Below are 273,416 nucleotides of genomic sequence, written 5' to 3' on the forward strand. Positions count from 1 at the left end.
AACATTACCGTCTGGAAACCTTCTTAATAAATAAACAGTCTTTATTTTAAAGTCATCCTTTTTACGATTACTTAATTTGATACATACTAGTTTTAGGGGCATGCAGGCCCCCTTTGAGTAATGTAAGTCGAGTGAAGGTGACTCCCTCTCGCCCTACTAGTATGATAAAATAGCCTGTTCCAGACTGCCTCTCTCCGCTTTCGACCATATCCACGGACCGGACAAAGAAGAATGTGAGTATGAATTCAATGTAGACGAATGGATATGACCGAACTACATGTAATTAAAAGGTAAAAGTAGGTAAGTGCAGCAAGGTGATACTTGCTAGAATATGTCCTCTCAATTGTATGCTTTTAATGCTGGTTACTTGTAACAGGAAGATTGGTCACAAAAGATTGAGTCACTTGTAATCGGAACCCAATAAAATCGTTACGTAATAATAATATGTATGTAAATATTAAATTTTAAAATAGGAAGTTAAAATATTATAAAGCTTAAGGGCGGACGTGCTCAGCGTGGGTCAAAATGGAGCTTTTTTTTCTATTTTCAAAACAAGATCCTGGACATACCTTAAACGTTATAGATAATCTATTTATATAATTCTGAAGCCTTATTATCCGTTATATTTATTTTAAACATATATGTGTTTCTGGTTAGAAGTCCGACTGAAGAGTGTTTTATATACTGGATGACTACTAGGTACAATATTGATGATGCAATAAACTTAAGAAATGAAACAAGATGTAACATGAAAAATAATGAACTCATTGTTCCAGTCAGTCGAATCTACTGGAATGCTGACTCACCAACAGTTACAAATTCGAATGGCACATAACAACTATTAAAAAATCCAAAATCGACGATAAAAATTTGGCGAAAAGAACGACTACACCCACCACGATGGTCCATGACTGACAGGGCTACAGCCTGGGGGCCCGGGCTCAAGAGGGTCCAACGTGGCGGCTCGCCCAATTGTGAGATAAACACACACCAGAAATTTGTTATATTATAAAAAAATCGCATGTGGCGCTATACTACTTCATCAAAATTAACATAAAAAAATATGTTGTATGATGAAAATATAATATACGTAACTACATGATAATTCACGTGTACCATTTTATAGTACAATTATTTTTAGTGTTTCTAGAAAAATAAAAATGATTATTTTATCCAATATCGAAGGGTCGAATGCTACTTGGCTACCACAAGAGGGGGTCGCGACCAGTGTTTCATAGTATGATAACGATCGATAATATAATATGAGGTCGGACAAATCAATAATTCAAGGGGATTATTTAAAAATGTAGATAAATCCACGGAATACCATTTGGGAACACTACTGTAGAACATCACATTGCCCTTAACCCTGGTGATAGGTAAGGGGGCCCACCAAACATCATGGTCTAAGGACCCAATTCATGGTGTGGGGGGCATGCCCACCACAGTCGGTGGTGGTGTAAATTAAAAAAACATTTTTTTCGGTGGAATTTGGCATAAATATTTTAGCTCTAGAGCAGGGGCGGGCAAACTTTTTGGATGGAGGGCCAAATTCAAGAATTCAAAATGAGCGGCGGGCCGCAAGTAAAATACCATTTTCAGATATACACTATTTATTATCACGAAAAATAAACATTACAAAAAAATTAATGGGATGAATGAAACTGTTGTACATTTTTTAACATTTTTTTTAAATTCAGGTGTTAATTTTATAGTTGATATTCTCAAAACTGCTTGTAAATTGGCATCGGAGATATTTCATCGCAAAGAATTTTTATTGAGGTTCATGATCGAAAATGTTTGTTCACATGTATAGGTTGATCCAAAAATAACGAACTTTTTTCTTGCATAGTCTTTAAGGTCGAATTTGTCTGAATTAAGGGCATTGTAAAATTTGGAGATTTCTTCACGACGATGCAATTCTCTTAAATCAGTGTCACACTGCAGATCAATAATCTCAAGTTGTAGCTCTGTTGGTACACTATCAATATCTAGTGAAAATGAATCGCGTACTATTGCTAAACAAAATTTAATCTATGTCAATATATTTTTTTTAATTATAAAAAAGTTATTCGTTATCAGAAGTACAATTAATGATGGCGGGCCGCAAAAAAATACCTGGCGGGCCACATGCGGCCCGCGGGCCGCAGTTTGCCCCCCTCTGCTCTAGAGCAATGATACTCAACCTTTTTTTTCTTCGGGCCAAATACATATATTTGTAAAGTAACGCGGGCCGCATCACTACTGGTGTGACGAAAAAAATCATGAAACCCCCTTTTTTACAAAATATTTTTGAGATCTTAAAAATGATGCGTGTTCTTTAAATTAATCGTGTGCAATAGCAACACTCTTATACCAGATCTGCTGTGGACCATAATGACAATCCTCTTCGGGTGTCACTATCTGTGCGTCAAAGTCGAAACGAATCTCAAGATATACGAAATTCCTGATAATAAATGTGTTTCGGGCCGCACATAAAAGCTTAAAGGGCCGCAGGTTGAGTATCGCTGCTCTAGAGTCTAGACCAGTGGTTCTTAACCAGTGCACCGCTGGCTTGTTACAAGTGCACCGCGAAAATAATGATAAAAGCAGAAAAAATCGCGAAATAGTGAAAACTGAAAAAGTCCTTCGTGAAATTATGAAAGCCGATGAAAGATCTAATGTGATTTCGATGTTGCCGAATCGATCGCACGCATTTTCCGTTGGCCTCACAGGTTTTCGTTTCATAAATGAAAACAAAATGAAAAACGAATGGAACTCACGATACATAAACTCATCGACAGGGGAGTTGACCCGAAAGTTTTTACCTTCGATTTCAGCAGCACGAGACATCAGGGTGCACACAGGGCTGTGTTTTGAGATGACTCAGATTCTTACAGGTCACGGAGTCATGCGAGCATACCTGGAACGGGTATAAAATAACATATGATGGAAAGTGTCCATGCGACGACGGAAGCGACCAGGACGTCCTACATTTACTCCTAGATTGTCAAATCTTCAGCAAGGAGCGGCACAACCTGAACTTTTTATTACAGATGGCAGATGCGGACATTCGAGACCTTCCGGGGACCATGGCAAACGAGGCCGGAAGAGATGCACTTTTTAATTTCTGTATTGATGTAATAAAAAGAATAAAAATAATAAATGGTGACATGTAATGATGATTCATGCCTTTCAGATCCAGTGACTGCAATCATATAAGATAGGATAAGTATATGCTCAGAATATCAGTCCTATGCGACATTTCTTTTACCACGGAAAAAAACTCGACTACAAATCGCAGTCCTCAGTTCCCAATAAATACGACAAAATATTCATCAGAATCATCACCGCCTTGCGCTACAAAGAATTTTCCAGGGTTTTTGCAAGGCGGTTTCATAGGTCCTGGCCGAATTCAAATTAGCAATACCCGATGCGAGTAGAAGAATAGTTTTCAATAAGGCATATTCTCTCAGCCGGCACAATTTTCATTTGACTAGCATCAAGTACAGTAGTTTGCGTGCCAAAGTCGTTAAGAAACCTCAATAGTAAATGCGAGGTATCCATAAAGGCATATAGAAAAGAAAAAAAAATGAAAACAAAATAGTGAATCAATACATCTATGCTGCAAAGAACTCACCGAGCGTACGACATGACAAGATGTTTTTGATTCTATTTCTTCATATTTAGAACAATTTAAAATATCATGGAGGAATTTGTATGGATGGTGCTCCGTCAATGGTAGGCTCATTTAAAGGATTTTTTACCCTCGCAAAGACAAGACACCCTAATATTATATCTACGCACTGTTTTTTTACACAGGGAATCTATAGTTTCGAAAACATTACCGCAGCACTAAAACCTGTACTAGACCAAGTTGTAAATATGGTAAATTTCATCAAATCCAGACCTTTAAAAACAGGTGTTTAAAAAAAAATGCATTTCTGTGGAAGCTAAGTACGAATTTTTGCTTTTTCACACTGAAGTGAGATGGTTATCTAGGGGTTAAATTTTATGCCAATTCATAGAACTTTAGAATGAATTGTTAATCTTTTTTCCAAAATTAAAGATGGATAACAAAGTATGGATGATTTTGTAAAACGTCCTCAGAATGATGATGATTGGTGTGCTAACATAGCATATTTAGCAGATACTTTTAATTAAGTATCTGCAAATTGATAGGATTTCGAAAAAAATAGCTCTTTGGAAAAATAAAGTAGATACGTTTCCTTCACTGAACAAAAACATTTCCGTGGGAATTATTCCTGCTATAACAGAACATTTCAGTTTATTGAAAGAAAAGATTTCATATTATTTTCCTTCCTTTAATATAGAAAATTATGACTGAATACGAAATCCATTTGCTACGATTGACACATCGAGTTTTGAATTTTCGTACCAAGGAAGATGAAGAATTGGTCACCTTGTCAACGGATCGTACTCGAATCAATCGATCGAAAATATTTTTTGTGAAATAACTATGGAGCATGGCCTGAACAAAAACGATGCATGAGTGCGAGTGAGAAAGTATTCGGCACCCTTATAATCTCTGCGATACGCGCTAGAGTAAGATAAAAAGTCTACATATGTGTGAGTTAGTTTCCAAAAGTATCGCCGGCAAATCGTGGTGAGTCGCTTCACGTAGCGTCGATAACCTGCGAGCTCGTGTTGCTAAAATTGCTATTTTTTGTGTTAAACATAAAGTCAGTGGTAAATATTTTTAGTTAATTAAGTAGGAAAGATGGTTCTGTGTGTTGTATTAAAATATGGTAGCCATACTGATAAGCAAGAAGATGGTATTACGTTTCATAGGTAAGTTGATACATGTTCGTGATAATTTATTTGTATATTATTATATATTTTAATATCAGTGACCTAGTGTTTCTTTAAAATAACTTAAATTATGGATATCTTTACGTAATGGTTGCATTTTGACCGCTTAAAAATACTATATAACGTAAAATAATAGAAAATTATATTTTAATTCTGAGCGTCTAGTGCGAGCACTTTGGGTGAGCACTAGCGAAATGGTCTATGGTCTCGAACATTTGTAGACAAATGCGTTCGCTCGCCCACAAACCAAACGCATGGCACGCAGCTTCATTTAGCAATGCAACGGGTGGCGTCTAGATGTATCTATAGTCTATGCTATGGAGGAACTTTGGATTTCTGCCCAAGATGTATATCCAGGTCTCTACAAGAGGGCACTGAAAATCTTGCTACAGTTTTCAACATCTTATTTGTGATCGGTTTCTCAACAATAACTAATATAAAAACTAAAAAACGAGAAAGTCTTAAAATTGAAGGCTTAATCATTCTGAAATCTGTAAAATCCGACAAGCTCAGGTATCACATTCATTGTATTGACTTTCACATCAAATAAATTCCATTTTGTTAAGGGTAATTTTAGTTACAGTTTTTCACAGTGACAACATACGTCAGTGAAAGATCATTTTTAGCCTTACGCATTTTAAAAACCTAAATAAAATATACATAAAAATATACATAAAACAAACATTATAAGGTGTATATGGTGACATACCATGACGTAGTCAAGATTAAATGGACTGGCCTTATTTTACATACACAGAGAGATTAAAACACATTGACTGCTGACTAGATAAATACTTTTTAATTACCACATGCTAACTATATCGAATGACCACTTTATTCGTTACGCGCTGGGCGCGTCTTTGGCGTCCAATGTATTTAAGTAACCACGGCCGAACTAATTCAAGAGCTTTGTAAAAAGAAAAGAAAACTTGATTTTGTTCTGTAAATAATTTTTTTTTCATTTGCATGAAAACTATATTTAACCCTCCTACTTGCCCCCCCCCCAATAATAAATCCTAGGTGCGCCACTGTTATAAGCTATATCTTTGACCATTCAAATATGATAAACATCCTACGAATAATGATTGCTTTATAATAATTATTGATCTAAGAATAAGGTAGTGTTTTTTTGAAATACGCCATTTCTTTTGGCATTCCACAGTGATTAAGCTACAACATACGGCCGTAGCCATAAATTGACAAACTAAAACTAGTAGTAGGGTAAACTAAAAGTAGGGAGTTAGAACATGTTAACGCGCGTGTTTGAACATGTACCTAACCGAAAAAAAAAATTCAAATAGCCTCTCCCAGGATATGGAGACGGAATTCCCGGAACTTCAGATTCCCAAATTTCCTTTTAAATGGCAGAGAGTAGAGGTGAGTTGGAAATACTGTCACAAGTTTGTGAACTTAAGTTTCGGATGAAAATACCCATACTAAGTATTTGTTGCCCAATAAACTTGTTTCAAGAAACTTGAAACGTATTAGATGTTCGAATTCGAACGCATTCGATAATATATGCGCCGTGACTCGCTATTCAGCGCTATTGATATTAAATGCGCGCGAGCGAGATATCATGATACACGTATGTCTAGCCGTGATATTATACTCAACTGTCATTGTTCTCCCTTTCTCCTCTGTTGTAAAATTGGTATAGTGAAGGACAGAAATGGTCACGTGTTCGTTTTATAGGATACTTTTGAGTTCGCCTTAGGGTTTTAGGTTTAAGAGTTTTTGGTTTTTGGTTTTAGTTGAGTATGAAACTTTATCGAGTCCAGGAGTTCGACACATGGTATGAGATCTCGCCGACCGCTAGCTAGTTCGTAGTCTTGCCACGTATGAAATCATCGCTTCGGCGTCGCGACTCGCGTATGTTTAGTATGCGACGGGTTTTAATTTTAGTTTTAGTTGAGTAAGACATTTACATCGAATTGACGTCAGTCGCAAGCCGGAATAATGGAGTTCTGATAACGTTAACTGACTACGCGTTTATCTGGTTTCGTCACGTCAAGTTTCTCGATTTTTTAGTGTTATAATTGTAATTTGTAAACATAAACTGAATTCAAATTATATGCGTGATTGTATAAATGGATAACTACTGAAACATGAGTGACTAGCGCCACAGTTCTAGCTGTACCTGTCTCGAAAATGGGACATTTCAAAAAGCCGACGTATTTTTAACGATTCTATTAAAGCTGATATTTCAAATACTAGTAAGTATTTTGGAACAAGTTTAGATACCAAGTATTTTTTTATACTGGTAGTAAGTATACTTAGTCTTCAAAATCGACCAGTTTTCCCACCTCTAGCAGAGAGTCACTGCAAAGGCCCCAAAACGGCCGCTCTCGATTTCCCCAACATTTGTGCCAACAGCGAACAAATTTATGGCATTAAACCCAGAGGAAATACTCCCAACTGCCCCACCAAAACTCCCCCCCTCTTCTGCAAATCCTCTCAAGGTTCGCAAAACCCGAGTTCCTCCTGCCATTCTCTCAGTAATGGGAGAAAACCATAAGACGGTATTAGATCGTCTCAATAGATTCCTGGGTGAAAATAAATGCTCCATCCAAATTAGAGGACCAAACTACTCCGTGCAAACGGAATCAGTAGTTGCGCACAAACTGCTTGTAAACGGTCTACAAGATTCTGGAGCCGTTTTTCATACATTCACCCTTGCCAGTGGCGCACCCAGGGGGGGGGGGCAGGGGTCCTTGCCCCCCTCTCAAAATATGAAAATCATCAGAATGATTTTACACATTGAAATCGAAAGCCAATAAACTACACCTTGGGCTTAGACAAACAACACGGCAAAACATGATTTGTAATTCTCCAGCACCCTTTTTAGTAAAATTTCTTAGATTTCAATTTCTAACACAAAAATTTCGAAACACTGATGTCAGGTTTTTTTAGAAACCCGTTCCCTAATGAAATTCTCGGTGTCCACCCGAATTCTGGAGTGGTATAGGTGATGGCTGGGAAGGGTTGACAGGGCTCTAGCCTGGGGGGCCGGCGTGTCAGGTTGACCAGATAAGTGAGATAAACACACATCATAAATTATCTTTAATAGTAAAAAAAGTCGCCTGCGGCGCTATTACACTTCATGACTATGAACATTTTAAATTATATAATTGTCCAATATATTTTCAGATTAATATGTGTCGATACTCGACAGCTCCATTATTAAAGTAGATGTATTGAAAATCGCCAATAATTCACTGTATAAGTACCCTCAATTTGAAGTAAAACACAATTTAAAAAACGTTAATGTAGTGTTTCACACTGTCTTTAATCTAAGCGGTGGATAGGGGGCCCGTCAAATACCCTATCCCAGTGGTCGGCAAACTCATTAGTCAATAGAGTCAAATATCAACAGTACAACGATTGAGATTTCTTTTGAGAGCCAAATTTCTTAAACTGAAATTATATGCGTAGGTAGTAAGTAGGTACACTGCTAATTTACTTAATAAACTTTAGTTAAAGTTTTAAGTCCTAATTAAATTATAGGTAGTATCACTTCCCTCCATTTTGCGTGTGGATTTCTCAACTGTCACTTTGTGTTTTGTTTTCTTTTTTATCGTCTGTATTTGGGATGAAGGTGGATAATTAAGACACCGGAATCGTGATGGAAAACGGCGAATTTATTTACGTTAATATTATACTATATGGTTACATTTTTTAATAATTTAATTCTACGGAGGGCGAAATGTACGCGTTCGCGATTTTGCTGCTTGTCGCGATCTGCGCGCCATCTTGTGATTTTTTCCAACGAAACCGTCGTCGAAAAGAAAGCGACGTTGCAAATCTCTAACGGTTAACAAAATTTACGGCATTGCCGGCTGGGCTCTTTTATTATTATTTATTTTCGTAATCAGCGCTTTATTATTTGTTGGCTTTGATACCGATTCGGGCGTCTCCAGATACATAAAGACATCCCCAAATGGGGACCATACGGGGGTGTCACAGTAGGTACACTGAATAAAACTGAATATCATACGTAATAATGATCTTATTTATTAATAAAAATTAAATTGTAAGTCAGGTATCCATAAAATTGAATCATGACAATGACTGACAAACTCAATGTGAATAATGGCATTGCATCTCCTTGTAAAGTTTGGGTAAGTCAGGTTCGTATGTTGTTGATTTAATTTTAAGCACGATTCCAGGTTCTCATCAATAAATCGATTTCTCAATTTACTCTTGATTTCCTCTCTTGGAAATCTTTTTACTAATCACAAAACTTGCAATATTAACATTGTTGAAAGATTTTATTCAGTACCTAATTAAATACAGAACTTTATTTTTCTTGACTCTTCTCCTCTGCTGCTTTCTTCCTTGCATCATCGACAGAATATTTAGCGCAAAATTACGAGTTTTTAGTTGTAGTATCTCTCTAAATTTGAATGCGCTAATTTTTCCCGACACATAAATAAAGGTCGGTAAGCCATTTAAGTTTTGAATAAACGCGAAGTCTCGGTCTATTCAACATTACATTTACGGTTATCCCCTTCTATTTTCTTTGCTTCTTCTTTGTAGCCATATCAAATATGGCAGAGAGCATCTGTGGCAGAGCTGCGCTCAAGGGCCCAAAGAGCCGCAGTTTGCCGACCACTGCCCTAGCCTGAGGGCCCGTTTCAGGATGTGGGGGCCATGGTGTAGGTACACCGAGTGTAATAGACAAAAGACCGATAAACGAGATATTAGGCTGTGTTGTATTGAGTAGGTTGTGTATAATTTAAAAGCAATAATACTTTTTTGTCCATTTTCAATTAATATGTTGAAACCTCAATATTAAAAAACCAAAAATCTGCGATAAACATTCGGCGAAAAGAACGACTACACCCACTACGGTGGTGGTGTAAATCAAAAGAACATTTTTTTCGGTGGAATTCGGCATAAATATTGTAGCTCTCTAGACCAGTGTTCCCCAAACTTTCGACATCTGTGTACCCCTTCTATAATTTTCGTAACACTGAGTACTCCTCGTCAAAGAAAAATGCATATAAGTACTTTAATAACAATCAAAATATATTCCTTTTGTAGTACATAAACAAAATAATAATAAACGAAAAATAAAATTCATTCATAATAAAATATAAATAAAAGTTATATTATAAAAAAATACATTCATTATAAACCATGAGAAGGATGAAATTATTTATGTTGAAACGACAGATCATCATAATTTGGTTCCCTGGTTATTAATTTTAATCTGAGATGCGGCTCCACACCCAAAGGCTGTTCCTTTTTTTGACTTAATGTCTACAATTAATGCTGAAAAGGCAACTTCACATAGATATGAAGTTGAAAAAGGCAATGTATTTCAGGAATTTCTCTGTTAAAACTGGATACACATGTTGCATTTGCAAACTAAATGATGTTTAAGTACACTCCTTATATTTATTTTGCAAGAATCCGTCTGAAGCTAATAATTCCAACAATTGCTCTTCTTCCGCATGCGATAAACCTTCTAGCATGGATGTTGTATTAATGCTTGTTGCACCAGGCGTAGCCATAACCCGGTGCAGCACGTACCCCTACCAAACTCTTCCCGTACCCCAGGGGGTATGCGTACCACACTTTGGGAAACACTGCTCTAGACCAAGCGGGTAGCACAGCCGATATTATTTAAGTAATGTTTCAGCATATTAGGTACACATGTCCAGCATGGTCGCTGTTCACTTCCAATCCGCCAGTCGCTAATGACACGCTCAATGGTTACCGCCACTATGCCTCCAATTTAATAAAAACTAGTAAACTGTACAAATATATCGCCGTGTATTGTGAAATTATGTAAAAATATTTATATGAAGAAGAAAAAGAGCCTATGGGACTAATTTCCATTCTCCTCCTTCGGCCCCCCCCCCCCCCAATAATAAATCCCGGGTGCGCCACTGACCCTTGCAGAGAATAGAACCTGCAAGGTAGTTATAAAGGGACTTCCCAGCATAGAACCAAAATAAATCTCGGAGGACCTCAGAGCGAAAGACTTTGAGGTAATATCAGTCTCTTTAATGAGATCCAGAAATCCGACCTCCACCAGAAATCCCCTCTTCCTGGTGCAAATGCCCCCTGGCTCCGACATGCAGTATATGTCAAACAAGGTTAGAGAAATTTTTCATGTTAAGGTGTCCCTGGAGAAATTCAGGGCAAGTCAAACAATGGAGGCACTCAGTGCTATAGATGCCAACAGTTCGGTCATTCGGCTCACAACTGCAATAGAGACGCAAGGTGCGTCAAATGTATGGATGCACATGCATCCAAGGAATGACCCCGCCCTAAAGGTAGTGCCATAGGTTCCCTAGGAGTCAGGTGCTGCAACTGCGGCGGGGACCACCCAGGCAATTTCAGGCAATGCCCTAAGCGTATTGCCTACGCTAAGGCAATAGCAGCTCGCAGAGCAGCCTCAGCGACTCTTAAGACCAAAGCCATGCCGCACAAATCAGTCTCCCGGGCTGCAGATCCCCAAACACTATCATACACGGCAGCTCTCACGGGACCGCAAACATCTGCTTTCGCAGCAGCCAATCAGTCAAGCCCCCACAATAGGACCATTCCTTCAACTCTGGTGGAAGCACTGAATTCACTCCTTCATGGAGAGAATGGTGTCATCATAGATGACATTCCAGCCATACTGGAATGTATCAAAATGACTCGCTCCATTCGAGCAGAGCCTACCCTGTCCATGGAGGAAAGGCTTGACAGAGCCGAATCTCTGCTTAATAAATGCGACATGTTGCCCTAAATGGCTAACACGCGCCCACTAAAAATAATCTCCTGGAACGCCCGCAGCATTTCTCAGCGCGATAAGCGACCGGAGTTGACTGACCTACTCCGGGTGCTAGACGTGGACATTGCTTTAATTAAGGAGACATTCCTTAAACCAAAAGACCGTTTCTCCATTCCCGGTTTTGACTGCTATCGTGAAAACCGCCCTCTCCCAGCGAAGGGTGGGGGGGAGGGTATCATGATACTAGTCAATCAAGACTTAAAATATGCTCACATCCCAATTAAGCCTCTCATTGGATTTGAAGCCACGGCAGTTGAAGTAAACGTAAATGGACGCCTACATGCCATACTTTCGGTATATGGGCATGCCAAAGAAAAAGTGAGCGAGGCAGAGGTGGTCCACCTTGCCAACCTCAGAGGCTCAGTCATCCTAGCAGGTGATTTTAATGCACATAATAAGATTTGGAACTGCCATTCCAACAACGCCCGTGGCAATGCCCTCTTAAAAGATTACAGAGAAATACGATTTCTCAAACTCACATCCTGACGAGCCAACTCGTGTCCAGGCTCGTTGCAACCCAGCAGTTTTAGATTTTGTGATAGCTAACAACCCCCAGAAACCGGTGTCCCGAGAGTTATTAATGCTCTGAAGTCGGATCACCTGCCAATTTATTTCGAAGTTGGAGGCGAATATGATAAAGAGAGTAAAATCCAATTTGACTACTCTAAATCCAAATGGCATCTATTCTAGAGGCATATTAATCGATGCATTGATCTCACGCCTAGAACCTTTCAAGCGGAGGTAGAGATAGAGACAGCGGCCGTTGAACTCACTGACACTATTCTCACAGCGAGACGTCGCTATATTCCGAAAATCAAGAAAAATCCCAGCAGGGTGGATCTTAATGATGAGGCCAGAGAGCTCATCAATACTAGAAACCAGCTACGCAAGGACTGGAACAAAACTAGACGTACAAATCACTTCATCAAACGTGAGATCCATACTTTGCAAGGTAAAATTAAAAAGATAGTATCAGAACTACAAGCCGAGCATTGGGACAATAAACTCAAGGACTGCAGAATTTATACAGACGACCCGCGGAACTCACTCTGGGCACTATCCAGGGCGATTAAAACGGGCCCGTCTGTTATAAAGCCCCTCAGAGAGAATGCGACTAGTCGAAATTTCGTGTACTCAGATCTCGAAAAAGCAGACGCACTTGCCGATGCGTTCGTCAATAATACTAAAATCCAGTCGGACACCGATTCAGCTACTAAAGCCTTGGTGAACAACTCAATTCTTGCACTTGCGAAAGAAGACATCGATCCCGATGATGTTAAAATTGTTGAACCGCGCGAGATCTCTAGATCTATCAATAACATGTTGAAACGACTTCCCGAGAAGGCGCGGATACATATTGCTAAGATATTCAAAGCATGCCTGCTGCGCGGATACTTTCCAAAGACCTGGAAAACGGCTCACGTTGTCGCTATAGCAAAACCTAAGAAAGACCACTCTTTGGCTGTAAACTACAGACCTATAAGTCTACTAGATGGCATAAGCAAACTTTTCGAGAAAGTGATCCTTCGACGCTTTCTCCCATCCCACAATCAAGTCCTCCCGGACACCCAATATGGTTTCAGGAAGGGTCTATCAACGACCCTACAACTCTCCAGAATTACCGGGATTGTGATGGCCGATATGAGGCAGCGCAAGACCACTGGTATGGTTCTGTTGGACCTCGAAAAGGCATTTGATACGGTCTGGCATGACGGTCTAATCCACAAACCTTTTACCACGAACATGCCCGTGTACATCACAAAAATCATCCAGAACTACCTGAGCGGTCGAGCGCTTTTTGCAGTGGTCAAACGGGAGAATTCATCTCACCGCACTATCGATGCAGGGGTACCACAGGGCAGTTTGATGGGGCCTAGGCTCTTCAATCATTTCATAAGTGATATGCCAAGCCCCGCCAACTGCACACTGGCGCTATACGCAGATGACACAGCCATCCTTTCCACCAGCCGCCAGACTGGCACGGCGATTATGAACTTAGAAAAGGGCACTCGACAGCTAACTGATTATTTCAGTCGCTGGAGACTTAAAGTTAACGCGGAGAAGGCGGAGGCGATTCTCTTCTCAGCCAAAAATCCTATAAAGGAAAAATCACTGTTTGTGACATCCCCTGTTCATTCAGCAACACTGTGAAATACCTCGGGGTATACCTTCACCATAGATTGAACTGGACACCTCACCTATTAGAAGCCAGGCGAAAAGCCTTTATGGCGATGGGGGTTCTTAGACCCATCTTCAACCGTAGAAGTTGTCTCTCAGAAGAAAACAAAAAGGCACTATATAGCATGGTTATTAAACCAACCATGCTGTATGCATCCCCAATTTGGACTACTGACATCACCAAATCCAATTTAAAGATGCTGCAAACAATAGAGAACAGATGCCTTCGAATCGTCTACGAACTCAAGCCTCACCATAGCATCAAACACATCGATGCAAAACACGATGGAATCGACATTGCCGAAACCATAACTAAATACAGAGAGACCTTCTTGAATAGACTGACAGAAGGGCCTCATAAGAATCCTACACTATTTGCCAACAAAATTCAAAATTTTAAGCACAAGCGCAAGGAAACTAGGCTCCGTCATAAGATGATGCCCCCTGACTCTCCAAATCCTGATGATCCACCCCCTCCTCACTCAATTACAGGTACCTCTTCCATAGCGGATGTGGCCGGCAGTACTCTGACCCCGCCGGTGTCTAGCGGTAGAGGTAAAAGAATGTTTGGAAGCCCTAAGAGTTAAACTAGGTAGCTTTAGAATGTACATCAGAATGAGACTCGGGCTCAAAGCCCAGGTGAGAGCTAAACTTGTGGAAAACAGAAAACGGGGTATACCCCCTAGGGACTGGACGAACATCTTTAATGTTATAAAATGATCCACACAAGATCATAATTTCAACCCGAACATCCCGCTAAAGGATGAACTTTTTGTTTGTTGGACCCATAAGGACAATATTCGGAAGAGGGTTTTTCTTAACTGTTTTCCCTCGAAAGACTTGTTTGAAAAGCGAAGGTAAATAATGTAAATTCAACAGCTCAATACTTAGCCAGATTACATGCGGGAAAGGGCATTAATGTACTTACAAGACCCAGTGGCGCACCCAGGATTTAATATTGGGGGGCCCAAGGAGGAGAATGTAAATTAGTCCTATAGGCTCTTTTTTTTCTTCACAGCCTAATTTCTCGTTTATCGGTCTTTTGTCTATTGCACTCGGTGTACCTACACCATGGTCCCCACATCCTGAAGCGGGCCCTCAGGCTAGGATATTTGGGGCCCCCCTACCTACCGCTAAGATTAAAGGCAGTGTGAAACACTACATTAACGTTTTTCAAATTGTGTTTTAGTTCAAATTAAGGGTACTTATACAGTGAATTATTGGCGATTTTTAATACATCTACTTTAATAATGGAGCTGTCGAGTATTGACACATAATAATCAAAAAATATATTGCACAATTATATAAGTAATTGAAAATGTTCATGGCCATGAAGCATAATAGCGCCGCAGGCGACTTTTTTTACTATTAAAGCTAATTTATGATGTGTGTTTATCTCACTTATCTGGTCAACCCGACACGCCGGGCCCCCCACAGCCCGGGCCCTCAGGCTAGAGCCCTGTCAGCCCTCCCCAGCCATGACCTACACCACTCCGGAATTCGGGTGGACACCGAGAATTTTTTGACAGTTCCATTAGGGATTGGGTTTCTAAAAAAACCTGACATTAGTGTTTCGAAATTTTTGTGTTAGAAATTAAAATCTAAGAAATTGTTCTAAAAAGGGTGCTGGCTTTGAATTTCAATGTTTTTGGGGGGGGCCAAGGCCCCTTGCCCCCCCCCCCCTGGGTGCGCCACTGATCAAGACCCAACCCTAGAAATAATAGTCAGGAAACCGAGGTCTGCCTCTCAGACCTCGCAAGGTCTCAGTTAAAAGAAAAGAGAGGGGAAAAAAAATCTGAATTCAGCAGTCATCCAGTCATCGATACAGTCGGATTCCGCGGTTTTAAGAAGACGTCTCGCCGTGACTCTTCGAAAAGTTTCTTAGTATAGGAGTTGTGTTGAGTTAATCTCCACACTCCGACCGCGATCAAAATACCTACCGACGCGCGCGACGCTTGTGTCTGCGTAAATACCTATCGACGATCGAACCAGTGGTCCGCAATCTTTTCCTGTTTTGGCTGGCGCCTTACCGGACACCGAATCAGAAAATAATCTCGTATTGACTTAAACGTCAGCGAATAAAATACAGTGCAGGGCCGGACTCTGAATTAAAAATATTTTTTTTTCTAAATTTTTAAATTTACTTTTCAAGTGCGACATCTCCGCTACTGTCTACCTGGTAGTACATCTACTTAGGTAGAACGCGATTTCGTTACGGACAATTGTTTTCTATTTTCAACACACAGACTTTGAACAAATGTGCCACCACAGTTGAAGTGATTCCGCGAGTTCGGAACATTTCGTCGTCGGTAATTTAGTGACAAACTTTAATGTGAAATCTCACTAGTCGCCATAACTAGTTTAATACTCTACGACTTTTGCATCGAGTCGGGTGACCAGACTTTCGACCGAAATTAATTATTTTTGATTTCATTTATAATTTCAATTAAATTTTTCTACCACCTTATTATAACGTGTGACTTGAACTATACAGGACCTCACTAGTAGTGACCCTGCTCATAGATATCTGTGTCTTTAACATTACCTGATCTTCAAGTGTATACTGATAATTGTGAACTTGTGGTGTTTTATAATTAATAAATGGAACTTTTGTGTCCTCACCGAGTGTTTCAATACTAATCATCATCATCATCATTAACCACAACTGCCATCGACCTCACTGTACTGTCGAGTAATCCCACTGACATGCTCTACCAAACCCCAAAACCCAGCTTCCTTTGACGACCCTCAAAGTTAACATCTATTGAGCTAGACCCGAGGGTGGAAGTTGGTCGCGTACAACAACATCCGTTACGTGCCTAGACCGCCAGCGCACCAACATCAGTGCTGAATACTATCAAGTCTACCGGAGTCCTGTGTGTGGTGATTGTTTGGCGTCATCTTCGCTAGACATTCCCCATACCCAGAGACGAAGGAGGTGTCAACATGATAGACCATTTCAAACATTTTAACAACTTCAAAGTCAAATTACTCAAAACTAGTATTCTCCAGTTAGTGTGTTCTGCCAGAACAGAGACGATATAACGTAGAAAAATAGAAAATTATATTTTAATTCTGAGCGTCTAGTGCGAACACTAGCGAAATGGTCTATGGTCTCAAACATTTGTGTACGAATGCGTTCGCTCGCCCACAAACTAAATGCACGCCACGCAGCTTCATTTAGCAATGCAATGGGTGGTGTCTAGATGTACGAGGGTGGGTCAATAATTCCTTAGAAAAAAGCATTAAAACAGTTTTTATTTTTGTATTTTTTTTTTATTTCTCAACATAATCTCCTTGGAGCTCAATACACTTGATTAGACGTTTCTCAATTTTTTTTAAACCGTCAGAAAGATAAGTTTTCGGAAGGTCCTCAAAATAAGCATTTGTCCGATCGACGACTTCTTCATTTGAAAAAAAACGTTGTCCACTTAGCCATTTTTTTAAGTTTGGGAAAAGGAAAAAGTCACTGGGGGCTAAATCTGGCGAATACGGTGGGTGGTCGACCAATTCGAACTTCAATTCTTCAATTTTAGCCCTTGATCGTAAACATGTGTGAACACGGGCATTGTCCTGATGAAAGAGGATTTTTTTCCTGTTTAAATGAGGCCGTTTTTTTCAATTTCGTTTTTTAGCTGGTCCAATAAAAATGCATAATAATCCCCTGTTATTGTTTTTCCTTTTTCCAAATAGTCAACGAAAATAATTCCACGTGCATCCCAAAATACAGTAGCCATAACCTTACCAGCTGATTTTACGGTTTTCGCCTTCTTTGGACATGGTTCGCCTTTCGCAATCCACTGCTTTGACTGTTCTTTCGTCTCGGGAGTATAGTGGTGTATCCATGTTTCATCTACAGTCACAAAGCGACGAAAAAATTCATCCGGATTGCGTTGCATGAGCGACAACAGGGCTTTAGAGGCCACCACCCTATTGCGTTTATTGTCGACTGTGAGCAAACGCGGCACCCATCTTGCAGAAACTTTTTTCATGCCCAATTGGTCATGTAAAATAGAAATGACGCTACCTTTTGAGATCCCTGTAACCTCAATTATCTCACTCAACTTTAATCTTCGGTCACTTAACACCATATCGTGGATTTTATTGATCATTTCTGGTGTAGTCACCTCTACAGGACGTCCTGAGCGTGGTTCATCCTTTGTTGATGTACGACCACGTTTAAATTCATTTAACCAGTTATAAATAGTTGCAAGTGAAGGAGCAGATATGCCGTGAACTAAATCCAACTCATTTTTTATTTCCTTTGCTGTTAACCCTTTTATATTAAAATGTTTAATAACAGCTCTAAACTCAATTTTCTCCATTTTTGTAAACAAGCAAATTTTTTTTTTAAATGTACGAAAATAAAAAACAACAACCCGACCAATCTGATTGAAACTTCGCAGCATACTGAATCGGTAGTGCCGCTGCATGAAAACAAACCGCTTACAGTACTAGTCGCGCCACCTGTCGGCTTTTCTAAGGACTTATTGACCCACCCTCGTATCTATAGCCTAAGGCCATAGTAATATCGTGAGGCATAGGAAAGGTTAAAAAAAATAATTTTTAATTGCACATGAACATATTTAAATATTAACTTGATTATCTTATATTCTACAAAAATTAATTAATTAATTAACAAATATATAGAGATTAAAAAAAATACGCCAAAGTGCCGTTTCTCTTCAAGTATTTTATGTGCCGGAATATTGTATGGTAAATGGATTTTTTTTGTATGGACTTTACCCCATGTGAACTCAGAACGTCTACAATACACTAGGCTTTAAAAGCAAAACCTAATACCTTTGAGCATAATAGTATTGTATATGACTGCAGCGCAGCTTTGACCAATAATAATTAATATGATTTTAATAAATAATTTCTACGGCATTCAATCACAAATAAACATTGATTGTTTTCAAAAATAATAGTTATCTAATGATTCGCTCAATTTTATATCGTCAATGAGCAATTGAAATGTCATCAAGTTATTGTGTCATTGTCATTCCTGTCCCTATCCAGTGTGGCCGCTTTCCAATTAGGGTGTCATTGTCATTAGTGTAATTATTCATCAGTAGTAATATTGTTTCATCTTATTTCCCATAAGTATGCCTGACAACTAGTGTGCTCTTTTTCTCTGATCTTCATAGCCTACTTCTGTCCAAAAGTCACCCTTGGCCACCGGAAGATTGTGCCGAATTTCAGAGCTTCCCCAATTTGGGACTAAACAGAACACAATATTATAATCATGACTTTCCATCTTTTGCATGGTTTTGGATAAATAAAACTTACTTATATATTAAGAACATCACTTTATTTACACAAAACATTTATACACAATTTTCTCATTAAAAAAATAAATTCCCCTAACTTCCTATAACAATATTGTGGAATTAAGGTAATTAAGATAATCTTACGTATAGCTGCAGATTAACAAAAACTTACACTGAGCGATTCCACATTCTGTAAGCTCCATAGTCTGAAGGAAAGATTTGCGTAATGCCCTCTTTTATAATCATCAATAATTAAACAACGAAATGAGAAATAATATAATTAATTATATTTATCGAATCCCAGCAAAAACTATTTGAAAGTTTGGAGATTTTTCCAACCAGGGGGATGTATCTGCCATGCAGCGATCGTGAATACATCAGAAATACTCACTCCAATAGGCACTACGATCACACAAAGTCGCAATGACACAAGGCCAGTTCAATGACCAATCAACACTCAAGCTGCGAGACTATTTGTCACTGATATCATGTCATTCTTTTCAAATTTCATATCAATTCTTCATTATATTATCTTCAAAACAAAAGCAATCATACAATTCGAATTGAAATTAGTGTCAATAAAATAAAATATTATTACAACGTTTTTATTAGCTAGTATTCTTGTTTGTCCAGTACAAATCTTGCAATCGATTTTTAACTAACTTCCAACTAGCTAGACATTTGAAACTTTTAGAATATATCAGAACACGATGCCAATGCATTTTTTTGATACTTTTAGCCATCTTTAAGCAGAATTGAATTCATTTTCAGTTAATTCTGTTTTATATGGAGAGTTATTTCAGAAAAATCCGTAAAAAGTAAAAGACTATTATTGGTTGCTAAGGCGGTGATCTTAGCAACTAAATTATTAATATATACGTGCGTTACTATGGAAATCAAAATGACATTTCAGTATATTCTGTATTTGTTTGTGTTTGTTTTTTATTTACTTCATATCAAGTACAAGTTTGAGCATAATAATTCAACAGAAAATTTAAAAACGTATATAAAAAGTTCTTTTTATTTTGTAATATAGTCAATAACATTGATGTTCGGCATTTTTAAACCATATTGATAAAAAGGTTTTGCAATTCGACTGAATGGATCGTCGATGTTTTGTAAAAAGGGCGAATTAACCAAAATGCTATTTTACAGGAGGATTTTTAACGTTTGACATTTATTTGTTAATTACCCGTGGATGATTATAAATGTTTATAATAAAGCTTAGAAAAAATACTGTCCTTATAATATAATATTTTAAAAGGCCTGATATGTCACATTCACTTTTTATTAGCAATACTAAATGGATATTCGCCCTTACGATTATCGTTTTTAAGTACTTCCCTGTGGTGATACAAATTCGCCGTTTTTACACAACAAAGCTAGTGAGTACACATATTGTTTTTTCATTAAAATCTCAATTTCACCAAAATGGTTGATTCGCCCTTTTTATAAAACACCGACGACACCGACACTGCCAAAACCTGGTAAGTCAACTCACAGATTATGTCTATATATTATTCAAAAAAAAATTCAAGGTTATCCGATATAATAATATGGAACATGCACATAAAGCACAAAGAAATTATAATTATGCCTGATTTTACAGGGCATGTCAAACTATCAAATTGCAACTACTCCATAACATGATTTTGAGACTTATCAACTGTTGTCAATAATGTACTTCTAACTGAACCAAAAGATAATCAGAAAATGGCAATTGGCATACATTTATTTATTACCCGTAGAGTTGGCATACATATAATGTAAATCAACAAATCGTTTAGAATATTAGTTATATTAATTAATTTATATACATAGTACGTATGCGGATATAACTAAAGCCGAGAAACAGGCTAAGTTATTCTTAAAATGCAGTTTTGTTTAGTATGGTATCAGTGGCGAAGGATGGAGGTAGGCTGTTAACATCTGACATAAATATTTCACACTAAACTTTGTCGGTCATATGTATTTGTTTTCATTGAACTAAGACTACAATTTACCGATAGTGTTAGTTTTTAAAATTTAATTAAACCCTGCGTAAACCAAGCCATTATAGATAATAATCAAAAAATAGTCGGCTACTTATAATACTTAAAATTATGCCATTGGATCATACATAATTTTAAATATTATATTGATAGAAGAATATTTTTTTTCTATTATGGTTTGATTAGACAGGGCTTAATAAATTTTAAAAAACTAACTAACATATATCGTCACTGTTCTGGCAGAAGATACTAATTCGAAAAAATTACATATTGAGTTAGTTATATGAAAATATTCCTTATTTCAAACATTACCGTCTGGAAACCTTCTTAATAAATAAACAGTCTTTATTTTAAAGTCATCCTTTTTACGATTACTTAATTAACTCACATGATAGACCATTACAAACATTTTAACAACTTCAAAGTCAAATTACTCAAAACTAGTATTCTCCTGTTAGTGTGTTCTGTCAGAACAGACAATATGTATTCGTAATACAACTAAAAATAAGTGTGCACTATTTTTGTCAGATCGCCCATAACATACCTAAGCTACTATAGCTCAATGAAAACAAATATGAATGATTGACAAAGTTTAGTATGCATTATTTATGTCGGATCTTAAAAACCTACCTCCACTTCTCGCCACTGATGTGTATATATTCTTTGAATAAAAAAAAAAAAATTTATCATTACATCCAATATATTCATCTTAATATTAAAATCTGTCCAACGTAAATCTTTTCACATTCACTGCAAAGTAACCCAGACGAATAGAAACAAGCTTAAATGGCTGTTGGCACAATGGCTGTATATGTGTATTTCTAATACAAACTAAAACGTTATGATTATTACTAATTTGTGCAGTATTTAAAATCATTTCTAATAACAATATTGTATGTGTATAATAATTATTAAGAAACTTGTCTATATTACGGAATACTGAGGAGCATTATGCTTCAAATACATTATTATCACGTTATATGCTGTCACGGCGACAAATTTAGTCTATGGTTTCATCATTCCGCAGAATATTTTGAATGATCACCATCTCTATAAATTCAATGATGGAGAGTGCTAACTCTAATGTATTAGTATTTTGAATTATTATTCATTATTTATGCTAATTTAAATTAATTTTTACAGTTTCTACATGTGCATGCATTAAAATTACTTGCAATGTTGCATCCATAGATAATATTTTGAACAGAACCCAACCTGCAGACCGTAGATAATAGATAATAATTTAATTGAAAATCCATAGAAAAAAACACTAAAAACAAAGAACACGCGATTTTGACATGAGTCGAAAATGTGTAGGCATGTAGAAAACGATAAAAAATGTTCATCGAGTCACGCATGTGTCAATGCAGCGCGGTACGCGTGAGGTGGCCTCATTGTTGTTCTGGCGATTTCGGCAGATTTTGCTAACTGACAATGTTCATTTAAAGGTCCAACATGTGATACGGGATGGAAAATACCACGAAAAACGATATTATACGTAGCGGCAGTTTACCGTGATAGCACATAACGTGATCATAATATATTTGAACCTTTATTGTACAACGCAATTAAGTGCCCTGCTGTACAAAAGAAATGGTTCATAATTGAATACGTGTATTAAATAAGGCTCTAAGTACCAAAAAGTAGTATTACCTGTAGTTACAAAATACCGAGTGATTGCAGTAGAATTTCATGAAGCAGACCTTTTGAAAAATGTAGTTTTACAGTGTGAAGCAATCACGGCAGCTTCTATAATTTTAGGTATTAAGAACTCGCAAGTGTCAACACACCATCGTCAGCTATTTTATATTGAATGCCGTTGATCACTGCAGTGCTACTTACACCATTATAAATAAAACACGCCAACGGACTTACAACGTCGTCAGGTTTAATTATTTTGCTCTGTTTTTTTGACTTACTTGAGGCACTTAGACTATAGTTGAAGTTATTGGCGTTGGTATGTAGAATATTTTGTAGAATACTTAGCGCCTTAATTAATACACGTATTGAATTGTTAACAGTACAGTGTGCCGTACAATTTATTAATACTGGCCGTTTCCAATATTGAATATTCATAATATTATTATCATTATTAATTATATTGGGTGATAGAGAAAAAATATATATATAATATCAAAACATCTTTACTCTTTAGGAACATACAAAGTAGAAATTAAAATAAAATTTATTTAATTACAATACAATTGAAGTGCATACTCTGATCGAACAGTATAACAAAACATGTCAGATAGTCACGCTCACATTGTAGGCAAATTTAGCCTCCGAGGATTTCGAAGAATGTATCTTAAAATCATCAAAGCGTCTCCCTCTTGGAGACAGTCTTGTGTACCGAGACAATAGCACGGAAAGCTATTAAATGCAATTACACCACGATTCTCCAACCTGTGGAAAATTATGTTGCCTTTGCTAACTTTTACAATCACACCATGTAGCCATTGAAGGCTCTGAGACATGACAGTAAAAAAGAATTGTATCTGTGGACAGTGCATATTTGCTAACGATTAATTATTCACAAGATTTAAGAATGCAACATTCTTTATTGAACATACATAATTCGCAAGCACCTCAGAAACATACCCATTGGAATTTTTTTTAAACTTACGTTTGGAGAGATCCAGGTGTCAAGGTTGATACAAACCACAAAAGCCGTTCGCTGATATTATCAAAATCTGAGAAACGCTTCAGTCGCGTGACTATTAGTTAATTTTATCGTAATTAGGTAGATTGCACATGGCTAAATTGGTAAAACACATAGACCAGAATCCGATGGATGCGGATTTGAATCCCGGCCCCACACTAAATATCTCTTTGAGAATTTTGTATTAGGTATGTTTCTGAGGTGGGCAAAGGCTGACTATGGCCTCAATGATGTATACCGATGCCAATAGGTATACTTCTAAAAAATGTTGAGACGCCACTGTCCAAGAAAGTCAGCAAATCCTATCTCTAGCCTCCGCGTGGCGTCCCCCGGGCAATGCAGATAATGTGCTGTATAACGCAACATACTATCTGTAGCTAATAGAGAAGGGTGCAAGGCGAAACTCTGGCGCCTTAAAACGAGAGACCTTTGGCTACGGGAAGGATCACCCAGACAGAAAAACCACACACCAACCCGTCTGGACAGCGTGGTGTGTTATGTCCAAAACCTTCATATGAAAACAAAAACTTCTAGAACCCGGCCCTCATTCTCCGGAGGCCAACCTGATACTGATCACGGCAGCGATCAGCGAAGGAAGGCAGAGGGTGCTAAAAATCCCCGGAGACCCGGAAAAGGCTGCCAACAGATGACCATTGCTACATATAACGCAAGAACATTGTCCAGCGATGCCAAACTTGTAGAGTTTCAAGAAGAGCTCCGGAATATCCACTGGGATGTTGTCGGACTCAGCGAAGTAAGGCGTAAAGGTGAGAGTATTATTACTTTACAAAGCGGACATGTGCTGTACTCCAAAGGAACCGATGAAGGACGCACGAGCGGTGTTGGATTTGTTGTCAACAAAGCCTGGAGGGACCGCATAGTCGAGTTCAACTGCATTTCTGACAGGGTCGCAAGCGTGATACTTAAAATCAATGCTAGGTACCGCATTCAGATTTTGCAAGTATATGCTCCGACACAGAGTTATCCTGATGAAAAAGTGGAAGAGTTTTACGAGGAAATAACATCCTTGAAAAATAAAAGTAAATGCCACTTCAACATCATAATGGGAGATTTCAATGCACGTATTGGATCATACCAAAGAGATGACGTAGCGGTCGGACATTTCGGACATGGCTCAAGGGATGGTAGAGGGGACATGCTTGTGGAGTTTGCTGAAACCAACAATCTTCACATCATGAATTCCTTTTTTCAACATAAACCTACACGTAAATGGACATGGAGAAGCCCGACAGGAAGGACCAGCGAAATCGATTACATCCTCACTGACAGAAAATATACATTTTTAAACTGTAAAGTGATCAATCAGTTTAACACCGGCAGTGATCACCGGATGGTGAGATGTAAGATAAGATTGAACGTCAAATCAGAAAGATCCAAACTGCAGAAGAAGTCAAATGCTCGCGTATACCTGCAGAACAATACTGAATTCCAAAATGAACTCAAAAATGCACTATCGGCTTTCTTAGATGAGAACGAAACCGTTTCCCTATCCAACGCGGAGGATATAACGAATATTATTCTACAATGTGCAGAAAAAATAGGCGTAAAAAACTCAGAAGTTACACTTTCCACCAAGCTTTCGAAGGCAACATTGAATCTTATGGAGCAGAGAAGGAAAACCAAGAGCGATAGACAGGCACAAAACGATATGGAGTTTTCATCACTTTGCAAAACCCTCCGAAGGAAGATTAGAGAAGACCTTCGTAAATTCAATGTAAACCTCATACAAGCAATTGTGAAAGCAGGCAGAAGTCTAAACAAAAACAAGCAATGCTTGTCGATAGGAAAACGTCAAATCACAGCACTAAAAGCAAAAGATGGTTCTATCGTCAGAAATTGGGAACACTTGTTAAGCCGAGTTGAAGAGTTCTACAGCGATCTCTACAGTGATGACACTGACAATACGACTATAGACTTAGATCTTCAGAGAAATGGAAATTCGGAAGACCATACTCCCGAAATTACATCCTGGGAAGTAACCCATGCTTTAAATTACATGAAAAGTGGGAAAGCCCCCGGGGAAGACGGTTTAACGATAGATATCCTCAAAAAAGCAGGAAAGGATGCAAATGAAGTACTTGCACAATTGTTCACAGCCTGCATATGCAAAGAGGATGTCCCAGAGGTATGGAAAAATGCCAGCATTGTCATTCTTCACAAAAAAGGTGACAGAGAAGACCTAGCAAATTATCGTCCAATAAGTCTACTCCCTATTCTCTACAAGACGTTCACAAAAATTCTCTCAAACCGTCTGCAAAATGTACTAGACGAGAACCAACCGAGAGAACAAGCCGGATTTAGAGGAGGATACAGCACTATGGACCATATCCAAGTCGTCAGAGAAATCATAGAGCGGTACCAGGAATACAAACTGCCACTATGCATGGGTTTTATAGACTATGAGAAGGCGTTTGATTCGATAAAGAAATGTTCAATACTCGACGCACTCAGAAAACAAGGAATCCCTGGACGCTATATAAATATTTTCAATAATATATACAGTAGCGCAACAGCATCTGTAAATCTCCATAAACCATCGCGCAGATTTCCTATCAGCAAAGGAGTCCGACAAGGTGATACAATCTCACCTAAACTATTTACAGCTACCCTTGAAGACTTATTCAGGCAACTTGACTGGAATGACAAAGGGATCCCATAAATGGAGAATACCTGAGTCATCTGCGCTTTGCCGATGACATAGTAATTTTCTCGCAAGACTCAGAAGACCTCCAAAGCAGAATGCAGGAACTCGCTGAAGTAAGCAACAAAGTAGGTTTGAAAATAAATGTAACAAAGACGAAAGTCATGTTCAACTGCTTTGCAGGCCAAAAAGAGATCCTCATCAATGGCACTCAGCTCGAACAGGTGAAAAGCTACATCTATCTGGGACAACAAGTATCTATAGATGGATGTATATTTGATGAAATTGTTCGCAGAGTAAAGCTAGGCTGGAGTGCTTTTGGCCGCCTGAATAATGTCTTCAAAAGTGACCTTCCACTGTGCCTAAAGCGCAAAGTGTTCAACCAGTGTGTGCTTCCCGTGATGACATATGCGTGTGAAACATGGGCCCTAAGTAAAAGAGAGATCCAGAAACTTAGAGTAGCACAACGTGGTATGGAGAGGTGCATGCTGGGCATAACGCGAAAGGACAAAAAGAGGAATGAGTGGATAAGGAAGCAGACAAGGGTTTGCGATGTAATAAAGTTTATTAAAAGCCTTAAATGGAGATGGGCTGGACACATAGCTCGAAGAAGAGACAATCGTTGGACAAATCTAGTCATCCAGTGGTATCCAAGAAGTACAAAACGTCCACAAGGTAGACCTAGAGGCCGCTGGATCGATGAAATGATAAAGTTCTGCGGAAGTACGTGGCAACGCAATGCACAGGACCGAGAGAAGTGGAAGCAACTTGAAGAGGCCTTCATCCAGCAGTGGATGGATTCAGGCTGATGATGATGATTTAATTCCAAATTTCAAAACAACACCTGGCATATATGGCTATACTGGTTGATCTGAAAAATTTTATCCGGAGAGAATCATCATACAAACTCAAAGATAAAATTTCTCATTACGTAGGTCGTAGACCTTGCCAGCAATATAAAGTTTTATTTTTGAGATAATTTTTCCCGTACAGTATTTTTTAAGGAGATGGTCATTTAACTTGAAAAAATTCAACTCAAAATGTGCAAAATCGGTATCACAAAGTAGACAATTGCATAGCAATGGTATGAAGCCAACAAAGTAGACCATAGCGCGAAATCAAAGTCAACGATAATAATTATTATGCATCTCTTGAATCACAGTTCTGGAACGTAATTGTTTAATTGTAATTGTCATTTCACAGCCAGCGGTCACTTGCACCTATGCTTGCGGATTCTTCTTCATAAGGGCGATGTCGGAGTCCATCATGTCCTTCACTAGTTCGTCGAAGGTCACCTTGGGACTCCAGCCAAGGTCCTTTTTCGCTTTTGTCGCGTCTCCGTGTAATAGATCCTGAAATGATTGCCATCGAACAATTACAAAAAAGTAACATCACCGTAATGCAAATAGGGAATGAAGAGATTTGTGGACACCATCTGGACAATAGCCATCTTGGCGCAGTAAAATAAGTATATATAATTAGCAAGTGTTATATGTGAGGCGCCGAGTCGCTAAACTGGCTCCTGGGGGTTTTTTGAGTTTTGAGTAAATCACGAAAAACTGTTATGGGCAGTGTGATAACTTTAAGTGTAATTTAAGTTATTTTCTAGTTTCCGGTTTATATGGAATAGTAAATTAAAACGTCAAATTCAATTTATATGCGCCAATATTCCAAATAAATGCATTTTAATTGTCCGGAGAGCACACTTGCACCACTCGCTGTCACAAGGAGCCAAATTTGTGACTCACACTTTGACGTTACATGTCAATAGAGTCGAGTTTGGCACTTATGGAATAAGGTCGGCCGGAAATGACTGTTCAGTAGCGGGCCGTATTTATTTCAATTAATATAGATATTTTAGAATTTATTTTGCCAAACAAATATTTTCTCACCATACTTACCTACTACACGGTAAATCCTTTTTTACATTGCATCTTTTTAGCATTTATAGCGGTAGGTATGTATGTATGTACATAGAAAAAAAAACATTTTTTCAAAATAAAGAATCGTGTTTATTAATGAGAAGCGAGCAAGAAATAACGCAAGTATAACAAATATGTGAATAAGTGATGGTCCCAATAACACATACATATAAAGCATAATCATTGATGATCTAGTTGTTCCAAGGTGGAGAGAGGAATTAAAAGTAGGTAGGTCACTATAAAATTAAAAAGATTTTTTTCTTTCAGCCCCACTGTGTGACATCACTGAAACTCCTTTACAATACTTCACTATAAATGTATCTTGAGCAAGTTTCACTGCCTTTCCATAAAATGCAGTATGGAAATGTCTAATATCAGTTCCATTTAATGAACTGCCCTTGAAGTTCTTAGTGTCATGATTACACTGAGGATACTGGGGCAATTTTTTAGATGAATATCTGCAACAAATTATGAAAAATACAATAATTAATAACTTTGAAAATAAAAAGTAAAGATAGAGGTTAATAAAATATATATACAAAAGTATAAAATAATGACTATACTTAGATATTATGTAAATATATATAATGAGATTTATGGCGGTTATCTTAAATCAATTTATTATAAGTCATCAAGTGATTAAAAAATAATGTCCAATTATTAAAGGTCCCAATATTATTTTTTGAAACAAGCAAAATATGTTATATATATAATGAAATTTATGGCGGTTATCTTAAATCAATTTATTATAAGTCATCAAGTGATTAAAAAATAATGTCCAATTATTAAAGGTCCCAATACTATTTTTTGAAACAAGCAAAATATGTTAAAAATCTGTACTTATAGATCTCATAATAATTACATCACGCTAAATATACAATATTATGTATCTACGGCATAATTAAAAAAAAGCGTACGAAACAAAAAATAATATTATGAAACACCACTGGATTATTGAAACATCTATAGCAAAAATTAATGTTAGGAATGTCAATTTTTAAATACCTTTCTTGGCGTAACACGTTACATTTCCAGCCAGCTGGATTTCTTAAACGCTTCCTTGATTCTCCTGGTAGAGATTCCGTTTCACTTACTAATGAAACATCCATTATTAATTAGTAAAAACAATCAAATAGACGAAGCAAAATCAAGGCTTTCTCACTGCACAGACGCGAACGGTTTGACGCGGTTGTATAGAGATTTTACCGTACGTTTGAAATCAGTATTTGAATGGCGGCGTCTGATTGGTCGGTTAAGAAGAGACAATTTAGCGACTCCATATTTTTTCAAAGAGCGCGCTTGGCGACTCACGTCAATATTCATTTTGATTTTTTGATGAAATTGGGAGTAATTTGAAACTCTCAATTGAAAAAGTCGATAGATCTATCGATAGAGCATCTAAGTACATTCAAAACTCATTTTATCGAAAAATCGCCAGGAGCCAGTTTAGCGACTCGGCGCCTCATGTATTATATTCAACTAACCACTAAAACTACACCCATCAATATTTTTTAGTTTAGGTATGTACTCTATGTAGCAAACATACCATTCAGCATTACATGGGTGACAATGTATGTTTTGTTAAAACAAAACAATAGAGCGAAAACAATAATCAGCATTTCCTCAATGTTAACTAGATCAGTTGGGTCTATCATGATTTGTTAATTGCGACAATGTCTCTTGTAATATATGCACTGCATTTCTATAAATAGGAAGGACAATCCATAAATCCTCACTATCACTACCACTCTCACATTGAGTCAAGTCACTCGACATAGTCAACCGTCATTTCACTCGAGTCCAGTCTCTCAGTTCATTATTATAATCAACCTCTCGATCACACCGATCTCATCAGTACATCCGTACCCGCGATTATAACCTCACGCTGTCGTCTTTATTTTGTATTTATTTATTCTTGTAACAATTAATAATTTCTCCCCTCACAGCATCCAAACGACTTTATCTTCACACACCTCATCTACCGCCAAATCTATATTAGACTTATGTTGACTACATGCTATTTAAGTCCTATGTACATGTACTAATATGCATTTCATTAATTTTCACAGGCGGTGAGATGGTAACTGTCCAGCTGTCCCTAATGCACAAATATTGGTGCCAAATCGTCTATAGTATTAGAGTGTATTGTGAAAGATCTTTGGCTCCGAAGATGCCATATGGCAATACTGCTAAAATCATGACCATTCTACCTGACGTCATCGGTGCTTCATGCCTAAAAATCAATCAAACTAATATAAAACACTCACGACTTCCGTGGGTCTGAAGTACTTGGGGTTGACTTTGATGAGCAGCTGGCCAGTGCTGGCGTCACGCCCCACCTCGTCCTCTCCTTTCCCCTCCCAGCGCACTTTCCTGCCGACGTGTTTGAAAGCCGCCTCCACAAACTCTCGCACCGAGCGTGTCTCGCCAGTCGCCACCACGTAGTCGCCGGGCTTCTCCTGCTGCATCATTGTCCACATGGCCTGTGCATAATATAAGTTACATTAAATCGAGGGCTTGGTGTCAAACAACACTATCTACAAAAGTGCAACTTTACAGGAGAGCCAAAAAACGTTATTTTAGATTCTTGTAACTTAACAAGGGAAATGTTTATTTAAAACCTAATGTTAATATTTTATAATTTATTGTGTATTGTACATTTATCTTGCTTATGATGACGTTAAAATTTATAGGGATAGCTTTAAAAAAATATGAAAACAAGGGTAACTTATGTAGTTAGCGTTAAACTTTACTGACGATTTAATAAGAAATTAGAAAAGATTGACATAACGTTGTTTGACTATCATGTAGCCATAAATGTAAAATAACGTTATCTAAAAAAAAAAAAAAAAAAACACTTTTTTGTAGATAACGTTGTCTGACTTTAAGCACTCGAAATGCCTTCCTACATTGAATGCATCATTAACTCAAAACCTTGCAATTTTGAGTCAAAGAACTGTCACTTGATATTCTCTAGCAGTAAGCCGACAATGCTTGTTTGGCAAATCACAGAATGACAATCACATCTTCCGGGAATGTCTCCGATATGTCAGTCGAAAGGAAGATGATCTCAAGTCTGTCCCACAATCAGATAAAATGATTGGATGTTATGGACCAACGTTACCTCTAATTTTTCGATTGAGTGTGCGGGTCATCAACGCATCTGAGCAGTGGCGTAACTAGGGTTGCTGTATTGTAAGAACTGTAATGTTTTCACAATAAGGACTACATGAGACTGTACTGACAATGTTTCTTGCAAGTTGAAACATGTCAAAGACTAAGAAATGTAGAGGACCCGGCATATAGGTGGTCATTGATAAACACTAAAATATGTATCTTCTTTTCGTATACTTTGGCACGCGATAGAACAGGACAGATATAGTGATCCCGCTTGTCGTAAAATTTCACTTACGTGCTCGCGTTAGTCGCACTTGACCTTCGCCTTCCGAGAAATGAGTCGAAGAATTGTGCATGTGATGGTTTTGTGCATTTGAGCAAAACTAAAATCTGGCAAAGGAAACTTTCTTCTACAATATTTTTGTGTGAGGACTGTGCGGGGGATGAAAACATGTGTGCGGACACTTTTTGGTAGGTGTCACCTTTCAGGGAACATTAGTTACGACCTGGTTGCTATAATGGGAAATTATTCAGTGTTCAGTAGTTATAAATTTAGGGTGAAAGACTTCTCATCATCAAGACTTGATGGAAATCAAACTAAAAATCAAACTAAAAATCCTGCGCCGATTGCATACATAATTATTAGAGAAAAGACAAAAAGCTGAGGATTAAAAAAATCCAAGTGTGTATTAAAACGTTAACATTCGTATGAAAATAATATGTAACAGCATTTTATACACAAGTTCATGGAATATAATCCAATGGTAGAAATAAAATGCCTATTACTTCGCATACAAATACGTAACACGGTTGAAACTTTTTTCCTTGAAAATGCATACCTCAACATAGTCCTTGGCATGTCCCCAATCCCGCCGGCTGTCCAGGTTTCCGAGTTCCAGACACTCGAGCAGACCGAGACTGATCTTTGCGACGCCTCGGGTGATCTTGCGAGTCACGAAACTCTCCCCCCGTCTCGGCGACTCGTGGTTGAAGAGGATGCCGTTGGAAGCGAACATGCCGTATGCCTCCCGGTAGTTCACCACTATCCAGTAGCTGAACATCTTCGCGCACGCTGATTGAAATAAAATTTAAAGGATCACATGAGAGTTTTAGAAATACGAAGATTAAATTTCCGCTTATAGAATCGTTACTGTTTATGCAAAAGTTATATTATATACAAAATTGAAGCTAAATACATAACCAACATAATAATCATTACTGAGAAAAAGAAAAAAGTTGGGGTAGGGGCCACAGATATGTACATGAAAGAGCAGGGGGTTATAGTTCGGCTAATCACATCTAAGACCTCTGCCATGTGAAAATAACATTCAACGATATTTTTGTCCATTAACTCTACAATCTGATGTGGATCAAGGTCGCCTCATGAGAACAGTTATTAACAACTTTCTCAGTTTATTGGGTTCCTGCTGTGGGTCCAAACACGCATTGGAAACGACATATGAATTTGCAAAACCCAAGAAGAAGTCCATAAATTTGTAAACGTACACATTACCACTTGGCAATCGCGAGAGCTTGATATACAATTGCAATACACAAATTAAAAATTTACCGTATGGAGATCTAGGATAGAAGGGAGTAGTCTCAGACTGTGGTGCGGGCGCAGATCCGTACAGCTCTGAAGTGGACGCTTGATAGAACTTTGTGCTGGACATTCCGGTGGCACGCAACGCATCCAAGAGACGCAGGGTCCCCAGGGCGTCCACCTGTGCCGTGTACTCACTAAGCTCGAAGGAAACTTTTACGTGGCTCTGGGCGGCTAAGTTGTACACCTCCGTGGGTCGGACCTGTGAATAAAAATATGATCGTACAGCCACAATCAGAGGAACAATGCGTGCGGAGCAAGCTATGAATCGGTGATCTTCGTGAGTATTTTGTAATCATTAATTTCATATAAATTATCTTATGAAAAAGACAATGCCAGTCTGAATATTAACAAAATTTGAGTAATTAAAGTATGTGAAATTAATACTTAGTGATTACTTATATTTTGTCGTTAAGAATATTTTTGTGTAAAAGAATTTAGAGTCTCCACGGAATCTACTTTCACAAGTTGTATTAATAAAAAGCATTCAATTCTTAATTTTCCTCCATTTTACAATGTGAACTCCTGAGCGACACATGACTTGCCTACCCACACGGGATGTCTGGTAAATATTAAATTAAAAGAAATAGTTTATTAAATTATTAGCAAGTCTAAGTACGTTATAAAAACTAAATAGTGGAGTGATCCGCGACGTCGGTTAGTGATTAAGGAATCAATTGATACCTACCTTAATTTAATATACTAAAACCGATAGCCAACATTATAATGCAATTCGATAATCATTTCATGTAACAACTACTAGTTAAAATCGTCGTAGTTCCGTAAGATGTCCGTAGCTTAATTGGAAAAGCATACTGGCACGAATCTACCAGAGTCGTTCGAGTCGTCGTATTGTTTTTTCTTCTACAAAATGACTTTTTAGTGCATGCATATCGTCTCTGTTCTGGCAGAACACACTAACTGGAGAATACTAGTTTTGAGTAATTTGACTTTGAAGTTGTTTAAATGTTTGAAATGGTCTATCATGTGAGTTTATTAAGTAATCGCAAAAAGGATGACTTTAAAATAAAGACTGTTTATTTATTAAGAAGGTTTCCAGACGGTAATGTTTGAAATTAGGAACATTTTGGTATAACTATCTCAATATGTAATTTTTTCGAATTAGTGTCTTCTGCCAGAACAGTGACAATATTAAAAAATATTTTTTACTGCCTATACTTTCGATACAAGAGTTATCTTATCATATTTTCACATTAACGTAAACTAATAGGTACGATAATAAAACACTTTAAAATAAATGGTATGGCAATAAATTTGACGTGCGTAACTGTAACGTTTGTTTGGAAATATTAAACGCTTTGGAGACTGGCGAGAGATTAGGCGGCGACGTTCACTACTTAACTGACAACTGAATACATTAATTTACATTATTTAATTCCTTGATACCACAAAAATTCCCCGACAGAGTAAAACTCTTGTTACTTCATCAATAACCTAGTTAAAAATTCATTATGGTTAATTGTTTAACAATACGACTACTTAATCTGCAAACCAGCTAACTCCATTTGGGCAAATTGTTCAGGAAGGATTAAACATTATAATTTAACAATCCCAAAAATACACTTTGAATTTCTTTTTTACAAATAAGCTTCACTATGAATTAATATACTATTTTAGCTTCCCTTATATAAAGGGCGGAGTTGTTCCATTTATGATATTGGAAATTTGACATCTGCAATTGGGTGTTGTGTGTGAAGAACGACAACGCATTTAATTATAGGTTTAGGATTTTTAAATTTTGTGTGAGCATAGAAAACATACTTTATAACAAAATGCCATCAAAATCTCATTTTTGGTCAAAAGTGCAGTTAGCTGGTTTGCAGATTAAACAGTCGAATAGGTTTTGCAAGTCTGCAAATTGAACGGAACCCAGACTACGCAGATGTACCGTAATAAAACATGTGATTATATAGTGCCATGTAACCGATTTGTATGAAAAGTCAAAAGCATTTTAAATTCTAATTGATTTGGGTATACATTTGGATCATTTTTAGCGATCCAGGTTTCGCCAGGCACTATAAATATACAACTGACAGGGAATACAGTTACTTTCAAGTCGTTGTACATTAAATTAACGTATTAAAAGATAGTAGGAAAGGTATTCTTGAATTCCCCAAGCATTTGAGAAATTTAAGTGAACACTTGCATTTTTATCCCGGATCGCTAAAAACGATTCAAATGGAATTAGTAGTAAAATCCTCAAATCCATCATAATTTAAATTGAAATTCCATCAGTCGATAGCATTAATCTTTTATATGCATTTGATTCCAAAATTAGACTACATTACATGACTCCTATGGGTTTAAGACAATTCGGCGCCGGGACAACTGGGCGCCACACAATCGAATGAAATTCGACAATAGACATTCGTGAATTATAGGTACTTTAAAAATATACTTATATATTATTACTTAAGAGTGTATTTCAGTGAAACAGCAAATAATTTTCAACAGTAGATGCGACGAAATTTCTCACTCGTCGTCAATCGGAGACTGATAGTCGAAGTGTGCGTACGTCGATTTGTTTTGTCATGGCGTCGGATGAAAATATTCTTAAATCGTGTAAAGATGACTAAAAAACTTTACGTATGTACTTAAAAAAGAAAACATGTCAATGAATATACTATTATTATTAGTAATATAACATTAAATGGACGCATGTTGGATTTTTATGACAAATTACATTTCGTTCGGCACGCGTCATTTGCACAATCCGCGCATTGCCTAGCTACGATCTTTTTAGACCATGCCTCAACTGAAGAATAGCCTTAATAGTTAGTGAGAATTAAGATATGCACACGTACATAATGATTTAATTGTGCATATGTTTAAGTTCCAATGAGAAGAGAATTCTTTTATTTTTATATGAAGCATCGGGCATAATAATTCTCAATCCGCAATAAAAAACATTATGTTAAGAGCAAAGTGAATTAAAATTACTAAGTAGTAGATAGAACCTTATTAAAATTCCTCGTCTTTTCTCTATGTACCAAATCGTAATGAATGTCTATTTATTTCATTCGACAGTGCGGCGCCCACTTATCCTTGCGCTCAGTTGTCCCAGTACCACTTTTATAAATGTAAAGTATTGTTATATATTATTTTCATATGACTTCCATCACTAAACACAAATTCATTATGCTTACTTGTATAGTAATAATGAACCATTTGAAAACATGACTTCGTATACAAACTTGAAGGTTAATTTAATCTCCACTTGAATTCTTTTAATACTTAACTTCTCAATTATTAAAGTGATTGAAAGGGAACCTTTGCTATGATTGAAGTGAGACAACCTCCATCTGTCATGTCTCCGTAGTGCAGCTGCATGCGGCCCTCTCGATGGCTAGCCGGGTCCTCGTACAAGTGTTGAATGCGGCCTGTGTTGAACGAACTCGACCTTCTGATGACTCCGTGCACCGTGTAGCCCTTGTCAAGCAGCAGCTCCGCAAGGTAAGATCCATCCTGATGATGCAAAAATGCACAATTTTTATTATTTGAAACAGAGGAAGAACAAGACAGAAGACTTGTTTTAATTGTTTTAAACACACCCAGCCTCAAATTATAATCTGGTTTCATGGTTTTTGCTGCATAGAAGTTAACTGAGACATTCATAATGTTACAATCCGTTTAAAATTGCAAGTCCTGAAGATGACAATGATAAAGACCGTTTCGCATGGCACCTACCTCAAATGATTCCTAAATATATTTAATCAAATCTAATTATTTTAATCAGGGGAAAACAATGTTAACAGTTACAAAAAAAATGATGTAAAAGGTTACCAACATAATTTTTCAAAATGAAAATAATTTACGTATCCCCAATTAAAAAAATAATAAAATCATCTATTTTACGCCATGTAAGTAAATATTTAATTCAAGTTAAAAATATGAATTTTACAAAAAAAAAAAATAGCTGCCATCGGTATTTCGATGTACTTTATATTAGAACAGGTGGTCAGCCGTTTATTTAAATGAAATTCTTTACGAAAATATTGCAAGTTTGAGTAAAAAATGTAGCAAGGTATTCATTAATACAACAAAAATAATTTTAACACATTTTTCTGGTATCATTTCAAAGCTATGCCGGGAGGTATTAGTATGGCGGTACCCATATTATGTATGAAGTAATTATATTATAAAGACATATTTCGGTTAAGTATTTCTCCATGATTCTAAGAGCTTTCTTAAGAGATTCTAACAGTGTGTGAATAATATAAAGTTTAGAGCATAATGCAGATTTTCTAATAAGAATAATATATGTTTTTCTCATTGAACTTAGGTCGTCGAAATCGGCCTCTTAAAGTTAGGCGAGTATCTTAGTGACTTACGCGCCTAAGTATGGTTCTGCATTGTGCTCGAAGACTTTCACTTGTACAATAATATTATATTAAATTATTTAAAACAATCGATTGGAGCTAGTGTGCATGTACATACTCAATATCTATGGCCGGCCTTGTGAACACGGAATTGTAGAACGCGTAAACGCGGTTGTGGCATACATCCAGTTAAGACAGATTTAACGTAGCACCATATAATGAATCTTTTGAAAGATATATAAAATTTCTGTTGGTTTTCAGAGGTTTTTTAAAATCCATATCAAGACAAAATATCAAAAAACCTTTTTGAAAATGTTCGAATAATTTCGCAGTCACAGGGAGTCCAAAATTTTTCATAACGATGATCAAAAAATTTATAGTAAAATTCAAAATCAATTAATAAACAACTCTATGTTTGCACTCAAAAAAGTAATTATTTCTTACAACAAAAACAAGTATTTCTAACATCATAATGATTGCCTAAATTCTTTCATTCCTGCATTTTGGTTTATTTTAATTTTTTATTTATTTAGAAAAAGAGTACTACAGCATTACAGCGATTGGCCAATGCGCCATAATACATAATGAATACAAATTATAAAAATATCTTAATTACAAATAACAAGAAAGTAGAAAAGACAGCATGTGTATATGTAAATATCAGGGAACTCAGAAATAATGGGAACTGAAATACACAACGGGTAAGGCGATAGCAGGTAACCGACTCGAGTAAGGAAGAATCCGGGTTAAACTTACACACGTGTCTAGAATACGTTTAACGTTGAATACTGAAAACTGCTCTCGGTTTATGCATTTACGCTCATTTAATGTTGGTGTATTATACACACTATTGCACGTGCATAATGCGTGCTTCATTTTCGTAGGACACTCACACATTCAAACGCCTGCTTCACCATGCGGCGTATTGAATATAGCCTATTGGTATTCTATTTATTATCTGTTCTGTGGTAAATATTAAAGAAACATGATAATATATACAATTATAAATTTAACCTATTTAACACGTCCACAAACATTATATAGTTAATAAAAAATAAATCAACCTTTATGGTGCCATCAAATAAGTTAATTGACGATACACAGCATCATGAAACATAACATCTGTCCTGCGACGAGGTATCTTGAAGACTGTAGAGTTACGAGTGATGTTGTTGGGAAAATGAAAATTAATATTTGCCAGTATATACAGATTGTAAATGAACCCACGAAGAAGTAAAAAGAAATGCTTTAAAAGAGCAATCACTCTTCGGGTGGACAGGTATTGCATTGATAGCATACCCAGAAGAAAACGAGTTGGGAAATACATTTTATTATCATTATCACGTATTATGTATCATTTCACAATTGGTCAGCCTAGAAAATAGACATTCTCACATGACAATAATTTTAAAATTATCATATTATTATGGTCCTCCATAGAGTGGATTTTTTATGAAGAATTACTGTCAGCAATTTGCCCAATCTTCATTGGATACTTCCTCTGAATCAAACACATAGTTTCAGATAAGGACACAGCGAATACTCCACCATGGGTGCAGTAGATGGTAGGAGTATAACCTAATGATAGCTTCAGTCTCCCTTTACTTTCAAGCCCAAATTTGCAGATAAAAGAAGACGACATTGTGGAATTGTCTGTGGTAAAATTTACCATAGTTCAGAAGACGTTTACAATTAATTCCAAATTTAAATTATTGTACTTTATTTTTTATTTTTTTCGACCATGTCCGATCCTAATAGGATCATATGGGCCTCCACAGAGTAGAGGTTTGTATTAACAGTTTTTTTTTTTTACGAGAAATGGATGTCAGCCACTTGCTCAACCTATTAGGTCCATACCCTGGCTCACACACATATTGAAAAACAATATGTGTACTTGCCAGACCCAGGATTCGAACCTGGGACCCACGGCATGATAGTCCAACGCTTATGCCGCGAGGCCACCGTGGGTACTTGTACTTTATAATCAAGGACAATTCGCGCCGGAACACAATTCTCTGGAATCTGTTGTAAATCCATAAATAAGACAGCATAATTAAATTAATCCTATAATAAACGATGTAATGTATTATCGTACCTGGCCAGTGATTCCTGTTATAAGTGCAATTTTTGCCTCCGAAGGCTCTCCACTTTGTGATGACATTTTGTCGTATAATCGTGTCTAACTTGCCACACGACTGGCGTTATATAGCCGCGCCGGGGACGGGCCGCTTATCAACACTGGTAATCGTGCAACAATCCGATACAGCAACGTGTAAAGTAAACATAAAACAAAGGAGTTGACGCCTCCAACACAGCTTAACTCGTATACATCGCGCTCAACTATGTAAATAAGCGATTGTTTTATTTAATTTCAGCCTTTTACGGTCAATTAGCCTATACTGTTATCACGAAGACGCATCAAACTCGTCAAGTGGTTTTGACAAGTCAGTTTATATTTTTTCATATTTTTATAAACGTCATTCTGCCGGCTGAGGGCTGCCAGATAATGATTCAAATTTTCCATTTAATAATATATGAAAATATTAAACAGTAGTTCTTTAATTTATTATTTTTAATATATAGATTATTTTAGTACAAATTTTATTTAAATAAAATTGCTTATAAAATATGAAAATAGTTACTTAATAATCTCAGAAAATAAAAAGATGGACAGCCATATTTTAATAGGGTTGCCATATTTATGCAAACGTCAAACGAGATTTAAAGCGCGCGAAATTCAAAAGCAATGAAGTCTACGAACGGTAGAACTAATAACAATATTTTTGCATTTTTTTGTATATTTCTTTACCTGTGCATAAAACATTATATGTGTTGCAATGAGCAATCAAACTTTCAGTTTTGACGTCCTTGCACTTGTCAATCATTTTTAATTAAATTTAATTAAGCAACTAGTTACGGCATTACACCATTATGTAAATCAAATTTAATGTAGGTAGCAATTTCTTGACAGTATTTGAAATACATCCGATAACTTAGTTATTGTGACTAGATCAAGGACACTTGACTCGGTGCTTCATTGGTTAAGTTAAGAGCATTAACCCGACAAGTAAAAGATGTGTGAAGTGTATGAAATTTTGGACTCACTTTTTAAATGATATGTTTATGCTTATAAAAATTGTATATTTTCAATAAAAAGTGCATATTGTCCATAATGTTTAATATAATATAAAGTCGTGGTTCTGCTGTGTTATTTATTTTCGATAATAAGGCTGTATTGAGAACTAATAATTCGCAATACACCGACAAAACTCACATCACGACACTGGCGCCAAGGCTCATGTTAGGCCCGTTTCAGACGGTACACCGGTGACGCGCTCGATATAATATAGGAGGCCTTTGTATTCGGTTAAAGGAGTCTTTGTATTATGTTTAGGAATGCTCCATAATTTTACGTTATAAATTAGAACATAAAACTGACTGCGGTAATAAAAACAAGTGTATCGGCGGCTTGAGATTGTAGCGGCCGACGGAAAAGTGTACTGGGCACGGGTTGACTTATTAGCTCTGGGGCGTTCATATACATACAAAGGCCTCCTATATTAGATCGAGCGCGATACCAGCGTCCCGTCTGAAACGGGCCTTATAAGTATCGATCTACATTCTACACGATTAATTACAATATTATATGTATGAATAATTAATACAATTCACCATAATATTCTCTTTATTTTTATTCATTTCACAATTCTTAAATTCGTATATATACCAACATACAAGCTTCTATTGACAATAATTAATAATGGCATTTTATTTACATAAACTATACTTAAATAAGTACTATATAGGTAGCAAAATAACACTAATATCTCCTTAAATAGATTCACAATAATAATGTTTTATATTTCAGCACAAAATAACACTCACGTTTCATAGACAATATTGGAATAATAATTTACCTATTTTATTTTCATTATTCACCAATAAATTATGATGATATTTAGATGATGATGTCGATCTTCTTTCGAAATAAACAATTATGCAAGCTTTTCATGTTCACACATAATACTATAATTTAATTATTTAGAAACCGTGTCCGTAATTTTCAAGAGCTAGGTAATTTATATTTCTTGCTCACGTATGCATTTCAAGCTTGGTCTCTTAATAAAGTTCAAGTTACAACGGCAGACTCTCAAGCCGATCGTCTGCCCCGATTGCCCACGATCGTGAAATGTCATTTTGAATCGTCTTCCTAGAGTCGTGGCCAAAATAGAATAGTTGCTATTATGCGCGTATAACTCAATAGATGATCAGTGTCAGTTGGGTCAACGATTACCGAGAACATTTTGTCAACTGTCTTCAGTCAACGATCCTTGACTGAGTCGTGAGCGAAAAATATGAATTATTCTATTTTGGTCACGACTCCAGTTAACGGTTCAAAGTGACAATACTTGGCAGACGATTTGCGTGAGAATAGGATAATTCGGCCTTTACGAGGAATTCAAAAATTAAGAGTTGCATAAGATGGCATGGATTGTTGTAGGTATGTTAAAACTATAGAGTATGTCAAAAAGAGATGGGCCGCCACATAGCTACCCTAAGGATATAAAACGACCGAACGGCCGCCCTAAGTTTCGTCGGTTTGAAACTAAGTGGTCGCGAAGAACAAAGAACCGAGAGAAGTGGAGAAAGCTTGAGAAAGCATTTATCTAGCCGTGGATTGAAACAGGCTGAACGATGATGATGATGATGAAACTGTGTATGCACCAATAAAAGTATATTATATAGGTACAATTATTAATAAATTACAGTCAATGTAACGTGCTCTGTTAAAAGTTAATTATTTTCCTTCCAAAACGTTCATTTATGATAAGTAGGAATTTTAATAACGAAAGACCTTGCATTAATTAACTAGAACCAGTTCTGGTTTTACGGTACCGACACTGAAATAAACCTCTGCGGATCTCCCAATTTCGGATCGAATCTGATGTTAACTTTCGTATCACCGTCCCCTACTTCCAAGAAAGAGTTCCAATCCAGCATGTAATAGAATCCGTTCTTCCTGGGAGGAGGCAGCTCAGCCTCCGAAGGATCGTCATCGGCGGGACTTGCCCCGAAAGAACTCTCCAGGTCCGCAATGCTGGGTCCCTCTTTTAGTTCTTCGACAGTCGTTGTTTCTATTTTCGGTGCTGCAGTCGTGACCTCTGTTACTTCTGTCGTTATATTGAAGGATTGTTGTCTTTTTGATATATCGTTTTGGATTTGATCGTTGACTGCTCCTAACTCATCAATTGACAGTGGATCCGGTCCAGGACTTAGAAAAACGGATTGCTGTGATGATTCAGCATCTATATCTTTAAAATCTTCTTCGTTTACTGATGTTGTTAATTTTCTGCCTTTCTTTGAAGATAACCCTAAATCTGTGAGCATGCTAGCCATTCCTGCAGGAAACATGTCAGCGTCTATGAAGTCAGATTGCTGCGTTTCGATTTTGACTGGAGCTTCTGGTATCTGACCCTCTGCACTTAGATTTATATTTCTCACGTCTGAATCTAAAATGCCGAATTCGGCCAATAGTTCACTGAGATCTTTTGGGTCCATATCATTTTGTGACACTTTACCAGTGGGTAGAGGTTTGAACGCAGCATACGGAGATGTTTCTAATGATAGTTGATCGTTGACAGGACTGGATCCTGATAATCCATACGATTCAATTATTTCCTGTACATCTGGAGTAGGTGATTTGCTATTATACACAGGATACATTTGTTCGGGTGCATCTTTATACTGCGTCATGGAATTGATCAATTCTTCAAGACCCTCAATAGATGCTGGCTCCATTTTAATTTTATCACTTTCTAGAAGTGACGGTACAATAATTCCAGATTCACTTTGCTGAGTGTCGTCTACTGCATCTTTCTTAACCACGATGATTTCTGGGTTTTCCAGTTGAGGATTTAATACGGTCTGAAAACTTGAAGGCAGAGATGGCAGTTTTTTAAATGGCTTTTCTTGTGGGGTAAATTTTTCTAACTCTGGCTTAGAAGTTGAAGTAATCTTATGGTTTTGTTTATTAAGACTATTCATAACCTTTTGAGATTGACTATGCCAGAATTGAGCATTAGGAGCTTCAGTGGTAGACCCACTTTTCAATGTGTCAGTTTTAGTTTTCTGCAGATACTTGTGGTTCTGGTATTTGCCTTCTGAGTCTTTGGTAAATCGAGGCAGAGTTTCAGTTGTTAGCATTTTTACAATTGGAGGTCTTGTGTATAACTCTTCCATGTCTCCATCTTCAGGTTTATATGGAAGTACGACCATTATCGCCCTGGCACCTTTCTTCTGCGCATATTCCGTTGTTGATTCTTCAGTAACAGCGTCTTCCTCAGTAGTATTAAGCTTGTCTTCTGTCGTGATGTTAGTGAGGAGAAGTAATATGTCTTCTTTGGATAGCCTGGGTAGATCTGGATTGGCTTTGAGAATCTCTTCGACTCTCTTGATGGTCTCGTCGACGTCAGCGACCTGGTCCTCTGGGCCTCCGGTATCGATGGAATTTTCGGAGATTAGTGGTGCGGCAGACACAGCGAAACAGCACCAGCAGCCGAAGATCGCCAGGGCGAGCCTCACGCGAAGTGACATCCTGTAAGATAAAGAAAACTGTAAAGACATCCATTATATTATGCAAAATGAAAAACCTATTTAATTTAAATTTTGAAGCTGGTAAGGCTCCCACATCAGTTGATGTACGACCACATGATGGAAGAAAGAGACTCCTTTACGTTTGGCTGCATGGATTCTATCCGTGGTTTCATCAGACTGATTTTTTCTTAGGTACGCTTAGGTAAGATAATTATCTATATTTTGCGCACGTATTTTACCCGATTTATACGTTGTGTAAATGAGAACTTCTGCAATTATTGGTAGTATTGACCCGTGTGTCCCTGATTGATCCTTAGCAATCAGAAGCATTAATAATTGATGTTCTGACAGGGTGCGGAACTAACCTGTCACTGGTAATGCCAGGTGGACGGGCAATACGTATGTTCAACTTGTATACTTACATATTTCATTTGCATGAAGATCAGTTTAGATATAAGTAATTTATTGTTATTATAATGTAGGTATTAAAATGGTCTACTTTTTTACTCTTCTTACAGAATGTCTTTTGTTTAAATATACGTACTTATAAAAAAACTAGTTGTCTCAAAGAGATTGATTCTTTCTAACCCTGAATCCTAATAAAGTTTGTATTGCGGGAACTTTTTATAATGAAAATACGTTTATCATAAATTGGTTGTAAGCTGAAGTGTTGATAAAAAAAAAATACTCAGTGGGGCGCTTTTTTATGTCCGAGTATGGCCCATTTGCAGCAAAGTGTACATAATTTCAGAGAGATAAAACTTTTTCTCACAAAACGAGTACGCACTGACATTATTTGTGTGCTACCTCTGTGGGAGGAGTCCAATCTCTTTGAGTTGTCTATATTTTTATGTCACGTCGTGAACGCCTTAAATATGTAATTTGTTATGTTTACCATTATGTAAAATAAATAAATTTTGAATTTTAAATATGATTTATTATCTAGTACCTACCTGCATGCCTAATCATTCTGTTTAATTATTATTCTGGGTAATCTGGAATAAACCACCAAATCGTGAAATTGATAATAATTTATAAGAATTCAACGTAAAGATCTAATTTCTATTGTATTATTTTCTGTCTGGTTGATTGGACATATGGTAGACGGAGTAATTTCTTGTTTAAAAGCACATGCAGGCTGAAAATTATGAAAAATATACCAGGTCAGTTAGTGCATATATTCAAGGAGAAACCGGCGGTAATTCAGGTTGAAAATAACTGTATTTCGTATTACTGCAAGCGAAATTGCACAGGTGATGGCTGACAGCCGACACTCGACACATTATTCAAAATATTTCAGTGGCGTGGATAATTGAGAGGCCTAATCAAATTAAATTCAGAATACATATTCGTAATTCATAATCGTATTTCTTCTACTGCTGAAAGCTATGTAAATTATGGGAAAATGGGCCAAAGTATGTGGATAGATAGATTTCCACCATAGGGCATCATTATAAAAGGGGAAATGGAGTAAGTCTATTCTACCATCACCACGAGAGGTGCTCTGGTTTGTAGAGTCTCCTTTGACGAGGAATGAGCTTAAGTTAATACTGAGGCTAAGAACAGGGCACACAATGGGCAAAAGATTTGATGTCCTCATGGGAAGAAGCGAATCGCAACTCTGCGATGAATGTCATGTTTTAGAGGACATTGTACATATTATAGCACTACAATGCCCTCAATATGAACTTCACAGAGTACAGCTGCGAATTGCGGATATCTATGAGAATGTCGACGAATTGAAGGGTGTCCTGGCGGTGGGTAAGACGGAAGAGCTAGGCAAAATTGTAAAGTTATTTAACAGAATAGGAGTGAAGACCTGATCGACGGATCCCCTTCTAGAAGAGAAGAGGCGATATGACAGCGAGTCGCAGTCAAAGCCTCGGTAAAATCACAAAAAAAATATATACCTATACAACAGAAGCGTACGTATATCGCATACATATTTATAATACATGATTTATGTGTCCCTGATAACTATCTTAGAAATCGGGAGCATCAATTGTTTGTTCTCCCGAGGAGCAGAACTAACCTGCCATTTGTGATGCTAATTGGGAGGGCAATAACTTTGTTCAATAAAATCGCTTCGGTTGTTGATATATTCCACCTACGTGAGCATGAGTATAGGTGGACGTTGTTTTATAAATTCTTAAAATAGGGTCCACTTAGCTCATTCGGTGTGCTTCCGTGCTTTATAATTTATATTTTTTATAATTTTTGTACTTTTTACTTTACTGTTCATACTGTTTTTATGATAGGTACTGCATATACTTATTTCTTCTTTACACTGTTTATTTTGTTTTTAAATGTCATGTTGTGAACGTCTGAAATTAATAATTTGTAATGTTCACGGTAAGTATAAAAAAAAATGAATTTGAATTTGAATAACATTTTACTCATTCTAAGTGTTTCACCGGTTTCGACAATTTACGTCCTTAAGACTCAGCACAAATTACGACGGTTAGATGCAACTACAAATCGCAGGAAGTAGCAGTATATGTATACATTTCAACCAGTAACGGATTTAGAGACTCGGAGGCCCGAGGTACTGACTGATTTTAAGGCCCCCGCGATAAAACATAAAATAAATACCCACCATAAATTCTAGCTAGTAGAAAAAACAGTGTGTCTATTCCCTTGTTTTTGTGGATGTTTTATAGGCTATTTTGATGTTAGATAAATGCTTCTACACTTCATTTGTGATTTAACAAATTGTGTGACTGGTTTTCGAGACCCCTTTTAAATCGTATAGTGAATTGATTCCGTCATTTGCGTCAAAGAAAATCACAATTGATTTTAAGCAATAGTTCGAATATTACGTGGGTGGATGGAGGTTGTCGCACGCTCATTAGAAGCACCGTTGCCAATTTAGCATTTCTCTTACCAGATCTAGCATTTTTCGATACAAAAAATGCAAATGGCTTGTGGCGTTTTTGCTAGCATTTTTTGATCCCTCCAACAGCTTTAAATGTGCTGAAAATACGCTAGATATTTAGTTATGACTATCACATACATACTTAATGCAGATAGGTCGGTAGGTACCTGTTTTAGTAGCGTGAGAAATAAAACAACATACACATTAAAACAATAGGAGCATTCATAGTGAAATGGTATCATATAATTTAATGTGTGCTTAGGTATGTGACATCAATTTGACTGAAGGAAATGTGTTGACTTCGTTCTTGGTAGAATAAGTAAATTTACTTGCAATTTTATTTTCAGAACATCTAGCGTTTTTTCCTGCCAAACAGTTTGTTTTCGTACCCCGTCTGGTATGTTTTTGTCAACGACAGTTGGCAACACTGATTAGAAGGGGCACATCGAGAGCGAAAAAAAGCTTTCCATTGAAAAAAATTATCATCATTAGCTCGTATTGTTTTCTTTTTCTTTTCGAAAAACGCTTATAATGATAATCTAATTAAATAAAGCCTTGAGCTTTTAACCGTAATATGGTAAACCTAGAAATGATTGGATACAATTCCGCAAACGCCACTGAAGGAAAGTATGTCACCATATTTTTTTATACCCACAAGTGATATTTTTATGGCGAATTTATCATCACGTTTATGGTTAGTTGAAGCGCAAACTTTGATGTAGGTAGTGTGTACTATAATAAATTAATATGGCCGACATTCAATCATCCGCTCCAGTAGGCTGGATGGAATCAAACCAGGACACGGTAGTTCAATAAGTACACTATTGACTTATGATTAATTATTATCGCATGCCATTGATAGCAGTAAAAAATGATCCGTTGTCCATATCGTGATTGGCACACATTATAATATAAGTATATACATTTTGCAAAATATGTACCTACATACCTACTTTATAACAATAATTCATGGCGTGATTGACCTATTACAATTTGAGAACGTACTGCACTCATAAAAAAGTGAGTTCAAATAGTACTCTCATGATTATGTGTTGTACTAAAGTTGGGTATTTCCCGAGATAATCTCAATCTCGACATTCGGGATTTCCAGAAAAGAATTCTCGGGAATTCTCGAGATTTTAAAAAAACCTGTAAAAATCCTAAAATCAGTGTAAAAACAGACAAATTCCAAAAAAAATTGTTTTTTTTTATTTATGTAAGAAGACAAACACAATAGAAGTAAGAAAACAAAAACAATTAAAAACATTACTTATTAAAATGGGATTTTAAAAAACACACTGTCAACCGCTGCGTCTGACAGTAGGCTTTTGAGACACAAAATTCCCTGATGTTGCAAGAATTGCGCTCATTTTGAGTCGACGTTGGCTTAATTGTGATCAGTCTTTTAAACGTCAACGTTTCAGTCCACTTTTTTCATACAGAAAATCATTTTTTCAATTAATATTAATTGATAATAAAGAAATCCCGAATCCCGAGAAAAGATTCTCGGGATCTGGGATTTCCCGAAATGTTAAGAATTTCAATTCTCGAGATTCGGGATGGAAAATCTCGAAAATTTCTCGAGAATTCCCGTCGGGAAATTCTCGAAACCCAACTATATGTGTAACATCTCGCGTGTGTGTAAATTGTATTCCGGGATTATTCGGGTATTTAATATAATGTTTAAGATTTTTACGGTTGTCTTTGTATCGTAATACATTCTCAAGTTTCCACCGAGTGTCGGTACTTCTTCGTTCTTTCCTCGACGTTTCGGGCTTGTTGCAGAGGCCATTATCAAGAGATATGTGTTATGATGAAGATGAAGTAGTGTAGTGTAGGTGTATGAATGCAAACCATGCTATGGAATGGATTCCTTTTGTCATTCTTAGAGCAACGTTTGCATCCATATACCTCCACTAATCATAACACATATATCTTAAACTCACATAACTTGAAAACATCTCAGATATATTATTACCAACTAGAAAAAATGGTGGTTTAGGTTAACCTAACAAATAATCCAGTTTATCGGCTATTTTCAAAATGCGTTTTCCGCTGTATTCCGTATAACCGAACAGTACCGAAAAAATCATATTTGAAAAAAATAATATGCTCGTCGGGATTTCAATCCGTTTAACCATGGGTATCGCGCCACTGTGCATTAACCAATTATGATACGAACCTCCTATCTAATTGCGACATTTGAACTAGTATTACTTGACAGCGTGACAGTAGGCGACATGCACCTCAATTTGATTCGCGCTTTACTCCCTGGAGCAACTCCTCATCAAAAACATTTAACTCCCACGATTCCATACCGTTTTAGCCCGGGGTCACGAGATCTGTTTGTTAATAATTATTGGTAAGTTTTTATTATGCCTTGAAAAGTCTTATAATATTATAATATATCCGGTAATCATTCATCCAACCAAATGAACTGCAATGCATTTTGATAATATCTAACTGCAATGCGATCGCGTTACTGACTTCACTTCACTGTCGATTTCTGTAAAATTAGTGTAAACATTAAACCGGTACCGGCTTCGAGATAATAAGTGAAATTAAAATAAAGCCACATAAACAGGTACCTAAGTGAGTGGGTTTATACCTGTGACAGGTTTTCGTGCAACGAAAGTGATATTAAATTTTACCGGTAGTGTTTTGTAATCAAAAGATAGTAAACAGTGGGTGTACGGTATAAAGCTGTTATTCAACTAATTGTTGTGTAAATATGCACGAAAGACTTTTACACAGATGCGGAAATATAATATTACTCAACTGTTATATTTACTAATCGAGCATTTTCTTATTTATTAGACAGGTACAGTTTGCGTTCTTCCTAACACGATTTATATCATTGTTTTGTGTTCGTTGCAGTTTGGAGATAGGGTATTCTATTCTTGGACGGACACTGATTTGAGTTGCCCCATCACCACAAGCCATGTATATATACGTGTCGCTAGATTTCAAAATCAGCCAAGTCCATAATAGATGAATATGAGAAAAACAGCTTTTTGTTTTCTCAAATACACAGTCACAGAGGTGAAAGTTTATATTATTTGGAGTATAGAATATTTAAAATTAATGCATTCCACATTTTGATAATGCAGAAATGTTAGAAAGCAGTAGTTCTTCACAAAATTCAGCAATTCACAAAAAAGTAAAAAATACCTAAAGGTGGACTTGGCTGATTTTGAAATGTAGCGACACATACAGCCGCGGTTTGTGCACGGCCGCTTTCTTTGGCGCTATAAACGTGTCAGAATGAAAAGATTTTAGTGCCACACTTCATTGTCCCAAAGCGATGCTGCACGAGACTGATGTGTCAACCTTAGTTAGAAAATAAAAAGAATCTTGACTTGCTCTGCCGTCATTTATCTTTAATGACAAGTGTCCTCTGTACTCGTGTACTGAAACTTTACCAAAACAGAGGAGTCAGGAGTTGAAAGTGATGAATCTAAGGAGGGATCGGAATTATTCCGTCCTCTATATTATGACGCAGTCAATTTTTCAAATGCCTCAAAATTGGCCTTGGTTGATATCAAGTCGGCGTGGCCAATCGGGCCCGTGTGTGGACGGACCCTGGCGAACAGATCCGCTCGGTCGGATCCCATCGACGGACAGTCCCAGAGGACGTGTTCAGCGTCTTGATGGTTGTGCCCGCATGTGCATTCTGGCCCAGGACAATCACTCTCAACAGTCTCAACATTACTCCCCGTTGTATAATGACGGTTTATTGTACAGAAAATATCTTCACAAAGAGTACCTCCAAACCTGTCAGCACCAGAGACCTTCACATAACTAAAATCACCGCTTTTTGAGAATAAGTTTTGTGAAAATGTCGATTGTCCGCTTAATGGAGTACCATCACTGCTTTCAAAAGTTGTAATGATAGGTATTAAGTATTCATTCCTTAACTTACCGCCCCTAAGCAACACGTGGTCTGTATAGGCTTCGTGACATCAGGCAAAAATGTCACAAGAGCAGAAGTGACCTACGATATGCAAGAGAGTGAGAAACGAGCATGCCTTGAAGAAAGGCAGTCGGAAAATAATCGTTTGACGAATTATAAAAAGGAAAATATAATATTATGTCTTCAAATAAAGACGCGAAAGATTTAACCCTTAAATTAATAATAAACTACTCTGTATGTATACTATACGATATGGATTAAATGAGTACACTTGAGTGATTTGGTGCGATTTTCATTGAGTCGTATCGTATCAGAAGTAGATCTGTGCGTTATTCATCATTTCGAGAAAATGACGAAAAACGGTTTGTTGGGTTTTTTAGTGTTATAATAGTATGAAATATGTTTCTACATTTAGAAATTAGAAATTCAATTCAAATTCAAAACAGTTCTACTTTTGTTTCCAAAGTATTGAACAGTTCAAATTCTGATACCAAGCCCTATGTTCCATCACAATTTTATACCACACAGATATGATTTTGATTCGAATATTATATTGCTAGTCCTACATTATGGTCAGAAGAATAATTTGGCATACTTACTTAGTTAAATTTCAATATATTTACGACAGTTCTACTTTTGATACTATACGACTCCTATAATAAATAATTTGTAGTTTTATAATCATTATACATCATTAAGCAACACTTGTTTTATAATGTGTGGTTTTGGATATTATATGACTTTGTATTATTATAATAGGTAATTGATAATAATGTTAAGTGATAAAAAATTCGTTTTATTGTCGCAATTAATATAAAGTAAATTATTTGAAAAAGTCGACGCAAAATGGCTGACACGTTGGTATGTTAGCAGAATAAATTAATACACTTCATAAAAAAATGTATCATTTTTTTTAAGTTAGCCTTACAAAAAATCATGATAACCTTGACATCATACCTATATTAAACCGATTCGGTGAGTAGATACTAGACAATATTATTATGTATTACTAGGCGAAGAGTTGGGTCTAAAAAAGACATAATACAGTACTTCATAAGGCAGCTGGTTATGCGTTGCATAGGTCAAACGAAGCAACGAATAAAGATATTACAACTTCTAAGAGCAGTGGCGGGTTTCAATAAAGCTGCCTTTTTATTGGTTTCATTATAAACTATAAAGTAACGTCATAATATATAAAAAAATCGAAACCTAAGCCCAATCGCACAAAAAAATCTGACTGGGATAATAGTCATAAATCAAAACCAGTGCTCGAAATAGAAAATCTTACGAACCGGAGCGCTGAATTCAAAAATATCAAATTATGTTAAATATTTTTCGGATATCATAAGGGCGATATGCCTAATAATCAGGGTTTCATTTATACTTGAAGGGGTTCTGCGCTAATAGACATAACCCCCCCCCCTTCCCCCTTTCTTAGAATTGGGCTTTTATCTTCAAAATTGTAGAAGCTCGTACATTTGTGTATTCCTTTGCTGCAAGGTTCTGGACCTGTAGCTCCTTTAGCCCTTTTTGTAAACACATCTAAAGTCCGAACAGCCTATATTATAGTATAGACCATGTAGGACTAATCATTAATAAATAATATACGTAATTTGTCAGCGCCGCAGGCGAAATTTTTTTCCCACGAATCAGTTCTTACAACTTTAAAAACTACATGCAATATTATCTCAATAACATGAAACGGAACGCAATTTTCAAAAAATCCACGAGCCGGAACGGTATCTTTTAGAATTTCACGAACAGGAACAGCGCTCCGGTGCGTTTCCTGATCAAAACTGAGCGCAACATGCAGCTTTCTTATGTGCGTATAGCAAGGCCGTGCGAGGACAGTGACGTCATTCTGCAAGCCAAAATTAATGACGAAGTGCGACATTTCAGGATTATACCTGCGCTGCATTTTGGGTGAAAATAGTTGCATGTGCGTCCAGATGCTTTTTTTCAAACTAAAATGTTTTATTCCAGCAGTGTGCGAAGGTTAGTTAAAGTTCCCACCACCACCCGTCATATATGCACTGCCGTGGATATGCACGGCCGCTTTCTATGACGCTTTAAACGTGTCAGAAAGAAGTGATTTTAAATGCTCATTCCGTCCCGAGACGGAGCCGCACGGGACTGATGCTGCAACCATGCACCGTAGTGCTTAAAGAAGAAAGTTGAGAAAGAATTTCCATAAGATCCATAAGGTCCATAAGATAACATGTGTTTTGTGAATAACGATGACGTCACATCGACGTATTCGACACGTTGTAGACGGACGAGTTTAGATGTGAGAGCCGGCAAAAAAATCATGACAACATTCTCGTAATTATTGTTGTATTCAGCGCTCGAAATGGAAAATTTCACCCACCGGAGTGCTCGATAATGTTCTGAAAATATTAACATACTTACCTAGTTATCTAATTTTATATACATTTTATAAAAACAAGTGTGTTCGATTTTTTGTTTTATGGCCCATCTAGTTCAGATGGCCAAATTAATTTTTCTAGCTAACTAATTATCTATTATGAGTTGGTTTAATTGGATTTTAAAAACTAACCATCACCATCTGTAAAATAGTAGTCTTAATTCAATGAAAAGAAATAAGCGTGACTGACAAAGCTTAGTGTGTGCATTATTTATGTAGAATCCTAACAGCCTACCTCCACCCCTCGCCACTGGTACCTAATAATCTTAACATAATATGAACAATACTATTAAGTATATATATCTCATGTTAAAATATTATTTTAATTAAATTAACCGTAAAAAAGAGCAAAAAATATTTTCTCACATTATCAGAGGACAAAATTACAGCATTCCCCAACTTGTCATTCAAGGAAAGATCAACGGTAAGCGCCGCATTTCGTGGCTTAAGAACCTTCGTGATTGGTACGAGTGCAGCTCCACTGAACTGTTCCGGGTAGTAGACGACGAATCTAAGATCGCCTCGATGGTGGCCGACCCTCCGCTAGGGGATGGCACAATAAGAAGAAGATATATTATATTGCCCTAAAACTATTTATTTAATTTCATTGTGTATATGGAATACTGGTTTCAATAACACGCGCGTGTGTGTAGTAAAGTGTAGTAACATAATTGCCATACATTGCCATAATCGATTGCCTACTTGTTGATATCTCGCGACGCTTGATAATAATATGTGTTACCGATGTTTCGAGATGGCGACCATGCAGATTGCAGAATAAATACATTGGTACGTGTATATCAGGGATGGCGAACCTATGGCACGCGAGATGATTTTGGATGGCACACGAATGTTTCATTTTGAAGAGAAAAGAAACATTAGTATTATATACTTAGATTATAGAAAAATATAGATAGATCTATTCCATGTGTTTGTCCTTCAAAACATGACGAACTTTTTCACGCACTGGCGTCGCCCCTTTCACGCTTCCACCGCGACCCTTTCCAGGGTTATTCGAAAATATGTGTGACAGTGTGCGTGTCGTAGTGTTGCCAGATATCGAATATTTCTTCCAATGTTATAATTTTACAAGCGATGTTTTTATAAATTATATTATGGCAACACTGGCGTGTTGGCTATGCACTTGGTAAAACATTACTCACTAAAATCGGCTCATGCGGAGGGCTTGATTATTTACTTACATATTTTAAAAATGTTTTTTTATAAAAAAGTTTTACAAATAAATATATACTTATATATAATAATAAAAAATAATGACGACATAGCCATGCGTATTTTCTTCGGTTTTTCATATTATGTTTAGGTACCTACCAATCGATGCGGAAACGGAAACGACGAAATTCATCCATACATAATGACAAATTGTATAAAAAATTGCAGGCAAATAAATCATTTTAAAGAATAATCATTACGTTTAATGTAAATATACGATTGCATAGGTCGGTCCTTAGGATCAGGGAATTAAAAATTAAAATATACAATCAACAAACCTTATGAAATTAATTATCGCCAGTCATTCAAATATAATAACTGCTTTTTATTTTACCTCTAACATAATCTCTAAATAATTACAAGATAAAAAGAACTTTTTATATACCACGTTTTTAAATTTTCTGTTAAATCATATAAACATGACAATTCTATGTATTAATAATTTAGGACAAATAAGGCAATTGTCAACAAATCATTTTTTTGCTATTTTGCTTAAACAAACAAATATAGAATACTGAAATGTAATTTTGATGTCCATAGTAACGCACGTGAACATTAATAATTAAGTTACTAGGACCACCCCCTTAGCAACCAATAATAGTGGATTGGATTACGGATTCATTCCGAAATAACTTTTCATACAAAACAGAATTAACTGAAAATGAATTAAATTCTACTTAAAGATGATTAAAAGTATTAAGAATGCATTGGAGAATCGATTGCAAGATTTGTACTGGATAAACAACCACCGGACAAACAAGAATACGAGCTAAGAAAAACGTGGTAAAATGGAAAACCGCTCAGTGATGGAAAATATAATATGAAAGCATAGTTGTTTAAATGCTTCCACGATCTCTCTGAGTAATTTGAAAACAAGGGAAAAAATATTCAATGAATAAAAGAAATGCCTTCGGCTAGAAATACGGTAAAAGATAGAATATCAATAACTCAATTGTATTTTTTTAAAACCTTTTTAATAGAATTCTTAAAAAGTATTTTTTTAGAAAACAAAAAAAAAATCGCCATAAAAAACCTGCTTGGCACGACACAGTTGAAAAATATTATTTGGGAAATTTCGGCACGCGTACGTAAAAGGTTCGCTATCCTTGTTGTATATTATTATATTATTATAGACGTAAGCATCTCGGCGAGCCGATAAAAACTTTCCACCAACCGATGCTGAAAGTGAAAGACCTGTCGAGAATGACAGTGAAAGTAATTATTTTATTTTTGTCTCAATATCGTTCTGGCGAATCTTTACTAATCTCGATATGGGATGAATGGCTATTGTTTAACAAGTGACAGGTTTCGGGCATGGTCGAATCTGATTGTTTTGGTACGTCTTCTATCGGAGGTTGTCGACCAATTGAAATTGTACAAGTTGGTTCACAGGAAGCCAGGCGGGAATCGCGCCAATTTTCGCGCCAATTCGAATGAAAACTTAACCCATCGATGACCACGTAACCACATTTCGTAGACATCGAGTACAGTGGAGAGATTTTCCAATATGCTGTCTTCAAATATAATACAATTCGTTTAAAAAAAAAGAAAAAAAAGGTCACTCGGGTGACCAAAGAAAAATATGAGACAACCATTTTTTTAAATTATTTTTCTATTGGAAGTGTAACTTTTTTTTTTTAGAGTTATTACGCCATCTTTAGGTACCTATAATTAGTTGGATTGCAATAACTTGCGATGCTATCTTTTATATTATATTATGACGATGCTATTATTTATACATCACCAATTATTTCGATAAGCTTACTACACAACTAAGTACACAACTTAGCTTGACCGTTGAACGGACCTAATGGGATGGGTGAATGGCTAGCTACCATTCCTCTTAAAAAGTCTGTTAATATAATTTCATCTCTGTGGTGGGCGTTGGGGTGAAAATCCAGTAACGTCCCTAGACAAAATGTCGCCCCTAGGCAGTGCCAAAATGCCGCCACTTTTTTTTATACAGTACTTTTTATCATCCTTTCATGAATCCAATATCTAAGTAATGTGTTGTATGGATACATTACTAACAAGATATATCACTAAATCTAATTTAAATGCCATCTCTGCTTCAATAGGCAATATTGTGAGTATAAAGGTTCAGATAGGTACATTTAAAAAATTCACAACTTCCAAAACTCGCAAATTGTTAAACTGTCAAACATATTTTTGAATACATTTTAAATTATGTACATACAGCGCTCGGAATGGAGCGGAACGCCCCGGAGCGCCGTTCCTGTTCGTGGGATTCTTAAGGATGGCGTTCCTGTTCGTTAAAACCTCGAAAATGGCGTACCGGTTCGTTAAATATCCGACGGACAGCGAGTCGTCTAGTAAAATCCTCAAGCGTCATACTTAATATTATTACGTTCCGGGTTAGATTTAAAATTTACGAAAATGAATTGATATGTACAAAGGTACAAAAACATAAATATTTTTTTTATTAAAAAATAGTTTTACTGGTTTAGAACCACTGGATTTTCTATGACCCGTACATAATTTACTTAAGTTTTTTTGAAATAGTGATAGAGTAAGTGTAAGACAGCGTATTTGAGAAATAACCTTTTTTCAAGACAATACTTTTTTCAACGAATTTGGCCTTGAATGCACCAATAGACATATTACTCTTTTGCGTCAATGGTGATAAAACAATAAAATTGTACACAAAGAAATGCACTGGGGTAAGTAAGATTTATTGCATTGTCGTATGGAACAATAATGTATTTTGAAAAAAAAGGTTTTTATGATTGTAAGGAAATGTTGGAAGCTATTTTACATTGGAATGTAGATTTACTGTATTATTAATTTATAAAACGAGACACTTACTTTTTTGCAAGTTCAAACATATTATTTTAATACAGTTAAGGTTAAGTTACATGCCTAAATATAGTGAGTTAATAACGTAATAGTTATAATGCACACTGGAACTTTTAAATTTTTAAATGAAACACATTCAATACATATATTATCTTTACTGCAGTGGTAGGCAATTGTTTTTTGTAATGAAACTTTAAATTTTGTATCGAGACAACCATAATTGGCCGAATTGTCCATTTATCATATTTTTATGTTAGCGAAATTTACATGGGTTTGACGCGTTCATAGTTTTTGTATTTCATAATGCAATCGAGGTCGTTCATTGGTCGTTTATCAATATTAAGTTGTATGCAGCCAATGATAAGCGTTTTCATCAGAGGAAGCGACAAAATTAGACTCCTTATTTTTCCAAATTTAATAATTTTAAGTTGTGTTTTTTATCTTCTATCATATATTTTTATTGTTTTAATTTTATACTTATGGATATTTTTCGGGTTGAATGAACTGTGTTTTTGATGGTTAAACTAATATTATAATAGATTTAACAACTTAAATCAAATAATTCCATAATTAATATAGATACATATTCGTGAACATCGTATGCATGTTAAAAAAAATGTATTGTTTAAGGTACAATACGAAATAAAAATATTAAAATAAATCAATCAGAATCCAATAGGATAAATATATGAAAAATTTCCCTGTATATAACAATTTCTATAACATTGGAAACCTATTAGAAAAAATTATCCTACATGTCCACATGATGTAAATATTTTTTTTCTAATAATATGTACCTACACTTCTGAGGTTGTTTAAAATGATTCATTTTTAATAAATAATGCTACATTTGTAAATCTTGCGTATTACATACTTTTTTAATTAATTTATTAAAAACCATGCCCTTGCTTTTTCGTATACGATGGATTTTGATTTGATTAAAAAATAGTTTACCATAATCAAAATATTTCGAATTTACGAAAAATCAGAGCTTTGAAAAAAGCGGCATGTATTTTGTTTAAACCGAAGTATCTTCACTCATATTTCTATCCACTCTTAGTTGCATATTTTTATTCAAACTACTAACGAAACCAATGGGAAATTGTAATTAGTTTGTCTATTGTTTCGTGTTTTTTAATAATGTTTCCCACTCCAATTAGATTCATATACGTTTAGTTATTTATATTTGTATAATTATTAATGTATTTTTTAGAAAACGATTTCGTAAACTAAAATGACTCTATATTTGTATGTTACCACTAATTGTTATAGCCGATAGCGTATTGGGCGAAGATGATGATAAAAAAAGTACATCATGTAAAAGTAAAAGATATTTTTATATTACAGATATTATTATATCTAATATCACACATTTTTGGAAAATTGTCGAGCGTTCCTGTTCGTGAAATTTTCCATTTCGAGCACTGTGTACATATGCACGTGTCATTGCTGTTCACCAAAAACGTAATGTCTAAGAATAACGGAAGTAAACTAGACATCGCGAGCCCGACAAAAAATCCTGTTAAAACTTTTATAGTACCTAATTAATACATTTTGTTTCCAACCAGTGAGCTGATTTTTTTAATGGAAAGATATTTCCGTCATTACTAAGTTTAGGTAGTTATTTCTATATATACCTAGTGATTCTCTTCGATTTGCCGCCCTTTGGATAACTGCCGCCCCAAACGATGCTCAATCTGCCTACCCCCTCGGGACGTCACTGTAAAAATCTCATACGGTCCATTTACTAGCAAAAATTATACTTTACTTTTTCTTAAATAAAATTTTGTATTAATTTTGTTTTCTTTCTTGTGCGGTTTTTTTTTTAAATTTACTTTTACCTACTGATGTAATTTCATTTGAAATAAGAATATTGTATACGTTAAATCAATTCGTCTAACGTGAAATTAAAATTGTTGATCAGATATTTCTGTCTATTAATTGTTCTGTAAACACACTTTGTTTACAATAAATAAGCAGACCTATCAAATAATCCAGTATATCGGGTATTTTCAGAATGTGTTTGCCACTGGCTTCCTGTAAGCCGACAAGAACCATTGAAATATATCTACCAGTGGCGTGCGGACCATAGATGCTGTAGATGCGAAGCATTCTCATAAAAATAATCGATACAGTTCTATGTAATAACAATATGTAATTATTTATTGTATAATATTATATACCACGTAAAAATATCTTAAGCTATCACACCACAAGACCACACATCATAAGTACTGCGTCATCTGCCAAAAATTAATTAGTTAAAAAACTTCATGTAGCAAATAGTATGTGTATATTATGATTTTATTTAACAGAATCCTTACGAGCAAAAGACTCTGCAAACTATCCTGGGCTAGTCGGTTATATGTACATTGTATGTAGGTATGCCGTATTATAGTTCACCGTGAGATGTTGTATCAAAAAAATGACGCGTTGATTTTAGAGCATTTTACGAGCACATACTTTTGAAGCATACAGAAATCTATATAAATATACAATAAGATTGTAGGTATTTCTAATTTACCTCCCTACCTATTTACTTCTGTCTTATTTTTATTTAGATATCTCAATGCTATACAGCCATCTGTTTCACGCGTACAATTTTCCGGACTGGCGGCTAGTCGTATCAAATTACCACATATCCCTAAAGGATTAAATCATACATACAAAATATGACCTAAGTATGCAACCTTTCTACGCTTGATGCTAGTACGTTCTCTTCGCTAATTATTGGTTCGTCCTGTTTGACTTTAATAGGGACAGGCAGGGGCGGCTCAACCTTGGGGGTTTGTAGGGTTCATCCCCACATCACTATTATGTTATGTAAAAAAATACATATATTGTATCATCCCGTCTCCGCGGTAAATATCTCATTCTACAAAGGATTCAAATGCATAAGAGTTAGTACGCGCCGACTGGAGAGCAATTCGAATAACCCCGAAGCAATGACATATTAAATGGACAACTCACTTCATATCGGCGCGCACAAGAAATCGTGCATGAAAGTCATTCACAGATGTATAGGTAGACGTCACGTGACCATATGACGTATCCATTTCCATTATGCGATACAAGCTTCGAGAATTTATAGTAATATAACCTTTATTGTAATGGCGTATTAGTGTCATTACTCATTACGTTAGAAACAGATTCTAGGTTACTTACGACTTCTCGGAGATTAGACGCATGTGAGCCCAGCGCATCGCAGGCGTCTGTCCAATGGTTTCTGTCATTCAATTGCATTGAATAAACATTCATCAATATCTTAAAATGGCATTTTATCAATAATAAATAATACTAACACATGAAAAGTGATATCCCATCTTTCTTGGAGTGCTTGGTAAATTTTTTTTTACAATTTTTAACTAGGCACATTGGCATTTTGTAACAGAACAATAACGGCAGAGTCGAAACCTGACAGTCAGAAATTTTGTATGGGCAGACCCAGCGGTGTCGCCAGACCGCTTGCAAGCAGAATGTTCATTTGAGCGTAGGATGCCGATATTAAAATATGAATTTCGCCATCCGGCAGACCCGACACAAAGTGAGTGTTATTTTATTTTCCAGATGCTTCGTCCATATTAATGTCATTGCCCCGAAGTGACTAAACACGGCATGCTAGGTGTGATTGAGTAACGACTTAGATAATGATATTATTTATTCTAAAAAGAATATTTAACATATAAAATTACCCATCACTATAATAAATCATATTATTACCTATATTAAATAGCTTGGTATATAATGGATAATATGAGAAAGTAGGGAGGAATATTAAATAATTAATGGATATACCCCGCCATCTATAAAGTCGTATAGCCGCCACTGGGGACACGTAGTCCTGGGTGGTACTCTCTTGATATATCCTGAGCCAGAGCCAGCTTCGCGTCTTCACCTTAAATGTAATGTGAGCTGCAAGCTACGTGTCATTTCTATCTACCCGTTACTTTTAAAGTTATATCACCCCACCGCACACTCAGTATCTTCTCCAAGTTTCTGTTTTAGAAACTGAGTATGAGTTTGCTCAACTCTGTGTATAAAATAATCTAATATTTTAATCACTTAGATTTGAGATGATAGAAAGCAAATTAACCATGAGATAATAAAATAATAAAGAAAAGCGAAAATTTCACCCAAATATTGCTTAACCCATTGTGTTATGACAGATAATACGTTATTTTGATGAATTTGGGGAAAGGGTCAAGACAATTCTCACTAAGAGATACAAGAGATAGATGCTCGCCAAGCGAATACAATGATGCGAAAATGTATGATTTCTACGCAATGGGAATAGAAAGATTGTTATGAAATTGTTAACAATATAACTAATAATTTGGTGTTTATAAGTCTGACATTTTATTATATTCATTTATTAATGAGCGAAAATTGCGTTCATAGTATGACATAAAAAACTACAAATATATTACAGTAGAACCTCGACATAACTCTCAACACCTGTCCACACTCAGTCCCTAGAAGAAATGCCGCCCCTGGGCAGCGCCAAAATGCCGCTCCATTTTTTTATCATCCATGCACGTGTCGTTTCTAGTCACCATCGACGTCGAAGGGCAACGAAAATAAACGAGCCATCGCGAACTCGACAAAAAAAATACAGTCCTGTTAAACATTTTATGACAATTAATGCATTTTGTTTCCAGCCAGTGAGCTGTTTTTTTTTAATGGAAAGATATTTTCATTATTACTAAGTTTAGGTAGCTATTTCTATATATACACCAAATTATTCTCCTCGATTTGCCGCCCTTCGAATAACTGCCGCCCCAAAGCGACGCTCAATCTGCCTACCCCCACGGGACGTCACTGCTGTTATGCATTGGGATACACCCGATTAAGACTGGGTGTGGTACGGGACGGGTTCGGCAGGTCGGTGTTAGTTAATTGGTCCAAGGTAGGAAGAGATACCTACTGTAATTTCGTCAACTGCCTTATTAGATAGAAGATGGCATCATAACAATTAATAGTAATTTTGGCTGCAATTTTTGAAGTAAGTTTGTATTAATTAATATACGATTTCGAAAAGTTGTTTAAATCTCATCTGTCAGATTTTAATTCAATGTATGTATTTCTAAGTATCGGTATAAACCCACTAGTTTTAATGTTGACTTGTAAAATATTGTTTTAGCAAGTAATAATAATATAAAAAATCAATCCTAATAATCACTATTTATATTACGTGGTGTCGACAGATAAACCATTATTATTTTTGACAGATTGACAAGTTAGGAAACAACTTTCAATGAAGTGCATTGGGAGTAGAGTTTCCGTCTTATGCCGGGTACTCATTAGCGAGCCAAATAATGAGTTCGCGAGCCTAATAAATAATTATTTCGCACCTCGAGTTGGTTAGAGAATATGCGCATCTATTCTTTATACACAAGACTGCTATCGGCCGCTATTGGCAGCTATCGAGGGTAGCTTTTCACATTTTTGTATCGAAGTATTAGCACTTATTGCAGGGATGTCGAACCTTTTTACGTACGCGTGCCAAAATTTTCCAAATAATATTTTCGACTGTCTGGCGTGCCAAGCAGTTTTTTTATGGCGAAAAAAATGTTTTTAAGAATTCTACTTGTTTTCAAATTAGTCAAAAAGATCGTGGAAGCATTAAAACCACTCTTCTTTCATATTATTATACCTATTCTCTATCACTGAACGGTTTTCCACTTTTAGAGATTATGTTTGAGGCAAAATAACAATTATATTTGAATGACTGCCGATAATTAATTTCATAAGGTTTTATGATTGAATATTTTTATTTTTAATTCCACGATCCTAAGGACCGACCTATGCAATCGTATATTTACATTAAACGTAATGATTATTCTTAAAGTAAGTACTTAAGTATATATTTATTTGTAATTTTTTTTTATAAAAAAACTTTTTTTTAATATAGGATAAAATAGTCATTTCTTTTCTCTTCAAAATGAAACATTCGCGTGCCATGCAAAATCATCTCGCGTGCCACTGGTGGCACACATGCCATAGGTTCGCCATCCCTGACTTATTGCAACAATTACAATAAGTTATTTGTAATTGTTACAATAAGTACTATGTTTTAACAGCACCTCTCTTGGCTGTGCTAAATTTTGGAGCGAGATAGACAGTTTTGACTGTTTAGACGGCTAACTTATTGTAACAATTATAATACTTACTTCAATACAAACATAATAATATGATCTTCGTTAACCGCCGATAACGGCCGATAGTAGTCTTGTGTACAGAATAGATGCGCTGGATCGGTTACAGTTACGACTCGCTAATGAGTATCCGGCTTTACATAATATTATAATCTATGTTACCCAGTACCAGTCTAAAATAATGATATTTAATGAAAACCTACACGGGAAAGCACAGAAAAAAAAACTACATAACCATACGGATTTGCATATTTAAATTATTGCCAGTTTTAAGTAGTGGATATTGTTTATTACTTACGTATCAATAGAGTCATTTTTCCTTGACCTAAAATACGATGTTTGTCGTTAAAAATTAGGAGATGAGACATAATATTTTGATTTGCATAATACTAAGCAATATGTATGATGATGCAAACACCAATTATGAAGTAACATTATTTTCCGTGTAGTTTTCCTGGCTGTGGCCTTTCCAATAAGACTAATATCAATTTATTTATTTTTAACATATTGTGGACATTACAAATTATAAGTTTAAGACGTTCACAACATGACATTTAGAAACAAAGATATATAAAACAGTATTACATAAAAACAGAGATAGATCAGTAAAGAGATAGTTAAACAGTAGAAATGTGTACATACAAAAAATAGGTACAAGGAAGTACACCGGATGAGTTAAGCAGAGCCTATTTTAAGAATTTATAACACTACTTCCACCTATACTCATCCTCACGTAGGTGGAATATATCAACACCCGAAGCAATTTCGTTGAACATAGTTATCGCCCTCCCAATTGGCATTACCAGTGGCAGGTTGGTTCTGCACCTTGGGAGAATAAACAACTAATGTCCTCTATTTCTAAGATAGTTATCAGGGACACACAGGTCAACACTGCCCAGAATGGCAGAGTTCTCATTTATACCTCGTATAAGTCGAAAAAAATACGTAGCTAAATAAAGATTTCTTCTAAATTGCAGACTGCAGTATGTAAGCATGCCTAAGAGAAGTCAGTTGGATAAAGCCACGGGTAGTATCCATTACAACCTCAAGTAAAGGAGTCTCAATAATTTCTTCTGAACCCTCTCCACCATAAGGCCATACTTCAACTGATGCGGTGCCCAAACAATAGACCCACTCACAAGTCTGCTTCCAACTAAAGAATTAAATAAAAGTTTTAATACCGTAACATCCGAAAAGACCATAAATAATATGATATATAATGTCATAATAAAATCTCCTCTATTTTCTTTCGTAATGTTTGCTTCACTGATGATAGTTACAAGTTACAATAATTTATAATCCATGCGAATTTTCGTATGTGATTTATTGAGGTGTATTTTGAGTCGTTTTTTTGCGACCCGGATTTCGTCTTTCGGCGTCTTCAGGTACTATGTTTACCTTTTGGTGAGTGCCCTATATGAAGATGTCGAAAGGCGAAACCTGGGTCGCAAAAAACTACTCAAATGGAATAGTAAAAACTTCAATCCATTAGAATTCAAAGTCAATTAAAACTACTAAGTAGTAGATAGAAACTTATTAAACTCTTCGTCTACTTTCTGTATCAAATCGTAACGAACGTCTATTGATTTCATTAATGGACGTTATTTCATTCGACAGTGCGGCGTCCACTTGTACTGGTGTCCAGTTGTCCCAGTGCCCATAAACTGTATAAATCGAAATATCGAAGGAGTACAAAATAGATTTCGAAATCACGTCAATTTTATATCTTACAAATTCTATTTTGAACAATGTGTCTTACGTGGTACCTACCATCTTTGAAAAGTCGACGTTGTTATCAGACCAGTATTTTCTTTTCAACATTATCAATGGGTTTGTTGGCACTCCAAACGTACTCCAAAGGCTGGGTTTCCTTTGTCCATCAAGACTTACGCGAATCCAAGATTTTCACCATGTTATTCGGCGCTCTTGTTTAAATTATGATAATTATTTCTCTACAGCTGCTCCATTTAATAATTATTTACCTGTTTCATTTAAACGCGCTATCTCCAAAATTTTGTATGATTGACACTTATCGAATTTCAAATGTATGCCTTTTCTCATTCCTTATTATTCTATTTATCTGTCTCTCTCTTACGTTACTCATTTATGTATAAATTTCAATAATATTTAACACATATACAATAATTTATATAATATATTATATTATTAAAATGTTACCTTTCCATTTATATTTATTCAATATTATTTTTCAATTTTTATTCTCTAATTCTTTCGCTGTCTTGTAAGGCTTTTACAATATTATAATTTATATATAGAAACTTTACTGGTTGCAATATCTTCTCTCTAATATATTGTTATACCTACACATTTATAATCAATGTGACTGTTCGTTTTCCTTTAAAAACATACGTTTAGGATACATCTTTATAGCAGAAGGTTGTTTCAACATCTTTAATAAAATTGACAGTATTTCTTATAATTTCATAAATATTTTATAACCTAAAGATTAGCTGCGTTCAATTTATTATACTGCAGAGTTCGGTAAATGTACACAATAATCCAAGATTAAAATGTTAACCCCTTGTCGACTGACGGTACGAAAACCGGCATCTTAAAAAGCATATAATATTCTTATGTATCACAGATTTTTTTTTCTAATCTTTACAATAAAGAACATTTTTTTCAACCATAAACTAATATTATTTTGTAGACTGGCAAGATTGGTTTAGCAAAAAAAGGAAGTTGGCGGTGTTTTTCGACGATTGAAAATATATCTGGGAATGTATGTTATATAATATTTATAAATTTAGCATGGTTTTATACAAATAGCGAACCAAAATATCGGTGGTACTTTTTAGTACCGTCACGCATTTTTGCCACCATTACTTATTATTTTTTTTTTCAAATCTAGTTTTACAAATACAATTTTTGTTTGATGTTATTTGGATAAATGTGACATTATTTTGGTCTACAAAATCATAGTATCCTCTCCCGTTATTCAAAAATTCTAATATAAAATACTTGAATCCGAACAATACCCAGTGCTCGAAATGGACCGGACCGCGCCGGAGCACAATTCCGGTTCGTAAAATTGGTAAAATTATATTTAAATACACATACAATTTGGTAACATGTAATCATCTTAAGAAAATTGTCGAGCGCTCCGGTTCGTAAATTTTTCCGTTTCGAGCGCTGGTAATACTGATCTACGGCTCGGAGTTTTCAAAGGCACAAGGTCGATGAGCGTGCGCTCGATGTAGGTACTCGAGACAAATCATACTACATACATACATGATACCATGTATATATGGGTTCATACTAAGTTCTCTAGTTCTTTACTAACACGTCCATCACGTGCATGTACATGGCAGCAAGGAACTAGAGACCGAGAAGAGTGGAGGGAGCTAGGGGAGGCCCTTATCCAGTAGTTGTTCAAGTGGTTATGAATAAACTAATATGTATTATCATTTTGCCTTCAACTTATATCTAAAAATATTATGCTTACAGGAAAAAGAGTGTTGTTGTTTGATTTAATAAAACGCAATTTTTTTTGTAGTACTTATTCCACTTTTAATCAATAAATTAGGACCGGTTTCGTCCACCTCAGAGGGACATTTTCAACTGAATTGAAAGTTGAAAATCTCCCTCTGAGGCGGACGAAACCGGTCCTAATTTATTGATTAAAAGTGCAATAAGTACTACAAAAAAAATGCGTTTTATTAAATCAAACAACAATACAATGCAGTTCCACCATGAATTGAAGGTTAACAAAATAAAAGAAAAAAAGGGAAAAAGAGTGGTCCAAATTGCCTGTCGATACTAGAAAGTACCACCCATTTTTTACATAAACGGTTGTAAGTATTAAAAAAAAATTGGTACTGTTCGGTTAAAGCGGATACAGCGGAAAACGCATTTTGAAAATAGCCAAAAAACTGGATTATTTGTTAGTTTGGGTTAGGTTAGGTTAGGTTGGGTTAGGTTAGGTTAGGTTAGGTTAGGTTTGGTTAGGTTAACCTAACAAATAATCCAGTTTATCGGCTATTTTCAAAATACGTTTTCCGCTGTATCCGCTTTAACCGAACAGTACCAAAAGATTTTTTTGTGAGCTCTAGTTTAAGCCATACTGACTGAAACAAAACAGTAATTTTTCAATAAATTTTTCATTTTATCTTATATATCAGGCAACAAAGGGTTTTAAATAACACGAATCTTAAGACCACAATAGTAATTTAATTTAAATAACAAATTAACGCTGGTTCAGTGAATATCTGGGACGGGGTTATTGGCATTCTGAATATAAATAAATTTAATAAACATCTCTATTGTAGTGATTTAAGAATACATAAATATAACCTTTGCACCAAAAAGTTCGATGTTTCTCGCGACTTTGTAAAAAACTTGCATTTTTAATTATTGTGTAATTTTATTGTAAATGATAATATTTCGATATCGCGATGAGATGGCACTATAGATGAGTTCAAAATACAATTATTATATTAGTGATAGTCAGTTTATTCTTTCGGTTACGTGTAAATGTACGTATTACATTTCACCGTAGCACAGTTCGCCGTGAGCCTTCTTCTCCTTCATAAAATGTTATTAATATATATGTAAAATAGCTTTTTCAGTTAAATATTTTTTTACTATTAGAGCATTTTTGTGATGCTTCACTTATATGGTTGACCCGTCACGCTGGGACCCTCTAAGTGTGGGCCCCCAGGCCAGAGCCCTGTCAGCCCCCTACTTGTGGGAGCCATGACTGAAACACCCCACTATTTATAATAGTATAAAAGAAATCCTACCATTATCATGTATTATTAACCGGAGAAAAAAAACAAAATAAACATAAATGTAGTTAACTATTTCATTTGTATGACACAAACATTAAAGTTAAATTGTCTTGAAACTAGAATTTTTGACTTATCGCATTGTTGCTTTCAGACCTTTCAGTATAGCTATTCGGGAGTGGCGAAGATTGGAGGTAGGCAGTTAAAATCCAACATAAAAAGTGCACACACACTAAAGTCAGATATTAAACTAAAACTTCAATGAGAGTGTTTATTAGTTTTTAAAATTCAATTAAACCTTGCCTAATACAAGCCATAGTAGACAATAGTCAATAAATATTCGATTATCTAAAATTATGCCATTAAATCATACATAATTTTATATATTTTATAGACAGAATAATATTTTGTATCGATTATGGTTTGGTTAAGCAGCCGTTAATGAATTAAAAAAAACTAATGAACAACATCATTGTACTCTTAATTCAACGAAAACAAATAAGTATGTGTGAAAAAGTGTGCATTATTTTTGTTGGATGGCCCATAGTATACCAAAACTATCATGGTTTGGTTAGACAGGGCTTAATTTAATTTGAAAAACTTATCACTTTATCATGTTTATGTATTAAGGCGGTTAATTGTTACGAAAAGATAAAACTGTCTATCTCGCTCTAAAAGTTAACACAGCCAAGAGAGGGGCTGTTAACACATAGCACTTTTTGACTAGAGTAGCTTTGTTGTGTAAAAACGTCGAATTTGTATCTCCACAGGAAAGTACTTAAAAACAATAATCGTATGGGTGAATATCCACTTAATTTTACGAATAAAAAGCGAATGTGACAATATTTATGCCTTTTAAAATATTATATTATAAAGCCTATGTATTATAAAGACACTATTCTTTTTTCTAAGCTTTATTATAAACGTGTCAGACATTTGAGTGTTTCACAAGCATATTGAACCAAGTCCATTCTGATTATTTTTGAGTAAGCTATGTTCAAACATAATATTGGAATATTTCTAATTCAAGCAATTCTGAAGTGTTATTTTGAATACAACTTATTATGTAAGGGAAATTATACCCTTACAGAATAAGAAGTACTCAACGATTATGTTTGAACCCAGTTTACTCAAAAATAACCATAATGGACTTGGTTCACTATGCTTGTGAAACACTCATTTATAACCAACCACAGGTAATTAATAAATAAATGTCAAAAGTTAAAAATCCTCCTCCTCTATGTATAATAGCATTTTGGTTAATTCACCCTTTTTACAAAACATCGACGATATGATGAACTACCGTCGATAGCTGCCTTGTGAATAGAATAGCTCAGATAGCGATATTGTATTATAATTGATAGATTGAGTTTTTATTTAATAGATTTGAATATTGTACTAGCTGATGGTAATAGCGCCAGCTGCTGTCGTGTTTTGTGAATATGACAGCATTCAAACAGACACGACGCGGTGAATGTAATTTGTTAGCAAAAACAACCCGTTCTATTTTATTGTTAAATACTTTTCGTTTATTATTATTTATTAAACGTGCCGGCGACAGCTGAGCAGAAACAAAACAACTCGGTATATATTTTACAAAAAATCGTTTGATTGAGAAAATTAATGTCCAACGAAATCATTACAAAGCAACTTAAAATAGTTTACGTAGATTTACGTCATCATTATTAGTTCCTTATATTTCATCAGCCATTTTTAAGTCATAACATTTTATTGAATTCATTCTTCTTCTTCATATATCCCCCCGACCATGTCCGATTCATATAAGATCATAATTATTATGGGCCTCCACAGAATGGAGGTTTGTATTAACAGCATGGCCCCCACAAGGGGGGGCTGACAGGGCTCTAGCCTAGGGTCCCGGCGTGGCGAGACGAGCAGATGAGAGAGATAAACACATATCACAAACTTCCTTTAATAGCAAAAAAGTCGCCTGCGCTATTTTACGGTATCAATTTAAAATTGTGTGTCAATAACTCCATAATTCAAGTTGATGTATTAAAAACACAAAAAAATCGCTAAAAATACACGGAAATACCCTTAATTTTACCTCAATCACCATTTGGAAAATGATACTCTAATGATAGAAGGTATTATTGGACGGATAATTATTTATGTACCTATTGTTATATTATTTCTGTCGCTTTGGATTTTGTTTGATAAATATTGTTTTAAAAAAATGTATTCAGTTGAAAATGTCCTCTGAGGCAGACGAAACCGGTCCTAATATATTGATTAAAAGTGGAATAAGTAACTTTAAAAAAATGCGTTTTATTAAATAAAAACAACAATACAATGCAGTTCCACCATGAATTGACAGTTAACAAAATAAAAGAAAAATGATACTCTAGAGCAGTATTTCTCAAAGTGGGCGATAACGCCCCCTTGTGGGCGCTGGAGGCTTTCAGGGGGGCAGTAGAAGGCTCAAATATAATTAGGGGGCGTTAAGGAAATCTAGAGGGGCGACGGCAGACAAATACTCATTCATGCTCTTATCAGATTCATACTTTACATCAGATAAGTTTTAAATTCAAAGCCTTCTCTTAATGTTAATAAAAAATACTTCTAAATATGATTGAAAAAGAGTTTTATTTCCACTCACTGAAACATTCTTTGATCTCAGAAATAGGATATGGGTCACACCCTATCTATCATATCCATATAATAATGCATGTTTAAAAATTATATTTGCAATAACTGTTTTTAAGATACGCAACAGATGGTAACCAATGTAAATGGGGTAAGTTAAAAAATATGGGGGGGCACTAGATTTTTTTTTTAATCTCAAAGTGGGCGATGGTCGAAATAAGTTTGAGAACCTGTGCTCTAGAGTCTATATTCTAGAACGTCACATCGCCTTTATGATTAGTGATAGATAGAGGACCTGCCAGGATGTGGGGGCCATGATTAATAGGTATTATAACATTATATGTATTCAGATGTTGTGAAGATAGCTCCAGTTATTCTTCCTTCTTTTGGGAGTCATGCTTCACGAAAAATTATTGGTCGACAGTAAAAAAACATAGCTACAGACCTACAAACTGTCGAAAACTACCCAATCAAGACTCGCAACATTCAAATGGCGTTTTCAAAATGGCGTCCATATGGTAGTTCATAGTTCCAAAAATGTGACTTGTCCAAGTTACGATCGGCGCAAACGATTCATGAGACCACTAATTTGGACACAACGATTGCAATATCATTGATATTTTAAAATAAAATTTTCACAATGAACTAAAATTCATTCATAAATTATTCACCCATTAATCACCGATTATAAATATTTAGGAATATGGATCATTAGAAAATGGGATCAGTCTCAGGAGATAAAAAATTGAATTAATATCGCAAGGAGTGCCTTTCTCAAAATGAGACGACTCCATAGCAATCGTGACCTTAACCTAGGTCCGAGACTGCGTATGGTACATTGGTCCAAGAGATGTCACGTAGAGTTGAAGCTTTCGAGGTGTGGCTGTAAAGACGCAGACCGGGTGACAAATGTTGAAGTTATCAATCAAATGGGAATGGACCGAGAAGTTCTGCGGAGTTTCAAAATCAGAAAAATACAGTACCTCGGCCCCATAATGAGAGGACAAAAGTACCAGATTTTCCAACTTGTCATCCAAGGAAAAATCGACGGTAAGCGTAGCAGAGGACAATACTGCATTTCGTGGCTTAAAAACCTCCGTGATGTGTGCAGCTCTACTGCAGATGACAACAGCTAAGATCGTCCTGATGGATGGTACAATAAGAATAAGGTTTTCGTCAGATATATTTTTAATCTTTATTTTTGTGAAAGATATAATAACACAACTTTGAGTTACCCTATCTCTAATCGTTGTGTGTATTATGGAGTTTCGATTTTTTCGCCGGCGCCTTCCGTGGCGCATTAAACATACAATTACCATATATGTACCGAGAATTGAGCATAGTTATACACAAAGTAGCCAGGCTACAATTTTGAAAAAAATGAGTTATTTGATTTCCATAATCTCACACGTTTGTTTTTCATTCTGCACAAATCAGCCAAGCTGCTGTCATATAAAAATCTCATATAAATGCGTTTTAATGATTTTACAAATCGCAGAATATGACATTTTCGATTTGCATAAAGCAACCAAGCTACTGTCTTACAAAAATGACATATAAATGCGTTCTAAAATTATGCCATTTTCGTTCTGCAAAAAGCAGCCACATAATAATATTATGTACTTACCTAATTATTAAAATCCTGACTGTAAGGTGTGTTTTTCTACATTCAATTAATAAACATTATTTTCTCAATTACATTATAATATGTTTTTTCATTTTATTATATATAATTTATAATATAAGTACAGTTTTTTCATATAAAAATTAGTGCCAGGCAGCTAAATATTAATGTATAATTTACAAGTTTTTCGAATTATTTTCAGAACTTTGAAATTCCCATAATACTTGAATAACTTAGAAGGTTTTTTTAAAGAAAATAGATGCAAAAATAACGCTTTTTCTTACAAAAATAAGAGTTGGCTGCATTCAAGAATAAACATTCTAAAAAACCGTTTTGCACAAAACAGCCTGGACTGCTAAAACACCAAAAGTTCATAGATTTAATGTTTTTATCTCTTTATAAGTTACACAAAATCATATATATATATATATATATGTATGTATATATAATATCTATCATTCAAAAGGTATACACAGTATACAGAGGCTTTGTGGATTTAAAGAAACACATTTTAGATAAAAGTGCTTCTATCTCTGTTTGAGGTTTGTGTGGACTGGCTGCTTTGCGTATAACTACGCTCAATTAATAAGTGTGAACTACTCTAATTGTAAAATTATTTTGAATTATGTGTGAATTACATACCTAGTAATACGAAAGCTAGTGTAGCATACGGACAGCATATTACTTAGGTAGGTACCTACTACACAAAGTAATTTAAAAAGTATAACAATGACATTCAAAAAATCAACCTCAATGCAATTTAAACATGTGTAACTAACTAATAAGTAGGTTTAAATACTGAAATCTAGAACACATTTGTGAACGTGCTGTGGACAAAAAAACAAAAATATAATAATTTAACTGCACGCGACTGTTTATAAAGGATTTATGACATGCGACATACGACATGCAAAATTACCAATAAGTATATAGTAGACATATTCAAAATATCTATTAGATTAATCGGTAAGTTTCAATAATGCCTATGGATATTCTATGGATATTGCAGCCATTGCAAGAATTTATAAGTACAAACTTTCAGGAATAGTGTTTGAAATTCGGTTACCGGAATCCCCGTGTCCGAAAACTTGTACGTTTGCAGTTCCCCGTATCACACTTCACCGTGAAATGTTGTATCGGAAATATGTGTCGCTAGATTTCAAAATCAGCCAAGTCCACTTTTAGGTATTTTTGAAATTTTTGTGAATTGCTGAAAAACTTCTACTTTCTAGCATTTCTGCGTTTTCGGAATGTGGAACTTATTAATTTTAAATATTCTATACTCGAAATATTATAAACTTTCACCCTTGTGACTGTGTACTTGAGAAAACAAAAAGCTATTTTTCTCTTATTCATCCATTATGGGCTGATTTTGACATCTAGCGACACATATAAATGGCCGTATATTAATTAAAGACGTGCGTACCTATGTTATAGTATTAACATAAAATTCATGTCTAAATAAAACACGGTTCTTGTCAGTTTACACTTTACATTAAGCCAGCAGCAAACAAATTTTGAAAATAGCCGATACGCTTACTGGATTATTTGTTAGGTTAGGTTTTAATTCTTGAATTCAAGAATTTTGCAGAAATCATCTATGAAAATTGAATTAATGTTCATATTAATTAATCTAATAAAATTGGAGACCGTATAGTATACGGTCATCTCTTTCCGATAGAAAGCTCACGGCGAACTGTACCATGGTGAAATGTTTTACGTACAATTTACATGTAACCAGGAGAAACACAACAAAAATAGGAAAGTCCACACATCTTTGGTTCACAAATCTGGATTTGGTTGAAAATTGTGTAAAAAATAGTCTCTAAATCCCAGGAGTGTGTATTGCGAGCTCTAAATGTGATATATTTGGTATCCCTGGTCTTCGCAACATACACAGTACACTATCACCCCCCTTTTACTCTTAGTAACGTTTGCTCTCAGCCAAACGTTCCCCTTTTCGACACACTTAGAGCGGCGTTCGCATTCATACACTTCATTACATTATCTCCTTAATTAATTTGTAGAGAATGGCCTCTGCAACGGGCCGAAACGTCGAGGAAAGAATTAGGAAAAACACGCTATGACAATTAGGGGCGATTTTCTTCGATGCAGATGACGCAATGTGATTCAAAGGGGGACCTCAAAACAGTTGAAACCAGTCATATAATTTTAAGTTATACACAAATCTTAATGTCATCAGTCGACTAAAGTCACTAAACGCGGATTACAACCCAAAAATCCTATTGAGATTAAACAATTATTAATGAGAACAAGCTTGTATTAAATCTACAATTTATATTTAATGTTGTTGACAGTTATATTGGCATATGTATGTCCCTAAAACATTCAATCAGTCATGTCAGTTTATTTGAACAATGATTACAAATAATTAATACAATACTATCCGTTATCCGATAGCAGTGGCAAAGAGTGGAAGTAGGCTGTGGAAATCCGACAAAAATAGTACACACTAAACTTTTTCAGTCATACTTATTTGTTTTCATTGAACTAAGAATACAAATTGCAGATTGTATTTGTTAGTCTATTAAACCCTGCCTTGACTAAACCATAATAGTAGAGGTAGGCTATGGACATCCGAAAAAAATAAATCGCACTTTGTCACTTCAGTCATCCGTATTTGTTTTCATTGAACTAAGAATAAAGAATATTATTTAACTAATAATATATATTATGGTTTGCTTTAGGCAGGGTTTAATTATTTTTTTAAAACTAACAAATCAGTATGACTGACAAAGTTTAGTGTGCACTATTTATGTGGAATCTTCACAGCGTTCCTCTACCTTTCGATACTGTCCAATAGCAGTAGCGAAGGGTGGAAATAATCTGTTAAAATCCACCATAAATTATGCACGCTAAACTTTGTCAGTCATACCTATTTGTTTCTATTGAAATAAAACTACAATTTACAGATGGTGTTGTTTAGTTTTTTTAAATTTAATTAAACCGTGCGAAAACCAAGCCATAATAGATAAGAGTCAAAAATACTCGTCTTTCTATAAAATATCTAAAATTATGCAATTAAATCATACACAACTTTGGTTATTTTGTAGATAGAATAATATTTTTTATCTATTATAATTAATTTATTTTAGGCAGGGCTTTAATGAATTTAACAAAATGAACCAACAAAAATATGTCTTCTTAATCCAACGAAAACAAATAAGTATGAATGAAATAGTGTGCACAATTTTGTCAAATCGCCCAAAGTATACTAATATACTAATATTGTTTGGTTTAGGCAGGGTTTAATTGATTTTTTTTTAACTTACGAATAAGTATGACTGACAAAGTTTAGTGTGCACTATTTAAGTGGAATCTCCGCAGCGTTCCTCCACCTTTCGACACTGTCCAATAGCAGTAGCGAAGGGTGGAAATAGGCTGTTAAGATCCGACATACATAGTGCACATTAAACTTTGTTAGTCATACGTATTTGTTTTTATTGAACTAATACTATAATTTACAGATATGGTGTTGGTAAGTTTTTAAAAATCAATTAAACCCTGCCTAAACTAAACCATAATAGTTTTGGTATGTTTTTGGCAATCTGACAAAATTTTGCACAATTTTTCATTCATACTTATTTGTTTTTGTTGGATTAAGAATACATATTACACAAATTGTTGGTTAATTTTTATTTATATATATAACATATCCAAAGTTATGTATGATTTAATTGTAAAATTTTAGATATTTTATAGATATACGAGTATTTTTGACTATTATCTATTATGGCTTGGTTTTCGCAGGGTTTAATTGAAACTTAAAAACGTATCACCACCATCTGTAAATTATTGTAGTCTTATTTCAATGAAAACAAATACGTATGATTGACAAAGTTTAGTGTGCACTATTTAAGTGGAATCTCCACAGCGTTCCTCCACCCTTCGACACTGTCCAACAGTGGTAATTCACGACACACAACAAAAAAAATAATCACATAAAAAGGAAATCTGTATATATCCAGTGAAATTATTTAAATTTACGGAAGTTATACAATGTATGCATTGAAGGCAAACGGAACTAAAACTGCGTCACTAAATACACAATGTTGTTGGCGTTTTTCGCCTGTCACAAAATTACAAACAACTCACGTCGAAAGTGAAAGCGCCTTACCTCGAGTCGCGTGCGGATGTGTTATGGAACGTGAGGAATGTCTTGAGGCCGAAGACTTGGTTTTTAGCACTCGCAATCCGCGGAGGACCAGACTGTACTGTCGAATGTTGACCGGCTGCGCCTCTATCATGTCGAGGTTTCCACCTCCATCACTGTTGACGTGACCACCACCCTTCGAGTTAGACCACATGAGGTACTATTATAGTGCGTTGCATTGCACCTGATTGCGGGTCACTAGTATTCGATACACAAGCCGGTAATTTGGACCAGAGGCTCTCAAGTCTATTACAAGCTTAGACTATAGATACATCATTACAAGAGATTTATTTAAGAAAACAAAACATTGTGGACATAACATATCTAAATTCATCAGAATTACATTATAACAAATATTACCCTCACAAGAGAGAAGAAAAGAATACAGTTGAGCTCGGTTATTACGATCACCGATATAGCGAGATCTCGAGAGTAACGAGGAAGCATTCGTTGACATTTTTAGTTTATGATTTTCTCCGTACATTTATTCACTTTTATAACGAGCTCCTTATCGGATATACCGAGCTAAAACATCGTCAAAAATTTTCTTAAAATTGTTAATGTGTAGATCTTAGACTATAGATAAACATTTCGACCATAAGCAATGAAATCCGACGGACAGCGTGCCGCCGGGTTCGGATTACGTTTATGACACTAGTTAAGTGTCTAAGTACCTACCTAATTGGTGATTTCGCCGACAAGATTGAAAAAGCATCCATGCATATGGTTGAAAAAAAAATCCAAGGTTTGTGAAGTAAGCAGGTACCTACCAGCGTTCATTGCAATAAACAACTTCTTTTGTAGTTTATGTATGCCATGCTTGTTTCGGGAAAAAATTCTAATTGTGTATTTTTGTTTGAATTGCGACTTTTTGTGTTATGTGACCGCTCATTTAAAAATACCTATTATCTGATATAACGAATAATGCTTATAACGAGCAAATTCAGTCGGTCCCATCTTCTTCGTAATAACCAAGTTCGACTGTATATAAAATAATAATAATAATAAAATATAAATAAAAACATACTAAGTACAATTTTTTTCAGTCAAACAAAATATTTTTTTTAATACAAAATGCATAGCACGTTACCGAAAATATCTACTTGTTTGGGGAGCGCATTGACTAGTCTTGCACCCCTCGCAAATGGTGCCTGACAGGCTTGACACGAGGAAACGGTTCTGATCCGGAATAAATCATGGCTGCGACCACGTAGGTAATTGACAGGCGCATGTAAATTCAAATTCATTAGGACACCAGGATTGGAAACCATCCCTCGCGATAACAGGCAAAAGTGCTACAAGAGCAGAAGAGACCTACGAGATTCAAGAGAGTAAAAAGTAAGCATGCCTTGTAGAAAGGCAGTCGGAAATAATCTTTTCACAAATATAGGTAAGTACTTACTTACTTCCATATAAAGAAGCCATTTGATGAGCATGTTTAACTACTGTATTTGGCAGTGGCGAAGACTACATACTAGGCGATTATTTGAAGCCTGCCTTCATAGGATTTTTTTTTAAATTGCATATTGACTCATTTATATAATCACTTGACTATAATATATTCTATAAAATAATTTATTTTGCCAACGAGAGATGCCGTATGTGTACGCGGGACACACTTTATGAACCCCTGCACTAGAGCAAGCCTTTTCGGTAGTTTCAGTTTGCGATTATCCCCCTCCCCTGAATGTTCTCAAACAGTGACGCACCCAGGGGGGGGCGAGGGGCCCTGGCACCCCAAACATGAAAATTATCAAAATGATTTTAAACATTGAAATTGAAAGCCAATAAACTATGGCTTAGACAAATAAAAACACTACAAAAAAATGATTTGTAATTCTCCAGCATCCTTTTTAGAAAAATTTCTTAGATTTTAATTTCTAACACAAAAATTTCGAAACACTAATGTCGGGTTTTTTTAGAAACCCAATCCTTAATGGAACTGTCAAAAAAATCTCGGTGTCCACCCGAATTACGGAGTGGTGTAGGTCATAGCTGGGGAGGCTAACATGGCTCTAGCCTGAGTGCCCGGGCTGTAGGGGGCCCGGCGTGTCAGGTTGACCAGATAAGTGAGATAAACACACATAATAAATTAGCTTTAATAGTTAAAAAAGTCGCTATTATACTTCATGGCCATGAACATTTTAAATTATATAATTGTGCAATATATTTTCTGTGATTATTATGTGTCGATACTTGACAGCTCCATTATTAAAGTAGATGTATTAAAAATCGCCAATAATTCACTGTATAAGTACCCTTAATTTGAACTAGTCAATAACACAATTTGATAAACGTTAATGTAGTGTTTCACACTACCTTCAATCTTAGCGGTAGGTAGGGGGCCCGTCAAATATCCTAGCCTGATGATCCGTTTCAGGATGTATGGGCCATGGTGTAGGTACACCGAGTGCAATAGACAAAAGACCGATAAACGAGAAATTAGCCTGTGTTGTGTTGAGTAGGTTTGTGTATAAGTTAAATGCACTAATACTTTTTTGTCCATTTTCAATGAATATTAATTTGGAACCTCAATATTAAAAAACCAAAAATCGATGATAAACATTCGGCGAAAAGAACGACTACACCCACTTCAGTCGGTGGTGGTCGGTCGACACAGATCAGTCAGCGGTGGTGTAAATCAAAAGAACATTTTTTTTCAGTGGAATTCGGCATATATATTGTAGCTCTCTAGACCAGTGCTCCGCAACCGGTGTGCCGTGAGACGATGCTAGGTGTGCCGCGGTACATTGCTCCCAAAAAAAACACAAATAATTTTAAGGCAAGGATCTCTACAAAATGTACCAAAGGACCTACCAGAACACCGTTGAAAACAAACAATTAATTTTGGATCCGTTTCAAAAACATTTAGCTTTGCTGCAAAAGAAATTTTATTTCATCATTACTTTCATACAATCAATACGACTGGATTCGAAACCCTTTTGCAAATAATGCTGAAAATTCTAGAGAAGCGCTTTCCCTATAAATTCGAGAGGAATTGGTTGAATTGAGAAACGACGGGACCCTAAAACTGAACTTCGCCGATGTTCCATTGGCTATTTTCAGGATTTCGGTTAATAAAGAATATCCTCGGATTTCCGACAAAGCTATCGCAGTTCAGCTCCCATTTTATACGACATATCTAGGTTTTTCAACTCAAGTTATAATTAAAAATAATAAGCAGTCTTGCTTGAACGGTTTTGATCGACGGCTTCGGGTTATTCTTTCAAATATCAAGTCAAAATATATAAAACTTTTACTTTCATTGAAAAAAGCTAAGTTTTCACATTAATTAATTATTGATAATACAAATACATGGCAATCTGTACATTTAGTTCTTCGTCATGTGTTATGTTGTTTGTATATTTAATTATTTATCAAATAAAAAAACATAAACTAATGTAATTATGGTGCATGCCCTCTACAAGGGGGAGCTGGCAGGGCTGTCTGGGGGCCCAGGCTCAGGGGAGGCCGGCGTGGCAGGTCAACCAGATAAGTGAGATAAAATAATAATAAGAAATTATAATTTTGCTCGAAAAGTAAAAAAAGTCGCCTGCGACACTATTTTCCTACGCTAGTATTAATATTTTAAAACATGCGATTGTAAGACACAATTTATTATTATGTCAATACTCGACAAATAATAAAAATTGTTCTCAACCCGACAGCCCTAACCTAACCATAATTCAAGTGCAATTAATAAATACAAAAAATCGCTAAACATACAATCAATACCAATATTTTTCCTTGAACACCATTTGAAAAACGCTATTTTAGAGTATCACTCTGTCTTTAACCTTAGCGATAGGTAGGGGGCCTGCCGAATATCTTGGCCTGGGGTCCCTCTTGAGGATGTGGGGTCCATGTTTTGGTGTATAAATTGTTTTACGTGTGGTGTGCCGTGGAATTCTCGGAAGACCTTTGGTGTGCCGTGGGTGAGAAAAGGTTGCGGAGCACTGCTCTAGACCAAGTGGGTAGCACAGCAGATAATATTTGAGTAATGTTTTAGCATACTAGGCGCACATGTCCAGCATGGTCGCTGTCAGTCACTTCCAAACCGCCAGTCGTTGATGACACGCTCAACGGTTACCGCCGTTATGCCTCCAATTTAATAAAAACTAGGAGAAACTGTACAAATATACCGCCGTGTATTGTAAAAATATGTAAAAATAATTATATAAAGAAGAAAAAGAGCATATGGGACTAATTTACTTTCTCCTCCTAGCCCCCCCCCCCCCTCAATATTAAATTCTGAGTGCGCCACTGTTCTCAAATATTACGAATATTGAATACGCGTCGTATTTACGTGACAAACTTTACGCATATTAGTGCAGATTTGAAAATAAAATATATCCACAATAAGAAGAAAACGCATTTTCTATTATTCTTGTGTTTCTTGGTTACGCCAGTGAATTTTTTATCCATCTCTGAATAACGCGGAAACGATAAAGTACATAATCAAAGAAATTTTATTATATTTTAATGTGTGTGTTAATTTCTGTACATTGAAGTTAATCCCTTCAAACCAAAACCCGCCCCGCACAACACTCGGTCTTAATCGAGCGTATCACGGGACCCTACAGTGGCGATGTGAAGCATCTATTTCAATTTTGCCTGGGAATGCCCTGGGAGAAAATACCCAAGACTGAGGTTGCTACGCTCAAAGTGAGCTCTGACTGAGTTTAAAGAATTCACTCTAATGCATGGGTGGCCAACCCACGTCGGCCCACTAGGTGTCAACTTCTCCGTAGACGTGAATTTATTACCGGGAAATTTACAAATGGAATATTGTGAAATATGTTGCGACGAACTCACTCGATATCGATATAGCACTTAGTTCTAACACACAAAATCAAACTTCCCACTAAAATTTATTATTTTTATATTATTTTGTTTATTTTTTATTATTTAAAAAATGTCTAAATCTAATAAATTTGTTTGATTCTCGTTTTTGTTTTATTTTATTAATATATATACCTACTTAATATATATATATTTCTTTTTTGTTTTGTATAATAAAATAAATCAGTTGTGCGGCCCGGTAGGAAATCTCATTTTTAGAATCTGGCCCGGCTGCTGAAAAGGTTGGCCACCCATGTTCTAATGCAAGGCGCCAGGAAGAGAATAGCACATGGAAATTACGAAAAAGAAAATGAATTTAAGATATGTAACGAAGAAAACGAAGCTAATCATACGGACGGCAAAGTTTGACAAGCACTAGACTATTATAGACACAGCCTTAGGCTAGTGATTGCCTTACATGTCGTGTAATGGCACAGGTTCGGCCGTCAAAGTACTGCACGGTCACTCGCCTCGGTCCTCGGCAGTCTCGACGTCATTTCACATTGCACAAGGGGGGCTTACAATAATTACGCTGCACGACAAAGATTGACAGTGTTGCCAATTAATAATACATTACGGATGCTAATCTAAACTTATTATTATGTTTACGTGCCAACAGTAGCGGTTTTGGTAACGTAGAGCAGTGCTTCTCAAACTTTTTCATACCATGGCCCCCGAAATCAGAAAAAAAGTCCAAGGCTCCCCTCCCCAAAAAATTTAGTTTTTAGTGACCAACAGTAGGTACTTTATTTAACATTAATTGTTATTATAGGTACATTTTTATTAAAAATAATAGAACATTATTCATTTACTTGCTTGTAAACCAAAAATTAAAAAAAAATTAACTTCAAATTTATTACAGCTACAGCCTATAAAACAATTTAATGAGAGGGGTGTGATTGCATATTTTTACATAATAAATCAATATCCAGTACATGTTTGAAATGATAATTCGCAGGGTTTACTCCAAAGTCTTCTTTGAAAGACACGGCCTGTGTTTATTTTTTATTACCAGTAAAAATTAACTAAAAATTCTAAATCTTATATATAAAAATTAATATTTGTTTGTTTGTTCATGTTTTATGCGCTGCCATACCGTTCATCCGATTGCGATAAAACTTTGTCAACTTATTGCTTGCACTTGCGCGAAGAGTAGGTATAGGCTATATCTTATATATAAATATGAATGAATGTCTGTCTGTGTCTGTCTGTCTGTCCCGTATGCGTTCCTGTACCATTCATCCGATTGCAATGAAATTTTGGTAAGTGGTTGTATGCACACCCGCGAAGGTTTCTGAATTAGAAAAATCATCACCTTCTTCTTCATTCTATTTTCTTTTATTCGTATGGTTCCTATACCATTCATACGATTGCGACGAAACTTTCGTCAGTTATTGTACGCACACCCGCAAAGGTTTCTAAATTAGAAAAACTATCTTCTTCTTCTTCATTATATCTTCTTTTATTCGTATGGTTCCTATACCATTCATCCGATTGCGATGAAACCTTCGTCAGTTGTTGTGGTAACACCCGCAAAGGTTTCTGAATTAGTACAACCATCTTCTTCTTCATTCTATCTTCTTTTATTCGTATGGTTCCTATACCATTTATCCGATTGCGATAAAACCTTCGTCAGTTGTTGTGGTAACACCCGTAAAGGTTTCTGATTTAGTGCATTCATCTTCTTCTTCATTCTATCTTCATTTATTCATATAGTACCTATACCATTCATTCGATTGCAATGAAACTTTCGTCAGTTGTTGTGCCAACACCCGCGAAGGTTTCTGAATTAGTAAAACCATCTTCTTCTTCGTCTTCATTATATCTTCTTTTATTTGTATGGTTCCTATACCATTCGTCCGATTACAATGAAATTTTGATCAAGTGTTGTGCTCACGCCCGCAAAGGTTTCTGAATTGGTACAACTATTATCTTCATCTTATTCTTCTATTCTATCTTCTTCTTTTCGTATGTGTTCTTATACCATTCATCCGATTGCGATGAAATTTTGATCAGTTGTTGTGCGCATGCCCGCAAAGGTTTCTGAATTAGAAAAACCATCTTGTTCTTCATTCTATCTTCATTTATTCATATAGTACCTATACCATTCATTCGATTGCCATGAAACTTTCGTCAGTTGTTGTGCCAACACCCGCGAAGGTTTCTGAATTAGTACAACCAACTTCTTATTCTTCATTTTTTTGGTATACGTTACTATTCCATTTATCCGATTGCAATGAAACTTTCGTCAGTTGTTGTGCCAATACCCGCGATGGTTTCTGAATTAGTACAACCATATTCTTCTTTTTAATCTGCGTTATATCTCCTTTTATTCGTATGATTCCTCATTCATCCGATTGCAATGAAACTTTCTTCAGTTGTTATGCCCACACCCGCGAAGGTTTCTGAATTAGTACAACCATCTTCTTCTTCGTCTTCATTATATCTTCTTTTATTTGTATGGTTCCTATACCATTCGTCCGATTACAATGAAATTTTGATCAAGCGTTGTGCTCACGGCCGCAAAGGTTTCTAAATTGGTACAACTATTATCTTCATCTTTTTCTTCTATTCTATCTTCTTCTTTTCGTATGTGTTCTTATACCATTCATCCGATTGCGATGAAATTTTGATCAGTTGTTGTGCGCATGCCCGCAAAGGTTTCTGAATTAGTATAACCATCTTCTTCTTCATTATATCTTCTTTTATTCGTATGGTTCCTATACCATTCATCCGATTAGGATAAAACCTTCGTCAGTTGTTATAGTAACACCCGCGAAGGCTTCTGAATTAGTACAACCATCTTCTTCTTCTATTCGTATGCGTTCATATTCCATTCATCCGATTGCAATAAAACTTTCGTCAGTAATTGTGCCAACACCCGCGAAAGTTTCTGAATTAGTACAACCATCTTATGCTTCTTCTATTCCATCTTCTTCTATTTGTATGCGTTTCTATACCATTCATCCGATTGCAATGAAAGTTTGATCAACTGTTGTTCTCACGCCCGCAAAGGTTTCTGAATTGGTACAACCATTTTCATCTTCTTTTTCTTCTATTCTATTCGTATGCGTTCTTATACCATTCATCCGATTGCGATGAAATTTTGATCAGTTGTTGTGCGCACGCCCGCAAAGGTTTCTGAATTAGTACAACCATCTTCTTCTCTTCTATTCGTATGCGTTCCTATACCATTCATCCGATTGCAATGACACTTTGGTGAGTTGTCGTGCGCACGCCCGCGAAGATTTCTGAATTAGAAAACAATCTTCTTTTTCTATTCGTATGCGTTCCTATACCATTAATCCGATGAAACTTTTGTCAGTTGTGCGCACACCTGCGAAGGTTTCTAAATTAGTATTAAATAATATACAAAGTTTCTTGTTTGTTTGTTCCATCCAATTTTGGATTTTTTACTACATGTTAATAACGTTTGCATATTTTGGATTCGTTTTATTTAGTGTTCTTTTGTTTGACCTTTACTCCTATTAGAATTATTTTCATATTGCCATATTGAATTATACAGATATTTTAATATTAAAAAGATAATTACTTTTTATTATTTTTTAAATATCTAAAATAAATGTATCCACGAAGCGACCCTGAGCGAAGCCGGGTACTTCAGCTTGTAATTTATAAATATTAGTAGATTATTTATCCATATCGGACAAAGTAAATTGTGATCATGTGAAAATTCAACCTCGAGATTTTTACTGACATGCATTTTCTTGTTGTAACAAGTAAATCCATGCACGTGTAAACAAAGTATAATACCCCATTTACATGTCCATGGATTTGCTGCTGACAGTATGTATTACCGCGGCAATAACAAAAAATGCACGTGCAAAATCGTGCAAATTGCATGCATGAATCAAAAAAGTTCAGAAGCTTCTAAATTTTCACGTGACAATTGGACCGTGCAATATCTACGCCTGCACAGTAGAACGATAGTAACGAACCTGCCGTTAAAAAAACCAACTACACCGTGCAGACTCATTCCGAGGTTAACCGATTTTCACGACCTGTCGAATAGTCAAACAATAACATCGCGTACCACTTACTTTTGAAGAATGAGACTGGCGAGATAGTCAGCACTTTTACTTGTAAACAGTTATTATCGCGATAGTTTAAAATACTCACTTTTTTTTTTTTTTTTTTACCATGTCCGATCCTAATAGGATCATATGGACCTCCACAGAGTAGAGGTTTGTATTAACAGATTTTGTTTTTTACGATAAATGGATGTCAGCCATTTGCTCAACCTATTAGGTCCATACCCTGACTCACACACAAACTGAAAAACAATGTGTACTTGCCAGACCCAGGATTCGAACCAGAGACCCACAGCGTGATAGTCCAACGCTTATGCCGCGCGGCCACCGTGGGTGTTGGTGGAAGGTAATCCATGCAAATGTACAGGCGCTATAAGAATGTCTTCATGAATGCAGCGAAAAAGTTAAACCTCTGATTTAGCTTCACCGAATGAGCGATAAGTTTTTGTTGTATTGAAGGATGAAGCGACCACGGTGGCCGCGCGGCTTAAGCGTTGGACAATCACACAGTGGGTCCCAGGTTCGAATTCTGGGTCTGGCAAGTACACATATTGTTTTTTAATTTGTGTATGAGTCAGGGTATGGACCTAATAGGTTGAGCAAGTGGCTGACATCCATTTCTCGTAAAAAAAAAAAAACAAAATCTGTTAATACAAACCTCTACTCTGTGGAGGCCCATATGATACTATTAGGATCGGACATGGTCGGAAGGATGAAGGGTGGATCGGAAGTGACTAGAATATATAGGGGTGTGTGGATTTATAGAAACAACTCTTTTATAAATTTGTATTTTATTTTTTTTTCACATTTCACCTTCGGACGAAACTTACAAAAAAATACAATAATAAAATTTCTACAAAAGTTAGTCTTTTAAATAATTAATTATAATTTTATTTTTGAACACAGCCTAAACATTTTTTCTTAATTAAACACATTGTAGTAATATTAATATTTTTTTGCCATTCATAAAATATAAATTCATCATTCATAAACGTCTCCATACATACAACTACTAATACAGTTGAAATTCAACTATATTACATGCACTTTCGTAATTGCCTATATGTGTTATTTATTGAACTGTACCTAATTGCATGGTACTATTCAAAATCGGCTGGTAATACTTGAACATACGATACAGTGAGTAAATGTATCACTCAAAAAGGGAATTAAGTCAAAGTCTACAGGCCCAATGCATAGATGATAATTTAGCTAAACAACTACTAACATACGAGGGTGGGTCAATAAGTCCTTAGAAAAGCCGACAGGTGGCGCGACTAGTACTGCAAGCGGTTTGTTTTCATGCAGCGGCACTACCGATTCAGTATGCTGCGAAGTTTCAATCAGATTGGTCGGGTTGTTGTGTGTTTCTCTTACATTTAAAAAAAAAATTTGCTTGTGGAAAATGGAAAAATGGAAAATGGAGAAAATTGAGTTTAGAGTTGTTATTAAACATTTTAATATAAAAGGGTTAACAGCAAAGGAAATAAAAAATCAGTTGGATTTAGTTCACGGCATATCTGCTCCTTCACTTGCAACTATTTATAACTGGTTAAATGAATTTAAACGTGGTCATACATCAACAAAGGATGAACCACTCTCAGGACGTCCTGTAGAGGTGACTACACCAGAAATGATCAATAAAATCCACGATATGGTGTTAAGTGACCGAAGATTAAAGTTGAGTGAGATAATTGAGGTTACAGGGATCTCAAAAGGTAGCGTCATTTCTATTTTACATGACAAATTGGGCATGAAAAATATTTTTGCAAGATGGGTGCCGCGTTTGCTCACAGTCGACAATAAACGCAGTAGGGTGGTGGCCTCTAAAGCCCTGTTGTCGCTCATGCAACGCAATCCGGATGAATTTTTTCTTCGCTTTGTGACTGTAGATGAAACATGGATACACCACTATACTCCCGAGACGAAAGAACAGTCAAAGCAGTGGATTGCGAAGGCAAACCATGTCCAAAGAAGGCGAAAACCGTAAAATCAGCTGGCAAGGTTATGGCTACTGTATTTTGGGATGCACGTGAAATTATTTTCGTTGACTATTTGGAAAAAGGAAAAACAATAACAGGGGATTATTATGCATCTTTATTGGACCAGCTAAAAAACAAAATTGAAGAAAAACGGCCTCATTTAAACAGGAAAAAAATCCTCTTTCATCAGGACAATGCCCGTGTTCACACATGTTTACGATCAATGGCTAAAATTGAAGAATTGAAGTTCGAATTGGTCGACCACCCACCGTATTCGCCAGATTTAGCCCCCAGTGACTTTTTCCTTTTCCCAAACTTAAAAAAATGGCTAAGTGGACAACGTTTTTTTTCAAATGAAGAAGTCATCGATCGGACAAATGCTTATTTTGAGGACCTTCCGAAAACTTATTTTTCTGACGGTTTAAAAAAAATTGAGAAACGTCTAACCAAGTGTATTGAGCTCCAAGGAAATTATGTTGAGAAATAAAAAAAAAATACAAAAATAAAACCTGTTTTAATGCTTTTTTCTAAGGAATTATTGACCCACCCTCGTATTATCAAATCACTTTAGTTGTTAAAGTTATTGTCATTTTTACAATTACAATATTCCGTAAATTATTAAAATATTTTTTTAATTTTCATATGAGCATGTCATTGATATACTACTGGATGAATCATATGCTTCTTAAAATGACGCCCGATTTTCAGCGAGTCGGCCTTTGTTAAAACTTACTGAGTAAGCCCGGTCTAGCTTGCATCTTACTCTAACTAATAGTCAACGCATGACGACTTGCTCTGTCTGTTTTGCATTGCAGCACCCTTAGGTTCACTATTCCAAGAACGCAAATTTAGTTTTACAGCCAGGGCAATATGGGTGAAATTCGGGAATCTATGTTAACGGTCTTAACGCATTATACCTACAAGGAAATATTATAAGACGATATTCGTTAGATCTTATGTGGTACATTTTTAAAATGACACTTGTATGGGAACTGCTCATCTAGTAGTATATCAATGGAGCATGTATTACTGATTTTTGGTAAACCAGTTTACTGGTAAATGTAGATAGACTTTATTACCGCATATTAAGGTAGTTATAACATCATCATGTAATTATATTGACAGTGAAAGACGTGAGTTTAGATCTTACTCGGTCCAACTTTTATTTAGGATTCATCTAATAGATATGTTTTTGAGGTTTTTCAAAATTATTTTTTTAATATATGAATGCCATAAACGCGTAACTATAATGGAACAACATAACTTTACATTACATAAAGTAAATTTAATTATTATTACCGTTAAAAGTCTATTACATCGTTTTCTGTCGCTCGATGTCATATTTAGTCAAAACCATTGAACTTCAAGCTCATGTGTTATGTTTTTAACCCACTTATATATCGTCGCCGTAGATGTCAAGGAAGCCAAGCCACAAATTTGGCGAAAATGAGTAAAGTACACAAAAACATTTTAAAATCATCAAAGATGGCAGTGGTCAATGGATTTAAGCCACAAAACTCTTTTGACTACATTTTTTACATTTAGTTATTTGTATAAAATAATAAAAAGATCACACCACAAAGTATATTCTATGTTGAAAGTTTCACCGTTATAGGTATCTTTAAAAACAAAAAAGTTCAATAAAAAAATGTTACTTTTTTTGTCACACAAAATCTTTGAGTGCCTGTTTCTCAATATTATGATTTTGTGGACTGGCTCCCTTGACATCTACAGCGACGATATTACTATGCATTTGGCCATAAGAAATTTTAGCTTGAGGGAGGGGGTGTATAAGATACTAGAGACATCTAGTGACAGCACTACGAGACATACAATTAAATATTATTTACATACTGAAAAATTACATTAATTTAAAAAAAAAAAGCCATTGCTCCTTTTATGATAAAATTTAGTTATTTTTTTATGATCATTTATATCAATGGATGCATAGCAACCTTTTCAAAATTAATTGTATTATTAATGTATTTAATTCATTACAAAAACATTAAATATTTCCAGTAGAAACTAAAAAATATGTTTTATTTATATTGACTTTGTAGTACATATTGTGATGATATTTTCAAGTCAATTTTGGGATGGTTTTATAAACAATATTATTGAAGTTTCAAGTTTATGTAGTACCTAATTTCATTTGAAATTGTCCGGTATAATTAATAATACCCCATCTGCAATAAAGAACAGATTAATAAATAGAATTCAGATGGACTATAAGTACCCCATACACTACATTTTGATGCAGGGTGTTGAATGTGTAAGTGTCCTATGAAAATGAAACACACATTATAGATGTGTTGCAACCTTAAAATACAGAAATATTAAATGAGCGTCAGAGCATAAGCCGAGAGCAGTTGTCAGAACGAAGGACAAGCTTAGAATGACGTATTCTTGTGTTTGACATGTTTTAAACTTATCCCATATTCTTACACTTGAGATCGGTTGCCTGTTACACACCTGTTGGGTATTGTTCCCATTAATTCTAATATGTATGCTGTGTCAAAGGTAAATTTAACTGCAAGTCTCATTATTCTGTCACTATATGTCTCCGATAACCCCCTCGAACCACACGTAAAGATTCTATTGTATAATTATAATACTCATTGTTGAATTAATTACTTAACATCAACGGTTAATCCTTTCTATGCCGCAATTAGTTAATTGATAGTAATTAACATAAGAATTGGTGTAATTAGGGCGTCCAAAGACGCTTTGGGCACTTAACCGGTTAAATAAAATAGAAGAAAACCAACAACATTAGTAACTATGGTTACATATGTAATTAGTTTGTTAATCCAGCTCTAAAATATGTGGAATAAAATTGGCAATCATAAGTTTGATAAAACTCTCAAGAGGTTACAAGACAGGTTTTAAAAAGTCTAATTATAATTATTTTATTACCTATCATGGTAGCCATTTTGACAGTCAAGTGTGAAATTTTTTATAAGACTAATTCTTTAAATTATCCTCTGTATTTTTGTGATTTATAAACAAAAAACTGGCAAGTAAATTGGCTTATTTTTTATTATTAGACTTATTAATTAATATACAATAAATTCGATTAGGAAACATCCATGTCTTGTCATAATAATGAAATTGTTGATTTTTTTTTTAATATGGCAACTCGTGATGCAGAATGAATATTATGCTAGAAATCAAGTTCTTTTTTCAAAAAAGAAACTTGAATATTAACAAAACTGCAATCAATTCATTTGATTAATTTTATTCTTATTATGTAGATGTATTATGGCAATATTATGAATTTAGTACATTTTGACCCAACACAAACACAATCAGCATCTTAACTGAGAACTCAGCTATTGCCCACAGTACGTAACACGGGTTCAACATAGTAACGTTGTGTGTGGCTGTGATTACCGGTTATGTCTGCGTGCGTTCAGCCATATTTAGTATTTTTCTATTATGCTTGACCATGTGAAAAATATTTTGCACTGATCACAATAAACTGATAATTTTTACCATGGCAACAAGTAATAAAAAACGATAAAAATTATGCATTGTATAAAAAATAACAATTATTGATTTGTTTGTTGCATAGTATAACAGAATAAAAATTACATTAAAAAAATATTATGTCAATGCATTTAAAATTACAACAGGAATTCGGACAGTCAATTTGTAATAATTTTAGTTTCACATTATAATGGGCTTTACGACGATTAAAGATAGTTGGAGATCTTCCGTTCTTGAGGAGTTATGTCCTGTCAAACTAATGGCAACCAATTAAGACCACAAGCAAATATATCATTCTAAACAATGTCATCTTGTAGAATGTGCAGACTTGCCTAATTAAATTGAGAGTGAAAAAGCGACATTGGACGTGGGTCCGCCTTGTAATAAAGATGACTTAACAGAGTTTTAAACTGGCCTAACCGTTCTTCAATATGACTGAATTCTAGCATTTCGGAAGGCCGCTAAATACAATTTACTGGCGAGCGACAAGGATTCTTCGCGCCGCTGCGTGTTGTGACTAAAATTTAGATTCACTCAAAATGTCAATATCGTGATTCTTTGCATGTCGACTGTAGAAAGGAAAAGGGGCGTAACTCTCAGTTGGTTCAAAATATGTTTTATTGCATAATAATGTATATGACTAAATACACATTGTGTCCGAAGAATGTAAGCTGCAAATGCCGACTTATTATCTAAATTTAACGAGCAATTAAAAAAAAAGTAGGAAGTAACGTGGGAAAAACGACTTAACCATCATTTTTGTTGGTTTTTTTTAATTAAGTAACTCAATAATATCGGATTAATGATATAAAAACCAAATTATCATGCATTTTAAGGTTATGTCTATATTGTATTTTAACTTTGGCTGAAAACCATAACAAAAACTTGTTATGTAAAATTTGTTTTGTGTGAATTACGCCCTTTTTCCTTTCCGCAGTCGATGTGGTCTTTAATTATTGTTAAATTGAATTTTAATCTTTTCTAACTACAAAAAAATCAAAATTTCAGTTGGTTTATGATGACGACGACGACGACGGTTTATGATAACGTTTATGATGATGTAGATTATTTTAAATTGTTTCATTTTTCATTCATATTTATAATTTGATTCATACTTATTTTATATTACATTTTGTTATAATTATTAAGTACATTCATTGGTTATAAAAAGAGCAAGTAAAATTAACATTTCAATAACTGAGTCGATTTGTTTTTACCGAGCAAGTCGATTCATATTATGCAATACAAAACACTTCAGTCGTTTTACAATTCATCAGTCCTAAGTCAACTAAATTTCCTACTAGTGTACAATCGTGCTTAGTGAACTAATCATAATTATTATTTTTAGAGGACGGAAAACAATATTCGAGCTCCACTTAAACATCATTGGCAATCGTAATTTTTTTGACAAAGTAAATTCATCATAGACAATACACTATAGACAAGGTTGAAATATATTATGATACAATTATGTACGCATGCACGGATTCACTGGCACCAATATGTAGGGTGTAAATTAAACTATCATGATAATACAGTAGAACCTCGTTAATACGAATTCCATGGGACCAAAAATCGAAAAAAAATTACGAATTATGGAATTAAATTTTTTGGATTTTCATTAATTTCGTTTCGGATCATAGATGTGCCTACCAAATTTCCGATACAATTGTTTCAAATTAAAATCTATGTAAATACCATGTGTCATTAATCCATAAATTGAAGTTACCAAGTACCTACTTAGCAATGACATTAATATGGACGAAGTATCTGGGGAAAAAAATGACACTCACTTTTTTGTCGGGTCTGCCGAATGGCATAATCTGTTCTAACGCCATTACAATAAAGGTGATATTGCTATAAATTCCCAATGCTTTTTGTCGGGTCTGCCGAATGGTTCGGTTCGAACGGGTTCGCTCAAATGAACATTGACACTAGAAACACTATTCTAACGCTATTACAATAAAGGTGATATTGCTATAAATTCCCGATGCGTGATATCGCATAATGGAAATTGCGCGACGTCTACCAATCCTTGTGCGAATGTTGCTATGGGCGAATTTACTTGCTAGCTACTGTATTGAGTGCGTTGTCCATTAATAATGTCATTGCTACTTAGCTAGAATTATAGAAAAATACGAAATATTTTTTATTTTTCCAATTATTTGTCAACACAATTGTTTGGCATTGGTTCTCAGTAAAACTATATGATCAATAATTAAATACCTACAGCCCTGAAACATGTGAGTTATTGTTTTTCCTTTGAGTGGAGTGCAGTTGTGCCTCTAAAGTCTGTCACAATTTTCAATGACTGGCTCATGAAATAGTGTACTTTATTACGATTTATTGAATATTTTTATATGCCAGGACTCTGAAATCATTCCGAATTACGAAATTCGAATTAAAGGTATGGTTTTATATGAAAATAATGTTCAAGGGACTTTTTTTTTACAAAAATTTCGAATTACAGCGAATTTCGAATTATCAGTGTTCTTATTAACGAGGTTTTACTGTAACTGTTTACATGTAAAAGTGCTGACTGTTCTGCCAATCTCATTCTTCAAACGTAAGCGAGACGTGTCATTGTGATCGTAAGGTGCTATCTGATTAGTATACGTCAAAATGTTCTGTGCAGTGTAGTTTGTGTTTATCCCAGCAGGTTCGCCAGATATCGCGTAAAAATTCAGAAGCTGCTGAAGTTTTTTGATCCATGCAAAGCAATCTTCCAACTTACGATAATAATATGTGTTAACTCGTGCATTTTATTGTTATGGCCGCGATAATACGTACTGTCAGCAGTAAATTCATGCACGTGTAAATGGGCTATTTATTTTATGAAACAAAAGTTACACACAATTCTTAATTCGAATTTATTTAGAAATTTTGGCTTCTTGAATTTTGAATTAACATGGTTATCTGTCATGATATATATTGTTGTAAAAAACTGAGAAACGTTTGATCAGAACTGCAAAATGGTAACTTTTCAGTAAATTTTAATGACACCACAACGTTAAGTTAAATTCTGGAATCGTAATAAAGTCAATTAAAACAAAATAGCCAAAAAGTTCCGACCTTTTACGTAGGTGTCGATATATTTTCTTAATGTCAGAAGTTGTTTGAAAACTTTTTTATCACAAGCTCTACAGAAAACTTCATTTAAAACCTTATTTAGGACATTAGAATTGTTAGTTTTTTGTCATAATTACTTTGTCAGAAATATTACAACCCACATTCATTACAATTCTTCAAAACTGTTCATATTCACATGAATACGATTTAGACCCAAGATCTACAGTATTGATTTATTTACACAACGCATACTTTAAAATAGTTGACAATCGCTCGCCGTTTCAAACACAGTTAATTAAATTCCGAACCGTATTCAATTAATTAAATAAAAATAATAATCTAATAGTAATATGCATTAGCACAGTAACGACATTTTATTAATAATTGTTTGTAAAATAAATAAAAGAGATAGTTTCCTTTTGAGATACACTAATTTGTAATATTATGTTATCGTCGATTTAATTTAGGCACTTTTGTCACAGAACTCACAGTCATTTATTATTAATTTATGAATACATCGTCACTTTTGGTCCATTACACTTTTAATAGTCCGTTCAATAAAACAAATCTTTATCCATCTTTTATATAAACGGTTATTGTATTATGTATTCTTATTACATATGCTTATAGCTGCCATTATAATATATCCGTGTTAATATTTTATAAATATTATTACAATCTTCCGAACAAAATTATTGTCATGCGTAACAAGACTTCATCCACTCCCCTCAGTCCTCTGGTGTTTTCATCATTCAGAGGTTCCTGCGCATCTATTCTATACACAAGACTGCTATCGGCAGCTATCGAGGGTAGCTTTTCATATTTTTGTATCGAAGTATTAGCACTTATTGTAACAATTACAATAAGTTAGTTGTAATTGTGACAATACGTGCTATGTTTTAACAGCACCTCTCTTGTGTGTGCTAAATTTTAGAGCGAGACAGACAGTTTTGACGGCTAAGTTTTTGTAAGAATTATAATACTTCGATACAAACATATGAAAAATTACCCTCGATAGCTGCGGATAGCAGTCTTGTGCATAGAATAGATGCGCTGGATCTTTAAACAATCCACAATCTCCGCATACCAATATTTATAAACAGAAAATCTGTTTAAATTCAACTCCCATTAAACTCTGCATCACTAATTTGCCCATAAACACAGTGAAGAAGTTTTTTTAAAAAAATCTTCAAGGCTTGTTCATTTTGCAGGTTTTCAACATGTAAGCAAGTATAGGCTTTACAAGTAACTCTTGTAAAGCGTGTTTGTAGTTTGGCAGGATAGACATTGGGACATAAAATGCCTTAATAGATCGAAGAAGCGATTGTTCACCAACAGTATCTATCTTGTTTATGCTCTCTGTGATTTCAATATGGCGATAGATTAAAATGTTGACTGAATCAGACTTGTACGCGACGATATCCAATTTAAGTTTGGTTTCTCGTGGCGTAGAGACTGGCATATACTTTGTTTTTGCCTCGTTTATCTATAGGCACACTCGTTTGGCTGAGGTTTCAATGCCGATTCTGACATGGCAATTAAAGAAATGCATCCTTGCAGTGCAATGGAGTGATAGAATGACGGGATTGTACTTTGACATGTCGCTCTGCTGAAAATATTCCACTTTTCATAATCACAGCGAATGTTTATTGTTGTTCAGACGTAGTTCTCTCTTACTGAGAGGCGTGGGGGCAGTGGGTTCTGCTTGAGAGGATTTTGCTTGCGGAACTGCTGCTGGCAGGAAAGAGGGTCGGCAGAGGTGCGCGGAGATGGGGTGGCGGACGGCGAGGGCGACGGAGATGAGCAGTTGTTGTTCTGCGCCGACATGTACGACAGTTCCATGTCTACATTCTCATCCTGCGGACAGAAATTAAGCAGTGTTAGAATTATTATTATGATTGCATAGTTACTAGACAGTAACATATGCTTTGTAATAAAACTAAATTTATTCTAACTGAGTTAGTTGAGGGCCCTTTTTTTCCAACAAAATCTTTTTTGTGTACAAAGGCCTTTACACATTTTAAAATAATTACACAAAGTACCTTTTTCTAATACTATTTTTGTAACCACTGCATATAGACTGGCAAAATCGTGTACGTCGAACTCAGTTATTACGATCACAGAAATAGCAAGATCTCGGATGTAATGAGGAAACATTTTAGGGCATTTTAGTTTATGATTTTCTCCATACATTTATTCACTTTTATAACGAGCTACTTCTCGGGTATACCGAGCAAAACTGTTAATGTGTCGATCGTTTAAAAACAACATTTTCGACCCTAAGCAATAAAATCCAACCGGGCAGTTAACTAGACCGATGCCGCCGGGATCGGATTAAGTTTATGACACTAATTAAGTGTCTAAGTACCCAATTGGTGTTTTCGCCGACAACATTGAAAAAGTATCCACGCATATGGTTGAAATTGCATTGTAAAAAATTTTAATTGTAAAGTCAGTAGGTACCTACTAGCGCCGGCGGCTCAGAACTTCATTACAATAATTACTTCTTTTGTAGTTTATGAGTGCAATGCTTGTTTCGGGGATTTTTACGATGGTTTTCAGATTTTTTATGTTCTAGAACAGCGATACTCAACTTGCGGCCCTTTAAGCTTTTATGTGCGGCCCGAAACACATCTATTATCAGGAATTTCGTATATCTTGAGATTCGTTTCGACTTTGACGCACAGATAGTGACACCCGAAGAGGATTGTCATTATGGTCCACATCAGATCTGGTATAAGAGTGTAGCTATTGTACACGATTAATTTAAAAAACAAGCATAATTTTTAAAATCTCAAAAATGTTTTGTAAAAAAGGGGGGGTTTCATGATTTTTTTCGTCACACCAGTAGTGATGCGGCCCGCGTTACTTTACAAATATATGTATTTGGCCCGAAGAAAAAAAAGGTTGAGTATCATTGTTCTAGAACGTGGCGTGAAAAATGTTATATAACGGTATAACGAGTAATTCTTATAACGAGCAAATTCAGTCGGTTCCATCTTCCTCGTAATAACCAAGTTCGACTGTAGTTTACTTAAAACATAAATAATAAATGGACAAATTCAATACCAATTTGAATTAAAATTAGTTATATAAATAAAAATTTGTCTGTCAATGGGTTAAATAATCATTATGATAAAAACTCAACTTTGATAAGTATCATTAGTAACGGATAAGTTACGCAAAATAAAACGAGACGGACCTAACCTCTGGATGCAGTGGATTTGCCGTGATGGTTATGGGCGGCTTGGCAGGGGAAGGGGACGGAGCTAGCAGCTGGTGCGAGTGCGTGTGCGAGTGAGGGGGAAGGGAGACAGCCATGGATGGGAGGCCACCGTTTGACATCTCCTCGCCTCCCCCTCTCTCACCTCTGCCTGACCCCGCATTTCCGCCGCCCCCCGCAGCACTACTGCCGTCAGGTTTCCCTGGGGCACAATCTGTAAACAGAATTATTAAAATTGTGAAAGTTTTGATTTGATAGTGAAGGTGATTTCTGATTATCATTATGTGGCCTGTACAGGTGCATGGATTTACAGGCACCAATAGTATGTATTTTAAGCTATCGCGATGATAACTGTTTACATATAAAAGTGCTGACTGTCTCGACAATCTCATTCATCAAGCGTAAGCGAGACGCGATGTCATTGTACGGTGCTATTTGACAGGTTGTGAAATTTGTGAATTTTGCATATTATAATTCGTTTTTTTCCTGGCAGGTTCGCCACTATCATTCTACTGCAGAGGTTCTGATAACACACAAATTAAATTGTCAACTTTTTTGATTCATGCATGCAATCTTGCAACTTATAACGTAACTTAAATACGTGTTTACACTTGTATTTTTCTTGTTATGTCTGCGATTATACATACTGTTAGCAGTTAATCCATGCACATATAAACGGGTCCACCCATAGTGGCCGCGTGGCTTAAGCGCTGGACTATCACGCCGTGGGTCTCAGGTTCGAATCCTGCGTCTGGCAAGTACACATATTGTTTTTCAATTTGTGTGTGAGTCAGGGTATGGACCTAATAGGTTGAGCAAGTGGCTGACATCCATTTCTCGTAAAAAACAAAATCTGTTAATACAACCCTCTACTCTGTGGCGGCCCATATGATCCTATTAGGACCGGACATGGTCGAAAAAAAAAAAAAAAAAAAAAACGGGGTACTACGATATGATTTTTTGGTACTGTTCGGTTAAAGTGGATACAGCGGAAAACGCATTTTGAAAATAGCCGATAAACTAGTTCATTTGTTAGGTTAACCTAACCAAACCTAACCTAACCTAACCCAAACTAACAAATAATCCAGTTTATCGGCTATTTTCAAAATGCGTTTTCCGCTGTATCCGCTTTAACCGAACAGTACCGTTTTTTTTTAAATATTGACACTGCTTCGGTTACAATGATTACCATGCTTCAGTAGCGAAGGTAGGCTGAGGAGATCCGACATAAGTAGTGGACACCAAACATTGTCAGACAAACTTATTTGTTTTCATTGAACTAAGAATACAAATTGCATATAATAAACTATTTCTTTTATTCAACGAATAATTCACAAAATTTATCTTGTGAATTATTATTCTATTATTTATGTTGGATCTTAAATATTCTTCAATTCGTTTGACCTATTCTGCTTGTGTCCACATCAATATTGATATTTTTAGGTGATTATCCAGATTTATCAAAGTAATAAATCCACACGACGGTGGTAGACACTTGCAGTGACGTCCCTCGACAAAATGCCGCCCCTAGGCAACGCTAAAATGCCACTCCATTTGTTATACAATATTTTTTGTCATCCTTTCATGACTCCAATATCTAAGAAATATGTTGTATGGATACATTACTAACAAAAAATATAAGTAGGTACCACTAAAACATACAAAATTAAATTTAACCAAAAAAGTTAGACATTTACCCAAATCACCAGAGCTGAGGTCTTATTTGGTTGATATTTCTGACACATTTGGTTTGGACCATTCAGCAATATACTTACAGATTTATTATTTTCACAGCATTTTTACTATGCTATTATGTACCTACCAGTGGCGAAGGGTGGAGGTAAGCTGTTAAGATCCGCCATAAACAGTGCACATTAAACTTTTTCAGACATACATATTTGTTTTCATTGAAATAAGACTACAATTTACATATAGTGTTGGTTAGTTTTTAAAATTCAATTAAACCCTGAGAAACCAAGCCATAATAGATAATAGTCAAAAAATACATGTCTATCTATAAAATATCTAAAATTATGCAATTAAATCATACATAACTTTGAATATTTTATAAATAGAATAATATTTTTTATTTATTATAGTTTGGTTTAGGCAGGGCTTAATGAATTAAAAAAAATAACCAACAATATGTGTAATATGTATTTTTAATCCAATCAAAAAAAAAAAATAAGAATGAAAAAGTGTGCACAATTTTGTCGTTTTGCCCAAATTAGACCAAAACTATTATGGTTTCGTTTAGGCAGGGTTTAATTGATTTTTAAAAATTAACTAACACCATCTGTAAATTGTAGTCTTAGTTCAATAAAAACAAATACATATGACTAAAAAAGTTTAGTGTGCACTATTTATAGCGAATCTTAACAGCCTACCTCCACCCTTCGCCACTGGTACCTACAACGCGTAAAAAAATAATTTTAGCTATTTCTATATACACTAAAATTTCTCCTCGATTTGCCGCCCCCAAGCGACGCTCAATCTGCCTACCCCCATGGGACGCCACTGGACATTTGTTATCAATAAAGTGCTGTACAAACCTTTCCGTCTCTTGAGATAGAACAGCACAAGGCCGACGGCGACCAGCAGCACAGCTCCTCCAACTGCCGCCCCCGCAATTGTGATGATCTGATTGTTGTCGGTGCTCGCCCCGTTGTCCAAGCCTCCGCTCCCACTCGTGCTGCTTCCAAAGGAGGGGCCCGATCCGTCGGATTCTTTCGATTGACCCCCACCCGATTTGACCTCTGGGGGCTTCTCCACAGTCGGCGCTTCTATAATTAAAATTTAGTTTAAGTTAACTGCTGAATGATTTAACGCGCCGACACACATAATGTGGTTTTTTTCCAACTTTAGTACTGTGAATTAATAAAGAACGGTGAAAATTTTTATTAGTAAGATGTTAAAATACAAATTAATAAAGTAATAATAAACAAGCAGTAACTGCAATAAATAGGTGCAATTACTGGCTTTTTGCTAAGAAATTTGTATTATTTTAGCAGATGTCCTTTTTTTCACTAAGGATTTTAACGGTATTTTAGTGATAATTCTGATTTTAAAGTGAACAGAATATATAGCTTTCAAAATTACCTAACGGATGGCATTCATAGCTCAATTTCACAAATTTTGCGAGATACTGCCTTCTTCAAGGGCAGCATACATAATGATAAGAGTTGCATGTTTCGATGACTACTTTCTTCAGCCAAAAATAAAATTTTAATCGCTGTTCTTGCTCCTATAGCTACGATAATAAAATAATTAGTCCTCTATTTAAGAGGACAGTTGAGGCGTCAATTACAAAAAGCGACAAGTCCACAATTCAATATTTTCGGGAAACAACGTTTTAATGTTTCTAGCTTCAGTTATTTGTTTTAACGTGAGATTATTTTTTCCGTTGTATTCCATGTCGAAATTAGAACCAAATGGCAATTTGTTTCAGCCGATAAACTCTTAAATGTAATAAATATAGGAAAAATAAAATTCGACTTAGCGCTACTTGTACTTCACTTTTTAATTTATCCCGCATAAGGCACATATTTCCGTGTAGCACTGTCATAAGTTTACCAGATGCTACAGCATGGGAGACGCCCTTTTCAATATTGAACGTTCCCTTATTGGTTGACTTAAACACGCGCGAAATCAACCAAGCTTTAAATAATATGAATAACGGACTTGGCGCTTTTTGTAATAAATCGAGACTTAAAATATGTTTTTTCGTAGGGTTATGTCGCGTTATGGAATTCATAGATCAATACATATTGTGTAAAATTATACAAAGAATACGTGCGTATTTTTTTCTGGGTTTTAACCAAATGTGGACTTATCGCTTTTTGGAATTAGATGCCTCAGTTCTTTATTTTAATCATTTTATTGTTTATATTCTTTTAGATCAAAAAAAACCACATAGCAGTGGCGAAGGGTGGAGGTAGATCCGACATAGTGCACATTAAACTTTGTTAGTCATACGTATTTGTTTTCATTGAACTAAGACTACAATGAGTAGATAGTGTTCATTAGTTTTTAAAATTCAATTAAACACTGCCTAATCCAAACCATAGTGGATAATAATTCATTTACCTATAAAACATCTAAAATTATGCCATGATTAAAATAATTTTAGAAATTTCATGGATGGAAGAATATTTTTTTATCGATTAAGGTTAAGGTTTGGTATAGACATGGCTAAATGAATTTTAAAAAACTAACCAATTACATCTGTAATATGTATTCTTAATTCAAAGAAAACAAATAAGTATGACTGAAAAACTGTGCACTATTTCGTCGAAACACTCATAAAATACCTAAACTATTATGTTTCGGTTTAGGCAGGGTTTAATTGAATTTGAAAAATTAACCAGCACCATCTGCATATTGTATTCTTAGTTCAATTAAAACAAATAAGTATGACCGACAAAGTTGAGTGTGCACTATTTATGTTGAATCTTAACAGCCTACCTCTACCCCTTGCCACTGGCCACATAGTGATAAAAAAATAGTGAACATATAGAAAATAGTCCATAGCACTTGAGAAAGGCTATAAAAATAGGTATAAAATCCGATTGTCATGAAAATTTTCAATTGGCTACATGGAAAAGCCACAACAAAACGTCTCGAATCTACTTATAGGGCACCCTGAAAGTAACTTCATACTTACACTAAGGGCGCTGTGAATAAAAAGGGTTTAAAATCCACTGCATAACAATTTCCACATCATCGCCACGTCACCTTACATTCTCAATTCTAGTGAACAGATTATGTACAGCGGAACCCTGATGCAGTCGTGGTTTAATTATAAACACATTTAATACCCAGTTTAACATTTTTATTTTCTTCAATTTAAATTTTCGTCTGAAATTATGTAATAGAATTTTGAACAATTCATAGTTTTAATAGTTTTCATATTTATTCAATCATGACAGCCAAACAGCTAATGCGTCAGCTTATAATGTCATACGTCCCTGATTCGAATCCGGTGTCTGGCAAATACACAATATATTGTTTTTCATTGTATGACCTCATAGGTTGAGCAAGTGGCTAACATCCATTTCTCGTAAAAAAAACTCCGTTAATACAAAACTCCACTCTGCGGAAGCCCATAATATGATTTTCTTAGGATCACACATAATCATGGTTGGTTATGGTTATATTTATTTTAAAAAACATTTGATTATTGAAATCCTTTTTATTTATATTGAATCAGTGTAGAATATTTTACTTTTCTACACTATACAACCAAACAAAAAGAAGATCTGGAATCATATATATATGTTCAAAGATCATAATATAAATCGATCTAGTTAAAAGTCCAAATGCTTCAAGGGTCAGAACTTACTGAGAGTCATAGCGGTGACGATAGCAGAGAAATTGCTGGCAATAGCCGGCGCAAAGCTTTGAAGTTTCAGTTCATAGAGTGAGCCGGGCATCAGATGCGCGACCAGGAGACTGCGGGCATCACCCCCTTCCACTGCGGCCTTGGCGTAATCTCCCGCACTCGAGGCGGGTCGGTAGTACACGTAGAAGCCTTCCACCGGTGTCTCTTCACCTGTTGTCGGAGGTAGCTAAAAGAAATAATGAAATAGTTAGATTATAGTCTCCGACGAACAGCCGTGGTGGCCATCGTGTCCGGAAATCTGTATGTATGCAGTTCGCTGTATCACACTTCACCGTGAAATGTTGTATCGGAAATATACGGTCGTACAGTCAAACTTGATTATTACGAGGAAGATGTGACCGATTGAATTTGCTCATTATAAGCATTACACGTTATATCGGTATAGAACAGTAAAAATCTGAAAACCATCGTAAAAATCCCCGAAACAAGCATGGTATTCATAAACTACCAAAGAGATTGTTTATTGTAATGAAGTGCTGAGCCGCCGGCACTGGTATCTACCTACTGACTTCACAAAGCTTGGATTTTTTACATGCAATTTCAACCATATGCGTGGATACTTTTTCAATGTTGTCGGCGAAAACACCAATTAGGTACTTAGACACTTAACTAGTATCATAAACGTAACCCATCCCGTCGGTCTAGTTAACGGCCCAGTCGGATTTTATTGCTTAGGGTCGAAAATGTTGTTTTTAAACAATCGACACATTAACAGTTTTGCTCGGTATGCCCGAGAAGTAGCTCGTTATAAAAGTGAATAAATGTATGGAGAAAATCGTAAACTAAAATGTCAACGAATGTTTCCTCATTACATCCGAGATCTCGCTATTTCCGTGATCGTAATAACCAAGTTCGACTGTATATTAAAGACCGTCCAACCTTTTTGGGTTGTATAGTACTAAGATAAAATTCGTGTGTAAATAAAACACAATTCTTGTCAGTTTATAGGAAGCCAGCGGCAAAATTTTTGAAAATAGCTGATATACTGGATTATTTGTTAGGTTAGGTTAATGTCATCTCCCGTCAAAATGCGTAAGTGGAAAGATGCCGTCACTTTGTTTCTTCGTATGATTTTTCGTCTGGATTCAGGACTTGGAGGTGAACAAATAACACACCGGAATTGTGGTCAGAAACAACGAGTTTTAATTGCGTTAATATCTACTAGGTAACTACATTTTATATAATCTTTTTTACGGAGGACGAAATGTAATATGTTTACGATTTGGCTGTCTGCCGCGTTCTGCCTGCCATTTTATGTTTTGCTCCCAGCGAGAAGCGTTGTCGAAAAGGCGACGTTGCAGATATTTTTAAACGGCCGGGATTTACAGCATTGCCGGCTTTATTATTATTTATTTTCGTGATCAACCCTTACTATTTGTTAGTTTGATACCGATTTGGGCCTCTCCAGATTCACAGAGACATACTCAAATGGGGACCATTTGGGAATGTAACATTAAGTTAGGTTAGGTTTTCATTCTTGAATTCATGCCAATGCCAATAAGAAAACTCACGGCGAACTGTGCTACGGTGAAATGTAATACGTACAATTTACATGTAACCGGTGACCATATGCCCGAAATCATTTTCAAATATTAATGCCATGATTAATGCAATCAAATCTTTCGAATAAAAAAAATTGATTGAAAGTTAATTTTTGTGTTATTTTTTACCAATGAGTAAAAATAGGGTTGCCATTACGCAAATTACCTCCCAGTGAAGTCTGATGTCGGTGGTGGAGACGGCCTCTGCGTGTGGAAGTTGGGGGGCGGGCGGAGCCTGGGGCAAGGCGCTCCCTCGCTGCAGCAGGAACTTGTCGGAGTTACGACTGAAGTTGTTGTCGTTGTTACTGTAAACGGCAGCGATTCGGAACCTAATGCAAAATTAAAACAATATAATTATTACAGGTATTGTAGTATCTCGTGCAATAGTTCAGTCAAACAGTTTAACAAACAAAGGGGAACCTTATGAAATTTTTATATTTATGACATTTCAAGAATATTTTAAAGCCAGAACCAATTTAATAATATGTTGGAAGATGGAAGATTGGAGTGGTAACTTGTAAATGGCTCTTCAATGCGCGTTTGACATATTTGTGATTGATCATTAAAATATGTGCTGAATCCGTGAATAATAAAGTGAGTAATAAAGAAAACAAATATACGTACTTGTAATAATGACCAGGCTGTAGTCCATCCACCTCGTATGATCTGACATGCGGAGGAATGTCTTGGTTTGCAGTCATCCATCGGGTGCGTGCGCCTCCTTTGCCCTTTAAAATTCAATTGACAGTTAATTAAATACACAATTCCGTTGAATATTTCATGAACAAACTGACTAACCGACTGAAAAACAATAACAAGTTGACAACACCACTCTTTTGGAACACTGCTGAAACGAGCCGTGTTTGCAAATATTAGCCACTCATATTATGCAATATAAGAAAAAAAAAATACAATCAAAAATACAGTAGTCCAATTACAATGAGTCGTAAATTTTGGAGAAACTTTATTTAACCCGGCACCTGCCTCAAAAATCGTATGACGCACCATAACTACGCATGAATTTCATTATCGTCTTTGTTCTATACTAAAAAAAGCAATAAAAAATATGTCACAGCTCCAGTCGAGAACCCAAAACCATTAAAATAATTTCGACACACTAAAAAACCGTAATAAATCAGTTATAATATCAGAAACACTCGAACAAACGAATGCTATCCAAATTTGAAAGAACTCACCGTAAGACGCCATTTTGTAGCCAATAGTTAGAGCTCTGCGCGGTGTGTACTATTTCGACACTTGTGCATTACGTTCCCACGAATTGAAGTGTTACTAATTTTCAAGTGCATATCGATAAATCACATATTAATGTCTTCGGGTTGAGTCGTAAACAAATATAAAGGGGACCCTTTTAATATATTTAAACTACACAAACACTTAACTTATTGAATATTATTGATAAATTAACACGAACTCAGATATTAAAAAAAAAACAAATACAATAATAAACCTATTTTAAAATTCTTTTGACGTGTGATATATTTTAAAGCAAGGTGACAGACATAACGCAACATCACACGTTGGGCACATATAGCGAGAGAGTTTTGTTTTTTTCGGATTTTTTTTAGAATTCCCGCATACGAAACATCTCCTTCTAGGCTTATCGGTATTTTGTGTCGGTAAAATGTATTCTGGCAAATGTCCCGTTGCACTTTTGGGCAATAATCGTACGGGATTATCGCTAGTTGACGCTGTCGGCTTGGGCAGGGGTGCATTTGAAATTCTCACACAATATTTGTTCACTAATTGTTTTATTACACAGAGTTGAAAATCGCCCAATGTTTTTTTGTCACATTTAATAAATTTATATAAATAAAAAGCATTTAATAAATATAAGTCGATCATGTGGAATGCGACCTTTTTATACCACTTGATCGACTTTCTCATACACGACAAGTTGCTAAGCATCATGTCGGACTTATCTACCGTACCCATATTTTTGTTATAATCTATAACACATTTTGGTTTTTCGATGTTTTCGCCAGTTCTATAGTTCACTTTTCCCGTTGGTCCAAATGATGCATCGTGGAGGGTGGATAGCATGTGAACATCCCTCCTATCGTGCCATTTCAGAGCCAAAAGTGGACTATTGTACTTAGACTCGGTATCTCCCTTTTTCAGTTTGCTGAACTCTGGCATATCTTTACGATTTTTTCTCACTGTACCGCAAGCATTCGTTTTGTGAGAGTGAAGGTATTTAAAAAGCGCCGGACTCGAATACCAGTTATCACACCATAAGGTGTGACCTTTCCCGATGTAGTCTTTCATTAGCGTTGTCACTACCGCACCGGAAATACCGAGATTTTCATTGTCTTGTATGTCAGTCCCTTCCCCACAATAAATTATAAAGTCAATAATATATCCTGTCATTACGTCACACATCACAAACATTTTTATTCCAAATCGATGTCTTTTGGAAGGAATGAATTGTTTAAAAATTAATCTACCCTTAAACACGATTATGCTCTCATCTATGCAAAGATTCTGATACGGTATCATCGTTTCCCTAAAAATTGTTCTTGTGTGTTCTAACAGTAATCTAATTTTAGCTAGTCTATCATTTGAGGCGGTCACACTAGGATCAGAAAAATGAAGCATTTGTAAAATAAGTTGGTATCGATTTCTAGCCATTATTTTCCCAAAAATGTCTGCATGCAGGTAAGGATCGGTACTCCAATGTTCCTCTATCGACGTGTGCTTATTTCGAGTCATCAGCATTGATACGGCAAAAAATGTATACAACTCCGGCACTGACGTGTCTGTCCAATTGTGTGATCGCGATTTCGGTCCAAGGTCTCCCGCACTGTACGAATGGTTAAAAAATGTATTCGTTTGGTTCACTATTTCCGACATTATATTTTTATTCAAAAAATGTTCAAAGAAAAGACATTCGGGAGAGGATTCGTTCAAGTCGTTCGATGTCACGCCAGATCGACAATCATTGAATTCGTGAACTATTGGAATATACGGGCCAGTTCTCCACGACCGCAAAAATTCAATTGGCTCGTCAGAGTCCGTATCGTCGACGTCATGATCAGTCTCATGCTGTTCCAATTCCTCTTCCGACATATCATAATCTGAGTCCAATTCCTCATTAGTACGCACATTTTCTTCCTCCATATTTACGCACTATAAAACTATGAAATGTTTTTAAAATGTTTAACTACAGTATTAGGGAACGCCAAATCACAGAAACCATTAAACTCACACACAATAGTTATTGATATCAGTATTAATTTTCACATTCACTAAAATGGGACACGGTAGACAGTACAAAAAGTATTTTAAAAATCGCGGTAAAATAAAATCATACGTTCAATAGTTAATCATGCCAGTTTTAATGTGATAAGTACACCAGACAGCAAAAAAAGTATTTATCAACGATTGCGGTAAATATTCAACTTGTATGCGATAAATACAATCCCGCGCAATGGCCCGCTCGGTTGAAAGTCTGTCGTATACTGCGCAGTCGCGGCGCGCAGTTCAAACTGATTTCTGTCGACCGGCAAAACTTGGCCGTACGAATTGGTTCGAAACTTTGGTGATTATTTTATATTTAGAACCAATGCTTTTAAAATATGTCATAGGTGGCAGGAGAAGGACAAATCAGGCCAAATTTACGTGAAAAAATCAGTCCCGTATGATAAATATGGACGCGGTGACATCGATTTATACACATGCGCATTGCGAATTTGGCCGATTTGTACAAGGTGTGTGACATCGGCGCCGGCCGGGTTAAAAGACGCAACAGAACAAAACAGTTCGACTCAATCACGATTGGTTTATATGTTGAATGTGTAGAAGTGAAAAGATGAGAGGACGAATATTGACTCTGGGTACGTTAAACTAGTATTTGACAATAATTGAGGGCAATCTGAAATTAATTTAAAGATAAAAATGAGAACAGAAATAGTACGCTGGTAATCACAAAACAACAAGTGATAGTTACCGGTGGTGTCTCCTTGTACTGTGCTTTGAAGAACTGGATGTGCAAGCCATTGTTCTGCAGTACGGCCCAGCGCACCATCACGCTGTGATCCGACAGCCGAGTCACATTCGGCTGCGAGGGCGGTATCATCACTGCATCATAAACATCTTTGACTATAAATAAGAAGGTACCTTATACAATTTGAAAAATTCATTTAAAACGTGTCTAAACTTGCAAATTTTCGTGTTTCACTTATGTACCCCCGTGATAAACTCCCAAAGTAGGAAATAAACACCTGTTACATGTAACAAAGGCCTGCTCAGCACAACGAAATCACACAATTGCAAAATCTTAAAAACACATCTCACCGGATGAATGACCCCACTTGCCCATTCTGCTAATTCCATGATGAGATACGTCAAACTTACCATTAGCCTTATGGTTTCTTCGTTTGGAGTTTATTCCTTGACCCCCTGCTTTGAATCCACCGCCTCCTCCGATGGCCTCGATTGGGGTTTCAATGCCTCCGCCCTAATTCAATACGAAATACATCAATTATTATGGAGCTGAGAATTAAAAGAAAAGATAGAAAGAATTGAAAATTTTGAAAACAAAGAAAAAATTATTAAAAGAAGCCTTCGGTTAGAAACACGGTAAAAGACAGAACCTCAAAAACTTAAATGTAATTTTTAAATTTTTTCAATAGAAATCTTAAAAAACTTTTTCCACTTTTTCCACTGCTCGCCACATCAGACAGTCAAAGAAATATTTGCAAAATTTTGGCATGCGCACTGTTATGTATAGAAGATGTTTATTTTTAAATAGGGTTGCACAATCGACGATTGTTCTCAGTTATCGATTGGGCGACTTATTTTCTTTATTCGTAATTAATTATCAATTTAGAATACAACATTATAACAAAATAGAATAAAATAATTATTTAAATTCGAACACAGGAGGACATGCTTTATACAGGCTTTATATATTACGATAATAAGTCAATTCAGTTGACGATAGTCATGCTTCATTAGCACTTAACCCATTACTTTTGTTTGTGCAAGTGTTTAGCTTTCGATTTGTTATTGATATGTGAACCACACGTGTTTATCTACGTGATTCAGTAAGTAATAGATTGAGGTCACAGGTACATAACAGCACGTAAAAAAGTCCGCCAACCCTGCACTAAGGCATTTGTTCCCAAGATAAGTATGGCGTACTGACCTGTGCGGAGAGTTGTCTAGGAATGACTTGGAGTAGACTGGTTGTGGTAGCACTACCAACGGAGTTAGTCGCAAAGCACTGAACCATGCCAGCGTGACGCTTCTCCACTGGATTTATTTCCATGCTTGACCCTACCATAAAAAATATAAGTAACAATTTAGTTAAAAATTTTCGAATTGGTCTTGAACAGGAAATTCTGGTATAGGTAAATAAATACCCTGCAAACGATTATATGAGAAATGGTTCTGATGAATTTGAATTTATTTGCATCTGTCAACTAGGTAGCTGTGTGGGTTGCAGCCGTGACTTCTTCGGAATAAAAACTGAAACGGAAAATAAAGGCTGCGAAATTAATCAATGCACTCCCGAGAGACATAATACATTTTCAGTGATGTGCTGTGTATTTAAAATTTTATTTTATTGTTTGAACCATCTAGGATTGTTAATTACAAATAACTAGGTGTTGTAAATTAGTGTCACTTTTTTTTTTGACGATGTCCGATCTTAATAAGATCATATGGGCCTCCACAGGGTAGACATTTGTATTAAGGGGGGACATGCTCAGCGTAGGTCAAAATGGAACTTTTATTGCATTTTCAAACCATGATATTGGACATTCCTTAAACGTTGTAAATAATCTATTTATATAATTTTGAAACCTTGTTATCCTTTATATTTATTTTACACATTTGATGGCTGCAAAATTTATTTTTATTACATAAAATAGTGTTCTTTTAAACCTCTTGCTCTAATGTTTTAGAATATAGTCATATTTCAGTACATGAATGTGCAGCGGTGTTAAGATTTTTTACATTTATTAATTTTTAAACGCATTTATAAAACCATTAGTATAATTTATGACGAGATAATTTTTGTAACATATTTACGATAAAAAATTATATTGATAATCTCTGTGATCCCAAATTTGACAAGAATTAGGCATTTTATTATTCAAAAAATAGGCAAGATTAACACATTTGAAGATAATTCTAAAGATACAAATTATAAGCTATGTTTTTGACCATTCAAGTGTAATAAACATTCTACGAATAATGATTGCTTTATAATAATTATTGACCTAAGTATAAGGAAGTGTTTTTTTGAAATACGCCATTTCTTTTGTTATTTCCCAGTGGTTAAGCTACAACATACGGCCGTATCCATAAATTGACAAACTAAAATTGAAGTAAGGAGTAAGATCATGTTAACGCGCGTGTTTGAACATGTACCGTTTAAAAAAAAAAAAAAATGGGTAACACTATTTTATGTAATAAAAATACTTTTTGCAGTCATAAAATGTTTAAAATAAATATAAAGGATAACAAGGCTTTAAAATTATATAAATAGATTATCTACAACATTTAAGGAATGTCCAGGATCATGGTTTGAAAATGCAATAAAAGCTCTATTTTGACCTACGCTGAGCACGTCCGCCCTTAACAGATTTTTGTTTTTACGAGAAATGGATGTCAACCACTTGCTCAACTTATTAGCTCAATACTCCGAATCATACAGAAATTGAAAAACCATAATTGTGTACTTGCCAGACCCAGGATTCGAACCTTGGACCCACGATAGACCGACACTTAAGCCACGAGGCCATCATGGGTTACAATTTAATTAGTGACACTAATACAATATAATTATTCAGCGGTTATAAACCAAAGAATTTGGACACAAGAGAAGTCTAATACAAATTCTATATTGTGAATTTTAAAAGCTGCTGTATGTGTGGTTGTATTGGTAACAAGTTAATTATTTCTTTTTCTATTGGCAGCCCCAAAAACAAAATGGGGGCTCGTGTTCTGGTTTGAAGTCTGTTGCTTTGTTTAATTGATAAGACAATAAAGAAAAAAAATAAGGAGGTAATGGCAGTAACCTATTATCCTGATGTTAGCATCCCTGGCGACCTCGTCACCGTTGATGAACCATTGCAGACGGGGCGTGGGATTGCCTTTGGGAGTGCCGCACTGCAGCAGGATCCTGCCGCCTTCTCCCACAATCTTCTTGCCCGTCGACCCCTCCTCCCCACCTACGCTCATGGCGTCGTCCACCTCCAGGGTAGGGGCACGCCACACCGACAATGTCACAGCGCGTTCGGACCGGCCCGCGTTATTCTCAGCCACACATAAGTAGGTTCCCTGAAAAATGTGGATAGTGATGTGTAGGGATATTGTTGGTTGGACTCTTTCGAACCAAGCAATTAATGATATACAGTCGAACATGGTAATTACGAGGAAGATGGGACCGACTGAATTTGGTCGTTATAAGGATTACTCGTAATATCGTTATATAACATTTAACGCACCACGCTCTATTTAAGCATAGAACATAAAAAATCTGAAAACCATCCTCCAAAACAAGCATGGCATTCATAAACTACAAAAGAAGTTGTTTATTGTAATGAAGTGCTGAGCCGCCGGCGCTGGTAGGTACCTTCGACTTCACAAAGCTTGGATTTTTTACATGCAATTTCAACCATATGCGTGGATACTTTTTCAATGTTGTCGGTGAAAACACCAATTAGGTACTTAACATAATCCGATCCCGGCGGCATCGGTCTAGTTAACTGCCCCGTCGGATTTTATTGCATAGGGTCGAAAATGTTGTTTTTTTAAACGATCGACACATTAACAGTTTTGCTCAGTATACCCGAGAAGTAGCTCGTTATAAAAGTGAATAAATGTATGGAGAAAATCATAAACTAAAATTCAATGAATGTTTCCTCATTACATCCAAGATCTCGCTATTTCCGTGACTGTAATAACCAAGTTCGACTGTATTTATTTGTACGAAGGTCGTGACTGACTGAACAGGCAGGGTAATATTGAAACGATGATTTCAATCGTTTTTGGTTTATTCAAATCGCAATCGCAATCAATGATGAAAGATTAGAACGGATTTGTGTCACGGAAACATGGCATTGAAATTATCACTGTACATAATAATGTATATATACAAATTCATAGGTAGATACACAGTTGCTTATTAACAGTTTTCTGTTTTATTAATATAATATGTCCTGCCATCTTGTGGATCGGATCCGAACTATGTACATGGCAGTGCCGAAGGGTGGGAGGTAGGCTGTTAAGATCCAACATAAATAGTCCACAATAAACTTTGTCAGTCATACGTATTTGTTTTCATTGGAACTAAGTCTACGATCTACAGTGTTGGTTAGTTTTTTAAAATTCAATTAAACACTGCGAAACCAAGCCATAATCGATAATAGTCAAAAAAATAATCGTCTATCTATAAAATATCTAAAATTATGCCATTAAACCACATAATTTTTGATATTTTATAGATCGATTAATATGTTTTATCTACTAGTGTTTGGTTTAGGCAAGGCTTAATGAATTTAAAAAAAACTAACGAACAGCATAGTAATAAGTCTTCTTAATTCAACGTTAACAAATAAGTATGAATGAAAAATATGTGCACTATTTTGTCGAATCGCCCATAATATACCAAAACTATTATGGTTTGGTTTAGGCAAGGTTAAATTGATTTTTAAAAACTAACTAACACCATCTGTAAATTGTATTCTTAGTTCAAAAGCAACAAATACGAATGACTGAAAAAGTTTAATATGCACTATTGATGTCAGATTTAAACAGCCTACCTCCACCCTTCGCCACTGGTACATGGTAATGATATGCACAAAACAAAATGAATGTGAAACCCAGTCACCCATAAACCAAGAATTTGAAGCACAGATTTAATTTATGACTTAATGACGCTAAAAAACGCAAGAAACAAAACCTGCAATGTCCTCGAATACTACCAATAGGAATACACGTTCCATTTTCGTGACTTTACTCTTTACTTTACTCTAGACTTAAATATTAAAAATAACGATTCTTTAATGTTATGTTTATTCCATATTTTTCCGCTCCACTTCCCTTATTTTTGTGTTCCTTAGTGATATGGTATGTGTATTCCGTATTCCGGATGCCGCCAAAGAATGCGACACTTCGTACCCTTGTGGCACAGCTTCAAGGGTTCCGTCGCCGTGGCCGGCCCTCCCTCACCCTGCAGCGGTGCTACAAGAGCGACCTATGTGCTGCAGGTCTGACATGGCGGGAGGCGCAAGAGTTGGCGATGGACCGAGGGAAGTGGCGCCAACTTGTGCTTGCCCTATGCCCAATGTTGGGACGTGACAGGGTGGAAGAAGAAGAAGAAGAAGTGATATGGTGAAAGATGGACGTAGGCTGTGGAGATCCGACAAAAATAATACACACTAAACTATATTTGATTAAACTAAGAATACAAATTGCAGTTTTTAAAATTCGAACAAACCTTGCCGATACCAAACCATTGGTAAAAATTTTTTAACTAATTGAAATGCATGGTTTAAACATATTATTATAATCAGCTATGGTAGTCGTTTTCAAACCTGTTTTGTTCCAGGAAGTGTAGAAAAAATTTTGAACTTAATATCTACCATAGTTTCTCAAACTTAAACTTGACACAGCCAGCCATTTATTTCACTAATAATGCTCTGAAAAATAAGAAAATGAAAATGAGCCGTGACTGAGACAAACGATCCACATGGCTTGACAAACACCGATGTAGAAACCTGCAAATTGAAGGAGCAGAGGAAGATGTTCACAAAAAACACTTCCAACATACACAAAGAAATAGAAAGCCAGTTACCCCGTCTTGGACCTGTAGATCGACAATATGCAGCATGTTGAAGCGTATGATGGCCCGATTCGGAAGCGACTTTCCTGCTAATCGCCTCCATGTGACGTCAGGCTCCGGCTGCCCCACTGCGCTGCATGTCAGCACCACGGCTGTACCCTCTGTGCCCACCACCGACTCCAACATGTCCTCTGTGAAACTGCAATTGTCAGTTTGAATAATTGTCAAGAAACAATTTATTGGCCATTTCTAGATTCAGATTTGTGTCACAAATGCTTGTGTGTAGAACAAAGCCAACGGCGCAAGGCCAAATGGTGGGCAACAATTTTGTGCATAATGCGACCACACAATCAAAATACAATGTAAACTAATAAAGCAAAGCATACTGAATCTGCGAGACTATTCTAACATATCGCTAAACATCCAAAAAGTGATAAAATGTGATAAATCACATTTATGACTTTATGTATTCAGGCAGTTAATTGTCAGAAGAAATTAACTGTCAAAAGTGATATCTTTTAACACTGCCTCACTTGGCTGTGTTAATTTTTAGAGCGAGATAGAGTACATCAATTACATATTGAAAATTGAGATGCGACTATTTTAAAAAATAATCTACGTCACGGGTGACAGCCGCCGCCTCGATTTATAGTTCCCCGCGAGCCGTCAAATATCAAGTGGCAAGTAGTACATTTTTTTAATACACACTTCAATGACATCACAACAAGTCGTCAAAAGGTAAGATGGGCGAAATGATTTTTAATTTAAAATTTGTGGCAGAAGTTGAGAAATACTCCTGCCTGTATAATTACAAGATAATTACAGAATATTCCCTTAAGGCCATTGGACCCGTTTTTTCCTGTCTTCTCAGAATCGTGGAAATGGCAAGGACGTTTAACACGAATTGACACATAATAAACACTTTATTTATTTAAAATCTAATAAATAATATTCAAATAACACTTTTTGTGTCATTAAAATTTTCTGATTCGCTTTACTTTTTAAAATAAATGACAAATAGTCGGTCCTGTTTTCGAAATTGGCCAAAACGACTGTCACGCCACAGTGAATTTTTGAACTTAATAATAGTTTTGCAGGTATATATTGTATGAAAGAAATGGGTAAAACAATACATTTCATTGATTAACTCACGTACTTTTTTTAATTTCAGAAAAATAAAGATTTTAAAGCCATTTTAGTTTGAGTATACATCAGCCAATTTTGAATGATTTTTTCTCACAAAATAATATATACTGCACAATAAAAATATTTTTTTATTATAATATAACATAAATAATAATTAACAATGAAAAAATAAATAAAACCCTATAAATTCGGTACAATTAGTGACGCTATATTACCAAAACACGTCGTACGTTTTCATGTATTTATCCTATTTTCAGACAATTTAGATATATAATTATTTTGCAAAATTAACAAAAAGAGACCATTTGATCGATTAATCCATATAGTTTTTCTAATTTCTCATTTCTAACCTTAGTAGGCTTCTAAATTTCAGGTGAGGACATCTTTTTTTTCCAAATTTTTATCCATCTCGAACAGTATTTTAACTCATAGAAAAATGACCTTTACTCGCATTGCAGTAACAATCAAATTGGCAAGACCACATGACGTAGACCAGGTGTTATAATTTGTGTTGACAAATCAAACATCATAAAATACCAGTGAATGTCAAACTGAGAAAAATGTAGTTATATTATATTATTTATTATCTTGTAATACAAATGGTTGCAGCATGTGAGATATTGTAAGATAATTGAATCTTATAACCACGGTGTCTACAAAGAAGTCCTAAAGGTATTCGTTCGGTGCAACATTTATAAAAAAAAATATTTTGGACTTGAGCAGTTTAGATAAAATATAGGTGGACTTTAATTATTTTGATAAATACCTACTTGGTTGGGCTTTAAACGATTTGAAAAACTTTGCATGTACTTAATACAGTTTTTATGTACCTGGGTCGCCATGTTTTGTTATTTTCAAAGGGACGTATCCAGGAGTATGTTTATTGGCATTATCAATAGAAACAAAATAATATTATTTTTCAAGGTCTATTTATTATCGATCTTAAGTGGTTTATGTCACAAATAGTAAATTTGTAGAAAATTTAAAGTAAAATACGTTTTCGAATGCTGTCATAGTAATGGCCACTGAAACATGTGTCATAATTTTCCTAATCGTCAAAATAATAATAAAATAAGTGTTTTGGGGCAGAAAATCACGTATATGTTTTATGATGTATGTATTTTTCAGATGGTTTGTGGTAAAATCTTTTTTTTTCATACTGCCACAATTCAACTATTCATAATTAATTGTTTGTTAAATTTTTCATTGTGCACTTTGACTTAATAGGTAGGTGTTAAAGTTTTTACCTTACTTTATTGTATTAATTTATTGTTAAGTGAGAATTAGCTGCTTTCGTTGTCAGTGTGTATTTGATGAGTGCGCATAGTGCCTGACGATGTCGAAAGGCGAAACCAGGATCGCATAAAACGACTCAAATGAAATAGTACAAAACTTAAATCCATTAGAATTTAATATATTTAATGCCGAGTTGAATTGAATGGAATCACCTTAGGCATTTATTAGTAATTATTTAACACAAGTAAAAAATATATTGAGGTAAGAACCTAGTTCATTGAATAATAAAAACAATATTACTCTTTACATCACAACTGACAAGATTTATATGAATTGTATATTGCCTGAACTCATTGATCCTAGACTAACACGGTCGATGGATATAAGAAACCCTCAATATCATAATTATATTAGATGCTATCAATAGAAAAGAAAAAAAAATAAAAAATAATAATTTATAATAGTTATTCTAATACATTACATACCGTTAAGCCTGTACACTAATTAAAGAACCAATTATTAATTTTCTATACACACTAATGTTCCGAAATCCTCCGCGGTGACCAAAACGTACTGCCGTCAAATACACGTTATTATAATAATGGTTTCTTAAATCTTGATTGTTGCGTAATAAATTTAAAAAAAATTGTAAAAAGTTGTAAATATTCATTGAATTGCTTTCTTTTATGAGTCATGTTTTTATAATTCAATAAAAACGCAATAATAACAGAAATCTTTTATGCATCTTGTGAATGTTTTAAACTTATAATTTGTAATGTGAGCTCATGAAAAAATGAATAACTTTTGTATTCATACACACCGATATATATAAATAATATACCAATTTGAAACACCTCAGAAACATACATAAGTATTAGATTTTTTTTTGAAAAATATTTGAATTTGAACCCACAATATGATAGGTTCAAGAAAAGGTGTCACTTCACAAATTCAGCATATCAATAATATGAGGTTCTTATTTGGAGGTCTACTATTTTTATTCTTATAATTTATTCTACCTACCACAAAAATGTTTATAAAATTTGTTAGGAAAAAAAATATTATTAATTCAACACTTTTAAAACCTCTGATTTCGTATCTACTCCCAGAGACACTGTTTGTTTTTTTATGCACGCTCCTGGCTCTTACGTCAAATTTGATTCTTACGAATGAACCCATAGGCCTTAAAGATATTATGGAAAAAGATTAGAATGAAGTAGAAAAGACAATGGGTTTGACAAGTTTGAGGTTATGAGATTATTGTTGCAAGTGGGTTTCAGTAGCGCCGTCGTATTTTATGCCAGTACTATACGACCCAAAGAGGTTGCACGGTCTTTACGACGAACTACATACATACAAGTTTCCGGACACGTGCAAATTTAAAACTCAAATATGTTACGTCTATAGCTAGTACTTAAGAGTACAAAGCCACTGGTATGAATGTTCAACTGACTTGGGACCAGACGGTTCATTGTTTGGTGTAAGAGTGATGTGATGCTTGTAGTGATGAATCTGCCCAGTGAGGTCGTTGGAAGCGGCGCACATGTACACGGTGGGCTTGTTGGCCTGACCTGCTTGTACAACCATAGCACCACTCACCTCCTCACCATCGGCCAATCTCATCTCTCCATCTTTCAATCTGTAACAAGTCATCCAAAAATTATTGTCATCCTTACTGAAAAATACGGTGCATATTTACGAATATTTTGAAAAAAAACATTCTTCTAAAGCCTTCGATTGATAGAATATCGACGCTATGTTAAATCAAAATAACGTCAAAAGCCATGCATATGTTACGCCGAATGTGCGAAATTGAATATTACATGAAATGGGCAAAATTTTGCCTAAATCATGAAAAATGCAAGCCCGTTGCCTTATTCATGAATTAGATAAAATATCTGGAGAGTGCGTGAAATCGGCAGTAATTTTTCTGCCTACTTCATGTCTTGGACAAATTAGATAGTAGCGCTACGGTGGTATTTTTTGCAACTAAACTAAATGTATCAAATGCTCATGGATTGGTCAAAATGTACATTTATATTATCTATGGTCAAAATAGATGATCGCGCTCCGTGGTGTTTTATGCAACTAAACAAATGTGTCAAATGTCATTGATTATAATATAAAAATATACCAATCAATCACAATGACGTTCATATCAATTTACTATGCGCAAAAATATTCTAGAACTATAATATGATAACGGAAGAATTTTATTGAAAAGTATTTTCGCGATTTGATTCCTGCTTGGGTATCAATTGTGCAATGGTCGATTGAATGTTTGTGATAGTTTGTTGACACTTGATAGCTAACCTCAAAATGGACATTCAGTTGAATAATTTAATTCAGAATTACAAAACCTAACCTAACCTAATAATAATAATATTATATTATGTCCAATTATAACTAATAAAACCATCCGTATTAAATTTACTTTTTCTTCTGTCATGTTGACAGTTCAAGAATTCCATACCGTGGCGAATTCATGTACTCAGCAGAAAAATTACCTAATTCATGAATAAGGCAGCAGGCTTGACTATTACATGAATTAGCCAAAATTTTGCCCATTTCATGTAATAGTCAATTTCGCACATTCGGTGTAACACATACATCAAAACAGAATAACAGACCGACGCTGCTTTCTGCGATCAACGTTGTCATTTTTAGAAATTCCAAATTCCCCATGATTAAAAAAAAAAATTAAAATTTAATCACACTTCAGACACACCTTTAATTAATATTTACGAAGAGTGTGATATTTTTGCAAACAGATAGATGCCTTTGTGTAGAGAAACATCACTGTCTTTACACATGTACTGAGTCTCGCCTCTCTTTTTCATTTTGGCACATACTGGCATCCCCATGATGGGTATGCCTATTTCTGCGTCGCTGGAATCGCCTGTAAGGTATGTCTGGACATGTCATCAAATAATAATCCAGCGTCATGTGTCGTAATAATGCCAATTCGAAGAGTGCTCGCCATCTGAATGGGAATGGTTGGAGCGACATTCAACTTTATAACCGTGAAACCAAATGCCGTCCGTTGAATGGTTTACAATGTTTACATACTGACAGTGCTGCATTACGATAGTGTCATGATACCATACTAATAACGTCTGTACACATGCATGGATTTACTGGCAGCAATAGTATGTATTTTAAACTATTGTGACAATAACTGTTTACAAGTTAAAGTGCCGACTGTCTCTCCAATCTCATTTTTCAAGAGTAAGCGAGACGTGATGTTGTCATTTTACGGTACTATTTGACAGGTCGTAAAAATCGGTTAACCTCAAAATGAGTCTCTCCGCAGTGTTTTTTGTTTTTTTGCCTGCAGGTTCGCTACTATCGTTCTACGGGCACAGATCGAAACAATCCCAACTGTCGCATGAAAATTTAGAAGCTTACGAATTTTTTTGATTCATGCATGAAATCTTGCTACTTGCATGACAATACGTGTTTACAAATGCATTTTATTGTTATGGCCGCAATAATACGTACTGTCAGCAGTAAATCCATGCACGTGTAAACGAGGTATAAGGCTCGGAGCAATGATAGGGTGGTACTGGACGTGTGGTGGTAGGACTTTAAGAATAAAGGCCATTCTACACTAGCATGTAAATCGCCACGGCCACCGGATACCAACTGCCATCAAACAGAACTATTGGTTTATAATTAGCTTGTTTACACAAACGGTTTATTAGTCGCTGGAAAAGGCGTTTGCCTCGCTGAACTGGGTACATCATGCATGATTAGTCATAGACGGTAACCCATGGCGATTCACCTGCTCGCGTAGAATGGCTCCAATGGATAGATGAGTAGGTGAACCATACAGTCTTTCGTAACATTGAATGTGGAGAAGCGATGTAAGACCAGGTTCGACCATTTGCTATGGTTTGCGAACGTGAAGATCTCTTCACATAGTTTAATTTGTATGTCCGTATTGTTTTAACTTTGTTTTTTGTAGTATATATTTATTAATACACCCACAATGGCCGCGAGGTTTAAGCATTGGCCTATAGCGTCATAGGTCCCAGGTTCGAATCCTGGGTCTTGCGAGCAGGGACGGCTCTAGTAAAGGAGCAAAGTGTGCAGTGCACTCCCGTCATAGATTAAATAAAAATATATAGGTAATATAAAACCCCCATGTATTCAGAAAAATGCGATATCGAAAACTTATGCGAAATCACTCATTTTAAATTCCGCGCGTTTTCGAACAATGGTGACGCAAGCGTTTCAACACTTCGCCTCAGCCACCCATACACACAAATGTCGAAAAAACAATGTCGATGAGACGCGACCAATACACACGTAATAATTCCATCGATGCAGGAGCATTATTCGAAGTGTTCCTTGAATTTACGCACATTTTTCACGCATACATTTATAGCGGACAACCACAGCGACAAAAGAAATGAAGCTTGTAGAATCAAAATCACCAAAGTTCTATAAGACTACATGAGTCTTCGTTGGAAACGATGTTTTTCATATTCTTTTCATTTCAAGTACAGTGCACCGGCCGAAAGCACACACACATAAGCTAGTCATTTGGACTTTATACACAAACCTCACAAACCAATATGAATATTCCTACATATAACTCAGGCGACGCGTCGAGGTACAGTTGGAAGCCTAATTATTATAATGAAATGACGAACTTCATGTCGATGCATATTGTGTCAAAAATATAATCATATTCACGACTGTTAGTTTGGTTGATATAGTCTATGGGTTGATCGTTCGACAGTTGGGTTTATAATATAGATTTAATAGTATTTACAATGAGTACCGTGTATTCAGTTGCATATACCTATTAAGGACAATCGTCACGATTTTTCCAAACGAATTGATATTAAAGTGGCAGGCCGTCCTTTGCCATGTATAAATTTAATTCAAAAGTGTACAGTGAAATCGAAGATTGTTAATCGGAAATTTAATGTGCAAATGTACTCAAAAACACAATGGCTTTGCGGATGTAATATTCTTAATACCCTATTTTGTTTTCCGTGTCTGTTGTTCGGCGGAGATGTTAACTGGACGGTCCATGGTATTCAAGACTTGGTCCACCTGTCAGTAAAAATCAAAAAACACAGTGGTTCAGAAAAACATATTTTAAATGAAATGCAACTTGCAGTCTTGGGAGAAATAGATATAGGTACGTTCACAATTGGATGCAGGGTACCGTTTATCTGTGAAACAATTTAACGAACGTGTTGACAAAAATCGTTATATTTTATCCAGATTGATTGACTGTGTGAAGTTCTGTGGTGCATTTGAATTAGCTCTTAGAGGACATGATGAATCTGCAGATTCAAATAATCCAGGTGTTTACCGAGGGCTTATTGACTTTGTCTCGGAAATTGACATAGCCATGAAACAGCATTTGGAGAGCAATAGTGTTTTTAAGGGTACGTCAAAAACGATTCAAAATGACATTTTAGATTCGATTCTAGAGGTGTGCCGTAACGAAATTAAAAATGAAATATCACAAAGCAAGTTTGTAGCTATACAAGCAGATGAAACAACGGACATATCTACTACAGAACAACTTGTTTTGGTCATAAGGTATGAACTACGCGGACAGATACATGAACGATTCTGGAAATTTATGACGCCGAAAAACCACACTGCGGCAGGTATTGCATCTGAAATTTTGAAAGAACTAGAAGTTCTCGACATTAAACAAGCACAACTAATTGGCCAGAGTTATGACGGCGCATCCGTGATGAGTGGCCGATTAGGTGGTGTACAGGCTTTGATAAAAGCTTCGTATCCACACGCACACTTCATACATTGTTATGCACACCAATTGAATTTGATAATGGAAAGAAGTGTTTCAGCTAACACCATAGTCCGAAACTTTTTTGCTAATTTACGAGCGTTTCCAATTTTTTTTTCGAGGTCTGCGAAGCGAACTGATATCTTGAAAGAAATAGTTCATAGAAAAATACCAGCAGCACCAACAACGAGGTGGAATTTCAATATAAGAACAGTTACTATTGTGCATACTTATCGCGATCAGTTAAAAGAGTGCATGGAACACATTTTAGAATCTGAAAATTTAGACGCCGATACCATTAATCAAGCTGGAATGTTGTTACGGTATTTAAACGAAGACAATTTTAACTATTGGTTAGATTTCTTTGCCAAAATTATGCCAAACTGTGATATACTTTTTAAACAACTTCAATCGAGGTCAAAGGACGTGTTGGAGATAAATATGGACATTGAACACTTTACGCGTGCTATACAATGTATTCGTCAAAATAATCATATGTCACAAATTCAACCATCGAAAAAACGTCGTCCCAATGATTTACCTCATTCTGTAATATGCAATGAAGTATGCGACATTATAGTGAACCAAGCGAAAGATCGTTTCGAATATAAAGGTCATTTAGTAATAGCCAAATTGTTTTTTAGTGAAAAGTTCCGGGATTATCATACAAATTTTCCAACTACAGATTTTAATACGGTAACCACATTATACGACATTATTGACAAATTTAAACTTAAAAATGAACTAATAGTCTTATACAGTAGAGAAGATTTCTACGTTACTGATGGAGCATTGTCGATACTTCAACTTTTCACTAATAATAATTTACTGGAAGTATTTAGTGAAAGTGTTACCCTATTAAAAATAATTTGTACAATTCCGATGACTTCAGTGGAAAGTGAGCGTTGTTTCTCAACTTTAAAGAGGGTTAAGTCATTTTTGAGAAATACCATGTCTCAAGGCAGGCTAAATGCTCTTGCGATGCTTAGTATAGAAAAACAATTGATATCGTCAATACCAGACTTTAATATTCGTGTTATTGACGTGTTTTCAAAATCCAAGGATCGGAGGATGGACTTCTTGCATAAATAGGTGAGTCTTTTTTGCACTCCCTCATATTCTTGTCACCGGCCGCCACTGCTTGCGAGTACTCATATTGTTTTTCAATTTGTATATGAGTCAGAGTATTAACCTAATAGGTTGAGCAACTGGCTGACATCCATTTCTCGTAATAATCTGTTAATACAAACCTCCACTCTGTGGATCTTTTATTTGTTAGATCACCGTGCTCCTCCCTCCCATGGGCACTTTTTATTAGAAAGTCTCTGTAAACTCAGTCAAAGCACACTTGAGTGTGTGGCGATCTCAGTCTTGGGTATCTGCATTTGAGACATTCCAAGGCGTCAAAAACTGCTGATGCTTCATATTCAAACTTAGGGACTCGTGATACCCTCGATTAAGACTGAGTGTGGTGCGGGACGGATTGATTTGAAGATTTTTTTAAACAGAGTCCCACTCTGGTATACCTTTTGTTCAAGACTAAACACTATCCACATGGTGTATATAGCGTAGCTATGGAATACCAACATGATTTGGAAAGATGCTAAAATCCTGGCAAGAGACAGGGATCATTGGAGGCGCAGCGTGGTGTATTAATAATGATTATTGCTGGAAAGGACATTCTTCTTAACACTAAAGTTCAATAAATTACTTGGAATACTCACATATAGTATATCATGGACGGTGGAGGCTCAGAGAACGCGGGCGGTGGACACCGAATGAGGACATTGGCCCCCGGTGCCACGTTCAACACGCGGTCAGGAAGACTTGGCGCTACAGACAGCCGCGCCACCTTCAGCTGAGCCACCACTGATGCCAGCGCCGAAGACCAAAACCATGATACACACTGAAACAAAAAATAACTTTCAGTATCAAAGAGATTACAATTATCGACATTTTTGGTTTCGCAGAAGTTTCACTGAATCCTTAAACTTAAACCTTGCAGCTTTATTCCATGTACCCATTGCATATATTGCGCTGTAATTTGCGAGTACAGGAGGACCTCGACTTTCGCACATAATTGGTTCCTGAAAGTGTGTGCGAATGTTAAATGTTCGAAAGTAGAGGGATGTAAAAAAAAATAATCGTGTGTATTTTAAAATATTTATTTATCAATCTTTAAATATTAACGCAGTAACCCAGGCTTTTTTATTTGATTACCAAATGACTGGAAGCAATTCTTTATCTTTCCCTTTCAATGCTCTGGTATTTTCTGGTTGATAAATTAACATTGGCATCAACTTTAAATCACCAGCTAAGTTTCCACCAAGAAGCAATGTCAATCGGTTTTTAGAAGGTTTATGCCCAGGGGCAACTGATTCTTCCTAGAATGGACGACTAGGCATTTTTTCCAAAATAAACCTGTCTAATCAACATTAAATATTTGGCTAGAGGAATATTCTCCATCTTCAATAATTTTGGATAATAAGGAAATAAATTCTTTTGCAGCATCTTTATCCGCATGAGCCGATTCTCCAGTGAATTTAATATAAACCAATGGTTACTTGCTTGAAAAATCGTGTTAGAATCTTCTTTTAATCTAGCCTTCCAATTTTTGTGCAAACTAAGAACCTTCCTTCGCTTGAACAATTGAAATACTGAGAGGGATATCTTTTCGATGTTGATCATCAATCCATGATGACAAAGATTTTTCCATTTCATCCATAACTATGCCGTGGCTTTTGGAAACAATCTTTAAATATATATTTTCGCAATTATCACAACATTTCGTAGACCTGTTTGTATCATACGAACGTCCAATTGATGCAAAGGATTCACCGCTATCAGAACGTCTAATAATTTCCATCTTTGTCTCGATCGTGTGAACTTTATGAGTCGTTGATTTCTTTTTGTTCCTATCAACACTGCAGTTTTTCCGTTTGTTACTCACTAAACCTATCCTAGCTATCTCACAAGCAAAGTGACGGGTGTGAGCAGGATGCAAGTGATGCAAGAAATGCATTTGCTTGTGAGCAAGCGAGAGGAGGATATCTTTACCCCACAGACGTTTTAAAAAAACGATTTTTTTTAAATGTGCGAAATAGCGAATTGTGCGAAAGTCGAACGTTCGAAAGTCGAGGTCCGCCTGTAGTCATCACTTTGGATACTTGCAATTTGAATCCTTGTCACGGTAATCTACTGTGAGAAGGTTCACCGAACCGCAGGGTTCAATTGAATTTTAAAACTAACCAGCACCATCTGCAAATAGTATTCTTAGTTCAATGAAAACAAACTAGTTTGACTGACAAAGTTTAATGTGCTCTTCACCCGTGCGATCAGTGTTGCCATCTGTTTCTATGCTGATTATAGTTAGTACAAAGGCGTAAAAATTATAGTATTTCTGATAAATGTATGGTACTATTAAAATTTTTCGTCTTTAATCCTTTAAAATTATAGTATTTTGGTATATTTGGGGTAAAATTATAGTATTGTACTATACTTACAGTACGGTTGGCATCACTGCCTGCGATACACGAAAACTCACTGATGTATGGCAAAAAAACATCATTTATTTGACAAACGAAATAAAAATTAAAAGCAGCAGTGGGTCTATTCTATACTTATCAACCGCTAAAGTGATAAATTGATAAATATTATCAAACTTAAACAAAAGCAGCAAGAGAGGTGCTGTTAAAATATAGCACTTATTGCAACAATACAACCAACGTATTGTAATTGTTACAATAAGTGCTAATACTTTGATACAAACCGTGCCCTAAGTTTGATAATATTTATCACTTTATCACTTTAGCGGTCGATAAGTTTAGAATAGACCCACAGGAGGGATCAATCCACATTATCAATAGCATTATTCTAACAAATAAGCAAATAACAATGTTTATTGACAGAAAAAACCATTATTGTTAAATCAAACCAAAAAATTATCGATTTTTAAAAGTATTAGTTTTATGTTACTGTTAATGGATGGCAACATAAAATTGTTATTATACTATTTAATTGAAAATTTAATAGGTGGCAGTATATTTAGCAATTTTAATTGAGTGTTATTTACTATGGGCGGTTATATTCATATTATATCTCACTCTGTATTCCCCAGCCTGACTCTCGTTCTTGAGGTGGACAGTGAGCTTGGAGAGGTTAAGTTTGGTGGTGTTCCCCTCGTCGGAGGGCAGGTCCTTCCAAGTGTTGTAGGGCGAGCCGGATGGCCGATGTCTCCACACCACTCGCTCGGCCTTTGGGTCGGTCTGACAGAAGAACCCAACTTCATCGTCCAAGGGTGCTGTTATTGACTCAGGGCTTTTGGTGTAATGGCCGTAGATATCTGGAACAAGAACATCAATAGTTAAATGCGTAGTCGAGAGTCTGGCGATACACCGCAAGTGCATGTGGATGGCCCAATGAGGTCATCTATACCTCGATAGCGCGCGAGTCAAATTGCGCCATCTGGGAAGGCTCTAGTGAAGTACATAACTAAGCTTATATTTAATTCGACTCTTTGCGAGTTTTTGAGTCTAGTGCGGAACACACTGGACTTTCATCCGGGGGCTCCGGGTTCGATTCTCAGATAGATCACAACATAATATTTATGGCTATTTCACTTCAATCACTATACTACTGTCATTGGACGGGCCTCATGGCTTGTTTTTTTTTTTTTTAGAATTATTAATAACCATGTCCTTGCTTTTTCGTACAAGGTGGTTGTTAGTAATTTTGAACAATCACAAACACCCTGGCTTTGAGAAAAACACATAAATGTTTTTGTCATGACCGGGAATCGAACCCAGAACTCTCGGGTGGAAGGCCAGCGTCTTACCCACTGCACCACGAGAGCCGCCCCTCATGGCTTGTTGTAGTGCTAAAAAGAATATATTATCATGTATACATATTATATTTATTATTTTTGTAACAAAAAAAATTGGTAAGTATCTCGAAAAATTAAATTAGTTATAAAACCCTAAGAGCGGAATGCACAATCTAAGATTTCGTTCCTAAGGATAAGTCGCCGAAAAGCATGACTCAACTATAGACAATCCTGAGTATAGAGTTAAGGAATCCTTAACCATAGACTACTTTTGTTATGAACACGCCCCCTTCTGTATTACCATTTACCACTGACAGCTGCTGTCAAAATAAATTCGCATGTCTATAACACAGTCCATACACTCAAATTCATTTAACAATGTATCTCAATATGGATATTGATAGTGTTAATTCGTTTGGCATGTACTTGCAGAATATTATTTTATTTTTATACGCCAGCCCGCAGAATTACAAAATACCAGATGAAGAATGACACTTGATGCTAGTGTTACCATGTTAAAAAAAAATCTTGTGGTGCCTGTGGAATCACGTATAATGACTTATAACGGAAACATAAGAGTATTATAATTAAATATTAATATGTATTTATAGTTATTGCATTTATAAAATGCAGTTGTCATATTTTTGTCATCGTTTAACAATTATAAAATAATTTACCTAATTTACCTAACGAGAATTTTTAAATATGGTATTATTTTCAATAAAAATGATCTTAACTAAGGACAGTGTTTCTGCATAGTGTTTTCTGCTAAGGAAATTTTAGTTATGACAAATGTTTCTGCATTCCGCTCTAAGTAGATTGTGGGTATTTTTTTCTAACAGCATCCCAATTATAGATCCACCAGTATAAGTTGTCCGCAGAGTGAAAGCGCCACATGCTAACATTTGAGATAGGCGGCTCTCGTGGTGCAGTGCGTAAGGCGCTGGCCTTCCACCCGAGAGTTCTGGGTTCAATTCCGGTGAGGACACAATATTTATGCGTTTTTCTCAAAGCCTGGGTGTTACTAACAACCACCTTGTATGAAAAAGCAAGGACATGGTTATTAATAATTCTAAAAAAAAAAACATCTGGATAGCATTCAATACTTTTTATACTGCGATGAGCTTAGTTCTAAATTCGAACACTCGACGATTTATGATGGTATATATCGTCACTGTTCTGGCAGAAGACACTAATTCGAAAAAATTACATATTGAGTTAGTTATACCAAAATGTTCCTTATTTCAAACTTTACCGTCTGGAAACCTTCTTAATAAACAAACAGTCTTTATTTTAAAGTCATCTTTTTTACGATTACTTAATAAACTCACATGATAGACCATTTCAAACATTTTAACAACTTCAAAGTCAAATTACTCAAAACTAGTATTCTCCAGTTAGTGTGTTCTGCCAGAACAGAGACCATATTATATAGCAAATTTACCACATACTTTAATAATAATATATGAAATCATATAAATTTTTATTCTGACTCCAGAGCAGTTATTTTATTTCGATGACTGATGCATCTTTTAAAATCTACAAGAAGGAATAATCTACAATCTACATGAAGAAATAGTCCCAGTAAATTGCATTTATTTTTGTATTAACAATAAATACATAAACAAACGATACGGGATGCAAAGATTGATGCCCGTGGCAGCAGCGGCACGATATTTACTAAGCCTGTGCAGCTGCTGGCGTATGCCGATGATATCGACATCATTGCCATATCAGAATTGGCACTGAAAAAGGCATTCACAGCACTAGATGCCTCTGCCAAAAGAATGGGTTTACAAATAAATGAGGCAAAAATCTAAATACATGCCTGTCTATGTTACACCACGAGAAGTCGCACCAAAGTTAGATATTGGTGCATACAAGTTTGATACGGTCGACATAATGATATTACAGAAGAAATCAACAAGAGAATCATGTCTGCGAATAAATGCTACTTTGCCCTGTTAAGACATTTTAAGTCCCGCATACTATCTCGCCAAACTAAAAGCACTCTTTACAAGACACTTGTAAAGCCAGTGCTCACCTACGCATCGGAAACCTGGACATTAACTCTGCGAAATGAACGAGCCCTAAACATCTTTGAAAGAAAAATTCTCCGCCGTATATATGGACCGATCAGGGATGGCACCAATTGGAGGAGAAGATATAATGCTGAGCTCTACGGGCTGTACGAAGATTGCAGCGCAGTTCAATCAATTAAGATTAGGAGACTGCGATGGCTAGGTCATGTGCACCGTATGAATGACAATGAACCGTCAAAGAGAGTGATGTCCAGCAATACAATAGGACGTAGAAGAAGAGGGAGGCAAAAGATTCGCTGGTTGGATGGAGCTGCCAGTGACTGCCGTATTCTGGGGGTACCAAATTGGAAAGCGGCCACACTGGATAGGGACAGGTGGAGGGAGCTGTTGGAGGAGGCCAGGACCCACACCGGGTTGTCGCGCCCCTGATGACGATGATGACATAAACAAACGTCAATTTTTCAATGCATCTTTTTGTTTGTTTGTCCTTTAAAGTTAAAGTTTAAAGAATATGAGTAAACTATCATCTCCGGTGGTAGAATCAAAAATTATATTATGTATACTCAGGCCCACCATCCACCGGCGCATCTATTCTATACACAAGACTGCTATCGGCAGCTATCGAGGGTAGTTTTTTATATTTTCGTATCGAAGTATTAGCACTTATTGTACGTTAGTTGTAATTGTTACAGTAAGTGCTATGTTTTAACAGCACATCTCTTGTTTAGAGCGAGATAGACAGTTTTGACTGTTTAGACGGCTAACTTATTGTTACAATTATAATACTTCAATAAACACATGAAAAACTACCCTCGATAGCTGCCGATTGCAATATTGTGTATCTGGTCTAGAAAAAATATGAATGTTAAATATTTATTATTTGATATGAGTACCGAAATTTATATTTATTTTGTTAGACAAACATAGAGAGGTTTCTTTTATCAGCGAGTTACCGACTTTAGCTTACTTCTTATCTTGAGATATTTCTGGCAATAGACAAACGGAAATAATTCAGAGGGGGACATCAAAATTGACACAAACATTGCCAGCGTCGATAAAAAATGCTTTGTTCGTTTCGTATGCATACATAGTCATATTTTATTTTCATATATTCGTATAATATCAATGAAACAGAACACACACTTTTTGGTATTCTTTAAATTTTTGTCCGCTTTCAGTTTTTCTATGATATATATTTCGACACAATTCGAACTTGTGCAAATTTGTCACCTAAATATGACAACTAGATAACGCTGATTTGAGAAAATGAAATTTAAACTTTACCTGGTTAACATAAATCTAGGCTATCATTATTATTTAAAATAAAAATGGAAAATTGTGCTTGTCCAATTTAATTGGGAACAATTAAATAATGTTCAATTTTATGAAAAAATATTGTAGATACAAAAGTACTCTCTCAGTAATCCGCCACCCCAAAAACCAGACAAGTGTCGAATTAGTGAAAGCGGCGGATTTTAGTGCATACATACAAAATATGGTAAAAATTAAAACAGGCATTTCGTAAAAATAGTTTTTTTTTTGAGAAATTTGTGCTAGAAAATTACGGTTTTATTTATGATTAAAATCAAGTACTTACTAAATTATACATATTTATAAACTTAGTTTATTAACTAAATGTAGTTTATCACTTGACACAACCAGTCTATGACCAAAAGCTTCATTTTGTGTGTCCCGGTTGCATTGGAGCATGGCATAACTGTGATGCGGTCCTTGGGTACTTTCCTCCCTGGTAAGCACATTACATTCTTCGCGATGAACGTACGTTTTACGAAGGAGAAGTTTCCAAAATAAGGCCGTCTCATCTGCATTGTATTGGTACTTGTACATGGTGGACTACTGAATTTGACAATCGAATACCGGCGAATTATAGAGCTTGATTTTGTGCTTACAGCCAGAGCAGGAGCATGGAGCAGTGGAGCAATGGGGTTTTACCCGTAGCACCCAACATTTGTAGTGCTCCACTGTTCTGGATGTTTTTTTTTATTATTAAATTTTAGTCCTAAAATCCAACGAAAAAAGTATATTTTGAAACTTTGCAAGACTGGAATTATTTGAAATACCTACGGCAACCGAGTGATAAATAATCCCACTTCTTTGACAGAAGAGATAAATAATGAGAGACGATTTACTGTGAGCAATTTTGTTTAATAATGAATATAACGATTATTCTTTTTATTTTTTAACATTTGTATATGTAGGTACATATAATACATATTAAAACTTTCTACCCGGAGCGGAGCAGACCCTGGAGCGGAGCTGGAGCGGAGCAACTCAAAAAAGGCTCCGCTCCAACCCTCTGCTTGCAACTAGTAAAAATAACGTCGGATTATAGTAGTTGTCGGATAATCGAGCGGCGGATTACTGAGAGTGTACTGTATATTATTTTATTTATTTAATGCATTTATGGTTTTAAAGTTATCTAATATTTTAAAACACCGAATTAATACAGTTCCCATTAACTTCTGACTTACCTAGTTTATCATTTTGTAGAGAAGGAAATGTAGAATCATATTCAATAGCTATCTCAAAAACAGTTAAAATTAAGTTATCTAGTTGTAGTATTTAGGCGATGAATTCATTGATATGACATGTTAACGAAATACCTCCTCGCAAATTATGTCGGCCTGATACTTTAAAATTTTAATCACTTGATTTATTTATTTGAGAAAACAAAACATTGTGGACATTAACAAAGGTAACAAAATATTACCCTCAAGAGGGAAGAATAAAAAATGAAAACATGTATACAATTTTATACAGTAAAATAAAATTTCAAAAACAAAATACACAGCACATCACTGATAATGTCTATGACTCTAGAGAGCGTATTCACTAGTCTTGGACTCCTCGCTAATGGTACCTGATAAGTTTGGCACGAGAAAACAGTTCTAACCCCCAGAATATGTCATGACCATGTGGGTAATTGACAGAAGCATATAAATTTAAATTCTTTAGGAATTATAATATAATAAGGTTGTAGGAAAATTCATAAGTACTCCAGATAATAGACCCATATAGTAGAATATAGTAGAATATAGTAGAATATAGTAGAATACTACACACTAACGAAATGAATGTACGTTGATATTTGGATTCTTGAATGATTTGGCTTGTTGCATGAAAAATCCTAGAAGCTTACTTGCACGTAGAGATGTGGAAGTTATATACGAGTGAAAAGATAATGAAGAGTCAAAAATTATGCCAAGATCTTTCTCTTCAGATTGAGGCTTTAATATACTTTTTGACATTATATTATATTTAATCGGGGTTCTTGACCTAGAAAAGTTAATACAGAAACACTTGTCAGTATTAAATTCTAAGTTTATTCTTTATAATAAACCCATTAACGTGGTAGGAAAACACGTTTTCCTTGTTTCAAATGTTCTATATGTGTCGCTATGTTTCAAAATCAGCCAAGTCCACCTTTAGGTATTTTTGACTTTTTTGTGAATTGCTGAAGAACTACTGCTTTCTAACATTTCTGCATTATCAAAATGCGGAATTTATTAATTTTAAATATTCTATACTCAAAATAATATAAACTTTCACCCTTGTGACTGTGTATTTGAGAAAACAAAAAGCTATTTTTCTCCTATTCATCTATTATGGACTTGGCTGATTTTGAAATCTAGCGACACATATGTACATAATTAAAATGTTCTTCTTCACGTTTGTTTGAGATACTTTATGAAGAATCGTGACTAATTTTATGCTACTGCGGTTGAAGATGTTTTTTTTTCATAAGTAGTATTCACCTGCTCGTGCGGCGAACGGCAGTAACCCAAGAAGAACGAAAAGGGTCAGATGAGCGGTGTTCAAACCCAGCTGATGCTGTACGGCCGGTAGGGTTCGGGATCTGATGATGGGAGAAGGGCGCGGGCGGGGGGCTGCCACTGAAGCCATCTCTCAGCCCATCACACCATGCGGCTGAAACAAATGAAAAACGCAAATTACATTTAAATTCAGTTCTTTATACACCTGGCTTTCATCCATAGGTTTTCCAATGCTTGACCGAAGTTTCAACATCGTGATTACAATATTAATTAGATTAGTACATCCAACCAACCAGAACTTATCAACTAATACAAGACCACACAGTTAGGGCTAAGGCATGGGGCACTGAAAGTTGCAGCAAATTGAAGACATACGGCACTGCAAGTTGCTGCGTTGACGCGGATACTAGAGTCTGTCTTCTATAAGCTGGCGTGACGGTTGCCCCCCCGGTTCAGCATTCATCTCGTTCCCACCCATTGAAAACTTGCAACAGTTGAACGCGATGGCACAATGCTTTCCGTGTGACGTGTACACCAGTTTTTAGAAAACAGACTCTAGTTCGGTTTGGTTGTGATTGATAAATAATCATAAAAGGCCAATCTCTTGTCAGTTTACAGGAAGCCAGCGGCAAACAATTTTTGAAAATAGCCGATATACTGAATTATTGTTTAGGTTACGTTAGGTTAGGTTTCCATTTTTGAATTCATGAATTTTGCCAAAATTGGCGCGGTTCCCGCCTGGCTTCCTGTAAACTGACTAGTACCAATATTTTTTCGAAATTTCGAGAAACCAACAATGATAATTCTTGAGTAAACGGAGCCGTATGTTTTTTTGGCCCGAAAACCTAAAAACAATGACGATTTCTCGAGAAAAAACAAATATTATTGATTTAGAGAAATCTCGAATCTCGAGAAATCGTAATTATTGAATGATACGGTAACACGGAACCCCTCGTCGTGGTTAATTTGAAAACGAGAAGGAAATAAAAAAGGAATGGTGAAAAACTAACCAATACCATCTGTAAATAATTGTAGTCTTAGTTCAATAAAAACCAATACGTTTATACGAAGTTTAATGTGCACTATTTATGGCGAATCTTAACAGCCTACCTCCACCCTTCTCTACTGGTATAAACAAGAGTAATCTAATGACACGATGTAACAGAATTAGCTACTCGTAAACCCTAGATACTGCATGGAAAACTTAAAAATAATACAATATATTGGCCTTTTGACTTTTTTCACGTGCCTCCTATGCATAAACCCACTGCTCTCGCCCCTACCATCTCTTTTCCAGATACGCCAATGGCGCGAATAATATTAAAATATTGATTTTAAAATTAACCAAATTTACCTGTCCACATATTTGAAAATAAATTGCTAAGGAATTACTATCACAGTGTTAATAATTGAGTCACGGCAATTGCTACCTGCCCCAATAAGCCATACTGTGTGTAAATATATACTAAATGAATGCAAACACACAATAATCTGATTTACATTCTGTTAACCAGTGTTTACCAAACTTACAGCATGCTAGTAGTAATACCCCTTTAGAAATAGTTAACGGAAAATTAAAAATGTGGACAGATTTCCGCAGACAATATAAGTATATTTATTTTAGAATGTTTTTTAAACATCCCTTTGTTTACTTCAGACACGTCCATGTCCAACTTCAACCCTGTCATTCTTCAACGTGGACAAACGTATTATATTTGAACATACATAATTTTGAAAACACTTCTGAGAAAATATATCGTCTCTGTTCTGGCAGAACACACTAACTGGAGAATACTAGTTTTGAGTAATTTGACTTGTTTAAAATGGTCTATCATGTGAGTTTATTAAGTAATCGTAAAAAGGATGACTTTAAAAAAAAGACTTTATTTATTATGATATTAAGAAGGTTTCCAGACGGTAAAGTTTGAAATAAGGAACATTTTGGTATAACAAACTCAATATGTCATTTTTTCGAAGTGTCTTCTAGCAGAACAGTGACGATATTATTACAAATATAGAAAAAAATCTTTTTTGAAAAAAGTAAGACACCCAGCAGGAATCGAACCTGCATCTTTCAATTATTAGATTCAATAATTAGAATGTTCCATTCTTAAATCTTGTGAATTATTCGTTGAATAAAAAAAAATAGTTAATTAAAAATTAATAAGTAGATATTATATTTGGCCGAGTATACAGAGGCGTTACAAAATGAACAACACTACTTGTTTTTCACTATCACAAAGAAATCTTAGATTTATTTTTGGGTACTCATACTTATCGTCAAACTATTCCCCCACTGTGTAAAGAGCCTACTGCGCGACGGTAAAGGGAATTACTCCTCAGTTTAAAGCGCGGGGTTCACATCGTCTCTTTCTCTCACTCATGCGACAGATTGTGAATATAAGTATGCAATACGTATCAAATGATACAACGAGGTCACGCAGGCTTCCTCATGGTAATTTTGAAAACGATTTTCACGTAAGCTGGTTAAGGAAATCAAAATAGGATTGGTTAATGCTTCCCCTTCAAAATCACAATTAAATCAAATTAAAATCCGTAAGCACTAGTTTCCAATAAGTGTTAATGCCGCCATCTTGGAAAACAGCGAACATCGTGTATTGTTCTTATAATTATCCCAAACCTAACAATCATAGTGTACCTACACCGAATAAATAATAATTTAAGCATAGCACCATATTACGATGGCTGTGGATTCAAGTACCGGTCGGTGCATTACTTATATTTATGTTTCTAATAGGAATGTTTCTGTAAGCGCCCGCGATGGCCGAATGGTAACGTGTCCGTTTATGAATTCATGGGTCTCGGGATTGGATTCCCTAGCCATGACCTAGTTTGGGTAAAAGCTGTTTCCTCGCGCCAGGCTCACCAGGCACCAATAGCGAGGGCTGTACGGCTGGTCAATGCACTCCATAGAGATGTAGACAATTTTTTAATTACTGTTGTTTTTTTTAATTTTATTTGTTTTCTATAAAATTCTTTTTTGCTTGTTTTTTTTTCTCTACTCAGTTGATTTGCCTGTACTTTTTATTGTAAACTAGCTGACCCGGCGAACTTTGTACCGCCTCAGAATCAATAATCTTGTGTTAACTTATTAGCTGAATTAAATTCAGTTTTTTGCTTCAGCGATTGTCATATCCCAATGAGTATCGTTTTCAAGCAAATTGAGCTGTTGACATGAAGCCCGAAATGTTGGGCACACTACACCATTGACAGTAAATTTCGACATCATTCTCTCTTTTGTTTGTTTGTTTATTGTTTCTGTCATGTATCAGAGATGGCGTTGTATACGGATTTAATTTTTTTGTGATTTTCTTTTATTTTCGAATGCGCGAGGTTCATTGTTCAAAATGTCAAAATGTATGAGAAAATGAATTTTCTTCATAATTTATTTATTCCGTGATTTATCCAATGTTTTAATAGTTATTCTGCTATTCGGGGCGGAGACAAATCCAACAAATCAAAGATTATAAAAATCGGTCCAGCCGTTCTTGAGTTATAAATGGTGTAACTAACCCGACTTTGTTTTATACGAGGGTGGGTCAATAATTCCTTAGAAAAAAGCATTAAAACAGTTTTTATTTTTGTATTTTTTTTTTATTTCACAACATAATCTCCTTGGAGCTCAATACACTTGGTTAGACGTTTCTCAATTTTTTTTAAACCGTCAGAAAAATAAGTTTTCGGAAGGTCCTCAAAATAAAAATTTGTCCGATCGATGACTTCTTCATTTGAAAAAAAACGTTGTCCACATAGCCATTTTTTTAAGTTTGGGAAAAGGAAAAAGTCACTGGGGGCTAAATCTGGCGAATACGGTGGGTGGTCCACCAATTCGAACTTCAATTCTTCAATTTTAGCCATTGATCGTAAACATGTGTGAACACGGGCATTGTCCTGATGAAAGAGGATTTTTTTCCTGTTTAAATGAGGCCGTTTTTCTTCAATTTTGTTTTTTAGTTGGTCCAATAAAGATGCATAATAATCCCCTGTTATTGTTTTTCCTTTTTCCAAATAGTCAACGAAAATAATTCCACGTGCATCCCAAAATACAGTAGCCATAACCTTACCAGCTGATTTTACGGTTTTCGCCTTCTTTGGACATGGTTCGCCTTTCGCAATCCACTGCTTTGACTGTTCTTTCGTCTCGGGAGTATAGTGGTGTATCCATGTTTCATCTACAGTCACAAAGCGACGAAAAAATTCATCCGGATTGCGTTGCATGAGCGACAACAGGGCTTTAGAGGCCACCACCCTATTGCGTTTATTGTCGACTGTGAGCAAACGCGGCACCCATCTTGCAGAAATTTTTTTCATGCCCAATTTGTCATGTAAAATAGAAATGACGCTACCTTTTGAGATCCCTGTAACCTCAATTATCTCACTCAACTTTAATCTTCGGTCACTTAACACCATATCGTGGATTTTATTGATCATTTCTGGTGTAGTCACCTCTACAGGACGTCCTGAGCGTGGTTCATCCTTTGTTGATGTACGACCACGTTTAAATTCATTTAACCAGTTATAAATAGTTGCAAGTGAAGGAGCAGATATGCCGTGAACTAAATCCAACTCATTTTTTATTTCCTTTGCTGTTAACCCTTTTATATTAAAATGTTTAATAACAGCTCTAAACTCAATTTTCTCCATTTTCCATTTTTCCATTTTCCACAAAATGTACGAGAAACACACAACAACCCGACCAATCTGATTGAAACTTCGCAGCATACTGAATCGGTAGTGCCGCTGCATGAAAACAAACCGCTTACAGTACTAGTCGCGCCACCTGTCGGCTTTTCTAAGGACTTATTGACCCACCCTCGTATATATAGATGTCATGTTGTGAACGTCTTGAATTAATAATTTGTTATGTGCTAAATGTGTATTTTTTAAATAAATAAATACAATTTAATATTATTCAATGTGTGCAAGCAAGTGGCGATTATTAAATCATGTGTAACTTAAATTTTATAAAATATTCGTAGGTTATCTACTTACTTTGGGCTCATCCGGAATACGTTGAAAAATAATCAAATGTCACTACTGTTTGACTACCACAAAACAATTTATTAAATAGCAAATACACTATAAATCCTTTTAGATATACAGGTACTGTACGTGTGACATCTTGATAAAAAAAATAATAACTATGATTTAAAATTATTATTATAATATTTTTCACTGTTTGCGAGTAAAAATAGAAAGGGAGTGAATCCCTTTTTTTCTAAGAATACATCGTGTCACAGGTAAATTGAAAATGAATAATCATGAATCACCGTTTAGTTATAGTATTATGTGTAATACAGTAATCAAAAATTGTTAAGGCAGTGTGCAGTTTGTGTATTTAAAATTGTTAAGGCAGTGTGCAGTTTGTGTATTTAAAATTGTTAAGGCAGTGTGCAGTTTGTGTATTTAAAATTGTTAAGGCAGTGTGCAGTTTGTGTATTTAAAATTGTTAAGGCAGTGTGCAGTTTGTGTATTTAAAATTGTTAAGGCAGTGTGCAGTTTGTGTATTTAAAATTGTTAAGGCAGTGTGCAGTTTGTGTATTTAAAATTGTTAAGGCAGTGTGCAGTTTGTGTATTTAAAAAATAGTTACATTATTATAGGTACAGTTATAAATAGAATAACCTAATAACGCGCGTACACGTACATGGTTTTACTTGCACCAATAGTGTGTATTTTAAACTATCGCGATAAATAAACACTAGGCATATCGTCGGTTGTTTTGTAAAAAGGTCGAATTAACCAAAATGCTATTTTACAGGAGGATTTTTAGCTTTTGACATTTTATTAATTACCTGTGTATGATTGATTATAAATATCTAACAAGTTTATAATAAAGCTTAGAAAGAATACTGTCTTTCTAATAGGATTTATAAATTATAATATTTTAAAAGGCCTAATATGTCACGTTCGCTTTTTATTCGTAACACTAAGTGGAAATTCACCCTTACGATTATTGTTTTTAAGTATCTACTTTCCCGTGGTGATACAAATTCGTCGTTTTTACACAACAAAGCTAGTGGTGTAGAACACATTGTTTTTTCATTAAAATCTCAATTTCGCCAAAATGCCTGATTCGCCCATTTTACAAAACACCGACGATATCTTCACATACAATAGCTCCCCATTCCTTACGGCTTTCTTAATATAATTCTCACCCCCACCACTCAATTACGACTTTATAGCGCCTGTACACGTGCATGGATTTACTTGCAGCAATAGTGTGTATTTTAAACTATCGCCATAACAACTGTTTATACGTAAAATTGGCGACTGTCTCGCCAATCTCATTCTTCAAGAGTAATCGAAACGCGATGTTGTCATTTTATAGTAATATTTAACAGTTCGTGAAAATCGGTTAACCTCAGAATGAGTGCGCGGTGTAGTTGGTTTTTTTAACGGCACGTTCGCCACTATCGTTCTACTGTGCAGGCGTAGATATCGAACAACTGTCGCGTGAAAACTCAAAAGCTTCCGAACTTTTTTTTCATGCTTGCAATCTTGCAACTTGCATGATAATACCTGTTTACACGTGCATTTTCGTGTTATGGACGCGATAATATGTACTGGCCGCAGTACCAGGTGACGGCCCGTCACTGACAGTTAGCGCCACTAGTTAGACAGCTAGTTACGCCACTGCTCAGATGTAATAATTAGAGGAAACGTTGGACTCGCGACCCATAGGTTGGGAGCCCGTGCTCTAGAGTCTAAGAGCGGAATGCAGAAACATTTGTCATAACTAAAATTTAATTAGCAGAAAACACTATGCAGAAACATTGTCCTTCGTTAAGATCATTTCTATTGAAAATAATACCATATTTAAAATTTCTCTTTCCTATAGTTTAGGTAAATTATTTTATAGTTGTTAAGCGATGACAAAAATATGACAACTGCATTTTATAAATGCAATAACTATAAATATATATTAATATTTTATTATAATACTCGTATGTTTCCGTTATAAGTCATTATACGTGATTCCACAGGCACCGCAAGATATTTTTTTAACATGGTAACACTAGCGTCAAGTGTCATTCTATCACCTGGAATCTTGTATTTCTGCGGGCTGGCGTATAAAAGTAAAATAATATTCTGCAAGTACATGCCAAACGAATTAACACTATCAATATCCATATTGAGATACATTGTTAAATGAATTTGAGTGTATGGACTGTTTTATAGACATGCGAATTTATTTTGACAGCAGCTGTCAGTGGTAAATGGTAATACAGAAGGGGGCGTGTTCATAACAAAAGTAGTCTATGGTTAAGGATTCCTTAACTCTATACTCAGGATTGTCTATAGTTAAGTCATGCTTTTCGGCGACTTATCCTTAGGATCGAAATCTTAGATTGTGCATGCCGCTCCAACACGACTGGTACGCGTCCCAAAAATATAGTATGGTTGGTAATACCTACTGGCTGAAGGTCGCAATCGAAGAAGAAGAAAGCATTGTTAGTGAGGGTTGTAAATCCACGTAAAACAAAACCACAATAATACAATTATTAATGACGAGGCAGCATAATAATACAAGATGGAGATTTCACAGATTTTATTTATAACTTTGGGTGGTAATTTTATTGAAATACGAAACAATAAAAAAGGTTTCGAAAAATTATAATTATTAACATTATTACGACGACCTGGGTGGGCCTCGCTCATAAAGGTATCAAGTATATTGTAAGATGTATGTAGGCTTTTTAGTATGTAGCACAGTGATTCCCGACCTTTTTTGATTGGAGAATTTTTTTTAAATACCTTTTGGAACCTCGGGGGAATCCCTACACGACTGACGTCATATAAAGTTCTTGAGGGGTAACAAAATAAGAAACATTCCACTGTGTGTTTGGTTTAAGACTATACCTCAGTTGAGGCATGGTCTAAAAAGATCGTGACTAGGCGATGCGCGGATTGCGGGTCACGGGTGCAAATGACGCATGCCGAACGAAATATAATTTGTCATATAAATCCAACATGCGTCCATTTAATGTTCTATTAGTAACAATAATAATATATTCATTGACATGTTTTCTTTTTCAAGTAAATGTGTAACGTTTTTAGTCATCTTTACACGATTTAAGAAGTAATACCCCCGTCGCCATCACGAAACAAATTGACGTGTTCCCAGCTCGACGTTCTCTCTCAGAATGCCAGCGAGTCCAAAATTTCGCCGCGCCTATAGTTGAAAATTCTCCCAAGGTGCAGAACCAACCTGCCACTGGTAATGCCAATTGGGAGGGCGATAACTATGTTCAACGAAATTGCTTCGGGTGTTGATATATTCCACCTACGTGAGGATGAGTATAGGTGGACGTTATTTTATAAATTTTTAAAATAGGGTCTGCTTAACTCATCCGGTGTATTTCCATGTACCTATATAATTAATATTTTTGTATGTACATATTTATACTGTTTAATAACATACTATCTATCTCTCTTTTTATGTCATGTTGTGAACGTCTTAAACTTATAATTTGTAATGTCCACAATATGTAAAAAATAAATATATTGAAAATTGAATTAATTCTTAAATCGTCACCCAATTAGGGACTTGTAAAAGAAAACATGTCAATGAATATATTATTATTGTTACTAATATAACAATAAACAGAACATTAAATGGACGCATGTTGGATTTATATAACAAATTATATTTCGTTCGGCATGCGTCATTTGCACCCGCGACCCGCAATCCGCGCATCGCCTAGCCACGATCTTTTTAGACTATGCCTCAACTGAGGTATAGCCTTAATCTCCTGACTATTGTATAGAATTTTTTTTTAAATGAAAAATATTCATTATTTAATTCTATGTCAAATTTGCTTCATTTGGGCACCCGACTAGATTAATTTGTAATGATTTTTTTTATATCATGTATGCAATATATAATTATTTAATTAGCTAATTCCAGTATTAAAGATTTAATAACTTCTGAAAAAATATCTGTTTTAAAGATGTAGCACAAGCTTTGTTTTGTACATTCTCGCATAAACCCGGACACTATCACGCGGAGCCCTGGTTGGGAATCACTTATGTAGCAACATATTATAAGAACTCGAAACCTTCATTTATGCCTTCGGTTCTCAACACTTCGTGACAGAAATTAATGGGACAGGTCAATAAAAAGATGTAATCACAAATTCGCTTGACATTCACCATCATCGATCCACTGCTGGATGAAGGCCTCCCCATAGCTCCGTCCACTCACTTGATATTGTTTTTAAGCATTAAGCATTTTTAAGCATGCTTATCAATATTAATAATAAAATTGAAGGGTATGTCTGTGATTTCTAAATATTTCCAACCGTTGTCTATTATAGTCTGTATTTTTCTGTATAAAAATGTATGTTTTTTGTTTTCAAAAATTATATTTTTCTGTATTAAATTGTACGTAAGTATGTTTTAATTTTTTTTGTTATTATTATTCTTATTATATGTATTTTTTTCTATATTCTCTTCTTCTCTCTTGTGAGGGTAATGTTTGACTTATAATGTAAATCTCATGTTGTGTACGTCGTGAATTTAAATTTGTTATGTCCACAATGTTTTGTATTCTTAAATAAATAAATACATTTATTATAGGCGGCCAAATTAAATTAAATATCGAATCAGTCTATACTGTTCATTCTGTCAATTGACCGACCCCAGCTGATGATGATGATGATGAAAGCCCCAGGTCTTATCGACTATAGTTCGAGGCGCACTGTAAAAATACTCACACTGGGGGTCGAACCTTGATCACTTTAAAAGCATTTACAAATAAAACGTTAACACAAAGGTCACGGAGGTACTAGGAACCGGGTACTCGGGAGATCTGAGATAACTGCTCCTCTCGAGTGGAGCCCATTGTTAGTGTTTCGATTTGAAGTGCACCCTCCCTCTTCAAGTCCGGAACTCTCGATGGGGGTTTTTAATAATCAGTTTTCGATATAACAACAATGCGCGTTAGTGCATCAGCACGGTTACAATATGTAAATTGTTTGTATGCAGTTCGTCGTATCACAGTTCACCGTGAAGTAAGTTGTAGATACGTTACCAAATCATGTTTGCAGACCACTTGTTTGCAAACAGTAATTAATGTTCCAATTTTATTAGATTCTATAAGAACATTAATTTAAAATTGATTGGTATCACAAATCTGATAATAATGCTGTCATTATTATCAGATACTTCTAGTTTACTTAGGTACAGAATTTTATATAAATATAATATTATACGATATGATTGTATTTCTAATTTACTTACCTACCTATTTTCTTCTGTCTTTCTCTTGTGATGATTTTTATTACGTTTTTTAAAGTGTGTTAACTGAAAAAAAATCTAACCAACGTAAGTATTTTCAATCCAGTGTTTACATGGATGTAATTCATAATAATTATATGTAGGTCATCACTTGGTATTCACCCAGTGTTCCCAACCGTACTATAATTATAGTATTTGTACTATAATTTTCGTCCGCGTACTATGTACGATATAAAACAGGTATAGTACGCCCAAAATACTACAATTTTGAATATCGGAAAAATATGCATAAATATCTTATTTATTAATTATGGGAAGATTTGGTCTTTAGTTTTGATTAATTCATGTGCTTCTTATAATTATAGGGTGAGGGTATCAGCCTGAAAGATTGCAGGCAGGTTTTTATTTGTTATTTTATACTTTAACAGCGCAAAAAGTACTAAAATTTCCATATTTACGTTCAATAAATTGGTGTAAAGTACTATAATTTCGCAATATAAGAATATTTGGAGAACTTGGAAAAAAAATGATCGAAAAACGTAAAAAAAGTCCCTTGATTTTGGTTTAAAATGAAATTTGTTGAATTCTTCGGTAAGCATTTTTGGTCGGAAGAGGTACCTAAATAAAAAGGGGTCTCGGAGTTTCTCAAATTCTCCGTTATTTTTTTTTCTGAGAAACAACAAACCTATACATTTTCAACAGATGACAACGCATACTATATTTTTTCCCAAATACTATTATTTTGGAGGCTCTGTACTATAATTCCACTTTGAAAAGATGGTAACACTGTATTCACCACAAATAAATATTTTTCTGAGAAATGTGTTTCGCTAACACGGTGAGCTGTTTCAAGTGTGGGTACAGAATTTTGCACAAGTGAAGTACAGAATTTTCAGAAGTGTGCACAATTTTGTCGCATCGCCCAAAGTATACCAAAACTATTATGGTTTGGTTTAGTTAGGATTTAATTGAGTGTTAAAAACTATACAACATCATCTGCAAATTGTAGCCTTAGTTCAATAAAAACAAATACGTATAACAAAGTGTAAATGTGCACTATTTATGGCAGATCTAAACAGCCTAACTCCACCCTTCGCTACCTACTCCTACTCCTCTAATGAACAGCTCTTTCTCAATTCTTTCATCTTCAAACGGAACCAAAAAAGTCCGCATTGTAAATGAAGGAAGCCCTGTCAGATTCCTGTGCCTGCTCGAATTATTTTCGTTGCACTATTCTCACTATAGACGGCCACGTGTCTCCGAGATCTAAATAAGTCCAGCTTTTACACCGGTCGCTGGTTTTTTTAACACGTGCATCAATTAGCGTGCGCCTATTTTTGTAAATAACCAGCGCCACGATGTCCACGACTAGAATTTCCGGAGTGGGATGACAATTTAGACTGGTTAGTCGGCCATCATTCACATATCCGACATTCCAGAAAGAACCAATGGAAAAATGAATATTCTATATGTTGGCGCATTGAAGTTATTTTAATAATAAATGTTTAATATAACTACTAACAAACCGTCCTCTTTTTCAGGACGAATATGCTGGGGAATCGCAGGATAGAAGAGGTGGAATGTTTTTAGTGAGTGGGTGTTGTTTCAGGATGAACACCGTTGGGATGTCGTGGCAGGGATGCTGGAGACAGGGGTTGTGTGCCTGTGTTTGTGTGCGTGTGTGCGTCCAAAAGCAACGGCTCTCGGCAATATGTCCGAGATGCACTCTGCAGTTCTTAGGACATACTATTGTTCACCGCGGACCCCATAACCTGGAGAGACTAGTGGTTTCAGGTAGCCTCCAGGGATGGTGAAGCAGATGAGCTATGTGCACTGGAGCGCACTGGAGCTCACTGGAGCAACCTACACTCTACCATGAGAGAAGCGGAGAGGGCTGGAATGGCTTGGTCGCTCAGAAGATGACGAATTTCAAGGTGGTCATAATCCTCAGCCATGAGAGAACGACCAAGAGGGCTTAATTAGTAGTTAGTAGTTAATAATAACGAATTCACTAAATGTATATGTACCTACTTTTCAGGAGTCAAAAATAGATTTAGTTTTGGACCACATTATATGGCAACTTACGTGATTCTGTGAAATTTACTAGTAGGTATAACAGCGTCGTTTTCACTTGACCCTTTCTCTTTTACATACATTATGCCTCATGATTAGTGAATCCAATCCCGGGTCAAAATCTTGATCCCGGGATTACGGGATTACGATTTGACGATCCCGGATCCCGGGATTGGCATTTTTTTCAATAATTAATAAAAAAAATTATGTATACAAATAACGTTGATAAAATCGGTCAACTATAAATTTTGTATAATTTATACTACGAGGGTGGGTCAATAATTCCTTAGAAAAAAGCATTAAAACAGGTTTTATTTTTGTATTTTTTTTTTATTTCTCAACATAATTTCCTTGGAGCTCAATACACTTGGTTAGACGTTTCTCAATTTTTTTTAAACCGTCAGAAAAATAAGTTTTCGGAAGGTCCTCAAAATAAGCATTTGTCCGATCGATGACTTCTTCATTTGAAAAAAAACGTTGTCCACTTAGCCATTTTTTTAAGTTTGGGAAAAGGAAAAAGTCACTGGGGGCTAAATCTGGCGAATACGGTGGGTGGTCGACCAATTCGAACTTCAATTCTTCAATTTTAGCCATTGATCGTAAACATGTGTGAACACGGGCATTGTCCTGATGAAAGAGGATTTTTTTCCTGTTTAAATGAGGCCGTTTTTCTTCAATTTTGTTTTTTAGCTGGTCCAATAAAGATGCATAATAATCCCCTGTTATTGTTTTTCCTTTTTCCAAATAGTCAACGAAAATAATTTCACGTGCATCCCAAAATACAGTAGCCATAACCTTACCAGCTGATTTTACGGTTTTCGCCTTCTTTGGACATGGTTTGCCTTCGCAATCCACTGCTTTGACTGTTCTTTCGTCTCGGGAGTATAGTGGTGTATCCATGTTTCATCTACAGTCACAAAGCGACTAAAAAATTCATCCGGATTGCGTTGCATGAGCGACAACAGGGCTTTAGAGGCCACCACCCTACTGCGTTTATTGTCGACTGTGAGCAAACGCGGCACCCATCTTGCAGAAATATTTTTCATGCCCAATTTGTCATGTAAAATAGAAATGACGCTACCTTTTGAGATCCCTGTAACCTCAATTATCTCACTCAACTTTAATCTTCGGTCACTTAACACCATATCGTGGATTTTATTGATCATTTCTGGTGTAGTCACCTCTACAGGACGTCCTGAGCGTGGTTCATCCTTTGTTGATGTACGACCACGTTTAAATTCATTTAACCAGTTATAAATAGTTGCAAGTGAAGGAGCAGATATGCCGTGAACTAAATCCAACTCATTTTTTATTTCCTTTGCTGTTAACCCTTTTATATTAAAATGTTTAATAACAACTCTAAACTCAATTTTCTCCATTTTCCATTTTTCCATTTTCCACAAGCAAATTTTTTTTTAAATGTACGAGAAACACACAACAACCCGACCAATCTGATTGAAACTTCGCAGCATACTGAATCGGTAGTGCCGCTGCATGAAAACAAACCGCTTGCAGTACTAGTCGCGCCACCTGTCGGCTTTTCTAAGGACTTATTGACCCACCCTCGTATTTGAGACATTTATTGTTAATATTGTGTACGTTCAATCTTGGAAATACATATGTTTAATGAAGTAAATAATATTGTAATATATATAAATAATAATGTGAAAGTAAAACGGTTTTATTTATTTATGAAAATATAACAAATACAAGTTTAATTGAATTAAAAAAAAATGACAAATGCATTAAAAACATGGTGGAATCACTGTGTTAAAAGTGCGAAGCATTGTTTTTTCCAATCTTTCTCATTTTTGTTAATTTATGTGAAAAAATAAAATGAATTGGCAACACATGGGTAATAAATCAAACTTCATTCAAACTCAGTCTATTTCTATTGTATTTGTATGTTATTAAAAGTATTTTTCCTGTTATATTTTCATTTTTATTTTATTTTCCATAAAAATTGATAAAAAAACTCAATCCTGAAGGTTTCGGTATTATGTTTACCAATCCCGGGATTCATAGGCAGTGACGTCCCGAGACAAAATGCCGCCCCATTTTTATACAGTATTTTTCATTATCCTTTCATGACTAAAATTTCTAAGAGATGTGTTGTATAGATACATTACCTACTAAATTTAAATGCCATCTCTGCTTCAATAGAAATATTGTGAGTCCACGGTTTCAGACACATTTAAAAATACACCTGGCAACTTCCAAAATTCGCGAGTGAATGGCAAAAATATTTGGATGAATTTTAAATTAGGAAAGTATGTACCTACCTATAATTCAAAAATCTGCACGAATCATTGCTGGTCATCAAGAACGTGAACAACGGAAGTAAAATAGACATCGCGAACCCGACAAAAATACAGTACTGTTAAACCGTGTAGGTATGTTAATTAATACATTTTGTTTCCAACCAGTGAGCTGATTTTTTAATGGAAAGATATTTCCGTTATTACTAAGTTTAGGTAGCTATTTTTATATGTGCCTAATGATTCTCCTCGATTTGCTGCCCTTCGAGTAACTGCCGCCCCCAAGCGACGCTCTATCTGCCTACCCCCACGGGGCGTCACCGTTCATAGGTATCGAAGATAGTTCGGGATCCCGGGATTGGAATCCCTACTCATGATTAATTCAGCATATTATTTCACTATGTAATTATTCAATATTTTTCAATTATCTCCCTTTTCCTTCCACATATACGTAATATAGATATACATACTACACATTGCATGATAGAATGTTGTTAACCCGTGGTAGGCATACTTGGGATTAACTCTGATTTCAAGATGCATTCAATTACCGACTAAACACACGGCATCTCGCGTTGCAAGTGACAATCCAAAGTGAAGTGAATGACGCTGCGTTGTGTGGGAAGGCGTGGGAGTCAAGACGTCAGTAGTCACCATCTCTCGACGACTTCCACCTGCTTCGCCCTGAATCCACTTACCTGCTACTTCAAACGCTTCTGCAGTACCAACATCGTTAATAGCCTGTCACCACTTAGACGTAACCTAGTGTAACCTCACATTATAACAATCTGTCAAGGATCCAGCTGTGACATACCAGACAATTCATAACCATAGAGAGAAAAATTTTGGTTTCATTGTTCATGTTCCATGTCAGTGGCATGACTATCAATTGACGAATTTTTACCTGTACGTAATCATGACAGTAAATTGATTGATATCTACCTATTATCAAACTTATCTTAAAGTCGGCGTAACTATTAAAACTATTTTCTTATCTGATATTTTCGACAGCTATAGGTAACTAATGCTGATGTAGATAACCATAGTTTATCGTAAATCAACATCAATATTAAAAAAAAAAATGCTGTAGCCATGCCAAATCTATTTAATTTATATAATAAACTATTATTTTATTCAACGAATAAAAAACAAGATTTGTTATCTTAATTATACATACCTACATAATTTTAAAACACTTCAATGTGTCTATTCTATGTCTACACAAGGCGGCTATCGGCGATTATCGACGGTAGTTTATCATAATTATTTATTGAGGCCGTTAATTGTTTCATTAAAACCGTCTAACTAAACTGTCAATAGGTGCTATGTTTTAAGAGCCCCTCTCTTGGCTGTGTTAACTTTTAGAGCGAGATAAACAATTTTTGACAGTTTGGACGGCTAAATTATTGTAACAATTATAATACCTCAATACATAAAGCACAGTTCACAGTATCACACTTCACCGTGAAATGTATCGGAAATATATGGCTGTATATTAAAGACAGCCCAACCTCTTTGGGTCGCATAGTACTGACATAAAATTCATGTCTAAATAAAACACGGTTCTTGTCGGTTTACACTTTACAGAAAGCCAGCAACAAACAAATTTTGAAAATAGCCGATATACTGGATCATTTGTTAGGTTAGGTATTCTTGAATTCATGAATTTTGCCAAAATCAGCTATGAAAATTGAATTAATAATGATCATATTGAATCTAATAAAATTGGAGACCGTATAGTATACAGTCATCTCTTTCCGATAAAAAAGCTCAGGCAAACTGTGCCACGGTGAAATGTTTTACGTACAATAATTTACATATAACCCGATACAACATGTCGATTGGCGGTTTTTCGTCATAGTTTTATTTATTATAATATATATGAACATTTGACTGATGGTGTTGCGTAGTGATGATGCAAGTTCCGTCAGAAATGTTGGAGTGTGGGCGACGCCCTATAACTAAACTATTACTAACATACCAGCTAAGAGAATTACCGCCTTACCTGTCGAACATGCGTGTTGGAGATTTTGAACTCAAAAACAGTTTAATTTCCGCTATGTAGGTAATAGGTAGGTATTATAATATACAAGCTGCAAGTCAGTGTAGCTCAACAGGTTGGCATTTAAAAAAAAATATTATTGTCACTGTACGGGCCAATTGCCGTAACCCTCACTTTTCATAAAAGTGACATTTTGATGGTAATGGACTTATTGCATACTCTTACACGAACTTGTCAAATATTATAAATCCCAAAAAAATATTTCATATCAAAATAATTCAAAAATATATTTTAAGCCATTTGTAACTTGACAAAAAATATTCCAGCCAAATGCTGTAGCCCTCTCTAAACGTTAGCCACAGGGTACGTACAGAGTAAGCCACTCAATTTGTAATAATAAAATAATATATATAAAATAATAAATAAATATTATTTCAAAATGATAAGTAAATCCAACGCCCACAGGTTTTTCACTTCCTGAACAATTTGATATTTTTTGAGGGTTACGCTCTAGGGGCGGCAGGTTATAATTAAAGTATGGTGAGACGGGCTGGTAATAAATTTGTAGCAAAATTTCCACGTTAACATTATATTATATCGGTACGTTATAATGAAATAAATCATCCGTGATGCCATGAATTTTTTTATCGCGTCGCTATTCTTCGTAAGTTGTCGGCTATTGTTGGCCTGCTTCATTCAGTTGTATGAGAAAGTAAATTCCTTGCCCCTCTTTTTATTTAATACCTCTATGGTTACGCTACTTGCCATGTACAGTGACGATATTATACTTTCAGTCAGTGACTTCGTTAGCGTAAAATATATAAATAAAAAATACAATATTTGGATCTAGGTTAATCACGAGGTCCTAAGTTTGGTGTAAATCATCAGCACTAATATTTAACGCCTGAGAATGTACCAAAAGCAGATACCCAAGACTGGGGTTACCACACACTCATGTGTACTTTGACTGGGTTTACAGTGATATATCAGCTAATTTAATAATAACAAAAAGTGTCCACGTGAGAGAGGAGCACGGAGAACCAACATAAATAAATGATTCTAATTAATTAACATTCAAAACGAAGCTAAAACAATGCGGACATTCAAAACTACCTCGCCACTCTGCAGCTGATATCTAACCGCTTGGCAATACTGTTGCAAGAAGCTCACCCTTCTATCCGCACCTCACCACTCCACCACTGCTCTCGGACTAATTTGCATGCTTAGTGTTTAATTTTCAAAAAGTTATATTTTGTAACTTCGGAACCTTATGTCGGGATGAAACTCTACTAAATTGGTAAGTTAGTTAAGTACTAATAATGTACTTAGTCTATATTGCTCATTGTTGGTGAAGTAATTCATTGTATTATTAATTACCACTGACCTAACCGTGTAAATTCATTCTACCATGTTTCGGGGGCAAGGAAATGAACTCTTCAGCTAATTTTCATTGTGTTATATAAGTTATCGTGGTGATGATATGATGGTAAGACCGGAACCAGACCTAAAAGAGGCATTCATCGCACTAGTGACTAGAAAGAGCTACCAAGTAAACTCCAAGTGAATCAAGCCAGGACAAAATACATACCTACGTGTGGTTACCCGTAATTAATTGCTAATAATTTGGGAAAGTCGACTAATGCATAATGCGAAGGTACAATATGAATGCAGATGCAGATAGTAGTAATAGCTGCAAGTTGGTAGTGTAGTAGTAGCATTAAAATAATCACAGAAACGCCCAGGATTTGAGATAAATGTATTGTGATATCACCGGAATCAAACCTGGAGCCCTCGGTTAAGAAGCCTTACGCATTGAACCACAGGGACTCGAGTCAAAGATGTTGCATATTATCGATGATTCCCAACCTTTATTCAATTTTTATTCGTTAAGGCTATACCTGAGCTGAGGCATGGTCTAAAAAGATCGTGACTAGGCGATGCGCGGATTTCGTCATAAAAATTCAACATGCGTCCTTTTAATGTTATGTTTATTATTATATTCGTAATAATAAAAGTATATTCATTGACATGTTTTCTTTTTCAAGTACCTACATGCGGAACATTTTTTAGTCATCTTTACACGATTTAAGAATATATTCATCCGACTCCATCACAAAAGAAATTGACGTGCAACTAGGTCGACTAAATCTCTCCGAATGGCAAAGCGGCCGAAATTTCGTTCAACATAGTGTTGAAAATTATTTGCCGTGTCACTTATGTACGCTCTTAATCAACATTATCTTTACCAATTAAAACCCTCTGTACCCGATAACTATGATATGACAGCTAATCCTGCTAACTTTCAAAAAGCTTCATTATTTTAAAATTATTACTAAAAAGTTGGACTTATTTCGCAAGCTTTAACAAATCTCTGATCTAGGATCACACACCACTCCATAAAAAGACAAAAAATATGTTTTATTACCACGTTTTTCTTAGGTCATATTCTTGTTTGTCCGGTGGTTGTTTATCCAGTACAAATCTTGCAATCGATTTTTAACTAACTTCCCGACTAGCTAGACATTTGAAACTTTTAGAATATATCATAACACGATGCCAATGCATTCTTTTAATACGTTTAGCCATCTTTAAGTAGAATTGAATTAATTTTCAGTTAATTCTGTTTTGTATGAAAAGTTATTTCGGAAGAAATCCGTAATCCAATCCACTATTATTGGTTGCTATGGGGGTGGGTCTGGGGTCCTAGCAACTAAATTATTAATATATACGTGCGTTACCATGGAAATCAAAATGACTGAATTGCATTATTTGTCCTAAATTATTAATACATAGAATTGTCAAGTTTATATGATTCAACAGAAAATTTAAAAACCTGGTATATTCAAAGTTATTTTTATCTTGTAATTATTTTAAATCATAAATCATATTATAAAAGTAGTCTTGAAATATCAGATTTGAGATTAAGAAACCGAACAGTTTTGAAACCAAACTTGTATAAATAAATCTGTTTCTTCGTAATAGAGTAATTTTATGTTAATGTTATTATTGAAAACATGTTAATGTTTCTTTAATATGACAGCTCTGTTAGAACTCACAGCCACGAAGGTCCGGTTCAAGAAACGTCCGCGGCGTGGGTGTTGGGCGCCACTTGGCCATGTAGGCGGAAACTGAAAAATCCAATCCAACAGACTATCTCACTTCCCAGTCATTATAGAGGCTTAAATATGTGAAGGGCTCTGGTTGAGTTGATAATATCGCATCGAGAACAGCGAATGACTGATGGTCGGTGTATGGTACGTACTGATGAAGAGGTGAAGAAATTGGCCTGCAGCTATGACGGTTGTGTAGGAAGACGGATTATACGTATGCGCGAGGCTGGCTTTTGAATCAGATACGCCAAGAACCGAATTATACTTTAAACGTAACTATATTTTACGGTGCGACTATTTGACAAAATGGCGTAGGTTGTTCATTTGCAACAGCCCTACAATCTATCATACTGACTTTCTTATTTATACATGCGTTGTATTCAGTAATATCTTATTACTGTAGGGCCCGGATTTATATGCTAGTGCATGTTTTGTTATTGTCGTATGCATGAGATTCCCAAAAACCTTATAGGCTATATACTGCACGTTTGTATGCATGAGCACAAAACGTAATTAGCCGTTAAGTGACGTCACGAATATGAGATCTCATTTGTCCTGGTGTTCGTATTATAAAATTTCATTCCCCGATAAATAATTCAAAATTTTGAAATTGTAAATGTGTCTGAAAGTGTGCGAACGGTACCATATAAATTTAATAATTATACATGAATAATTATTATGAACTTTAAATAATTTATCAGCTATTTTATCACATGTATTTTAAAATTATTCTACTGTACGAAAGGTTGTATTGCCAGTAAACTTTTCCATTTGGTGGCAACACTGAATACATTTGGTGGCAATACTGAATATTATTATGACTAACTTCACTTCAATGGGACTCCTTCAATTATTATGAGAAATGTCAAAACAGAATAAATGACAGAAAATGCAAATGATTTTAGACAATAATATGTAATGATCTCTGTATAATATTATCATTTATACCAATCTCCGTATGACACTATTGATGTTTCCAGTGTATTTGAGAGTTGTGCCTTGTTTATTACAGTTATCTTACAATACTTAACTAGGTAGGTAGGTACCTATTTTGAAGAACGCAGAATGCTTCCACTTGTATATTTTAATGCCAGATACAGCAGTAGGTACATATTTTTTCGGTGGTTTAGCGGAGATATTTTATCGTAATCTTACGTAAGTCCATCTTATGTCTCCATGAGAAATATTGCAAGCGAAATAGGAACGAGGCATTTTATCAATTACCTACTATCTAGATTATAGACTAGGGATCAAAATTATACGTATTTTGTAAACAGCACGACTAGGAACTGTTTTTAGAGTTCGCAAATGTTTTACAGAATCTACAAAACGAACAAGGGCTTCAACCAAACGTTTGTTGCAATAATTGCAAAATTAAAATGACATTTGAAAGTGACAGCTGAGGCAGACATTTTGAATGGCGCGTGACGTCAGATCGCTTACGTCACAAACAGTCTTATAAGCTATTCGATGGAAAATCGGTTATATATCTTATAAAGAATTTGGGAATCTCATACATACGGCCCTTAGGATGTATGCACAGTTATGAGAGTTGCACAGAAATCCGTTTTGAAAGACGTAGAATCCAAAAATTACTGTGCATATAAATGTATATTTGAGACGTTAGAGCATATTTGATACGTTAGAGAATATTTGATATATTAGTGCATACTTCATAAATAAATGCATATTTTAGGGCTTTTGCATTTTTCTTAATTATTTTATTGAAATATTACTAAATTAGGTGGGTAGATAGTTTAGATGCAGTTGCATGTTTTAATGGCATCCTCGAGCTGTGAATTTACCAGAAAACTAATGTCAACTCGGGCACCTTTATTTAAATTTTACGCAATCACAGGTATGTGCACGTTGAAAGGTCGTTTTCGTCATATGAACAAAATACCGACAGATAATATATGGGCATTTTCGCCAAAGTTTGTACATGTTTGAAATTTGGGTAATATTATTTTTTCACTCAAATTAACCATTTTTATATAGCTAGCAGATTCCTTGTTCTATTGCTGAATTGGTGATAGCAATTTTTCAGCAAAATATTGATTAATACAATATTTATATCATTTTTATTATGAAATTGGGCATAATAAGTTTCCGTTCCGTGACTACGAAACTTAGCTTTTAAAACATGAATGAAACACTTTTTATCACTTAAAAGAGCTCTATTAGATTAAAAAAACCATACACTTCAAAATAAAACTACAAATAGTCAAAAAATATTATTGAATTTTAATTCTTGGGCACATTTCGTTCCCCTCCGTTACCCTATGTCTATAATGGCAGAGCATTTTTCCTTTAGTATTTGAAAAAACCAATCAATGTTCGTTCTGCTATTTTTTTAAAGACAATAATCACTTTTACTAAATTTTATTGGAAAAATAAATAAGTTTCGTTATTTAATAATCAAATGAAAAATAGTTAACGTTCAACTTTTTTGGGGACATTTTCGGAATGGAACGAAATGGTAACGGAGTGTAATTTGTAAAGCTTAAGTTACATGTTACCATAAAAACAAATTTTTGTTTTATGAAATTTATTTGAATTTTTTGATAGACAGATAAATATTCAACGTGCGTCAAAATAACAAAACAAATCAAACTTAATCACTAAAATAGACATATTTTATAATAAATTTCACAATACTTGTAAAATAAGGTAGGTAATAATTTTGACACACTATACATTACCATAACTTTATTTGGCATTTATATTATTTGTAACTCAGATAAAAAATATTTTTAAGCAAATTAACAATATATGAAAAAAAAAATCAGCAAGGGATTCAGACGCGAGTTCCTAGCGCGGCACGGAGTATATAACTTTTACGAAAATAATTATAGTCAAACTCGGTTATTACGATCTCTGACATAGCGAGATCTCGGATGTAATAACGAAACATTTGTTGACAATTGGTTTATGATTTTCGCCATACATTTAATTCTTTCACTGTTATAACGAGCAACTTATCGGATATACCGAGCTAAAATACTGTTAATGTGTCGACCGTTTTAAAACATTTCGACCCTAAGCAATAAAATCCGATTGGACAGGATGCCGCCGGGGTCGGATTACGTTTATGACACTAGTAAAGTGTCTAAGTACCTACCTTATTGGTGTTTCACCGACAATAATAAAAAAGTATCCACGCATATGGTTGAAAAATCCAAGGTTTGTGAAGTCCGTAGGTACCTACCAGCGTTAATTACAATAAACAACTTCTTTTGTAGTTTATGAATGCCATGCTCGTTTCGGGGATTTTTACGATGGTTTCCAAATTTTTTATTTTCGGCTTTTTGTGTAATGTGACATGCTCATTTAAAAATACCTATTCTCTGATATAACGAGTAACGCTTATAACAAGCAAATTCAGTCGGTCCCATCTTCCTCGTAATAACCAAGTTCGACTTTATGTTGTCTTGAAATTTAATTGTATTCATCAACATAAAATGTAGCTATACAGGTTGATTGTAATCAAGACGTACTTTTCTGACATTTCGTGAATACCTACAGTTCTAGGTATTAAATCTAATCGAGTACACATTTCTGTTAAACGTGACAAAAAAATACTTTTTCATACATTTTTATAAATTTCTATGCCTAAAATGTATGGAGAAGTTTTAAAATTTTGGTGGCGTATAACAGAAAGAGTATGACAGAGCCAGTGCCTGTCTCGCAATTATTTCAGTCTGGTGTTTTTTCTTTTCCTTCTGTTGTTTTTTTTTATCTCCATACTTTTATGTGCGCTATTTTTGCGTATTCAGACATATCACATACTTTTTTAATCTTTATTATATTATTATATTATAGTCAGGTTATTTTTTATATTTTTTAATGAAAATATTTTTGTTTTTCATACGAACAGACAAAATAATTTTTTTTATAATCTATGAAGAACTAAACACACACTGTAAACCCAACTTTATGCATGCCATTTCGTTACTTTTACATTCCACATATACGTTACCACCAATATAGTTTCGGAGTGGAAGTAACGGATTCTGTTTCAGAAGTGTTTGAAGCCAAAATTTAGCTTAGTTTTATTGTTAAACCTGCGATATGTTTTATTATATCTGTAGTATGAAAGATAAGCTCCATATGTGTAGTATGTGAAATAGAAATATGTGTTTTCTTACCTTATAAATCGTGGTAACAGTAGTGGAACTTCTTAAATGACCAACCCAGAAAGCAACCTGTTCCGATAGCGATACCGACACACACCAACAATTTAAAGTGTACATGGCGATCAGTGTTATACAAAAATGTTGCTACATTAAAAAAAAACATATTTATAGTGAAAATTTTTCGCCTTCATGCTAAAATCGTGGTAACGGAATGTGGAGTTCCACTTTTTCAAATATCCTGGGACACACTTTAAACGTGATTTTTTTTCAATATTGGTACAAATTTACGAAAAAACTATATATTTTCCAAAAATATATAATGTAAGCTGTTGAAAACACTACGAATTTAATTTTACACACTCAAAATTAATGACGAAATCAGACTTTGTTTATTTGAATTTATGGGTGGGACATGGTAAAAACGCACTACCTTTCGATCTAAATAATCAATTAAAAATATATACAGGTCAGATAGTTGTATTTAACTGATTGAATAGAGTAAATTAATAAATTTGCATGTTAAAAGTACATAACTTTCCAACATTTTATAATATAATAACTATGAAAAAATCAATCAAAGTCATGGGACATGCCAAAAACGCAATGTACAAACTTTGGCGAAAATGCCCATATACGGAAAATTTTAATGCCAGAGCAAAATATTGAAAAAACTTTTTTTCGGACAAAAAAACAGTAAATAATAGTATTTATTTAGGAACAGTTAAGTGTGTCGTTTTTGTTTTTTACAGTTGTGTATAGTTTACATTGCATTTCTTATTCAATTATTTGTACTTGTAATTATTGTAAACAAACTATTTTGAAAATTGTAATTGATTAACTTTATATTGATTATTTGTGTTTTTTGTTATTGTATTATATTGATTGAGATTATTAATTTGTTATTCAATTTTTTATCCGAAATATTAGGTGAAGTGGGTATTTAAATTTTTTTTCCATAAAAATATTAATTTTTAACTGCATATTTCCTTGGTTTTAGTGCATATTTTAATGACTTTCAGTGCATATGTGCATGCCTATAATCATGTTTTTTATTGCATATAAATCCGCTCCCTACTTATTAGGTATAGATATACGTTATTATTATTCTTTATAATATGGTCTATTGCAGTGGTATTCAAAGTGTGAGCCACGAGATGTTCGAAAAAAATCCAGACACTTTTCTGTACGATCACAATAATTAATAACTCTGTATGCGTCGGCTACTGTTTTTTTCAGGCAATAACTGAAAAAATTAAACTGCTCTTCCCTTATCTTTACATTTACAATTCACACCCTTTCTCTACTGTATTATATTATCTACCAGTGGCAATGGTGAAGGTAGGCTCATAATATCCGACATAAATAGTGAATAGTAAACTTTATCAGTCATAGTTTTCATTGAGCGAAGACAAACTTTGTGTAGATAGTGTTTGTTAGTTTTTAAAATTCAATTAAATCCTGCCTACTTCAAGCCATAGTACAGGGTTTCCCAAACTGTGTTCCGCCGAACCTCAATAGGTGTTCCGCGACCATTTGGAAAGGTTTTATACACTGCAACGCATTTAAAGATCTTCTACTAAGTAGACGTAAAATAAGTAAAACTAAAATAATTAAAGAATCGACTTCATATTGAAAGGCGAGTGATGATCAATCTCCACTGATGTTTATTACGTATCTAGATAGGTCATGGCTCCCACAAGAGGGGGGGGCTGACAGGACTCTAGCCTGGGACCTGGGCTTACGGGGGGGCCCGGCGTGAGAGATCGACCAGCCAAGTGAGATAAACACACATCACAAACATGCACTTATAGTAAAAAAATGTTGCCTGCGGCGCTGTTTCACTTCAAACATACTAACATTTAATAATATATGGTTTTGTCATACCTACTTACAATTTTTGATTGTTGCCGATATAATTGTGCATATCAACATAAAAGTGGGTGTATTAAAAATACAAAAAAAAACCCTAAAAATACGCTTAATTTTACCTCGAACACCATTTGGAATATGCAACTGTAGATCATCACATTGCCTTTAACCTTAGCGACAAGTAGGGGGTCCGCCAAAGATCCTAGCCTGGGGGCCCGCTTCGGGATGTAGGGGCCATGATCTAGGTACAGACGGAGGACCATCTTTTCTCACACCGTGCGCATGAAAAAGATGGGGTATATTGTTTTTAGCTGACCGGCTGACAAGTCTTGTCAGTTTAACGACAGTTGTCAAAATTGGTAGAACGGTTAGCTGCGCTAATAAATAACCTACAGAATAAACCAAGTGTTCCGTTAAAATTTCCGAGTTTGCGAAGTGTTCCATTGCAAAAAAAGTTTGGGAAACCCTGCCATAGTAGATGATAGTAAAAAAAATATTCGTTTACCTATCTATAAAATATCTAAAATTATACCATTAATTAAACCATACATAATTTTAGATATTTTATAGATAGAAGAATATTTTTTATCAATAGTTATAGTATGGTGTGGGCAGAGCTTAATTAATCAAAAAAAATAACCGACACAATCTGCAATATGTATTTTTAATACAACGGAAACAAATAAGTATTACTGAAAAAGTGTGCACTATTTTTGTCAGATCGCTCATAGCATAACTAAACTATTATGGTTTGATTGTGGCAGGGTTAAAATGAATTTTAACAACTAACCAGCACCATTAGCAAATTGTATTAATAGTTCAATAAAAACAAATACGTATGAGTGACAAAGTTTAGTGTGCACTATTTATGTCGAATCTTATCAGCCTACCTCCACCCCTCGCCACTGATATCTACTTGAAATTGATTCAACAACGCATTCAAATGCGTAATAAACGCTCGATAACAAGTGTCCGATCAAGTTAAAAGCCGAACCCCGTTATGTAAGTTTTCTCCGAATTTGTACGTTAAAAGATTAACAAATTAGTTAGTTTACCTGTTTTATAAGTATGTTTAACAATAAAAAAATGTTCTTAGAACAGAACAAAATTTATATAAAAATTGTATTTATTATTTCGGCTATATCCGATCCTAATAAAATCATATTATGGGCCTCCCGCCGCAGAGTGGAGATACCATTTTTAAGGCTATATCTCAGTTGAGACACGGTCTAAAAAGATCGTGGCTAGGCGATGCGCGGATTGCGGGTGCAAATGACGCATGTCAAACGAAATATAATTTGTCATATAAATCCAACATGTGTCCATTTAATGTTCTGTTTATTGTTCTATCAGTGACAATAATAATATATTCATTGATTTGTTTTCTTTTTAAAGTAAATTGGTAACGTTTTTAGTCATCTTTACACGATTTAAGAATTAATACGCCCGTCGCCATCACGAAACAAATTGACGTGTTTCCAGCTCGACGTTCTCTCTCCGAATGGCAGCGAGTCCAAAATTTCGTCGCGCCTATAGTTGAAAATTATTTGCCGTTTCACTCATGTATCACCTTAAGAGAAATGGCTATTGGCCACTTGCTCAACCTAATAGGTCAATACTCTTGAAACACACAATTGAAAAACAATATATTGTGTATTTGCCACTCAGGATTCGAACCTGGGACCCACGACACTATAAGCCGACCGTGGGCGTAAAATTGTATGTAAATGTCAGAATATCGTTGGGCAGGTCGCAGGCGTTAATGTTGCAGAATGTCAAGTCATGCGAAAACCCCTTACAATGATCGGTGATCGTGCGCCGAATGTTGTTTCTAAGGCATAAAGCCCACAAAAAAAGCGTTCGGTGCGCTCACTACTGAGTAGGCCCCCTCCCACCCGCGCATTACCCTTCACCAATGTAATAAGGGGCCCAAGAAGCACAAAATAATTATTATTATCAGCGTCTCTCATAACGTCATAACAAACCAATAAAAATATTATATTATTTCTCGGGGCTTGTAATTACGCAATAACTAAACAATGAGTTCTCTGTTATTAAATAATGGCTTCTCGCCGACGACGACGGCTTCTATCGACGACGCTTCCAGAGCGTGATTTTGCTCGCCGTGTTCAATGAATGGACTACGTTTTATTTTCGTTAATTCGTCCGGCTGAAAAGCCACTAACGGTGACTCATGGGGCAGGCGGGCACAAAGCGTCGTCAAATCCAGTGTGCGCTGGCGTATTTGATTACGTTGTATTTTCGATGATTTACACGCCACGAAATTTTGCGCGAGAGCCCCACTCGCTCCGTCAAGTGGGTTTTACGCCTAAGCGTTAAATAGAGGTTTTACTGTAGGTACGCATTTTCGAGTGATATGTTTTATATATTATGTACATAGTATCACTTCACTTTTCCACCACGATGCGTGTAGGAACAATACGCTCATCCAATTCCCGACATTCGACACCTGATTCATCACAAAAGAATCGATCCACTGACTCCCCGGCGAACTAGCTGACTCGAACGAAACAGGACACGGTACTTCTCTACTTCACGGTGAAAACTTCGAATTTCGATTCACACCGCGGAAAAAATATGGGTGGTCTCTTATGAACTTATGATAGAAAATTGAATTAAGTGTTCATTTAGGCTGCACGATTTTTATATTTACGAGTGTCTCTTTAATGGCCCCATCATAGTGTATCCTAATATCGGTGTAATAATACATGCTTCACGATCGGGTGAAGGTACCCAAAAACGTGCTGGTTTTTGTAAGAAGAAGGAAGACAAGCTAAAAATATTTCGATCTACTAAGCCAGCTCTCAAATCAAAACTCGTCCGCCTGCAAGGTATCGAATACATCGATGTGACGTCATCGTTATTCACAAAACACGCGTTGCCAAATGGAGCCTCGCAGATTGGTGAAATGCGACTTTTTAGTCATAACAGTCCGTTACATCTACTGTTGCAATCGACAAGTTGCATGCTTCTCGGGCTGCGAGTCGAAGACAGCTACGAATTGGTCATTTTTATACTGGCTCGCCGATCGCCGCATACATTATTTAGGTTACGTGCGACTTTCGGTAAGTAGATATGCGCGGTCTTCATTATGCAACACCGGATTGACGTTCTTGGAAGGTTTGATTTGTGGCTGTGTGGCAGACGGGCGAATTTAGATGTGAAAGCCGGCTTAAAACTACTAAACGAAGCAATCTAGATTAGTAATTTTCTTAAAAGTCTACCAATACACAATATTTTAAAATTAAGTATGAAGACATGAGTAATTGCATGCATCTATATCCTACTTTTGGATTCAGAAGTCTTCTGACATCACAGAGCATAAAGAAAGAAGTTTCGTTAAGATATTGTATTCACTGTGGCAAGGGGTTTTAACATATTATCTGGATCTACCGGTTATCGGTTACCAAGCATTATTTCATTGTTATCCAAAGTTGCATAGTATCGTGCCAACATGTTTATCACTATAGAAGTATATTAATAATAATTGTGCCCGGTCACATATACAAAATCGTATTGACTGCGACATGGCCATAAAGTCGGTGATGTTGCAACTCTCTTCCGTGTACACAGGCGGAACCATGCCGGGATAGTGACGTCACGCGGCTAGCCGAAACGAATGACTGACCACGAAGATCATAATTCGCCCATGTCAAGTGAAATTTGTACACTCGACAAGCAGATTTTTTTCGCTACTAAAAGCTATGTAGCTATATAGCTACACTATGTGCGACAGTGCATTAAGTTACATGTGTTTTGTATATGACAACGAAATCACATCGTCTAGTTTGTATCCATATTTTACTGTCCATTTCAAGGAACAAAACGTACACATTTTCAATGCGAGATAAAATAAATCACTCTCGTAGGTCGCAATTTAGGATTCCACCAGTTATTATAAAAGCGTTGTCACTAAAATTGATTGGGAAACGATGGGACAGGTATACCATAGTCTTAACCCCATGTGTGGTAAATAGCATAGCACAACACCGACATAAAGACATCGCCCACAAATGTAATGACAAGCGACAGCGTGAAAATGCGCCTTTACTCGACCATACCGATCAACCCATAGATAAATTATTCACCTAGAATTCACAATGCAGTAAATGAATAACGTTTAAGAAAGGATAATAAAACTAATTATTTACAAGTCATTTCGTACTACAGATCCATTAGTAGCAAACTCCGCACTGTTCAACACAATTTTATATTCACTCAATAAGAAATTAATTTCATAAATTATTAAAAATGTGCAAAAAATGTCAAGTTACTTGAATTTGCTACGAACGATTTTATTAATTAGGCACTACATACCGTCGATATAGATTGGTTTGTCGAATATCCGTTTTTGTCGAAATCGACCTTTTAATGCAGAGTGATTTTTTGTATCTAAATGGACCAGAACCATCATTTTCTTTAAATTACTTTGTAATGAAAACAGCATTCATATGCTGTAAAAACAATAATTTAAATACCCCCATGTATTTAAATATAGGATAATATTGTAATCTGTTTTCATCTCCTGAACATTTCTATTCGACAAACCAATCTGCAGCGACGATACATTGACCATTTCGAACAGGAAACATAATATTCAACTTAAGCCGGAACCAAAACATTCACAATAAAATGCAAACGTACTGAGAAATCGACAAATAATAATATTTCAATACGTCTTATTGATGTAATGATCACATTCTTGACTTGGGAGCGGGAGCCAGAATCGTACAAAATTCCTGATTCCAAGAGAACCTGTTGGTTAAGAAAACTAATCAAAATATAATTATAATACTAGGAACTGGACATTTACTAAACAATATGTTATAACATGATACAATATCACTTATTTGTGAATATTCATATGCATTGATGTGGAACAACTAAATAATTGGTTTTGTCGGGCGTGAATAATTGGACGTAGTTATAGAAAAAAGTACTAACTCACATCACACGGCATTAAAATGTATTTTTTTTTTTTTTATAGAAATTGAGATTATTGGATGCCATCTTGCTGGCGTTTACGATATCTATATATCACTGTTTTTCGATTTTACAAATATGGCACAGGTCAGAAGATGTAAGTCTGAAATAATTACAAGATAAAAAGAACTTTTTATATATAACGTTTTTAAATTTTCTGTTGAATCATATAATCTTGACTTGACTAGCTTAAACGATCAAAAAAAAATTGTACTTGATAGAAATACTGAATAAATATAGAATACTGAAATGTCATTTTGACATTTCATATTGATTTCCATAGTAACGCACGTATATATTAATAATTTAGTTGCTAGGACCCCAGACCGATAGCAACCAATAATAGTGTTTTACTTTTAACGGATTTCTTCCGAAATAACTTTTCATACAAAACAGAATTAACTGAAAATTAATTCAATTCGACTTAAAGATGGCTAAAAGTATTTAAAAAATGCATTGGGATCGTGTGTTAATATATTCCAACAGTTTCAAATGTCTAGCTAGTCGGGAAGTTAGTTAACAATCGATTGCAAGATTTGTACCGGATAAACAACCACAGGACAAATAAGAATACGACCTAATAAAAAGGTTGTAAAATCGTTGTTTCTACAAAAACATTATAATATGTTTGAAAGGTTTTGACAAATGCCAATATTATGTCTCGTATATAAATTTTCTCGAGTCACCAAAGACATTTAACACTGTACAAAAATGTACGAAGTCATAAACATGTCCTATAATATTTTTTACATTATTTGGACTAACCTACATCTTATTTCAAAACAAAACACATTTTGAAAGAAAGCACACCGTCGCAAACAAACGTTTGTTGAATTTCTACGACTTTCGAGCTTTTCGAGGAATACGCAGCATAATAATTATCCACATATAAAATTATGTTTTTTATACTAGGCGCAAAATTGACATATCGTTAAGTCTCGAAATCATGATATCATGGGGTAACTGCAATTTGAAAGATTGACATGCCCTGTAAAATACTGCTAATTTCCGTGTGCTTTATGTGCATGTTCCATATATCGGATGACCATGATTATTATTTTTCCAGCATACACATTTATATAAACATATATACAGGCCAGGAAACACAGATTTAATGGGTACTGAAATACCTAACGGGTATGGAGTAACAGGCAACAGATCTCGACTGTTGAATAATATGGGATAAACTTAAACACATGTCAATAATACGTCATTTTAAGCTTGTCTTTCGTTCTGACAACAGCTCTCGGTTTATGTACTGACACTCATTCAATATCTGTGTATGTGAAGTCTATAATGCAAGTTTCATTTTAGTAGGACACTCACACATTCAAAGCCCTGCTTTAAAATGTAGTGTATTGGGGAATACCCTATCTGAATTCTATTTATTAATCTGTTCTGGGATATAGACACATAATCCGTTGGTAAATCTAAATACCTCAATTATCGACTTACCGACTTTTGGCAGCAACCCCGCGATAATATGCACGTCTAGGTAAATCACTTTCCAGTGGTAACATTGATACACCAAAAGACGGTTGTAGTGGTGTTTGTCACCATTGAAACAGGCATTTCAGCAAACAATAAAATTGTAATACATCCGCTAGTCGCCTATAGTGGCCACTGTGCGTTGATCGTTGAATTTTTCTCAACAATAGATTTTGTTTTTTACCATATTATTGTAAATATATAACATATCAACGGAAAAACTGAAGGAATTTACTTATGATGAAAAACCTTTACTCACTCGAAATTTGTCTAATGTGGGTTGGTGAGTTTTTGTGTAACTACGTCCAACTATAGATAGTGATTTTTAAACATCATTACTTGTCAATTTTCCCATAGTAGTTGTTTCATTATATTATGTATATGGACCACGACAAATCAGAGGCCAGGGTCCGTCTATTGTTAGTCTCTAATATTGTTTAATGTCTAAAACATTGACTTACACAGGACACACAATTGCATAGAAGATCGCAATATTAAAATGGTTTGTGATTGTCCAAAATTACTAACAACCACCTTGTCTGAAAAGGCAAGGACATATAAGTATAATATGAAAGACGCGCTTTCTTTTGTGATTTCTACCTACATGAGATGATAGTATACACGAAAAATTATGGTGTCAGGCCGGGAAGTAGTAGTGGCTCCTACTCCTTACTTCCATAACTTGGTACAGAATTGGGACCACGCGTGCGGGTCGGCTCCGTCTGCATATGAAGAACGTACATAAGTGAAACGCCAAATAATTTTCAACTGTATGTAGAACGAAATTACGGCCGCGTTGTCATTCGGGGAGTGATAGTCGAGGCGTCTGCACGTCGATTCGTTTTGTCATGGCGTCGGATGAAAATATTCTTAAATCGTGGGAGTGGAGCCGGAGCACCGAAAATTTGAAATGCTCCACTGCTCCGGATGTTTTTACTATTAAGTTTCCGTCATAAAATCCAATGAAAATATTAAATTTTGACACTTTGCAACATTTGAAATACGGTAACACTGCCGAATGATAAATAACCTCACTTTTTTCGACAGAAAAGGCTGATAATGAAAGTCGATTTACTGTCGGAATTTTGTTTAAAATTAATAGTGAAAATGATGAATAATAACCCATATTTCAAAACTACATGTTTTTTAATTTTTCACCATTTGTATAAATATAATACATATTAAAACTTTTTACCCGGAACGGAGCAGACGCTGGAGCGGAGCAAATCAAAAAATGGTCCGCTCCAACCCTCTGTCTGAAAGCTCCGCACGCCTCGTCTCGGATTCGTTTGGATAATACCGTTTATTTTGTCTATAATGATGATAATATGCTGTACGAAAGAAACTGCGTCTTCCATATTATGTATAGAGATTCAGTCTCTCTACCAGCTACCTGAACAAATATGTACTTACTCTTATTTTGCGATAGTCAGCGATACATCTCTGTCACATGTTTATCTAGAATATATTTTGACGAGTTGACTAGCAAACAGGTATGATAGTGTAAAAAATACATTGGCAACTTTATTGGCACCACAATGAATGATCTCTGCCATGGGCGGCTGGGTGGCGCCACTCGCGACTCGCCGATGCAGTCGCGGGCCGAGAACTTAATTCGCCCACGCGCAGTTCAACATTATCTTCTTGCTCTGCCGCAGCGCAGGTCATCTATCCCTCGAGGCAGTGTTGCTCAACATGGCGCAATGTACACCTTCCGCGTTTTTTAAAAAGCATACGGAAATGATCAATTCGTAATACGGATGACGGTTTATTCCATAATATGCTCTGTCCGGTCGGTATTTCAGTCCACGGAAATTAAAAGCTGTCGCTGGGGTTATGTATCACGGACGCCCTAAATCTAGCCAGATTGACGAACTCATAAGCCGGCGCTCCATTGGCACGCAAGTCAGACGATTTACAGTCTTCGGACTTTTTTTTCGCGTGGAGCACCCCAGAGCTGCGGACTTTTTAATCCGCAGACCAGGCTCGTTGGATTTCAAACATGTTTGATATTTTTGCCAGACTTCGTCAGTTGATCATTATTCAAATTCGATTTGACATTATACGCAATCATTCGGACCGAAAAAAAATCTGTAATTGTTTTAAACATTTTCATTGATTAATTTGTTAATTTACATATTAGAAAATGAGAGATTTACCAATTATTTTTTTATTTGTATTTATGAAATTCATAAAAGAAATCGTAAAACTTGTGTTGTTTTCACTGCTATATTATTTTATGCAAGTCTATATATAAATAACACAAAATTATAGGATTATCGGAAAACATTAGAGAATCGTAACTTTTCACTTTTGACAGCTCGACTTTTTTATTCGTTCGTTGATCAGTAGCAGAGCATAGACAAATCGGACGATTTATTGTCCTCGGACTTTTGGCTCGCCAATGGAGCGCTGGCATTAAAGTTCAATGGATGTACGTGGCTAGGGATTGCAATACCGGTATTTAAAAATCGGTATTCCAGAATTTATCGATACCGAAATATCGATTAAAAAATATATTCAAAACGCCGGTATTTTTACCACGTTTTTATTAGCTCGTATTCTTGTTTGTCCGGTACAGATTTTTTCTTGTGCGGTACAAATTTTTTCTTGTTCATCCAAGATTTTTAACTAACTAGACATTTGAAACTTTTAGAATATATCAGAACACGACGACAATGCATTCTTTTAATAATTTTGGCCATCTTCAAGCAGAATTGAATTCATTTTCAGTTAATTCTGTTTTGTATGTTTCGGAAAAAAAACGTTAAACGTAATATTTACTACTCGCTATTATTGGTTGCTAAGTGGGTCCTAGCAACTAAATTATTAATATATACTTGCGTTACTATGGAAACCAATATGAAATGTCAAAATGACATTTCTGTATTCTATAATATTTATTCAGTATTTCTATCAAGTACAATAAAAAGTTTTTATTAATACATAGAATTGTCAAGTTTATATGATTCAACAGAAAATTTAAAAACGTGGTAAATAAAAAGTTCTTTTTATCTTGTAATTATTGTTATTAAGAGTTCAGATACATTTACTTTCTCGAAAACAAATTTAACGTTATGCAATGTATTTGATTTAAATATATTTATTGACCAATACTTATATTATTTTCTACATATTATTTCTTGTTGAGTAACGGTATTGCAATCCGTATACGTGGCAGATAGAGTTGGGTTTCGGGAATTTCCCGACGGGAATTCTCGAGAAATTTTCGCGATTTTTGATCCCGAATCTCGAGAATTGAAATTTTTAACATTTCGGGAAATCACGGATCTCGAGAATCTTTTCTCGGGATTCGGGATTTCTTTATTATCAAATATTAATTAAAAAAAAAAACAATTTTTCTATATGAAAAAAGTGGACAGAAAATACAAAACTTTCAAAGACTGATCGGGGTATTTAACACAGTTAAGTCAACGTCGACTCAAAGTGAGCGCAATTATTAAACATCAGGGAATTTTGTGTCACAAAAGCGATTGGCAGTCGCAGCAATTGCAGTGTGTTTTTTGAAATCCTATTTTAATATGTAATGTTTTGAATTATTTTTGTTTTCCAACTTCTATTTGTTTGTCTTCTTACATAAATGAAAAAAAAACATATTTTTTTGGAATTAGTCTCTTTTTACATTGATTTTCGGATTTTTTATAGTTTTTTTTTAAGTTTCCCGATATCTCGAGAATTCCCGAGAACTCTTTTCTGGAAATCCCGAATCTCGAGAATTCAAAGTTACATCATTTCGGGAAATCCCGAATCTCGAAATTGAGATTTTCTCGGGAAATACCCAACTCTAGTGGCAGAGAAGAACTAGGGACTAAAAAGATTGGAAGAAGCTAGGGGAGGCCTTAATTTTTTAAACATCTATTTCAAACGTACTACAAAAATATTTTTTTTGTCTTGTAGAATTTAAATAAACTGATCAAAATTTAGATGGGGATACTTACGAATAGGTTTTACGATAGTCTCAATAATTATTTATTGTTCATGTTACGTGATCAAATAACACAAAATGATAAAACTATTTATTTTTAAGCAAATTGACAATTATTGAGAAATAGGAATAGGTACGGAGTTTTGGCGCGAATCTTGCGTATGATTATGATTTCGGTAACTATAAAATAGGACTGCGGCATTATGGTGCGAAATTTTAAAATGGTTGTGGATAGGTAAACGACACAAAATGGATAAGGCTATACTTCAGTTGAAGCATGGTCTAAGAAGATCGTGGCTAGGCGATACGCGGATTGTCCAAATGACGCGTGCCGAACGAAATATAATTTGTCATAAAAATCCAACATGCGTCCATTTAATATTATGTTTACTGTTACATTAGTAATAATAATAGTATATTCATTGACATGTTTTCTTTAAGTACATACGTAAAGTGTTTTAGTCATCTTTACACGATTTAGGAATATTTTCATCCGACGTCATGACAAAACAAATCGACGTGCAGACACCTCGACTGTCGGTCTCCGATTGGCGACAAGTGAGAAATTTCGTCGCACCTACTGTTGAAAATTATTTGCCGTTTCACTGAGGTACGCTCTTAAACTATATATTTTAGATCAAATTAGGTGTGTACGCGTATGTATTTAGATTTTTACAATTCTTGAGAAATAGGACTACATACGGAGTTTTGGCGCGAAACTTACATACTAATCATGATTTTGGCATCTATAAAAAAGGACTACGGAATTATGGCGCGAAAATTTGTTAATGGCTGTGTGTCATAGGTGGCCGTGGTGTAAAAAAACGATCGACAGCAAAACACGTGGATCGTATAATGAAAAAAAATGTGGGAATTTTGAGAAGCGGCGCACAGAATAAGGTAATCGAAGAAACAGGCCAACGCACGCGATTGTCCGTTTCCTTTTAAGGACTGTGAGCAGCTCTCGACTCCCAGCAGCATTGATAATAATAAATTCTCAGCCAGTTACAACAAAAAAGTAACGAGTACCTCCTTAACAGGTTGTCCCAGTCAAGAGTGTCGCAATGAAGTCGGCCGAGTAGTTACAATACAAGTAGCGGATGCCGGGTACCTAGCGGTGACAGTGGCATTGGGAAGGTGGAATCGTACTTGTCTTATTACGTTTTGTTTGGTCAAGTGTTTGTTGGTGGTTCGTTTCTATTTCTAGAATCTAGAATCTAGACAAGTAGTGCTCATGTGCGGCCACCAACATCATTTTTAGTATTAAATCGACTGTGTTTAGGAAAAAGGGCGTAACCCTCGATTTTTCGAAAAGTGCTTTTATTAGATATTAACAATGTATACAACTAACTACACGTTCTGTAAAAAAGGAAGTAAGCCGCAAATGCCGATTTATTATCAAAATTCAGGTTTTAATTGGGCTTTATTTATGTTTTAATTTAATGAAAAAAGCATTTACCCTCAATTTTAATGATATTTCTGTAATAACTTCTTTAATTATTAGTAGATCGAAAAGATATTACACCAAATCATCAATCATCATGCACCCAATGTCTGTGCCTATTTTTTTATTAATATTAAACCAAAATCATTCAAAAAACGTTTTTGATTCTCCTGTAAAATTTGCTCTCTGTGGGTTACGCCCTTTTTCCTAAACAAGGTCGAAATTTAATTAACTGGGCTAACGTTAAATATGCATTTGACCCTAATAGGATATTTTAGCTAGATTGAGGGTGTGTATAAGAAACTAGAGACACCTAGTGACAGCACTACGAAGCATACAATTAAATATCGTCACTGTTCTGGCAGGTTCTCATACGGTCGTGCGTTTAACATGAAATAATATTACTAACACTCCCGTTACTGTAATGCAACCTTAAGTTACCTAGTACATTAAACTGCAAATATTTCAGTTAAAATCCATTTTCATATCGTCACTGTTCTGGCAGAAAACACTAATTCGAAAAAATGACACATTGAGTTAGTTATACCAAAATATTCATTATTTCAAACTTTACCGTCTGGAAACCTTCTTAATAAATAAACAGTCTTTATTTTAAAGTCATCCTTTTTACGATTACTTAATAAACTCACATGATAGACCATTTCAAACATTTTACCAACTTCAAAGTCAAATTACTCAAAAGTCAAAACTAGTGTTCTCCAGTTAGTGTGTTCTGCCAGAACAGAGACGATATTATTTAGGTACAGAAAAATTACTTTAATTAAAAAAAAAAGAGCCATTACCAAGGCCTGATCAAATATGAACCATAAGTGCGAGTGAGAAAGCATTTGGTAGGCTTATATCTCCACAATATGCGTTAAGAGTAAGATAGAATTTCTACGGCTGAATTAAATATTTTTTGTACACGTTAATTTAGTAAAAAATATGTTTATTTGGGTATGTTGTGTTTAAATTTGGTAGCCATACCGAGAGCAACATGATGGTATAACGTTTCATAATTAAGATAACAATAATAACATTGAGGTTCTACCGTGCGTTATACGCGAGAAACATGGCTTCATTTGTCCCAACAATATCCACTCTCTTTATATTATTACTCCGAGGTCCCGACTGCCTTTATTGAAGTAAAAATACGAGACGTCTGGCCACCCTAAGTATGGCACAATATATTGGCATGAGAATATTTACAAAAGAAGTGAGTTTAAAATTAGAAAAATAAGCAGGTATCTATTACTCAATTTAATAATATGTAAACAAACTCTGAGAGGAAAGTGGTGTGTGTATTTTTTATTGAAAGTGAAGGAGTGAAATATTTTGAGCCAGCTATAATAAAGTCGGACTTGTTTAGACAAACTGTCAACGCCAGCCAACAAACGAAGGAAGAGTTGTGTGCAGAATTTCCTAGTTGAAAAAACAATTTAATTTAACAACGGAAAGAGAGAAAGATTCAGAATTATTTATTTGTTCAAGACACCCACTTATCGATGACTGATTTCGCGGGCAAATACCCCGTTTACTCCACGTTTTGTTTTTTCTCTTGTCGTTTTCCTCGGTCTAGTAAAACACGTATTATGTCAACAACGGGACACCGATTGAGAACCTTTTGTTTATACAATTAGTAATTATTATTTAAGAGGCTGATGCATGTAATGTTACGAATCGCTAATAGCCTGGGAACTCAGAAATAATGTGAACTAGAGGTGAGTTGGAAATACTGTCACCAGTTTGTGTACTTACTCAACTTTCGGATGAAACTACCCATACTAAGTATGTGTGGCCCAATAAACTTATTCCAAAAAACTTGTGATGATATCATCGCGAGTCGCTGTTCTGTGCACTCGCCAGTTGGTAGACTTTCAACACTATTGACATTAAATGCGCACGAACGAGATAGCACTTGAATATAGGTGTATTTTAATTCATTAGTATATTGCGTTCGAATATATGAATAATAGGTCATAAATTTTGTGTCGCAGCACAGTGGTGAGATGACGCACAGGCTTAGGCTTGTTATATACCGCTCAAAACATGTTAAAATTTTAAAAAAAAATCACTGTTATTCATTTTTGTTAACAAGAATATTGTAACCTAATAGAAAAACAACTCATAAATTTAAAATGTGTTTAAAATTTTATAATAAATGGGACTTTTCGACAAGCGGAGATCAGTGTATTTTTAGCGATTCTATTGAAGCCGATACACAGTCTGAGTTCCCTGAGCCGATACGTATTTCAAAATAGTAATATTATGGAGTTGGTTTTAGTTTCAGTTGAGTATGAAACTTTTGTCGCATACGCACGCCAAACGATCTATATAGTATTCCAAATACTAGTAAGTATTTTGGAATAAGTTTATATACTAAGTATTTTTTTATACTGGTAGTAAGTATACTTAGTCTTCAAAATCGACCAGTTTTCCCATCTCCAATGTTAACTGAAATAGTAACGGGTAAGAAAAAGCAGGCAACCGATCTCAAGTAAGGAAGAATACGGGATAAATTTAAACACGTGTCAAGAATACGCCATACGTCGAATACTGATAACTCTAGGTTTATTCATTGACGCTCATTTGCTCATGAGCTCCAGACACTACAATGATGAGTGATGACTCTCATACGGTCGTGCGTTTAACATGAAATAATATTACTAACACTCCCGTTACTGTAATGCAACCTTAAGTTACCTAGTACATTAAACTGCAAATATTTCAGTTAAAATCCATTTTCATATCGTCACTGTTCTGGCAGAAAACACTAATTCGAAAAAATGACATATTGAGTTAGTACCAAAATGTTCCTTATTTCACACTTTACCGTCTGGAAACCTTCTTAATAAATAAACAGTCTTTATTTTAAAGTCATCCTTTTTACGATTACTTAATAAACTCACATGATAGACCATTATTTCAAACATTTTAACAACTTCAAAGTCAAATTACTCAAAACTAGTATTCTCCAGTTAGTGTGTTCTGCCAGAACAGAGACGATATGTCGGCTATCCCTAAAATCATCAATACTGCATCTCATTACAATGTTAATATGTCAAAATCGATAGCATCGTCCAGTAAATACATATTATAATTGATAAACATCTAATAGATTTAAGTTTTGTACTATTCCATTTGAGTCGTTACCAGTGCCTGAAGATACCGAAAGGCGACACCCGGGTCGCAAAAAACGACTCAAATGGAATAGTACAAAACTTAAGGCTATACCTCAGTTGAGGCACGGTCTAAAAAGATCGTGGCTAGGCGATGCGCGAATAACGCATGCCGAACGAAATATAATTTCTCATATAAATCCAACATGCGTCCATTTAATGTTCTGTTTATTATTCTATTAGTAACAATAATAATATATTCATTGACATGTTTTCTTTTTCAAGTAAATGGGTAACGTTTTTAGTCACCTATACACGATTTAAGAATTGATACCCCCGTCGCCATCACGAAACAAATTGACGTGTTCCCAGCTCGACGTTCACTCTCCGAATGCCAGCGAGTACAAAATTTCGTCGCGCCTAAAGTTGAAAATTATTTACCGTTTCACTGATGTATCGTCTTAAATCCATTAGAATTTAAATTCAAATTCCATCAAGTACCATCGGTCGATAGTATTAATATGATAAACATCTTTCAAATTTCATTAGCTTGAGTAATTAAGTTTTAATGCATTTTTATCATATTATAGATAAAACAAATATCAAATAATAATGATGAAACCTTATGAAGACTTATTTATGTTTGGAAATTATACATTTATCTTTTAATTACTTACTGTAATATTATCAATCTCGGACGGTAATGCAAGGTTACATCACCGGAACAGACGGAATTTATTAGAATCGTAAAGGGAAGGTTAAATAAATTTATGAAGATACTTAGGCATAAAGCCCACCAAAAAAGCGTTCGGTGCGCTCACTACTGAGTAGGCCCCCTCCCACCCGCGCATTACCCTTCACCTATGTAATAAGGGGCTCAAGGAGCACAAGATAATTATTATTATCAGCGTCTCTCATAACAAACCAATAAAAATATTATTAAATTTCTCGGGGCTTGTAATTAATATGGGACACGCAATAACTAAACAAAGAGTTCACTGTTCTTAAATAATGGCTTCTCGCCCGTCTATCGACGACGCTTCGAGGAGCGTGATTTTGCTTGCCGTGTTCAATGAATGGACTACGTTGTATTTTCGTTAAATCGTATCGCTGAGAAGCGAAAAACGGTGACTCATGGGGCAGGCGGGCACAATGCGTCGTCAAATCCAGTGTGCGCTGGCGTATTTGATTATGTTGTACTTTCGATGATTCACATAGAAAATGCGCGAGCACCCCGCAAGCCTGCTTTAGTGGACTTTATGCCTAACGTGTATGGTAAAATGGAATGAGTTATTTTATATTTAAAAAAAACTTAAAATTAATGGTTTACCATCGCTATACTCTTAAATGAATCGCATTAAATAATAATTATTTAAAAATTTAAAAGAGACAGATGACGGGAGATGTTGGAGATGGGAGTTCTCCGTGGCGCTAAGCCTGTGTTTTGACTCTTGACAATATATTTATTATTTCCGAACGGCATTCACAAAAACGTGTCCGAGGAATCTAAACACTTATTAATAGAAGCCAAATAGCTATACGGATGTCAGACAACTAAGCCACACTTTACTATCTATTATTTAAATGGCTTTAGTAATAGATTCTCAATTTTTTAAATCCTGGTAAAACATCGGAATGGATAATTATACAATATATATATAACTAGCTGAAGTACCCAACGTTGTTGATCGATATATGTGTTACGCCAAATGTGCGAAATTGACTATTACATGAAATGGGCTAAATTTTGGCTAATTCATGTAATAGTCAAGCCTGTTGCCTTATTCATGAATAAGGTAAATTTTCTGCCGAGTACATGAAGTCGCCAGGGCATGGAATTCTTAAACTGTCAACATGACAGCAGAAAAAGTAAATTTAATACGGATGATTTTATTAGTTATAATTGGACATAATATAATATTATTAGGTTAGGTTGGGTTGGGTTAGGTTAGGTTAGGTTAGGTTAGGTTTTGAAATTCTGAATTATTCAACTGAATGTCCATTTTGAGGTTAGCTAACAAGTGTCAACAAACTATCAAAAACGTACAATCGACCATTGCATGTACGATACCCAAGCACGAATCAAATCGCGAAAATAACTTTTAATAAAATTCATCCGCTATCATATTATAGTTCTAGTTTTTTTGCGCATAGTAAATGGATATGAACGTCATTTTAGTTATTGATTGGTATATTTTTATATTATAATCAATGACATCTGACACATTTCATTTGGTTAGTTTGATTAGTTGCAAAAAATACCACCGGAGCGCGACCACCTATTTTGACCATAGATAATATACGTTCATTTTGACCAATGCATGAGCATTTGACAAATTTAGTTTAGTTGCAAAAAATACCACCGTAGCGCTACTATCTAATTTGTCTAATGCATGAACAAGGCAGAAAAATTACTGCGGAATTCATGCACTCACCAGATATTTTGTCTAATTCATGAATAAGGCAACGGGCTTGCATTTTTCATGATTTAGGCAAAATTTAGCCCATTTCATGTAATAGTCAATTTCGCACATTCGGTGTAACATATGTACATACATTTAAGTATGTTAGTTATTAACAAAGCAATAATAATCACATTTTGCAATAACTACCAATATAAGTGATAATAATATTATGTTAAAATGAAAATAATTCTGACAGCAGTAAGTAAAACAAAAGAACAACAATCTAAAATCGAATTCAAAATATCCGTATTCTTAATCTCTGTTAAAAATTCAGAATTGGAAGAAACGAATAAACATATTTTGTATTTTATAAAGGTACTAACTAGTTTGAAATACCCGGCTTCGCACGAGATCGCTTCATTGATCGATACACATTACATATACATTTATATTATTCAATATTAAAATATTTCTATCTAGACATACAACATGTCAAAGTGAAAATAATTCTGACAGCAAAGTCAAACAAAAGAACGTCAAATTAAAATCGAATCCAAAACAATGCAAACTTATCTTGAACCGTTGTGAAAATTCAAAATTGGAATTGGCAGGAAGGTAATTTGAACAAACAAACTTTGTATTTTTTTTATAAAGTAGGTTTAAGTTGGGGGCAAGTAGGAAAAGGAAATCAAACAAACATAGTTACTTTGACTTTATACAATATATTGAATATTCCCAAGAATCACACCAGCACTGAAAAATAAGCACTTATTAAAAGAAAACAAACAGCTGTAGACAATAGACTAATGTCAGACAACTAGGTATGATATGTTTTTATATAATACTAGTATGGACCGCCCCTCTGGCCATCTTCGGTGACTGATCCGCCTATTACGCGGCTATGTCCCCCCGCCAGACCCCAAACGACGCGCACTAATGAAATAGTAAGTTCGATTATCTGGAAAAGTAAATCGACGACACTCGTGTTTTTTAACATTTATAACTGAACTGTCGATGAGGAATCTATTGGTGGTTAAGAACGATAGGGTCAATAACAAAAACGTTAATTTTCTTTGATGAACGTTGTATGGAGACCTCATGTTTGGAGTACCGGACTGCCCCCACATTTTAATAGAATGTATTCTCACCTCTGGTATACGGAGAATAAGTATAAATTAAGTGTGACAGAAGCTTAGAAAAACATTCGAGATTCTAGCTCATTTTTTATATTATAGATTATATAAAAACAGACTTAGCCCTGCTTTTTAACCCTGTTAAAACTTCGGAATATAGTTGTTATAACGACCCCATTAGTAACAGATAATATTATATTCTTTTCTACAACCGCCATTCAACAAATCCTTATAAAGTAACATCCAAACAAAGCAAATGGAAATAACGTGGAGAAATCAATCTCCATTGATTTAAAAACACCATAAATCCACTGATTCTAATCACCTACTTATAATATTTATTTTAAATCGGCCGTTTTTACGTATTCAACTACCTACCTAATTAAATCGAATAATAGATTTAAAATGTCTTACGTAAAAACACATTAATTTATCCCAAAGTGAGCTATCTAATTAATCTAAAATAGCTTGCCTAAAATAATTGCGCCACTGAGGAATTCAAAGCTCGCGGGGTTTGCCGGATACACATAGATTTCGAATTGAATCATTTCCGCCGTTTAAAAATAGTACAGTGTCAGTCGAACATGTTTTTTTCCCTCCCAAAACGAGATTTAGCAAAATTATTTATCTCGGACCCCATTCTCTCGCTAACCTGCCTGAAATTGTTTCGCAGAGGCGTCATCGCGGCTTTTAAAAAAACAAGTTGGAAGAACATTGACAATTATTATTCAAATTCTAATATGAATTGATTTAGATTGGATACGATTCACGGTCAAATTTTTGCACTGCCGGAGCGTTGATCGAGCTTTGATGGGAATATTTGGATCTTTAAGATTTTTAGACGTTCTAATGTCAGTGATACTCAACCGATTTTGAATGTAGAAGCGTTGAAATATTTAAAGAACCTGAATGACAAGCTCGACAAGGGTCGCCATATACTTTCCCTCCAACATCATTCATGTCTCCACATCCTTTAAGACTAGGAAATCCAATCCCGGGATCCCGAACCCCGGGATCCCGAGCTATTTTCGATACCTATGAATCCCGGGATTGATAAACATAATCCCGGGATTTCGGGATTGATTTTTTTATCAATTTTTATGGAAAATATAACAGAAAAAATACTTTTAATACAAAATAACTACATTAGAAATAAACTGAGTTTGAATGAAGTTTGATGTGTAGGTTGCCGATTCATTTTATTTTTTCACATAGATTATTAAAAATGAGAAAGATTGGTAAAAAAACAATGCTTCGCACTTTTAACAAAGTAATTCCATCATGATATCATACGTTTTACTGCAGTTTCATATTTGGCTGACTAATTAGATTTATGAAGCGGAAAGGCCATAAGTACGCCATGATTATTTGCTTTACTATTTTAAATCTCGCTGATCTATTCATTATGTCTTTACTATCAGAAATAGCAATCTCATATTAAATTCACATTATTATTTACTCCATTAAACTTGTGTATTTCCAAGATTTAACGTATACAATATTAACAATAAATGTCTTAAATAGTATAAATTATACTAGATTTATTTTTGACCGATTTTATCAATGTTATTTGTAAATATAAAAATTTTATATTAACAATGGAAAAAAATCCCAATCCCGGGACCAGTCCCGGGATCCCGGGATTGTCAAATTGTAATCCCGAAATCCCGGGATCAGAATTTTGGCTCGGGATTGGATTCCCTATTTAAGACCTATATCGTGGTGTAATTGTTACAATAAGTGCTATGTTTTAACAGCACCTCTCTAGACGGTGTTAAATTTTAGAAACAGTTTTGACTATTTAGACAGCTAACTTATTGTAAGTAGAGTTGGGTTTCGGGAATTTCCCGACGGGAATTCTCGAGAAATTTTAAACATTTCGGGAAATCCCGGATCTCTAGAATCTTTTCTCGGGATTCGGGATTTCTTTATTATCAAATATTAATTGAAAAAACGATTTTCTATATGAAAAAAGTGGACAGAAAACACAAAACGTTCAAAGACTGATCGGGGCATTTAACACAATTAAGTCAACGTCAACTCAAAATGAGTGCAATTTGTCTCAAAGTCTCAATAAGTCTCAAAGGCGTAGGTACGCGATTGTCAGACGCAGCGATTGACAGTCTGTGTTTTTTGAAATCCCATTTTAATTATGTAGTAATGTTTTGAAATATTTTTGTTTTACTACTTTTATTTTGTTTGTCTTCTTACATAAATAAAAATAAATCGTATTTTTTGGAATTTGTCTGTTTTTACACTGATTTTAGGATTTTTACAGGTTTTATTTAATTTCCCGATATCTCGAGAATTCTTTTCTGGAAATCCCGAATCTCGAGAATTCAAAATATCATCATTTCGGGAAATCCCGAATCTCGAGATTGAGATTTTCTCGTGAAATGCCCAACTCTAATTGTAAGTGTTACAATACGTGCAAACACTTCGATACAAAAAATGGAAAACTACCCTCGACAGCTGCCGATCGCAGTCTTGTGTATGGAATATATGCGCAGGGAATGTTTACGTTTACCTACGAGTAGGTACATGTCACTTCGTCTATTATACGTTGAGTTAAACAATTATTATATAATATACACATACGATGAAAAATTGTATTTTGATAATGGCGCCACACTTAATTTTCGAATCTACCCTAGATAAATGATTTAAAAAGAAATCATAATATTATTCCCGGCGCCGTCCATTGTGTTAGGGCAGTGTCTCCCAAAGTGTGGTACGGGATGAGTTTGGTGGGGGTACGCGCTGCACGGGCTTTGGCTGCGTCTGGTGCAACAAGCGACACCAATACAACGTCCATACAAGAAGGTTTCCGCATGCGGATGAAGAGCAATTATTGTTGGAATTAGCTTCAGACGGATTCTTGAAAAATAAATATAAGGAGTGTACTTTAACACCATTCTGGTTGCAAATGCAACATTTATGTATCTAGATTTAACAGAGAAAGTCCTGAAATACATCTTGCCTTTACCAACTTCATAATATCTAGGTGAAGTTGTTTTTTTCAAAAATTGTAGACATTAAGTCAAAATAATTACAAGAAAAAAAACTTTTTATATACGTTTTTAAATTTTCTGTTGAATCATATAAACTTGACTTGACTAGCTTAAAAACGATCAAAAAAATTTGTACTTGATAGAAATAATACTGAAATGTCACTTTGATATTTCATATTGATTTCCATAGTAACACACGTATATATTAATAATTTAGTTGCTAGGACCTAATAAAAACGTTGTAAAAATGAACAGGCTTTTGGATATGGAAACGCATCTGACATTAAAATAAACAACCAGGGAACCAAATTATGATGATCTATCTCAACATAAACAATGTCATCCTTCTCATTCATTATATTATAATGAATGTTATTTATAATATAACTTTTATTTTATTATGAATGAATTTTATTTTTCGTTTATTATTAAGTATTTTGTTTATGTACTAAAGAGGAAAAAATAAATATATTTTGATTGTTTTTAAAGTATGTGCAATTTTTATTTGACGAGGGGTACTAAATTATAGAAGGGGTACACAGATGTCGAAACTTTGGGAAATACTGTGTTAGGGTCATAAAAAGTGAATAAACATATTGCGAGACGCTGATTTAATCAAGAATCTGTGCCAAATCCAGACCGAGATACATATTAATTAATTATTACGCGACTCGGCAGTAAAATCTGGAGAGGACAATAAATGTGTCACGCGGGAGGAGTCTTCGAGTGGGTGACTTTAAATTTATTTTGCCGGCCACCGACGATGAGCGAGAATCAAGACAGTTGACATTTTGGCTGACACTTCGTCAAATTTATTACAATATATATTTTGCATAGATATTGAGTTCGAACTATAAGACTAAGACACCGTGCGCGGAAACTTGTACGTACCTATGCAGTTCGCCGTATCACACTTCACCGAGAAATGTTGTATCGGAAATGACCGTATGTTAAAGCGATACTTCAGTGAAACGGCAAATAATTTTCAACTATAACCGCGACGAAATTTTGGACTCGCTGGCAGTCTGAGAGCGAACGTCGAGGTGTCAATACGTCATTTTGTTAAGTGATGGCGACGGGGGTATTAATTCTTAAATCGTGTAAAGATTATTAAAAACGTTAAGCATTTACTTGAAAAAGAAAACATGTCAATGAATATATTATTATTGTTACTAATAGAACAATAAACGGAACATTAAACGGACGCATGTTGGATTTATATGACAAATTATATTTCGGTCGGCATGCGACATTTGCAACCGCGCATTGCCTAGCCACGATCTTTTTAGACCATGCCTCAACTGAGGTATAGCCTTAAAGGCCGACCAACCTCTTTGGGTCGTATATTTACAGGAAGCCAGCGGGAAATTTTTTGAAAATAGTCGATATACTGAATTATTTGTTAGGTAGGTCAGGTTTTCATTCTTGAATTGATGAATTTTGTTAAAATCAGCTACGAAAATTGAATTAATGTTCATATTGAATCTAATAAAATTGGAGACCGTATAGTATTTATAATTTATACGGTCATCTCTTTTGGATTCCGATTGAAAGCTCACGGCGAACTGTGGCACGGTGAAATGTTTTACGTAGGGTCTGTCTTCCATAAGCTGGCGTGCCGGTTTCCCCCCCGCTACAACATCCACCTCGTTCCCTCCCATTGAAAACTTGCAACAGTTGAACGCGATGGCACAATACTTTCCGTGTGACGTGTACGCCAGTTTATAGAATACAGACTCTACAATAATTTACATGTAACCGAATTTCCTAGCCGCGCTCCGTAGCGATTGCTTTCTTTAGATGCTATATGGAAAATAAATAACAATGTGTTTTTTTAGAAGAAAAACTCGGCGCTTTGCGCCTCGCGGAGTGTCTCCGCCCCCCTGGGCCCCTAAGATGATGGTTACTTAAACCCTGACGGCTAAAATTATTAAACATGGAACATGCTTTGCCTACTACTGATGATTCTCTGAATGTTGGTTGTCCAAATTCGAAAGAAAATTTATTTGCCGGGTAACCGAATCCATAGGATTCAAACAATTTTACTTTTCTGAAAACAATAATAAAACTAAAGAAGTAATAATAACAGACGAACAAGACGTCGCACAGAATGTAGGCTACTGAACGTAAAATGAAAATAATCGGCGCGCGTAAGTAATCGGGACGGGCCGCGGTCCGCGGGCGGGCTGCTCGTCTATAGTTATTCAACGTATATTTTTCGTAACGCTTTTCCGTCGGAGATCATGAGTAAAACATGTTCCTTTGTAAAATGAACTGTCTTCTATAATGAAGGACGTATGGTCACAGTTACGGAATCCAATCCCGAGCCAAAATTCTGATCCCGGGATTTCGAGATTACAATTTGACAATCCTGGGATCCCGGGACTGGTCCCGGGATTGGCATTTTTTCCATTGTTATTATAAAAATTTTATATTTACAAATAACATTGATAAAATCGGTCAAAAATAAATCTAGTATAATTTATACTAGTTAAAGACATTTATTGTTAATATTGTATACGTTCATATCTTGGAAATACATAAGTTTAATGGAGTAAATAATATTGTAATATAAATAATAATGTGAATTTAATAAGAGATTGCTGTTTCTGATAGTAAAGACTTAATGAATGGGTTAGCGAGATTTAAAATAGTAAAGCAAATCATGGTGTACTTATGGCCTTTCCGCTTCATAAATCTAATTAGTCAGCCAAATATGAAACTGCCATAAAACGTATGAGATCATGGTGGAATTACTTTGTTAATAGTGCGAAGCATTGTTTTTTCCAATCTTTCTCATTTTTATTAATTTAGGTGAAAAAATAAAATTAATCGGCAACTTACACATGGGTATAAATCAAACTTCATTCAAACTCAGTTTATTTCTAATGTAGTTATTTGTTATTAAAAGTATTTTTTCTGTTATATTTTCGTTTTTATTTTATTTTCCTTAAAAATTGATTAAAAAAATCAATCCCGAAAGTTTCGGGATTATGTTTATCAATCCCGGGATTCATAGGTATCGAAAATAGCTCGGGATCCCGGGATTGGAATCCCTAGTCACGGTATATAGGTATACCTCATAATAATATTATGTGGATGTCGGTTAATTATCCCGACATATCGTTTGTATTCGTAATTTAGTGTTATCGATGTCGTGAAGCAAGAATAACCTTGATATAATAAAATTAGGCGAGCATTTATTAAAAAAGAATCACTAGATATAAAAAAAATGTTAGCGTTGATTTAATTCTGTGTACATCATACCAAATAAATTCTCATAAAATCCATTTAGCAAGGCAGGGGGCCAATTATTCAGAGACCACTTTACATGTCACTTTTCGGGGAAACTTATACGCTATCAATTTGTTCGAGGCGAACTCAGGTATTTTATAGAAAATTAATTCACCCGCGGCGTCCGAGGAAATGAAATATCAGACACCAGGAATTTTAAGAGAATAAAATGAATCAGTTAGTTGGCAGCCTCCGTGGCCCACTTGCGATAAATTGGACATTGTATCACTGAGTGGATATTGTTGTTCACAGACTCGTACGGCTTCAGGAATTGGGAAGGTATTTCTTAATGGTGAAATAACTCAAGTGATTAAACTGCATATTTCAAAATGGCAATCGGTTTCCTGAATGTTATTTACGCGCGAAATCAATCAGAGCACGCAGTCTCTTTCAATATGAGAAAATTACGAACGGTCAGAGTTCCCTACTAACCAGTAGCGAAGGCTATTAAGATCCGCCATAAATAGTGCAAATTAAACTTTGTTAGTCATACGTATTTGTTTTTATTGAATAAAGACTACATTTTACAGATGGTATTGATTAGTTTTCAAAATCAATTAATCCCTGCCTAACCAAACCATAATAGTTAGATTTGGTATATTTTGGGCGATACGACAAAATTGTGCACATTTTTTCATGTATACGTATTTGTTTTCGTTTGATTAGGAATACTTATTAGTTATTAGTGTTATTACACATATTATTGTTGGTTCATTTTTTTAAATTCATTAAGCCCTGCCTAACCACACTACAATAGATAAAAAAATATTATTTTATCTATTAAATATTCAAAGTTATGTATGATTTAATCGCATAATTTTAGATATTTTATAGATAGACGAGTATTTTTTTGACTATTATATAACGTCGCCCCAAAATCAAAAGGGCAATTTTGACGGTTTTGAGTTATGAATGCAGTTTTCTTCGTATTTTTTTCTCTTCATTATGAGGAAAACGGCATTTGTGAAGCAAAACCCATGAATTCACAATTGAGCAAAGAAAATAAAGGATACTTGTGTATTTGTTAACTGATCTTTATTTTTAATGTATAAGAAAAAGGTAACATGTACACGATTTTAGGAACTATGTGCAATGTTTACAAAAATAATATAGGAAAAAGGTAACAAGTGTAATTATTTAAAAGTGAGTAAGGGCCTTTGTACAAAAAAAATAATTTCGTTGCAGAAAAAGCCACTTGTCAAATTTGTGAAAAATTTAAAAACATGTTGGCAGCCGACAAAGAGGCCCAAATAAATATTTTGGAAAATCACAATAAGCGTAAAGTGGACGCTCGCAAATCAAAAGATGAAGATAAAGCTATTCATAAACGCATATAGGAAAAAGGTAACATCTGACTTAAAACCTCTTAAAAATCAAAAATTGATAAATTATAAAAAAAAATTGCATTTCAATCTTGAGTAATTAGGTCAGATGTGTTCCAAATTTCATTTAAAAATATTAAGTGATAACCTCTCCACGATTTTTTTTCACTCCAAAAACACTTAAAATGCGTTTTTCTCAAAACTCAATTAATGCACAAGTGCCCTTTTGCTTTTGGGGCGACAATAATATGGCATGGTTTATCAGGGTTAATTGAATTTTAAAAACTAAGACACACCATCTGTTAATTATTATATCTTATATCAATATATCAACGGTCGTGTAAATTCCCCATTAACAAAGGTGTCCGGCAAGGTGATACCATTTCACCTAAACTATTCACCGCTACTCTTGAGGAAATATTTAAGAAACTTGATTGGGAGGAAAAAGGTGTTCCAATTAATGGGGAGCACCTCAGTCACCTGCGCTTTGCAGATGATATTGTTATACTTTCACAAAACCCGAAAGACCTCCAAGGTAGAATGCAAGAACTCGCGGATGTCAGTCAAACGGTCGGCCTGGTGTGTAAAACTCCCACCTCCACTCCCGTTATGTATATGCAGCCACGTCAAAACGGTCGGCCTAAAGATAAACGTCTCAAAGACAAAAGTGATGAGGAACTGTTTTTCGGACCCTGCGACTATCTGTATACCCACCTCGAGCAAGTCAGCAGCTACGTCTATCTCGGACAGCAGGTGTCCATAGACGGAAGCATGCACGATGAAATTGCTCGAAGAACAAAGCTGGGATGGAGTGCTTTCGGACGTCTGAATAGTGTCTTCAAAAGTGACCTACCACTGTGTCTTAAGCGTAGGGTGCTCGACTAATGTGTGCTACCCGTGCTCACGTATGGCTGCGAGACGTGAACCCTCAACACGAGAGATGTCCAAAGGCTAAGAGTCACACAGCGAGGCATGGAGAGGTGTATGTTGGGCATCACTCGAAAAGAGCGTAAGAGAAACGAATGGGTTAGGAAGCAGACAGGAGTACGCGATGTAATAAACGTTGCCAAACAGCTAAAATGGAGATGGGCGGGGCACATTGCTCGCCGAAAGGACGGCCGCTGGACAAATGCCGTCATCCAGTGGTACCCAAGGGGCACAAAACGGCCACAGGGTCGCCCTAAAAGCGGCTGGATTGACGAACTGGTAAAGTTCGTCGGAAATACGTGGCAGCGAACGACACAGGATCGAGAGTTGGAAGAAGCTTGGGGATGCCTCCATCCAGCAGTGGATTGACCCCGGCTGATGATGATGATATCAATATATCTTATATCAATGAAAACAAATACATGAGTGACAAAATTTAGTGTGCACTATTTATGGCGGACCCTAACAGCCTACCTCCACCCTTCGCCACTGCTACTAACAAACTATCCTTGTCAGATTAAGTGCGATTTGACTCGCGCGTAACAAGTTGTGCATTCTCCAGGTAGGTACAAGTGACCTAACTGAGCCGTCCACAAGCACTCGCGGAATGATAACTCTCGCGCGATAAACGCAAGCGAACGCAATACTCTCGACATCGTGACGTTTTTAGCCATTATTATATAAGTTAGAATTAACTGTATTCGTTGCCAGTGTGTATTTATCTTTTGGTGAGTGCACATAGTGCATGAAGATGCCGAAAGACGACGAAACCCAATTCGCAAAAAACGACTCAAATAGAATAGTACAAAACTTAGCCATTAGAATTTAAATTCAAATTCCATCAAGTAGGTACCTTCGGTCGATAGTACTAATATTACAGAAAAATGTTGAATGTAGAAAAAAAAGAATTTATGAATATAAACAGTGGCGGCTCGTGGATAAGATATTTGGGAGTGCTGCGGTTGATAAAAAATAAAAATAATTTTTATTTGGATTATGTTTTACTGGCGTTTTAACATCAAAATTAAATATAAATAATTACTTATATTAATAATTAAATTAAAGAACTTTGCATAAATTGCTTACAGAAATAAATTTAACAATGTTAATAAATCATTATAGCTGTATTTCTTTCGCGCGTGCTCACGCGCGACGCAGAAACGGAGAAATACTGAAATCGGACTGTCTGATCCGCAGTACCTATAAGGCTTCCATTTGCGAGCACCGCTGCCCGCGCCCTCCTTCACCCACTCAAGAATATTCTATTGAAATCGGTACTGTACAGAATCAAGTACTTACCGCGGTGTATACTAATATTATTGGGATACTGGATGTATTGATGCGCGGGCGAGCTGGTTACACGCTTAATAATATTAATATTTTCTTATAATATACATAAATTTATATATATTATAATATTGCATTTGTCTCAGTTTGCTTGGGGTGCTACAGTACCGTAGTGCACATGGACGAGCCGCCACTGAATATAAGTATGTATATTATTAGTACGGATAAGGTTTTTTTATAGATTATAATTATGTATTAAATTCACCCCATTGATGTCCATCTCGTATTTTATTGTTGACCTAAACTCAAGTGGCTATAACTCTGTTTTGATAACTTTACTGAGTGATAAGATAACCGATTAGGCAACTGAAGTTGTAAAAAATACTACAAACAAATAAAGATAACGACACAAGAAGTATCTATATATTGCTAAATTAACAAATTTGGGATATGTTTCCGTTGTCACAAATAGTGTATGAACTATTTACCTACCGAATATTTTTTGATAAATTGTATTTCATTTATCGATAAAAATGAAAAATAGATAAGTAACGATTTGTTTACAATGAAAATGGCGCCAAAAATCTTTGAGTTAAATGATATTTTTGAAAAAGAGCGTTACAAAACTTTACAAATATACCTTAGTCCGGACCCATTATAATAATATTATACGATAGCTCGTAAACTTTCGTCGCTATACAAAAAATGATCGAGCACAATCATTTTGTTTTGAAACTCAATGCATCCCCAAACATTGATGTAAAATTAAATGTACCTACGTCAGTTTGCAATTCACACAAATAGATACCTACACTATTAAAAAAACAGTAGAAAGAATAAATAAGATATGTACAAGGAATTACACCGAATGAGCTAAGTAACCACGGCCCGGGAGGCGCGCCTCCCAGTTTGGAAATCGCTGTTTTAGAGTGATTAGAATAAAGCCTAAATTACATTATGTAGGAGATTCGCAGATTCAACGATATCCGATCGTGAAAAATCTTTCGGATCTTTCCCTGCAGTCGTGATACAAAATAGAACAAGCCCGGCGATTATTGCACGTTGTCGGTGAACATCCACCCTACTTCACCGATCGTTGACTGAATCGTGGGCGAAAAATACAAATTACTTTGACCACGACTCCATTGGAACGATCCAAAACAAAGAGAGTCTAATCTCTTTGATCCAAAACGACATTTCACGTGGGGGCAGACTATTCCATCGTTTTATGACAGCATCGATTAGGTAAAAGTAAAAAACCGCGGTTTAGAAAATGCTACATGCAAACCAGAATGACAAAGAACCGGATGTAAATCGATAGTTTATTATAAAACTATAACAATCCTTGCGGTCAGTATTAGGGTTCCCAATCACGGGATTTCGTGATTGGTTTATATACCTACATATTATATTATATCGCGGGTTGCTGCCAAAAGTTCGTAAATCGATAATTTAGATATTTAAAGGGTTTTTTGTCTATTTAGTAGAAACCAGCAGCAAACAAATTTTGAAAATAATATAAATATATATTTTTATAGAAATACAGTACACTCTCAGTAATCCGCCGCTCGATTAACCGACAACTACTATAATCCGCCGTTATTACAACGTTTTTCTTAGCTCGTATTCTTATTTGTCCGGTACAACTCTTGCAATCGATTTTTAACTAACTTCCCGACTAGCTAGACATTTGAAACTTTTAGAATATATCAGAACACGGTGCCAATGCATTCTTTTAATACGTTTAGCAATCGTTAAGTAGAATTAAATTAATTTTCAGTTAATTCTGTTTTGTATGAAAAGTTATTTCGACACCAAGCGGATGGTCGGTCCTAGCAACTAAATTATTAATAGTAATATATACGTGCGTTACTATGGAAATCAATATGAAGTGTCAAAATAACATTTCAGTATATTTATTCAGTATTTCTATCAAGTACAATTTTTTTTGATCGTTTAAGCTAGTCAAGTCAAGTTTATATGATTCAACAGAAAATTAAAAACGTTGTATTTAAAAAGTTCTTTTTATCTGGTAATTATTTTTACTAGTTGAAAGCACACAATCAAGCTCTATAGTTCGCCGATATTCGATTGTCAAATTCAGTAGTCGGCCACGTACAAGTATACAACACAGATGAAACGGGTTTATTTTGGAAACTTCTTCGTAAAACGTACGTTCATCGCGAATAAAGTGATGTACCTGGGAGGAAATGCCCAAGGACTGCATCACAATTATTAATTATGCCGTGCTCCAATGCAACCGGGACACACAAAATGAAGATTTTGGTCATAGGGAAAGCCAGGAATCCTAAGCCATTCAAGAATATCTGCCTCACTGAACAACTGGTTATGTCAAGTGATTTACTGTTTAATATTTAGTTTATAAATATGTATAATTTAATAAATAAATCCGTTATTTGCTAGTATAAATTTCTCAAAAAAAATATTTTTTACGAAATACCTGTTTTCATTTTTACCATATTTATGTATGCACTATAATCCGCCGCTTTTACTAATCGGACACTTGTCTGGTTTTTGGGGTGGCGGATTACTGAGAGAGTACTTTAAATATTTATTTTTGCTATTCGTATACAATTTGGTAGAAATTATTACTGCCAGTAGGTACTATTACTACCTACCTACATCATAATCAAAACTTGAAGATTATTATAAGATTTTCCATTTATCAAGTAGGTACCTACATTCTCCCAATTCCCGATTACGACATCAGCAACTTATTTTATTATTATGTAAATTTAACCTCTAACTGGCGTATGCATATAACAGCAAACTGCATTCAAGCTATTTAATGCATAAACCTAAATAGAGCCCGTTGAATAGTGACGTCACGTCGCTGACGTAATACGCGTCATGCCGTGACTAATGTTACCAAATTTTAAATTTTGATCCCCCGATAATTAATTTAAAATTTTGAAATTGTGAATAGGTGTAAAAATGTACAAACGGTACCATATAAATTTAATAATTATAAATGAATAATTATCATGAACTTTTTTTTGATATTTATTTTATACTTCTTAATGCACAAAAGGATAAAGTATACCCAGTAAACATTTCCATAATATGGCAATACAGCTTCGCGAGCTCATTGACAATAATGACATTTCCATCGATCCTCGATATCTGTATACATTTTTACAGTTTTAGCATTTTTACCATCATGAATCCATCTATAGCCCAACGACGACGGGCAGTTAACTTTAAGCAAGACGAAGTAAACCTACTAAACGCTTGTTGTGATGAAGTCATTTTAGACGTATATTAAAGTGATACTGACAGATCGCGCAGATCGCCGCCATTTTAAGTTTGGTGCGCATTCCTGTATGCATCTTCGTGACGTATGCATTTTTTATAGTTTTCTTATTTGGCCGATAAACCACTAACTGCGTTGAGTGCAGTTCGAGACTGTATGAATACGGCTGTAAATAAGCTTTTTATACGCATGTTCCTTCGGTTGTCAAAAATATAAAAAATGATACAGTAAAAATGGGCAAAATTTACTTGTTTTTTTTTACAATTTCGGGTTCCCGGATTTTAAAAAAATCCCGGTATTGCAACCCGTAATCAGTTAAACGACATTCGCAATCGCAATGCGTTATTACGTGACAACCGACAAAATGTGCTACACAATAATAACGTGTGTAATTTTAAATTATATGCCTACATATTTACATTAGCGATATGTTTTGACAGCTGCTTAATCGTTATATAATAAGTGTTTGAATTATTTAATATTCAATAATAACTTGGATAACACTTCCATTGATAACAACGTAACATCAGCTTTACTAATATTATTTTATCACACCAAGGCGTGTTATATAACAGGGGTTGCCAACCAAAATCTTTTTTTATAATTCACCAATGGGCAAGACGTCGACCTCGGTCCATCGATGGACAGCCAAGAAATTTTAGAATAACGCTGCATTCACATTATACGGTTTTGACCGTACGGAAAAAAAATTAACAGCGACATAGACTATAGATACATCTAGACGCCACCCGTTGCATTGCTAAATGAAGTCGCGTGCCGTGAGTTTGGTTTGTGGGCGAGCGAACGCATTCGTACACAAATGTTCGAGACCATAGGCCATTTCGCTAGTGGTCGCCCAAAGTGCTCGCACTAGACGCTCAGAATTAAAATATAATTTTCTATTCTTTTACGTTATATAGTATTTTTAAGCGGTCAAAATGCAACCATTAGGTAAAGATATCCATAATTTAAGTTATTTTAAAGAAACACGGTCACTTGATATTAAAATATATAATAATATACAAATAAATTATCACGAACATGCATCAACTTACATATGAAACGTAATACCATCTTCTTGCTTATCAGTACGGCTACCATATTTTAATACAACACACAGAACCATCTTTTCTACTTATTAATTAACTTAAAATATTTACCACTGACTTTATGTTTAACACAAAAAATAGCAATCTTAGCAACACGGTTATCGACGCTTAGTTATGCAATAAGCTAAGATTTGCCGGCTACATCGTAGCAAACCATCTCCCAGATCTGTAAACCTTTTATCTTACTCTAGCGCGTGTCGCAGAGATTATAAGGGTACCGAATACTTTCTCACTCGCACTTATGCATTCGTTTTTGTTCAGGCCTTGAACAGCGACATTTTTTAGTGGTGTGAAGAAGAGCATGGCCCTTTTCACATTGCACGGCGACCGCTAAAAACCGAAACGGCGCCGTATAGCAGCCGTCCATTTTCACTGTATTCACGTCGCCCGGACGGCCTGCGATGACTCAGTGGTGTACGTGACCTAATGCACGCTTTCATATTAGACGGTTTTAAATCGTACGGTCAGCACAACACTCGACCACAAACTGAGCTTGTGACGGAAAGAGCGTGAACTTGTTGCCGATTCGGATTTTTACCGTTCATTTTTTTCCGAACGGTTAAAACCGTATAGTGCGAAATAGGGGGTACTGTTTCACAGGTAGTCCCTAGACACCTCAAAATTTGTTCGTCGTTTGTTTTTTTGCCGGCACGTTCGCCACTATCGTTCTACTGCAGATCGAAAAATTCTCAACTGTCACATGAAAATTCAGAAGCTTTTTTGATTCATGGATTCAATCTTGCAACTGCAGGATAATACATGTTTATAAATACATTTTCTTGTTATGGCCGCGATAATAATATGTACTGTCAGTAGTACCTACATCCACGCACGTGTAAACGGGGTATAATGTTCTAAAATTGCTAATACGGCCGCGATCTACGTGTTGGCCAGACATACCTACCATAATGAGAATAATAAATTAATAATATTATATAAGTTACGTCTCATCAATAACTATATTTGAAGAATGGATAATATTATTAAATATTGCTTACTAAGAATACAGTCTTACCACCTGTTGTAAACACAGAATAAAAATAATTGTCTTGTCTTTCTTTGTGTCATGCCAATAATTTGGCGACTAATTCATTCATTAGATAGACCATGTCTACATTCGGGCATTTTTTCGTTCGCTACATGAACGCACCGCAGCGCATTCGAAGCGTGTGCATTGCCTGCCTCAAACCTTTTTCAAAATGACAGTTTTTTGTGAAGAAAGTAGTAACCCATATAGCTCCATCACCGATGGTTTTCTGTTCAACATCACGTCAGTGTTACCAACGGAATGATTCCGCGCAAAATGGATAAGTAATAGTAAGCTATAGGTACTATAATTTTCATAAAGCCAAAAAATACTACATTTTTTTTAATGATTCAAATATTGTGTTATCAGTTTTTTTCAAAAATATTATAATTTTAACATAACTGCTACCCGTGAACATTTTAAAACTATTTGACATACAAGTGTAGACAGCTAACACGATTCATAATACACATTCAACCTAAAGCAAGCGCAGGGTTAAAACCAGAATTTAAAGGTTGTAGTGATCAATAAATTAATGTACACATAGTATCTTTTATTGTAATCTTATCTGTCAATTCATGGTGGAAATGCATTGTACCTATTATTATTATCACGAAAATCTACCATGGGTGCGATGAATCTTAGTTCAGTTGTAATTTACACTGACTACATATGAGTATCGGGTGATGAAGCAACGAGGCATAGTAAGGCAATCGGCGGGGTAAAGAATCGTCAGACCCGCGTGTCACTGCGTCAAGAAGAACGTGCAATGAGGAATACCACAGAATGCGCTCCGTACTACTTACCATCCCCCACTGACTACTCTACCGTACCCCGTTGCATCCGCAAGAAAATATCTGACCTACGATCATGGCCCCCACATACTGGAGCGGGTCCTCAGGCCAGGATCTTTGGTGCCCCCCCCTACCTATCACTAAGGTTAAATGCATCTGACGTTCTACAGTGGCGTTTTCAAATGGTGTTCGAGGTCAATAAAAATTCAGTGTAGTTGTCGACTATCAACAAAACCATATGTTTTAAATGGTAATAACTTGAAAGTAAAATAGAGGCTTTTTTTACTATTAGAGCATATCGTCACTGTTCTGGCAGAAGACACTAATTCGAAAAAATGACATATTGAGTTAGTTTTACCAAAATGTTCCTTATTTCAAACTTTACCGGCTGGAAACCTTCTTAATAAATTTATTTTAAAGTCATCCTTCTTACGATTACTTAATAAACTCACATGATAAACCATTTCAAACATTTTAACAACTTCAAAGTCAAATTACTCAAAACTAGTATTCTCCAGTTAGTGTGTTCTGCCAGAACAGAGACGATATTTAAGATGTCTGTTTATCTCAATTATGTGGTCGACCCGCCACGCCGGGCCCCTAGGCTAGAGCCCTGTCAGCCCCCCCCCCCCCCCCTTATGAGGGCCATGCATGCGATCTATCACACCCACGCGTAGCAAGCAAAAATAAAAATATTAGAGAACGAAGTAAGTAGGAAGGGTTGATATTATTTACCTTTGATAATAATTTGATATTATCTACCTACTCGATAACTATTTTACAGTTATCGTTATCATGTTATCAATAATCAAGTCTACGAACTCTTATTTATACTTATACAAATAATAAATATAATTGTTTGGATATTATGTAGTATTATTATTTATTATTTAATACTCAAACATTTAAAAAACAATTACTTAATAGTGGGAATACTTTCGATGATATGATATAGTGCAGGATCCCATAGACTTGTCGTATACATAATATGCGGAACGCATTCTGACAATTGGAATAGGTTTTAGGGGCCACCAAGATATATAATGTCGATGTTGCCAGGCGATATTAGTGGTCAATTTTTTTTTATTGAGGTTTTAATTTTTTTTCTTATAACCCACCAAAAATTGTTCTGAGTTCTTCAATAAAACCAAGACGGGATCAGGGATTGATTGAAAATGCAATAATTGTACCATGCCATCGGCATGGTCGTAGAACGGTCCGTCCCGTTTAAAAAAATAAAAATAGCGGGTAGTGAAATGTGTTCAAAATTATCGATTCTTAGGACCCCCTCTTGGCTTAAATTATTTTATTTAGTAGCATTTTTTTATATAGTCACCTAAATTGGTTTCTTTACTATATCTATGCATATGACATTCGTTTTAGTATTATGGTTAATCCAGAAACAGTGTAGGTTGCATATATAGGTAGGTGAATAAATGAAATAACGATAACCACTAACCACACTAAGTACCTACATATTTATTTAAAAAAAAGAAACAACAAGTCAAGTGTTCAAACTCCTTTAAGTATCATGATCACAGTTTTTACAAACACTACTTACACATTTGCACAATGATATACATGTCAAAGCCGATTTCTTATAACTACGTGATAATGTACGGCAGTTAGAATTACATTTGCATGGTTTAATTAAATAATTTGGTAGAGGTTCATTCGTCATTTGTCTTGGATACGAATTATTTTCTCGTAACTCATAGTCAAGTTGTAGGACATCAAGAGGCTCAAATAGTGGAACATATGAGCTTTCCCGTAAATAAACTTATGCTGAAGGCTTTAAACAGTGTAAATACAATGAATCATATGTGCCTATCACTCTTGACAAATTTAAACTAAATTCAATATTTTGGGAAATAAATTTATGCCGAAGCTCATTCGCTATTGGTTTTTGTTTATATAATAAGTAAGTGCAAACTTTTTCCAGGTCTTGAAACTGCTGTGGTCTCCAATAAACCATTTCCTAAAGCTGAAAGTGCATCCTGAACAAAACTCGTTGACGAGATGGTTAAAGCTTGTTTCTTTGTACATATGCAGTCACTAGTGGTGTCGCAGCCGGTTAAACAATGTAATGCTGGTATAATATTACAAATATTTTCGCCCAGAGGTTCAGCTGCCAATTGGCATTCTAAAACATGGAATTTCTTCTGAGATCCCTCAAACCATAATCCATGGCAACCAATCGTTGCAAGTTTATTCCAGAAATGAATGCCTAAAATTAAAACATCTGTATCGGGACTGTGAAAATCTCCAAATTTTGCATTTTTACAGCATGAAATATATGACAGAACATTCTAGACTCCAGAGTCTGCTTCTAAATGATTTTGATTTTAAATCAATGGCGTCAGTGAAAATTGATCCCTGCAATTTAAACCATTGTGTGGGGTCGTCAAATCCACCACAATGTACAGCTCACTTTTTCCGTTGATTTTTGCAAATGTGGGAGCATTTTTGCAAATACATTTAACAAGCTGTAATTTATTTTGAGGGCTCACAAAAAAATCTTTGCAATTAATCCACCACATACCTACTACATACACTAAGGGACAATCTCCAAGGCTTAGATATTATAAGCATTTACACTGTTTAAGGGCTGCAGCACAAGTTTATTTATGGAAAAGCTCATCTGATCCACTATTGAGCCTATTGATTTCCTACAACTTCTAACAATTATGAGAAAATAATTTGTATCCAAGACAAATGACGAATGAACCTCTGCCAAATTATTTGGTTAAACCATGCAAATGTAATTCTGACTGCCGTACATTATCACGTAGTTATAAGAAATCGGCTTTGACACGAATATCATTGTGCAAATGTGTAAGTATTGTTTGTAAAAACTGTGATCATGATACCTAAAGCAGTTTGAACACTTGACTTCTTGTTTCTTTTTTTTAATAAATATGTAGGTACTTAGTGTGGTTAGTGGTTATCGTTATTTCATTTATTCACCTACCTATATATGCAACCTACACTGTTTCTAGATTAACCATAATACTAAAACGAATGTCATATGCATAGATATAGTAAAGAAACCAATTTAGGTGATTATATACAAAAATGCTACTAAATAATATAATTTAAGCCAAGAAGGGTCCTAAGAATCGATAATTTTGAACACATTTCACTACCCGCTATTTTTATTTTTTCAAACGGGACGGACCGTTCTACGACCATGCCGATGGCATGGTACAATTATTGCATTTCAATCATCCCTGATCCCGTCTTGGTTTTATTGAAGAACTCAGAACAATTTTTGGTGGGTTATAAGAAAAAAAATTAAAACCTCAATAAAAAAAAATTGACCACTAATATCGCCTGGCAACATCTACATTATATATCTTGGTGACCCCTAAAACCTATTCCAATTGTCAGAATGCGTTCCGCATATTATGTATACGAAAAGTCTATGGGATCCTGCACTAATAAGAAAGTGAGTGTTCTGTGGTATCATTATTATGTTATGCTTTATGTTTAATGAAACATTAAATTTAATATTGCATTATGTCAGTGATTCCGTTTTTATAAACGTCATTGTGATTCTGATTATAATTTCTTTTATTTAGTTATGGTTAAGCCATTAACAACAGGACGCAGGTACGTGCGGCATTATATTTTCACCTTTTGTAATATGACGGTGTTGCATTTATGTGGTGCAATTATTGCACTAATGCAGGATACAGTGACCATCATAATTGCAGAATCATTCAATAAAAAAATATTAATGTGTTAACACTGAATGTCTACAAGACAATATTGATGGGGCATTTGCAAACAATCATACATTTTTACATTTTCAACTACTGAGATAACAGAAAGGACTAAAAAGGGGTTGTACATTTTTAGAATTTCAAAATAATTTATTCAAAATACACAAATAAAACCTTTGATTAAAAAATTGTAGTAGTAGGTATCAATGAAAATCGAAGATATTTTTAATTACACTACTATTAATTCTAATCATGGCCCCCACAAGGGGGAGGCTGACAGGCCTCTAAGTCTAGGGGCCCGGATTACAAAATTAATGCAATCTGTTACGATGTTTTGTCGCTAGATGTCACGATATTCTATAAAAACACATGATACATTACCGTATCGACAGAATATTGCAGCCTTTGAACGAATGAGTATCGGTGGTAAATACCTACATGACGTAGCCCATGTGAGGGTAGATAGATATATTGCTAAAAATATTACATTATATTACTTCTCGATGCCTCTAGAGTCACCGCTCATTACGACGCAACGGCCGGTGGGTGAGCATAACCGCATGCAGTCCATTTAGAGGTCACAGCGACTGGCCGATTAATAGATGCGCTAACTTAGTCTGTTACTGATACCTGTGTCCTATAGCAGGGTTTGCGAACCTTTTTACGTACGCGTGCCATAATTTCCCAAATATTATTTTTCAACTGTCTGACGTAATTTCCCAAATATTATTTTTCAACTGTCTGAAGTACTGCAAAAAAAAAGTTTTTACAAATTTTATTAAAAAAATTAACCATGTTCTAGATTTATCACTTTTTTTCAGTTACGCCATACATTTAGGTCCACCAATTTTGAAAATGTCTGCCAGAATTAGGTACTAGGTACTACTAGCTTCGCCAAGTTTTTGTTCCTTATTTGGTGCAGTCATTTTTTGTGGGTAGAAATGAATTTTTTTGTTAATGTATTAATTTGGTTATTTATGCACAAATTGACACCTGAATTGCTCCGATCAGACTAGGCATTCTCTCGCTAGTGGTGTCAAGCATTGTAAATCGATAAAAATCAGAGGTTCGCAGCGCGGCATTCCCCGCCGCCTGATGAGGTTAGTGCGATAATATTATATGTGACGCATAAAGTCTAAGGACCGAACTATGCAATTATATATTTAAATTAAAATCTTGAAGAGTAGTTATTTGCCTGCTATATTTTATACAATGTGATCTGTCATTTAATATTATTATTGGTATTGTTACATTCCCAAATGGTCCCCATTTGAGGATGTCTCTGTGAATCTGGAGAAGCCCAAATCGGTATCAAACCAACAAATAGTAAGGGTTGATCACGAAAATAAATAATAATTAAGCCGGCAATGCTGTGGATCACGGCCGTTTAAAAATATCTGCAACGTCGCCATTGTCGCCATTTTCGACAACGCTTCTCGTTGGGAGCAAAACATAAGATGGCGGACAATACGCGGCAGACGGCCAGACAGTAAAAATTGTTAGCTCGCGCTACGCATAAAATAAATTATTAAAAATGTAACCATTAGTATATATTAACCCAAATAAAACTCGTCGTTTCTGATCACAATTCCGGTGTGTTATTTGTCCACCTCCAAGTCCCGAATCCAGACGAAAACCATAAAAGAATAAAAGTGACAGCACCTTACCACTTTCGAAAATGGAGGGAAATGACAGTATTTTATTTTCTCTTCAAACGCGTGCCATGCAAAATCATTTCGCGTGCCACAAGTTAGCTACCACTGTCCTATAGTGAAATACACAATGTGTTGCATAATCGCCTAGTAAGGAGTCTCCGCCACTGTTGTCTGAGCTAGCCATAACAACAAAATTATCATAATATGCGGAATGGTTAATTTCCATATAAATTCTTCGAATTCATTATTTTTAACATTCCCCTACTCGAAAACAAAGAAATAAAAATTCCCATGTCTTCGTTCAAACGTTGTCATAAAAGATAATATCAAAACATAATAAACAAACGCGTGGAAGTGAATAAAATTTTATATATTCATTAAAATTCGGCTCATTAGTGATACAGAAGCCAAGAAATACGTGATGCTTGGGCTCTAAACTCCTGCGAGAGGCGAATCAAATAATATTATAATATCTATCTAGCTGGCACAACCCTGGGCATTACCAAAATACATCTGTCCGTAAACAAATACATTATACATAATTTGAAAACACTTAAGGCTATAACCTCAGTTGACGCATGGTCTAAAAAGATCGTGGCTAGGCGATGCGCGGATTGCGGGTCGCGGGTGCAAATGACGCTTGCCGAACGAAATATAATTTGTCATTAAAAGTCAACATGCGTCCATTTAATGTTATGTTTATTGTTCTATTACTTCTTTTCCACGTATTCTGGTATTCGTATTCCACGTAGACGTATTCTGCAGGCACCAAACTAGAAGACTCCAAACTTCGCACTCGATTAGCCAGTTCCTCACCGGCCATGGCAACTTCGCCGCCAGACTCCACGAGTTTGGCTTGATAGTAGATGGGCCGGGTTGTACCTGCGGGCATTACCACCAAGATGTTGAACACATCCTCTGGGATTGCCCGCTTATGGAATTCGAACGAGCGGAACTGTTTGCCAGGGCCCGTCCTCACACGGGCCTAATTGGTCATGGAGATCTGGTAGCAACCGAGGCCAACTTTGCGGCATTTGAGAAATTTGCAGCGTCGTATGGGGAGCGGGATAGTCCCGACTCTTCTGTAGACTCATCCATTTCAATTCGTGACACTCAGAATGCGGGTACACAAAGCGCTTAACGTCAGCGGACAGCAGAGCCAGTCCAAAAAACAAACATTTTCTTTCTTAACTTTCTTCTTTAAGCACTACGGTGCATGGTTGCAGCATCAGCCCGTGCGGCTCCGTCTCGGGACGGAATGAGCACTTAAAATCACTTCTTTCAGACACGTTTAAAGCGTCATAGAAAGCGGCCGTGCATATCCACGGTTGTGCATATATGACGGGTGGTGGTGGGCACTTTAACGTATGTTCTATTACTAATAATAATAATAATATATTCATTGTAACGAAATATAATTTGTCATATAAATCGACATGTTTATAATTATGTCATAATTTGACATGTATCCATTTAATGTTCTGTTTATTGTTCTATCAGTAACAATAATAATATATTCATTGAAATGTTTTTTTTTTTAAGTAAATGGGTAACGTTTTTAGTCATCTTTACACGATTTAAGAATTAATACCCCGGTCGCCATCACGAAACAAATTGACGTGTTCCCAGCTCGACGTTCTCTCTCAGAATGCGAGCGAGTCCAAAATTTCGTCGCGCCTATAGTGAAAAATTATTTTCCGTTTCACTGATGTATCACCTTAAGGCCATGCATTAGTTGAGGCACGGTCTAAAAAGATCGTTGCTAGGCGATGTGCGGATTGCGGGTCGCGGGTGCAAAAGACGCCTGTCAAACGAAATATTATTTCTCATATAAATCCAACATACGTCCATTTTATGTTCTGTTTATTATTCTATTAGTAACAATAATAATATATTCATTGACATGTTTTCTTTTTAAAGTAAATGGGTAACGTTTTTAGTCATCTTTACACGATTTTAGAATTAATTGGCCCGTCGCCATCGCGCAGCAAAGTGACGTATGTCTGACTCGACGTTCTCTCAATGAATGCGAAGCGAGTACAAAATTTCGTCGCGCGTACAGTTGAAAATTATTTGGCGTTTCACTGATGCGTCACCTTAAGACGGGGGCCGTGACGTAATCAGTAATCATATTTCAAAATAGTCAGATCTTGCATCTCAATTCTCAATATGTAAAATTGACGTACTCTGTCTCGCTCTATAAGTTAACACAACCAAGAGAGGGGTGATAAAGGATAGCACTTTTTGACAGTTCAGACGGTAAACTTATTTACATACTTCACCGTCTGAATACGTAAAGTGATATTATATTTATCACAATTTGCTCTTTTTGGATGTGATATGTTAGAATAGGCATGCAGGAACCACTGAGGAAATAGATTTAAGAATTAATTCCCCCGTCGCCATCACAAAACAAATTGACGTGTTCACAGCTCGACTTTCGCTCTCCGACTGCCAGCTAGTCCGAAATTTCGTCGCACCTATGGTTGAAAATTATTTGCCGTTTCACTGAAGTACCGTCTTAATACTGAGAAATATAATATAACCAATAGAAAAATCTTTTTGAAAAAAAATACACGACACCCAACAGGATTCGAGCATGCGTCTCTCGAGAATTTTGCCCTAGTATGTATGTAAACAAGTAGGTATCTATTTATGTAAATAACCATTTATTGTTGTTTTCCAGTACAGATGGTAAAAACGTGTCAAAGTGTACTGAAACAATCAATATTTGGAAGAACATTATGACCGTTTCATCGGAAGTAGCGACGCGTGGTTATGTGCCATGTTGTTTTGATTAAGCTGCGCCAGTTTTGGAGGATATGAACTGTCAAAACTACATTTAATTTTAAGACAATGTTTGCAGATGTGGACGAGGGTGCAACAGGTAGCAACGTCTTGAAATTGGGCGTGGTTTAAGCCGGATTCCAAGTGTTCATTACGTAGAATGTCTGAACAGGAGAAATTCTAGCTGGAAAGAAGCAACGAGGTGCGGTAATGTAATCACCCGAACAATAATACACAATCATCGTGTTTGCCTGTTACCTTGCCGCGCTTTACTTTAGCAGTTGTATTACGAGGGTGGGTCAATAAGTCCTTAGAAAAGCCGACAGGTGGCGCGACTAGTACTGTAAGCGGTTTGTTTTCATGCAGCGGCACTACCGATTCAGTATGCTGCGAAGTTTCAATCAGATTGGTCGGGTTGTTGTTTTTTATTTTCGTACATTTAAAAAAAAAATTTGCTTGTTTACAAAAATGGAGAAAATTGAGTTTAGAGCTGTTATTAAACATTTTAATATAAAAGGGTTAACAGCAAAGGAAATAAAAAATGAGTTGGATTTAGTTCACGGCATATCTGCTCCTTCACTTGCAACTATTTATAACTGGTTAAATGAATTTAAACGTGGTCGTACATCAACAAAGGATGAACCACGCTCAGGACGTCCTGTAGAGGTGACTACACCAGAAATGATCAATAAAATCCACGATATGGTGTTAAGTGACCGAAGATTAAAGTTGAGTGAGATAATTGAGGTTACAGGGATCTCAAAAGGTAGCGTCATTTCTATTTTACATGACAAATTGGGCATGAAAAATATTTCTGCAAGATGGGTGCCGCGTTTGCTCACAGTCGACAATAAACGCAATAGGGTGGTGGCCTCTAAAGCCCTGTTGTCGCTCATGCAACGCAATCCGGATGAATTTTTTCGTCGCTTTGTGACTGTAGATGAAACATGGATACACCACTATACTCCCGAGACGAAAGAACAGTCAAAGCAGTGGATTGCGAAGGCAAACCATGTCCAAAGAAGGCGAAAACCGTAAAATCAGCTGGCAAGGTTATGGCTACTGTATTTTGGGATGCACGTGAAATTATTTTCGTTGACTATTTGGAAAAAGGAAAAACAATAACAGGGGATTATTATGCATCTTTATTGGACCAGCTAAAAAACAAAATTGAAGAAAAACGGCCTCATTTAAACAGGAAAAAAATCCTCTTTCATCAGGACAATGCCCGTGTTCACACATGTTTACGATCAATGGCTAAAATTGAAGAATTGAAGTTCGAATTGGTCGACCACCCACCGTATTCGCCAGATTTAGCCCCCAGTGACTTTTTCCTTTTCCCAAACTTAAAAAAATGGCTAAGTGGACAACGTTTTTTTTTCAAATGAAGAAGTCATCGATCGGACAAATGCTTATTTTGAGGACCTTCCGAAAACTTATTTTTCTGACGGTTTAAAAAAAATTGAGAAACGTCTAACCAAGTGTATTGAGCTCCAAGGAAATTATGTTGAGAAATAAAAAAAAAAATACAAAAATAAAACCTGTTTTAATGCTTTTTTCTAAGGAATTATTGACCCACCCTCGTATAATTTTAAGGATGAGAAAATACAAGACATCACAATGACATACTTACATATTTTCCATACAAATTCTACAGATTTTTGCTGACTTATGTACCAAATATATCCTATATTCTTCAGTTTTCACGTGGGCTCTTAAACAGACAGATATTAAATGATTCCAAATTGTGGTTAACTTCTAATTATAAATGAATAAATACTAAAACGAAAGATATTTGGTACGTCAGTGATTGACAACCGGTAGTAAGCACCTGTCACAGCGTTATCAAATCACCGCTGGCAACCGAATCGCCCCGACTCTAAATTTAATTTAATGGACGAAACTTCCACAAAAATAATACTAAACCAAACAGAATATAAAACTACGTCAAGCTATATTCTTACTACTACACAAGGGTCGCAAAACACGGGATCCCGGATTATAAAAATCCGGGATTCGGATAAAACGCATTCATTACTTTTACTTCTACTTCTAATACTATGTATTTTATAAACTGTGTCCAGTAAATTGTACGTAAACATTTGTACTAATATATTTAGGTCAAAAACATTTGTATGAATTGCAGATGCCAGAAAAGTTTCGCCGTAATTTTGAAAGTATTTACAAAACGTCATAATAAAACACTGCCGGCAATAATACTAATATAATAATAATAGAAAGAATAAGAAAAGAATTAATACGATAGGATGTATAACTTGATCGGACCCCACTAAGTTCATCAGAAGATATGATGGTAATAGTTATAATTACTTGACTTACACATTACTTGCTACATAACATAGCAAAGTGAATAAGATTTTATTACATTAATGCCCTAGAAAACTATTATTCTAGACGCAAGCCAATAATTAATAAACTTTTTAGTTTATGTTAGTATTAGAAAATACTAAGTAAAAACTATTATTGTATCTTTCTCGAAATTCAAGAGATGGCAGTACCTACACGTTCCAATTTTAAATAAATATGTACCTACTTATATATTTTATTTTGAATTAAAATAAACACAATAATTTACTATGGCAGGTAAATCTATGTGTCCGAGGCTATTTATTGAGAGCAAAACAAAAATTTACACTTCTATAGCGTGTACTCGCACACAAAACTTATTGATTTAGTAAAGATAATGCTGTAGCTATCCCGGCATTGAACATATAATATTTTCCGGGAATGTCCCTCGTAACTACCGACCATTGACTATCTGAGCATAACCAATGGACATACCAAATTGACAGTTTTACGGTAACCGTTCGTCTCTAGCTTGGTCCAGAGCTTTAGCTTTTTAGATCGTACTCCGCGATATTTACGACGTATCGTTTGATTTACTGACAATTAAATTTAAAATTCAAAACCAAACAAATAAATGCGTAGGTTAGATAAAGCCTCTGTCAAAAGCTATTTTAATTCTACAGTCTTCACATGGTACAGTGAGCATGCAAGGAGTATCGGCTAACTTCACTACGAATTTTTCAGTAAGAATGGTAATCAAGTAAGTTGGAATGTTTGGAACGACATGAAGTTTAATTAATTGTCCATCACGTAGTTATAATACGGTTTTTTTGGTATCCACACTGTCAAGAATAAATAAATAAAAAATCGTCAGTGTACTTAAGTAGGTACTAAGTAATAATTACAAGATAAAAATAACTTTCTATATACTTACCACGTTTTTAAATTTTCTGTTGAATCATATAAACTTGACTTGACTAGCTTAAACGATCAAAAAAATTTGTACTTGATATAAATACTGAATAATGAAATGTCATTTCACATTGATTTCCATAGTAACGCACATATATATTATTTAATAATTTAGTTGCTAGGACCCCTAGCAACCGATAGTGGTATCGAAATAACTTTTCATAAAAAACAGAATATACTAAAAATTAATTCAATTCTACTTAAAGATGGCTAAAAGTATCGTGTTCTGATATATTCTAACTTTCAAATTTAATGTCATGAAGTTAGTTAAAAATGGATTGCAAGATTTGTACCGGACAAACAACCACCGGACAAATAAAAATACGACCTAATAAAAACGTTGTAAAATCGTTGTTTCTACAAAAACATAATATGTTTGAAAGGTTTTGTCAAATGTCGTTTTTTAAATAAACTAGTAAATTTTGCCCTCGTATATAATTTTTCTTGAGTCAACAAAGACATTCCAATAAAAATCGATTGCAAGATTTCTACCGGCCAAACAACCACCGGATAAATAAAAATACGACCTAAGAAAAACGTTGTAAAAATCGACCCTCTAACTCCAGACGGGGTGGGGTGCCTGCCGGACGAAATCCCGAAGGCCGAAATCCCGAATACTGAAATCCCGAATGCCAAAATCCCGAAAAATAAAAAAATACAATCAGTAATAATTGCGCAATCGTAACACTTATCTTTAATTGCGCAAATTTTACAAGAGTCAAAAAAAACCATTTTTTTTATTGTACAAATAGGTTTTTGTCTCTCCTGTACACCTATAAAAATTTGCGCAATCTTAACACTTATCTTGAATTTGTGATAATGATAGAATGTTTTTGGTAAGGGGGGGTTGATTTAAGATGAACACTGATTTTTCAAAAATGAATTATTGGGATAGACACACTGTAGAAATAACAAAATGGTTTACAGTAGTTACGCAAAATTCACGGCGACGCGCATAGGAAGAATGTAGTATTTATTATTTCTCTCATTTTATAGCTCGTGTATGGGAGAAATGTAAACTAAAATATATTTCAAATCGACTTAGCGAGCGACAGCGGTGCTTGAAATGCTTACAGATTTGTACTGTCATAAAATCATAAAAAGGGGTGCCAGTACCTACATTGAACATTTATTAATGCTCATGAGCAACACAACATAATATAAATTCTAGACGTTCACCAAATTATATGGAAAATATAGAGAAACGAAGTAAATAGTAATATTATTCAAATAAGATAAACCTAGTGAGTTAATTAATAGAACATATTATCTTTAAAAAAACTATATAAGATAACGACCACGCTAATTCACACACACACACCGGAAACAATGTGGTTGAACACAGTTATTACCACACCAATGGCAGGTTACTAAGTAACTTGCATTTTGAAAGATAATAACAAAATAACTCATGCACTCTATTAGGGATACAAAGATGATGAGCGCTAGCAATTGATTTTATTAGATTAGCAGTATGATTTAATGGCAGAAAAATATGTAACCAAATTATGATCTGTCCTAACTTTTAAACTAGTGTACGTATTAATATAAGTAATAACCCGAAGCTAAACCGGAAAAAAAATGCCGCCTGTGCAATACTTGCATTTTGAATAGATGCTTGAGACCATGGCCCCCACATTCTGAAGCGGGCCCCAAGGCTAGGATCTTCGGCGTACCCCCCTACCTATCGCTAAGGTTAAAGTTAAATGGAGGTATCAAGTAACGACAAATTAAAATTGCATCACACATTGACTAAATATAACTATCATTGAAGGAAAATAGCTCCGCAGGCGACTTTTTACTATTAGACCAAATTTGTGATGTGTTTATCTCAATTATCTGGTTGACTCGCCACGCCGGCCCCAGGCTAGAGCCATGTCATCCCCACCTTGTGGGGTCCATGCTTGAGACAGATACTGGGTGTGCGACTTTACGAGTAACGAGAAGATAATAAAACTGATCATGCAGTCTTTCGTCTCATTTAAAGTGAACAAGTGACGTTGGACCTGCAGGCCTATGTTATAACTGGTGATATGAAGTCACCCGACGACATGACGTAATTGTGACGTAAGCCAATACACGCTCGAGGCAAGCTGCCCAACGCACACTGCTCACCATAGATATTATTATACTGAAACACCTATTTGTGTATGGGGACAATGGATAACGCCAGTATTTTAGTAGCGTTAATTTCTCGAATGCTATTATCACTCCGGTAGTACGTCACAATGATGTCATATGACGTCATGTCGACCGGGCGACTTCAACTCGCAAGTTCTAACATAAGGCCCCTGGCTCGGCCACATGCTATGGATACCTCAAGAGAGTATTAATTGTCATACTTTTAGTCTTGAAGTCACCCAGATTGCGGCATCTTGGAAGGCTGGAAGGTCGGACATGACCTGGAAATAGGCGAGAAGACTGGCCAGCGACAGTGCTGCTTGGAGGCTTGGGGCTATATGCGTCAACTGAGAATCATACATGGATCAAGGTAAAACACACACAAGAGAATATGAGACGATATAATGATAATAAAATGAATTTTCCGACTAGCTTTCTTCTGGGTATGCTATCAATACAATCCTTGTCCACCCGAAGAGTGATTGCTCTTTAAAAGCATTTCTTTTTACTTCGTGGGTATATTTTTACAATCCGTATAATATACTGGAAAATATTAATTTTCATGTTCCCACCAATATCAATCGTAACTCTACGGTCTTCATGATACCTCGTCGCAGGACGTATGTGATGTTTCATGATGCTGTGTATCGTGCGATTAACTTATTTGATGGCACCATAAAGGTTGATTTATTTTTGTTCATGTTTGTGGACGTGTTCTATAGGTTAAATTTATAATTGTATTTATCATTTTACTTTAATATTATCTACATAAGCACATACTTTCTTGTTATATTGGTTGTTATTTGTAATTAAGTCGTTTTTATATTATGTATTAAGGCGCATCGGCCAATCGCTGCAATGCCATACTTAATACTCTTTTCTAAATAAATAAATATATTCTTCAATATTTATGAAATCTAGTTAGAGAGACTATGTAAATATTAGAATAAAGATTTTCAGTTAAAATTGGCTGTCTCATTCAAAATCGTCTAAGAATCTAAATGAAATATTATTCGCGTTTAAAATATTATTATGTTTTGGCAGGGTGAAATACGAACCATAAGAGCCATCTCCTCTTTCCGAGGAGTGGCGTCAAGCCAAGATATTCGACACAAAACAAAATAAAAAAAATAATAGTGACAGACGAGTTCATAATATTCCCCAGTTCTCGCAACTTCAAAATCATGATTTAAAAAAGCAAAAAAAGATTCGATAACATTGGATATCCGTTATGTAGTTATTAATACTGTCATAATGACTCAATGTTACAATTGTATATCTGCGAATCGTATCGAATGAATATTTAATGATAGAAAAAATCAGTAATTGAAATACATAATTATATGGCATTGTTCACTGCAATGGATGTTTCAATGCTAGTAAACAATACCACTACAACTGCACGTACCTATGGTGCAACTGTGGAAAGATTTGAATATAAATACCTGATTGTAACACTCTGTTCGCTTGTAAAACAAGTGTATTTTTATGACGGTGATGGTTTTTAGGGGTGTACGTTTCAGGTGCATACTGCGTCAATGACATAGAGCTACTTTACGAGCTGCTTGTTGGCGAATTTACAATCTGCCTGTAAAGTCGCCCAGTGTCATCATCGAACAAGCTAACAAGCCGATTGTAAACAGTCTACCGAGAAAAGTTGAAAGCCGGTCAACTTTACACGCTACACGCCAGCGTGTAGGCCTACTGCGTCCGCGCAGTAGAGCGTAGTAGCGACCTCTCGGTAAAAAACAAACTACGTTATGTCAAAATAGTCGCTGGCTTGTTGGCTTCTCAGCGAATGGAAAGTTTTGTGTGCCATCGTCACAATAGCAGTAGCTGAATCGCCCGCTTTTAAATTCGCCAACATTGAAGTTAAAGTCCCTCCACCAAACCCGCCCCGTACCACCCTCGGTCTTAATCGAGAGTATCACGGGACCCGTCAATTGGTGATGTGAAGCATCTAAGAATTGGCCTGGGAGTGTCCTGGGAGAAGATGCCCAAGACTTAGATTGCTACGCTCAAAGTGAGCTCTGACTGAGTTTACTCTAATGCAAAGTGCCAGGGAGAGAAAAAGCACATGGAAATTACTAAAAAGAAAATGAACCTACTTGTTTTTAAATTCGCCAACAAACAGCTCGTAAAGTAGCTCAATGTCATTGACGCATAAACAATGTTAAAGCCGCATTTACACAGGTCACATTGGATGATCATCCGCGGATAAAATTTATGCGGATATATTTAACCGTCCAAAGTGACCCTTGTAAATGCACCAAAAATGATCATATTATGATATGAACAATGAATGCAGTAGAAACTGTTCTACTGTTTGCTCACTCTGAATGAATCCTAGCGAATGAAACGTCAAATTGAACCGTTTAAATTAAACTCTAAACCACGGATTCACAAACTATGGGTCGCGACTCGCGACCCCATATTGGGTCACCGAGTGTTTTATGTGGGGTTGCCAACTGAAACTTTTTGAACCAAATCGCACCCTTAGTATGACAAGGTACTACAACAAAATTGACATTTTGTGTTAGTGGCCGGAATCCATAATTACGACATACATATTATATTTTCAGGATTATCTACTGATGATTGACTGAGATACTATTTTTTAAGGTTCCAACTGTAATAATTGGATTATTAAGTTGGTGTTACAGATTCTTAAGATAGATAAGTGAATACACCTCCACGCGAAATCAAAAACAAACTGAATTATGGGCGCGGAGAATGTAGTAGCGGGGGGCGAGTTTTAGTTCCAGAAGCGACCGCAGTGACGTAGAAAACTTGATATAAAAGTCGCACTGTATTGTTCCACAAGAAATCGGCGATAACAGAAAATCGCTGTAGACGCACGTACAAGACGTATCTGTCATGCGTATTTAAATAATGTATCAGTCCTTCGTTTAGACTTTTTAGAGATTCTTCGCAATAAACCAAAAGTTTACAAATAACAATTCTAACATCACTCCTAATCGTTTAAGACACATTTTTATTATAAAAAGTTTCAAATTACGTAAATTGACAGATCCGTACACCACGGGAGCGTAAAATGCAACGATTAATATGGGGGCGTTCGTCATTTGAAAACGGAAGTGCGATTACTGCACTGGAGGGGATTGTTAGTTCACATCTTTAACACGTGGACAAGAAGTTCTTGTTCGACATTAGACAACGATATAATAATATCACCTAAGTATCTAGAGAACAGCGTACTAACTGCAGTTTCAATCAATGTCAAATATGTACGGCAAACAAAAGTTAATACAATTATTGTGTGAGCAAAAGATGGCAACACTGCAGACCCGACTAGCTCTTCCTATGAAAAATGACGAGAATATTATTATAATATAACATTAATTTGAATATTAAGGGGCACTTAAAAGAAACGTAAATGCGCGTCGCTAGAACTAAATCATTCGTGTAAATATATTATATTTTTAATACGAACGGACAACGTGACACGATTATTAATATATGGATATTATAAATCACTCTGCTACTGTTTTCACTGCTTTAAAAATGATATACTTACCTAAATAATATACGAGAGTATTAACTTAAATAATAAAGTGCCATGTAAATAGTAAATAGGGTGATTGTGGCACGCACACAAGGGGGAGGTCCACGGGTCCAGACCTCCCACAGAATCGAAAGACAAAATTCTTTAGTAAACGGAATATCACTTACCGCGGCGATGTTAAAATAAATGTTTGCTTTTGATAATGTCGGGCGGTGGATAACGCAGCGCGGACAACACAATCGGACACCGACGGTCTAAATAATAATTAGGCAGAACCACAATGCCCCTTATTTAACTTAATTAAAAAAGGTTATATGTAAATGATTGTACTAAGGTATTACATTTCGCCGTACCTCACCATGAGCTGCATTGGCGGAAAGAGATGGCCGTATAGTATGACCAAAAAATGATGAGCATAAAAACATAGATTTGATATCTATTGATAGGTACCTGCAACTTGATACTTACGAGCACCTACCAGAATTTATATAAATTATACGATATAGTTGTATTTCCAACACCGGGTACCTATTTTGTTCTGTCTTTCCCTTACTTCTATTCCTTGATTAAAGTGTTTTATTTAGACATGATTTGATCTTAATAATATACGCCCTTCCATCACCGATACAACATCGCACGATGAACTCCTAGTTAACGTCGAAACTGTTAATTAAAATTTATTCTTCTTTTCTTTCGACCATGTCCGATCCTAAGGCCCGTTTCAGACGGGACACCGGTGTCGCGCTCGTATATAATAAGGAGGTCTTTGTATTCAAATAAAAGTGTATTTGTATTATGTTTATGAACGCCCCGAGCTAATGAATCAAAGCGTGTATGGTACACTTTTCCGTCGGCCGCTACATTCTCAAGCCGCCTATACACATGTTTTTTATGATCGCAGCCAGTTTTATATTCTAATTTATACCGCGAAATTATGCGATGACTCATTAGCTCTGGGCGTTCATAAACATAATACAAAGTCCCCTTTATTCGAATTCAAAGGCCTCCTTATTATATACGAGCGCGACACCGGTGTCCCGTCTGAAACCGGGGTAATAGTACGGTCATAATATGGGCCTCCACGGAGTTAAGATTTGCATTAACAGATTTTGTTTTTACGAGAAATGGATGTCAGCCACTTGCTCAACCTATTAGCTGCATACTCTGACTCACACACAAATTTATCGAGTCCGGATATTAAAACGTCAAATAAAATCCAATTTAAGGCGATGTAACCATTTTTGGCGCGCTTATCGATTCAATTAACCATCACTGGCCGCTATATCCATATTTGTACAGATTATTTCGATTACATATTTGTTTTATAAATAGTAAATAACCAAACACGACGCGTGGTTTCAGGCATTGTTTAATAATATTTATTTTATAGAAGATGCCGTAAAACAAATAAAGCATTTTTTTTTGTTGTTGAAGCAAACCAAAAATGGTCGCGTCTCTCGAAGAAACCTGTTTTATCGATCATTCCTTTGAAGTCATCAATGGAAATAAATAAGTTGCTGTCAATGTATTTAAACAAACACCAATTTTAGCAAGATACTGTGAACATACATTTAATTTTTTTAATTAATTCCGAATTCATTTGGAGCGTCCATTAATGACGTCACACGATTTATAGCAAGTATGACACCCATTCTCCGTTGATGTTTGACCGACAAGTCAGTGTAGGAATGACCAATTCGTAGGTGTGTGTATGCGTTCTGGCGTCTTCGACTCGAGTCCGAAACGCATGCGGTTTGTTGATAGCAGCACTAGATGTTTTGTTTTCAAACTAAAAAGTCGCATTCGACCAATCTGCTGAGCTCCATTTGGCAACGTGTGTTTTGTGAATAACGATGACGTGACATCGACGTATTCGACACGTTGCAGACGAGACTAGTTTTGAGGTGCGAACTGGCTTATGGCACGACGTCACATATTATGGAGACCGCTATTGGCAATGTCTGCATTTAACAGAGGCGGGTGATAACAGTGTTATAATTTATAAACATACCACATAAGTAGGTAGTTGGATAGTTTTGAAAGAAAATATGACGTTAGTCAGAGCGACACCGAGCGAGAGGAAACGATGCAACAGGCTTCATGTAAGAGCAGTCGGAAATACCTACTAACGGTGACAATAATTAAATTTACCCTATGTATTGTAATCCAAGCGCAGTAGAAGAAATCGCAATTTACGCAATTTTAAGATTAAGTTGTTCCACTATTAGTTTGCTACAAATGAATCTGCAATTCATTAACCAATCCAATCAACTAACCATTAGCCTTAGTAACATTGTTTCAGCCTCACTTTCACATTGGTATTTTACCTCATTCTATCTATATAGCATATACAACTTAGAAGTGACATATAAAAAAATTTATGCCAAATGAAATTTTATTTAAAGAGTTTCTGTTTTGTCCGGGAGGTTTTTACAGAGGTTATTTTCCAAGCGGTATTAGTAGTGTTATCTATCCTAACCAATGCCAATGAATGATTGTCGATGAAACTCAGAAATGGAGAATGACACAAGTTTCAAACGAATAATTAGGTATTGAATGCTTGCTCCAAAAATACCGTATAAATTCTATATCCACGTCAACGAGTGTTCCAATAAAAGATACCAAGTACATACTTTAAGACGTTTGGGTCTATGATAACAATTAATCAATTACCCAACTGCATGGCTAGTTAAACTTCAAACGCATCGTTTGGCACTTAACTGGTATTTATCAAATAAAATACGGATTATCAATAATTTATCCTCTGACAACTTAAACAGTCGACACACTCTTCTTTCCTAAGAATTCTAATAGGTGAACGTAAATAACACTCGACAATTCACATTGTACCTATTTTATAACTTACTGGTGCAATAACTTGGTTTAGTCACAATACTGTCTTCCCACACATAAGCCAGCCGTTCAATGTTGTGTAATCAATCCATTCTATTTTCTCAGTGGTTCCTGCATGCCTATTCTAACATATCACATCCAAAAAGAGCAAATTGTGATAAATATAATATCACTTTACGTCATGGCCCCAATGACATTAATATGGACGAATCATCTGGAAAAGAAAATGACACTCACTTTATTGTCGGGTCTGCCGAATGGCATAATCTGTCCTAACGCCATTACAATAAAGGTGATATTGCTATAAATTCCTGATGCTTTTTGTTGGGTCTGCCGAATGGTTCGGTTCGAAAGGGTTCGCTCAAATGAACATTGACATTAGAAACACTGCTCTAACGCCATTACAATAAAAGTCATATTGCTATAAATTCCCGATGCGTGACATCGCATAATGGAAATTGCGTGACGTCTACCTATACATGCGAATGCGCGAATTTACTTGCTAGCTACTGTATTGAGTGCGTCGTCCATTAATAATGTCATTGCATGGCCCCCACATCTTGAAGCGGGCCCCTAGGCCAGGATCATTGTCGCCCCCCCCCCCTACCTATCACTAGGCTCTACAGAAACGTTTCCCAAATGGCAGTGGCGAAGGGTGGAGGTAAGCTGTTAAGATCCGCCATAAATTGTACACATTAAACTTTGTTAGTCATACGTATTTGTTTTTATTGAACTAATACTACAATTTACAGGTGATGTTGGTTAGTTTTTAAAAAGCAATTAAGCCCTGCCTGGCCAACCCATAATAGTTTTGGTATACTTTGTGCAATATGACAAAATTGTGCACACTTTTTCATTCATACTTATTTGTTTTCGTTGGATTAAGAATACATATTACACATATTGTTGGTACATTTTTTTAAATTCATTAAGCCCTGCCGAAACTGAACTATAACAGATAAAAAAATATTATTCTATCTATAAAATATCCAAAGTTACGCATGATTTAATTGCATAATTTTATATATTTTAGAAACAACTGAGTATTTTTTACTATTATCTATTATGGCATGGTTTTCGCAGCGTTTAATTGAATTTTAAAAACTAACCGACACCATCTGTAAATTGTAGTCTTATTTCAATGAAAACAAATATGTATGACTGACAAAGTTTAGTGTGCACTAATTATGGCGGATCTTAACAGCCTACCTCCACCCTTCGCCACTGCCAAATGGTATAGGCAGGTAAAATTACGGATATTCAGTGTATCTTTAACGATTTTTTGTATTTTTCAATAAATTCATTTGTGTTATGAAGTTTTTGAATATCGACACACAGTATTCAAAATCTGCATCACACCATCACATATTTTAAAATGGTAATATTCTTAAAGTAAAATAGCGCCAGGCGACTTTTTTACCATTAGAGCAAATTTGTGATGTGTGTTTATCTCACTTATAATGTAGACGCGCCACGCGGGGCCCCCCAGAACCCGGGCCCCCAGGCTAGAGCCCTGTCAGCCCCCCCTTGTGGGGGCCATGCTTTACGTAAATTATGTAAATAAGTTAACCGTCTGAACTGTCAAAAAGTGCTATCCTTTATCACCCCTCTCTTGGTTGTGTTAACTTAAAGAGCGAGACAGAGGACGTCAATTTTACATATTTGAGAATTGAGATGCAAGATCTGAATATTTTGAAATATGATTACTGATTATGTCACGGCCCCCGTCTTAATTTGTGGTGCAAATATCGAGTGGCTAGTAGCAGCTAGTAGTAACATAATATTTGTTTTACTGAAATTACATTTTATGCTGCAATCGCAATGGCATGACTAATAAAATTGTAGGTTATGTTGATATATTTGACGTGTCAATACAAAATTTTTGGGTTCGGGTGTATCCGTCAGCACCCGAATTTGACCGACATGTCTACCAACCAAAATGTTTGCCGTAATACGAATTTATCAACTATTGGAGATAAAGGCCGATAACTGCTTTGTGTATAGAATGCCTTCCGTGTTAATTTGGACCAATTAAAATAACGGAGTAACTGTAGTAACAACTGTTAGTTACCTATACCTCAGTTGAGGCACGGTCTACACCTAAAAAGATCGAGGCGATGCGCGGATTGCGGGTCGCGGATGCAAATGACGCATGTCAAACGAAATATAATTTGTCATATAAATCGACATGTTTATAATTATGTCATAATTTGACATGTATCCATTTAATGTTCTGTTTATTGTTCTATCAGTAACAATAATAATATATTCATTGAAATGTTTTTTTTTTTAAGTAAATGGGTAACGTTTTTAGTCATCTTTACACGATTTAAGAATTAATACGCCCGTCGCCATCACGAAACAAATTGACGTGTTTCCAGCTCCACGTTCTCTCTCCGAATGGCAGCGAGTCCAAAATTTCGTCGCGCCTATAGTTGAAAATTATTTGCCGTTTCACTGATGTATCACCTTAAGAATAGACCCGCTGAGTGATTATTTAATGAGTAAAATTAAATTTTCGTGAAGGATAGATAACATTTCACAGTATGAGGTACTGAGGTTTGAACGAACCAGCACAAGTGCACCGGTGACCAGCGAAGAAGACTTCAGCATAGGCAAATGCGACCAGGTCAACAGTTTTTCGAGGACAGAATAATAATATTCCAGCATTTTAAATCTGATCGCTTGATTTAACGTCATATGCCGATGCGTATTTTGCAATCTGGATGCCTAGTAAAAAATGCTAGATCTGGCAAGAAAAATGCTTAGTTGGCAACCTTGCTATTACTAAATATTGCCAACGTTGAATGCGCGTTACGGTTGACGATCGATTGATTGAAAATAACAGATTCTTTAATACGTTTACTCCAGACATCTCCACACTCGAATATTAAACCTTTTTACTACCATACCCTATTCTAAACTATCTTGAAGATTAACTATGTAATATACACTACTTGCAGACATGCATAATCATTAGGTCAACGCCTGCCAATTAATTCACTTGTGACAAGTAACCAGCTCTCAGAATCTCGCTCAAAATAAGCAGACATTACGGTATAGATAGGTAGCCACATCCAGTGTCTGCTCACCTATAAAATTTGCTCCAATTACGATGTTGATCTACCAGTCGCATCCACTCTCGCGCGCTAAGTGAGACCACTTTGTCAGACGCCCAGGAAGTAGCGACGACCTAAATAGCAGGAAATAACTTGGGAAGCTATGCCCATTGCTCGCTTGCTCATGGCTGCTGGGCTAATTAACAATTTATGTTACACCCATAATAACGACATAATGATCATTATGACGGTGACTGATTCAGCGAGGGTTAGGTACATGTAAATTGTAGGTACCTACGTAAAACATTTCACCGTTCAATATGAACATTAATTTAATTTTAACCATTTTGGCAAAATTGATGAATTCAAGAATGAAAACCTAACCTAACCGAACAAATAATCCAGTATATCGGCTATTTTAAAAATTTTGTTTGCTACTGGCTTCCTGTAAAGTGTAAACCGACAAGAACCGTGTTTTATTCAGACATGAATTTTATGTCAGTGCCCTTCCAAGGAAGAAGGCAGTAACTGGCAAAATTTGTGAAATTGTGTTATGAATGCCATCCGCTAGGTAATTTTGAACGCTATATATTCTGTTCACTTTAAAATCAATATTATCACTAAAATACCGTTAAAATCCTTAGCGAAAAAATAGACATCTTATAAAATAATACATTTTTTTTAGCAAGAAGGCAGTAATTGCACCTATCCATTGCAGTAACTGCTTGTTTAGTATTACTTTGTTTGTATTTTAACATCATACTAATAAAATTACCACCGTTTTTTATTAATTCACAGTACTAAAGTTTGAGAAAAAACACATTATGTCATTTATCTCGAAAGTGTGTGAGAGTCAGTTACTGGCTTCTTCCTTATTAGGGAAGTATACGACCCAAAGAGGTTGGACGGTCTTTAATATACGGCCATATATTATACCCGACACAACATTGTGTGATACGGCGAACTGTATACGTACAAGTTTCCGGACACGGTCAATGAGATACAATCAATCGATTAGTCAGGTTAGTGCATACAATTTGTATGTGCAATTTTCACCGAACTTGAGTTATTAATATTAGACGTATTGGACCAAGGCCGTGGCACTGAATTGCGAATTACGACGGTAGTGATAGTTATGGATTATCTTCGAACGCAATGCGGTAACCTGTTCGCAATAAATAAAGATTTTCGATTGCATATTACGTTCAAACTATTACCATTTTTATTTCAATGTGCAACAATCATCATTTTTCTACAAACAGTTTACCATGTTATGGCATTCGGAGTATGAGCAATAACTAGAGGCCATCCAAGGACTGAAACCGTATGCGGTTTAAATCCGTGTGCCATACTAAACTTATGATTTTTGTTTATGAAAATATATTTTCACTAAATTTGTAAGTGTATGGTATAAACAAACGGATACGATCAGATGCTTATAATATACTTTGTGAAAAATATTTCCATGAACAGAAGAGAAAAGCTTAGTATGGCACACGTTTCGAATCCGCATACGGTTTCAGTCCATGGATGCCCTACTAGTAATTTTCTCCTTGTCTGTCACAGATCTAAACAGGGAATTGAGTGCTGAGCACAAACCAGTCTCTTAAGCTAGGTTGTTCATCTTTTAGCTAACAAGAGCGCACACAGGGGAAGTTTTATTATTATTCTTCTTTTACCTCATGACTGAGGATCGTGACCCGCATGATTTGGCTGTCGAACAGCTATATAAACGGGTTATCCCCACTTCCCCCGGCATTATGGCCACTAGAATACCGGTGGCACTCATACATTGATATAACTATCTATGGCATACAATATTTGCTTTAATAATCCGGCATGTGGCTATGGGAAATGTACCCGGAAAAGTGTGGTATTCCGCAGTACCTGGACATGTTCGATTTTTTAACGCCACCTTTTCACGTCGCATTAAATATCATTAAAAATAGACCCCCCCCCCCCCCCCCCCAACCGTTTTGGTGTGCCTAGGTGCACCACATTGATGTGGACCCTAGATACAATATAATAGTATGGTGAAACACATTATTGTTTTTTTTATCTTTTCAGATACATTAAGTTTAGTTAGATACTATGCAATTGATGAAAATCCATCCGGCGATCGACGCGTTGGACATAGGTACCAAACCTATATTTGTGTTGAACATACATAATTTGAAAACATCTCATGCATATATGCATATACACACACTAGAAAAAATCTTTTTGTAGAATAAATCGTCACTGTTCTGGCAGAAGACACTAATTCGAAAAATGACATATTGAGTTAGTTATACCAAAATGTTCCTTATTTCAAACTTTACCTTAATTTATTTTAAAGTCATCCTTTTTAGGATTACTTAATAAACTCACATGATAGACCATTTCAAACATTTTAACAACTTCAAAGTCAAATTACTTAAAATTAGTATTCTCCAGTTAGTGTGTTCTGCCAGAACAGAGACGAAATACACCTGACGGGACTTGAATCTGTATCCTTTGGATTTGCGCCAGTGCTTCCCCAATGAAGCTACGGGCATCCTACTTAATTACGACGATCTTAACTATTAGTTGTTACATGAAATGCTTATCGAATTGCGTTATTATGTATGTTCAATATATAGAATGTTACATTCTCAAATCTTGTGTCTTATTCGTTGAATAAAAGAATACTATATTTGTATATGTATTGTGTTTTACTTTAATTCTTTCCGAGAAGAATTATTAATATCAAACACTACATAATATTGAATTGTGACATTAGGCACTGAAATTACCATAACTTTTAAACTTTTGCGTTCCAACTTGATCAATAAATAACAGGCCGCGAGACATAATGATGGTATCGGGTAAAAATTTCAGAAGTGAAATAATATTATAATGAAGCCGTCATAAATAGTTGCATTTGTGAACAGCATCATTAAAATGTTTGAGTATCACAATCTCGGTATGGGATCGACAATAAAAGGAGATTTGGCAACAAAAAAAATGTGCAAGCGGGTTGGGGCGAGTTATGTACCTGTCGAAGCCACATCCCGCCACGGATAAAATGTGCTGGGTGCGCGAATTAGCAGTGGCGTCCATACGCACACACAGAAAAATGCTTTTATCTGTCTAATCGACAAAATATCCATAATATAATAATTTATTATTGATTTATAGCGGAAGGGGGGGGGGGGTTACAACCTGCTGCGATCTATTGCCACCGAAGGTTTTTGGCGCCAATAGTTATTTAGATAAAACATCATTTTCCATTCCCTTACGATATTCTCTTACATTCCCTGACGGCCTAAAATATAGTAAGTACATACCCAACTTTAACATGAAACATTAACCATCTCGCTTGTACAGTTTTATTATACGTAAATCAAAACTAAGCAAAATTGTGCCGCAGGCGACATTTTTTAGATAAAGAAAGTTAACTTCATGAGAAAAGCTAATGAAAATATACGCCTCTTTACTAGATTTCGAGAGGAAATAAGATAAAAATATAATAATAGATTGCCCCTAATCTAATAATAGATACCCACGATGGCCGTGCGGCTAAAGCATCTGCCTATAACGTCGTGGGTCCCAGGTTCGAATCCTGGGTCTGGCAAGTAAAACTCCACTCTGAGGAGGCCCATATATTATGATCTACTATAATACGTCGCCCTAAACAACGCGTGACCTGCCTGCCCACACGACACGTCACTGTGTGTGATTAATAATTTAGTGGTGCGATTTCTCTAATATTCCGAAGCGATAGTAAAATATTTCGTATCGAGTAAATCCATTAATTAAATACAAGGTGTCTGCAAGACCTAGCGAGACAGACTGGCGAGAGCCAGCTGGCTCAGCTAGTTAAATATACCTAACTAGCTATCTAAAATTCTATAGTCAATTAGTAAACGCGAATCTGTTTCACCAGGGAATATCTAGTTCAATAATGAATGATTCATTTGAAATCGTCGTGATAATGTCTGATTCAATAGTGGAAAAAGGTAATTAATAATAACCAAAATAAAGTCATGGCAGTGATTGTTGGGATATAGTTCAACAATTTGTTAATGTGTTGTTATTTGTTTTGTTTTATTATGAAGAATATCCTGAGACGCCAATGCTCCATAATACTGCAACCTTACTCCTCGAGGAGAATAACAAAACACGTTCTTCACAAGACACAAACAAAAAACAAAAAAACAAAAAATAACTCACCTCGTTGGAACAATCTTTGCCAGCGGCAAGTTCTTCTTTCTATCTGTATAGTTAACGATCCTGCTTCAAAAGGATAATAAATTCGTTAACTAATATCAGGAACAAGCACTGTTTATTATTTGTATCCTTTAAAAGTTTAAAACACACAATAATTAATTATATATTACACAGATAATAAAATAAATATTGTTCTACGTTTGTCAACAACAAAGTTTTACAATCGCTACTCTCACTTTTTTACGAGTTCTAAAGCACGTAAGATAAAATAAATATCTACGTTTTTTATTATTAGTGAAACAAATTAATGATAATCACGGGTTCACAGATTATTATAAAATATTGAACTTGTAAGATGGCAAACTATTCATGCCGGCCGCATTCCAACAACAACTTATCCGGTTTCCGAAGTCACAAAAAGTCAAACCCAATAATATAATAAAGTTTTAGCAAGAAACACGAACAAAAAGACGTTTAATTAAGTCAATATCACTTGATTCCTGTCACTAATAAACTACTGCAGGGATTGTTTTGTAATTTAGTAAATATTTATAAACGCGCCCGGTAAACTCGGCTGTCAAAAATGATTCTTTAGTATGACGAAACTTCGAATCGCGTCCTACCGAACTGAGCTCGGTTCGCCGACTGGCGTCTTTCTACAGCCGCCATGTTGGACGCATTCCTTGGAATGCTGTTACATTTGTCTCGCTCTTGCAAGACGTTGTTATCAAGGTGCGACGGTGATGAAGCGAGGCGAGACCGGCTGGGGACCGTCGAGGCGCTTGTTCCGATCAAGAAAACGGACTTCACGGGAAGTAGGGCTGCAAACCAATAAATTATTTATTTTTTTTTTGAAAAAAAAAATAGTAAAAACTTTGGCAGTCAAATGAGATAAAGAAACATCGGTTAAACATGGTATCAGGACAGCATTTTAATGTTCTTATTAATCACATAATTTAGTGGTATTAAGTCTTTCAGCTCTAAAGACGCGCTAGGCGCGTAACGATTACGTGGCCATTAGATATAATTAGCATGCTATTTAAATTTGGCAATGATTAGTATTATGCTGTTTTCTTCGGGCGATAACAAAATATAGATCGTTTTTCCCGTATTGCTATGGTTTACCATGTAAAAAATGGACGAAAGATGTAAACATACAAGCAATCCAATATGATGCTCGAACAAGAAATATCAAAAGGTATTTTAGGAATGCTATAAAAAGAACAAACATTTTTAAAATGACATAAATAAAGGAAGAAGAAAAAATCTGTTGATACAAACCGCCACTCTGTGGATGCCCATATATTATAATTTATATTATAATTTTCTGAGAATCAAACAAAGTCAATTTTTTAAAAATGTATCCCAAGAGCGCATTAAAACATAATAAAAAGTTGGATTATCTATTTAAAAATGAATTATTTGTAATAAAGACAATAATTAAAAAGTATTTAACTACAATGACAACCCAAAAATTTAATAAATAATATTTTGCACTCTTTATAAAAAAAATATATTTCGTAAGAAAGTTACCAAATCGAAACGTCAAAATAGGATGACATCTTATTTATTTAAAATCAATGCATTGAATATTGTTTCAATAACAAATATCGATTCAACCACATTGCAAACGTCAAAAATATGTTAGATGACCACCAAGGATCAGTCCAGCTCCAAATAAAATTGTTGTTAGGTCGATTGGTTAGTTTTGTGATAATCGAGTTGCACGATTGAATCCAATATTATGCATTATTTGTATGTATACCTACCCGGTTAATACGGGTAACATTGCCCACTACAAGCAAAATCCAAACATATTTGTGATGTCTAAAGGCAATTCAAAATAGTGTTTTCCCCTAGGGACGGTATATTACATGAAAGAATTGTGAAGCAGGCAGGTTACATAAAAAAAGTATGGTGAGGTAGGCTGCTAATCAATGTGCGGGCAAAATTAACGTTACATTATTAATTATATGGGTACGTTATAATGACCAAAGTAAATCCTCCGTCGCTATTTCTCGTAAGTTGTCGGCTATTGTTGGCCTACTTCATTCAGTTGTATGAGAAAGCCGATTTCTTGCCTCTTTTTTTATTTAATACCTCTGTGGTTTTCCCTTTACAACAACTTAGCAACCGCGTGACGAATTATTGCACTATAGACTAATATACTTATTAATTGCACTAAAAGGTGTAATAGGTATTATCCTTTTGAATTGTGCTATTTAGTTACGTCAGTTTGGTAAAGTATTCGTTTGATGACGACAGCATACGTCCATTCAACCGCACCTCGAATGCCTCAATTTCCCGTGCTATTTTTTTAAAATATTTTGTATTATTATATTAATTCCATGTACGAAATGAAAAAAGAGATATTTATAATCTCATTACTTTTCAGGAAAGCCAAAATATGATTGAATTTTAAACTATTGCGAATATATATACGAATATTGTAACTGCGGGAAATTTACTGATTTTTCTGCTTTATCCAACATATCATTTTATTCATTTTTTTTTTAATTTTCAGACAACTTCTCTCATATCGCAGATAGGATAATAATTGGTATGCAATATAAAAAAAATATTTGTCGCAGCCCTGCACCGTGAATCAGCGATGTTCGGGCGCCTGCATCCGATCTCTGAAATATTTCCACCTATCTTTTGTTCGGTCGTATTCGGCCGGCTTCGGTCACTCTCAGTCAATTTCGGTCATCTTATTTGCGGTTAATAACACGTAACAACACTGAAGGGACTAAAGACACCTGCACACCTGCCCAAACCAATTTAGACACATCAAATCAGACAAACACACACGAGCACAACCAAATCAATTACACGCATACCATCGTAAATTATCAAAAAGCTTTAGGTAGGTAATGAATGAGATATAGTAGGATTTAGGCCTCTAGACTAGATGGCTGAATAGACAATTTAATTACCTACCTAATTAAAAATAAACTCTTACAATATCATAATAATATGACACATCATCGTTATAGATGAGGACAATTGTATAATTTATATACGGACATATTAGCCGGGTCGCACATCTAAACTTGCCATGGCCCCCACATCCTGAAGCGAGCCCCTAGGTCAGGATCTTTGTCGGTCCCCCCTTCCTATCGCTGGCGTAAAAACAGACGCTCTACAGAAACGTTTCCCAAATGGTGTTCCAGGTAAAATTAAGGGTATTCAGTGTATTTTTAACGATGTTTTCTTCTTTTTTCACATTAGACCTAATTTGTGATGTGTTTATCTGACTTATATGGTAGACGCGCCACGCGGGCCCCCCCAGAGCCCTGTCAGCCCTCCCCCCCCCTTGTGGGGGCCATGCTCGACTGCAAGACGTCGAATATGTCGATGTGCTTTTGTTGGTATTCACAAAACACATGTAATTTAATTCACCCCCCCCCCCCCCCCAATAAATATTATTGACTTTGGCGTAAGGCGCAAGGCGCAAGCTGTAAGATACATTTATTAATAATATGTAGGTATCCAATAAAACTACAATGAGATATTCTTATCTTATAAAATTGAATTTCAACAACTTAGCGCGGCGAAATGAATCGGAGTGACGCACCTTTTTGAAAAATTGGGTGGGGTCATCTTATATTCGACCTCTGCTCCGCAATGTTCTGACTAACGATCAACACAACATAACCGTGACTTGACTCCATTATTCTGTTGACATTCTACAATCGTGGGAACACGGAGATAAGAGACGACTCTAATCATCTCATGAAATGATATCAAGAACCGTGTAGTTGTCACAAAAATGTTGTCAGCGTTGCCAATTTGACGATTTTGTTGCTAAATCTAGCATTCTTGAATAGTCACCTAACTTGCAAAAATCGCATCTGGCGTATCGCAAAACAAGTTATCACAAAAAGGCTAGCATATTACACCTATTTGCATGAAAATCGGATAAATTGTACGTATTACAATTTTCCGTAAGCTGCTGTACTGGAGAAAGATGACTGTATGGCATTGAGATCAAAAAATTATGCCTTGTTCATTATCAGAACATTAATTTGATATTACTTGATATAAAATATTTGATAATAACTCTCTCATTATTATAACTAGATATCTTATAGATACCGTTTGATACTTATAAGCACCTGCCAGAAAATTTTAATATAAATATTATACTTATTTCTATAATGATATAAAATATTTGATAATAACTCTCTCATTATTATTAACTAGATATCTTATAGATACCGTTTGATACTTATAAGCACCTGCCAGAAAATTTTAATATAAATATTATACTTATTTCTAATTTATTTTCCTACCTATTGTCTTCTAGCTTCCTCTTGTATACGTATTACGTATTTTAAGTATGTTATTTAGACATGCATTTTATCTCAATGCTATACGGCCATCGGTTTCCTATACAACAGCTCATGGTTAACTGTGGTACGGTCATTTGCATAGGTACATTTTTCCGGATACTTGAAACCCATCACACACACACCATCTTTCCACGATGGTGAAACCAAGGGGATAAGGCACCCCCTACATTATAATCACTTGTAGGCGCGACCGGAGTCAGCATTACATCAGAGATCAATGGGCACTGGCAATTTGGGCATGGATAATGTGTCTGGGAAATTGCGGGGTCAGCAACGAGCGAGGAAGAAAATCAACTTTTGTAATTATATCCAAAAAATATTGGACATATGTGACGCTAAAAAACAAACGTAGCCATCTCCATCACAAGTGAAACTGAGTAAATCAACTTTTTTGTTTTTGTGGTTAATTTGAACCCGTAAGTTAATAATTTCCTAATTTATGATTATATTTTATTTAAAAGATACGATTTAAACAATGCTCAATAATCGCGAATCTTTAACAAACAAGATATTTACGATTTTATGTTGGAGATGGCTATGTTTGTTTTGTATCATCTGGATTTGACTAGGTTTGAAATAAATACTATTGGAGATGGACAGTTTTGTTTTGTATTCGATTGGTTTGTTTTGTATTCTAACAAACAGGGTTGTGTTAAAATGGGTGCCGGACGAAATCCCGAATGCTGAAATCCCGAATGCCGACATCCCGAAAGCCGAAATCCCGAAAGCCAAAATCCCGAATGGCCGGAATCCCGAAAAATAAAAAAATATAAACAGTATTAATTTTCAACCAGCGGTTCCCCAATAGGCGGCGCTTTTTCTTGGGTGTGTAATTTAACAAAATAATTAAAATAGTTATATAAAAACTGTTATTAATTATGGAATGAAGCAACAAAATAATTTTCAACCAGCGGCACCCCAAAAGGCGGCGCTTTTTCTCGATTGTATAATTTATCTTGATAATTAAAATAGTAGTATTAAAAACTATTATTAATTATGGAATGAAGCAAAAAAATAATTTTCAACCAGCGGTACCCCAATAGGCGGCTCTTTTTCTATTTCTTGGCATCTTAGAAGATGCTAACTGTCGTAAAACGTTTGAAAATCAAAATTTACTTACCGTTTTTCAGTCTTCTTTGAACGTTTAATGGTATAATTTGATCTGGTAAACTTTCGTGCATTCTCTGGAGACACTATTTCAAACTTTATTTGGATTATTTTCCATTCTTTGACAATTATTTCGCTTAAAAACTTGAAGAGCACATCTTATATACAGAGAAAACTTTTTGCTGATGGGAGCCATATTGATAAAATGCCACGACATGATTGGCCATTCTGAAAAAGTGCTACGTCGTGATTGGCTAAGACGAATGTGACCACGTTTGATATAAAAAGTCAATGGAGATGAATAAGTTTGAAAAAAATCACAACTTTTATTTTGATTTTTTAAGCAGAAAATAAGGAGATAGGCATGTCTGAAGTGAATATTATTATATAAAACATCACAAGCAGTCATACCAACCAAAAATCTCAAAAAAGTCAGTGACTGGAGATGGCCACGTTTGTTTTTTAACGTCACATATATAACTTGAAAACACCTCAGACATAGGGATACCCACTAGAAAAAATCATATTTGAAAAATTACGATGCTCGACGGGATTTGAACCCGTATAACCACTTGTATCGCGCCAACTGTGCATTAAGCAATTATGCTACGAGCCTCCTATCTAATTACAACAATTTAAACTAGTAGGTCATACAAGAAATGCTCATCAAATTCGTATTTTTTTATCGTATTTTTTTCAAATATGATTTTGTCTAGTGGGTAGGTATATATAGAGATACCTATGTCTGAGGTCTTTTCAAGTTATGTATGTTCAATATTATGGAATCTTACATTCTCAAAAACTTGTGAATTATTCGTTGAATAAATTAAATTATTTGACAACACTGAGCACTAGCATTGAAATTATTTACAGTTTCGTCTCACGGCCTGACTATATAGTGGGCCCTGGACTGTCATTGGACATGATCCCCTGCTGTAGTGTTACAAAGAAAGAAATAAGTAAACAGTCGATAGGTACCATGGTATTTGCTGAATAATAGTAGGTAGGTACGTTCGTAGTGAGTAATGTTATATTTCCTGTATTAAAATATACCTACCTGTTGTTTTTCAGGAATTTAGCACTATTCCCGTCAACTGCCAATCTGAATACTTTGCTGAACTATAAATACCCACTTTTGAGATTCTTTCTACTTACTGCTGACGAGTAAGATAAAATAATAGATTGTTTTGAAAAAAAATCTAAAATACTTCAACCTGTCAGATGACTGTGGTTATTTTAAAACAACTTCAAAAAAACCGTGGCAGGTATTTCAGAATACTAATATGATGGCATCCGAAAATGGTTTCGCAGGTAGAATCCACTAATAATATAATAATGTTTTTTTTTTGTTGTTTATATTATATTCGTGGTATTGAGATGTGGGAGGAAAAGAATTGAGATGAAGAGACATTTTGGGTATTATGGGTGTTGAATGTTGAGACATTGTATTGTAATTTGACATTTATTACTATTTTCGACTCACCGCGATACAACAAAGCCTGCAGCTGATATATTTTATTGCCATAAAAGGTTAAAACAAATTCATCTTCTGTGGGTATCCCAATAAATTAATAAAAACTTAAAGATGACCAGTGGTGTAGCTAGGAAATTTCAGCCCCTTCAGAGATTTGTAAGCCTTCCTTTCAATTTTATTCAGATTTACGATGGTGCGAAAAGTATTAAATTTCTGTTCACGTCGGCAGGTTAGGTACCTCAGCGTTTTTTGTAGTATCAGCTGACCAGGGAACTCAGAAATAATGGGAAATGGAAATATCTAACGGGTAAGCAGAAGCAGGCAACCAATCTCGAGTATGGCAGAATACGGGATAAATTTAAACACGTGTCAAGAATACGTCATACGTCTAATACTGACAACTGCTCTCGGTTTATGCATTGACGCTCATTTAATATTGGTGTGTTACACAGATTATCTGTATTAATGGCACCCAACTCGAGCAAGTCAGCAGCTACGTCTATGGGCACCTGCTGTCCGAGATAATAAAGAAGAATAAATTGCTCGAAGAACGAAGCTGGGATGGAGTGCTTTCGGACCTCTGAATGGTATCTTTAAGAGTGACCTACCATTATGTATTAAGCGTAGGGTGTTCAACCAATGTGTGCTACCCGTGCTCACGTATGGCTGCGAGACGTGGGCCCTCAACACGAGAGACGTCCAAAGGCTAAGAGTCGCACAGCGAGGCATGGAGAGGTGTATGTTGGGCATCACGCGAAAGGACCGTAAGAGAAACGAATGGGTTAGGAAGCAGACAGGAGTACGCGATGTAATAGACGTTGCCAAACAGCTGAAATGGAGATGGGCGGGGCATATTGCTCGCTGAAAGGACGGCCGCTGGACAAATGCTGTCATCCAGTGGTACCCAAGGGGCAAGAAACGGCCACAGGGTCGCCCTAAAAGCCGCTGGATTGACGAACTGGTAAAGTTGGGGGGAAATACGTGGCAGCGAATAACACAGGACCGAGAGAGTTGGAAGAAGCTTGGGGAGGCATTCATCCAGCAGTGGATTGACCCCGGCTGATGATGATGATGACACAGACTATTGCACGTCCATAAGCGTGGTTCATTTTCGTAGGACACATTATAATAGGTATACATACGAATTCGTCGACATTGCAAGGGCGATGAAGCAAATTTAATCAGTTAACTAAATCAAAATGTAAAAATCATAATTAATTTTCGCTCATTGAAATTATTTCAGACGTTTAAACCAACAAAAATAATACTTATCTTTGTTTTAATTTAACTGAACATATTATTAAACACAAAGCCAATAAAAATTAACATCATTTTAAATGAAATGAAAGCTTTTCACAATCTTTTCAACCAAGAATGATTGTATTAAAGCATTCTTAAAATCATGCGGGTTGGACTTTTATTAAGTTTATATGAAGGTACCAGGTACCTAATCCAATGTGCTTAAGATGCGGGGTGAGATTGTACCAGAGAGGGAAATTGCTAGTTGCAGCTACAATTATGTACTTATATTAATTTTATCTACATACAGTCGAACTTGGTTATTACGAGGAAGATGAGACCGACTGAATTTGCTCGTTATATCAGAGAATATGTATTTTTAAATGAGCGGTCACATAACAACAAAAATCGAAAATAAAAAATCTGAAAACCATCGTAAATATCCCTGAAATAAGCATGGCCTTCGTAAACTACAAAAGAACTTGTATGGTATTGAAAGGTAGGTACGTACGGACTTCACAAACCTTGAATATTTTCAACCACGTGCGTGGATACTTTTCATTTTTGTCGGCGAAAACAACAATTAGACACTTGTCATAAACTTAATCCTTCCCCCGGCGGCATCCTGTCCGATCGGATTTTATTGCTTAGAGTCGAAATGTTTTTAAACGATCGACCCATTAACAGTATTTTTTCTCGGTATATCCGATAAGTTGCTCGTTATCACAGTGAATAAATGTATTGAGAAAATCATAAACCAAATGTCAACGAATGTTTCATCATTACATCCGAGATCTCGCTATGTCCGAGATCGTAATAGCCGAGTTCGACTGTATTTACAAAATTATAATCAAATAAATTGCTTTATCTTTCGCTGATTCGTTCCGCTGCGTCTCTTCGTTTTTATTATTTATTATTATTAATAATATCCATGTCCTTGCTTTTTCGTACAAGGTAATTTTCCGCAATCACAAACACCCAGGCTTTGAGAAAATCACAAAAATAATATTGTGTCCTCACCGGATCGAACCCAGAGCTCCCGGGTAGATGGCCAGCGCCCATGGCCTCCACATCCTGAAGCGGGCCCCTGGCTAGGATGTTTGGCGTGTCCCCATACATATCGCTAGAGTTAAGGACAGCGCGATGTTCTACACTAGTGTTCCCTAAATGGTAGTCTCCAATGGAACCCCAGGGTTCCGAATGGTCAAATTACGGGCGTTCCGTGTATTTTTAGCGATTTTTCGAATTTTAAAATAAATCTCCTTGAATTATTGAGTTGTCAGCACTTGGCATTCTATTATGAAGCACTGATCGCGATCCCTTTTGTGGTAGTCAAGTAACATGCGACCCTTCAACATATTCGATAAATAGCCATTTTTATCAGTCTGGAAACATACTAAAAATACTTCAAATAAATTTCTGCACATGATGTATCATTTAATTATATCAATCATCATATCACATAGAGACATATTTATAAATAATATTAATAGTTGTCAATTAAAATAGCGCCGCAGGCGACTTTTTTACTATTGGAGAAAATTTGTGATGTGGGTTTATGCCTCTGCCTCTAAACCCGGGCCCCCAGGCTAAAGCCCTACCACCCCCCCCCCTCCCCTTGAGGGAGCCATGCCAGCGCATTACGCACTGCACCACGAGAGTAAAGTAAAGATTTCTTTCCGACCTCCATAACTTAACATTCATATCAGAAGTAGTTTCCAGGGAAACAAATGCTACTCGAACTAGGAGCATGATACAGAACCATACTAAGTCTCTTAGATACGCGCCTATCTTGATGAGGTCAATATCGGCAACTCAGATTGCGTCAGTACAGTGTCCATACACCAGCGGTTTCCAACCTGGGAGGCGCGCCTCCCAGGGGAGGCGCAATCTATTGCCAGGGGAGGCGCCAAAATTTTTTAATAAATTAATTTTTATACCATAATATCTACAAATAAATAAAACTTCATATCTTAACGTAGCAGTGAAAATTCAGTGCATGAATGTTTATTTTAATATATAATACATAATACATATATTTAAATCCTATTAAAAAATATTTGGAGCGGAGAAATTTAAAAATGGCGCTTTTGCAAACGCTCTGTTTCGGTAAAGCGTCAATTACATATTGAAGCAAACAAAAATCTATTTCCTGAGTTCTTGGTTAGTTTGCTAATGCATTTTTCATATTATTTTATTATTAGTAAAAAAAGTCGCCTGCGGCGCTGCTTTGTTTCGGGGCTATTAAATATTTTAAATATATGGGTGAAAGATCCTGGCCTGTGGGCCCTATTCAGTATGTGGAGCCCATGATAGAATCCATTAATTTTTGTCAATGAACGATGATGAATTTGGTTGACTTCTATTAAAATTGATTGTGGTAATAAACAAGCTCATTCGTCGCATGAAAAAAATTTTTATTAAAAAATGAATTTAATATAAGTAAGTAGTAAAAACTTGTGTGTTAAAAAAGTGTCTGTATTATTTAATGAAATAAAGGGGGGGGAGGCGCCAAGATTAGATTTTTTTTAAAGGGAGGCGTAGTAACATAAAGGTTGGAGACCACTGCCATACACAATAATCCGTGATATAGCAGGTGGTAAATTTACGAGAAAGGCAGTGTCTCAGAATGAAACCATTTTAAAATACGGTCAAGATACGCCTAATTAACTTGAAATAAATTAGCAACTATGGGTAGTGTTTATTGTCAACTTAATCCAGATGGTTCTCTATCGCGCTCATAATTATGGTGGAATAAGTTAACCTTGAACATTCGCAGTTACGATTTCCATTAGTACACATAAATTATGCAAAGCAAATGTGATTATTGTTACGGTTGCTATCGTAACTGTTTTTAGCTTAGCAATATTGCATCTCGCTCTCTCTCGCACGGTCCCTCTCTATTTCTATCAAAACTGTCGAACATCACAATAATGTCGTAAGACTAGATACTATTGTAAGAAGGTAAAAATTTTAAGATGTGGAGAAATATGAGATAAACTTAAAAACATTTTAAATAATACGTACGTTATTTTTAATATTTATGTCTGCATCATAATAATAATTTGCATTAAAGTTTGTCAATATTGGAATTGTATTTATTGTCTTTTATGGTCTGGCCGTCATTAAGTCATAAATCAAATCTGGTGTCAAAGTCTACGGCGACTGGTTTCGCATTTATATAGGTATGTTAACATATTATTGTGAAGGAACAGTGTGTAAAATTATTATTTTATAAAACCATCTTCGATTATGTATTTATACTACAATTAAATAAGTGGTCATAAGACAAAAAACAAATCTTAAATTGCATAGGCAGTACCTAGGGGCGGCAGGTTATATGAAAGTATGGTGAAGCAGGCAAGTATGTAATAATATGGACGAAGCATCTGGAAAAGAAAATGACACTCACTGTATTGTCGGGTCTGCCGAATGGGATAATTTGTTCTAACACCATTACAATAAAGGTGATATTGCTATAAATTCCTGATGCTTTTTGTTGGGTCTGCCGAACGGTTCGGTTCGAACGGGTTCGCTCAAATGAACATTGACATTAGAAACACTGCTCTAACGCCATTACAATAAAGGTCATATTGCTATAAATTCCCGATGCGTGATATCGCATAATGGAAATTGCGTGACGTCTACCTATACATGCGAATGCACGAATTTACTTGCTAGCTACTGTATTGAGTGCGTCGTCCATTAATAATGTCATTGATGGTGAGGCAGGCTGGTAATCAATTTGCGGTGAAATTTCCACGTTAACATTATATTATATGGGTACTTTATAATGACCAAAGTAAATCCTCCGTGATGCCCTGAATTTTTTTTATCGCGTCGCTATTTCTCGTAAGTTGTCGGCTATTGTTGGCCTGCTTCATTTAGTTGTATGATAAAGCCGATTCCTTGCCCCTCTTTTTATTTAATACCTCCATGGGTAGTACCTATAACGTGTGTACAATAATATAATATGGTAAGTAGGTACTTTTTTTTGTGTAAATTAACAAATAAACAATTCCATAAAAAGAAAGTTACATAGGTATTTAATTTTTTAATGGTAAAAAGTTTGAATGGACTTCAATTAAAACTCAAGTCATTCCTTCGACAAATATCGAATAACAACGTGGACCACTTTCCAACTTTTAAGTTGCTGAATATACCAGAATATAAATTTGAAGAATATGGTAAAATTATTAAAGCTCTGAGTGACGATTTTTTACAAAGATTTGATGACTTCCGAAAAATTGAGACAAGTTTAGCAATAGTACGGGATCCATTTTCAATAGATATTGATAGTGTACCGACAGCAACGACAGAGCTACAACTTGAGATTATTTATCTGCAGTGTGGCTGAATGATACTGATTTAAGAGAATTGCATCGTCGTGAAGAAATCTCCAAATTTTACAATGCCCTTAATTCAGATAAATTCGACCAACTTAAAGATTATGCAAGAAAAATGTTCGTTATTTTTGAATCAACTTATATAATATGTGAACAAACATTTTCGATCATGAACCTCAATAAAAATTCTTTACGATCGAATATCTTCGATGCACATTTACAAGCAGTTTTGAGAATATCAACTGCAAAATTAACACCTGAATTTTAAAAAATTATAAAAAATGTACAACAGTTTCATTCTTCTCAATAATTTTTTTGTAATGTTTATTTTTTCTGATAATAAATAGCGTATATCTAAAAATGGTATTTTACTTGCGGCCCGCCGCTCATTTTGAATTCTTGAATTTGGCCCTCCATCCGAAAAGTTTGCATCCCCCTGCTTTATAATATAATAATAACCTAGATGCCCTCATAACATAATATGCATACACACTACACTATGAATAAAAGAATCAGTGCTGAAAACTCTAACAAAGGCTTGGTTGAAGGATTATATTACCAACGGTGGTGTCATGATGCATGGCAGACAGTTCTCACGGTTTCTGGCTACCGTTGATATAATTATAAAAATATGTAGTGATAAGATTTATAAATAGTCAATAGTATATTTGCAACGTTGGACCTGGCTCGTCCACGTGCTGCGGATGCCAGAAGAGAACCTCAACCTGGCTTGCCTGTTGAGACCTAGGATTCCGGCGTCCTGGAAGGCCGCTAAATACTATCTGTATGAAGGCCTGAACAAACACTATGCATAAGTGCGAGTGAGAAAATATTCGGCACCCTTTTATAATCTCTGCGACACGCGCTAGAGTAAGATAAAAGGTTTACAGATGTTTGAGATGATTTGCTGTGGTGTCGCCGCCAAATCTTAGTTTATTGCTTAACTAAGCGTCGATAACCTGCGAGCGCGTGTTGCTAAAATTGCTATTTTTTGTGTTAAACATAAAGTCAGTGGTAAATATTTTTAGTTAATTAAGTAGAAAAGATGGTTCTGTGTGATGTATTAAAATGTGGTGGCCGTACTGATAAGCAAGAAGATGGTATTACGTTTCATAGGTCAGTAAGTCAGGTGATACATGTTCGTGATAATTTATTTTTATATTATTATATATTTTAAAATCAGTGACCTAATGTTTCTTTAAAATAACTTAAATAATGGATATCTTTACCTAATGGTTGCATTTTGACCGCTTAAAAATACTATATAACGTAAAAAAATAGAAAATTATATTTTAATTCTGAGCGTCTAGTGCGAGCACTTTGGGCGAGCACTAGGCACTAGCGATATGGTCTATGTCTCAAACATTTGTATATGAATGCGTTCGCTCGCCCACAAACCAAACGCACGGTACGCAGCTTCATTTAGCAATGCAATGGGTGGCGTCTAGATGTATCTATAGTCTAAGATCTGGATAGTGTATACGGCGGAGTGACGGGATGCTGGTATGGCCTGGAACGGCGACGCAAGAAGACTTGCTAGCGACAGGGATTCTTGGAGACGCCGCGTGATGTCCATATGCTTCAACTAAGGGGCGGATATGGTGGAAGAAGAAGATAGTATATTTAATAGGTATAATAGGTATGTATGCAAGAGTGGGGTTTTCGGGTCCGAACTCCTCCCAGGAACAGAAAAACACAAAGTATTAAGGTGAATGCAATATTACTTTTTCTTCCACTTTATCAGGCCCTTCTGACTGAGCATTAATAGTTAACGGGATGATTTCGCTATCGCACAAACTCCTCAACGTACTGCCCCCGACGGCTCTCGTGGTGCAATGCGTAAGGTGCTGGCCTGTCATCCGGGTGCTCTGAGTTCGATCCCGTTGAGGAAACAATATATTTATATGATTTTCCCAAATCCTGGGTGTTTATTGGCAAATTATTAACAGCCACCATATACGAAAAAGCAAGGCCATGGTTATCAGTAATTGATATACTCGTGGCATTCATTAATCGGTGGAACAATCTGGGGCATCCAATCTTTGCTTTAATATTCCAATGCCGCATATCTAATGCATAAAGCCCACCAAAAAAGCGTTCGGTGCGCTCACTACTGAGTAGGCCCCCTCCCACCCGCGCATTACCCTTCACCAATGTAATAAGGGGCTCAAGGAGCACAAAATAATTATTATTATCAGCGTCTCTCATAACAAAGCAATAAAAATATTATTAAATTTCTCGGGGCTTGTAATTAATATCGGACACGCAATAACTAAACAAAGAGTTCGCTGTTCTTAAATAATGGCTTCTCGCTCGTCTATCGACGACGCTTCGAGGAGCGTGATTTTGCTTGCCGTGTTCAATGAATGGACTACGTTGTATTTTCGTTAATTCGTCCGGCTGAAAAGCCACAAAACGGTGACTCATGGGGCAGGCGGGCACAAAGCGTCGTCAAATCCAGTGTGCGCTGTCGTATTTGATTACGTTGTATTTTCGATGATTTACACGCCACTTGTGAAATTTTGCGCGAGATCCCCACTCGCTCCGTTAAGTGGGTTTTACGCCTCAGACAAGACAACGCGGACGACACAAACGAACATTAACGATCCTTATAATTATCATGACCGATCAGCCACGCGCATTCTATAACCAATTGTGGATGCGACAGTTCGCAGTAACGCGTTGGTGAGCACCTTTAAGCTATTAATGTGTAGGTACCTACCGTATATAATAATAAAACAGGTATAATATATATTATCTACATATTTAAAACACACACCTGTTAAATATAAAATAACTTTAAAATTAGTAACGGGCATCACATACGCCCAGTTAGGGTTGACAGCAATTAAATATCACACTGGGAGACGATTTAAGGAAGTCAAAATATTTTTGTACATTTTTAAAAGTACCTAGGTAAGTACAGAGTTCCAAAAACATTGTGTATTTTCAACAATAGGACCAGTAGGTAGTTCTAAATAAAATAGTGCGGCGACAATGACAACGCTAAGTAAATATGCAATAATAAATTATTCCTATGAACATTTCGGAATTGGACTGACTAATAGCTTCTCCCATTTTGTATGAATAAAAGTAGGTACGTAGGTAGCAATGACATCTATGTTTATATTCATGTGATTCAAAAGTTTTGTGTATATCAATATTGATGAGATATATCTAGAAATGCACTACACTATTAAATATGATATAATATATAATATATATTTATATATTAAATGTGTATACATTAAAATTAAAGTATAATATACATAATATAATTCCGGCGTATGACGATATTGCTCGCAGAACAAACGGTCACGTATCACATTTGGGCGGCTGTGAGTCTATTGTATACACAAGGCGGCTATCGGCGGCTATCGACAGTTAGTAGTTTAAAACGTCAAAACTGTCTATCTCGCTCTAAAAGTTAACACAGCCAAGAGAGGGGCTGTTAAAACATAGCACTTTTTGACAGTATAGTTTAAATGATTAACTTATTGTAACAATTATGATACCTAAATATATAAATAATACGATAAACTACAGTCGATAGCCATAGCTGCCTTGTGTATAGGATAGCTTCGCTGAATAGTATTAAGTTTGTGCATGTATGTGATTGTTTCATTACGACTACTTCATTTCATATTGTAATTGGATCTCATGGTCTATTGCAGTGCTCCGCAACCGGTGTGCCGCGGCACACTGGTGCGCCGCGAGACGATGCTAGGTGTGCCGCGGCGCATTGTGTCAAAAAATGCAAATAATTTTGTATATTATACAATACTTACTTAATGGCCAAATTTGCGTACATGGCTGGTAATATATTAGAGCACCTGAATGAAATTAATAAAAAAATGCATGGTCAGAATGAAAATATATTGATATGCTTCACTACCATAGATATATTAAATAAATTCATTACCATTGAAAACAAGCAATGAATTTTGAGTCCGGCCCAAAAACTTATAACTTTGCTGCAAAAGAAATTTCATCATTACTTTCATACAATCAATAAAACTGGATTCGAAACCCTTTTGCAACCAATACCCGAAATTCTATAGAAGCACTATAATTATATTTGTGAGAAATTTTGTTGAATTGAGGAACGACGTGACGCTTAAAATGAATTTCGCCGATGTTCCATTGGCTATTTTCTGGATTTCGGTTAATAAAGAATATCCTCGGATTTCCGACAAGGCTATCGCAGTTCAGCTCCCATTTTATACGACATATACCTATGTGAACAACGTTTTTCAACTCAAGCTATAATTAAAAATGATAAGCAGACAGTGGCAGATCAACCAGATAAGTGAGATAAACACAAATTATAAATCTTCTCTAATGGTTAAAAAAAAAGTCGCCTGCGGCGCTGTATTACTACGCTGATCCTATTATTTTTAAATATGCGATTGGGGAGTGTTTGTATTATTAAATACAAAAAATAGCTAAACATACAATGAATACCGTTAATTTTACCTCGAAGACCATTTAAAAAACACTACCTACTTTAGAGTATCACACTGTCTTTAACCTTAGCGATAGGTAGGGGACCAGCTTCAGCATATGGGGTCCATGTTTTGATGTATAATTTGTTTTACCTGTGGTGTGCAGCGCAATTCTGGGAATACCTTTGGTGTGCCATGGGCGAGAAAAGGTTGCGGAGCACTGGTCTATTGTACTGTTAAATGAATAAAAAACCAAAAGATTATTTTTTCCCTTGTTTTTAAACTTGTTGTTAGCCACTCGCTCAAGCTATCAAGTTCATGTGCTGGATATATAAATGCATAAATTGAAAAAAACATAATGGGACTTGTCAAATGCGAGATTCGAACAGCTGAGCAAAATTTGAAACTAATAATATTAAACATTTAACTGCAGCCTTAAATTATAGAAAAATGACTGCAGCATTTTAAGTCTGCTTATTAAGTCGATTTTTTTGTCGTTTACCCCGTTGAACCATTTGTACGCATTAACCAGACAGGAGTTCGCTAACATTTTACAAAGGTTCCATTAACCAAAAAAGGGCTGGGAATTTATACATTCTAAACACCTACTATACGTTTATGTTTCTTTGTTACAGATTACCGCGCGACATAATTTCGAGAACACCACTTCTAAAATTTGAAAAGGCGATTTGTCGGTAACAGATTTTGTAATTCTGTGGCAACCCTGCTTGGGGCGCAAGATAATGTGAACGCCCGTCGCGGTATGCAGTGCGCAGCTCAGACTCGTGTGCCCGCGCACTGCCGTTTTGCAGTATGTCGGAGGCAGTGGCGCACTCAGGATTTAATATTGGGGGGAACCCAAGGAGGAGAATGGAAATTAGTCCCATAGGCTCTTTTTCTTCTTCACAGCCTAATTTCTCGTTTATCGGTGTTTTGTCTATTGCAAGCGGTGTACCTACACCATAGTCCCCACATCTTGAAACGGGCCCTCAGGTTAAGATATTTCCGGCCCCCCTACCTACCGCTAAGATTAAAGGCAATGGTAAACACTACATTAACTTTTTCAAATTGTGTTTTAGTTAAAATTAAGGGTATTTATACAGTGAATTATTGGCGATTTTTAATACATCTACTTTAATAATGGAGCTGTCTAGTATCGACACATAATAATCAAAAAATATATTGCACAATTATATAATTCAAATTCATGGCCATGAAGTATAATAGCGCCGTAGGCGACTTTCTTAGTATTAAAGCTTATTTATGATGTGTGTTTATCCCACTTATCTGGTCAACCCGACACGCCGGGCCACCAAGCTAGAGCCCTGTCAGCCCTCTCCAGCCATGACTTACACCACTCCGGAATTCGGGTGGACACCGAGAATTTTTTGACAGTTCCATTAGGGATTGGGTTTCTAAAAAAACCCGACATTAGTGTTTCGAAATTTTTGTATTAGAAATTAAAATCTAAGATTTTTTTCTAAAAAAAGGTGCTGGAGAATTACAAATCATTTTTTTGCCGTGTTTTTATTTGTCTTACCCCAAAGGTATAGTTTATTGGCTTTCAATTTCAATGTTTAAAATCATTCTGATAATTTTCATGTTTGGGGATGCCAGGGCCCCTTGTCCTAGGTGCGCCACTGGTCGGAGTTACCTATTGCAATAATTTTCAAGTGCCGAACCGACCTGCGAGCGGACGCGTAGGGTTTACGAAAGGGGGAGGACATGGGGGTGATTGCTGAAGAGGAGGGGAGATAGCAGGTTCGAGGAGGCTGCGGATGATAAAAAGAGATTCCTGCACTCGCGGCTTGCCAATTTAACAGGGTTGCCACGTGTCCATGTCAGCGGACTTATTCTAACACCACGGTTAGACAAATGCCGGATATATTCAAGCCGTTACACTGAGTTGCGAATTACGATGATAGTTCTTGTTATTGATTTTCTTCGAATTCAATGCGGTAACCTGTTTGCAATAAATAAAGATTTTTGATTGCATATTAATAGTGCGAAATCTGCCGCTAGTTGATAACGATGGTAACATGTAAATTGAACGTAAAACATTTCACCCTGGCACGGTTTGCAGTGAGCTTTCTTATCGGAAAGAGATGACCGTATACTATACGGTCTCCAATTTTATTTGATTCAATATGAACATTAATTCAATTTTCATAGCTGATTTTGGCGAAATTCATAAATTCAAGAATAAAAACCTAACGTGTAAACCGACAAGAACCGTGTTTTATTTAAACGTGAATTTTATGTCAGTACTATACAACCCAAAGAGGTTGGACGGTCATTAATATACGGCAATATATTTCCGATACAACATTATTTCACGGTGAAGTGTGATACGGCGAACTGCATACGTAATTGTTACAACAAGTGCTAATACTTCGATACAAATAATTTAAAACTAGATACCCTCGATAGCTGCCGATAGCGGCCTATAGCAGTCTTGTGTATATTATAATAGATGCGCAGCAGGAATTTTCTGGTTACCGGAATATATATTTAAAATAATTACAAGATAAAAAGAACTTTTTATATATTTACAGCGTTTTTAAATTTTCTGTTGAATCATATAAGAAAATTTGTACTTGATAGAAATACTGAATAATGAAATGTCATTTCATATTGATTTCCGTAGTAACGCACGTATATATTATTTAATAATTTAGTTGCTAGGCCCCCTAGCAACCAATAATGATATCGAAATAACTTTTCATACAAGACAGAATTAATTAAAATGATTTCAATTCTACTTAAAGATGGCTAAAAGTATTAAAAACATGCATTGGCATCGTGTTTTGATATATTCTAAAAGTTTCAAATGTCTAGCTAGTCGGGAAGTTAGTTAAAAATCGATTGCAAGATTTCTACCGGGCAGTTATAAGCCCTCCACCAAACCCGCCTCGTACCACCCTCGGTCTTAATCGAGAGTATCACGGGACCCATCAATTGGTGATGTGAAGCATCTAAGAATTGGCCTGGGAGTGTCCTGGGAGAAAATGCCCAAGACTTAGGTTTCTACGCTCAAAGTGATCTCTGACTGAGTTTACTGAGTTTACTCTAATGCAAATTGCCAGGGAGAGAAAAAGCATATAGAAATTAATTATTAAAAAGAAAATGAAGTTACTTGTTTATTTTATCAAAAGAACGAAGCTAATCATACAGGCAGCAAAATTTATGTGAAGAGATGTTCACGCCCGTAGTAAGATTTTTTGAAAGCAAGATAATAAGGAACCACCGGACAAATAAGAATACGACCTAAGTAAAACGTTGTAATAAATACTGCTCTAAACCACCCGCATACTCGGGTACCACGAAAAAAATATGTATACTAGGACAAACGCAATCCAAAAATATTTGTAATTATCTATAAAACTAAACACGCATTCAAACTACATTCTACGCATGATGTTTTCTTAAATACATTTTTTTGTCATTACTAAAAGGGACACAATTTTTCGATAAATTTGTTCATTGTTATTGGTAGCCCTGTTCTTGAAGAGGCTCGCGCCTTCATGCTTTGTTTCTGCGTCAGTATGTAACCGTGTTGCAGGCTGCAGTATTATGTTTTGCTGCGATTGGTATGTGAATCAGCATTGGCATCGAGTCTGTGCCTGGTCTGACGATCCGCATCATGATTCATGGTGCACCGCGCGAGACGAGGAGATCGCATTTCATCAGGATCACAAGATGGCGCTCTGAAGGTGTAGGTACACGGGAACGATTAACAGGCGTGCATATATAAAGACTTTTCACTCTCTTGAATCTCGTAGGTCACTTCTGGCTCTTCATACGTTTTTGCCTGCTTTCACGAGGGATGGTTTCCAATCCTGCGCATCTATTATATACGCAAAACTGCTATCAGCAGCTATCGAGGGTAGTTTTTCATTTGTTTGTATCGAAGAATTATAATTATTGTTACAATAAGTTAGCTGTCGAAACAGTCAAAACTGTCTATCTCTCACTAAAATTTAGCACATCCAAGAGAGGGGTTGTTAAAACCTAGCACTTATTGTAACAATTACAACTAACTTATTGTAATTGTTACAATAAGTCCTAATACTTCGATACAAAAATAAGTAAAACTACCCTTGATAGCTGCCGATAGTTGCTGATACCAGTCTTGTGTACAGAATAGAAACGCTGGCGTCCTAAAAAATTAAAATTTATATGCGCCTGTTCATTACCTACGACGTACGTGGTCGCAGACGTCATAATCTATTCTGGTTCAGTACTGGTTCCTCGAGTCAAGCCTATCAGGCACCATTAGCGAGGAGTGCAAGCAGGAATCAGAAATAATATGAACTGAAGTACCTAACCGTTTAACGGGTGTGGAGAAACAGGCAACCAATCTCAAATGTGGAAGAATATGGAATATACTTAAATACGTGTCAAGAATACGCGTTCGTATTCGTTCTGAAAACTGCTCTTGCTTTATGCACTGACGCTCATTCAAAATTGGTATATAACACACACTATTGTACGTCTATAATGTATCGTTAATTTTCGTAGGACACTCACACATTCAAAATCCTGCGTCAAAATGCAGTGTATTGGGATATAGCCTATCGGAATTCTATGTATTAACCTGTTGTGTGGGCGCAAAGAGCAAGACTAGTAAATGCACTTACTAAAGGCATAGACATTTTCAATGATGTACTGTTCATTTTGTTTTTGAAACTTTATTTTACTGTACCTATAAAATTGTTTATGTTTTTTTTCCTTCCCTCTTGCGTGAGTAATATCTACCTATTTGTTATAATGTACCTAAATCTCATGTTGTAAACGTCCTGAATTTTGATTTTTTATGTCCACTATGTTTTGTTTTCTTGAATAAATAAATCAAGGTGAGTTTTTCGGGTCAGGATTATTAAGACGGTACTTCAGTGAAACGGCAAATAATTTTCAACTTCAACATTGCGACGAAATTTCGGACTGGCTGGCAATCGGAGAGCGAAAGTCGAGCTGTGAACACGTCAATTTGTTTTGTGATGGCGACGGGGGAATTAATTCTTAAGCCGTGTAAAGATGACTAAAAAACGTTACACATTTACTTGAAAAAGAAAACACGTCAATGAATATAAAAACGTTTTTTTGTCATCTTTACACGATTTAAGAAGATTTAATTCCCCCGACGCCATCACAAAACAAATTGACGTGTTCACAGCTCGACTATTAATTGCTCTCCGATTGGCAGCGAGTCCGAAATTTCGTCGCACCTATAGTTGAAAATTATTTGCCGTTTCACTGAAGTATGCTCTTAAAAACAGTCAAAATACGTTACTAAACACGCCACTGGTAATGTGTTTTGTTAATTATAATAAATTCATATCGACAAATTCGACGTGTTACAGTCGAGACGAGTTGATATGTGCGACAGGGCTTAGGTCACATGTAGGTACAATACTATTATAGTGTGACTACTACTATTGAAATATTAACGTTTTGATGTCTTTTGCAATTTAGACACGAAAAAGGTAAACTATTCATAATTTTGACGCCGAATTCCTGAATTACGAATACAATAGCAATAAAATGTTTTGAAGCTTAAAGCTTTCAACAATAGCAACAAAAACTTTTATATAAAAGAGCGGCAATTTTCACGACATAACAGAAATATAATAACAATTTACGAATGATGTTCTGTCAAACCTGTGTCACGAAAAAAACTGCCGAATCCAACCATAAATAAATAACCTTTTTTTAAGGCAAGCGCCGGCCGTTGATGATGTTGTCTGTTGAATTTATTTGCAGCGGCACACTGTTTCTTGTCCGGGGCGCCGCTGCAATCGAATCGCGATGCTCGATCCCCGAATGAGACAGAATGAAATAAAGGCGGTTCGCGACAGTGCAAGAATGCGGTCCTGCGAGGCTTGTATGAGAATGATGATGGCGAAGGGGTAGTTCGGTCGTTTCTTTTGCGTATCGGGAATATTGGTCGCCGTGGACAATAAAAGTAATGCGTGTAAGAACAGTTGGTTACATTGTAAATTCTACGTAAAACATTTCACCGTGGGACAGTTAGCCGTGAGCTTTCTTATCGGAAAGAGAAGACCGTATACCAGTAGCAAAGGGCGGAGGTAGGCTGTTAAGATCTGCTATAAATAGTCCAAACTAAACTTTATCAGTCATACGTATTTGTTTTTATTGAAATGAGACTACAATTTACATAATATGGTTTTGGTTGATTTTTAATATTCAATTAAACCCTGCCTAAACCAAGCCATAATAAATAATAGTCAAAAAATACTCGTCTATTTATAAAATATCTAAAATTATGCAATTAAATCGTACATGCATGGCCCCCACAAGGGGGGGCTGACAGGGGCCTAGCGTGGGGGCCTGGGCTCATAAGGGGCCCGACGAGGCGAGACGACCAGATAAGTGAGATAAACACATCACAAATTTGTTTCACTAGTTAAAAAAAATTATGAAAAGCGCTATTTTCCTTTATTTTCATTATAAAATTATTAATTAAAATTATGTGGTTGTACCTACAATGTAAATTGTAAACGGATGTATTAAAATATACAAAAAAACACTAAATATAGACATTAATTTTACCGCGAACACCATTTGGAAAACGCTACTATAGAACGTCACACTGCCTTTATCCTTAGCGATAAGTAGGGGGCCCGCCAAATATAGGATGGGGACATACATGACACTGGATATTTTATAGATAGAATATTTTTTTATCTATTATAGTTTGAATTAGGCAGGGCTTAATGAATTATAAAAAAATGAACCAACAATATGTGCAATATGTACTTATTCTTAAGGGGGGACATGCTCGTCGAAGGTCAAAATTGAGTTTTTATTGTATTTTCAAACCATGATCCTGGACACTCCTTAAACGTTGTAGATAATCTATTTATATAATTTTGAAGCCTTATTATCCTTTATAGTTATTTTAAACATTTGATGACTGCATGAAGTATTTTTGTTACATAAAATAGTATTCTTTTAAACCTCTCGCTCTAATGTTTTAGAATATAGTCATATTTCGGTACATAACTGTGCAGTGGTGTTAAGATTTTTTACATTTATTAATTTTTAAACGCATTTATAAAACCATTAGCATAATTTATTGCGAGATAATTTTTGTAAAATATTCACGATAAAAAATTATATTGATAATCACTGTGATCCCAAATTTGACAAGAATTAGGCATTTTATTATTCAAAAAATCGGCAAGATTAACACATTTGAAGATGATTCTAAAGGTATTTATTATGAGCTATGTCCTTGACCATTCAAGTGTGATAAACATCTTATGAATAATGATTGCTTTATAATAATTATTGACCTAAGAAGAAGGTAGTGTTTTTTTGAAATACGCCATTTCTTTTATCATTCCCCAGTGGTTAAGCTACAACATACGGCCGTAGCCATAAATTTACAAACTATAATTAAAGTAGGGAGTGAAATGATATTAACGCGCGTGTTTGAACATGTACCTAACCGAATTTTTTTTTATTTTTTTTTAAACGGTACATGTTCAAACACGCGCGTCAATATCATTTTACTCCCTACTTTAATTATAGTTTGTCAATTTATGGCTACGGCCGTATGTTGTAGCTTAACTACTGGGGAATGACAAAAGAAATAGCGTATTTCAAAAAAACACTACCTTATTCTTAGGTCAATAATTATTATAAAGCAATCATTATTCATAAGATGTTTATCACACTTGAATGGTCAAGGACATAGCTTATAATAAGTATCTTTAGAATCATCTTCAAATGTGTTAATCTTGCCGATTTTTTGAATAATAAAATGCCTAATTCTTGTCAAATTTGGGATCACAGAGATTATCAATATAATTTTTTATCGTGAATATTTTACAAAAATTATCTCGTAATAAATTATGCTAATGGTTTTATAAATGCGTTTAAAAACTAATAAATGTAAAAAATTTTAACACCACTGCACAGTTATGTACCGAAATATGACTATATTCTAAAACATTAGAGCGAGAGGTTTAAAAGAATACTATTTTATGTAACAAAAATACTTTATGCAGTCATCAAATGTTTAAAATAACTATAAAGGATAATAAGGCTTCAAAATTATATAAATAGATTATCTACAACGTTTAAGGAGTGTCCAGGATCATGGTTTGAAAATACAATAAAAACTCAATTTTGACCTTCGACGAGCATGTCCCCCCTTAATCCATCGAAAACAAATAAGCATGAATGAAAAAGTGTGCACAATTTTGTCGTATTGCCCAATTGAATTTTTAAAACTAATCAACACTATCTGTAAATTGTAGTCTTAGTTCAATAAAAACAAATACGTATGACAAACAACTAAAGTTGTAATGTGCACTATTTATGGCGGATCTTAACAGCCTGCCTCCACCTTTCGCTACTGCCGTATACTATACGGTCTCCAATTTTATTAGATTCAATATGAACATTAATTCAATTTTCATAGCTGATTTCGGTAAAATTCATGAATTCAAGAATGAAAACATAACCTAACCTAACAAATAATCCAGTATATCGGCTATTTTGAAAATTTGTTTGCCGCTGGCTTCCTGTAAACCGACAAGAACCGTGTTTTATTTAGACATGAATTTTATGTCAGTACTATACGACCCAAAGAGGTTGGATGGTCTTCAACTCATTATGTCCTAACACCGCGACTGGTGCGTTTGGAGTCGTTGGCCATTAGATATAATTACCGTGTTATTTAAATGTGGTAGACATGGGAACGGTTAGCAGCGCGGGCAATAGATCGCGTACCTACGACCAATAATTATTGCGGGGTTAGGATGTCCAACACGTACATTAGTCTGATTGTCACACTAATTATTGGGTTAATTCAGAGGCATGGTCTAAAACGATCGTGACTACGCGACGCGCAGATTGTGCAAACGACGCGTAACGAACAAAACATAATTTGTCATAAAAATTCAATTTTTTATTAATAATAATAATATATTCAGTTATTTAAGTAATAATAATAATATATTCATTGACATGTTTTGTTTTTCGAGTAAATACGTAACGTTTTTTAGTCATCTTTACACGATTTAAGAATTAATTCCTCCGACGCTATCATAAAACAAATTGACATGCTCACAGGTCGATTTTCGCTCTCCGATTGGCAACACGTGCGAAATTACATCCCACCTATTGCTGAAAATTATTTGTTGTTTCACTGAAGTATTCTCTGAAGTATAACTAAACTCATATTTTATTCCAAAAAGGCAGGGCTTCGAACCGGAACTGAAACGAAAAAAAATATCGTTGTTTTCCGTTTCGGTAAGACGTGTTCAAACACGCAAGAAATTATTATTATAATTCTTAGTAAATACCTACATAAAATTCCCGGGACCTTTTTTCGATATCGGTGTCAATAAATCGATAGAAACGAGTGCAAACCCTATATGTACAAGGAGACAGGACAAGTGAAATAAATGCACGAAGAAGAATGAAAAGGAGCAATCCGACGGGGCGCCTGCTTCTAGCTTTACCGTTATTGCCGCGACAATAAGCAATTTATTCGGGCAAGTAGGTATTTTAACATCGCCTTTTTTGGATAAAGTACCAATGACTACCCGAATACGGCTAAGGATGTGCCGTTGCAATTCACCAACAACCGGTTCACAATATAGACGCACTGAGAACATCAAGCTACCATTCGTCACTGTTCTGGCAGAAGACACTAATTCGAAAAAATGACATATTGAGTTAGTACCAAAATGTTCCTTATTTCAAACTTTACCGTCTGGAAACCTTCTTAATAAATAAACAGTCTTTATATTAAAGTCATCCTTTTTACGATTACTTAATAAACTCACATGATAGACCATTATTTCAAAAATTTTAACAACTTCAAAGTCAAATTACTCAAAACTAGTATTCTCCAGTTAGTGTGTTCTGCCAGAACAGAGACGCATTAATTTCTTCTTCTCTGGTGACGCTACAGCCAAAGACACTCTTAATCTCTGATTAATCTTCCGTTCTCCTTCTATCGACGGCTCTGTCTTTCTGGATACCATCCCTTGACGTCATTCTGCGTTCCATCTTACTTCTGGTCTCTAAAAGCGACGCGATTAATTTACCATACTTGTCAGTTCGCCAGTTCATGGCAGGATATATCTGTGAGAGCTGGTACAATGATCTGAATACAGTATAATATAGTATGAAGTTATGTTATATTATTTCTCCAATAGTAAAATTCCATGGATTCGCAAGCGCGCCCATAATGGGTTCAATTCCGAGCTAGTATAGAACTAACAGGGTTCTAGCCTAGGGTCCCGGGCTCATGGGGGCGCCCGGCGTGGCGGATCGAACAGATAAATGAGATAAAGACACATCTTAAATTTACTCTAATAGTAAAAAAGTCGCCTGTGGAGCTATTTTTTTACCATGTCCGATCCTAATAAGATCATAATAGGCCTCCAAAGAGTGGAGTTATCGTATTAAAATATTTTATTTTTACGAGAAATGGATGTTAGCCACTTGATCAACCTATTAGGTACATACTCTGGTATGGTTATGCGATGGAATTTTTGGCTGTTGTGTGTTAATACCTACTCGACAACTTCATAATTCGATGTGTTAAAAATCGCCAAAGACGCTGAATTTTATTTGACCTCGAACACCATTTAGCAAACGCTACTGTAGAGCGTTAGACTGTCTTTAACCTAAGAGATAGGTAAGGGGGACCAATAATCCTGGCCTGGGGACCCGCTTCAGGATGTGTGGGCCATGACTGGTTCTTTGTCAAGTGTACAATGACGTTTATCCGTTTTGACATGATGTCGCCTCGCATCACTGTCGAGGCTGTACGCACGGGAGAGACTTGCCACATTACGTTATTGTTTATGGCTATATACGAATAGGAATGGCTGGAGCAACATTCAACTCGATGCGGAATGTCTGGGACTCACGATTGTACTCGGTTAAAACCAAATGCCGCCTATTCGATGCTTGCATTCTGACGGTGCTGCTTTACGGTAGCGAATCATGGCACCTTACGAAGGCTCAGAGCAACCGTGTACTGAGCTTCGAAAACAAATGTTTGCGACGAATACTGGGTGTGCAGTGGTATGACTTTAAGAGCAACTAAGAGATAAGAGAACGCACCAAGCAGCCTCTCATCACGCTGAAAGTGAAGAGGCGACGTTGGACCTGGCTCGGCCACGTGCTGCGGATGCCAGAAGAGAACGTCAACCTGGCTTGCCTGTTCTTCAAGCCGACCAGATTCCGGCGTCCTGGAAGGCCGCTAAATACAATATACAGAGTGTATACGGCGGAGCTACAAGATGCTGGTTTGACCTGGAACGAAGCAAGAAAACTGGCGAGCGACAGGGATTCTTGGAGGCGCCGCGTGGTGTCCATATGCTCCAGTTAAGGGGCGGATATGGCAAAAGAAGAAATATACGTTTCGAGTCGAATTTCAGTGTGCATTGTGCCATATACTATTTTCTTGGTGGTAAGTACCAGCTGATTATATTAACAACTAACAACCTGTTCGCAGTGATTATTGAGAATCAGTTGAACGTCACCACTGAGAAGATGCCTCATTGATTACTGAACCATGGTCGAAGCTTTCATGTGAAGTAACATTGAAATGGCTATTGTGAACTTGGAAAAGCACGAATTGGATTTGTAACTTGCCCATAATCGGAAGTTGTTTTGGGCAAATGCTTCTTGGTCCTTGGATACTGTACACATTAAAACATTACTCATTTTTTCATCAATAAAACGTAATTGATAAATATTATTAAAAAAAGGTACTGTTCGGTTATCAGGAATACAGCGGAAAACACATTTTAAAAATACCCGATATACTGGATTATTTGTTAGTTTGGGTTAGTTTAGGTTAGGTTAGGTTAGGTTAGGTTTGGTTGGGTAAACCTAACAAATAATCCAGTTTATCGGCTTCTAATATCTAATCTCTTCAAGATTCAGCTTTATTGGTAATTCTTAATAATATATCAAATTTATCACACTTATCTTATGACACGTGTTTCGATCACATAGTTATGGAATGGTGAGATCAGCTTCATATAAACATCTTTTATATTTAAACTGGCTTTATTAGAAGGATATAATATAATAGATCGTCTCTGTTCTGGCAGAACACACTAACTGGAGAATACTAGTTTTGAGTAATTTGACTTTGAAGTTGTTAAAATGTTTGAAATGGTCTATCATGTGAGTTTATTAAGTAATCGCAAAAAGGATGACTTTAAAATAAAGACTGTTTATTTATTAAGAAGGTTTCCAGACGGTAAATTTTGAAATAAGGAATATTTTGGTATAACTAACTCAATATGTCATTTTTTCGAATTAGTGTCTTCTGCCAGAGCAGTGACGAGATTATGTTTTAGAGTTTTAGACAATAACTTGTTAACAGTCTGATTTGATACAGTATTTTTCATGGTCACGTAAAAAATTCACCGTGGCACAGTTCGCCGTGAGCTTTCTATAGGATAGAGATCCGTATACTATACGGTCTCCAATTCTATTAGATTCAACATTTATTTAATTTTCATAGCTGATTTTGGCGAAATTTATGAATTCAAGATTGAACACCTAACCTAACCTAACAAATAATCGAGTATATCGGCTATTTTCAAAATTTGTTTGTTGCAGACTTCCTGTAAAGTGTAAACCGACAAGATCCGTGTTTTATTTAGACATGAATTGTATGTCAGTACTATACGACCCAAAAAGGTTGGACGGTCTTTAATATACGGCCATATATTTGCGATACAACATTTCACGGCGAACTGCATACGTACAAGTTTCCGGACACGATTTTTCATAAGGAAACAACTCAATATTTCAAGGTTTTGATGCCATTCGATGTAGAAAAGACTTCTTTTTATAATTCAGCAAAAAAAAATCAAAACTTTCTTTCAATGTGTCATAAAATCGAATAACCCTTTCTGAGGTTAATCATTAATTATTCAATTACATATTTAAATATCCGGGTTAATTCATTAATAAACTGCAAAATATAACTGTGTATTGCTGAGTTCCACTAAACTGAATTTTAAAAAACATTCATTTTCCTCAAAATCAAGGTTTTGAAATTAAAACGAGAATTTCTGCAAAAAATCCAAACACCATTATCTTGGAAGAAGGTTTGTTTGAGTTGTTTCCCTATTGAAATATGGCATAAATATGCCACAAAAAGTGCACATTAAACTTTGTTAGTCATACGTATTTGTTTTTATTGAACTAAGACTACAATTTACAGATGGTATTGGTTAGTTTTTAAAAATCCATTAAACCCTACCCAAACCAAACCATAATAGTTTTGGTATATTTTGGGCGATACGATAAAATAATTGTGCAAACTTTTTCATTCAAACTTAATCGTTTTCGTTGGATTAAGAACACATTTATTATTACACATATTGTTGGCTCATTTTTTTAAATCCATTAAGCCCTGCATAGATCAAACTATAATAGATAAAAAATATTAGATATTCTATTCTATCTATAAAATATTGAAAGTTATGTATGATTTAATTGCATCATTTTAGATATTTTATAAATAGACGGTTATTTTAGACACGCGCGTCAATATCATTTTAATCCCTACTTCAATTATAGTTTGTCAATTTATGGCTACGGCCGTATGTTGTAGCTTAACCACTGGGGAATGACAAAAGAAATGGCGTATTTCAAAAAAACACTACCTTATTCTTAGGTCAATAATTATTAAAAAGCAATCATTATTCATAAGATGTTTATCACACTTGAATGGTCAAAGATATAGCTTATAATAAGTATCTTTAGAATCATCTTCAAATGTGTTAATCTTGCCGATTTTTTGAATAATAAAATGCCTAATTCTTGTCAAATTTGGGATCACAGAGATTATCAATATATTTTTTTATCGTAAATATTTTACTAGAATTATCTCGTCATAAATTATACTAATGGTTTTATAAATGCGATAACACCACTGCACATTCATGTACCGAAATATGACTATATTATTCTAAAACATTAGAGCGAGAGGTTTAAAAGAATACTATTTTATGTAACAAAAATACTTTATGCAGTCATCAAATGTTTAAAATAAATATAAAGGATAATAAGGCTTCAAAATTATATAAATAGATTATCTACAACGTTTAAGGAGTGTCCAGGATCATGATATGAAAATACAATAAAAACTCAATTTTGACCTACGACGAGCATGTGGGCCGTTAAATACTTAAATGAAAAAAATACGTATGACTGGCAAAGTTTAATGTGCATTTTTTATGACGGATCTTAACAGCCTACCTCCACCCTTCGCACAGATATATATAATATATATATATATATTATGTATTCGTCCTGGATGACCGGATATCCTCTTCAGGATAATAATTGATTAAATTACAGTGGCCGGTCCGCATAAGAATAATTGGGCGCACAAAAAGTTGATACCTTTTCACAAAAATAAATAAAATACGGAATAATTGAACCCTCGCAGGAAGCTGTGTTGAAAAACCAGAACGCACTTATTAAATTCCGAAGAACTTCTGTAGCCGGTGGGTACAAAACAATAGCACCTGCCTGGTTTAATTTATTGGACTGCTGATCAATTACTATTCGAGCTTCGTTATGTTTCTGTTAACTTGGTACCATGTAGGCATAATATTATAACTGTATTGCGAGGATTTTTTTCTTCAATAGAAATTATATCGATTTTTTTCCAATACTTATTAAGGCTAATGTCATTGTTTATAATACTGAGGCATGGTCTAAAAAGATCGTGACTATGCGATGCGCGGATTGTGCACATGACGCGAACCGAACGAAAAATAATTTGTCATAAAAATTCATCATGCGTCCTTTTAATGTTATGTTTATTATTATATTCGTAATATTAATCGTAAATTCATTGACATGTTTTCCTTTTCAAGTACATGCGGAACGTTTTTTAGTCGTCTTTACACGATTTAAGAATATATTCCTCCGACGACATCACAAAACAAATTGACGTGCTCACACCTCGACTGTCAGTCTCCGATTGGCGACGACTGCGAAATTTCGTTCCACCTACTGTTGAAAATTATTTGCCGTTTCACTTATGTATGCTCTTAACCGGATAACTGCCGCCAGCGTCTTAGCACGCTTTTCTATTCCGAGAACAGAGGGCCGGCCAAGCAAAATGCGCGTGCAAAGACGCTCCACTTGAAACGCAATATATCGGCCGAGGTCAATGTTTTGAATAATTCAATCACATTGCCCACACAGCGACACCTCTTAGGATCATGGTGTAATACTTACATTTGACAATTTCTATATTATCATCAACGAAACGTCAACTTTATACAAAGCTTTCTTGGGTTACCGAAACGCGTCACTAGTAGGGTTGTGCCACGGATCCGATATTTTACATATCACACGCCGGGATTCCCGTTTACTTATAGTAGATTAAGGACATAATTGTGTAAAACTTAAAAAAACATAATATCCTATAAGATTACTCGTGATGTCAGCTATAAATAATATTAGTATTATAATATCAAACGCTTTGTAAATGAGAACTCCACCATTATCGGTAGGTGTTCCTATGTTCCTATATGGCTATGAGATATGGCATCTTACTAAGCTTCAAAGGTATCGGCTTTTGAGCTTTGAGAATCGATGTCTCCGCCGAATCTTAGGGGTACATTGGAACGAACGCGTTACAAACACCCGAGTTCGTGAGCAGACACAGCAGCCTTCGGTGATTGAGGTAATCACGAAGAGACGTTTTACGTGACTGGGACACTGTGTTCCGGATGCCGCCAAAGAGTGCGACACTTCGTACCCTTGTGGCATAGCCTCAAGGGTTCCGTCGTCGTGGCCAGCCCTCCTTCACCCTGCGGCGATCTACGCGCTGCAGGTCTGGGATGGTGGGAGGCGCAAGAGTTGGCGATGGATCGAGGGAAGTGGCGCGAACTTGTGCTTGCCCTATGCTCCAATGTTGGGTCGCGACAGGGTGAAAGAAAAAAAGAAGAGTTGATTTGTGTCACAGAACAGATTAATAAATAGAATTTACTATTCAGATAGGATATACCGCTATTACACAAAATTTTAACGTAGGGTTTTGAATGTGTGAGTGTAATACGAGAATGAACCACACATTATAGACGTGCAATACTGTGTGTTGCAACCTTCAAAAACACCAATATTGAATAGCGTCAGTGTATTGTAGGTACACTAAACGTTATCAGTCAAACGTATTTGTTTTCATTTAAATAAGACTGCAATTTAGACTGGGTGTTGGTTAGTTTTGAAAATTCAATTAAACCCTGGGAAACGAAGCCATAATGGATAATAGTAAAAAATACACGTCTATCTATAAAATATTTTAAATGATGCAATTAAATCATACATAACTTTGAATATTTTATAGATAGAATAATATTTTATATTATAATTTGGTTAAGGCAGTGATTTCCAAACTGGGAGGCGCTGACTGTTGCAAAGGGAGGCGCGAAAAGTTTAACACAAATGTAGCCACAGGTTTGCAGTTTGCAAATGCATAGTTTATAAAGAGCTTGGGGGCCCGGGCATAACAGACATCACAAATTTACTCTAATATTTTAAAAAGGTCGCCTGCTGCGCTATTTTGTTTCAAAGCTATTAAATATTTGGAATATGTAGTTATGCGTTGTAATTTGATGTGATACCTATATGATGATTGCTATATGTATCTACTTAAGACCCTTAATCTCAGCGATAGGTAGGTGAGCCCGCCAAAGATCGTGGCCTGGGGGCCCGCTTTAGGATGTGGGCCCCATGATAGAATCCATTTGTCAATGAACGATGATGAATTTGGATTGACTACTATTGAAAGGAAAAAAATATAGAATTATCATGCGATAATTCATTGAAACAAAAACCCTAGTTCAATTTTGATCGAATCGAAGTGAAGAGTAATATAGTACTTTGTCAAGAAAAGCAATGCAAGTTGTAAGTAAAGTACTGCTATATACCATTCGTAACATCATATTTATGCGAAACTGGATTTTCTGCATTAGCAGCAATGAAATCCAAATATCGACTCCGTTTAGTAGAAAAAGAGCACTTTGTGCTAATAAACAAGCACATCCATCGCATGAAAAACAAATTAATTTAAAAATAAATATAATAAAAGTAGTAAAATCTTGTTTATTTTTTAGATTTTTTTTTTCATTTATGTATTAAATAGGTACCTAGTACATTTTTGGCTATTTAAAAAGGTGTCTGTATTATTTAATGAAATAAAGGGGGGGGGGGGGGCGCCAAGATTAGATTTTTTAAAAGGGAGGCGTTGTAACATAAAGTTTGGAAACCACTGGGTTAAGGCATGGTTTAATGAATTTAAAAAAATGAACCAACAATATGTGTTATATGTATTCTTAATCCAACGAAAACAAATAAGTGCGAATGAAAAAGTGTGCACAATTTTGTCGTATAGCCCAAAATATACCAAAAATGTACTGTAAATTGTAGTCTTACTTCAATAAAAACAAAGACGTATGACTAAAAAAGTTTAATGTGCACTATTTATGGCGGATCTTAACAGCCTACCTCCACCCTTCGCCACTGATTTATCTATATTATATCGAAGGCCCCGTCTAAATAATCATCCCGTCGGCCGATAAAGACAAAATGCCGATTCACATTTCGATTAATTTTATCATGTCGTACATAGTGCTGTATGGTGTGTCGGCATGTCGGTACCTGCACGGACTCTCGTGAGCAGTGGCGCACCCAAGGGGGGGGGGGGGGGCAAGGGGCCCTGGCACCCCCCAAAATTATCAGAATGATTTTAAACATTGAAATTGAAAGCCGATAAAGTATACTTTTGGGCTTAGACAAATAAAAACACGGCAAAAAAATGATTTGTAATTCTCCTGCACCCTTTTTAGAAAAATCTGACACTAATGTCAGGTTTTTTTAGAAACCCAATCCCTAATGGAAATGGAAGAGTGGTGTAGGTAATGGCTGGGGAGGGTTGACAGGGCTCTAGCCTGGGGGCCCGGCGTGTCGGGTTGACCAGATAAGTGAGATAAACACACATTAGCTTTAATAGTAAAAAAAGTCGCCTGCGGTGCTATTATACTTCATGGCCATGAACATTTTCAATTATATAATTGTGCAATATATTTTTTGATTATTATGTGTCGATACTCGACAGCTCCATTATTAAAGTAGATGTATTAAAAATCGCCAATAATTCACTGTATGAGTACCCTTAATTTGAACTAAAACACAATTTGAAAAACGTTATTGTAGTGTTTCACACTGCCTTCAATCTTCGCGGTAAGTAGGGGGCCCGCCTAATATCCTATCCTGAGGGCCAGTTTCAGGATCTGGGGACCATGGTGTAGGTACACCGAGTGCAATAGACAAAAGGGCGATAAACGAGAAATTAGGCTGTGAAGAAGAAAAAGATCCTATGGGACTAATTTACATTATCCTCCTTGCCCCCCCCCCAATATTAAATCCTGGGTGCGCCACTGCTCGTGAGAGACCTGCAACCTGCAACCACCTTATTATACGTCAGTAATTGTCAACTGGGGTTCCGCGAGAATTCGAAAACTACAACTTGAAATCAATTTGGAGTAAAAAAAAAATATAATATACAAAGGTAACTTATTTTTGAATAATGATTTTTTGAAGTAAGTAATAAATGTTGCCACCTATTGCGAACCGCTCATTGTATTTACTTATGTCAAAGTGTTAAAATCAGTGACATTCCGTGGGGGTAGGCAGATTAAGCGTCGCTTGGGGGCGGCAGTTACTCGAAAGGTGGAAAATCAAGGAGAATCATTAGGTATATCTAGAAATAGCTACTTAAACTTAGTAATAACGGAAATATGTTTCCATTTAAAAAAAAAAACCAGCTCACTGCTTGGAAACAAAATGTAGGTATTAATTAACATAAAAGGTTTTAGAGGGCTGTATTTTTGTCGTGTTCGCGATGTCTAGTTTACTTCCGTTATCCTTGGATGTTACGTCATTTATGACCAGCAATGACACGTGCAGATTTTCGAATTATAGGTAAGTACCTACATACTTATCTAATGTAAAATTCATCTAATATTTTTGGCAGTCACTCGCGGATTTTGGAAGTTGTCAGGTGTAATTTTAAATGTATATGAAACCGTGGACTCGCAATATTGTCTATTGAAGCAGAGATGGCACTTAAATTAGATTTCGTGGCTAAGTACCTATATATTTTGTTAGTATGTACCTACCTAAACAAGTAAGTATAAAAAAAATGGGACGCCATTTCGGCGCTGCCTAGGGGCGGCATTATGTCAAGGGGCGTCACTGGGAAAGAGACGCTTAAGTCGGTCCAACCAGCTGTCGGGCTCATCAGGCCGTTCGACCTGGTTGCCACAAAGGCCAATAATTATAATATTGCATTTAAAAAAAATTGCGGCGTCTTATTACGGACGTGAACATCTCTTCACATAATTTTGTTTGTCCGTATTGTTTTAGCTGTGTTTTTTTAAGTCTCACTTTTTATTAAATTACGTCTCAGTAAACTTAGTCAAAGCTCACTTGAAAGCGTCGACATCTCAGTTAGGGCATCTGCTCCTGAAACATTCCCAGGCGTAAACAACTGCTGACTTCACATCCAAACGTAGGGCCTCGTGATACGCTCGATTAATACCGAGTGTGGTGCAGGGCGGTTGACTTAGAGGAGTCTATATTAGTGTTGGTCTAATGGGCGGGCAGGTTTAATTGTTAAGTCGTATGTGTTTCAAGGGTTCCGCCAAAAAAAGGTTAGGAATCAATGGTCTACCTGCTTACAACGAAATCATTTTATCGCCAGCTTTCCTTGAGCTATGACGTGAATATACTTACGTTACGTTTGTCTGTTTGAGTTCATGTTAAAGGTGTCCTTGAATCTTTCCTCAGATACGTACGGTGAACATAAAGGCTCGAACAGACGAATGCGATTTAAGGCAGACACATTGTTATCACGTCACGTGAACTCATATAATATTTTGACACCGTGATCTTCAACCCGTTTTGGTGGTTACATGTAAATTTCACCGTAGCCGTGAGCTTTCTATCGGATAGAGATGACCGTATACTATACGGTGAACGGTCTCCAATTTTATTAGATTCAACATGAACATATATTTGAAACAATCTCTAATATTATATTAAGTTTAGTTACTGGTGAGTGTCGTTCGGGGTAGCATATAAATCCAAAGGTGGGTACCCTCCTGACTTCCGTATAAACGTAATGGTTAGATGTAAAATGTACGTAAAACATTTCACCGTGGCACAATTCGCTGTAAGCTTTCTATCGGAAAGAGATGACCGTATATTATACGGTCTCCAATTCTATTAGATTTAATATGAACATTAATTCAATTTTCATGGCTGATTTTAGTAAAATTCATGAATTCAAGAATGAAAACCTAACCTAACCTAACAAATAATCCAGTATATCGGCTATTTTCAAAATTTGTTTGCCACTGGCTTCCTGTAAACCGACAAGAACCGTGTTTTATTTAGAGATGAATTATATCTCAGCATGACCCGAATGCGAGAAAATTGTGTGTAAGTAATTCATATTCTGTAAAAATTATATTTATAATTTCAACAATAAAAAACATAACTATACCTATTTACGTCAGTTTTATTCGGGAAATCTTCTTTACATAATAAACAAGCAATTTATCATGTAATTAATTCACTTAAATAAATCATATTTTCGATTCGATTTTTTTAAACCGTTGTGCTCTAGGGGCGGCAGGATACATGAAAGTATGGTGAAGCAGGCTGGTATGGTGAAAAAGTATGGTGAGGCGGGCTGGTAATCAAGTTGCTGCAAAATTTCCACGTTAACATCATATTATAATAACCAAAGTAAATCCTCCGTGATGCCTTGAATTTTTTTATCGCGTCGCTATTTCTCGTAAGTTGTCGTTATTGTTGGTCTGCTTCATTCAGTTGTATGAGAAAGCCGATTTCTTGCCCTCTTTTTATTTAATATCTCTATGGTTGTGTCACTCATATTTGGCTCCTTTGGGGCAAGAGTTTGCCGACCCCTGACGTAGGCTATTTTCGAATTATCTACTTACCAAAACTTTGATTTCGTGTATGTAAGCACAGAATTTCCGACCAAACCGACGAGAATAATATAACATCGATAATAAAATATAACATACGGCAAAAATGCGGACACTGGTGCGACCCGATGCGAATCTTGTCCGGGCATCTGAGAACGGGTTGGACCTGGTAACTTAATGGTATTTAGTCTTCGAAGCCCGATTCCTGCAGCGAAATTCCTCAGCGGATTAACGAATTGGGTCCAATGATTTTATCGAAGCGCCTTCTCTCTCTCAGCTCCTCTGCACACTCTCCGGGCATTGCGCAGTGCTGTATTCAGAGGATGGCGTTTATTTTTCAATTGATTTAATTCAAGTCCCGTCGGGTGTCGTTTTTTTTTCTCTAAATAAATGAGATAAATACACATCTTAAATTTGCTCTAATAGCAAAAAAAGTCGCCTGCGGCGCCAGTTTATTTTGAAGTTATTACCATTTTAAAATATATGGTTGTTGGGACGTATTAAGTAATACTCTGCAACTCCATAATTCGATGTGTTAAAAAATCGCTAAATTACACTGAATTTTATTTGACCTCGAACACCATTTGGAAAACAATACTGGAGAGCGTCAGACTGCCTTTAACCATAGCGATAGGTAGGGGGCCCGCCCAAGATCCTGGTCTGGGGGCCCGCTTTAATATGCGGGGGCCATGGGTATATGCATGGGATGTTATCAAATTAATTATGTGTATTGATAATAGTATTTCGTTTAATATTTTCATGTCTTCAATTTCTAGTACCTACCTACATTGTAGTTGTAGTGTAGTTGAGTTGCAGGACTATTCGTGCGAGTTCTATCTTGGGACCACAAACTCTTAACTCAACATTTATCTCAGTGTTGCCAACCGTACTATAATTATAGTATATTTGTGCTATAATTAAAAAAGAAAAGTTGGCAATATATGACTAAAGTTGATTGAGAGAGCTCAAAAAAAAAGCTCTCGACCCTAAGTTGTAACGGAATCACCTTTTTTGCTGGTACGAATTTTTGTCAAAAAAAAGTTCTCGTTAATCACTTTACGTGTATTTTTTTAAATGCAGAAAAGTATCGGTTATTAAACGAGTTTATATTTTGCCGAAATACTAGGTATAATTTTTATGTCTGCGTACTATAAATTCGGTAACAAAAATATGGCAACACTGATTTATCTATGCATTCAGTAATCAGTTGGAGCGGACTCTTTTTTGAATTACTCCGTTCCAGCTCCGCTCCGGGACCTAATACTTGCTCCTGCTTCGCTCCAGGGGCTGCTCCGCTCCGGGTAAAAAGTTTTAATAAGTATTATATGTATAAAAATGGTAAAAAATAGGTAGTTTTAAAATATTCGTTATTTTCATTATTAATTCTATTAAACAAAATCTCCGACAGTAAATCGTCTGTCATTATTTGCCTCTTCTTAAAAAAAAGTCAGGTTAGTTATTTCAAATAATTCCAGTGTCGTAAAGTGTCAAAATATACTATTTTAATTCGATTTCAGGACGAAAAATTAATAATTAAATTAGAAAGCGCTTCATTGTGCATTAAAAGCCATTAGTTAAAATTTGTCGTAATTAAGTATGACTCCTTTAGCATTGTGGTCAATGTGCGTGGGCGCGATACCCGAGAGATGAAGGTTCGGTCCTGCGTGGTGTCTTACTTTTTTCAATTGGTTTCATTTATTCGTTTCAGAGAATTTTGAAACATTTAATAAGCCCTATTTGTTAGCACCTATTTTAAAATATTTTTGGATAATTGCATATTTTTACATAAACACAAAATTTCAATGTTCCTGGACCAATTGGAATAAAAATAAGTACTAAATTAAATATGTAGTGTTTTAAATAAAAATTCTGGACGCTGCAGAATATTAAAGCAGATGTCTGATGTTTAAATTGTTTCTATTTCAGAAATATGTATTTACATACGCACTAATAACATCTGTAAAAGTGGAAAGAAGTTTTTCCACGTACTTATAAAAAAATTCTAAGATCAAATCGTCAAAGATTCACTTTCGAAAATTTGGAGAATAATTATATTATTTATTGTAATAAAGCGTTTTCTGTTTGTGAATAAATAATAAATTATTAAACTGTTGAAATATATTTAATTTATTGTAATATGTACTTATTAAAAATTTTAGCACCTATTTTTGTTTTTTAGCACATAATTATGAAATTTTAATCACATATTTTCCAATTATATCTACATATTATTCATTTTTTACCACCTAAAAATCCTAACCCTAGTTGTAATATATTTTCTCAAAAGTGTTTTCAAAATTATGTATGAAAAATTAATAATAAAAAAAGACATCCGGAGCAGTGGAGCACTACAAATTTTCGGTGCTCCGGGTAAAACCCCGTACCTCCAGTGCTTCGTGCTCCTGCTCTGAGATCCGCTCCAACGCTCTGGTTCATGGGCCCCACATCGTGACGCGGGCCCCCAGGCTCGGAGCTTTGTCGGGCCCCCCTACCTATCGCTTAGGATAAAGCAGTGTGACGCTTTACAGTAGCGTTTTCCAAATGGTGTACGCGGAAAAAATAATGTGTATATTTAGTGTTTTATTGTACTTATATTTTAATACATCCATTTGAATTATGAAAATGTCGAGTATTGATACACAATTAAAAATTGTATCGTACAACCACATAATTTTAAATAATAACATTGTTGAAGGAAAATAGCTCCGCAGGCGACTTTTTTTACTACTGAATCAAATTTGTGATGTGTGTTTATCTCACTTATCTGGTTGACTCGCCTCGCCGGGGCCCTCTTGAGCCCAGGCCCCCAGGCTAGAGCCCTGTCAGCCCCCCCCTTGTCGGGGCCATGCTCTGGCTATATAAGTCACCTGTGGGCTCTCAAATCTGCTAAGCCGCCACTGGACGCCGATTTTACATACAGTTAAAAGTAAAAACTCATTAATACGAAGCGCGAATGTGCTGGAATTTTCATGATGTCGAATAAACATGAAACCAGCAGGCCGCGCTGGTGTAATAATTTCGACAATAAAAAACGTTGGTTTATTGATGGTCGATAGGACTTTAATAATAAATTAGCAATGTAGCTACTTAGCATGAGTGGTCGGTGGAATGCAATCGAGGTCACATCAAGGTTATTAACATCATTTCTTCATTCCGCAGACATCATAACAAGTAACAGCACATTAGTGGCGAGGGGTGGAGGTAGACTGTTAAGATCTGAAATAAATAGTGAACACTAACCGTTGTCAGTCCTACTAATTATTTGTTTTCATTAAACTAATAATATAATACAAATTGTAGATGGTGCTGGTTAGTTTTTAAAAATCAATTAAGGCTGTACCTCAGTTGAGGCATGGTCTAAAGATATCGTGGCTAGGCGATGCGCGGATTGCGGGTCGCGGGTGCAAATGACGCATGGCGACTGAAATATAATTTGTCATATAAATCCAACATGCGTCCATTTAATGTTCTGTGTATTGTTCTATTAGTAACAGCCTACGGTGCATGGTTGCAGCATCAGTCGCGTGCGGCTCCGTCTCGGGACGGAATGAGCACTTAAAATCACTTCTTTCAGACACGTTTAAAGCGTCATAGAAAGCGGCCGTGCATATCCACGGTTGTGCATATATGACGGGTGGTGGTGGGCACTTAAACGTATGTTCTATTAGTAACAATAATAATATATTTATTGACATGTTTTCTTTTTAAAGTAAATGGGTAACGTTTTTAGTCATCTTTACACAATTTAAGAATTAATACCCTCGTCGCCATCACGAAACAAATTGACGTATTCACACCTCGTCGTTCGTTCTCCGAAAATTCGAAATTTCGTCGCGCCTATAGTTGAAAATTATTTGCGTTTCACTGATGCATCGTCTTACACCCTGCTTAAACCAAATAAAGATAGTTTAGGTGTGCTTTGGGCGATTCGTTAAAAATAGTGCACACTCAGTGTTGCCAACCGTACTATAATTATAGTATTTTGTACTATAATTTTCGGCTGCGTACTATGTACGATATACGCCCAAAATACTATAATTTTGAATATCGGAAAAAAATATGTGAAAGGTGCTAAAATTTTGATATTTCCGTTCGATAAATTGGTGCAAAGTACTATAATTTTGCAGTACCTATAAGAAGATTTGGAGAAAAATTGCTCGAAAAACGTAAAAAACCTTGACTTTGCTTTAAAATGAAGTTTCTTGAATTCTTTAAGCATTTTAGATCGGAGAGGTACCTTAATAAAAAGGGGTCTCGGAGTTTCTCAAATTCTCCGTTATTTTTTTCTGAGAAACAAAAAACCTATACATTTTCAACAGATGACAACGCGTATTATATTTTTCCCCCAAATACTATAATTTTGGAGGCTGATGAAGTTGTTGAAGGCTGTTTTCATTCTTGAATTCATTAAGTTTGTCGAAATCAGCTATGAAAATTGAATTAATGTTCATATTGAATCTAATAAAATTGGAGACCGTATATTATAGTTATAGTATACGGTCATCTCTTTCCGATAGGAAGCTTACGACGAACCACTGTGCCACGGTGAAATGTTTTACGTACTTACATGTTACATGTAACCTATTCCACTTGCGTGAGGACATGGGTGGATCCAAAAGGGTGGCTACCACCTTGGACGAATTTAATTTTAAATAATTGCATAATTGAAGGGGTTATTGCAAGACAATGATATGACACAGAAACATAGTTTGGAGATATGAGCAATTTAATGTTCTTGTTCGTTCACTATTGTAACAGGAAAAACTACTTCTTCTTCGATGGCGCTACAGCTCAATTCGAGCCCTGCAGGCCTATGTTATAACTGGTGATATAAAGTCACCCGACGACATGACGTAATTGTGACGTAAGCCAATACACGATCGAGGCAAGCCGCCCAACACACACTGCTCACCATAGATATTAATATGCTGAAACACCTATTTGTGTATGGCGACAATGAATAACGCCAGTATTTGACTAACGTTATTTTCTCGAATGCTATTATCACTCCGGTAGTACGTCACAATGATGTCATATGACGTCATGTCGACCGGGCGACTTCAACTCGCAAGTTCTAACATAAGGCCCCTGGCTCGGCCACATGCTATGGATACCTCAAGAGAGTATTAATTGTCATACTTTTAGTCTTGAAGTCACCCAGATTGCGGCATCTTGGAAGGCTGGAAGGTCGGACATGACCTGGAAATAGGCGAGAAGACTGGCCAGCGACAGTGCTGCTTGGAGGCTTGGGGCTATATGCGTCAACTGAGAATCATACATGGATCAAGGTAAAACACACACAAGAGAATATGAGACGATATAATGATAATAAAATGAATTTTCCGACTAGCTTTCTTCTGGGTATGCTATCAATACAATCCTTGTCCACCCGAAGAGTGATTGCTCTTTAAAAGCATTTCTTTTTACTTCGTGGGTATATTTTTACAATCCGTATAATATACTGGAATTAATATGCTGAAACACCTATTTGTGTATGGCGACAATGAATAACGCCAGTATTTGACTAACGTTATTTTCTCGAATGCTATTATCACTCCGGTAGTACGTCACAATGATGTCATATGACGTCATGTCGACCGGGCGACTACAACTCGCAAGTTCTAACATAAGGCCCCTGGCCTCCTCCACCGCCGTCCTCCAGCCGGAACGGTCCTCCTCACATCTTTCCAGTTCCTGATTTTTAGCAGCTGGGGCAAAATTACTATCCTCATTAAAATGTTCGATATATCTAAAATCTAATTATTATGTTTGAGCAGAAGGCGTGGATGACTGACCGATATCAATTTTGACTGGCATGGCATATCATATTATTATTAGGTATAACCATTTTTATAGAAAAATTTGAATTTGTAAGAACTACACATTGATCATAATAATTATTGAGACATCTGTGTATTTAAAAAAAAAAGTGTCTTAAGGTGACGCATCAGTGAAACGCCAAATAATTTTCAACTGTAGGCGCGACGAAATTTTGGACTCGCTGCCATTCAGTGAGAGAATGTCGAGCCAGAAACACGTCACTTTGCTGCGTGATGGCGACGGGTCAATTAATTCTAAAATCGTGTAAAGATGACTAAAAACGTTACCCATTTACTTTAAAAAGAAAACATGTCAATGAATATATTATTATTGTTACTAATAGAACAATAAACAGAACATAAAATGGATGTATGTTGGATTTATATGACAAATAATATTTCGTTTGACAGGCGTCATTTGCACCCGCGACCCGCAATCCGCGCATCGCCTAGCAACGATCTTTTTAGACCGTACCTCAACTAATGCATGACCTTAAGTAAAACGTGAGTGTATGCCCTGGGAATTGGTTTTATTAAAAAACAACAAATTCATAATTATGTGGCATATCATTCATTGTCTTGCTATAACCACCACAAGATTAAACTGACTGATTTTGTATGGTATACCATATTACGTCTCTAAAAATTATTTAGCAACAATATGTCGTTTCGTTTTTGTAATTTTTATAATAATTTAAAATGAAAACATCATCTGCTAGCAATAAAAATATTTTGATTACGATTATTGTATTGCAGGCAGCCGGAAACTGAAAAACTTGCACTGCATTACGTGCGCAGTAGATATCATTGAATACATCGCCATTTTCCTCTCAACTTTATTTGCTGAACTTACAATAATGATAAAGTTATGATCACATCGATGGGATGCCATGCAGCATTTTCGCGTTTACATCATATTTTTATTATCTATCAGTGGCGAAGGGTGGAGGTAGGCTGTTAAGATCCAACATAAATAGTGCACACTAAACTTTGTCAGTCAGTCAAACCATGATGGAATTGGAATAAAATTAATTAATTGCTCAATGCATGCATTTTTTATATATTGTCAATTGAGTCACCTATAATCATTTGCAATTTTGTAATTTTTTAGATAAATACATACTTCAAGTGATTCTACGGGCATTAGTAGGTATATTATAAAGAACAATAGTAAGTTGGGTACCTATCAAAAGTCGTTTTAAACCATATGAAAAACGTTGACAAAGTTGACTGTTGGTGTCATAATTCACATTTTTCAATGAATCACCAAGGCCTTTCTAACCAATCAGGGAGCTCTATTTCTCATAGTGTGCTGTGTCTCTGAAGCCTTAGGAGTATTATATAATTTAAAAAACATGTAAATCGACTCTCTTACTCATTAATATTCAAGGGAGTTCAATAATTTTCTTCTAATTACAATAAAACAGTGCTGTGATGGTTTTTGCGATTATCTCAACTCGATTTTTTGAATAAGTATGTGAGTTATGACTCTAGGCAACTCAATAATTGTTTTATACCAACGTAAAGTTTCTGTAGAATTCGTATATTATGGGCCTACTACCCTCCTACTCCCGCAAACTAAGCTCTAAGAAAAGCTTTTTGGCTGTAGTCTTTCGTTGTATTCGAATGCAATATGCACCCCGTGAATCAGCTGCAGGCCCAAGATATTGTATCATAAGTTGAGCGGGTGTTCATGTTGCATTGGAATTTACAGTGCTCGAAATGGACCGGAACGCACCGGAGCGCCGTTCCGGTTCGTGCAATCGGTAAAGTTATCGCTCCGTCTCGTGGAAAAAAATATTTGACCGTCTGACCTAGATAGGCCATATAACAAAAAAATTAACACACTTATTTTCATAAAATTTGATGACTGTTAATATTTTCAGAAAATTGTCAAGCGTTCCGGTTCGTAAAATTTTCCATTTCGAGCGCTGGCCGAATTTACGAGTACGTTTTAAGATCTACAAAAAGGATTGTGACGTGTACTTACAACCGATAAAATTTGCATTAAACATATTTTGCGTGACTCGTTGTTGGGTGATGAAGAGGTCGAGATTTGGTGATAGCTCCGATGGATGGAGGAGCGAGTTTTATTTGCAGCGTAAACAGTCGGTACAAGAATTAAGTATGTTACAAGCAATGACATTATTAATGGACAACGCACTCAGTACAGTAGCTAGCAAGTAAATATAGCGTAGCGACATTCGCAGATGTATAGGTAGACGTCACGCAATTTCCATTATGCGATATCACGCATCGGGAATTTATAGCAATATCACCTTTATTGTAATGGCGTTAGAACAGTATTTCTAGTGTCAATGTTCATTCGAGCGAACCCGTTCGAACCGAACCATTCGGCAGCCCGACAAAGAGCATCGGGAATTTATAGCAATATCACCTTTATTGTAATGGCGTTAGAACAGATTATGCCATTCGGCAGACCCAAAAAAAAGTGAGTGTCATTTTTTTGTCTAGATTAATGTCATTGGTTACAAGAGCGTTATGTTACAATATTTATGATACTGTTTCGAAGTCCGAGCTCGGTGGAACAGAACTCTGTGCGGAGCAACTAACACGAAGCTTACTGATAGGACTGAGATTAAGATTGATACTAATGGATATTTAGACTGACTAACTCATCACCTAATGACCTGCTAATTATATGCATGAATATTCGGTAAATTGCGAGTCATTGTTGATGAAGTTTGCAAATTGAGAAATCTGCTGGCGTCTGCATTATTGCACTCCGATGTCACGCGTGTAGAATATGCTGACTGTGCGATAGTTTAAATGATTTGCTAATTCTTACACCATCAAAATAATGCTGACAAAGCCCGAAGTTATTGACCACTACTCATATATAGTTACAAAACTTGTGCCTTCGGCCTACAAAGGTCTAAAGATGGCCATCACTACACACCTATTAATTAATGGCTCCATATACCATCGGTTCATTGTTTATTCGTGACGGTGTATTCCACAGGCGCGTTATAAAACCTCTGAAAACCCCAATTGACGTATTTTGCTTTTAATGACATCATCATTAGACATCTGCCTGTTAGATCCGGTGCATGGATTCAAGGGATTTGACGAATGGCTGACAACCGTTCCTCACAAAAGACATGTTAATATTAACCTCACTCGCTTAGGAACGATGCCTATGGATTCACTCAGACTATCTACCAAATGATTTTATGAAATTCATATTTTCTGACATTGAAAATTGTTATCAAATGTAGTGTTTCTCAACACAGTGATCGTAGCATCTCCTTGCAATAATTTTTCTGAACTAGTCTGAAATTCAAGCTTCGGAAGAATGTGTGGACCAAAAAAATAATGGTGTCCTCGAAGTTTGCGCGAACAGGTTGATAAAACTAATCTCGATAATGGCGAGCCAGTTGATAATAATGTTATTTGAAAAACAGAGCTTTAAATTAAAATATTGTATCATTTATCCTTAAATATGAGTTTTAGTCTCCCACAATATTTTCGAACGTATTTTGTGGCGTAACGAACGTGAAGCGCCTTTCAGTAACAACTGCCGGTAGCGTTCCAGGAAAAATTTCCCCAGAGTGGAATAAGAACATTAGATTATGATTAATTACCATTATTATCTACCATTTATTCTTTTAATTTTTTTTACGGTCCCATGTTGCTACGGCTCGGAGAACATAGATGAGCAACATAATTCGGACACGTCTATAGTCGCAGGCCTCATGGAAGACGGTTGCACATCCATGGCAGATGATAGGAGCAGATTGATAGCCTGATACCAAATTACATAACTACATAAATGTATGTAAATACGAAAACACTTCGAGTAGGGCGTTGCCTATTGGCGTGCCTTGGCCAGGAAGCTGCAGAAGGACGGGTTCAAATAGTCAAGAAGCAGTTTCGGAGAACGGTGTTTATTGAAGAAGATTACGATAAAAGCGTGATACAGTTGAACTGAAATCTATTAAATATCGACATGTCGAAAGTACAAGACTGTCTCTCGGAAGCAGGCCAAGACGAGACATGACGATCTGTTTTTGGAACGTATTAGATGATGGCAGAATACAATGGGTGATACGAATTATTGCCTTCTCGGAATTGAACAGCCTCGTTTGGGTCATTACAACGTTTTTCTTAGCTCGTATTCATATTTGTCCGGTGGTTCTTTATTCGGTACAAATCTTGCAATCGATTTTTAACTAACTTCCCGACTAGCTAGACATTTGAAACTTTTAGAATATATCAGAACACGATGCCAATGCATTTTTTAATACTTTTAGCCATCTAATCTAAATCAATTATCTAATCTAATCTAAATAACTATCTCTCCATTTAGCTATTAAGTAGGATTGAATTCATTTTCAGTTAATTCTGTTTTGTATGAAAAGTTATTTCTACACCATTATTGGTTGCTAGGGGTCTAGGGTCCTAGCAACTAGATTATTAATATATACCTACGTGCGTTACTATAGAAATCAATATGACATGTCAAAATGACATTTCAGTAGGTAGTTACCTATTATTTCTATGAAGTACAAATTTTTTTGATCGTTAAGCTAGTCAAGTCAAGTTTATATGATTCAACAGAAAATTTAAAAACTTTGTAAGTATATAAAAAGCTCTTTTTATCTTGTAATTATTTTTGTTAAGTACAATTATTCTTAAAACTAATTTTCTCAAACAAGGTATACGTTTCGTGTCCGGAAACTTGTACGTATGGAGTATGCTGTATTACACTTCATCGTGAAATGTTGTATCTAAAATATATGGCCGTATATTAAAGACCGTCCAACCTCATTGGGTCGTATAGTACTGACATGTCTAAATAAAACTCGGTTCCTATCGGTTTACACTTTAGGAAGCTAGCAGTAAACAAATTTTGAAAATAGCCGATATATTGGATTACTTGTTAGGTTAGGTTACGTTTTCATTCTTAAATTCGTGAATTTTGCCAAAATCAGCTATGAAAATTGAATTTATGTTCATATTGAATCTAATAAAATTGGAGACCGTATAGTATACGGTCATCTCTTTCCGATACAAAGCTTACGGCGAATTGTGCTACGGTGAAATGTTTTACGTACATTTCACATGTAACCATTACGTTTATACGGAAGTCAGGAGGGTACCTACCTTTGAATTTCTATGCTACCCCGAACGACACTCACCAGTACCTATACTTAATATAATATTAGAGATTGTTTCAAATATTTTCGGTGTACCAGCACTATATCGCAATTATTTTTTGCGCGATTATAGCTTGCCGTCCGCCATTATAGTATACCTGTCCGCCATATTTTGATATTTTAAATTTCCAATATGATTGATGTCTTTTTTGTTTTGGCATTGGATTTCAACAATGTTGTGCGTTTGGTGGAAAAAATAAGACAGACGAAAATAAATAAAATATCAGGAATTTATAATAATAATGTTATGACTTTCGAGGATTTCGAAAAACTTGCTGCGGTCACAGAATATTATTTTAAATTTTAAATAAACGGACATGACCATTTCAAATGCCAGTTTCCATACCTAATGTGACCACAGGATAAGAAATGTGCTTTTTCCGATGTTTAAATAGATAATTATTATTCGTACTTATACCTATTCAGGAAATATAATTGCTACAGAATTATATAACAACGCAGTATGGGTCCTGGCCAGGGAACTCAGAAATAATTGGAACTGAAATACCTAACGGGTGTGGAGAAGCAGACAACCGATCTCGAGTGTGGCATAATACGGGATAAACCTAAACACGTGTCAAGAATACTTCATACGTCGAATACTGATAACTGCTCTCGGTTTATGCACTGTCGCTCATTTAATATTGTTGTATTGAAGGTTGCAACCTACCACAAAAATCAAAAATGATGCTTATGCAAACATTAGTGATCTCTATATTTTTATACGGAGTCGAGTCATGGACCCTAAGGGCAAGGGAGCGGAAGGCAATTGATTCCTTTGAGATGTGGTGTTGGCGCCGAATGCTTCGTATTTCTTGACGGAGCACAGGACGAACCAGTCAATCATCCAGAGACTGCAGGTAAAGGAACGGCTGTCGACAATATGAGACGAATTCTGCAGTTTTTTGGACATATTTTCCGGCGCGGACATGAGAGACTGGTGGTTCTGAGTGGCCTCCAGGGAAGGCGAAGCAGAGGAAGAGTGTCTGCGCGCTGGGGCGACCAAGTGAAAGAGCTGACTGGGGGGGGCACCATTCATTCTGCCCTGAGAGAAGCGGAAGATCGGAAGCGGATGGAAAGTCTTGGTCGCTCTAAGGATGGCAACATTAAAAAGTGGTCACGATCCACAGCCATGAGTATACGACCAAGAACACTATTGCACGTCTATAATGCGTGGTTTATTTTCGTAGGACACTCACACATTAAAAACCCTGCGTGAAAATGTACTGTATTGGGATATAGCCCATCGGAATTATATTTATTCATCTGTTCTGTGGTTCTGACATTAACGTCCCTAGGCAAAATGCTTCCTTTAGTGTTAGTCAGACTTAAAATGCCATTCCCTTTCTTTTATAATCTAAAATTTTATGCAAAATTGTTGGGTGCCTTTACCTATTTTATACCCCGTTTACACGTGCATGGATATAATGCTGAGAGTACGTATTATCGTGACAAAGAAAATGCATGTGTACACACGAATTGTCGTGCAAGTTGCAAGATTGCACACATGGATCGAAAAAGTTCAGCAGCTTCTGAATTTTCACGCGACAACACAAACATTGACCCCTCCATACCAACACGCACCACACTCGGTCTTAATTGAGCGTATCACGAGGCCCTACGTTTGGATGCTAAGTATCAGCAGTTGTTTACGCCTGGGAATGTCTCAGGAGCAGATACCCAAGTACCGAGATCGCCACGCTCTCAAGTGAGCTTTGACTGAGTTTACTGAAAGGCATAAAGCCCACCAAAGCGGCGCTCGGTGCGCTCTCTACGAAGTAGGCCCCCTCCCACCCGCGCATTACCCTTCACATATGTAATAAGGGGCTCAAGAAGCACATATTATCAGCGTCTCTCATAAAAAAGCAATAAAAATATTATTAAATTTCTCGGGGCTTGTAATTAATATTCACGATGACATCATTCTACCAGCGAAATATCGGACACGCAATAACTGAACAATGAGTTCACTGTTATTAAATAATGCCATCTCACCCGTCTATCGACGACGCTTCCAGAAGCGTTATTTTGCTTGCCGTGTTAATGAATGGACTACGTTGTATTTTCGTTAATTCGTATCGCTGAGAAGCCAAAAAATGATGAATCATGGGGCAGTCGGGCACAATGCGTCGTCAAATCCAGTGTGCGCTGGCGTATTTGATTACGTTGTATTTTCGATGATTTACGCGCCACTTGTGAAATTTTGCGCGAGTGCCCCACTCGCTGCGTTAAGTGGGTTTTACGCCAAAGACATAAATTAATAAAAAGTGTCATGGGAGAGAAAGGCAATGAAAAATAAATTTAATGATATATCTACATAAAAAAAACAAAGTTAATACAGTACGGACAAACAAAACTATGTGAAGAGATCTTCACTTCCGCAATAAGATGCAGTATTTTTTTAATGTAATATGACTGGCCTTTTTCACGCGACAGTTGGAACTTGTGCGATATCTGTACCTGCGCAGTAGAAAGGCAGTGGCGAACCTGCCGGGAAAAAAAACGAATTTCACGGCGTAAAGCATTTTGATGTTTACCAAATTTTCACAACCTATGGGGGTGGAGATTTTACGGAGATTTTAACCTAAACTCAGCGTGCAGCGGTGAAAGGGTCAAGAGTGAACTGGAATTGCTGTGTGCTGTTTTTGGATTTTCCCAGTACAATGATATTCTTAACTCTAAAGGTGGACTTCTGGATAGGATTTTCAGTAACGCTATTTTATCAATTTCGCGATGTACATTACCTTTTATACGTGTACCACCCTACATTGGTTTTTTTACACGTATTTCATGCGATTCGCCCGCTGCGAACAGAAATTACCTCACACGAAGCTAATTGGTGTGGGGGATGGAAGTTTGATGATGGAAATTTCAAGCTGCTTTACTCTTTAATGAGTGAAGTAGATTGGAGTGAGTTGCGTGAGATTTTTTATGTGAATGAGGCGGTACAATACTTTTATAACGTTGTATATAATGTTTTTAATAAATGTTTTTCAAGGAAGTCACTATGTCGAGGTGGAAGACGATATCCGAAGTGGTTTTCTCGGGAGATTATTAGAGACATTAGATTCAAACACTACTATCATACAGCCTGGAAAGCTAAGCATGGTCAGCATGACTATGAAATGTTTGGCATTTATCGTATGAGAGCGAGACAAGCTGTTCGGCTGGCCTATCGAACAATATATATATGGAATCGGTAAAGGATTGCATTCGCGAAAATCCTAAATCGTTTTGGGATTATATAAAATCATTAAGAAAGGATGGTGGATTTGCCAATTCGATGACTTGGAAGGGCGAAGAGGTGACTGGACATAGAATGACAGAAGCATTTGCCGGTCATTTCAGGTCCGTCTACGCAAGTAGTATTCCAAATCTGGATGTCGCCTCAACGTCAAGAAAACGATCGTGCGGTGCCCAATCCGTTGACATCTTCCCAATCGATGAAGGTGACGTGTTTAGATTTATTAAAAAACTTAAGAATACGCGCTCTTTGGGACCGGATAACGTCCCTACATTTTTTTAAAGGGGTGTGTTGATTTTGGCAAAGGCCCACTTGCATATATAATTATATAATCTTACAATGGAGACAGGTATCTTTCCGGAAATATGGAAGATCCAATTCATAAGAGTGGTACAGAGTCGTCAGTAGAACTACAGGCCGGTAGCTGTTCTCTCTGCACCAGCAAAAGTTCTGGAGATGATCATGCACAGCATGATTTCTCCAAAAATTGAGTCATTTATAATGAATGAACAGCATGGATTTAGGGCAGGCCGATCAACGGAAACCAACCTGATGGTATTCACTGATTATGTGTCGTCAGTACTAGATAGAGGCAGCCAGGTTGACTGTTCTTACAATTATTTCTCGAAGGCATTTGACAGAGTCGATCACGATATTCTAATCGAAAAACTCCAACTTATTGGATTGTCGGATCGATTTTTGAAGCTATTCGGGAGTTATTTTAGGAACCGTCAACAATACGTTTCGTACGTCCTTTATCAGTCACAGACCTTTTACACATTTTCTGTTGTCCCCCAGGGCTCAAACTTAGGGCCATTGCTGTTCACGATTTTTATAAATGACATAGAATTTGTAATTAAAAATGCTATGTTTTTGTTGTTTGCTGACGACTTGAAACTCTTAATGGAAGTTGTCACC

The 273,416-nt window shown here is 35.7% G+C and overlaps 3 protein-coding genes across 6 annotated transcripts; all 3 read right to left on the reverse strand.

Annotated features, from left to right (window-relative positions):
- Positions 1-23,170: 23,170 nt before the first annotated feature.
- Positions 23,171-39,582, reverse strand: Gmd (GDP-mannose 4,6 dehydratase). The gene is made up of 7 exons (XM_085949108.1): positions 39,443-39,582; positions 36,299-36,493; positions 32,975-33,209; positions 32,244-32,476; positions 30,555-30,770; positions 27,172-27,717; positions 23,171-23,899 (listed from the first exon to the last, which is right to left on the reverse strand). Exons 1-6 carry the CDS (start codon positions 39,506-39,508, stop codon positions 27,586-27,588), a joined length of 1,077 nt encoding a protein of 358 aa, XP_085805234.1. The 5' UTR covers positions 39,509-39,582; the 3' UTR covers positions 23,171-23,899; positions 27,172-27,585.
- Positions 39,583-41,016: 1,434 nt separating this feature from the next.
- On the reverse strand, positions 41,017-76,575 carry LOC147070706 (uncharacterized). Its single transcript, XM_085948858.1, has 2 exons — positions 76,477-76,575; positions 41,017-43,942 (listed from the first exon to the last, which is right to left on the reverse strand). Exon 2 carries the CDS (start codon positions 43,939-43,941, stop codon positions 42,235-42,237), a length of 1,707 nt encoding a protein of 568 aa, XP_085804984.1. The 5' UTR covers position 43,942; positions 76,477-76,575; the 3' UTR covers positions 41,017-42,234.
- A 16,469-nt stretch (positions 76,576-93,044) lies between these two features.
- Positions 93,045-220,879, reverse strand: LOC147070707 (interference hedgehog-like). Of its 4 annotated transcripts, none has more exons than XM_085948896.1 (16): positions 220,237-220,879; positions 132,727-132,898; positions 126,190-126,428; positions 123,811-123,992; positions 117,761-117,946; positions 113,938-114,124; positions 111,158-111,419; positions 109,279-109,409; positions 108,486-108,588; positions 108,079-108,209; positions 104,736-104,839; positions 104,278-104,440; positions 102,511-102,736; positions 99,722-99,952; positions 97,154-97,383; positions 93,045-95,803 (listed from the first exon to the last, which is right to left on the reverse strand). In XM_085948896.1, the coding sequence occupies exons 2-16, from the start codon at positions 132,872-132,874 to the stop codon at positions 95,603-95,605; spliced, it is 2,724 nt and encodes a 907-aa protein (XP_085805022.1). In that variant the 5' UTR covers positions 132,875-132,898; positions 220,237-220,879; the 3' UTR covers positions 93,045-95,602. The 4 variants fall into 4 exon arrangements, with proteins under 4 accessions (XP_085805022.1, XP_085805021.1, XP_085805020.1 ...); XM_085948895.1 differs by having other exon boundaries at positions 108,079-108,224; XM_085948894.1 differs by having other exon boundaries at positions 108,079-108,230.
- Positions 220,880-273,416: the final 52,537 nt, after the last annotated feature.

Source organism: Rhyacophila brunnea, unplaced genomic scaffold (genome assembly GCF_057557595.1).
Source record: "Rhyacophila brunnea isolate RB1 unplaced genomic scaffold, BYU_Rbru_1.0 scaffold_21, whole genome shotgun sequence".
NCBI lineage: Eukaryota > Metazoa > Arthropoda > Insecta > Trichoptera > Rhyacophilidae > Rhyacophila > Rhyacophila brunnea.

Excerpts from the sequence above, each read along its gene's own strand:
- Gmd (XM_085949108.1), bottom strand. The coding sequence starts at position 39,508 with ATGTCATCACAAAGTGGAGAGCCTTCGGAGGCAAAAATTGCACTTATA. Across the intron at positions 30,771-32,243 it reads ATGCCAAGGACTATGTTGAG|GCCATGTGGACAATGATGCA; the intron begins GTATGCATTTTC and ends TATTATGCACAG. Across the intron at positions 27,718-30,554 it reads ACTTCAGACCCACGGAAGTC|GATCTATTACACGGAGACGC; the intron begins GTGAGTGTTTTA and ends CAATCATTTCAG.
- LOC147070706 (XM_085948858.1), bottom strand. The coding sequence starts at position 43,941 with ATGTCACTTCGCGTGAGGCTCGCCCTGGCGATCTTCGGCTGCTGGTGC.
- LOC147070707 (XM_085948894.1), bottom strand. The coding sequence starts at position 132,874 with ATGGCTTCAGTGGCAGCCCCCCGCCCGCGCCCTTCTCCCATCATCAGA. Across the intron at positions 126,429-132,726 it reads GCCGTTCGCCGCACGAGCAG|ATATCTACGGCCATTACACC; the intron begins GTGAATACTACT and ends TTCTTGTTCCAG. Across the intron at positions 99,953-102,510 it reads CGTCACCGCTATGACTCTCA|AAGCGCCGACTGTGGAGAAG; the intron begins GTAAGTTCTGAC and ends TTTTAATTATAG.